The sequence below is a fragment of the Cololabis saira genome, chromosome 11, assembly GCF_033807715.1.
Source record: "Cololabis saira isolate AMF1-May2022 chromosome 11, fColSai1.1, whole genome shotgun sequence".
In the NCBI taxonomy this organism is placed as follows: Eukaryota; Metazoa; Chordata; class Actinopteri; order Beloniformes; family Belonidae; genus Cololabis; species Cololabis saira.
The window spans coordinates 16,761,287-17,028,703 of NC_084597.1; the positions used below are offsets into that span (position 1 = coordinate 16,761,287).

The 267,417-nt window shown below is 39.1% G+C and overlaps 5 protein-coding genes across 13 annotated transcripts in view; 2 read left to right on the top strand and 3 right to left on the bottom strand.

The window, feature by feature from the left end:
• Positions 1-1,676: 1,676 nt before the first annotated feature.
• foxd1 (forkhead box D1) lies at positions 1,677-3,447 on the top strand. The gene has a single exon (XM_061733313.1). It carries the CDS (start codon positions 1,894-1,896, stop codon positions 2,905-2,907), a length of 1,014 nt encoding a protein of 337 aa, XP_061589297.1. The 5' UTR covers positions 1,677-1,893; the 3' UTR covers positions 2,908-3,447.
• Positions 3,448-88,679: 85,232 nt separating this feature from the next.
• On the bottom strand, positions 88,680-107,795 carry tmem174 (transmembrane protein 174). The gene is made up of 2 exons (XM_061733162.1): positions 107,215-107,795; positions 88,680-88,878 (listed from the first exon to the last, which is right to left on the bottom strand). Exons 1-2 carry the CDS (start codon positions 107,793-107,795, stop codon positions 88,680-88,682), a joined length of 780 nt encoding a protein of 259 aa, XP_061589146.1.
• Positions 107,796-121,955: 14,160 nt separating this feature from the next.
• fcho2 (FCH and mu domain containing endocytic adaptor 2) lies at positions 121,956-200,921 on the bottom strand. Of its 6 annotated transcripts, XM_061733831.1 has the most exons (31): positions 200,773-200,921; positions 186,268-186,359; positions 180,352-180,426; positions 179,541-179,682; positions 167,820-167,972; positions 167,561-167,665; positions 165,088-165,186; positions 158,034-158,130; positions 154,992-155,036; positions 154,783-154,852; positions 154,667-154,691; positions 154,353-154,409; positions 153,461-153,520; positions 153,157-153,330; positions 150,896-150,920; positions 149,672-149,716; positions 145,624-145,663; positions 145,349-145,434; positions 143,227-143,316; positions 139,454-139,939; positions 138,907-139,022; positions 137,840-137,969; positions 137,620-137,703; positions 137,345-137,404; positions 136,712-136,823; positions 132,775-132,930; positions 131,893-132,025; positions 125,675-125,874; positions 124,842-124,906; positions 124,550-124,714; positions 121,956-124,461 (listed from the first exon to the last, which is right to left on the bottom strand). In XM_061733831.1, exons 1-31 carry the CDS (start codon positions 200,803-200,805, stop codon positions 124,439-124,441), a joined length of 3,243 nt encoding a protein of 1,080 aa, XP_061589815.1. In that variant the 5' UTR covers positions 200,806-200,921; the 3' UTR covers positions 121,956-124,438. The 6 variants fall into 6 exon arrangements, with proteins under 6 accessions (XP_061589815.1, XP_061589810.1, XP_061589812.1 ...); XM_061733826.1 differs by lacking the exons at positions 139,454-139,939; positions 149,672-149,716; XM_061733828.1 differs by lacking the exons at positions 139,454-139,939; positions 143,227-143,316; positions 149,672-149,716.
• Positions 200,922-206,103: 5,182 nt separating this feature from the next.
• tnpo1 (transportin 1) lies at positions 206,104-243,322 on the bottom strand. Of its 4 annotated transcripts, XM_061733833.1 has the most exons (25): positions 243,174-243,322; positions 242,958-243,066; positions 240,034-240,109; positions 238,756-238,905; positions 237,333-237,439; positions 224,774-224,907; positions 224,186-224,267; positions 223,611-223,733; positions 222,467-222,585; positions 222,088-222,148; positions 221,663-221,831; positions 221,311-221,463; positions 220,988-221,213; positions 220,689-220,860; positions 220,390-220,476; positions 220,143-220,250; positions 216,153-216,311; positions 215,978-216,065; positions 215,794-215,892; positions 215,592-215,687; positions 213,580-213,655; positions 212,541-212,640; positions 212,386-212,460; positions 212,064-212,184; positions 206,104-209,918 (listed from the first exon to the last, which is right to left on the bottom strand). In XM_061733833.1, the coding sequence occupies exons 2-24, from the start codon at positions 243,060-243,062 to the stop codon at positions 212,077-212,079; spliced, it is 2,673 nt and encodes an 890-aa protein (XP_061589817.1). In that variant the 5' UTR covers positions 243,063-243,066; positions 243,174-243,322; the 3' UTR covers positions 206,104-209,918; positions 212,064-212,076. The 4 variants fall into 4 exon arrangements, 3 of the variants coding, with proteins under 3 accessions (XP_061589817.1, XP_061589816.1, XP_061589818.1); XM_061733832.1 differs by having other exon boundaries at positions 242,958-243,322; XM_061733834.1 differs by lacking the exons at positions 242,958-243,066; positions 243,174-243,322 and having other exon boundaries at positions 237,338-237,439.
• An 8,887-nt stretch (positions 243,323-252,209) lies between these two features.
• LOC133455028 (MOB kinase activator 1B-like) overlaps positions 252,210-267,417 on the top strand; it is a 20,502-nt gene continuing 5,294 nt past the window's right edge. The window contains 4 exon segments of the mRNA XM_061733835.1: positions 252,210-252,484; positions 257,477-257,643; positions 263,162-263,255; positions 264,277-264,410. Of these exon segments, the coding sequence (XP_061589819.1) occupies positions 252,471-252,484; positions 257,477-257,643; positions 263,162-263,255; positions 264,277-264,410 (409 nt within the window). The 5' untranslated portion in view covers positions 252,210-252,470.

Sequence of the window (267,417 nt, forward strand, 5' to 3'; positions counted from 1 at the left end):
TGAGGCTCCGTCTTCGGGCAGCTGGTGTAGTTGTGAGTCAATTCCGCCAGTAGGTGGCGGTGTGGAAGGGCAAGTAAAAATAAGAACACAACCTATCAGAAGCCCATATTTGCACAAGACTCATAAGACTAAACTTTAGGACAACTTATATTCACTGAACCTGACGAGAAGAATAAATTGTATTTTTAAGTAACAAAAAATATCAACAAGATACACATTTCCTTTTTGTGCATCAATAACGTCGCCATATTGGCAGATGTGACTCTTTGCTTGTTGCTATTCTCACTCGATATATGTAATTCTTTTTGAATAAACAGAATATGTTGTCAAATCTCACAAAAAAGTAGAGGAGAAGTCTTTGATGCAGATAATCTGCAAAACGTCCTGGGCATTTGTCTTTTTGCTTTATCAAAGCTTAAATTACTATCCAAAATCAAAAGATCTTTCGGTCTCAGAAAATCAATTGAAAGTATTTAAGCAGTCAGTTAATCAATAGCAGAGTACTGGCCATAAAAAACAAACAACAAACAAACATATAAGTCGACTTCAAGATACTATGTCCATGAAATAACAATATTCATGAATACAAGGACTCCACAGGAAAATCTGCATTATGTGTGACTTTTCTCAGAACCAAGAACATCCATTTCCAAGAAGACTGTCTCGTGTAGATATTAGATTAACTGCAAAACAGTTCCTTTTTATGTCTGTAACTGACTGCAAAATAAATATGAATATCAAAATCTGGGTTTTGCAGAAAGTTCAATGGAACTCCTCCTCGAAAATACTGTGGAATTATTCATTCTCGATGTTTAAACAGATAATAAATGAAATGCCGCAATAGTTCACCCGATAGTGAAGATAGTTTTTTTTCCCGCAGTCTTGTGACTTTAAATACAGATCAACATTTCCCTAAACGGACGCGGAAACTTTAATACTTATTATCATAATTGGATTGTTTTCATTCTTCAATTTACAATGTGTCAATAACACCTTTTGTAATTCCATGAAAAAAATGTCCACACACTTGAGAAGCGCCCTGGCCGTGCATGGCGGAGGCCTTTGCGTGGAGCTTGCAGGCTCTGCGTGACCCGTGACTGATTCGACTTTACAGCTGACTCTTTTCCATCACAAATGGCTGCCGGATAATCTGGGGAACTACTAGATCACGCAAACTGGGCCGTCTGGATGTGGCGCACCACACCCCAGCAGCGGGCTGCTTCATGAGGCTTCAGGAAGAAAGCTGGCAGGCTTATTAGTATATTCTCTTAATATATCATCCAAATAGGTTGGGTATATCCATTAAATGTGCATGCGTAATAACTGTTTAGATCTTATAAATAAGTTACACTTTCTTGAAGCTCTTTTCTATCTTCTCCAAATCTATTTTCGCGTTAAGAATTGCTTGAAATTAAAGCTTCACATTAGTCATGCGGACCGTATTGCACTGAACGACCACTAGAAAGGATACAGGCCACACCAAACTTTTCCTTTTTTCTTTTCCTTTTTTTTACTCGTTTTAAAAAAACCACACACAGTTAATTTCCAAAAGCCTTTTTGTGTTATTTATTTTTTTCCTCTCTTTTCATTTGCCTCAGTGACGTTTCCCTCCACGTGACCGTGAGCTGGTTTAAATAACGAGAGAAGACCCGCCCCCTGCGTGATTCAAGGTTTGGCCGTTTTGCGGGTTTATACGCACACTTAAGTCTGTGGCTGCTTTTTCAGTTTGTGTTTTAGACCCAGAAAACATATGGACATAGCTACAAAAGAAGCGGACAGTTTTCCCCTGCTCGTCCTCCTATGAGTTTTTGAAGAGGGAGGTGCAGCAGCTCCATCCAGTCGTCCTCCTGCAGGCGCCGGAGCCGGAGCGCACGCACGGCCGCGGCTGCAGCAATGACTCTGAGCTCAGAGATGTCGGACGCCTCCGTCCTTTCCGAGGAGACCGACATAGACGTGGTCGGCGAGGGCGAGGACGGGGACGGCCAGACGCGCTCCTTCGTGGACGAGGTGGCGCAGATGCACGACGGCATCCTCCTGGCCGGCTCTCCTCCTCCGTGCCTGGACGGCTCCACCTCCTCCAGGGACGCCTACAAGCCGGCGGGCAAGAACACCCTGGTGAAGCCCCCTTACTCCTACATCGCCTTAATCACCATGGCCATTCTCCAGAGCCCCAAAAAGAGGCTCACCCTCAGCGAGATCTGCGACTTCATCAGCAACCGCTTCCCTTACTACAGGGAGAAGTTCCCGGCCTGGCAGAACTCCATCAGACACAACTTATCCCTCAATGACTGCTTCGTGAAAATACCACGGGAGCCCGGGAACCCCGGGAAGGGGAACTACTGGACCTTGGACCCGGAGTCGGCCGATATGTTTGACAACGGGAGCTTTCTGCGGCGGAGGAAGCGCTTTAAGAGGCAGCAGACGCAGGACTTGCTGCGGGAGCACGGCGGCTTCCTCCCCGCGGCCGCTGCGTACGGGTATGGGCCGTACGGCTGCGGCGCGTACGGCGTCCAGCTCCAGTCCTACCACACGCACTCTGCGCTTTTTGCGTTCCAGCAGCAGCAGCAACAGCAGCATCAACAGCAGCACTCCAGGCATTCACACACGGGGACCATTATCCCTTCACCTTCTTTGATGCCCACCAGCACGGACTTAAGCAGAACTCGGTTTTATCCTCCGCTCGGCTCCAGCTTGCACGGCTCAGCCGCCGCATCTTCCCCGGTGCGTAAATCCGGCTCTCCGGTGCAGCGCTCGCCCTTCTCCATAGAGAGCATCATCGGGGGGTCGGGGAGCCCCTCATGCAGGACTTCTCCGGTCGTGGTCCCAGTGTCTTCTTTGGGAGCTGTTTTACACCCGCCTGAAAACTTCCCGAATAACAGAGTTGTCGGCGGCACTAGCGCCTGTTAAATGTTACTAATCTTATCAAGAAACTTTAGAAAAAAAAGACACAAAAACGCCCCTCTTCGAAGGTAGGATTATTTTTGTATGTTTATTTGAGAGCACGCAGCTGAATGATGGACATACAAAACACTAACTGTGCCTATATTCATGCTGTTTCTGAACATCGCCTCTTTTATATTTAAATTTTCTCGGTGTGAATCAGATGTTGAACTTTTCTTGTATTTTCCATGAAGTGATTAATCCGTTTCAATCACTGTTCCTGGCGTCTCAGGTTATAAAGCTGATCACATGTTTGTTTTGTTTGTTTGTTTTAAGGCTGATAATGTTAGGCTATTTGTGTCAAACACATCCATGTTTTTTTTTATTAGCAGATCAAAACAAAGTTTTAAAAGTTTTGATTTGAACTTTGTACGTATTAAAAAAAGAAACAGAGATAAAAGTCATACATTTATAATTATATGCAGTGTGTGTTGATTTCAGTAATAAAACATTGTACATTTTTTGAGCAAGTAATGTGTAACTGAAGTGTGATATTTTTACAGTTTTTTTTCAACCGAAATAAATTTCATTTTACAAAATAAAAATAATTTGTTCGGAGATACTTTTATTAATTAATGCTGACACTGTTGGCGGTATATTATGTTATGTTTTTATGTTATTAATATTATATTTTTAAATTGCAGCTGTGTAACGCAGTGAGATTAAGAAGAATATATCTAGAGAGGGCTTTGTGTTGGGGTCTTTGCAGATACGTGTGTGTAAAAACCTCCAAACGTTACAAATGTACTCATCTAATATACGCGTTGGAACATGCGCACACGGAGTCTGTGTCCGTGACCTCTCTCGCACTCATCCACGTTAATTACAGTGAGCGTACATGAGCGTGTCAGCTGGGTGACACGGGGCTGCATGGGGGAGAAAAAAAGAAAAAAGAAGAAAAAAAGCACCCCTCATACAAAAATGATGCTATCTGCTCCTGTAGTGGACACGAAAATTTAAATTCTGTCCAAAATTATGCAAAATCAGATCAACCCTCTCACCATTTTTTTCTTTTTTCTCACCGTTATTTTGACTCTTTTAGCACCAAAAAGGCAGTAAGTTAACGCAAAAAAATCAAACATCTTGGCTATAGCGCTGCCTGATGTCTCCATGTGTCAGTGTTATTCTTAATTTTTCATCATCCCACATATGTTTTTTTTTTTCTTGCTTGTACAGCCTCAGAGCTTCCGTGACCGGACGTGTGTTCCCAGTCGCTTGCGTGTGTCTGGCTCCTCTGATCCAAAGTGTGTGGATTGTAGATGGCCAAATCGGTGCAGTGCTCAGAGCCAGTTCAGTAGGCCACGGCAGGACAGCTATGTGCGTGATGATGTAACACGCAATGAGAGAGACGGACATGCACTCGCAGAGTGAGGGGGGCAGCAGCAGGGAAGGAGGTCAGATGCGCCAAGTGGACTTGTTTAGAGGAGGTTAAACAACAATAAGAGCTAATGTGTCTAGTTTCGACGCGCAGGACTTTTACAATCACTGCAAGAGGCACGAGGGTTTCCTGTGTGAAGGATTTATGGTGAGCATCACGCATCTATCTAAGCCATGTGTTATTCGGTCAGTATAGTGAATATAATGCGTTTGGAGCTCGACGACCCTCTTAGGGGCCTCTGTCAAGCATTATCACGCCTGTCACATTTATTTTATGGTGTGTTTTTTCTACAGAACTTATTGTGTGTTCGTTAAACTTATTGGCAGTTTTGTTTAGTCTTCCCTCTGCTGTCTCAGCACAATTTTTGGTGAAGTTGTAAACTACAGACTTCAGTGCATGGAGGCAGTTAAAACTCGGATATAAAGGCCCACATACGCTTACCCCGATAGGCATCTGTGGTTTGGGAGAGTGCTCCATTCATACTAATCGTTTAAATCATGTAAATGGTACAAACGAAGCAATTTAACCGCGGGGTGTTTTAAGTTTGTTCTTACTTTTTCTGTCTGGATGTTATTGAGCTTTACGCGTCAAAGATATTCATTCATTCACGTGACCCGTCACTGACCACAGGCCTGCGTTGCAACATGCATGATTTTCCTCAAGAAAGACGGTTAAAAAAAGACCCTAGTAAAGGCATGGATAAAAAAGATACGCCATTACACGTGTGAGCGCAACAACGCCTCTATTACGTTTATTGTTATGCTACTTTTAAATCAGCCTAGTATATTTAAAAGGCTTCAACCTGGACGGTTATTGATTATAATATATTCAATGTTGTTCCTACCCCTTATAACCAGTTTAAACAATATAAACATCGAGGCAATATGGGTAAAATAATTTATTTACTACTTATATTGCTACTGGGTATTAGTATTGTTTATACAGAAGTTAGTTTTGCATATATAAAGCAGGAATAAATCAGCAGTGGTGAGAGATGTCAGGTCTCACGTTAAAGACAACAATTAAGAGAAAAACTTTTAGAAAAACTCAAGCAATTAATAAAGAAGACACGCTGCTGGAGATGGTAAAACGTTAATAAGTGTGTTTTCCTGTTGAAAATGCCACTGTGATTTTTTTTAATTAATTAAAAAAAAAAAAAAAAAATTCGAGAGGCAAAGGCTCTGCGCTCGTCACCATCTAGGGATACCAGAACATGTTTCCGGTCCGTCACTACACGTGTATAACCCTGATAACCCTGAAAGAAAAAAAAAAAGAACCTCAATGATGACTTATAAAAAAAAAAGAGGAAAAAAAATATTTTAGCAGATTATTCACTTCATCTGATCTCCGTAATTGTTTTGTTATGAGCAGCAGCAGTGAAGCCCGGTGGTTAAACAAGAGGCTGATGGCCACATGTCCGGATCATCAGCCTCCTTGAGTGCGAAGCCGCAGCACTTTATCATGCTGGGTCACGGGTCATCAGGAAAGGAGATCAAATATAAAACTCAGCTCATAATGCACCGCCATCCACGCCAACGTGGGATATTTATATTTGGAAGGAACTTTTTATTCTATTTTAAAATATTATTTTTAAGTAAATAAGTTATGATAATTGACCAGTCTTCAACCCTGCAGAGCAAAATGTATCCCTCTTTCTCTGTAAAGTATAATTATTAGAGGAAAAAAAATGTTGTTTTACAAAACACAAAACTACCAACACCGTCTTGATATAATGATGATTGTAAAATCAATATCCACGTAAATAAGGATTTACAACAGCTTGTGTGTGTGTACGTGTGTGGTTGTGTGTACATGTGTGTAGAGAGAGAGATACTGTGCAAAAGTCTTATGCATCTATAGTTTTGTTGTCTCATCAAAATTTTAATCCATATTATTTTTTCAGTCTCATTACTAAGAAAGAAAAAAACAGAAAACAGTTAAAATAGCTGAAATAGGCTATTATTAGCTGTTTAATACTAATTATCTCAGAAATCCTCTGAAGAATTCATGGACATAATATGAATTACAAAAAACAAAATAAAACCACATGTTGACCTCTCTGAATGAAGCACAGATTTAGTTTATTTTGGTGTATGAGAGGCTGGTATCTGTTGTGTGAGTGTATAATTTTAAAGAAAAATCAAGAGATAGTGACTTAAACTGAAAAAAATATTCAAATTTGTTATAATGTTACCTGATATAAGATAAAATTATTTTAAAGCAAATCAATGCGAAATAAGTTTGTATGTCATGTTGACACAATAAAACACACACACACACACACACACACACACACACACACACACACACACATATATATATATTTATATATATATAATATATATATAATATTATATATATAGATAGATAGATAGATAGATAGATAGATAGATAGATAGATAGATAGATAGATAGATAGATAGATAGATAGATAGATAGATAGATAGATAGATAGATAGATAGATACGTATACTTTGATTTAGACCTTTCAAGATCACTGAATGAAATTCTTGGAATTTCAGCTAGAGTTTGGAATACTAATAGACTTTTTTAGTTCTAAACTTTGACACTTCTTTTTGCCTTTTTGTAATCTTTTCTTCCTGAGTAGCTACTGAAGTTACCAAATACATTCATTTGTAAGGGCTAACAAACCGTGGTGCTTTTTAAGTTCTCCAGGACCCCAAAAGATAAAGTTTTAAATCTTTTTCCTGTGTGTTTTCCTTCCTTTGTGTGGAATAGTTACTATTGCAGATCATTTATTCTGTTTATTATTTAAGAATAGAAATGTCTATAGATCTTTTTTGAGCGTTGGTTCAAACTGTTAGCATTTCTTGATAACAAATCTATGAAAAGTGCGGCTGGAAAAGGGGGGTGAAGAAGAGATGAGAAAACCTAAAAGAATGAATACCTCCCAGGGAGGTGCAGAATCTCTCCATCTGCCATTCAGCGCATAGAGCTGTCGCTACACTTATCCTCTCGCTCTAAAAGGAGCTCCGCTTTCCACCCCATTAAAAAGTTTGGGAACTAATGCCTCCTCTGAATGCTACCCTAATTAGAGGCTGCTGAGGACTGCTAGGACCTGCTGCACAAGTGTGGCTTTGGGAAGGATTCTACTTTTCCCTTTTTGCAATGCCATCGCTTTGCTTAAACTTTATTTCTTTTTTTCTTTCTCTCTCTGATCCCACCATCCACACACACACACACACACACACACACACACACACACACACACACACACACACACACACACACACACACACACACACACAGTGTTCAGTGGTGATGATCCAGCCCATGATGAGACTTACAGTAACACCAACAGAGATCCATGAAGTGCTGTCTGACAGAGGAATTAAAGACTCTGGCTCCAGGCCACGTCGCTCCAGACGGGCCCGGGAGAAACTCTGAGCTTTCACCACTTCATGAAGTGGAAGCTTACGCGTTCTTGCACATAATTTATTTAGCTGAAGACTTTCAGGGGTGTTTTTATTTATCCTACATCTTGCCTGTCTCACCTCGTTGTGAACCCTCAGATCCGGGATCTGCTGCAGAATTATGTTGCTGCCTCTCACTGCATTTTTCACCTTTTTTTTTTTTTTGTCCTGCGTGTGTTTGCTTTGGCATACTACCGACTCATACAAACAACCAGGGCTCTTAGCTTATCCATCACGCTTGTGCAGAATGTGATGATAAAATAACAGGCGGCTTGAAACAAACCATTTGTTACGGTGAGATTTATTATTCTGTCCACTTGAAACGAAATACAGAGGTTACCTAGACAACGTCTACTCAGGTTACAACAATAAATAGACCAAAAATTGGCCCTTTCTGACAAGAAAGTCCCCAGTCGTGGTCACTGCAGAGACCCCTGAGTTAAGCAGCTGCGTGACATCACCGCAACATCCGCTGACTGTTTGCATCCTAAACATCATTAAGCATCATTGGGTTCCCATTCAGAAGGGTCTGCCAAAGAAGCCCTGCTTTGACTACCAGCTTTGGGCCTGATTACTTACATGCAACAACGCCTTTTGGCCATAAACACTTCATCGAGCGCCAGTGGCCCGTTCATCATCGTGACACCCACAGGTAACCCAAACCGAGCGTTGCAGCTTGACACAAGGCAGAGCCCAAACATTTCCTCCGAGAGGGACTTGCCTCTAAACACAGACCTCCAGAAATCCATACAGCAAATACAGAGCACCACACAGGGCAAAATATGTATTTAAAAGCAGTAAACCATGTAGATTACATACAAGTGTCTGTATTTCCATAATGTAGCTGCGTGTTTGTGTATGCGGGAGAGGGCGGAGGGACTTGGACACTTTCCGTCTCCGTCTCCTGCAATATGTCATAGATTTCTCAGTGTTGATGGCCTTGTCACTCAAAAGGCTAAAAAAGAAAAAAACATCACCACTGGAAGCCACCCATGTGGCCCATTCACTCCTTACTTTCCCTCCCTAAATATCCTCCCCCAAACATTCCCTTCTGTTTGTATATTTCCTTCTTTCCATCCTCCTCCTTCTCCAGCGCTCCGCCTCATTAAATCAACCACAAAGTGTCTACGGCAGATGACTCGGATCCCTAAAAGGAACGGGGAAACGCTGGCGCTGGGCCTTCAAGTGGTTGTTTGAGCCACCCATGCTCTCTCCCTGTGTCGCTACGTCCCTCCTAGACTTTTGGAGCTCTGCCCGAATCTGTCTTACCATTCGACAGACGTGATCCTCGACCCACAATTAGATCCAGAGATTTACACACACACACACACAAACCCGGCAACTCCTCTGCCAAAATGTGCACCACATAAAAGATAAAACCAAGGCTCGCTGTAACATATTAAGACTCTAAGCTTTGATTTCCTGTTAGCACAATGCATGGTTATGTATGACATTGTTGAGGTGAGGGAAATCCTGAAGAAAGGCACGTTTTTACACTGTTGCGATGAGCTAAACCTAAGAAAGAAAACGAGCTGATAAACGGGCAAAAGAGTGAGCAGGGATACGGTTGATGAGGGTAATTGAGGGGCTGTTTCCTAACATGTTTTGAATGTGCACATGAACAACTCACACTGGTCTGCAGCTAGTATCTTTCTGTAGTCAAGGGCTGGTTTTTACTAAACTGTTCCTACAGTTTTGATGAATGAAAACACACACTTATTGTAAAACATCAATGCAGACTTTTTCCAAAGCTGCAAAAACACCATATACCCTTCAAAAAGCCTCCTCTTGCAAGCAGAACCAGTGTTAAAACATCTGAGTTTCACCATGCTGCATTATTGGATACTTCCTCCCATGGTAGCCGGTACTTCCTGTGCCCCGTCACAACATGTTCAGGGGCCTCTGTCAAAGTATAAGTTCGCTTCAGGTGGCGTCCTGCCACCCCTGCGCTTCAGGGTGGCCAGGGCGCTGTTGGACTGGCGAAGTGACTCCAGGTAACCGGATACAAATCCAAAGTGCTGCAGGGTGCCGCATACGTGCTGAAATGAAGGCTCACTCTAGTGAACACTCACTGGATGAATTTCAATGCACTTCCACTGCTAACGTAAGCTAAATACACTTGATCAGCACCAGAAATGCGCTCTGCAACTCAACTCAAACCAATTGCAACAGTTCAGAGAGGCAAAGAGGTTCCATCTTGTATGTTTACTGAATTACCATAATCTCAACTTGCTTCATGTATCCGAGTCACTCTAGTTCGAAAAAAAAGGGGGGGGTGGGGGTGGGGGGCTATCACACATTTTATCTCCAATGCTTAGAGTGCCTCTCTTATGCTTCCATTTTGCCCTCTTGTACACAGCTAAGCATGAAAAGAGGCTTTTACTCCCCCACATCCCCTCAGTGCACACACACTCCTGAATGTGAAAACCAACACTAATTACCAGCATCCAATAATGGTTATTCACAGCGATCATTATGCAAGCGATGGTGTCCGAACAGCAAAAAATGAAACCCAATTTTAGCAGGAGGCAGTTGCTATGATGATGACGATGATGCTGTGACCGCTGGTCAAAGGGGCAACTGGCTACAACCACATAACCCTAATGATTTCAACAGTTACTGAGTGAAACAAAAAGCTACAAGTAAAAATGATAATAAAGGCATGTATTTAAAGGCAACATGTAAACCTGTGAACACACTGTTGCAGTGTCTTCATAGGTCTGCCTCAAAAGTCAATCAGCAGCTACAGCTGATCCAGAATGCTGTTTCCCGGGTTCTCACTAGAACTAAGAAAGTGGACTGATTCACTGCAGTTCTGAGATCCCTACACTGGTTCCCTTTACCTCAGAGAACAAACTTTAAAATACTTCTGTTAGTTTATAAATCACTGAATGGTTTAGGATCCAAATACATCTTGTTGTTGCCATATCAACCACCACTGGACTTAAAAGTGAGTTTCTAAAGCAGATTCTGGTCATTTTTACCAACTGTTGTTACACTGGGAATTTCTTAGTATAACGTATTGTGTGAAAGATGAGTTTTGCATTTTCACATGCAAAATGCCTTAAAACAACGTGTATGTTTTTTCACATCAAAAATCAAGTTCACAAAATATTCCCATATGTCTCTTTTTACATCAGTGGTTAAGCAAAGTCGTGATGTGTTCATCACCACTGGGATTCCCGTTTGATCTTCAAAGTGGAACATATAGATAAAACTGAACACATTTTGGAAACAGAAAAATTAAAATCTAACTAGTGAATTTGTCAGCTAAAACCTCTCTAGAGTCCAGGTTTAGTGTCCTGTAACCAAACTATTATATGGTTTTAAAAAAATGTCAAAATGACTTGGGGAAAAAAAGTGACCTAATGAGGTATGAATTACTCCAAGCGGTCATTTCTGGTGTTTCATGTGCTGTTTGCTCAGGTGCTGCCCATAGACCCGTGTGTATGCAGCTTTCTATTGTCTTATCTTCATCTTTTATTAAATAAAAACTTCCAAATACAAACTAAAATAGCCAAAAGAATTTCCACAAGTCTAAACGTAACAATCCACAGCATGTAAAACACGCGACATGCCCTCATCTCCCTCCAATAATATTTTGAGTAGATTATGCCGAACGTATGTACACATGCGTCGCTAATTATGGTCTGTTGTATATGAAGCCTAAGAAAACAGCATCTAAATTTGTTTAAAATCTCCATTTGTTTCTTCAGCCGCAACAGTTTCTCAAACGATGCCCTGGATGGCCTTCAGTCGTTGTTTGTTTTTGTCCTGATTCATGTACAGCACAGCTACCAGTGCAGCCAAGCCAAATAGGATGGAATAATAAGTTTGGAAGTTCTCAATAAAACTGCATCGCATTAGGAGTTTTTATTGCAAAAGTAAAGAAATAAGGCTTCGAATTTCAGCGACACAGAAAAAGTCGCCTAACAGTTTAATTTGCTGAAAGTCATCTGGGAACCAGCGAGTCACAATAAAACGCGCCGGCCTGCAGGCAGGATGCCGACGGTAGCAACACAGCTCTAAAACTGTCACTTCTCCGCCTGTATGTGCAGCTTAATTGATTGACTGGCTGCAGTGGTCTCCTCCTGATGTGTTCATCCTCTCCAGTCGCTCTGCACTCAGGTGGAACGAGGGGGGAGTGGGGTGAGGTGGGGTGGGAGGCCCACGACCTGGTATTGGTCCAGCGTGAGCACATGTGTTACACACATCAGCGTGTTTCCATTTCTCTGCCCGTCACCAGGGGGGATAGAGTTACTGTGTACTGATGAGGGAGGAGGGATGAAATGCAGCGATGGCTGGATGGTGCTGCATGTCGCAGAGTAACCACATAAATCTGAGTGTCTAAACGGTGGTCATTGTTTGTAGTGGAACTTTTCCTCCCACATATGTCCTCCCCATGTCTCTCTCTTTTTTCTTCTTTCTCCAGTCTTAAACTCACAACTTTTAAGACAGCTTTGATTGACTTATCGGATCTTGCAAATGTTTTAAAAGATGAATCAAAGTATAAAAAACTCAGCTATGGCAGTTCACCAAAAGAAAGAAAAAAAAAACCCTGAAACCTAATTCTTGAAAGAGATGTTTTAGGAAACAAATGTCTTTTGTATAGCAGCTGTCAGCTCTTACTTTGCAAAATGAACAATTGTATTGACTGAAAGTAAGATGATGAGACGAAATTCTAACTTTAAAGGTATTTCACAATTGGAATTTGTCATAAAATATATATCATATTGAGATTTACTTTTGAAGCCAACTGGTAAAAATGCAGTTTCTCAGAGGACCACTAGGAGCTGGCAGCAAAAGTGAGTTAACTTCCAACTTGTGTCACAGATACCTCCTCAGATGTGCTGAGATGCATCAGGGATGATCCTGCGGTTTTGGGTGTTTCGGGTGTTTGAACCTGACTCATGTGACGCAGCCAGGGTTAGTCTACTGCACCACACATTTATGACTAATGAGAGTACGTTTTGTTTATTTATTTTCCTTGAGTGACACATTGTAAAATCAAATAGCTATCATGGCTTATATAAATACGTTACCAGTACTAATATGTTCTATTTAATAGGTTTTATGAAGTAACATGCAATTGTATGGCAAGAAATTACATTTGACTTTTTAGTGTGTAGTTTACATGGACTAATTTACCATAAATAACTAATTTCATATTAAATGAACTTGGCACGGTTTAAGTCATTGTCACTACAGGGTTCAAGCTATTGTTACTTGCAAAGAGTAAAACCAATGAGATCTGCGCATGTGCACTAGAAGCCAGGACAGTTTTCGCGCTCACAGAGGTCGCTAACATATTTTCCTGGAGGTCTTGTTGTGTAAGAGCAGTGAGGTAAGTATCAAATATCAAATAACCAAAATTTGTGTGAGAATGTGATTGTTTTAGTTCCGTTATAGCCAGTACTCGAGTTGTAAAAAAAAATCAGGGGGGATGGTGGATTTTATCATATGGGGACAGATAATTTGTGCTGATTACAAATAATATAATATATTACAAATAATAGCACTGACCAAAACACCTGCAGAAATACTGCAGGAATGACATAGCAGCAGTTAAATGCAGCCTTCTGTAAGCTTTAAATATCCACTGGGCTTACATCAAATACATCAAAATACAACAATAAAAAACAGTTTTCTGAACTTATCAATATGACTCTGTCCTTCACAGGATAAGTAAAATGGATCACTGCAAAAACTCAAAATCTTAAGAATATTTGTCTTATTTCTAGTTAAAATGTCTCATTTTAGTAAAAGAATCTCATTACACTTAAAACAAGACTCATCACTGGAAAAAACAACAATTTTCACCTGTTTCAAGTAGATTTTCACTTGAAATAAGTAGAAAAATCTGCCAGTGGAACAAGATTTTTTTGCTTGTAATGAGAACATAAACTTGTCCCACTGCAAGATTTTCCTACTTATTTCAAGTGAAAATTTACTTGAAACAGGTGAAAATTGTCAAATAAGTTATTTTTCTGGTGTTATTTTTCTGGTGATGACTCTAAATGTTGAAATAGCAGTAAAACCACATCCATTGATGAAATGACATAAGGGATGGAAAGGGGGGATGGCAGTTTTACAGGGGGGATGATTTTGACTGTTTTTATTTCAGGGGGGATGCCATCCCCCCTCATCCCCCCTCAACTCGACTACTGGTTATAGCGCCAGCTATCATTGGTTACATACTAACTTAGCTGACAAACACTGCGCAAGTTAAGACATGTCTTCGTGGCTGTCCGGCAATATGGGAAAAAAGATCGCTCCAAAATGTATAAAACGGTCATAACAGAGTGTGGTCGAGGTTGAGTATGAGAGTGGACGATATGAACGCTGTCAGTGTATTGAGTAGTTGATCACTACACTGATTTTTGTTGAACGTCGCAGGGGAACAATATCCACTGACAGAACGTTGCTACTCGGTGGGCCTGGTGGTTCAGCAGTTGGCTTCGTCACGAGGCCGGTGTTTAAATCGAAGTAAGGTCATATGTGATGTCCAGTCCGGCTACCTAATGCAAGATCCTTAACGTTTTATGACTGTATCAGTTCTGTATTTATGTGTCTCGGCACTCTGTTATTTCATTTCTTTTCACGCATTACAAATAACAGCCATCTTTAAAAAGTAGCTATGGTAAAATGATATCATGTATAGTGCTACAATACTGATAGTATTATCTTATAATAATAATTTATGGTAATAGTAAAGTAAAAACTGCAGTGACATGCTAAAATAACATTGTGTGATCAGTGAATATGGATTTTATATGAATAAATATGGATTATTGCACATGTACAGTTTTCTGTGTGTGTAAAATTTTAAATGGAACTTTTTTTAATTAGAAATATCCTTAGCTTAAGGCAACTGTCTTGGAGGATCAAAGCAACTGCTTCTTCAGTGTGGCCAATCATTGCTCTGTGAAACTGAATGTAAGATACCAGTAGTCAACAGTTTGGAGGGTATATCTATCATATACCTACAACTTTATAAGATAAACTATTGCAGATTTAGTGGATCTGTAAGAATTGCACCAAAATACAAACGTAAATATTAGCCTAAATTGTTTTTATGTAAGCCTTTTATTCACAAATTTTGCTTCTTGAGTTTCAGCAGTTGTAATATATGCTTTTTCCTGTGTTTCATATTAGGAAATAAAACTGTCATGTTTTAAAACGTGGGATAAAAATGGATCAGACCTTCCCACTCCTGAGACGGGAGGTTGTAGAGGCCGGACCTCCAGTAAAAACCCTGAGGGAGCCATGGCCTGTCCTTTTTTAAGAGTAAGAACAGACACTGAGATGCCTTTTTTTTGTTTACATCCATGCTAAATGTCCATTTAGTCATATGCTTTTAATGTATTATTCCTGTGCATTGCAGGTATACACAGAGTTCAACAGGATCGCCACCACAAATCTAGAAAATTGCTTTTTTGACGCGTTAGACCGCTTCACACCATGCTTTATCAATATCTTCAAGTCCAAGAGAAGAAATGTTGGAGACATTTTGCAGCAGATTGATTCAGGGGCAAGTTTACTAAATGTTTTGTAATTTAATTTTTTGTTGGGTATAAATGAGCATAAATAAAGTATTTTAGAAACTGGCAATTAGCAGTACTGTTCAAACACTAGGTCCTTTGCTCATGATAAAACTGTACGAGATCTGAAGACAACTTCTCTGCACTGTCAAAAACATCTAGATATAACTATGTTCATGTACGCTTTTCTCAGAGAGAGAAACAGTTTATAATCCCAGCAGTCTGGTGACACTTCTGAGGGACGCTGCAGGTCAATACTGAGACATAAACAGGAACACATTTGTCAAACTAAAAGAAACAGGGAAATTAATGAAAACTTACTGAACAAGACTTGAAGGCTGTGTAGGCAGATCAAAAAAATAATATTTCACTGTTGTAATGGTGATTTTATGTCATACAGGATTGAAACTATAATGAGGCCTGGGCACATGTGACTGTTGGTTTGTTGACTATTATTGGATAAGATGCACCGGTGTCTCAGAGTCATCTCCACTTAAACCCATTATCAACTGCCGTCATCATGGAAGGAGGTACGGTGTTGGAACATCACACAAACCGACCACAAGCACTTTCCCTGTTGTCTGGCCTTGATGCTCTCAACCTTGAGTACCCAAAGGCCATAAAAAAACATGTGTAATTTAATCCAGAGCCATGCTCAGGCTGGGAGAGAGCAGACTCCCCACAAGACTAAGGACTCTCCTTTTGACTTAGTGCAATTATCGAGGAATAATAATATTCCTGGTTGGTATTGATAAGTCATTATGGCAGTTATTTGAAATATTTTACTATTGTTTTTGTTACAATTGTTATGTTTATGCGAAAACGCACATGCTACAGTCACATAGAGGTTTTTAAATGCATTGTGCTAAGACACAATGCACTATTTTATTTGTGTTATGTTTCCTGCTGAACATACGGCACTGCAAATCCGCTGGCAAAAGGTGACAAATGTTTAAGTTTTCAATCAATCAATCAATCAATCAATCAATCATTTATTTTAACTCACGACCATGATCACATGGTATGGAGCACAAGAACACAAACATTTGTACATTTGTAGAGAGTGGCAGGCTGTACATGTTCAACTAAAATACTCAATTTGGCAAAAAAATTAAAATCATTTAAACAGAGGAAGGACATTCTTCAAAAAGGCGCCTAATTTATAAATAACATTTAACTTATTAGAGTGAAGTAACAAAATCAATTTAAACATAGATGGTCGGTTTGTATAATGCTTTGGTAAGTATTTTTGTCTGAGATTCATTATATTTACATTTTTACATTCAAACTAAATATGAAACTCATCTCCAATACGGTTGACGTTACAGAAGTTACAGAATCTCTGACTTCTATCAGTTCATTCAGTATCACAACAAGTGCACTTGATTAAATGATTGTTTACATCAATGGAAGTTTGCTCATGTGTATGAAAGTGGCGTCAGTTGCTATAGAGTAATTATGACCATTCTTTAAGAAGAGTTTTTGCATTTGCATTTATTCACTACATTCCTGACAGTTGTAACATACAAATGTTTTAAAGTTGTTGAAATGTTGAAAATTGAAGGTTTAAGAAATAAACTTGTTTTAACTTTAATTTGATTCAGTGTTGCATATTTTTACATATACTTGTACTGCATTTATTTAACAATTATAGTGATTTGGCAGGCATTTTTTGTGGTTTAGATGTAGCTCTTACAAAGTAGACCTTCACTACATGATTAACAAATGTTTTACAGATTCATTATTATTACATATAATTACATCATTATTTGCAGCTTAAACCTAGCCTTTATTTACTGTTGCATTAAAATGGATTTTAGTACAGTTTGCATGCTTTTATGAATTAATCTGACTGCTCTTAAAGTAAATGAAAGTAAAACATCTCACTTACAAAACATTTTACTGTAGTCAGCCTAGCTTAAATAATTGTGTTATTTGGAATCCACACAACAGTAAAGTTTACATCATACAGGTTAGTATTCTCAACTTATACCTCTGAGTAGTACATACTTAAACAATAGTACTCATAAGGCAATTTTGCAAGTACCTTGTACTGGTTTGGCTTGGATATAAGTGTGTTTTACTTTTTAAGCATTAGTTGCCAAAACACACAATACCCTAGTCCAGTGTACTTATTATTTTAAGTGCAACCGGTTTGCATAATCTTTTTCAAGTTAGGTTAACTTATCAGATTTTACAGTGCAGTTCCATTGGAGTTTATAGTGTCAATTAGTCAGCTGTCATCACTTTATGTACCTTTAAAGAAATTAACATCTGAGGTGTGAATTAAAGCATAACAGACATTAATATTTCTTCAAGATAATGTGGCTTGTAGGTACTCTTAACAGACCACAAAGGTCCTCTCTGGGTTGGTTAATGGCTCAGGTGGATCTGAAATGAAAATAGATTGATGGATTTGATCAGAATAGATATCAGGTAATATCAGTTGGCATCCTCGGTTAGCATGAGGAAAACTACTTTAAAATATCTAGCTTGTGCTAACTGATGTAAGGTTGGCATGTTCCAACTAGGGTTTTTTTTCCTCATCCCTCGTTTTTCAACGTTTTTGGATCTAATCAAGAGCTGTACAGAGTTACGTACTCAAACCTGCACAACTGTACTTCAATTTGGTCCAGTTGTCTTCTTGCAGTGATGGCAGTCATGTCTGCATGTCAAACATGTCAGCCAGGCTATGATGAGATGGAGGTCGTGCAAAGCCTTCCTTTTTTTTGTTATATTACATCATGCAGGCTTGAATTGTGTGATACTCCACCATGACAAACCCTGCAGTGTCAAACTATCTTTACACGTGTACGGTAAATATTTCACTGTAGAATACAGGCAGATGAGACGTCAGTGTTGTGTCGCTATTTTACATTTGCTGTAACTCATTTAAGCATTATGTAACTGTGTATTGGATTACAGTATATGAATGTCATATATATGACATTCATATAAAGATATGACTGTAAATTGTATGTAATGTGATGGTAATTATGTATATGATTTAGATATGAACAAATCATTGACATTTGAATTCGATTTTTAAATATAATTCAAATCCCCACAAACAGGAATGTAGAAAAGTAATAACCGTTACAGGAGTGAAGGCGTAAAAAAGTAATACATTATTTTACTACCGGAGCATTCAGCTCAACGCAATCTATTTTGATGTTTAGTATTACCATTAAAATAATTGGTATAAAGCGGATGTGGAAGAAGCTGACAAGAGGTTTATATGCATCCCTAACCAACTTTAACAATAATGTAATCCATTGATAAATCTATCGATTGATGAAACACTCTTTATTCCTTTTGCACTTTTCACACAGAATGCTTCACTTTTTTCTAAGAGAGAGAACAAGAGAGACAGAGAGACAACTTTATTTAAAACGAAACTTTATTTAAAACGAAAAAAAAAAACAACCTTACTTCACGAGTGCATCGTTGGACATTGGTCTAATATTTGACATCATGAACTGGACAAACCTGTGATTTCCCTGTGATGTCACCCATAGGGTTTCTAACAAAACACTTTTTTGGACCCTGGATAGCGCCATGTTGTTCAACCATGCTGCAACCAAAAATGGATAAATGGGTGGAGCAGAGTTACCACACGGCCCTGTATTTAGCTTGGCGTAGCTCATGCTTAGCTATGATGCTAATTAGCATAGCCTGACATTCATTCTGATGAAATCTTTTTTATTATGGCGGGAAATGAAGACTGCCTCCTTCTTGGGAGCTGTCCCTTGTGATCAGTAACTTTCCGCAACTTCCCGGTTCATGTCAGACTAGTAAATTGGATGTAGCATCTTGGGATGAACTTGGAGTATATTAGAGCTGTGCTGCTCAGTGGCACTTAATAAGACGGTCAATTATTTTCCAAAATGTTACACTATTCTCTTCAATCACTCTCAGACTTCTTTTTCTGCTTAAAAAAAAGAGCAATAAACGTTGAGTGACAGTTCTATCCAAGCTGAACCAGGAATGTACACAGACAAAATAACCCTGAAATTCAAGTTGTCAAACACATTCATCTACCCCCACATTTTATCTGCATGTACAACTGACAAAAAAAGTCAAACTTGTGTTTGATCTTATACGTTTGACATTTAGAAGAAAGTATTTTATCAGGTTGTTATAGTTTGCTTTATGTAGCAGTGCCTATACCTGTGGAAGAACATTCCACTTTTGTTACCTGGTTTTCAGCTTGCAGAAGCTGGGGGTTAAACAGTCTGACAGATTAATCCTTAATGACTTCTCCAGCCAAAATAAATAATCAGTCTCTCAGTAACTGAGCGAGGGGATTCATGAGGCCATCAATTCAGTCTTCAGGGATGCAGAAGGGATGGATGGAGAGAGCGAGGCTCAATGGCAGGAAAGGGATGGAGAGGGGTTTACTGTCTTTGGCTTTCTGCGTGGCGCTACTATGAGGGCAGTCAGTGTGGTGACCTCTTACCAGTAGGAGGGGTCCACAGGTGACCCCTGTATCCCCTTCCACTGCCAGCTCAATGCAGGCTATTCATGAGTGTGTGTTTATGCAAGTGATGCTCCACAGGGACGGCCCGCTATCCACGGCCATTTAATGGAGCCTGAGGGGTGGAAGGAGGGGAGAAGAGAGAGCGATTGAAGCGTTTCATTCTCTTCCCGCTTAAAATCAGTAATATTCACTTCTTTACTCCCTAAAATGGTGTAAGAATACACCTGACCCCTGGTATTCTTTATTTCAACACGACACCTTTTGGCTGCATAAATATCGAAGGATTGATATGCTCCGAAGACTAACACAAACTTTCACTCTTTCACACCGCCTTACACAAACATACATCTGAGGCACACCCACCAAGAGTGAGAGGCAGAAAGTGAAGGAAGTGTTGAAGTATGTCTTACGGCGCTCAACCAAGTGAACCTTGAAGTTATTTAGCTCCCTTCGAACTAACCATCTGGATCCCTCTCAAAGTCCGCTCCAGCGTAGCCCCCCCGCCAACATTGGCCCCCGGGGACCTACCGTAAGACAGGGCGAGAAGGAGATGTGTACATGCTCTGTTTTTACAGCTGAGGTCAGTGAAGTTGTGCGTACAGGATTAGACAAACACCAAAGAAAGGCTGGTGATGTGTTCAGGCAGCTTCTTGTTTATAGCCAAAGAGTTTATAAAACTGAAGGCATTTTCAGGTGAACCGCTAATCCACAGTGTGTTGTGATTAATCGAAAAGCCCAAATCAATGGAGGAAAAAAAAGGAGAAACAATATGGAAATGAAAAAAACTGTAGATATGAGGCCAAGATATTGAAAGTCTTACTCTATTGATACCAATTAATTTGGTGGTAGATGTCAATTTTTGCATTTCAGGCCTCAATCCATCCATCCATCCATCCATCCATCCATCCATCCATCCATCCATCCATCCATCCATCCATCCATCCATCCATCCATCCATCCATCCATCCATCCATCCATATCCCTTTTATCGTATTCAGAGCTACAGGGACCCCAGCAGTCAGTTTCAATATGTGAAAGGCAGGGTAACCCCCGGACAGATCTCCAGTCCGTTGCAGGCCTGCAACACGCTTGCAACATAATGTTGGGATGTTAACTACTTTATAATGTTGTTATTTTTTCTCATAACACTTTAAAAAACTTTGTGACATCAGGGATGCCAAGCAATTAAGCATCTCAGGTGTTCCTTTGTCTCTTTCTTCCTGCAAACACATTTTTCAGTTCAGCATTCCAAAGTCAAAATTCCCAACACCTTCACCTTTAAGGACAGATCAATACCACAGGAAGAAATCACTCAAAAACGGTATAATTATCACACTTCCTTGGCTCCAAAATTCTTATATGGCAAGAGATTTCTTTTGTAATTTCAAGATTCATAGTTTTTTTAATTAAATGCAACTGTCACAAATGCCAAATCTTTCAAGTATTATTCAATAACTGCTGCTGTGTTGTAAGATGGTTACTGGGGGTGTGAAACTGTGGACGGCTATTACATAAAGCCAAGTTCAAGCCTCATCTGATCGAAAAAAATTTCAGATTTGCTTTCTGCTGCAGCTGTGTAGAGTCAAGTTTTTCAGACTTTTGGATGAATCTACCTTTTACATGCAGCTTCTTTTGCAGGGAGAAGCATGACATTGTCTTGTTGAAAAGTTCATGGATGTACATGGAAAAAAATTGTCATCCTCAATGTTGCTCTTAAATATATATACTTTCCTGCATAAATGTTGCCGTCACCAGAATGTGACTGATTTTTGCCAAAAGGCTCTGATGAAACCCCACACTGTCTTAAAGCTTAGCTTCTGGACTTGATAGAAGTATTTTAGTCCCTTTCATATTTGGCTTTCTGCTGTGTGATGGTCCATCACAGATGCAGCCAAGCCCAAAGAAGCTGCCTCTGGACAGACTTCTTCTTTTTGTAATATGTGAAGTGATTTTTATCTATTGTAACTCACAACCTGATGATGAATAGAAGTTCTTGATGCAGTGCTATATGAGGGATTGGAGATCATGTGTTTCCAGTAAAAATTGATATAAATGGAAGGAGTTCATAACAAACTACTGGAGTTTTTACCCCCTGAATACAGCCAGTAGTCTTGCCCAGCAAGTCTCTACATGGGAGCATGAACATCTTAGCCTTTCATTTCTTGATTAAAGAAAAAGAAAAAGCTAGGTCCAAATGCAAAGGTAGTTTTAAAAGTAGCTGTGTTGGTGAGCTCCGACCTTTTCCTTTCCTTTTGATTAATTTCTTGAATGCATCTCACTGCGCTGATCTGATTGGTTTAGGTTCAGCTCTAACACAACAACTCTGCACCAAACAATTCAAAATATCTACTCCCCAACAATAACAAAACGATTGTTGGATGCTTTACAAGCACAGTTTCCATTTTGAATCCAATTGGCACAGCTAGTAGAGCAGGTCGTCCAATAATCGAAGGATTGGTGGTTCGAATGCCCCTCCCCCAGTCATCTGTCGTTGTGTCCTTGGGCAAGACGCTTCACCCTCCTGGCTGCCGCGTTTCCGTCAGCCTGCCCCAGGGCAGCTGTGGCTACACATGTAGTTTACCATCACCAAGTATGAATGAGGAGTGAATGAATACTGGAACCATTGTGAGTGCTTTGAGTGTCCAGAAAAGCATGACATTTTGCATTATGTGAAACAGCCCCATGTTATCAATCCATTTTAAAATCAATGCCTTTTTAAATCAGAATAAAGGACTTCTATTCACAATAAAATATCAGTTTCAATTTCGTTTTAAGAAACAGTTAAGGACTTTGTGCAGCATCGTGTTATTGAAGTGATAGTAGGCTCCTGCAACTCGCAGAAACCAGACCAGAAAAAGCACAAATGATGTTCAAGAATTTAGTCAAGGAAGAGAAAAATTAGAGTGACTGAAGTAGAGACTAAACAAAACTGCTTATCAGACAACTTTGAGAAACTTAACTTCCACTGCCTATAGGGGGCCTAGAGCGCTAAAGAGTGCAACAATGTGCAAAAAATCCTCAGTGCTGCTTGTTCATGTACACGTCATGTTTACTTCTTCTGTTGCAACATTTGCAGAAGTCTCCTCCCTGATGTACAATTTAACTGGCAAGCACAAGCTGTGTAGATGCAAACTGATACTCACGGTGAAGCGTACAAAGTTGAAAACCCCTCACTTTAATGGGGGCTATGTTGGCTCCTCAACACGTGGAACCCAATGTTCAGTTCAGCAGTGCGTGACATCACCCCATGGAGAGTGACTGGAGAGCAGTGCTACATGTGAATGACAGGGTTGCGGGTGCTGATCATTTGGCCTTGATCAACGCTACTCAACGAAATCTGGAGAGTAGATTTTATTTTTTTCTGTCTCCCCAAATATCCATCCATCTTTTTTAGAGGTCACTAGATGAGAATCAAGGTACATCACCAGCAGGGGCGTCAATTGGGTATGGCAAGGTATGGCAGCCGCCCATGGGCGCAATTTCCACTGGGGACAGGGGGGACATGTCCCCCCCACTTTTCAAAATCACGTTTTTGTCCCCCCCACTTTTTATAGTTTAAAAACTAACGGTAGGCTCAGCCTGTAATTGCGAATCATCAAGACACCCTGTGCGAAGACGGCCCGGCAGCCCCGCTCCTCCTCCCTCCTCCCCTCAGTGCTGCTCAAGGCTGATTTATGGTTCCGCGTTAAATCGACGCAGAGCATACGACGTAGGGTACGCGGCGACGCGCACCCTACGCCAGGGATACGGCATAGGTTCTGCGTCGATTTAACGCAGGACCATAAATCAGCCTTCACAGACAGACAGCCAGGACGCGGCGCAGAAATAAAGAGGAGCCGGCAGCTCAGTTTAAAATCCAGTTTTGCAGCGGGACAAAAAAGCAGCAGCACTGCTGTGTTGCAGGTAGGCTGTGCAGAGATGAGTATTGTTACTTTAGAACAATAGTAAAAGTAAAAAGAACTTTGCATTAAAACTACTATTAAAAGCACAATTTATCCAAAACCTTACTCAAGCAAATGTAACTGAGTACTACCCACCTCTGGTTATGTGTGTTGGTATGGAAAGCACATTTTCCTCACTAACTGTAATGTTGGACTTACACCTCAGGCTCAAACTCAGAGAGAGACAGGGGAAAGCAGCAGCACTGTAGTGCAGGTAGGTTAATATGTTGTAAATGGTTAGGTGATTTTGGTTTGTTTATAAGGAAAGGAAGGAATGAACATGATCTATTTTCATATTTCATAGGAGAAATATATGGAGACAGGTCCAAGTGAAGAAGTGCAGGCAGGCAGGAACCCAAACATGTTAGCCCAAAAGTGATTGTAGAAGCATCTCAGCAACAAAACCTTAAGATTTCAAGAGAAGTGGTACTGAGAATTTCCTTGGCTCCATTATAAACAAGGAGTCAATGGAATCTGGCCAAGAATGCAGATCCAGCATTTTCCCAAAATGGGCAAAAAAAAAAGTTAAAAAGTGTCTAAAAAAGTAAATGCATACTAAAATTGTTTGATTGTTGGCATTCACACACACATAGTCTTACAAAGCCACACTGCACATCCACGCTTCAGCTACACGCACAAATTTACCGTTCCTACCTGTGTCCCCCCCACCTCTGAAACTAAAGTTTCGCCCTTGCAGCCGCCACACCTTTGCTTAAATGTAAATGTTTGTTTTTTTAAATACATTTATGGAATAACTACAAATGCAAATAAGAACAACATGATCGATTTCACTAGTTATTACACACTGCAAAAACTCAAAATCTTAACAAGAATATTTGTCTTATTTCTAGTTAAAATGTCTCATTTTTAAATTTTCTAATTTTTTTTTCAAATTTCATTACATTTAAGACAAGACTCAAAAACAAACATTTTCACCTGTTTCAAGTAGATTTTCACTTAAAATAAGTAGAAAAATCTGCCAATGGAACAAGATTGTTTTGCTTGTAATGAGAAGATAAATCTTGTCCCACTGGCAGATTTTTCTACTTATTTCAAGTGAAAATTTACTTGAAACAGGTGAAAATGGTCAAATAACAAGTTATTTTTCTGGTGATGACTCTTGTTTTAAGTGTAATGAGATTTTTTGACTAAAAATGAGACATTTTAACTAGAAATAAGACAAATATTCCTGGTAAGATTTTGAGTTTTTGCAGTGAGTGAGACTACATTTGAAAAAGTTCCAATTTTCTTGACCACACAGATAAGCTCCATAGACTTCTGTGATGAGTATTTGCTGGACGTGTTGATTGATACTCTAGTTAAGTTCTGTGACTCGTAACCTTGCCATACCTTAGCTTCGACTGAATTGACGCCACTGATCACCAGCACATCACAGGTGGTTTTTAACATATCTGATCAGAATAGAATCTTTCTGAATGATCATTTACATTATATATTGCAAGTGGTCATATCCCATCTTGTCTTTGTTGCCATGGTAGCCTGCACAGATAGATGTAACACAAACCAGAATGGAAGTTGGTGTACTCCCAATACTGTCTCAGTCATGATTAACCACAACAAACCAAGAAAGGACCAGTGGACATTCAAATTCATTTACGTTTTTGCAGAACATGCACGCGCCCACTACAGCCCCCAGCAAGACTCTGAACACAAATGCAGACTTACATCCTTCCTAAAGCTGAAGAAAAAAAATTTCTTAAAAAAAAAATGTGCAGAATGAGGTCTGATCAAACATATGTAATTTTGTGTTTCATGTGCAGGTGCTCTGGTGCCTGATGCCCCTGGAGGTTTATTTTAAAATCCCCATAAGTGAAAATGTTGGACAAAATTGAACCACAAGCAAAGCAAAGGAACCTTCAAGTCCAACGATGTTAAAAACCAGGCGCAGTGCAAAGAAAAAACATCAATGTGGGGGGAAAAAAAGGAATGGTTTTCCTCTCTTCCTAGCTGCTGTCCTGAGAACATACAGTTTAGGCAAAACCACAATCATTTCGCAAGATTATGTAATTAGAAGGCGAGAGGCTGTCATTGTAAAAACAATGACACACATCTGACGTTTCAGCCACCTATCGGATCTGACTTGCGAGGCGCTCTGTGTGCACACGGTTTTGTTGCACACAAGCATTTACTTTACAACCCTGCTAACTTTAGCTCCTTGGGAATATCACAAGAATCCTGAAACTGAACTTTCCATAAAACTCCTGCTGTATTCCTGCCACTTTGAGGTTTCTGGCTTGCTCTGGCGAACTTGAGTGAATATAATTTGCTTTATTTTTATATGATTATTTCTATATCCATGTATTCCTATAGCCATGCTCTTCAAAGGTTTTGAACCATCTTTTTTTTCTTCTGTTAACTAACCCCGTTGTTCTTAGTTGTTGAGCCCATGACAGGGAGCCGTGACCTCTTGCTGCAATTTCAGTCTAATTCCTTTTGGGAAGGGGCCTACTCAACTGAGCAGGCCCTCGATCCAAGACCTAAAAGGTTAAGAAACTACCGCTGGCTAATAGCAGAGGTAAGCATTCTTAAGAAAATAGAGATCACTTTTTGACCTTCTTTACATCCTTTTTCAATTTCGGCTCTCAATCATTTTCGCTTCTTAAGGGCCTGTTGCATGTGTTTTCATTTATGAGAGATTATTGAGATTTTGCTGCAGTTCTGATTTTTGCACCTTTTCCTTGGTCCAGTACCTCCAGAGCAAATGCAATACCTTTGGATTGCTCCGATTGTGTTTATTTGGGTTCTTGTTGAATGTTCTTTGAATAAGAAAACACACAATAACCAGCGACTGAAGTTCTCCATTTGACATTGTGCTTGCAAAATGTCATGTTTCATATGACTGTTTGAGTTCAGAACAACCAGCACAGACTCCAGGAAATTACTATTCCCACCCAGGATGTAGACTAATGCATAACTGATTGCATAAATGTTTGACTTGAAACCATTATTGAGTCTTTATTTAATGTGCTCCAAGAGTATCTTTAAATCAATGTTTACCCCTCCGTACATGAATGATTAATAACAATCCTCTGTACATGAATTATTAAAAACAAAACTCTAATAACATGCAAAAATATATTTCCTATTATTTTCTTTCATAGACGTATTTCAGACGTCCGTTTTGGACGTCCTGGATTTCTTATTAACATGCCTTACCTGAAGACTGCATGGATTTCAGTTTTTATCTCCAATAAATCCATTAAGTAGCAGTTTTGTTCAATAGTGCGTTGAATGGGTCCGATCGGACCCCCTGACGGCCGCTTACGTGGCCGATGTGTAACTTAACAAATCCAAACCCTTGCAGATACTGGCCCACTGCGATTAAAAGCATTGTACTGAATAATAAAACTATCACTTTCCAAGGGGAAATGATTGTTTCTTCACTTTTGTCTTTTGTTTATTTGTTTCATCTGAGGTCACATTCAGGACTGTAAACTGCTCGTTGCACAAACATCTATAGAGACGAGAGTGACAGTCACTTCCACTTCAAATGTCTGACTATTTGGTTAAAGTGCTTAGTTTAGTTTAGTTTATTTAGGATCCCCATTAGCTGTTACACTTGGCAACAGCTATTCTTCCTGGGGTCCTCAAAATATCATACAAAATACATACAAAAACATTGAATTAAAAATAAAAATACAAATATTGCAAGAGAGAACAATTCATTAGAGCATAAAAAAAGTTAAAAGTTAAATTACAATATTTTCATTGTGTATAAGAAAGTCCTTCAGTCGTTTCTTAAACTGCCTTTTATCGTTAATTTCTGTAATACATGCTGGCAAAGAGTTCCAGAAAGTCATTGCCCTGTACATGACTGTGTTCCTCATTGCCTCAGTTCTCGGCTTAGGCATTGTGAATCGACCCATTGCAACAAGTCTAGTGTTATGTCTGTGTCTATCACTAGTGTAATTAATATTTCTGTATAAGCATTCTGGCTTTTTATTTGAACAATAACTAACTAACTAGTTATTTGAACAATAACTAACTAACTAGCTGTGCTAATGAGCATGGAGCCAACAAAAAACACCCCGAATAACTAAACCTGTGGGTTTAAAAAAGAAAAAAAAAAAAGAAATCCTAGTTTTTTTCTTACCATTCACATCTTGTCTCTAGTAATCTTTGTTGATCTGTATTTCCGGACATCTTTTGTCTTCCCCTGAGCTTCGCCATGATGGGCGTCACATTACTTCAGGTTTGGATTTCGAACTGACACGAACAACCCCCCCCACCCCCCCCCCGTCTCCGCTTAAGACAGCCAGGTCCTCCAACCTTCCATTAGTGCAAAAACACATAATACCCATAACTTGTCTATTTTCATTTCAAACACTCACACTCCTCGCTCTGCTGGTCCTCCTCTACAAAATCCATTCATTTCAGTCTTTTGTCACTACTATTTCTCAAGCTGTCCAGGCCCTCAGCTAACACTTGAGATGATATTTCAAGGCTTTAATCATGACCTGAATAGAGCAAAGCACCTTCAAGCCTGTTAGGGGGATGAGCAAATGTATGTTTATTGAGCTTAAAAATTAAAAAGGCATGGTAGACTGAACGCACACGAGCGGTACAACTTAAGATGACGTTAATATGCGTGCTCGGTAAATGTTTATTTGTCCATGTGGCCTTGCGCTGAGTCCATTGTGAGCCATCTCGTGCAAAGAGCATCCGGGGACACTAAAGCCGCACGCAGCGTTTGTAGGAGATTATTAGAGCGAAAGATATCGAGTCTGACTCTCTGGGAGGAGGTTCCTCGAAAGACTGAACTGGAAGAGGAAGACGGAGCCAGGGTGTGCATGTGCACCATAGGGTTAAAATGTGTGTTTTTAAAGAGGAGGGGGGGGTGTTCTAGTGATGATATTACTGGCATTCAAAAATATAATATTAGCACACACCTTTCCATGGAGACCGTACGTGGCAGTGATGGATTGAGTGGCACGATGCTACGTAAACATACAGCCGATGCACTAATAAATCATTTAGGCGCAAAGTGGCGCCTGGTCTGCTTCATTTTGAGAATGGTCAGAGTGCAGAAGTACTCTGCTTTGCTCTGATTGCTTCAAAGCCTTTAGTATTATACTCAAAGCAAGCAAAGGTAACAGATTTTTAATTTTATTTTTAACTCTAAAGATGCAAATGTTTCGTACCCTACCCTTTAAAATCAAACTGAAATAGTTTGACAACCTCCTGAGCCGCTAAAGCCTCATTACAGGTGAACTGGTCCCCAGATGAGCCATGTTGCTATTGGTGATGTCTCTGAACTGGTTTACTTATTGTCACCTCCTGTGACGTGGAGGAGCTCAGCTTTGTCAGTTACACCCATTCACTTTGCTCCTCCCATTTACAGCCACCTCCACTGGTTCAAAATACACCAAACAAATCAGAGTGGGCCAGGGGCGGGCTTTACACGATGCCTCATACAGAATTGTCCTAGAGCTGGTATTCAAAACAACCAAAGGGGCTGCAGAATTGCTAAAAACACCCTGGATCAACACATTTTCACTGCAGAGCAGACAACGCTGGTTTTCCTGCTCCACTACGTTTGCTGAGAATAATCTGCTTGTCACTTTGCATACATCACATGCTTCATTTCTCTGATTGGTTTTATGCCTGTCCAATGGCATCCAGGGGCATTTTCTCCTGCATCCGTTACACCCCCCCCGCCGGAAATCAAAGTTGCATCCGGAGGAACCAGATTATTTCTTCTGGCCAGGCTTGGACATGCCCCCAACTCTCACATATGTCCACGTCTGTTTGGCTCCTCTTTTATCTACTGTTTACATGTGAGTCCAAAGGCAAATCAAATGAAACATTTTCATCACTATGCAGGCAATGAACAGTTACATGTCCTATTTTTCTTTCTTTTTCTTTTATTCTTTATTTTGGTCATCCAAAAAAACAATGTTACATCGGTGCAACCATCATCATTATACAGCACACATGGGGAAAACAGCTAAACCAGGGAGGAACTAAAGAGATGGCTCAAAAGATGTGACCAAAAAAGGTGTAGGCTGAAGCATGAGCTTGTGATGCCTACCCTATTATCATACAATCAATACACACACACACACGCACGCACGCACAACAATAATACATCTGTTACACTATCATATATTGGTGGATGCGAAGAAGCAAACAAAAGCCCAGTAATAATAATCACACTATGAAATTTGGTGTCAATGAATTAGAATATATCCGTACAGTTTGTTACAGTATTTTTTTATACCCGTTGATAGTCTTAATTTTAAACATTCTTTTGAAGGTATGGATTGAACTACACATTCTTAAGTCCTTTTTGCAACAATTCCATAGTTTTACACCATTTACTGACTATTTGAGCCTGTTACCACAGACTCATCCTCAATACCTCTTCTCCTGAAATAAAAGGGACCTCCTGCAGCTAAATGAGTCCAAATTAAAGTAATTATACCCACCTCCTGTGCTCAGAGGAAGGAAACTAAATAAGATATAAAAGGCTCATCAGTGCCCTTTTTATAACTCCAGATTTATCATTGGAAAGCACTTCATGATGGTGCAAGCAGGTGCAACGAAGACACTGCAGCCAGACTTGAAGATGGACCAAGAACAGGTTTTATTGACTTTGATGAATCTGATGAACTGATCTGAACACGTTGAATAAAAAGGAAATTCAGCAGCTGCTGAATCCGCTCCTGACAATATAGACCAGACAAGTCTATCTTTTCAGTTTCTCCTTCAACATCCCTTTAATCATAAGGCTTTACCCGTTGGTGTTTGCTGTCATTTAAAAAAAAAATATTTTAACTCATGTATTAAATTTAGATCCTTATGATATATTGTAGTTACATTTGCTACATCAGGCTTTGTAATATTGTATTCAGAATATGCTAGAAGAAGTTTGTTATTACTACTTTAAGAATTTGAAATGCAGATTTTTTCTCAAGAATGTAATTTATTCCGCTGCTGTAGCAAGACATATATACATATATATATATACTTTCACATAAAAGTATATAATGAAAATATAGACAAAATTTTACTGAATTTTGTTAAGCTCCAGTTCTGTTCCCGAAGGTTCATCTGAGACGCAGTTGGGAACTTTGAGAAGTTTCCTTAACGTCAGTGTCAGTGACTCATTGTTGTGAGACTGTTTTTTCTTTTTTTGGAAACAGATGTTCAAACATCACTCTTCCTGGTGATACAGATGATGTTATGTGGTGTTTTTTCCAGACATTTCCCAGGTGTCTCTCATATATTGAGCCAAAAGCTTCTCAGTTTTGTCTCAATTTCTCTGTTACGGGTTGATTTTTTATGGTGTTTCCACTGAAATTCAATAGAAAAGAAAAACCAAAGACGTAAGCTGTTGAGTTGAAAGAAGTTTTACTTCAGTCATTGAAACAAAAACACTTCTTCTTTTTTTAGTACAAAAAGTACAAAAATTGGCTTCACCTTTAAAGCACATCCATTTTTCCAGTTAGTCAGTACGTATGTGAAAAGCAACAGTTATTTGGAATTCAGTTAAAAACAATTTAGCAGAAAAATAAGTTAACGCATTACTTTTTTTTCTTTTTTTTGTTAGACTTGTTACAAAATGAAAACTATAAGAAACATAAATGCATGTTGGTCTGACAACACTGGTGCACTTCAAGGGGCCGGAGCAGACTCTACCTGCTGAGCAGACTGGGCCCTTCAGGTGCAGGAGACACTCCTGGTAGCATCGGCTGGAGCAGCAGCAGCAGCTCAGCTGGACATAAATGATAAAGATGGCCGGTTTGGTACTGGAGAGCACCGTTGAGTCAGTGCAGGTGGTGGAGGGGAGGAGGGTGTCAGCCGAGCGAGCGTCCATGTTGGACAAAGACTTCAGGTCTTTCTATGGGACGAAGCAGCTCCTCCAGTGACACACTTCTTCACCACAAGTGTGTGAAGGAGAGAAACCGCAGGTCTTACAGACTGATCAGTGCTGCTCACAGCAGGCCTCTCACACACACACACACACACACACACACACACACACACACACACACACACACACACACACACACACACACACACACACACACACACACACACACACACACACACACACACACACACACACACACTGTCATGTCATGAACGACTGAGCATGGGCAACAAAATGTATGACATTTACTTAATAAAATTCTGTAAAAGTTTTTATGTACAATTTTTATGTTTTTTTTTTCTAGTCCATAACCTTTGCAGTTACAAACTATCAATTTCCCTGGCGGTGGGACTAAAAAATTAGGTATTTTTCTCATATACAGTAAATGGAGGTCCCTAAAACTCCTCCTCATAAGGGTTTTAAATTATCCTTCTGACTTGAGATTGATACATACGTATACACACATAAAAATATGTATATATATACATATATATATATATATATATATATATATATACACACACACACATATATATATATATATATATATATATACACACACACACACACATATATATATATATATATATATATATATATATATATATATATATATATATATATGCAAACATGAGGAAATCACTAAAACATATGACAAAAAAGTCTGTTTGGACCCCAAAAAACAATGATAATAAACCACTCACATCAACAAAACCGACTTGAAACCCACAGACAGAGTTGCACAGGATACAATAAAGCCAACACATTTGAACATCAAAGGCCTGAGAGCATAAGAAAGTTTTACGTTTGGTTTTCAACGTAGACGCAGTTGCGACTGATTGCACGTCAGGCAGTTCGTCTCAGAGTGCAGAACCATGGTGACTGCAAACACTCTGATTCTGCTTTCAGCTGCTTGAGTCAATAAAGCGACTTCAGTCTTGTAGAAATAATGTCTTCACAACAGTTTCAAGAAGAATTTGTGTTAACTTTAACTACTATATGTATACTGTTTCCCAGCCGAAAGTTTAAGACTCCTAAATGGACCCCTAAAAACTTTAGAGTCTCTTTTTATTCATTTGGAAAAACCAAAGAAAGTTGCAAAAGAAGAAGCCATAATTCCTCAATTTTTGTTAGCATTTGGGCCTTTAAATGTCATTTAGGGTACACAAACTGACATTCAGATGCAACAACACAAAAATGTTAACCTGCAGCACTCATAATTACTTTTACATGTAAAATCTTAATCTACAAAGTTCACTGTAACTTTAACTGTCACATAAACCGACAAATGTACAGTTATTGGGTCTTGGTTGAAATGAAAAACAAGTGTGAATTTCATGTAACTTACCTGCAGTAAATATACTTACATCCAATCCCTTTTCACGTCTTTGTGACTTCTGGTTGACAAAAGTCTCAGTTAAACTTTACGCTATTGAAAAAAAAAAAAAGGGGTTTCCGCAGCGAGTTGTTTCTCCAGCTGAGAGACTGAAAAAGCAGCACCAGCAAGACTGAAGGAGAAGTACATCAATAACACAGCTAAACATACAAAAACAGCCCTGCTCTATTTCTCCTTCTCACACACACACACACACACACACACACACACACACACACAGACACACAAACACACACACACAGTTGTTCATGCAAACCTGATGAATATGTGACTTTTTCTTGGAAAAGAGCGGATCGAGGCTGGTGCGTGAAGAGAGGATAAAGAAGGTGAGTTATCTGGGAGGAAGGTGAATGACACTGGAAAACTCAGCCTGATTCCAAGTTGCCCCGCTTTGAAAGTTTGCGTGAGGCAGCTTAGCAGAACGTCGGCCTGTTTTCACGCTCCGCTGCTTCCTGGACTGAACCATAAACTTAAGACGACATACTCTCATTAGTCTGCCCTGTGTAGCCAAGCTGAGCCATTTAGTGTACCCAGAAATCCCATTGTTTAATTGCGCAGGTCAGGTCAAAGGTCGGACAAAATATTGATGAACTTTTCTTGAGGTGGGAGGGGAAGCGGAGAGCGGTGAGGCTTGAAGGCTGCAGGGAGGCAGGCGAGGGCAGAGGTGCGAGGGCCACAAACACAGCTGTACTGACGCAAAGCAGAGTGGAACCGGCCGGGCCAGGAGCCGGGAGCGTTTCAGGCACATTTGTACAGATGATCACGGGTGCATCGCTTGTCACACACACACACACACACACACGCACACACACACACACGCTTACTCTCTTTGGCTCTTGTCAACAAACGACTAGATCATCCACTCAAATCAACGCAGCTTTGACAGCTCCAAGACCCATAACCCGAATGAGATGGTGTGTAACGGCTGAGTGTTATGGATTACACTGTTTGTTTAAATCCTTGTTAGGTGGATTATGCTCTTTCACTAAAGAGGGTTGGCCTGGGTCAAAGGGCAGTGAAGCAAAGACCGCTAAGAAGGTCCTCAAAACACAGCTTTCTTTCTGACCTGAGGGAATTCCTGTAGACAGCACTCTTTGTGCTCGTGACCCGGGTTTGTTACAACCTAGCTTAGTGTAAATGACGGGTGTGGATATACCCAAGACACAAAAACTTGTCCGTAATGCGTAACAGTGAAAATAAGTCACGTTCACAATCTAAAAGCATGTCATGTTGAACACTGACTTGAAAGGAGATCTTTTCAATCCTGTAACTTTTGCACAGACTCATATCCGGCACTTTACAAACCTCATTGTACATTTCTATACTTTTTACCTATCCTAAGTTCCTAAGTCACTTTTGTACAGACTCACCCGGCACTTTAAAACCTCATTTTGTACATTTCCGGTCTACATTTTATGTTACTGTTTATACTTTTTATTGTTTATACATTTCATTTTATTTTATCTCTTCTATATTTGTTTTTATATTTGTATTGTGTTGCACCAATCCCCATAACAAATTCCTCATGTGAAAACTTGGCAATAAACCCTTTTCTGATTCTGATTCTGATTTTTTAAGGCAAGACTCTTTATATGATTAAGACCACTTATTTGGATGTTTGTAGTTGCAACCAATTCAAGATTTTTAATTTAACAGAACCCTATCCTTTGGTTTGGAGTGGACAAGTACTGAAAATGTCTCATATCTGTTGTGCAGGTCACATCTGGAGGGACCAGTGGCATGAAACAAACACACAGATGAGAGCAGAATTATCCAGTCTCCATCTTTTCGCCATCAAACTTCACAGTATGCTGTGTTTGGACCTCAGAAGTGGAAGCCCAAAGTTTTCATAAGAGGTATGAAGGGTGGGAGTGAAGCTGCGTCTGCTTTGTCCCCTTAAACCAGATGCGATAAACAGAGCAGTTTAAAAAAAATGATTTAAAAAAAGGCTGCTTTTAAACTGTATCTCTGTGTGTCACATGTTTCATAAAGACCTCAGAAAATTGATGCAAAAAGCTCAGACATGACAAGAAAATGGGACCGAAAAACTGGAAGAAATGGGACCACAACACGGTGTGTTGTTCTCATTATCAGGTATTTATAAAATTAACAAACAAATATAATTCTATTGGATTTTTTTAAATCAGTTAAAGTGACATCCATATTGATTTTCCAGTCTCTTTGAGATAAAAACAGAAAACACAAGATGACTCAATTTCCTGAGGTACTGTTAACATTTCTGTCGCATATTTCTGTCATAATACCACACATACACTGCAGTAAAACACAAGTTTAAAGACCTGCCTTTTCAATTCTATTTATAGCAGTTGGATAAAGGGGGTGGAGTTAAGTTCAGATCATAACTCTGCCCCTTCTGCTATATATGCATTTTTTACAATCTTTTCTACAGCTTCAAACTACCGACTTCAGAGATAAAGCGAATGTTATATGTAAAACTGAGTGGAGCTAAAGATTAGGAAATTAGATACTTCCATCCTGATCTGGGTCTGTGATGTCACAGAACCCTGATCCACACCGCAATATCTCCAGAGCTGTGGTCAGATGTTTATTGCAGATTATACCATTGAACATGATGACTTCATAGCAAAATCAGCGGATAACTGTCACGTTTAGTCAACGCTGGGTTAATATAAGCGATGGCGGCTGCTCTAATTGCGGTGGCATAACGATTACGGATGAGGAAGTGTTAACAGCTAGCCATTGGCTGAGCCCACTGTCAATCAATCATATTAGAAAACATTGAATAATTTATAGAAATTCGCCCCTCTCCTCTTTCGTCAGAGTTGTCATGGATGTGAAATCAAACATTTGAAACCAAAACGGTTTTCTGAACCCGGCTGTAAATATGTTTATTTATTCTCTAAAGTTGGACATTTGAACATGACAATCAATAGAGATTGATTCCATAAATACTCTACTGTATACACTGCAAAGTGTCATAAAATGTAAGCAGATGTTACAAGAGATGGTTGAGGTGCTGGTGGTAGGACCCCAGAGACGTTTTGTGTGGTTTTATCCAAACACCATCAACCCAACTTCTGTAACAGGCCAACCAAGAAGTAGGAGAAATCACATCCATGACCACTGTTAGGAGGGTGATTTTTTTGTTGCTATACCACATCAGGCGACTCTATAATATGGGCATTTCATTGGCAGTTGGCTCAGCCAATGGCTAGCTATCATCTCTTCATCATTAGTCATCTTCATGCTACGAAATTTAGCGTAGAAATTTATATTTTGTACTAACCCAATGTTGGCTAAACACAGTGATCATTTTTTGACTTAGCCACTGAAACTCCTCGGTGTGGATCAGCTGGAAGAGTTGGTAGCCACGGCAAACTTTTATGACCACAAGGTGCATAGTGGGGAAATATTTGTTTCACACTTCTCCAACATGGTGCTGTGCAGTAGAATGTAAATTCTGAAAATATTAAATTTTCCAATCAACAGATGGTTCCTACAAGTTGGTAAAACAACAAGGGTCCCTATTGATGAATAAATAAATTGATTAATAAAAATATTAATGTTGATTAATGAAAAGTTTCATGCCACAAACTAATCAGATGGGAAATAACAATATGAATAGTAATTAATAATAATTGCTCAAATGTTTCCTTTTGCTAATATTGGTTGATCAGGCAGACTTGGTGTGACCCATGTGCCTTCTGCATGCCTTCTGATAACGTTGTAACTGAGATGGATTTAAATGCAGAAAACAAAAACAAAGTGGTCACTTTGTGCCCGGGGTGCGCTTCTGGTGACATTTAACAGCATGCAAAGCTATTTCCTTTAACATTCAGAGCCAAACGCTCTTAATTGCTCAAGAAGTCTGCCGCACTTTGGGAAACACTTTGTGATATTCCTTGAGCTTGATCTCTGCGGTTCACTTGAGTCTGTGTTTATTCCTGTGCGGAGAAAATTGGTTTACTCGAGCTGCAATTGTGATATGACACAAAAATATTACCTCCAACTCGCACCATTTGCAAAGCTTTGTAGTTCTAATGACCATTCATTATGCTTTTCAAGATTAGTTTACGTTGTCATTAAATGTGACTAAACACAGAAACAAACATTTCCCAAACGCACCTTATCTATAGAGATGCCCGGCATCGTTGCTTCTCTGGCAGCACAAACGTATCAGATGGCCTGCGGTCATCTGTTAACAGGAACTTCGTCGACTGGATCGTTTCACTGATAAAAATCTTGGGAACTTTTTTTTTTTCGGCTGTGTGAGTGGCACCGCAGGCTCCCACAGGCGAAATGGAATTTCCCTGCTGCTTTGTCGCAGCCCTTAACTCAACATGCAAGCACCGAATAGCAGTAAAAAGGCAAAAACAATCATCTCCGAATTTCTTGGGAGCAAAAACGCTCACTTCGGTTAGTTTAACCTCTATACCTAAAGTTTTTTTTTGTGTGTTTTCTTTTGGCGCAATAGAAAATCCACCAGTGGCCAAAAGATCTCTTACATTTTCTGCTCAGAAGGAGAAAAAAAACAGTGATAAAGCACCCCAGAATACAAGTAAGTGGTTTTTGCTTTTGATTTTCTACATTTTAAACTAAACTAAACTTCGATCGTTATTCAATTTCTTATAGTCCTAATACACGTTTACATTATTATGAATAGCAGTTCATTAAAAGAGTTGACGCAAAGGCGTTTTTATCAAAACTCCAGCCATTGTAAGCCTCTGTTTTTACTAATACTGTCTTAAAGACCCCTCAGGTCTGCAGAGGTGGAGCGGTCGCGCCGCTGGACCCGCGGGCCTTTTTAGTTCAGATGAGGTAAACGCGCTGACTGGAGCCGTTCCAGTTCAAACTCTGCAAACTGGCCTGCAGGGACTCGAACGGGAGCACACCAAACCCACTCGTGACGCGTTTTGCGTCGTGTTAGTCCTGGGTTGAAGATTTTGCCTAACTTGTACTGGTTATGTCCCTTCAAAATCTGATTATAGTATTTTTGCAAAAGTCTAATTTCATTTTTAATTTTTAATTTTTACGGTGTAACCAACAGCCGTCTGACTATCATATCCTTCTAATTAATGCCTTTAAACTCGTACAGACATTATTCCAACTCACTCTAAATAAGATGATTTCAACTGTATAATTTAAAATAAATAAATCCCATTACTAACGAAAACATCAGGATCAGCATCAGGTTAAGGACTTTTAATTAATTTACCACATCTGCTGTTTTCATAATTGTTCTTGGTGAAAAGAAAGAATATTCACACCAATCCTACAATTTTGGGGACATTGCACTTTATTCGCTTTATATTCGAATTTTACTGAAATTAAATACCACTGGATTTAATTGTAGTTTAAGAGTTTTGGATGTATTTCATAACTCGATTTCTTGGATAAAATGCAACAGATTATAACAATATTGAAACTATAGGATTCTTTTCGGTTCATTTGATTATTTTAACTGGTCAAATTTTACTAGAATTAAAAAAAAAAGTTTGTAACTATTTAACTGAGCATGGATTTTCATTTGAAGGATGAGAGTTCCCACATCGATCATAATGCGTTTAGTCAAGAGGTTTTCCCGTGGAAGCGCAGCCATCCAGGAACTCCAGTCAGCACCGCCCATGCGCGACGGCTATTTATTAATTATTGATCGCTCACAGCTGCGTATGGTTTCTGGTTTGGCAAAGATAGAAACTGCTCAGCGCTCAGCTCTCCTGCTCTTTACTGCTGTCCCTTAATCGGGATCGTGCGTTTGGCCTCTAATTATCCATAATGCCTCGAGAAAAACAGAAACTTTCAGTCCAAAAGGGATTGACAAAAAAAAATGTTGCAGATTAACAAATGTGGCGAAATTAACCGCCTACAGTGTCTGAAGGGATTTATTCCTGTTGTTTATTTATTTATTTTTTCCTCCTTTCAGTCAGGCTCATTTGCTCAGAAGCAAACCAACTCGCAGGTCTAAACTGTGTTGTTTGGCTTCATCGTCGAGTGAAATATTAATGCCGAAGAGTCAAGTTGATGAAATATCTGTTTAAAAATGGATGCTTTGTTTTGCCACGCTCTGGACAGAAATGTGTTTTGGGGGAAGCTCATTGTTGGAGCTGAGTCGTGGTGGGAGGTTGGCGAACTGATGAAAGAGGAGAGTGTGTTTTCTGCCCGCAGCTGAGGAAGTTGTCCCTCTTTCCTCCACTGCCAAATACACACACACACACACACACACACACACACACACACACACACACACACACACACACACACTTTTTTCGTATCACATCAAAGGTTCACAAAAGGGTTGAAAATAAACACAATACAGAGCTGAAATGAGTCATTACAGCAGGAGTGGAGTTTTTTTTGTCTATGGTTTCTTAGTCTAGTTCTAGTGGGGTTTTTCTTTTTTACTGTTTAAACTGAATGTATTTTATTTCGTATTTTTTATGCTTTCATTCGCTTATTTGAATGTTTATGTTAATTTAATTTGAATCCCTTTCTTCATTTAATACATCGGTCTCTTGTAATTCTTATATGAAACCTTGTTATTTGTTTTTGGGACATATTTGAAACTAAGTAAACTTTATCTTCTTTTTCATCCTGAATAATTCTTCTTGCATGTATATATGCGTATATACATGCTTCTATTTTCTTTTATATATAGTTATTTACTAATTAATAACGTAATGAAATAAGTTATTATTTATTTCAGTCAGTTTTTCTATAATTTTCCCACATTTCATTCTGCTGTTTCATTTGGATGTTTTCCTTCACTCATGAGCTCGAATTGAGTTTTTTTCCCCCTTTTTTTTAAACACCAATCCCCGTCACTTTTGAAAGTTTAATAGTGTGGATGTGAGAATGTGTAACTTCCACTGCAGAGAGTGAACTTCTCATTGACTCAGTAAAAACTCTCCAGAAGAGACGGGTTGGAAAGTAATTGTGTGGTGGAGAAAGATAGGACATGGTACTATTTACTTCAAGTCAAAGTTGAAAACATTTTTATTTGCTGCATTTGAGTAATCCACCATAACACAACCATTATTTCTTGCATCGTATTTGTTTATTTATTTATAACTTATGTCAGTCTTTAATTTCTGCTTTTAAACTCTTTGACTTTTTACTGCATTTAAATATGTTTATTGTATGGTCTTTTATACAAATAAACGTACATTCCATTAGGCTAATTGTACTACTACTAATAAAAAACACACGTATCCATTTTTTCATTGAATTCTTTTTTTGTGAATTTCGAGAACCTTATGAGAGAAAAAAAAGACGCGAGAAAAGAGGGACTGGTCATTAAACGAAAACCCCGGGTTTCACGACGCAACTGTGATTGCGTGTTTGAGTCAACTCAACGTGATGTTTAGTTGTAGCGACTTTCTGTTTTCTCTCCTAAATTATTGGTCAGGTCGATGACGAGAGAAACGGTGCGTTAACGTGAAGTTGCAGGGAAGATGGAAACTAAGATGCGGGGCCGCCTCGTTTTCTGAGGGCCGCGGAGAAATGCGGAGAGGCCCAATAAAGACTTAAACTAAAAAAGTGACACTGAAAGCGTCTGGTAGATACTTGCCTACAAAGATAAAAGAAAAAAACAAAAAACAAAAGAAAAAAAAACCCGCAAAAAGTTAGCTATTGACAGGCAAGTTTTTGTTTTTATCTATGTAACTTTTTCTTTTATTGTTTTGAACCAAACCATGCAACCGATGACAGTAATATAATCACGTGACCACCCCTTCAAAGGGGGGGGGGCAAACAATGAAATAGATCAAATCTTAACTCAGGGGAAAAAAAGGTCTAACTGTTAAATGCACTTTGATTATTAGCTGAAATTGAAAGAACTCATTCATATTTATTTTGTATCTGGTTGAATTCCAAAATGACAGTTAAACTTCTTCACGCCTGCAAACACTTGTATCAAGACAATGGGTGGAAATCTGTGCATTTAAAGGATTTAATAACAGACTGGTGTTTGCAATAATCCACTCATATTTGTTTCCCTTACTAACTGAAGTCTGCCCTGCTTTGTCTTTACTGAAGAAAATAAACTGCAGTGTGGAGGATTTTCACACCTTCCCCTTTTTGGATTTGTATCACAGAGGAAAATCAAGTTTTCATGGGTGAATCGCTTCAGAGTTGGGTATGATTTATAATCAATCTTTTTGATTTAAGTCACATCAGTGTTTACAGACCAGCATGCAGAACCCAGATCAAATGGCTAAGAGTTCACCCCAGCCACCCACCCACCCAAAAAGAGTTAAATGGTGGTTTAACCTCCCGAAATGAGGTTGACCATGATGTCACACTTCTCCACATCCAAATTAACCTCCAGCCATGAGCATTGATTTGCAAATAGCTGCCATCTAAACCTCCAGTGACTCCTCCTGCTATTCACTGCATCCAAGTTCAACAAGCGCCGGCGCTCACCTGTTACTGCTTTGACTGCTGCCAGTTGCCAATTAACACCTATGGCATGTTAATTAGCCCGCAGAGTCTGCCACTTCAGGAGTCTTTTCAGACCCTTCACCACAAGTGCCTTTATTTTCACAAGGGCCCATGTGTGATCTGCATATGCATCTTGCGTGTGGAATCAGGAGGAAGCCAAAGTGGGGTTCGGAACTGCAACATGTGCGTGAATAGACTGAAGGTATGTGGAGATGGTGCACACTTTTGGTTCAGTTTAAACAATGTTGGATACCGTGTTTTGGTACAGTTCGAGGAGGAGGGTAATTTAGCTCAATAAGTCTGAAGGATGCTTTGAAAGTGTGTCAGAATCCCAAACTGATTCATCTCTAGCAGTTAGATCCCTCCTGGGAGCAAATTAATGCAAATTAATGTATAGGCTCTACACATCCAAAGAGCTACGTTTAGCATCTGCTATTAAACAGGAGATTTATACATTATACACATCCTGTTGGGATTCTGCTGTTCCCCTCATACGTAAGCACACATGGAAGAGTAAGACAAACAAAACCTCCAAGCAAATTAACAAAAGGCTGGCTCTTCTCACGCACGCACGACCCAGCGTGATTCATCTGCAGAAATCTGGAATCAGTCAGCTCGGAGTAACGTGAAAGAACCTGTCGGAGAAACCGGTGGAGTCCAGAGGGCAGAGGAATGTACAGACAAATGGACAACCTGGCATCGCCGTGGCTCAAAGGGATGCTGGAGGTGAAGTAGGGGAGGGTGGAGGAGGACAGGGACAAAGAAGAGGTGTGTGTGTGTGTGTGTCCATGTGCATTGATGGCAGAGGTGGGTGTTCGTGGAGCGTTTCTCGGAGAAGGAGAAAACCACCTAAAAGGCTTGGGAAACACAATGACACATCAAAAGGAAAAACCTGAAAACCTTGGCATAATAAGACTCATGAATAAGCTCAGATCCCAAAGGAACAAAGTGTGTTTGAGTGTGTGTGTGTGTGTGTGTGTGTGTGTGTGTGTGTGTGTGTGTGTGTGTGTGTGTGTGTGTGTGTGTGTGTGTGTGTGTGTGTGTGTGTGGAGAGAGAGAGAGAGAGAGAGAGAGAGAGAGAGTGTGTGTGTGTAATAGGGATGGGCGGACTAAAAAATGTATCACGATAATTTCTGGAATTTATCCCAATAACGATAAAAATTACGATAAAAAAAAATACTTTTTCTTTCTTTCTTTCTTTCTTTCTTTCTTTCTTTCTTTCTTTCTTTCTTTCTTTCTTTCTTTCTTTCTTTCTTTCTTTCTTTCTTTCTTTCTTTCTTTCTTTCTTTCTTTCTTTCTTTCAGGCTCATTTCCTTCCTTCCTTCCTTCCTTCAGGCTCATTTCTTTCTTTCTTTCTTTCTTTCTTTCTTTCTCTCTTTCTTTCTTTCTTTCTTTCTTTCTTTCAGGCTCATTTCTTTCTTTCTTTCTTTCAGGCTCATTTCTTTCTTTCCTTCCTTCCTTCAGGCTCATTTCTTTCCTTCCTTCCTTCCTTCCTTCCTTCCTTCCTTCCTTCCTTCCTTCCTTCCTTCCTTCCTTCCTTCCTTCCTTCCTTCCTTCCTTCCTTCCTTCTTTCAGGCTAATTTCTTTCTTCTTTCTTTCTTTCTTTCTTTCTTTCTTTCAGGCTCATTTCTTTCTTTCTTTCTTTCTTTCTTTCTTTCTTTCTTTCTTTCTTTCTTTCTTTCTCCTCAATTTATCATTTTTACCGTGAGATGACAAATTCTTACCGTGGGGAATATTTTTGACGGTTTATCGTGAACGGTAAAATATCACCCATTCCTAGTGTGTAAGCACAATCCCAGAAATACTCAGTAGTCATTGACAAAGCAGGGGGGCATCTATTAGTCAAATGAATGATTTCATTGCTTCCTATAATCATTTCAGCTCTCGTCTCTGGTCACAGTTTAAAGATGAGACTCGATTCACGTCTTTGATGCATTTAAAAAAAAAAAAAAAAACTCTGAAAAGACTAACACAGCGAGAAATAAAATAAAAGGAATATAAAGTGTTTTGCTCATTAAAGAGAACTTTGAAAGATTATTTTGAGTTAAAGACTCAATCAAAATTCTGTCTGCAGACTTTCTCGGTTTAAGCATCAAACATTTTAAAGTGTGGAGACAACAGATTAGATTTATAAAAAACAGTTTATGGCAGCGAGACTAATTTTAGCCCCAGAAGCCAAAAAACTCTGGTGACATTATCGAAATTTGGATTTTATGAAGAACTTGCTTTTGTCCTCTCGTACTGGGGTGGTAATTAATATTTAATACTTAAATGTTTCATATTACCCCTTGAAGAAAAGGGTCTAATGAGAAACATTATTCAATAAAATGTTGTACAAAACGAGTGATATAAGACTGTGAAGTGGCTCATTCCAGTATGAATTTCAACATTATTTATTGTGCGATTACAATCATAACTTATTAATCAGCAGCATACAAGGTTTTTGGGTCGCAGCAGATTCATGTTTTGGTTGTGTAAAACATTTCCCAGCGTATGACTTTCATACTCCAGATAAGATTCTGGCTCCGACATGTAGGACTGCATTTCTGGAGCCGTCACTGTTGTAAAAGTAAATCATCTCTTAAAGTTTTTGTTTATGGTAACTCTGTGTTCATGAGTTCACACTCACCCCTCATGGAGAGCTCCAGAAGTCTGACTCATCCAAATATTGCTAAAGATGCCGTCATCTCATTTCAAAGAAGCTGTGTTGTTATATTTTTATTTTTTGTTTTAAAGTCATTAAAAAGTATTTGGAGGGATGGTGAGAGAAAAGTTAATTTAAAGTATGTTTGCGCTATGAATGTGTACAGTCTGTTTACAATGTTAAAAAAATATAGAAATGTCTCAAAGGCTCAAGATTTTTAGCTTTCCTTTTTTGTGTAGGGAAGTAATCAAATGTTGGACCAGCCACTTGGGTTTAATATTTAAATATAACAGAAATATACAAGGCAAGTTTATTTATATAGCACAATTCAACAACAGTGATTCAAAATACTTTACAGAGACATTAAAACATCATCACATAGAAGAATAGCATCACGTTCTGAAACTGAAGCTTAAAAGTAAATCAAAGCAGATTAGGAACTTTATTCAAATGCAGCTGAGAACCTGGATTTAAAACTGGCTATATCCTGGATCCCCTGGTACAGGGGGCAAATACCATACAAGAACATAAGCCTGAGATCAGGCACGACGTAAAGCAGGGGGCACCAACCCTGGTCATCGAGAGCATGGATGTTTCCCTGCTTTCCCCCACCCTGATACAAACAACTATGTCATTAACAGAGTTGTCCAGACCTTGATGCCAAGCTGAAGACAACAATGAAAAATATTCAGGTGTGTTGAAACAGAGAAACATCTGAAACATGTTGGACATGTGCTCTCGAGGACCAGGGTGGGTGACCCCTGGCGTAAAGGGTTGGTATGAGGTTTTCTGGGAGTTTGTTCCAGACACGCGGAGCATAGAAGCTGAATGCAGCTTCTCCATGTCTGGTTCTGACTTGGAGAACTGATAAAATACCAGGGGCCTCATTTAAAATGGACTGCGTAGGAGTCATACTAAAATTGCACGTACACTCAAAAGCTGAAAATGCCGGGCGCAAAAAAAAATCCGGATCTATAAAACTGCGTGCACGCAGACTTGCACGTAATGTCCCCTTCATAAATCACAGTCCAGCTGGAAGGTTGTGCAGGTGAATCCGCCTCATATCCCGCCCTGTACACGCCCACATCATACCATAAATGGTATTTTTTTGCATATGAATGACCCTGCTGAGCATGCGCAGTGGCTTCCTGCAGCCTGTTTGGCGTCAGAATGAATGAACGTGTCGAGCCACCGTGACACTGAATTTCACTGAGATCTGAGATCTAGATGTTGTGGATGATGTGGAGAGAGGACAGTGAAACGAGATTATTTTGTGGTCACAGTAAAAGTAGAAAAAGTATATAAATAGTATAAAATAAAGCGAGTGAGTGGCAGCACGCCGTTAGTGCCACGACGCAATTTCCACTGGGGGCAGGGGGGACATGTCCCCCCCACTTTTCAAAATCATGTATTTGTCCCCCCCGCCCCACTTTTTACAGTTCAAAAACTAACGGTAGGCTCAGCCAATTATCAAGACACTCGGGACGGCGAGATGAGGCCCCTGATCCAGATGACCTGAGAGGTCTGGAAGGTTCATACTGGGTCAGGAGGTCACTGGTGTATTTTGGTCCTAGAGCATTCAGATCTGTATAGACCAGCATCAGAACTTTAAAGTCTTTCCTCTGATGGACAGGCAGTGTAAAGACCTCAGAGCTGGACTGATGTGGACCTCTTTTCTGGTCTTGGTGAGGACTTGAACAGGGGGCTTGGGTTGAATTCATGATGCGATGTGTTTTCTTGGGCAGCATTAGGAGGATGAAGGAGGAGCGAGCTCTCAGTGTAATTGTTGATTTTTTATCAAATATCAACAGATGTGACATTATTCAGAAAATCTGCTGTTGGACGTCAACTGTTGCCTATGAATTTTGAGACTGTTCAACACGATGTAAAACATTGACATGTGAGGATTTTGAAACCTTGAATTGTACCCAGTTTGCATTTTCTGTGTCTTTAGTGAGATTTTGTCCTGTGGACTAACCGGGTCACCCATCCCGTAAGAAAAACCCCAAACATTTAAAATATCATATCATATCATATCAACATCATATCATATTATATGTTATAATATTTTATACAAATTATGTTATATTAGGATATTACTATATTTATTATGCTATATTTATATGATATCATGCTACACCACTCTATATGATAATTATTTATTTGTTCACTCTCGAATCAATATTCTCAATTTATGTACCTATTTTCATCACCTTATTTACACTCAAACACGGCACGCACACACACACACACACATACACACACACACACACACACACACACACATACTGATGCTGTCTTTTGTCATCGTTTGCACTGTATGTTAATAAATAAAATAAAAAAATAAAAAATAAAATAAAATATCATATCAAAAATACTGAAATGAGTTTAAATGATACACTAGGCTCCTTTTTCTTTTCATAGTTGTATGGATATTGCAATACGAATATAAAAATATGACTTAAAATGGCATCGCTTTAACTTTTTAAACAAATATTATAGGGCCTTTATGAGTATCTCTCTGTTTAAGTGTCTCTAAATTATAACATAAAATCTTTTTATCCTTAATAAATTGACGTCATCAACTAGTAAAAGTAGAGCAAAAGAACACAGTTATGGAAAAGCAGTATTCATCTCTTCTCTGCAGTGCTGTGACAAATGAGCTGTGGGGGAGGTAAAACCAGTCTGCTTTCTCTCTTCTTTTTATGATTTGTCAACAGATTACACTTTCAGGACCCCCCTTGGTTTTGAGAAAGCACCCTCCCTCCATCATTTATGATATAATATTCTTGTTGTTGGTCAATTTCTGCTTTAAATCAAAACTAAATGACACATTTCCAAAAGTCAAAGGAGTCAACTCCCTTTTCTAAACAGCGTGAGGCCAGCTCACTCAAATGTAAGCAGAGTTTGTAGATATGTCAAGCAGGAAAAGGCTTTTTTTGTGTTTTTTTTACATTCCATGAATGGAAAGTCAAACAAGCCTTTGCAAGTGACAGACTGAGATGTATTGATCACATCTTAGCGGGGACGTTTTATGAAATGCTGGCAATCGCTGTGGCAGAGTTCACGAAGAGGCATTGATCATGTCTTTTTGTTGGTGACTCAAATGCAAAAGGCTTTCTTACTCAGACACGTCTTCTGCTTCAGCATTTCCAAAAGGCAGTGTAGACAAAACTCAGAAGATGTGTAATTCTCAAAATATGTTATTCTATGCTGTTAAAGTGAGAAGAAAGATCACCTTCAAAAGGAATTACTGTCTCATGTGGAAAGTGAAAGTTATGGCAATCAAACAAACACTGTCCTCCACAAAAAACTTCATCGGCAACTGGTGTATTTCTTTTGCTTGTAGTACATATAAATTTGGCGTTCCCTCCACGTCATAACCCCCACTCTCCTACAGCGGCTGCATGTTCAGTGTCAGGTCTTTAGGGATATATTACACGAATATTCCAGGAGTTGAAATCTACTGTAAAACTACGACGGAGTATTAGGGCCAAACAAAAAAACAAAAAAAGGAAATTACGAGAATAAAGTCATAATGTAATGAGAATAAAGTCGTAAAATTACGAGAATAAAGTCATAATATTACGAGAATAAAGTCGTAAAATTACGAGAATAAAGTCATAATATTACGAGAATAAAGTCGTAAAATTACGAGAATAAAGTCATAATATTACGAGAATAAAGTCGTAATATATTATAAATATATAAATATAACTTCACAAGATGCTCAATATTCCTCATTTTAACACAGGGAGAAGAAGCTATTCCTGTTAGAGTTCTCATAAATTATATTCTCATAATATTACGACTTTATTCTCGCAACATTACGACTTTATTCTCGTAATGTTACGACTTTATTCTCGTAATTTTACGACTTTATTCTCATAATATTACGACTTTATTCTATTACGACTTTATTCTCGCAACATTACGACTTTATATTACGACTTTATTCTCGTAATTTTACGACTTTATTCTCATTATATTATGACTTTATTCTCGTAATTTCTCGTAATTTCCAAAGAAAATTCGAAATTACGAGAATAAAGTCGTAAAATTACGAGAATAAAGTCATAATGGTGCGAGAATAAAGTCGTAATAGAATAAAGTTGTAATATTATGAGAATAAAGTCGTAATATTACGAGAAAAAAGTCGTAACATTACGAGAATAAAGTGTTAATTTATGAGAACTCTAACAGGAAGAGCATCTTCTCCCTGTGTTAAAATGAGGAATATTGAGCATCTTGTGAAGTTATATTTATAATATATTTAATATTACGACTTTATTTTCAAAATATTACGACTTTATTCTCGTAATATTACGATTTTATTCTCACAACATTATGACTTTATTCTGGTAATTTTACGACTTTATTCTCATATTATTATGACTTTATTTTCGTAATTTCCATTTTTTTTTTTGTCTTAGTTTGGCCCTAATACTCCGTCGTAAAAACAGTTCGAATACAGTTGTGAAAAAAAAGACCTTCGGTTTTATTAACAATCATTGTTTTGTCCTTACAAGGTTTTAAATTTAGGCAAAAACAAGCTCAGGTGAACAACAGCCCATGCCATATTACACTATGTATTTAACAAAAACCAAGTGTGGGCGATTGAAACACAGCCACGCTGCTGCCATTATGTGGGCAACCGCTGCCCCGCCCCCCAAAACCAACTCACTTGATAAAAGATCAACGGGTTCAAGCATCTCCATAAAAGCAGATATTTTGGCTGTTTTTGGCCTTGAGCGTTCAAATGTGGTTTAACACAATGCCAAGAAGGGAAGACATCAGCCATGACCTAAGAGAAGCAAGTGTTGATATCAGCTAATCTGGGCTTGATTGTAAAGCCATTTCCAAGAAATTTTGATGCGACCTCCACAGTAAAAAGGTTATTCACAAGTGGAGAACATTCGGGAATAGATTTCCTTGTCATAAACTCACTCTCTATGCCATTATTTTGGTTATTGTATAATATTGACTCATAAGAGGCATACCAGTTGGCAAGCACGCTGGTGTCCAGACCTCAGCTTTCTGGAAATTCTGTTGTGGGACCTTAAGATTGCAGGGTGCATTTAAAAAAAAAACAACAACCCACAAACCTTAATGAACTGAAGCAATGGTGTAAAGAAGACTTGGCCAAAGTTACTCCACAACTAAGTGAGACTGATAACAATTATATTAAATTATTGCTGCTGGTTGATGATTGTGGTCTTGATTAATGAGGCCGTGTTATATTTCATAAGTTGTTGCTCATCTAAGCTCATTTATGCAGATTTTGAAGATCTCATAAAAACCACATGACCTTTTTTTTGAGAGAGGGTATTTTTCTCGTGGTGATGAGATTTGATGCATTTTCTTTCTGCCCAGTTACTCACAGACAGGTCCCGTGAGTCGTGAGCATCCAAACTGTAAAAAGGTCAAATCACTTCCGGGCCGTCTATTTGTCTGGACACCAGGTCTGCACGTGTGGTAACTCTGGTCTTTCCCCGGTCAGAAAGTGTACGCCACGTGTTTGATTGATTGTTGATTCCAAATTGACTGTAGGTGTTTATCTCAGCGTGATAGTGGTGCACCATGCCTGCTGTTAAATGGAAAAAGGGAGGCACTCCAGCCCCATGGGATCCTTTAGGGCAGGGGTCGGCAACCCAAAATGTTGAAAGAGCCATATTGGACCAAAAACACAAAAAACGAATATGTCTGGAGCCGCAAAAAATGAAAAGTCTTGTATCAGCCTTATAATGAAGACAACACATGCTGCATGTATCTATATTAGTTATTACTGGGGGAAGATTTTTTTTTTCATCATGCACTTCGAGAAAAAAGTCGAAATGTCGAGAAAAAAGTCGAAATTTCGAGAAAAATGTCGAGATTAATGTTGAAGTACAATCTCGAGAAAAAAAGTGGAATGTTGAGAAAAAAGTCCAAATTTCGAGAAAAAAGTCGAAATGTCGAGGAAATAGTCAAAATTTCAAGAAAAAAGTCGAAATGTCGCAATTAGTGTTGAAGTACAATTTCGAGATAAAAAGTCGAAATATTGAGAAAAAAGTCGAAATGTCGTGAGAAAAGTCAAAATTTCGAGAAAAAAGTCGAAATGTCGAGAAAAAAGTCAAAATTTCGAGAAAAAAGTTGAAATGTCGAGATTAAAAAGGAAAGGAAAAAGGAAGGAAAAAAGAGAAAAAAAAGAAGAAAAAAGAAAGAAAAGAAAAAAAAGAAAAGAAAAAAGGAAGAAAAAAAAAGAAAAAAAGGAAAAAAAGGTCAAACATTTTTGAAAAAGCTCCAGGAGCCACTAGGGCGGCGCTAAAGAGCCGCATGCGGCTCTAGAGCCGCGGGTTGCTGACCCCTGCTTTAGGGGATAAAGCAGGTATAAAGAATGGATGGGGTGACAGTCTGCCCTGCCTTTCACCCATAACTTCTCCATACAGTATGTGCATCACTTAGCACAAATGGCATAAAAATTCCAAGCTATTTATATGAAATACCATGATATTCCATTAGCGGGGAGGTTTTTCTGCCTGAGTTTTCATCACTGCAGTGAAGGTTTGAACACAGCTGGAGACACAAGTTCTGACTGATATTTAGAAGCCATTACCTCAAAAATCCCTTTTACAACTACAGCCGTCAAGCACACTGGTGAGGATCCTTCTAAGTTATCTAAAATGTAGTGGTTAACAATTTTCATAAGCTTATTCCAATTTTTTTAAACCCATTTGCTTGAGAAGTTATTAATGCTTTTATTTCTCTGAAATTGTTGTTATTGTTACTTAACTTGATTAAAGGAGAAACACTTGGGAAAATTGGTTTATGTTACGCTCCAAGATCTGACAGCGTGCACGACGTGGAGTTTCCATGTCTAAACACACACATCTCAGAATCACAGGACGGGTGACTTAAGTGGCAAACACTCTGCAGGACTGCCCAATTTTCAAGGCGATTTCCCAGCTTGAGAAAGAACGGGCTGTGAATAATTGTGGCGCTGTTCATGCTTGTGATAATAATGTTATTCTAAAGGGGTGAAAGTGGTTCAGATGGTGGAAAAAGCACTTAAGAGGGAGAAAAAAGAGCAGGTAGGACATGTGAGAAACCACACATACCAACTTGCTGCCAAATTGCTCATTCATCTCAGGGGCTCATTTATTCTGACAATTACAGCAAAGAAACGCAACGAACAGTTCATCATTGGTCTAGAAGTCACATAGGTTAACTGTTGCTTAAATTTATCACCCAGTTAATTTCATTTTAATTCTTGACAGTGTGCTGTTTATTTGTGCACTTTGACTTGGAAGGTGCCACCGATTAAATAATCAACCTTTTGCTTAACCCTTCTATTGAACATGTATTCTGTCTTAGCTTTACAAGCACAACATTACAGGTTTGTGCAAGGGGCTGCACACACACACACACACACACACACACACACACACACACACACACACACACACACACACACACACAGATTTATTCACCTTTTGAAGCCTCCCCAAACCTTGCAATTTTTTAAGCCAATTTTGCACTCCACTGGTGTTTAACATCAAACGGATGATTTTGTGAGTGTAATCTTGTGACACTAAGCTGACTCTGCAGTGGAAAAATATTGCGTCTACAAGACTATTTCTTCAAGATTCAGAGCAATCACTGCAAAACCCTTAACACTAAATGTTTGCATTCTCAGGATGTGAACCAGCGCCACCGACAGTAATGTCATTGTAACCATTGTCAGATGTTTTTAGATGAGTTTTGGCCCCAGAGGTGTTTCTGGTACTTCGTGTTCACTTCTTTGTCTCAGAGTGTTTACCTGCATTTTTGTGTTCGTGGGTGACACTGCACATTGTGTTTATTAGACAGTTGTTAGTTTCGCATGGCATGGCGCCATAATTCTGCCGTAACTCCTGTTGCACATTCACTGTGTTCCCAGGAAGCATTTTCCCCTCCCCAATGTACTTTCACAAAGTATGCTGGTGTGGACTTAGCGGTCATCCAGGTCATGGTGACTCTCAGTGGCGCAACTGCTGAAATGTTCAGGACAGACGATGAAACATCTTCAACAAAAGAAAAAAGAAGCCCAGTTGCCTTGTTTCAAGCCTTAATGAGAGTTTTGATCCACAATCAGCTTCAAGTACCTAAATGGTTCTGGTAACTTGCTGCTTTATTAAGTTGGCGATGAATAAATCTATGAAGGAAATCCCATAAAAGTAGTTTCTACTCGGTTGTACCCAGTACTCGAGTTGTAAAAAAGAATCAGGGGGGATGGTGGATTTTATCATATGGGGACAGATAATTTGTGCTGATTACAAATAATATAATATATTACAAATAATAGCAGTGACCAAAACAGCTGCAGAAATACTGCAGGAATGACATAGCAGCAGTTAAATGCAGCCTTCTGTAAGCTTTAAATATCCACTGGGCTTACATCAAATACATCAAAACACAAAAATAAAAAACAGTTTTCTGAACTTATCAATATGACTCTGTCCTTCACAGGATAAGTAAATGGATCACTGCAAAAACTCAAAATCTTAACAAGAATATTTGTCTTATTTCTAGTTAAAATGTCTCATTTTAGTAAAAAAAAATCTCATTACTCATTACTTAAAACAAGACTCATCACTGGAAAAAACAACAATTTTCACCTGTTTCAAGTACATTTTCACTTGAAATAAGTAGAAGAATCTGCCAGTGGAACAAGATTTATTTGCTTGTAATAAGAAGATAAATCCCACTGGCAGATTTTCCTACTTATAGTGAAAGTTTACTTGAAACAGGTGAAAATTGTCAAATAAGTTATTTTTCTGGTCATGACTTTAAATGTTGAAATAGCAGTAAAACCACATTCATTGATGGAATGACATAAGGGATGGAAAGGGGGGATGACAGTTTTACAGGGGGGATGATTTTGACCGTTTTTATTTCAGGGGGGGATGCCATCCCCCCTCATCCCCCCTCAACTCGAGTACTGGTTGTACCTGTGTGAGACACACACGGCTGTGCTGGCCTCAGTTTTGCATTTGTAACGTTACAGCAGCTGGATGAGGGAACATCAGCTGGAGGAGGCTCCTTGGTATCTTCGTCTCTGACCACTGGTGGAAACTGGCTGAAAAAAGGCTGAACATGCCTCACCACCCCAGTGGATGAACTTACGTCATCTTCTGCAGCTATCATTGCACCTCCAAATATGTTGTTTCACAATGTCAATTCACACTCATTTAGCCCCAATGACACCTTCGTTCTTACCTCCTAACGCATTACAGCTTCAACCGCCTGAGCCCCATCCACACAGCACTGAGGAGCAGAATAAAGGTGCTACGGGGGTGGAACCAACTGCCCGGGCGAATGGAGCTCGTGCTTTGGTGAAATGTTCCTGAGTCCATCCAAAATTTTCCATTTGAAAATCATGCCTGTTTTTAATCCCTGTGCACAGACATTCTTCCAGATTCTCTAAATCTTCTAGTGACATTTTGTACTGTCGATGACGACATATTCAAGGTCTTTGCCATCTAGCCCAGGGGTCGGCAACCCAAAATGTTGAAAGAGCCATATTGGACCAAAAACACAAAAAACAAATATGTCTGGAGCCGCAAAAAATTAAAAGTCTTGTATAAGCCTTAGAATGAAGGCAACACATGCTGCATGTTTCTATATTAGTGGGGGAAGATTTTTTTTTTTATTATGCACTTCGAGAAAAAAGTCGAAAAGTCGAGAAAAAAGTACAAATGATGAGAAAAAAGTCAAAATTTCGAGAAAAAAGTCTAAATGTTGAGAAAAAAATCGAAATGTTGAGAAAAAAGTGGAAATTTCAAGATTAATGTTGAAGTACAATCTTGAGAAAAAAGTCAAAATGTCGAGAAAAAAGTCAAAAATTTCGAGAAAAAAGTCGAAATATTGAGAAAAAAGTCGAAATGTCAAGGAAATAGTCAAAATTTCATGAAAAATTCTAAATGTTGAGAAAAACATCGAAATGTTGAGGAAAAAAGTCGAAATGTCAAGATTAAAAAGGAAAGGAAAAAGGAAGAAAAAAAGAGGAAAAAAGGAAAAAAAGAAGAAAAAAAAGAAAAAGAAGAAAGGAAAAAAAAAATTTTTTTGAAAAAGCTCTAGGAGCCACTAGGGCGGCGCTAAAGAGCCGCATGCGGCTCTAGAGCCGCGGGTTGCCGACCCCTGATCTAGCCCTAATGAACATAAATCTGGAACAGAACTGATAGGAGGAGAAGATTAGCCGGAGTAGAGCCACTGCTCCTCCACATCAAGAGGAGCCATCTTCTTCATCACCCCCAGAATAACAGCACTACAAACACACACTCAGAGCAGGGGATTTTGTTGGAGGCAATGCAAAACCTCTATGGCAAACCATTACCATATTTTTTGGGCTTGTCCAAAGATACAGCCCTATTGGCAGGAGGTAGCAACTGTGATATCTGAAATGTTGGGAGTGGAGTTGCTCACTCATCACACTATATTTAGCAAAGATGCCAGAAATGGTCCTTTTTGAAGATAAGTATTTGTTGAAGGCACTTCTGGCAAGCAGCAGGAAAGCCATAACTCGTACTTGGTTGCAGGCTGCCCCTCCAACAAAAGAACAGTGGCGTAATATTGTGGATGGTATTTATTGTATGGAGAGACTCACTTTCGTACTGAGACTTGAACTGCAGAAATGTGACAAGTACTGGGAAAAATGGATTATGTATGCACACTAATGAAGATATGACACTGTGTAGTATGATGTATAGAATACATGGTATTGCCTTGACTTTGTAACACCCACGATGCCCTGATGTTTTTTTTGCCTGAACAAGTAGAAATAAAAGTTGAGTAAAAGTAAAAAAATAAATAAATAAATAAAAAGGAGCCATCTCAGCTGGTTGAAGCATTTAGTTACGATGCTTCTCAAACGAGAGAGAAGTCCAGGGTTAACCCGGGACACACTGGAGAGATTACATTTCTTAGCTGATTTAGGAATACCCTGGTGTCTCCCGGGGTCTGAGCCTGTCTGCTTAGGCTACTGCTCCCTTCACCTGAATCTAGATGAGAGGAAGTTGATGGATGAAAGGGACTGAATTGATATTTTATTATCCACCCTGGATTCTATTTGAAAATTGTCTCTGGTTCAGCAAAGACACTGCAATAAAACCAGAGATGCTGGTAAAAAAGATTATAATATACAGTACACATAATAAAATAAAACAAGGAGCGACTGTCTCTATCAGAGTTCAACGCTGATTGCACTTGGGATGAACGTCCTTTTATAAATGTTTCTGGTTGCCAGAGGAACGCCGCAGTACGACGGAGTATTAGGGGTTAGGGCCAAACAAAAAAACAAAAAAAGGAAATTACGAGAATAAAGTCATAATGTAATGAGAATAAAGTCGTAAAATGACGAGAATAAAGTCATAATATTACGAGAATAAAGTCGTAAAATTACGAGAATAAAGTCATAATATTACGAGAATAAAGTCGTAAAATTACGAGAATAAAGTCATAATATTACGAGAATAAAGTCGTAATATATTATAAATATATAAATATAACTTCACACGATGCTCAATATTCCTCATTTTAACAGGGAGAAGAAGCTCTTCCTGTTAAGAGTTCTCATAAATTATATTCTCATAATATTACGACTTTATTCTCGCAACATTACAACTTTATTCTCGTAATGTTACGACTTTATTCTCGTAATTTTACGACTTTATTCTCGTAATATTACGACTTTATTCTCATAATATTACGAGTTTATTCTATTACGACTTTATTCTCGCAACATTACGACTTTATTCTCGTAATTTTACGACTTTATTCTCGTAATATTACGACTTTATTCTCATAATATTACGAGTTTATTCTATTACGACTTTATTCTCGCAACATTACGACTTTATTCTCGTAATTTTACGACTTTATTCTCATTATATTATGACTTTATTCTCGTAATTTCCAATTTTTTTTGTCTTAGTTTGGCCCTAATACTCCGTCGTACCGCAGCGCCTCCCATCCACGGTGAAATTCACTTTCTTCTTTTCAGCAAAACATTGGTTTGAGAAAGTTTAGACTTACCAACCATCATAGTTTGTTTTTAGGTTTAAGGTGACTGTATCAAGCTGGCAGATTAAAGGTAAAAAAAAGTCCTTTAAAGTGCTCGTGTACTACATGTGATATTTTCTGTCTGGCATGAAGATAAAGATACATAAATATAAACTCTGTCATACAGAGAAGCTCATCTGGGAGTCCAGACCTGTATGGAGGTGTCTTGTCTGACAAACTGGCAGATTACTAAGCCTGCTTTGATCTCCCCGTCCTGTTTTAGAGAATTTAAAACTCTTTAGCTTTTTATTTCAGTTAAAAGCTGGCTGGTGAGACACCAAGGTTTCAAAGCTTTTATGTTGGTCAAGTATGCAGCTTCACCACAAGAGTTTCCACAATTGTACTTGCGGTTTTTCACAGATCGGTGAACCTCTGCGCCTCTTTACTCCTCTCTGTAATGCTCTTTTTATACCCAATCAGCCTAATTAGCTGCAAGATGTTGCCCCAGGTGTTTCTTTGCAGCATCAAATACCTCTCTAGCCCTCTATTGTAAATTCACTGAAACATATTTCTGCCTTTAAATTCAAAATGATCTCATGTTTTTCCTGAAATGGTAAAATGTCAAATTCTTAAATTTTTTTTTTTTTTTGTGTTTTTTTTGTGGATGTGGAATTTTGCAAAGATAATTAACAAATGAATAATAACTGTTTCTTTTGGCTTTTGTTCTAATTTTTTTTTTTTTTTTGTACTTTATTTTTCTATGTGCCACACCATAGTGACGTTCAGTATAACAACAAAAAAAACAACAACTAATATACATATATAGACATAAGACAGACACCAACCTCAACATATACACGAAGAAAAAAAAAAAAAAAAAATTCTTAACATTTGATATTGTTTCTATGCAGTGTTGCCAGATGTACACTAATTATCGTATTTGTACAATAATTCCAACCTCTGTATGATGGCTCTACGATCGAGTATCTTTACTCTTCTTTTTCTTTTTAGGACTATAATTCACAATTAGTCTGATTTGGAATCTATTTAGCAGCTGCAGTTGTCTGTAAACACTGTTTTATTTATTTGATCCTCACTTTCTCTCACGTACAAACACACCTCCTTAGCTGCACGCCATCAGCAAACTCATTTCTCATTGACCACTGTGGTAGCGTATGATGATTTTATGCAAAATACAATGGTTTTGGGCTCTAGTTCATTCCAAGTGACCCAACCTTTTTTATGTCAGAACTATGATTGTAAATTTCATGAGACCTCTTTATTATAAAATCCTGGATTTTTTGGAAATGAAGACACTCCAAAAACCATGTCTGTGTTTGAATCTATGCTTGTTTGAGCAGGTGAGTTTACCTTATACATGTGAAGCGTGTGGAGACTCAAGTGTTTTTCATGTGCTTTGATTGCTCACCGTTCTCCCATTCTGTCAAAGCATGTGCATGTTCCTGTGTCTGACAGAAAGCATGTAATACCTCAGAGACTGCTGCCCCAACTGTCTGTATGAACTGAATAATGCATCAGGAGTTCCCTCTCCTATCTCTCCCTCTCATATCTTATAATATCGCCGTCTCTTTCACTCATTCTAACCTCAAATCTCTCAATCATCTGGACATTTTACATCTATTCATCTACTTGCACAACCTTTGTTCTGCACCTCATCCTCTGCCATCAACCCACATCATAACCCCTTCACTCTCTTCGCTCTCCATCCCTCCAGTTATCACTCAGCCCCTCCCAGGTCTACTCATGCGTAAGCTAGTGGGGTGAAAATGCTGTGCTCTCAATGCAGCCTCTGCACGCAATAGTGCCGGCATCGTGTGAGAGGGCAGGCAGACGTGATGCAGAACCAACATGGCTGTTTGCATGGAGCCACGGAAAAAAAAAGAGAAACAGAGTCGAAGGGAGGGGTGTTAAAATCAACACAGTCCCCGCTACACGCAGCCAGGGGTCTTAGCTCGGTGGAAACCATGGCAACGTTTCACACTGATGAGATTTTTTTTTCCCTCGCCTGGGTCAGTCAGGCAGGTCAAGGTGAAACGGCTGACACTCACGCGATGCCACTCTAAGCAGGGGGGGGGTTAGGGGAGTGACAGAATGCAAACAAACAAAGCTCAGTGACTTACCATTCATTTAGGAGGGGTTCCAATCAAATCTGTTGCTCAGAAATCCCTGGGCATTTTTTTTTCCTTTTAAACCTGCCGATTTAAAGTGGTGATTACTGCAAACGCTGAGGGAGGAGGAGTGGGCTCAAATCACACCCATCACTCATTTAGCGTTTGATTTTTCAGGGCACGATCCTCAAAGGGCCATCCTGCCAGCTCCCTTTGACCCCCCTCCCCTCCATACTTTCCCCTCGGGTACCCTGCAGCCACTCTGCACACCTCTGCTGATCCATGGTCTCGTTTCTGGGGCGGGCTCTAATGAAGCCCTCACCCTGTGATGTATGTTCCTCCAGGGCAGCGGGCCGTGTGGGCCGAGCTCCTGAAACGAGCGAAGGCTTCTCCGCATGCAGACGGGTTAACGTCTCATGTCGAGCTTTTGGTCGGCGTGGCTGCAGTTGTGATAACAACATAATGACTTTCTGCCTCTGATTACCAAAGACTCTGAAACACACAGGATCAAAGTAAATAAAACAGACTAGCACCTTCGGCTACAAAAATAAACCTCCTTAGAAGTGGTGCATGATGGGAGGATTACTCATATTTTTTCATCTAATTGGGACAATACATCATTTACATTTCATGGTGGAATGGGGCCAAATGAGAGGCCCATGTTGCTAAAAATGATGTAAGTTATAGCACAAGAGGAGCCAAGGAAAATCAACTAAATGAATGAAATATAAAGACCATGCATACTTATTTTTAAAAAATGACTTTTTTCAGAAAACCTGTGTAATTGCAGCTTACATCTGACAGATAAAATAAAGAAAATCAGTCAAAAGTGTGTGTGTGTGTGTGTGTGTGTGTGTGTGTGTGTGTGTGTGTGTGTGTGTGTGTGTGTGTGTGTGTGTGTGTGTGTGTGTGTGTGTTTCAGACGGCGCAGGTGTTTGTGTGTGTGTGGTCCTATAGAGGACGTGCTGGGAGTATTGGGGGTCTCTGAGTGAGGAGGCCTCTTGGAGAACCATCACCAGCAGGGTTAATATCTGTTTCCCATCTTTTCCAAGTGGTCCTTGAGAAACTGCAGGTTTCCCCCACTTTATTTTCCAAAAGAGGAGAAGAGACACAGAGAGAGAGAGAGAGAGAGGGGAGGGTGGGGGGTGTTCTCTTATGAAATTACAAGTACTTGAAAAGATCTAATGTGGTCTTAATTGTCCTGCTGCATTTGACAATGGTTCTGGAGGGAAGCCGAGAGGTTTGGTGGGAGGGGTTGGGGGTTCTCAAGTATGTTTCAAATTATAAATGGGGACTTCTATAGAAAATGTGCGAGGCTTTGTTGTGTGGCTTTGTTTTCTTGAACAGGACAAGGAGTTGGCAGGGTTTGGATGGGGTGTTTTCTAAAAAAAAAAAAAAATACATATATATATACAATCAGAGCTTCACACAACAGCTTCAAAGCAGAGGTGGTCGGACACAGGAAGCTGCACTCTGAGTTTTAACAATCAGAGCTAATTTCTGTTGAAACTGAAAGTAATTAAAGGGTCATTGTGTTTCTAAGATGCAGTTAGAAGCCATACTCCTGATGAGAAAACAAGCAAACAGTCTCTTTTGCGAGGAAAAGTAAGTGCAAACTAAAAGGGTGGCACTGCATCCAAATAACAGTCTTCATTTCAAACGCTGAGGTATGTGGGTTTAGTTTTATCTGTTAATTATTGTGGCTTTTGAATTCATGTCCCAGAGTGAATTTCATTCCAGTATCCTTCAGACTGTTTTTGAAATCGTCAACACAAAACCACCCACAAAAGCTGCTTTCCATAGTTGTGGATTTCTGATAAGTACTACATAAGTTATGATTAACAGAAATACATCAGTTACACAGAAATAAATCAACAGGGTTTCATTGTATTATTTCATCTACTCTCTTGGTGGGTTGTTTTTTTTGGTTTGTGTTGTTTTTTTAATTTGACACAGCATTTCAATTGGGATGACGTCTAGACTTTGACTAGGCCACTCCAAAACTTTGTTTTTTTTTCATTTGTTTGTCTGTTTTCAACCATTTAAAAACAGACTGTAGATTTGCTGATGTTTGTCTTGTTGCATGAACCACTTTCGAGCTGTCATGGACTTTAACATTTGACGTGGTCGGTGGGGCCTGTAGCATCTGAAATGTACCTTCTGTACAATCAGACCTTGGGGGTACATTTTCTGGGATGTCATCTCCCGGGAACGTGCAACTGTCTTGAATGCTTCCCACTTGAAAATAATCTTTACTGTTATGGAAAGTTGAATTCAGCGTTCTCTATAAAGGGCTCTCAAATGTGGAACACACTGCCAACTGAGATAAAAACAACTCAAGATTTTAAGTTTTTACTAAAAATGTCAAAGACTGGTTGAAGCAAAATCAGAAATGTACGCATTTTTAATCACCTGTAACCGCTAATAGGGTGCTCTCTTGCAAACTGAGAATTGTAAATAGGATATAGCTTTGCATGTTGAAAATTGAATGTATTTTTGTATTCTTTTTTTCCTTTCTTTCGTTTTTTTTTTTACTAAAAGCCTAACTAGGGACAGGAGATGGAAACTAGCAATAGCTATAATCTCTGTATGCAGAACATCAGTCACATTGGCTTGTTTGTAATGAGTGAATGTGATCACATGTAAACCTGCATTGTCCCTATTAAATAAAATAAATAAAAAAAAAAAAAAAATTGCTTGCAGATTGCTTGGAAAATGGCTTTTTAACTATCTACAGATTGATGTTCAGCAGCAATCCCTTCTCCAAGACCTTGGTTTATGTCGTTCCCTCTTGACTTTGTGTTAATCCACACCTGAATGCTTCAGATCAGTAGACTGCCAAAATGCCTGCTTTTACCGAGCTCTGCACGCCAGCTGATGATAGTTTCACCCAGGCTAATGATTAGCAGCACTTGGCTTAAACTTACCCTTCTAATTCCTACTGAAGTCGTGAAGGTGTATTCATTATTGCCCACACAGTTTTTTTTTATTGGCTTCATTTTTATTTTATAATGGCACAAGTAAAAAAAGAACAATTCTTTTACTGATCTGAGGTTGTATTTTTATATTTATATTTTTATTCATAAAACATTTAATTAAAAGAGGGAGCTCTAATTTTTTAGATTTTTTGATTTTGAGAGTTTTGATACGATAAGGAGTAAAGTTATAGAGCCTGTACATCAGCAAGTGAAGAACAAACAAGTATTTTAGCATCCTCCCGCTCTGTTGAACCCACAGAAATTGAAACCAAAGCCATCAGTGGAAGTTACTACACAGCTCGACTATGTATGGCCACCCAACTTCCAGCTGCTGTTGCCTAATTAGCCATTTCAAGAATCACCCTGCCAGAAGAGATGTGTTTCCATGTATGTGAAGTTCCCTCCCCAGTCATTCACTTCAACATGTTTCCCACCCTCCAAGGCTACAAATCTGCACATGGTGCACATCTGGGCCTTCATTCATGAACACTCGGTGTACCGAGGTGGTTATCTGATGAGAGAAACACACGGGGAAATCTGGCAGGCCTTTTTTTTTTTTAGCTTACTGTGTCACAGACTCACTGTTGACAGAGATTTGAGAAATAAATGCTCTTAGATCCCACGGAGCTCGATCCAGTTAGTGTACACAAGTGCTTTTGTTATTTCCCTGTTTAACTGTGAAAACTGCCCTCGTTACATTTTGTGGCACGGGCTCAAACAATGAGAACCATCTACAGCAGGGATCGGCAACCTGCGGCTCTAGAGCCGCATGCGGCTCTTTAGCGCCGCCCTAGTGGCTCCTGGAGCTTTTTCAAAAATGTTTGACCTTTTTTTTTCCTTTTTTTCTTCTTCTTTTTCTTTTTTTTTTCTTCCTGTTTCCTTTCCTTTGTAATCTCAACATTTCAACTTTTTTCTCGAAATTTTGACTATTCTTCGAAATTTTGACTTTTTTCTCGAAATTTTGACTTTTCTTCGAAATTTTGACTTTTTTCTCGAAATTTTGACTTTTTCCTCAACATTTCGACTTTTTTCTCGAGATTGTACATTAATCTCGACATTTCAAATTTTTTCTCGACATTTCAACTTTTTTCTCGACATTTCGACTTTTTTCTCGAAGTGCATAATGAAAAAAAAAATCTTCCCCTAGTTATAACTAATATAGCTACATGCAGCATGTGTTGCCTTCATTCTAAGGCTTATAAAAGACTTTTCATTTTTTGCGGCTCCAGACATATTTGTTTTTTGCATTTTTGGTCCAATATGGCTCTTTCAACATTTTGGGTTGCCGACCCCTGATCTACAGCCTTTGATTATTTTTAAATGAAAATCAAAGAACAGCCCATGGTCAACGAGGGATTTATAGCTAACAAAAACAAAGAGACAAATGTACTCACGCACATGCGCACACGAGTCCAAACAAAATCATCTCTAATTGGATCAGTGCAAGTCCTGGGCCTGATTCACTGACCACGAAGCCCTTACTCTCTGACAAACAGAGATGCAGCCAACGTTGGCTGTCTGCGCATTGACCTCCAGAGTCACTGAGTGTCCACGGACACCTGATGCAGCCAGTTTATTCTTCCCAGTGGAGCCTGATGTCTGCTGATGACAGAGACCACCATCCCCTCTTTAGTTTGGGTGCACTGGGCCGCATACACATAGGCCATACAAGTCTGTCACCTCCACCCAACCACCTCTCATTAGGGCGAGACGACCTGTGTCTGTGCCAGTGACTCTCTCTATATACTATGCGGGTGGTGGCACAGGGGTCTCCCACTCGCTGAGTCTGCCTGGCTCATAGATAATAATTAGGCCCAAGGCGGTGCTAAAATCCCCACCAGAATCTGGTTCTACTTGGATTTAAACAAGTATGTAACATTATGTGGCTTTTTGAACAATTTAGAAAAATTATACCCCAGTGATAGTGGTCTTAAGTTGTGGTTTTTCCCATTACATGTGCAAGGCAAGGGTATGCAGCAACATAAAACCTGCACAATATTAACAGTGAGTACAGCAGCAGATTTGGTAGGGAGGAGGCCACTTCACAGATGCCACCAACAGCGATGCAGTTTTTTCCCTGGCCTCATATGTTACCAGCAGCCGCGCTGACTTATTCCCATTAGTGTTTCACCTATATTTGGAATAGCTCCCAAAAACTCGCCCTTTCTAATCAAAGTTGATGGTAGTTTTTCCTCTTTTCTATCATCTATAGGCACACGTGTATCAGAAATAGTTGCACACTGCTAAACTACTAAACTAAACGAAATAAAAACTTTAATTATTTTAAAGGGTAATGAAAGTAACTCATCATTAATCCGGTTCTTTGTGAGGAGGACATTGCAATGAATAAAACAAATGTAAATTGTTGTTCATATCTTAAAAAGTTTTGGGATTATTTGATTGTTGCACTGTAACCATGATTTATATTAAATGTATATTATGAATTGCATTGAATATTAAAAGTAGACAAGCTAAAATAAAAGCAAAAAATATCTAAATAATGGTGATGAGGTTTTATTAGCCACTATGAGTCATGTAAATAAAAATAATCTGCATATTTCTATTTATTTCTTCCAGTTTTAGCATCTTTGGCAACTGACTTACATGCCACGCTGTTTGGTCCACCTTTTTTGTATTCACTCATACATCTCAACCAGATCGTCATTAAACATGTTGTCCACAACAACTTCCAGCATTTCATTGTTACTGCCACAGGTAAGGGTTGGCCTTGTAGCCGAGTTGCACATTTGGCATCCTGAGCTGCCAGTTGAAGCCATTTCTGAATCCAGAGTTTGCTGTAGCCTTGTAATTATTCAGCTTTTCCCAGCTGTGTTTCTTAGTGTTGACATGTTTCAGTTTTCTGCAAATTCAAGCGATTGTTGACTCCACATCTTTTCATCATTTGTCATAAATTCTGATTGCTGATGTGGTTTAGATTATATTCCTATCCGGTGATCCAGTTTCATCCAATTTTACAGAAGGGTCATTCTTTGATTTAATGACTGTTAACTGATCAAGTCCTGCAGCTGCACAGCCCCTAGTCATCACCCCTCCACCATCCTGTTGATATGAGTTGTTTTTTCCTCATATACTGTGTTTTGTGCACAAAGATTTCCACTTTTTTTTCAGAGTTCTTGAGGTTTGCTAAGATGCAACTTTACAAACCTAAGCAATGCTGCCGTGTTCATTTTAGAAGGAAGACAATCACGCTAATTTAAAGGCTATAATCTTTAACGAGCTGACTGTGATCTACTGAATGGTTTTTTGGTGGTTTTTACATTTTCTTCAAACTCTTTTCTTTGTTAAGAAATGAACTTTCAACTCTTCCCAGATTGATGAGCACTAACAATTGCTCCTCTGAGATCATTGCTGATGTTGTTCCTCGTTAGCATTGTGTTAACACACATCTGAATGGTACAGAGCACCAAACTGCCAAAACAACTACTATAAAGATTTTCAGACAACATATCGCTGCTACTTACTTTTTAAATTCTTTTAAAATAAGTAATAATGTACATATCTTTTTTACTGCTTTTTCACTTGGTTGTAGTTTTCTTAAACTAATTTTTCGGGTTTATTTTCGGGTTTTTTCAGGTTTATTTTCGGGTGTGTTTCGGGGTTTTTTCGGGTTTATTTTCGGGTTTTTTCGGGTTTATTTTCGGGTGTGTTTCGGGTTTTTTCGGGTATATTTTCGGGTTTTTTCGGGTTTATTTTCGGGTTTTTTCGGGTTTATTTTCGGGTGTGTTTCGGGTTTTTTCGGGTTTATTTTCGGGTTTATTTTCGGGTTTTTTCGGGTACATTTTCGTTTTTTTCAGGTTTATTTTAGGGTTTATTTTCGGGTTTTTTCGGGTTTATTTTCGGGTTTGTTTACACAGTGTAATATCTCATTTATTGTTCATCTGAGGTTCTATTTAGCTAAGTTGAAGGCATCATGAATAATGATTTTTAGTGTTGATACAGTAGACTAGGGGTGTCCAAAGTCGGTCCTCGAGGGCCGGTGTCCTGCATGTTTTAGTTGTTTCCCTGCATCAACACACCTGATTCTAAATCGGGACATATAAAAAAGGGACACATGTAAAACATGCAGGACACCGGCCCTCGAGGACAGACTTTGCACACCCCTGCAGTAGACTGTATAAGAAGAACTGGACAAACCCTCTGTGATGTCACCCATAGGCTTTCTGAAGAGTCGTTTTGAAGGCCAGTGTTCGGGGCTCCGGACAACCCCATGCGGATTTGCTCAGCTATTACTCAGCCTTACCTCCATTCTGGTGAAGTGTGTCCATTCATACCAATTTACAATGTTGATACAGAAGCAGTATCTGCACTAAGTACTCCCGGAGCTCTGCTGGGACGCTGGGTCTCCTGATCTACAGCTAACTGCCTGTGGCTCAGGGGTCCCTAGAGCTCAGGTTAAGATCAGAACCTTTTTTGTTGTGTCCCTATCTGTAAATGTGTTTATTTCTGCTATAAACATGGACATTAACATGTGGGTCAATGACCACTAGTGGTCACTTGATGGAACTGCAACTTTCTCAATGTTCTTGTTCGAAAACCAGATGTTGCCCCTTTCTTGAGACATAAATCATTAGAAATTAAAGCGGGTTGATTTTCTTTTTTGACAATCAATGCACATTGTAGTATGTAGTTTAGCCGTTCAGTGTCATGACTACAAGTGAAAACAAAGTGGGAAGTGAATTTTGTAGAGCGGAAAGTTAACCAGCACTAATGTTTATCAGCTGCCTGCTATTTGCCACACAAGTTGGTATAAATAAAGCTTTGTCAACCATGACCTAGCGAAGCAAGTTGATAGTAAAAAAACATGATGGAAAGTAATCAATTGCAGCTTTGCATCAGTGTAAAGCTGCACAGAAAAACACAAAGCATTCAAAGACATGAACTTGATGCAGGCAATTGAATCTGTGGGGACAAACAGCCCATGAATCAAAACTCCAGAGTTGGGGCTCAGTCCTGCATGTACAGACACGATCCATCATCACATGCCGAGTGAATTTTGTTGTTAGAAGAGGAAATTAATCACTTTTTGCTTTTTCAGAGTGCACACTCGCAAGATGTGATCAATCTCTCGTCTGCACATGCTCATCTGACATGACTGCAGCCCCAACCAATTATGGTTAGAAGAAGTGCGGATGATGCTCATTATAGAGGGCGGAGAAGCTTTTTTATTCCAACTCTTCACTTTTTGACAGATGCTGTAACTCAGACTGCGAGAGAAACATTTAAGCGAGTAAAATATTGAGCAAAGCCCATGTTCTCATTCGACTTAGCTGGTGGTCCATCTGAATTATGGTTGAGGAAATGCTTTCTGTGTGTGTGTGTGTTTAACCTTTAAAAGGAAAGAGAGAACCACTCCAGACAAAAGCGTCCTAAAAGCATCTATTATGATTCGCCTCACGAGCCTTCTTTGAAGAACACATGTTGCCGATCAACAGCACAAAGGAAAACAAAAAACACTTCTTAAATCAGTTGTGGCAAGTTTACAGGACACTTCTTTTGCTGCTTGTCTATCCTGCTGTCTTTGTATCTGCTCTCGCAGAAACACGCATAAACACACATAAAACCGCACACATGATGTTTGAAGTGGCCAAACTAGACATCATCACTTAAATATTCAAGTAGACAAACCAATTTTAGTGGGTGCAGACAACAATGTCATCTAGGATAACACGCACAGCCAGTCTCACATCTTAAAACTACATTGTCATCATCTTTGTCCCTGAAAATGAGCAGCACATTTCCGTAGACCTTACATGGTTTCTCACGGGACGGAGACTACAAATTTTCCTCAGTGACAAATGAATAATCTATCCTTTACTTACAATACAGATTTGCAGATGTTCTCTGTATCCGTTACCATCCAAAAACGTCTGTACGAACGGTCGGAAACCACCAATAAAAATCGTCCCACGTACAAGTCTGGGCATCCAAAGCCTCATATGTTTTAAAGCTAAACACCGTGGAGCTCCGCTGTTGGACAGAGATGGTTGGTTGGAAACATCAGGTAGCCATGTAACTCTGCTACAGAGTTTCTTGTTGCATTTGGTCGCGTCATTGTTATGGATCAGTCTTACAGATTGTGTGCTGCTGCCAAGGATATTGAGCAAGTACATCAGGTGTTCCTCAGGTAGAAGGAGTGACATTTGTGATGAGCCGGTTGGACCAGCAAGACACAACAAATTATCAGACATTTCATGAAGACTGCACAAGCTCGTACATCTGTTGACAGGTCAAACTGCATACGTCAAATAATTTGACTAATTTGACACTTACTTACATGGCCACGCCCCCTCCGTCCACCTTTTGACATAAACACATCACATGACGGGGTGTCACAGGCTGGATTGTAGACCTGGGCATTTAAGGTCTACAAGATAAAGAGTTACCGATTGACATTGCTTTCAAAAAATCGAGGAAAGTCGGTGGATTTTGTCGTCATTTTTGCAGAGCGGAGGTAGAAAGACCTGGAAGATTGCACTGGAAACTAATATGACCACAAAAGGCCCAGCGTCCTGAGCAAAGTCAGCAGGAAGACGATAGATCTCCCTGAACTGGATGTTGGTTTCACAGAAAAATCTCGGTCAAATGCCAATGCAGTTACGTATTTGGCGACTATTTTCCAGAGGCTGGCTGACAAGCTCAAATCATTCAGGGACCAAGATGTTTGCCGCATGTATGTGGTCAGATTCAGGTATGAAGAGAGGAGACTCCTCTAAATCTCTCCCTGATTTTCTAAAAGCCATGTTGATTGGTAAACTCATCTTGAACTCTTCTTCTCCGCTTCAGATTATAAGATGGGACCGGATGTGTCGTTGTTCTGTTTACCCCCTGTGCAGGTTCTTGTATCACGCTGAACAAAAGTTGAGATCTGCATGGTGTTTAAGGCTACTTTGTACAATTTTTATTTCATTTATCCATCTCTTTTCATCCCTCTGTCAAGGTGCCAAAGTGGTGGTATGTTTTTGTTTTTAAATAAACTTTATTTCAGGATATGTACATAGTTCAACACAAATCAGGGTGCATACCATACACGGTGCCTGTAGATAGGTAGTCATTTGTCCATCGTCAGGAGGTTTCGACACATTGAAGCAGGACAAGTGTATATTTTTATGCCTTATCTTTTGTAACTCTTACAATTTGGACTTGAAGTAATTAGCATAATCGTTTATGAACCCAGGGAATTAAGGAGCACTAACTTTTTCACTTACATGAACGCATGCGATATTTACCCAGCAATAATGCGATTAACAGTGTAAGAGATCCGTGTGTCCAAGTTTTTCACGAAATAAATAATATTGTTGAATGTAAATACAGAAATGTTTATTTTCTGACAGATCCAGATGTGGATGTTTGACCAAATTAAACCTACAAAGGGGTTATTATAAAAAAAAAAGAGGATCCATGGTTTTAGTTTCAGAAAAACAAAGTAGTGCAAGGTTTCAGTATCTGTCAACAAAAGACATGCAAATGCTGGAACAGAGGACCAGCAAATGTTTCTTGTCTCATATGGTTTGGATTTAAATAGCCTTTCTACACCCCAGTTAACTACCTGGATACTCGGAAATGTAAAAGTATTGTTTCTTGATCCTTTCATGGGATTTGTTGGAGAATATTTCAAGTGTTGTCCTTCACATCCCAGAGTTACAATAAGAATGGATCATCTCCAAATTTAAAGTTCTTCTCGTTTAGCAGATACGTCACAATCACAATATAAAGATCCCTGGAGAAACCCTTCTGTGATGTCCTACATGGGTTTCTGAAAAATAGTTATTTAACCCAGTTCTGAGAGCTGAGGCTGGGGAGGTGGGAAAGTGGGTGCTCCTAAAGAAACTTTCAGACAAGATGCTTTAAGGCTCAGTTTACCTCTTGCAGAGCTTGCCATTGCATTGGTGGCAAACTGGTGACTGACAATTGAGAATGTATCATTGTGTGTGAACAACTCAAATACTCACCAAAGATGTTCACTGACGTGACATTGATATACTGCAGATGGGGGACAGATATTAAACAAACCAAATATCTGGAGGTGTTGGAGGAATCTCTGTCCGAGCTACAGCCAGTGAGCCAGGAGTCGGTTGAGGCCCTGTGAGAAAAAGAATCATCAACAGGAAAAATCAACGAATAAGCGGGAGAAGAATAAGGAATACCACAACACAGCAGGCAGCTGATTTGTTATTACAAAAGATGTTTTAGTCACCTTCAGCACAAGCACTCTCTACCACCCACATGTGCTAATCCATTCCTTTACACTTTTTCTTTTGTCTTTTTCTTCATTCATCTTAGCACCAACAGCTAAAGGGGGAATGTCATCTCTATTGGGCTTAACAGCCAATGTTTAGGAGTCTGGAGTAACTTCCAATTTAAGTTTAACTACAAATTGTAGATGTAGTTACAATTGTAACAAAAAAGGAAGCTCAGCACTGTAAGTCACGTTACAGAAGGGAGCCCACACCGCCACCTAAAGTTTGGTGGTGTAATTACAGACTGACAAAGGTCAGACAAGTATAACTACGAACAATGATGCAGGTCTTTTATATTTCTGTATAGCAGCTACGCACACAGGCATTGTAAATTATGTTTAAGGCTAAAACCAAAGAAACCTTAAAATCCAGCCCCTATGAAAAGAGCCGTAACGACATGTTTGAAAAGGGCACTTTGGCACCCGCTCTGATATTTCACAGAAACATGTCCAATAAATAAATATTGATCTTGGAAAACTGTGTCAATCAAACAAATTGAGGATAAAATGAAATAAATGCCCTTTAGTAAATGTACTGTTGCTTCAGTTTAAAAAAAAAAATATTTAATTACCTTTTAAGTGCTCAGTTTGGTTTGCAGGATCTACCAAAAGAGAAACTAACATCAAATTAGTTTTCTTTAAAAATAAAAAAATTAAAATAAAAAAAGATGAACTGAGCAATTTCATAGCTTATGCTTATGTTTCCTGCAGCTAAGAGTTTATACTGGTTTCTTTTGTTGCTCACTTTGAAATTTTCGCCGTGCTAACAGAATAGTTCAAATGTTTCATGGTAAGTGCGTGCAACCTCAAAATGAGAGCCACTTGCTCATTCAACCGAAAAACAAAAAATGTTCCAAAACACTGATCATTTCTTTGTTCAGTTCTGCAGCACAACAATGTTGTGAATCAGTCATATCAAACAGGAAATGGCTTCAAAAGTCCCACCGCTGCCACAGACTGATGTGGGTTTTAAATTTCTGTCGTCATGTGCTGAATCACCCTGTCAAGAGTGCTGATGCAGAAAAGCCAGATTCAGGACAACATCAAGATTTGTGCACTTTCGACCAGAGGCAGGTCTTTTTCTTTGTTTTTTGTTTGTTAGGTTTTTTTGTTTTTATATTGCTCAGGATGTGTTGTGCCAACACATTAAAGTTGGCACACAAAAAAAATAAAATACAGTCAAACTGAACCTTTTGCAAACTGAAAATTGATGTAAGGCTGTTTGATACTTAATTACAGATCTATTACATCAAGCTCAGGGTAAAGCTTGTGTGCAAAAAAGTTGAACTAAATGCTAAGATTTAGTTATGATTAGAATATGGATTTTCAGTGAATTGGAAAAAGTTAGCAGAAAATTGAAGCCTTTCCTATGTCACTTACGGTAATTTTAACTTCTTGAAAGCAACAAGCTGTAAATAAATAAACATAATCTCTGTAAAGTTTAGGTGTAATATTTGTGTAGTGTTAAATGTTGGGGCAGTGTTGATTCTCCAGTGTTAACTTTGATCTGCTCTCCACTAAACCTCAAGGGAATTATCTGAGCTGCACACAACTCTGATGGTGTGCAGGCAACATGCTGAGGTTTGTAGAGCTTTTCTAATGCAAACATCCAACTTGCTGCTGTTAGAAATCACATTCATAAGTGCAGCTTTCCCCCCAAAAAAGAAAAGGGCTCAGAGGAACTGCTTCATCACAACAAATAACCCCTTTCTTCTCTGATCAATAAAGGATTTGCTGCTCTTTCATTGCTGCCTTTCAAAGAAAACCTATTTGAAACTGAAAGAAAGCATTTGCACAAAAGTTTCGGTTTTCACTCAAAACAAGAGAAGAGGCGTTTGTAGAATTAACTGAGCATGGCCACAGTGCCCCCTGTGTTCACAAGTGGTAATTTGGCAAATTCTGCATTTGAAGGACACAACACTTCTGCTCATGCATAAAGACGAAAACATAATTTCAATATACAACGGGAAATCGGCAGCAAGAAACTCAGAGTTACGTGTGCCGTCGGTGAGTAAAAGTCATTACTTTACATAAGGCTTACTATTTTGTACAGTTCACCGCCTTAACATCAAGAGTTTTTCCATTTTGTACTATGATGCGTTAATGGATACCTTAATAGAAGTTTCACCCTCAAGCGGCGCCGCCTAAATATACCGTAAACAAGAAATTTCATTGGCCATCATAGTGGCGGTGCCTCATTGTGATGCACGATAAAGAGCAAAGGAGTCAAGCAAGGAATTCTGTGCTTGATTCATGATATTGGGATGTTTGGCACAGCGAGAAACCCTGTCTCTAACGACTGTGATAGAAAACGTGCTAGCAGACATCTCATTGGAAATATCTGCTGCTGGTAGTACACAACTTTTTGTTTCACTTTCATGTTTCACTTTCATTTCCTCAAGTGGGAAGGAGGGCACCACTACCAAACAGTCTTGATGCTGTGATGCACCACAAGGTTTATTTCCAGCTGCAGGCTGAGGTGATGGCTGTGAAATGAGTCCAAAACGTTTTCTTGTTGTTCATATTTGTCTGCATGTTACATTTTCTTTCCTAGTCTTTCCTAGTCTTACTGTCCTCTGAGAAAGCTTTTACGCTATGTCCCGTTCACCCATCCATCCATCCAGCCATCCATCCAATTTCTATACCTACTTAATCCAATGCAGGGTCACAGGGGTCTCCTGGAGCCTATCCCAGCTCTCTTTGGGCAAAAGGCAGGGTAATTGGCAGGTTGTCAGTCCATCTTAGGGGCACATATCGACAAACAACCCCACAACATCACACTCAACCCTATGAGAAATATAGAATCACCAGTTAACCTCACATATATGTTTTCAGACTAGGAGGAAGCTGGAGAAAAACCATGAAGCACAGGGAGAGAATCCTGGTGGAATCTGAGCCAAGAACCTTCTTGCTGTGAGACAACAGCGCTAACGCTGGGCCATAATATTTTAATCAGCACATTTTCATACATTTAAAAAACATTTTTACAAATTATATGTCAATTCTTTATGTCAATTCAGCATTTTACGACTGACATGTACCTATTTTAATCAACTCTCAGTATCTCCTGCAACCTTTAAAAGCTGTCCAAATCTGCAAGGGACTTTTTTTTAGCATCAACAGTTCAACGCAGGAGATGGGACCAATTTATAAGTTGCATACTGTGTGCTGCAATATCATTAGCAGGAAGTTGTCAGGGTTTTAAAGTAGCAGGCAGACACAAGCGGAGAGTAACTAAAGTAGGAGTTAATCCAGAAATCACAGCGTGGAAAGACACACACACAGAGACAAAGGTAAGTCAGTGCAGGTTGACGATCATAAGACATGTGGACAAAACGATACTGCACAACAAGCTGGGGAATGTGCAGGGTATAAGTAGGGATGAGACCAGGTGAGACGGACGAAGGTGATGAGGGCACAGGTGCAGTCCATGATGTGTGGAACTGAGGAATGCTGGGAGTTTTAGTGGTAGGACCAGTGATCAGAAGGCTGGTGACAGTGACCGTGGTAGCGTGGGAGGAGCGGCGATTACAGAAGTACAGCATGTTGCTTTTAAAGCAGTTATGCTATATGTTCATGATCAGCCTCATCATTCAGAAATCCAAGTCAGTCACATGGGAAGGGGTGGGTTGCAGGCCTTTGTCTCAGGTGAAGGTAAAGCTCTCAGGAAAAGATGCATACTCTGTTTAGAAGTACTGCTCAGTGGTGCTTCTTTATTTCACGTTTGTGCATATGTACAATCTGAGGTTAAAACTGCACCATCATCTCATTAAACATATGTGAGAAGTTGAACATTTTCCTTGATTTGGGTTACAGCTCGTCATTGAGGGGTGATGGCGGCTCACGAAGCCAGAACAGTTGAGAACCACTGCCCTGAAGTGTGCTAAATGTGTCACCCAAGCGGTCTAGTCTGTCAACACGCTCAGAGTTACAGGTCCACTTCAGCCTGGTTGAACCCCTGCCTGTTTGAAGTCAGCGCATGCTGATATTTGAGAACGCAAGTCTTATCTGTCTTCAACACGTTTGCTTACCCCCCCGCAGAGTTCTGATTTTCCTTTTTCAAGCAAAAATAAGTCCAATACAAAAGTCTCCCTCCCTGCAATAAAAGGGATTTTTGGAATTAGAAAACAGACTATTGAGTTGTCGCTGAGAAAGATGAATATATGCAAAAGAATAAATGAAAAAATACTTAAATAATACGATTCTGAAAGAAAATGAGTAGATTTCAGTACATTTTTAGGAGGGGACTAAAGATGAACTGGAAAATAAAACTGTGATGTAATTGAAGTGAGCAAACGGGGATCCATAAAAGAGACAAATGTATTGCAGCTCAGTAATGCAAGTGGCGGAAGAATTGAAAACAAATCCCCACCTACTCCGGCCTGCCAGATTCAGTCCCAGATTTCAGCTTTAACCTGTTGGAACCCCAGAGCTGTTTTGAAGGGGAGTGAGCAGGAAAGCAAACAGTATTAATCCTTAAAAAGTTCAAAATATCTCCCTGTCATAACAAAGGATTGAGCCCTTGTTCTGCGTAGAGTCTGCAAAATAATATTAAGTGCAGATGTGTAGGAAGATGGAGGCATAAACACTGGACCCTGTCTTTTCTAAATGTTTAAGAAATGAGCCCTAATGCAGAAAGGCTGTGGGTATTTGCCCAGCTGTTGAATAAATAAGCAGAGAGATTCAAAGGCTGCATAACCTCCTCCAGTGCCCATCAAACCAAACAGATGAGAGGCCATAATAATCTGCCCCCACTCTCAAATGGTAAGACGCTGACTCCAATTAGCCTGTAGTACCAAATTCTGGGTGGGGGGTGCATGGAAATGTAAAAAACGTTAACAAAAATGTAGGATTATGAAGTAGTGTTTGTCTTCTCATCCAGGACACTTACAGAGATTTGGAACCAGACGCGCTATTAAATCAGAACAATTCAAAGTAAATCTAATGTTTTGCTGACATCACTTCCTTGCCATCCATCTGGGAGAGCGCCCCTGCAAGGTGATGAAGTCCCCATCTTTGCTTTCCATCCGTACGTTTGCACCCTCGCTCACGTTCGGAGAGAAAAATCTTTGATGTGCGCCGGCAGCTGGACGACTCTAGAAATGTATGGGATATCTTTAAAGAAATGTTTTCACTGCTGTGGAGCAAACAGTCTCGGCGGTGCACCGGAGGGGACGAGGAGTGCACAGCACAGTAATTAAAGTGATGTGGAAGAAGTGAGCTGACATTCATCAGGACTGAAGGTGGGGGAGCCAAACCAACGCACTCATTCTTCATCTCCAGTTATTTCCTTGGCTCCTTCTCTCGCTGGAGTTTGTTTTATCATGGTGCGGCTAATTTTTTTTTTTTTTTTTTTTTTTTTTTTTTAGGCCAATACCCACGACTGATTGTACAAATACAATTTTCAAAGTTATTATGTTATTAAATCTGTTTAGCTGCTGGAAACTTCAAAGGGCCTGGCTATTTCTGAGGACATTGCTTGCTGATGATGTAATCATTTCCCTTGGATGTTTTAGATAAACACATTAGGCCTTAAGATTTAAAAACTTGTCTCGGACTATAAAGCCTGGATTTTTGATTGGCACGAAGCGCTGGAATGCCACTTTTCAGTGGAAGCCCCGTGGTCGCCTTCAGCGGCCCTACGTTTCCAAGCTCCCATGCAGTGTAAATTATAGGATAATAGGGTGCAGGCGATTGCAGACTTTGTTTATTCAATCCATTTCTTCACACAAGTTCCCATTGCCCTTTTCCTTCTCTCTGCTTTGTGTGTGGCGGTCCTCTGATCCTGCTGACCCTCCCCATGTGTTTTCACTTTCGGCTCTGATCTCAACTCTGCGACCAGTGGGGAACCAAATACAAATTGAACAGTAACCATTCACAGACCAGAGCACTCTGTCTCGTTTCACCTTTAAGCCCGTTTTGACTTCTCCAGGAGGCGCTCAGGTGATAGAAGTCCCTGGTTTGCTGATTTAATTTCCCTTTGGGGATTAATAAAGCATCAGCAAAGTAAATTAAATTTGGACAGTGGACTTCGAATTTGCCTCGCAGCCGCTGAGTTCCGTTGCCGACATCCCCAAACAATGTGCTTCATCACAGTTCAAGTGCACGTTTGACAACTTTCAATTCTCACACTTTAAAACACACTCCGTTAAAAGGGAAAAAAATAGGCTTAAAGGAAATCTTTTAAATGTGCATCAGCTTCGCAGACTTTCTGGAGTGACGAGCTGAGGCCCAGAGAAAACACTGCAGAGAAGAAGAGATCACCAGTGTTTGGCTGGTGTGCTTTATATTATTTCAGTTAAGGTGAAGTTTTCATGAGACCCATAAGCTCCCCACTCCCCCCTCTTCTGTGAAACTCACTGGACAGCAGCCGCTCGCAAGTGGCAGGGTATGTTTGTTCAGCTTTTATTGGGAGATGTGGCTCGAAGAAGTTAAAAAGAACCCTTTTGTTGTTCCTGGGGTTCATATTTTCTCTGGAGCTGCTCCACGTGCTGTGTTTATTCCCCCGACTGAAACTGAAAAGGGTAAAAATCTGAATGTAATAACTCACACAAAGTGAAGACAAATTCTGAGAACAGCCGACGGATAATACTCCACCTCGGATGAGAAATGAAGCAAGACAGTCAAGAGGCGCGGAAGCTGGGGGCTTTGATCGAAGAAGGCCGCAAGAGTTTGTGTCATGCTGGTAAATCTCCAGCTTCAATTTAACAAATAATTTATAGACCTAAAATACTCTAATCCTCAAAGCTGAGCTAAGATTTGCACCAAATCCCTAATTTTTCAATCAATCAATGGCTCTGACATCACACCTGGGCCGTTGTTGTAAAATTAGGACAGATTATGCTGCTAAATCTTTTAAAGCGAACTTCGGTCTCTTTCACCAGGATTCTCTGTTACGACCACTTCATTGGAGTAAAAACACATTCATCACCTGCTTCGCATTAAAGTTTCACGCACGCATCCCCCAACCCGTGTATCTTGTAAACTCTGCTTCGTTTACTTAGCCTGGCTTTCATTGCAGCCATTTTGCATGGTTTACCTTTGTTTAGTTTATTAACCCAGGGGGTTACTTAACCTAAACATCCCAGCTCCACGCTTCAGCTTTGGGTTTCAGCAGTTTTAACAAAAAGACGGATGGTGATTGGTCAATGATACGTTTTTCAAATGTTTATTTTGAACAAAATCCACTCAGAATCTTGCAATTTTTCTGATCCATCCATCTGTCCATCCATCCATGTTTATCCCTCTTCAGGATCACAGGGATCTGCTAGAACCCATCCCAGCTGTCGTCCAGTGAAGACAGACCATGGACAGCTCACGGGTCCGTCTCAGGGGCCCACACAGACAAATAACCACGCACACCCACAACCTCTGCAAAGTTTGCAGTCTGCTTTTAAATTGTCTCACATACAAAGCTTCGTACTCTTTCTTTTTACCCCAAATTTTGTATAAATACAATATAAACTAACAAAAAGTCAATAGATTGTAACCCCACCATTATTAATGAATATTCTTTAAAATGTAATAATAATAATCATCATAATCATGTTGGGAGCACTGAGGAACTGACTTCTTCCACAATTTAAGAGGGCAAGTTGCAGGCCAGTTTGCAGACCTCTATAAAAGTAGACGAAGCACATCAACTTGGAAAAGGTCATATTAATTATTTCCAAACAACTTGGAGTTCACCATCGTACAAAGAAAGATTATTCACAAATTAAGAAAAAAAATGCATGCGCGCTGTCACTCTTAAAACAAGTGGACATCTCTGCAAATTAATCAAAAGGTTATTGGCTCTCCAGAGAATTAAAAACCCAGAAACTACATTGCGGACCCTACAGGCCTCAATGAGCGTTTAAATATTAAAGTCGGGGGCGGCTTTATTTAGAGAAGACTGAATGAATGTGGTTTGTTGGCCAGAATGAACGTGGAAGTTCACAAAACTGCATCTGAACAAACCTCAACACCTCAGGAACAATGTCCTGTGAACAGATTCAACCAAAGTTGCGTAGTTTGGCCTGTACCACCTTCGGTGAAACATTAAAACCACCATTTCATCAGAAACACCTCATGCTTACTGTCAAGCACAGTGGTGGAGGGATTATGATTTGGGGTTGTTTTGGATGGCAGAACCAGGGCGCCTGGTAATCAGTGAGTGGACTGTGAACTCCTCTATACACCAGAGTATTCCAGAGGCAAATGCGAGATCATCTGTCGGACAGATAAAGATTAGGTCGTTGAGTTTCGACCAAAACACTTCACGAGCAATGTCCACCAGCAAATGCCCCAAATATTCCATAAACTGAAGCAATTTTGGAAAAGAAAAATGGGACAAATTTGCCCCAAAACAATGTAATAGACAAATAAATTCATAAAGGAATTAACCAGCTTCAACTTACTGTGACTGACGGTGGATCTACAGTACAAGCTATTGACTCATGGGGATATTTAGTATTGGAAGCATGTGTTTTTTCTTTCCCTTTTGGCTGATATTTGTTAAATAATGGGGCTGTTTTTTTGTTGTTTTGTGTTTTTACATACAAAAAACCCAACATGGGATAATACCAAACTTTTACACATGACTGCATCATAAGTACAATACAACCTGTTAAAACTCTAATCTCTCATTTAAAAGTTAAATGACATTTCTTGAAAATGATGCCTCGCATCCGACTTCCAGGCTTTATCAGTTCCAACAACACATGTCAGAAGCTCTCAGAGGACTTTGTTTAAACAAATAAAGGCTCAGAGTGGTATTAGAAACACAAGAAACTCTTAAGGAAACGAGAGGGAGTGCGCACGAGAGAGAGAAAAAGAGAGAGAGAGAGAAAACTTTGTGCACACTGGAAGTCAAGTGTCCTCATGTGCTAAACCAAAAATATCCTGACGGTTAAGGAGCAGCTCCACGGCTGATGGCTGGCGTTCAGTTCCCATGCTCCAGCACTGTCTCATCCAGCTGCAGCCGGGGAAAAGCGGGGGGGGGGGGTTCAGGCTCGTGGGTGGTCCGCCCCACATGGTCCCACACTCTGCGGTTTGTGCCCTACATCTGATAGCAGTGGCTCTCAGCCGGGGCGCGCACCCCTCACATTCTCCGTGCCATTTTACTGCAACAACCCTGAGCTGCAGGAGGAAACTGGATATGTTTACCATGCCAGCGTTCAGAGCTGCTCAGCTGGCTTCTCCTGCACAAAAACTTCCTCCATCAGTTTTTCTAAGGACTTTCTCCATTAATCTGATAGATGAAGGGTTCTCATCGATTAAAAGTTTTATCTTTTTATCCACTTACGCCTGCATGCCGCTTTCCCAATAATAATCAACACTTGTATCTACTTTATCACACTTGGGTAATTGAGCATTAACTACTTGTGCTGCACCATAACCATTACTCTGCACACATTTGGCTCAAAGAGACCCTCACACTCTCTTGCCATGGAGGTAAAATTGATCATTTCTCAGCAGAAGGCTTTGTTGCACTCACACAAATGTGTTAAACTTAAGTTGCCAACGTCACACAGTTAATAACTAAGGGAGGGGGGGCGTTAGATCGTTTATGTTGAAGTGGATTTTTCCTCGAGCCCACAAATACCACATTTTATTGACTTTCATATGCCGGAAACCTGATGTGAAGTACAGGAGGACAATTAGCTTCATAATAACGTTTTGTGGAAATAAAATCGATACGGGACAGAGAACAGACTTGGGCTTCGAGTGTGGTCCTGAAGTTCTCGACAAAAGTTCTCACGAGTGGAGAAGCCAAAGTGTTGCAATCATCTTTAAATCTAACCACATATACGATATAATATATTTATATTTATATTTCTTTCTTTGGTTATCACCTTTTTTTATTTTGCCTTCAAGAGACCTTAATTTGTGAATCATTTCCATTCAACCCATTTAATGCATAACGCATTTGCTACGCGTTATTCTGTTCTGATATCACGTAAATCTTATTTTTACCTGCTGACATGCTGCATCTCTCACACTTAGATGTGTTTGTGGCTTTGAATATAACTTTCATAAGCTCTAGTGTCTGTCCTATCGAAACGGCACTCCAAAAACTCCAGACTCACATTCTTTCAGGGGACAACATGATCCATAGTTATGGTTGAAGGCGAAGCAATTTGGAGAAAATTCAGATGCAATTATAGATGAACCGAGTGTTTTTGTGTGTACGTTTGCATGTATGATGGACGGTTATAAATTCCTCTACTTCAGAAGCAGTTTCTCAAGAGCCCGTGGTCAAAAATGAGCTCCAGAAGTTTATCCAGATGGAAAGCCGTATCGTTCATCCTGTTCTGAGACTGTGATGAATAGGAGGATGTCTCAGAGCCAAAAACTGGTCCTGGAAACAAAGTAAAGACATCAACAAGAATAGAGGAATCATACTTGTCATCATGCAATCTACAAACTAGAAACTGTAGATGAAAATGTAATAAAATGTGTCAGACACTGATGAATACTTTTAATTCCTGCCTGATTGGCTGCTAAAATGCAGAACAATCCAAGATGGACCATGCAGAATTCAGTCAAGCAGCAGAATCAAGAAACATGTGCTGTCAAGCAACACAGAAAGGTTATACGTGTCCATAGGAGGGCAGTGAAGGCATCATCCCGCTGAGAGTCAGGTCTCAAAACAATACCTGTCCAGTTTGTAGTGTCATGATCCATGAAAAGTTGTGCAGCAATACATCCCTGGGTGGTTTTTATTAGCAGGCAACTGTTACACCTTACAGGATGGGAACCTGGGAAGGTAAACGTGACTTCAGAGCCACAATTAGTGCAACTTATGTGACTATAATGATTCCATATCATTATATTGAGTAATATGTTTTTATTGGGTGTGGTTTAGAGGTCTCACAGATGCATATCAAATATGATACAGCAGGCATTAAGGGGTTATTTTATAGAAATTGATAAGACATGAAAAGGGATCCTAACAGCATCAATGTGATTAAAGTCTGTCGTGTGATATTGCAATTTAACAAAAAAGAGGCCAATAGTTATCAGCTGAAACACCAGAACATGTTATACTAAAACTGACATCACCACAGACTCAAAAGCTACACATGATGCCAAACTCACTCCCAGGAAATCAGACAACTAACCGACTTGTATAATTAAAGTCTGTTTTACTCACGCAGGCGGAGCATCTTACACACTGATGTGTGTAAGATGAGATTAAAAAGAGACTGACAATTGTTGCTGAAGATGGCTAAAGTCCCGCATTACAGCAATGCTCACAAGTTATTTTTGATTCAGTGCATCACTGAGGTCCTCCAGAGCATTAAGGCTATCCAAAAAAGACCCAGCACATGCTCAAGTGAAATGTTGTACAGTTTATTCTGACAAACAAGTTTAACAGCAGGTTAAATGACACCAGTTGAGGAGACTCAGAGCGGCGATCATCTTCCCCCAGAAGGATGAATACTATCCAGTATTATTATTATTATTATTATTATTATTATTATTATTATTATTATTATTATTATTATTATTATTTTCAAAGACAAAGATGAAGCAAACCCTCCGCTGTAGGTGACACCATGGTTACCGGCAGTGCTGTTAGATTTATGTACTAGTGGTGATCGAGGTGAAGAGGACACTAATGAAACCTCCTGGACATCCTTGTGGAGGAGACGGAAGAACTGCATGAAAGATGGTCTGAGAAGCTGGATGAGTACATTTTGAGTGACAGTTTGAGTTGACTTCAGCATCATCTGTTATCAATAATAATAATAATAATAATAATAATAATAATAATAATAATGATAATAATACTTCTACAACACTACACACACTACAACACTGCAATACTACCAACACAATTGGTATAAATTATGTCTATTAAAGTGTGAGTTAATAATCTTTCCATCTTTATGAAGTTTCTAATGTTTAAACACAAGAGGAGAGAATATTAGCACATATTTCATTTTATGAAATCAAAGTTCAACTCTTCCCCCTTGACTCCACTGCTAAAATGAAAATTAATTTACAACTTTTCTGACAGCATCAATAAAACTTGACATTTCAGTTTTCTGATATGTAAATATTAATTTAGAGCACTTTAGAGTGCATTACATGTGATGGCATTACTGAGAGCAGAACGTGATTCTTAGTCTGGGGTACAATTGTACAAAAGTGAAATTCACTTTATTTTTTAAAAACAGGGCCAAAAAGGCCAATAGTGATTTAATTAATGGAACAACTTCTTTCAGTGTCGGTTTGAAAAAAGAAATTGATACTTATTAGGTTGAACAGTTGTGTTTGTACACAATATTCACAACTGACATTGAAAAAAAACAAATACAAAATTAAAGCTGCAAGCAGCGATGAACGGGCCTTCGCGCGTGTAATTTGCATCAATTAAGGTCAAGGACCAAAAACTAAGTCCGATGACACCACCCACGACTCTTTATTCTAAACCATTCAAAAGTTATGGACGAAAATAGGAACTATGAAATATCGACCAATCAGAAGAAGGGGCGGGGTTAATTTGCACCAATGAAGGTCAAGTACTCAAAACCGAGTTTGATGACGCCACCCACAACTCTCTATGTCAAACCATTCAAAAGTTATAACAGAAAATAGGAACAACCAATCAGAAGAAGGGGCAGGGTTAATTTTCACCAATTATGGTCAAGGACTCAACACCGAGTCCGATGACACCACCCAGAACCTGTTCAAAGGTTATGGCAGAGAAACGTTTTCTAGGGGGCGCTGTGGAGCCATTAGGCCACGCCCATTAATGCAAACCATGAAATATCAAATTTATCGCCAGGCCTGGCTCGCGTGCAAAATTTAGTGACTTTGGGAACTATCAAATATGGACCAATCAGATGAAGGGGGGGCACGCTTTTTGGCGTCTAGCGTCGCCACGGTAACGCTTTTGACTGAGAAAAGTAATGCGCGTCGTCGCAGGATCGAAACGCACATTTTGATGTATAACACACCTGGGTGCACGTCACGGTTCGGACTCTGAAGCGGCTGAAGAAATGTCATAAATATCGCCAAAATTACACGATTAATTCAAAATGGCCTATTTCCTTTTTCGGTTTCGGCCATGGCGCCAACATACTTTTCTTTAAGTTGCGACAGGATACAGATGTGTACCTATTTTCGTGCATGTACCCAAAACCGTATTGTGGGGCTTGAGGCACAAAGTTTTCTAGGGGGCGTTGTTGAGCCATTTTGCCACGCCCATTAATGCAAACCGTTAAATATCAAATTTATCGCCAGGCCTGGTTTGCATGCAAAATTTGGTGACTTTTGGGGCACATTTAGGGGGGCAAATAGGCCCTCATTTCGTCGGAAGAAAAATAAAAATATGAGAACGAGTAAAATTCCTACAGATACAATAGGGCCTTTGCACTGTCAGTGCTCGGGCCCTAAAAAAGGGACATGATGAAATGTGCTGCTTGAATGATTCCTCAATAATGTGGCAGCGATAAAGATGACCTTAGGATCAATAACAGTCTAATAAGTATCTTCAGCTTTGTGCGCCGCAGAACTACAAACAAACATTGTTTAGATCAAGAATCTTGAACTGATGAGCACTAGGGTGATGCATTTCAACTCCAATGTTTTATTTCCTTTACAAAATGCTGGCTAACAGTAAAAAGAAAAGAAAAAAATGATCTTTGAATGTAAAGGTTTCAAAGCAAAGTGTAAAAACCACAATCTGTGAGTTAAAATGGGCTCTTTTACATCTGAAAATGATCAATATTATTGTTCAAATATTTGTATTTGCCATTTGGGAATATGACATTTCTTTTCTTCCTTTTTTTGGAACGTGGGCACAAGAGAACGTTGAGAGGTATCAGTTTCCTTTCTATTTTTCATGTGTTCTCATAAGGGAGCTTTCAGCGACCGCTCAACAGGCTGAAAGGTGAATTTTAAGATGTTGCAGCTGATACAGTTTGAGAGGGAAAGTGGAAATTTGCTTCTCTTTCATCCTCTTCTGGACTTCTGTTCATACCGCTGAAATAAAGGTCTTCACATGTGGATTAAAAGTCTGCGGGTTTATAATATGACCGCAATGTACAGTATATGCTACCCTGATGGACTCTTGAACTCAACCGATATCACATGTGCACCACATTCAGGCGTTTTGCTGCAACACTTTATTCAGTGTTCAAATGGTTTTTTGGGATTACAGAGTTGGTTATGACGACTTTAGCACAGAGATCATCACTCTTACAAACCTTTCAGTCACATGAGGTTACGTTTTCCTTGAAACTGACTGACTACGTTTACATGCAGTCAAAATTCGGGTTATTGCTAATATTCCAGTTACTGAAACATTCTGAATATTCCGTTTACATGCGTGAGCAAACAGGGTTATCCCTGTTTACATGGTAATTAATCATCCGGGATATCTCGATCAAACCAGCGACGCACGGAGAACATCATGACGCAATTCCCGTCATTTCCGCTTCTTCTTCCTGTATCCAAATTCAAAACAAATGCTGCTTCGCGCAACTTTCTGCTCACCTTCTTTTAAATCTCGCTACCCCGGTACTTTCTACCGTCTACAAATGCTAAAATGTTCATATCCTGAAGGGGTGGCGCGCTTTTTGTAGTCTAGCGTCGCCACCGTAACGCTTTTGAAAGAGAAAAGTAACGCGCGTCGTCGTAGGATGGAGACGCACATTTTGATGTATAACACACCTGGGTGCACGTTACGGTTCGGACTCAGCGGCTGAAGAAATTGCATAAATTGCGCCAAAATGACGACGATTAATTCAAAATGTTCAAAATGGCCGACTTCCTGTTCGGTTTCGGCCATGGCGCCAAGAGACTTTTCTTTAAGTTGCGACATGATACAGGTGTGTACTGGCAAAAAGGCCCTCCTTTCGTCAGAAGAAAGAAAGAAAGAAAGAAAGAAAGAAAGAAAGAAAGAAAGAAAGAAAGAAAGAAAGAAAGAAAGAAAGAAAGAAAGAAAGAAAGAAAGAAAGAAAGAAAGAAAGAAAGAAAGAAAGAAAGAAAGAAAGAAAGAAAGAAAGAAAGAAAGAAAGAATAAAAAATTCCTACAGATACAATGGGGCCTTCGCACTATGCTCGGGCCCTAATGAAAAAAAAAAAAAACGCTTTAGATGAGAGACATTGCAACAGGTGTTTTTCCTCTCATCCATTTCAGTCCCAAAACATTTTCAGTACTTTCTGAAACACAGTGCCATTTATTAATGCCTTATATTATTTTTAAGGTTTATTCTTTTTATGATTTTACGTTTTCTTTCGCACCTACATTTAGATTAATTTCAAATAATTATTTATTGTCTTTTTTTGTTACAAAGATGGGGTAAATTACATAACCTTTTGTAAATGAAGATCTACTTTGCTGATTAGTGAATAAAACCAGCTGAGACTGATGGAGAGGCCTTTGGTTTTTCAGGTATTTGGGCATTCAGCAGAGTTAAGCACATTGCCATCATTCATCCGTAGACATATCGTGTGCATTTTTTCACGCGTAAGTATCAGTGCTGAGTTGCCGCTGTGCATAAATGTTTATGTGTGTTTGTCAGACACAGCTTTGTTTCTAGGCGTGCGTGGGGTGGGCGTGTTTCATTTCAAAGCACAGCAAATGAAACCCAAAACTTGGGAAAAGCTGACAAAACATACCAATCCCAGGTGGTTAATGGGCTGGGAGAAATGACCAGTTGACCAGCATCATAGACAAGCCTCATTTTGATGTGCCCTCTTCACAGGCCGACCCCCATCTGCTAGATATTAAACCTAGAAAATATTCTGTTTGTCTAATATAATGTCTCAGATGGGTGGTCTTCACATGACACAAAGTCAGCATGTCATGTTGCTGAGTGATTCTTTGTACTCTTTTCCCATCAACTTTAAACATTTGAATTTAGCTTTAAAAATAGAAAATTACCCATGTGACGAATGTGATGTCACGCAAAACTTAATGATGCTTTGATGGAAATCAGTGGATGTCTGCGATTCCTTCAAGCTACCGCTGCAAATCTTTAATCAGTGTGTGTGTGTGTGTGTGTGTGTGTGTGTGTGTGTGTGTGTGTGTGTGTGTGTGTGTGTGTGTGGCTGTGTGTGTGTGTCCCAACCCCCACCCAGAGGCCTTGGGGACGCACAAAAAGAAGAGTTTGTCCAATTCAGAGACAAATCTACACTTTGGGGACAAACTTGTGAAAGTTTTAGGTGTCAGGGGTGAGAGGTTGAAGGTCCTGGTAGTGTGGGTGGTTCTGATGAAGCCCTGTTAGCAGTTAATGAGGGCTGAACAGACACACTGATCACCCCCTTGTAATTTGCAGGGGGCTAATCGCCGAATTTTCCCTTTTGACAAGCGAGATTACACACAGAATCCGAGGCAGGACAATGGAGATTTGCGATGTAATGTCTCCACTATAGAGACAGAACACAAAAAAAGAGTGGATCAGACCAGTAGGGGAGAGGAATTAGAAAAGGGGAGGATTTGGGGGGGTGGAATATGTGACACCAGCTAAGAGATGCCACCTTTGGAGCAAAAAAGTGAAGATGAAGCAGAGGTTAGGGGGTTGGAAGATGTAACAGTTAAAAAACTCCTGTGCATTAGTTATGAATGTTTGTGGTATGATGATTGATCATTGTGAGATAATTCATGTATGACTGTTTTATGCTTAAGAGCAACAATGATATACGATGAAACAACTGCAGTTTCATTTACATCTTCAGAATTATAAAACATCTTTAAAATGTTTTTTTTTATTCAGAAAAAAAAAAATCTCACCCAATGTGGACTAACTAACTCTCTGTTGGCACAAATGTTTTTGCTTTTGATGTGTAAAAAGGCTCAAAGGTTTTGCAAAGCAGTGTTGGAGCAGTGTGGAGAAGGGGGGTGTTTACAGTAGGTCTCAGTCCATCAAACAGGTGGAAAGCTTAAAGTCAAGAGGATGGTTTTCAGTAACACATCATTCCACAATAAAAGCAGATTTTAGTCCATTTCCATGTGTAAATATTTACTGTAAATGTACTTCTAGTTTCTCTTCCAGTTGTTTTATGTGAAATTAAAAAGTGTAATCTAGCTATTTTATTTCTAAAAAAATCATTTAAAAACAGTATTTTTATTTTTCCATTGTTGTTGTTGTTTTAAGAGTTTTTCCACTTAAGGTAACCAAACCCACTAAAACATTCAACACACTTTGTGACTGAGAAAACCCTCTTGTACTGTTAATAAGAGGTTTATCTTTATTTTATTCAAAGAAGAATGGTTTCAAAAGATTTCTTCTGTAATTTAAGGCTTAAATATTACCCTGGAAACATTTTCAAATAAGCTGCGGGGAATGTTCTACTGCTATGATGCATGTGGGAATGTTTCCTGCTACCTGGGTATATGATTTGGCACAAATATATACGGTAATACTGAAACAAACTTAACTTACAACAGGCAGACAGATCAGATCATGCTGTGATTGTAAATCAAGTTTCAGTAAAAGTTGTTTCCTACATTATTTTGAAGCCTGTGTGACAGAGAAACTCGTCGGGACAAAGCACTTCTGAACTGAACTAAGAAAAGTTGCAGTTCAATGACCAACCACTAGAGGCTGGCTCCAATAGCCAGTCAATTATAAAGCTCTTGTAAAGTTATAAAAATCAGTTTAGCAAAAGAATTGGCAGCTTGAGCTTATAAAGAGAAGGCTAAGTGCAGCGACCATTTCTGATTTCACCCCCAAACCCACTAGAAATGGTATCAAACATTCCCCAGGAACTAACCATGGCTAACCTCGACTGAGATAAGCTACGTCTGTTCACTGATTTGCTGTGCAGTTGCTACACACAGTATGAAGCAAAACAGGCCTTCCTGAGAAAACGTGTGGGTGACGTCACAGAGGGTTTGTCCAGTAATTTTTCAGTCTTGCATCAAGATTAGCCACAGTTGTGGCTGCTAAAACATAGCAGCTGGTAAGCTAACAATTAAGTAGCTTTGTTACAGTTTTTAATTAAAAATGATCTCCCACACCTTTTTTTGCTTTAAAAGATCGACTGCAACAAAAGTGGCTAAAACTTCAGTTCAGCTTTATTAACATAGCCCCAAATCACAACAAATGTCTTCTAAAGGCAATTCAAGAACACAGTTCACTCATTGCAGATACGTTTTATTAATACAAAGCCAGTAAAATAACAATATTAATAATAATTATTACTTTGCCACGGAGACCAATAGATTGAATCAAAACTTTTTGTTTGATGCGGTCTCCTGTCCTGACCAAGCACCAGGCGACCGTAGGAAGGAAAAAACGCTCCTTTAAGAGGAAGAGAATGCCCAGGATTGTCACTTAGGTAGGAGCACGGGGTGATTAAATGGGGGAAAAAATCGGGAAAATCGGGACAGAGAATCTCTGGCAGAACCAGACTCAGGAAAGGCCTGGGCCATCTGCTCCGACCGTTGTGGAGAGAAGTTTATATCAGTCTGAAAATGTGACGGTTGCAGCAAACAGCATTAATATGATGTTTAATTGATGTTTACCTACTATTGCCATAATAGGCAGCGCGATTTTAACCCCTGGTTTTATCAGGCCTTCGGGAAAAAACGGTCTGCAGGAAGCGTTATAAGAGAGGGAAATGTGATGGGCCGACTTAAACATTCTTCAAATGAAAACAGAGTTTCTTCTTTGTTGATTTGTTTTTTCCTCATGTTTGCTGTCTTCATTGGCTTGACTTCTCTCATGTCACTCATAGTCAAGACCTGTGGCCTTTTTTGGTTTTCCTAAAACCACAACCACAAATTAATTTTAATTTTAATTTTTGTACCATTCTTGTGGTAGCAACTGTATCCGCATTTCCTGTTTAACTGAGCATTTAACTTTCAAACTGCACACACATTCATACGCACTGAAAAAAAGAAAGAAAAAAAGAAACAACAGTCCCAAAGATTCTGTGATGCTCATGGAAATATGACGTTGAGAACTGAACGTAAACTTTCAGTGGCGGTTTGATGAGTTACTCGGTTGGTGGCTTTTAAAGTATCTTTGGCTGAAGTTGTGGGCCTTGCGCGGTGGAACTTCGGGGGAACTTCTGATGAACTGATGCTCTGTTTTATGCACAGTTTTATTGTCCAAAGCTTAAAAAACAAAAAAGAAAATAGGAGGTGCAAGGCAGAGCAAAGATGTTTAGCATGCTAAAGACGCAGAGGTGAGGATCCTGACTGCGGTGCCTTGATTTAACAGCTAAAGTTCTGAAAGCCCACTGCAAATAAAAGCCTGCCATCAACACATATAATCTCTTAGCTGAGCCCATTGAAAGCTGGGTCCCGGGGGTTAATTCTCCCATCACTACATGTTTGAATCAACTCCTGACTCACATTGAGATGAAAGCCACAGAGTCCCAGGACTGAGCCGGGACTCAGAAGGCCCGCTGATCCTGGACGACTGGAGCGGATTATTGCATGTTCGTCTCGTCGGACCTCCATCGGGACAGGGAAACTGAAAAGAAAAACAATAATTAGAGATAATTGCTTGTGTCCAAACACGAGCGTTAAAGCCCCCCCTCCCTCCCCTCTCTTTTCGTAGTATGTGAGGTGGAATGAAAGGGACACCCCCCTGTTTTGACAGCTGGGCAGGCGAACATAATTTGTGACAGCTGAACTGAAACGTCTTTAACTGCAGGGAGAGAGAGAGAGACAGAGAGAGCGAGTGAGAGACAGAGAGAGAGAGACAGAGAGTGAGAGAAGGACTTTGGTTGTGAGAGAAATGGCTGGCGAAGGGGGTTGATCAGACAGAAAGGACCTGCTCAAAGAAAGGAAGAAGATATCAGAGAAGAAATGGAGACAGAACAGAACCAAAGGAGGGAAAGCGATTGCTTTAAAAGCGGGATGGATTTCAGCACAAACAGATGAGGGAGGATGAAAGGAGGAAAATTAGTCACACGCCATAAACTTTGAAGAGAGGTAGAATTTAAAATAACCCACAAAAAAGGCAAGAACGTTGACAGCTCGACATCAAATGTGCGGAGGTGAAAAAGAAGAGAATATTTAAACTAGAGAACTCGGCTGAACATGGTGTCATGCCAGATTTGACACATTGGGTTAATTTGCTGCTCCCTGGAGGTGACCCTTGAACTTCAGGGACTCGGGGTCATCCAGGACTCAGAGTGAGACAGCCAAAATCATGTCAGTCTGAGAAGCTGGGTCATGGGTCACCTCTGAGAGTCTCAGAATATAGGCCAAAACAAGGACCATATGTGAAACAAAAATACATCACAATTCTCTGTCTTCACGCCAAACTGGACACTCTCTGTCTTTCTCTCTTTTTTCCTCTCCTCCTCTTCTTCTGCTCTGCTCCAACCCTGACCATCTCGACCCACCACAGACTTTCTGGCCTAATTCAATAAAGTCATAAAAAGAAAAAACAGCGTAACGGCAAATTGACATGTTGTCGGCTGCCTGCCCTTTAAATTCTCAGTGACAGAAGTTTTCCCCAAGGTGAAATATTAATGCAAACACAGGATTTCTTTTTCATAATACCAAGCTCCCAAATTCTCCCATGTTTTCTTTTCTCTTTGCTCCTAATTTCTGTTAGTGTGAAATGTTATACTTTCTGTTGTATTTACAGACAGAGGGGGAATGGAAACCTGGGAGCTGGAAGAGTAATCTCCACGAACCATCGCGCAAGTACATAAGCAACTCTCTGTCCTTGCATTAAGAGTTGATATGGCCAAGAATGCTCCTTTTAAACATGTGCAGAGTTTGAATAAATCCCTGATTGATCACCGTTCAAACAGTAAATAAACTAAGCATTAGTTAAAACTGCTTGCTATGTGTTGCAGTTTCTTTTTTTTTCTCAGCTGTATCAAATAGTAATGAAGCCCCTCCCCCCCAGAAAAAAATCCCCAGTCTATCACATTAAAAAAAGATTATGTGTGCAGTTTTCTCACAGTGGCAGGCAGTTGGAATTAGTGAGAAACGACCCAAAACATGAACCCAAAACCCAAACAAAAGCTTTCTGTCACGATTAGGTTATGAAGATCAATTCTGTTGTCTTTGCAAATTGTCAGCATTGTTAACGTTCATTCACTCTAGCTTTACTATTGTTTCACAGAAGAATGCGTGCATAGCATTTTCCCACATGGAATGCATTTTTACATTTGGTTAACATTAGGACAGATAATTAACTGAATTTTAACAATTTTTATCTGCAAATAATACTAATTCATCTATAATATTACATTACATAAGCTTTATAAAATAAAATACAACACCGAAGTCTCAAAAAGTTGGCTAAAATGTTGTAAAATACAAACTGGAACGATTTACAAATCTCCTAAATATATATTTAATTCCAAAAGAAAGAAAACATATTGAATATTTGAAGTGAAGAAATGTACCTTCTTAGAAAGAAAATATGGTAATATGATGGCAGCTTGGATTATTCCAATAAGATGTTATGCTGTAGGCAGTTTAGCATAATCTTAATGAGCAATGCAAGAGCTTCCCTGTAAAATATATCTGGATGACTTTCAGCAGCAATGCGGCCTTTCTAGATGTGCAAGCTGCCCATTCCAGAGCCACCACTGCACCCAACACCATCAGAGATGCAGCTGAGCACTTGTCCGTCAGGTTGGGATCCATCAAGCTTATGAGCAGTGTTTATGATTGTAGGTCAAGAATGAGAAGAAATAAGTGCAGTAACATCACAAAAATTATGACTCTGTATTTGGCTGCTAAGATATCTACTTAGTTAGCATGCTAAATTACTAGCTTTGGGCCGTCCAGTCTTGTAATAACAGTTTCTGCCATGTGTGGCAGTAGCGAGCAACATAGCGGCCTCATGATGAAATGAAACAGTCACATGGTTTTTAGCATAGCTAACCATCTTACTCCGTGCATCGAGTGTCATGGGGAACTAAGTTTCATTGCAGCTCCTTGATTGACCACCAGAAGCTGGCTTCAAAAGTGAGTAAATCTCCATTGACCTCCAGGTTAAAATGTCCAACTTTAGAGCAGTTCAGCCCGGTTCAAAAAACATTTTTGATCTCAATCATTTGATTTCACACCCATGACAACTCTGAAGGGGTTAATTTTTTCAAACAACACCAGAAAAGTTTATATAAAACATTATATTTATTGCTAAAATGCTTGATTGACATTCGTCTCAGCCGATGGCTAACCGTTATCACTTCCTCTTCTGTAAACAACATGCTATTGTAGTCAGTGGAGCAACCAGAAGCTTTTGCTGTCAAGTGAACATGTTAAATGATGTATCCCGCTATAAACATTTGACGGCAGCGCTGCAGATATTTCGGCGAGATTCGACTAAAGGACTTGGGAGCAAAGCTAACTTTGATGGACATGCAGTGAGCATGTAAAAGTTATTGTAGGGTTTTTAAAATGGTTGGGATGGGAAACAGCAAGAGATGGACAACACTTCCTAAACAATCAAATATTCCCTCAAATGAAATTAAAGCTAGAAATTAAATATCCATCCATCCATCCATCCATCCATCCATCCATCCATCCATCCATCGTCCGCCGCTTTATCCGTTCCCGGGTCGCGGGGGCAGAAGTCTCAGCAGAGATGCCCAGACTTCCTTCACCCCAGACTCTTCCTCCAGCTCCTCCGAGGGGAGTCCGAGGCGTTCCCAGGCCAGCCGAGAGACATAGTCTCTCCAGCGTGTCCTGGGTCTTCCCCGGGGTCTCCTCCCGGTGGGACATGCCTGGAACACCTCCCTAGGGAGGCGTCCAGGAGGCATCCGGTACAGATGCCCAAGCCACCTCAGCTGACCCCTCTCAATGTGAAGGAGCAGCGGCTCGACTCCGAGCTCCTCCCGGGTGACAGAACTCCTCACCCTATCTCTAAGGGAGCGTCCAGCCACTCTGCGGAGGAAACTCATTTCGGCCGCTGTATCCGCAATCTTATCCTTTCGGTCACTACCCAAAGTTCATGACCATAGGTGAGGGTAGGAGCGTAGATTGACCGGTAAATCGAGAGCTTCGCCTTTTGGCTCAGCTCTTTCTTAACTTAACTTTCTTTCTTAACTGCGGACGCTGCACCGATCCGTCTGTCAATCTCACGCTCCATCTTTCCCTCACTCGTGAACAAGACCCTGAGATACTTCAACTCCTCCACCTGAGGTAGGACTTCTCCACCCACCCGGAGAAGGCACGCCACTCTTTCCCGGTGGAGAACCATGGCCTCGGTTTTGGAGGTGCTGATTCTCATCCCCGCCGCGTTGCACTCGGCCTCAAACCGCCCCAGCACATGCTGAAGGTCCCGGTCTGATGAAGCCAACAGGACAACGCCATCTGCAAAAAGCAGAGATGAAATCCTGTGGTTCCCCAGCCTGATCCCCTCCGGCTCCTGGCTGCGCCTAGAAATCCCGTCCATAAAAATTATGAACAGGACCGGTGACAAAGGGAAGCCCTGCCAAAGTCCAACATGCACCGGGAACAAGTCCATCCATCCATTATCTATATTCGCTTACTCCAATTCAGGCCGGAGTCTATCCCAGGTACACCCTGGACGGGTCGTCACTCCATCACAGGACTGTAACGTTTCCTTGATGGTCCTTGTTGATCTTGCTGTGCATAAACCAACCGTGCAGTCCAAAGCAAATGAGCTTCCAGACTTTCGTGCAAAGTGCTTCTGTTGTAAAGCACAAAAAAAAAACAAGTTAAGGGAGAACCACATTCGACCACCAGGAAACGCTGCAACGAGCAAAACTATTATTGTTTCGTTTTTTTTCTTAAATATATTTTACTTCTTCCCAGGGGACTGTCACATATAATACATCAACTCAGGAGTTGAGTGTTGGCCTTGCTGCCGGTCTGTGCTTTTTTTGCTGGTTTTCATTATAACCCTTAAAAAGACTGTAAAAGGGAAATAGAGTACATACAGTAAAAATCTTTCTTTGTTTTTTTTTGTTAATGACTGAGCTTCAACAAATAGAATGAAAAATTCACACTGGTACTGATCTGATGCTGTTCTTGTCTTTATAACACAACTTCCTTCAAGCTCACGGTGAAATAGAAACACATTTGTCCACATTTGTTCTGTGAATATACCATATCCGACAGCATAACTGCTCTTGTCATAATTTCATTTTAAAGGCTCATACTTGTGGAAGTCATTTAAAACTTCTCATAAAGCCGACGAAAACCTAAAACTTATCATATATAAAACCGAATACTGTTATAACTGTAATCACAGACGTTTTTCCACAGGACACATAATCCTGCGGTGAAATAAAGCACCGACCCTTGCAGAAGACACATGTAATTGTACTCAGAATCTAGTCTCATGATCCGCTGTGGTTGCCCTCATGAACATATAAGGGAATTTCTAATATCGCAACTGATGAAGCTGAACACACTGTTCTGTCTGAATGAGCCGAGCACCTGCTCTCTGAGGTGAGCCAGAGAGAGAATTGTAAAAGCATTGAACATAAAAAAGAGGAAGACTTGATGGAAAGGTTATTAGGGAGAGAAAAAAGAGAAGGGGGTAGGAAAGGGTGGACGGCTAAAAAAAAAATTACATCAGTATGTTTGAAAATTGAGTTTTCACAGCTTTGGATATGAAGTGCAGTTATCTTTGAATGGATTTGAAGACATGCATGCATGTTGGGTGTCTAACAAAAATGTAAATATTTTTAAAAAGAAAGAAATCATGATGGCGATGCTGAGGTCTGGATGAGGTGAAGCCCAGTTGGTGATGTTAGTCATCAGCCCTTGATGAACTGATCGACAGCAGGCGTGTAAGTTAATTAAATGCAGAGTTTTTAACCTTTCAGGTGTTTGTTAACACAATGCCAAGAGGGAAAGACAAAAGCAGAGGTAACAGAGAATCTATAAATGTTTTACATCAATCTGGAAAAGCTTATGAAACCACTCAAAAATATTTAGGATTTCAGTGTGCTAAAGTTAGAGGAAATAAAATAACAATTAAAAAAAAAACATTATTAAAAGATGGTTAACGAAGTATGGACTGTTGGATTGCCAGGAGAAAGCCTTTTTCTGTCTGAGGAAAAATGAGGTTTGCAGAACGGCATCTGAACAAACCACACGACATCTGTAACTATGCCCAATGGACAGATGAGACCAAAATGGAGTTGTTTGGTCTTAGTTTGGAAAACGAAACACAGCATTTCAGCAGAAATATTTCTATTCCCACTGTCAAGCAAGGTGCTGGATGGGTGATAATTTGAGATTATTTTGCAGTTACTGAGTGGACCCTAGACCATTTAGAGGTCATGCAACAGGGCAATCGTCCAATGTACATGATCAAACATCACATTGGCCGAGCATTAAAAGAATTAAGGTTATAGAATGGTATAATCCACATCCAGACCTCAACCCAACTGAAATGATGTGGTGGGACCCAGGGCCGGTTCCTGGCATAAACGCCCAATGCCGAGGCAGTTATAAGCAGTCTGTGCTATTAGATGTTTGCGATTGGAGTATTTTTGAGTCCACAAACAAAATCTTGTTTACCGCCACCAAAATCCTAGTGTTGGTGGAACCTTAAGTAGGGGGGGGAATTGTTAAGAATTTACTAATTCCGGTTCCATTATCGATATCGCTTATCGGTTTGGTTCCTTATCGATTCTCTCATCGATTTTCATCCAGTTATATACGGTACGGTACAAATATAGTACAAATGACTTTGGTTACATTAACACTCTATTTTCAAGTATGCACCAAAATCAAAGCTGGCTTAAGCTGAAAAACAGCATCTTTTTAAATGAACATTGTGACATAAATACAATTGCAATGATCAACTTTCAAACTTTAATCATTTTTATGCAGAAAAGGTTTCAGAGTGTTGGAAGTATTTCCCCCCTCTGATGTGATCAAAGCTCTGAACCTGTTGCAACCAAGTCCCAACCATCTCACTACCACATTGATGCTCATGCAGGACTGCGTTTTGTTGCAGTTCCTCGACTGACCGATAGAGGGCGGCTGCAAAGGCGAGTCAATCTCCATTGACCCCCATGTTAAAATGTCCCACTTTAAAGCAGAAATAATCATATTTGCAGCCTGGTTCAAAAATAGCTGGGATTGGCTCGTACCATGCCAGGAGTTTATATCACGCATTAAATGTATTTCTTATATGATTGTTTGGCAGTCGGCTCAGCCAATCGCTGGCCATTATCACTTTCTTATCTGTAATTGTCAAGCTACCGCCCTTCGCAAAGCAACTATCCATTTGTATAAACCCAGCGTCAGGTAAACAGGACGGTTGTTTGTGATTTCACCATCAATATATCAAACGTGTATCCCGCTGTAAAGTGTAAAGTATGATTGATGTGCAGTAGGCGCGTTCTTTGCTGAGTGACATGGCTGCGCTCTGTGCAAAGGAAAACGGACTTCAAAACTGGTCTTTAGAACCCAAAGGATCACATGAACGAATGCTTCGTCCATTGTTATATACAGTCTATGGTTGCACCTGGCTCTAGTATTGTCCTTTTCCGTGAAATATAACCAAACTTTGGTGCGTTTCTGCCTCCACACCAACATTCTGAACCAAAATATAAAGCATGACGTCATCACGCAAATGCGTCAGACGTTGGCCGAACCTATAAACGGAATCGTTCCACAGAATTGAACTACTGGGAACCGACTCTCTTTGATTTCGTGAGCGAATAGCCAAAAGCTTCAATGAACTTATGCAATCTTGTAAAGATCAATGGGCCAAAATTCATCGACAACAATGTGAGACTGATAAAGCCATAAAAGAAACAACAGTTTAATTAAATTGTTGCTAAAAGTAGATCTGCTAGCTACTGTACCATCGACGTACTTATTTCCCACATAACGTTTTCTTTTTCAGTTTATATTTATTATTATTATTATTATTATTATTATTATTATTATTATTATTATTATTATTATTATTATTATTATTATTATTATTATTATTATTATTGTCATTATTATTATTGTCATTATTATTATTATTAGATAAATAATGGCAAAGCAAAAGTTATGTATGTTCCGGTTGTATTTGCCTAATACTAAGAACACACTAAATCGGATGATTTGTATTATTTTCTTTCCAAATGAAAAAAAAGGAGGCTTAAAAGAGGGGTTGTTAATCTGAGCACTTGACTAGTATATGTCAGTATACCTTTAATCACTATTATTCTGTGTACACATGATGTTAGTATATCAATGGAATATCATGATTATACTAAAGTGATCTCCGAATCATTTCCTGTGACCTAATCATTTAAAAGACTTGTTTGTGGCGTAGTGAGGTAAGGAAGCGGCTCATATACTGAGGCTACAGTCCTCCTGCAGTGGTCGTAGGTTCGAATCCCAGCCTGCACACCTTTGCTGCATGTCATCCCCATTCTCTCTCTCTACCCCCTTTGAACAAAGGGCCACTAGAGCCCAAAAAAATCATTAAAAAAAAGACCTGTTTGTGACTGAGATGAGACTATGATGATTATTGTGTTGGTGTTTGTCAGATAGGTGACATTTGTTTCGTTTGTATCCTAAGAAGTAAGCTAACTGTTAATGTATCAGGATGTGATGAAATGTGAGGACTTTTAATGTGAAAGAAGAAAGAAAAAAGTCCAAAATTCCCCTCCAGAGTGGCTGTGAAAACATTAAACGCACATGTGCAGTGTGAGCAACTCTGTCTCTGCGGGTGCATGTGAGTTCACGCCATGTGCGTCTGTAAACTCCCTACCTTTCATGCACAGACGCAGACTCGCTCGCTGGGTGGTGACACCGCTGGCGAGAGAACTAAAAACTGCAAATGACAAAAGCTGCAACAACAGGAAGATAATTCAGATTTGATTGGTTTCACGTGTTCTTCATAAACAACAAAAAGTCTTCCTGCACCTCCAGCGTGTTTTCCTGAAAACGTGGAATCCATTTGTTCCACATCTCCATAGAGCTCTGCAGTTGTGAAGCTTTTTACGCACCAACAACACAAACTCAAGACATTCAGAGAGTGAGCTGAGAGCAGGAGCAGAGGGAGCCCACTGTTGCTGCACCGGGATCTTATGCAGCAACTTATTTTGATAACAGCCACTTGAAGCTGCTTAAAATAATCTCAAGGGACTCCAAATGTGAGTGAGGTTCAGTAGATCCGAATGCTCTGTCAGAAGCATGTGTACTTAAATGCCATTTAAATTATACATTGACTCAAATCTAAAAAGGACACATTCCTTTTTTATAAACTTTGGTTTAAAGCAGAAATTGTTCAAATAGAACTGGACAACTCCTCGGTGAAGTCAGTGGTGTTGAAGCCCCTTTTATATGGGCTCTGGATGATGCCATATTGGCCGGAGTTGACTCTGCTCATTGTTGAACAATAAATGGAGGAATGGGTGGATCAAACCAACCTGGTGCCTGGTTAGTCTCGACCTTCCGTCAGTTGCCACAAGCTATATATTTTAGCATTGGTTAGCTCATGCCAACCTACTCTTAAAACCTGTTGATTACCGTAGCCCCCTGTACAGGCGGCACATGTGATTTGAGAGCAGCCGTCTGAGAACAGGCTGGTATGCAAAGGACTAAGCTACTCTATACCTAAGTGAACCTCTCCATCAATCTTGAAACACATACCAAAACTCACTCAAAGAAATGTTAAGACCTAATTTTTAACATTTCTGTATTTCAATCGCATTTAAATTTCCATCCATTTGGATTACATGGATTTTTCATAAACAGGCCAATAAACTTAATCTGGGTCAGATTTGTTAAGTCAAAAGTAATTTAATTAATTTAGAATTAGTTTTATGTAATAACAACAAACCCAGTGTGCGTAAATACAAAATGACAGATTTATGTATTAATCACTAATAAATCTAATTTGTTTAAAATACTTAAGAATGTATTCAACATGAATTACTTCAATATGTTAGAAATGCTTAAAAAACAGGTTTACATACTAAACCCAATTCAGATAAAATGCACAAAATGTTTATATTTTATATAATAAACCCAATGCAATTTTGAATTTTAAAATATTTCGATAAATTTGGATACATTTCGATTTTTATTGTTTCGTTTACATTTGACCGACAAATGTGCCCCACATTGAGTTTATTAGCCTATTTAATGATAAATCTATGTAATCCTAAATTGAACTTTATGCAATTGATACAGACATTTTAGGCCTAAATATTTCTGTGAGTGCTGAAACAAGGATTGTGGAAGCTCAGATGTAGCCCACCAGGACCCTTAGCTAACTAACTGCTAGCGGACCTCTCAGCTGACCCAAAAAGGTTTGGCCCAACATGGGGGTGGCTCTGGCTGTTACTAGAGTTAGCTGGTGGCTATCTGGCCGGCCTGTCCTGCTATCAACTACCTAGCAGCAAGTTGCTACCTGCTGGCTGCTTCACTAAGTTTCAGGCCAACCCAGACCCACTGACAATTTAGAGCACAACTAGTCAAGTATCTTTAAGATAAGCCTCATACGTTTTGCTTCTTTATTCTCTGCTTAGAAGTCAAGTTTATCAAAGGTGCTAAGCCAAGCTAAAACCACGGCAGCTAGCCATTTGCCACCACAGACTGAAATGAACCTGAAACCACAACACCACACCTCTAGTTGTGCATAAATGTATGTTTTAAACATGAAATCAACTGATGAGGTACATGACCCCCCCCCCCCCCCAAAAAAAAAGTTGCTGTGGATATACAATTGGCTAAGGGGACCAAAACTGTCTTTTGACAAAAGACGGATGTAACCCCTTGGTTTGAAGCTACATAGAGAAGTGGGTGGGGGTGTTTGTTTTTGTTATTTGTAATGCTGTTGGGTCTCTATGCAATTTAGATGATTTACTAAGTCATGAAAGGAATCAATGGTTTTGCAAAACTGTGCCAAAACCTAAATGGAAGAGTAGAGAGGTATAAAAGAAAGAAAAGGGTTAAAAAGAAAAAAAAATGTTTAATTGGATTTAATATCACTTTCAACTTTGTCACATAAAGAAAATCATTTTAATGTCAATAGCTGCTGGTACTATGGTGAATTACAGAAAGCATTATGTTAATTAGCAATGAAGACAATCAGCCGCATAATCATTAAATACTGGAGCTGAAAAACTTTTTCTGCAATAGCCTACATATAGAAAAATAAGGATGATATTGTCAAGATTTCTCTATTAAGAAAATAAGTCCCTGGAGGTTTTTTGTGTCCATCTGTAAATATTAACTGACAGGTGTTTGATGGATGTTTTAGGGAGAATTGTTGAACAAAAGTGACTCCAGACACATTTATGTCTGTTTTTCTGGAGCATCTGGAGTAAACGCCTACAGCTTTTTCTTAATCAAAACAAAGCTCCTCGTTGAGTTATGTGCAATAAGAGAATTTCCGCGCACAATGAGCTCATGTTACAGCCCAAACATCAACTTCAGCTGTTTGTGAGCTTCAGAGAGGCAAGCCAACCCCACTCGCAGCGTGCACCATATGGGAGCGTGGTGGTGTAACAATGCAAACACAACATCTCTGTCCACTTAAACAGGCAGCATGCAACGCAAGGTCAGCGCTAATTACTGCAGTCTATCAGTGATTTGCGGGGCTTATCGAGCCATTTTGGCAGGTTATTAAGTCAAAAAAGAAATGTGCCACCTCAGATGCCGTGTTGAAATCAGATGTAGATCTGCAAGTGAGCACATGTGGTTTGGATGGAGGTGATCATGAACAATCACGCTACTTCAGTGGGCGCGCACACGCTCACATGCGACGAGAAACTTTGTGCGTAAAACTTGGTCCAGTCCGGCAGAGGAAAAGAAAAACACCTGTTGCCTTCAGAAAGAAACCGAGATCCAAACTGGGATTATTTTCCATTTTTGGAGAGTAGCCTACGCCTTGTTGAAAGGAAAAAAATCCAAATTGCAAAATTAATTAATTTAATGTAAATACCTGAGTTTTATTTTCTTCTTTTAAATTCTTAGAATTACAAAATTACAGATAACTGTATCTTTAAAACTTAAAGCAGAACTTTTTTTCTCGAGGGGATATTGATGTTAAAAATGTGCCCATATTTTTTTGCGCAGTCATTATCGTTCAGCAGGTTCCGTCATACTTTCACAAATCGCCTCTAAATCTGCAAAATGTTGAAGTAATGGCCCGTCGGCCACCCGCGTTTTACAGTGTTGTAAAAATAATGGGAGTCATATTGAGCTGCGGCTTCAGAGCTGCAGGCGAAAGGCACAAGTCTGACGGAGGTCCTCATATGTTTCATATATATATATATATATATATATATATATATATATATATATATATATATATATATATATATATATATATATATATATATATATATATATATATAATTTACATGATGTGTGTGGAACCGAAAATGAACAAAATCGTTTGGAAGATATAGGAACTGTTAGTGAAAATGTAAATATCAATTTCTCAAGAAGTACATTGAGTGAAATCTACACATATACATACACATATATATATATATATATATATATATATATATATATATATATATATATATATATATATATATATATATATATACACATATATACATATATACATACATATATATATATATATATATATATATATATATATATATATATATATATATATATATATATATATATAAATAAATATATATATACATATAGTTTATGTATTAATAAAATATTTATCATAATAATGACTCTTCCACATGTCAAAGATTATTTGTTTTATATGTTCAACCACGATTTCATCTTTGTGCACAGCGACTACCCGCCAGGGAGGGGCCACGTGCCGAAGTACGTGATACATTAAGTTTTCAAAGCCCCCCCAAAAAACCCGACCAAATGTCTGCATATTCTGTACCATAACCAAATTCAGTTACCGTTTAATGAAGTCACATTACTGAAAAGTATTGATTTCAAGCTACTTTATAAGACTTTCTTATTGTCAATTCAACAATTAAAATTAAATAAGAAAAGATGATCAATACAAATAAAAACATAATCCGTAAAGCCCATAAGGGTGGAAAATTCATGTTGTATAAGTTATTTGAAAATGAATTGTGTGTGTGCGTGTCTCAGCAGTAGGAGTGTGAAGGTAGGATACTTTAGACCTCTCCTGTCCCAACTAAAGCCCCTAAATTGTCCCTGTGGGTGAGAATTGAGGGTGATTTCCTCAGTGTTTCTGCCCCCGTGTGGCGCAGCGACACTTGTCTTTGTCCTGCAGGCAGAACTCAGCCCTGCTCCAGAGCGTCCGGGGTCCGCAGGCCCGCAACACCAACTCAAAACAGAGGAACAATTACAAATCAAACACAGATCTATTAAACACAGATCGATCCCAATTAAAACTCGAGAAAATGAACACATAACAGTTTAAATTTATAAAAGCAAACAGACTGTAAGCAGGGTTATTACAAGCAGCATAAGTGGCAACATACGCGTATCTGACGCGCTTATTTCTCTAGGTTGCTGAAGAGGAGGTGCTTTTATTCAGCCAGTGGTTCTTAAACAAAGTGTTTGCGAGCCACACCTTTACGATTATAGCCATGTGAAAAAGACTTGTACACTTCTCAAACAATGTATTTTATAGTCTCAAACTGGATTAAATTTGGAAAATGAAAACAGCATTAAAGGAAAAACATCTTATCGAGACAATCAAGGGAATATGTTTGATGTTGTATTAAATAAATTTATTTTTGTATTTGACCTCATCATAAGACAAAAAATTAGAAGTTAATTAGATTTTATTTAATTGTAAACTTTTCAGGAAAAGTACGATAGATAGATAGATAGATAGATAGATAGATAGATAGATAGATAGATAGATAGATAGATAGATAGATAATATTTTTTGTGACTTCAATAATTCGTTTTTTTTCTTGCAGTAGTACAAAAGTTAGCACCTCTCTTTTAATCTTTTGTGTTTTTTTATGTGAATTTTTATTTTATAAAATATACAGTAATTTGATAATTATAAAGTGTCAGGCGAAATTAAGCCAAAAACAACTAAAGATCCCGTTTCAATACTAAAAAGGCCCATAATGATTTGAAAGGATTTATGACACTAAGGTACAGCAGGTGCTGCTAATAATCAGCCTTTGATGAACTGAACATTCGCAGGTGTGCAGGCCTGCATGAAGGTATGTTTTCGTGTTAGCACAATGCCAATAGGGAAAGACATCAACAATGATTTTACAAAAGTAACTCCTCCACAATAATCTGGATAGGGTAATAAAATATATTTCAGTTTGGATTTTAATGTTACAGTGGATGTCCCATCAAATGTTCCCTAAAGTTAGACCGTGCAGTGATCAGGGGAACAGAACAAAACAAAGAAGAAAAACAAAAGATTTCTGACATCTATAGGGTTTTAATAAAAAATACTTGAATATTAAAGTCAATGACAACACGAACAGGACTTGGGCACCTTGAAGTCAATGAGTCAACAATTAACTCATCTTTCTTCCTGGCTATCTGTTGGACTGCTAATGCCGGATCAAAACAGGTCAACATGCAACAGGTCTATGACCCACGCATATCAGTAAATCTACAGCACAAAAGGCTTAAAAAAGAATAAAGCTTTTAAAGTGGCGGAAGTTCTGCATGCCTTCAGGGTGTTGTTTTAAAAAAAGAATTGAAAGGATTGAAAGAAAAGGTTCTAACTTGAGTATGATTGCAAATAACTGTAAAATGTTGGAGAATGCAAAGATTTCTCATGTTTCTAGATCACAAAACATCCCTGATTGTAACCGCACTGTAAATGACCATCATGTCTTTTTTTTCTTTTGTCTTTCAGTTTCGGTGTTAATTTTCTCCAACATAAAGCATTCTTGTGTCAGGCAAAAACATCACTTTCCTCCGCCAGCATTTCTCTGGCCTGCGTGGTTTATGCAGCTATTGAAAGACAACAGACGCAGGATAAATGTGTGTTTTGCTGAACATAGATTTAATATTGCCAAAACCTTCAAGCCTTCACACAGACCTAGAGCTGAGGTTGTGCATAAATCTCACTTTCATGAGGTTTTGTTCCAGGGAGCCTAATCTTAGCGGATTTTATGACTTCATACATAATTATTATGGTAGCGCAACATGACAACAGTTGTGTGGGGGAAAATGAAACCTCGGCCACTTTTGTGTTGCTGTGGAGTTAAACACCACAACTGTTGCAAGTTTAATCCAAAAGACATGATTTAGTACTTGAATTCACTTTGACATTTATATCATTTTTTAAAAACTCATTAGCCGGAAAAAAGAACTTCTTAAAAGAAATTCCTGACAGAGTTTGTGACATATTTATGTCGGACTGTGTTTGTGAATGGAAGGGTAGATGTCTTCATATGCAGGTGGATTTAAACAGGTGGAGCCCCTCCCATCATGACATCCCCCTTCACCCTCCGTCTTCTGGGCGCTGCAGGGAAATCAAAGGCAAACGTCATGTCTCAGGCAGCTCTGGAAGCAGCAGAAGAACTGGCAGACATCCAAGTGTTTATGAGCCCAGTTGGTTATGCTTAAACCCTGCTGCCCTTTAAAAGAAAACACTGAGTTTGAGCTATTTCTCCCTTGATCATTCTTCTATTTGGCATTAACCCCTGGAAACACAGTAAAACAGGTCAAGAGTTGAGACAACACGAGTGCGAGCCGGAGTGCTTCGTATTGTCAGGGCGGCAGTTTATAGTCATCCCAGGTTAACGGTATTATTCCTGCTGTCTGTTTGTATTACAGCGAAATGCTTTCCTGGAAACCTGCTGGGAATAATTGTCTAAAAACAATGTATATTAAAAAAAAGGAAAAACTTGGAATGAAGTTTTATGTTTATAAAAAGATGTCTGTCTGAGGATATTTGATTAGATTTCAAATAAATGACATCCTGCAATTAGTGGAAAGAAACCTTTGCCTCGGCTCTTTTGTGGGAACAGGTGGGTAAATAAGACTTTAAAACGCTCGTTCAGAAAACTTGTTTCTTTAACGAAGCACATGTACTGAAAAAGGCTCGGTGATATGTTGTTAAGTCCAAGAGTCGTTAAACTGAAAAAAATATAACTATTTCATCCTCAACTGTCGCCACACTAATGCCACAAACTCTATTTTTAAACCCCTAATTCCAAATAAAGTTGAAATACTCTGTAAAAGGTGAATTAAAAACAAAATGCAATGAACTGCAAACCTCAAAAACCCATATTTTATAGATTCATAGATAGAACATAGAAACATTTTACTATTCAATGAACAATATTTGGTCATTTAAAATTTGATGGCAGGAACTCAAAAGACAGAAGTATTAAGTGGTAAGGGAGAAAGAAACACCCAGTAGAACGTCTAACTAATTAAGCTAATTGGCATGAGAAAGGTGTAGAAAGTTCATTGTCTAGAGCCACCGTCTCTCAGAAATAAAAATGGACAGACTTTCATCAATCTGGGAAAAAAATTACATAGTGTGAAACAATTTCAGAAAAATGTTCCTCAGAGTGAAATTGCTGAGACTGAATAATCTACAGAACGTAAAGAAAAAGCTGAAGATTCTGGAGAAATCTCTGTGCGCCCGGGGCACAGGGGCTGGGCATCAGTACTGAGTACAATGAGCATTAACTGCATTAACAACAGCCATGACGTTGTAAAATCTCTGATATCTGGCATGTTGCTAGAGGTCAGTCCGTAAGCCTTCATCTCTGATGAAAAGCGATGTGTTAGTGAAAGTTAAACAACTGGAAGGGAAATATGAAAGGTAAAAGTTATATAGAAGTTTTAGAACAAACTTATGCTCCCATATCGACAACACCTTCTTCAGGGGAAGAAGTTTAGCAAGGCAGTCTTTCATCAAGATGATTTTAAGCTGTATCCTGGATTTACTGCAAAAACAAGGCTTCATGGTTTGGTGCAGAACTGGTCTGCCTGCAGTTCAGACCTTTCACCATCATGACAGAAGAAATACAACAAAGAAGAAAGTTAATTCCTGTATTAGACAACAATAAGGTGACATTCTCCTCCTAAGATAAATAACTGGTGTCTTCACTTCCAAAAATGTATATGGACTGTTAATAAAAGAGGAGATGCTACACTGAGACATGTTACTGAAATCAAATTCAAATGTCTTTTTTTCGTGTGTTTTTTTTATGTTTTACTGTGAACAAAATATGGGTCCATGAGTTTTGGAAATTATTATATTTTACAACTTCCCAACTGTTTTGCAATAGTATTTTATTAAAAGAATATTCTGGAATCAGCCGTAGGTCTGATACTGAGGTCATCAGGGAGGAAAACGATGTGAATTGATTTTGACTGTAGATCCCCTATGTCTGTAGAGAACCTATCCATACCGGCTCTCAAAGTAATTACATTCTTCAGTTTTGTCAGAGGCTGAAAACAAATTCATTTTGTTGCAAATAGATGTTCAGTTGTAACTCAAAACTGCATCGATTCACACTTATGAACATCTCGTAAGAGACTTAGTGTTGTTAACTCTGGAATATTCTTGTAAGGATGAAGCGGCTAAAAGATATATTACTCTTTTGGACTTTTTACAAAAAAATCAATAAAAGAGGCTTTGTGGATTTGTGCTCGGAGTATGACTTTTAAAATGTATTGAAAAACAGAAAGACATCAATTGTACCACAATTGACTAATGGAACAAATTAAAACACACAGAAGAAAATGGGTAGTGATTTGTATAAGTCGACATACTAACCATTCAAAGATTAACTATTCCTGGCCAATGATCAATTTTGTACCCCATCAGGAGAATTTATAAAAAGCAAAACATGTATTTATTTTTTTGGCCGGAGGGGGCATGTATAGCCCAGGACTGCTGCAGGTTTTTGTGAGGGTAGCTCACATTAGCTACCCAAGGGAACATGGGGAGAACATGCAAACTCCACACAGAAAGGCCCTTTCGCCAACCCCACCCAGGGTGTGGTGCTGAAGTCATGGGGGAAGTTGACTGCACTACCTTCTGCACTACCAGCTGCGCCACCGTGCCCCAATACATTTATTTCTAATATGATTGACTGACAGTCGGCTCAGCCACTGGCTAGCCGTTATCACTTCCTCATGCGTGATCGTCGTGCTACCAGGCTTAGCAAAGCAATCAGCAGTTTGTACTAAACGTGACAGTAATTTATTATTTCATTATGTAAAAGGGGATATTCTGCTGTAAACATCTGCCGGCAGCTCTGCAGCTATTTCAGCAGGGATTAGCTGAAGCAGCTGGGGGCCACTGCTAACTTTGATTGGCATGGTGGGCGTGTCCTCATGTGTCCCGGGCAACATGGCAGCTCACAGTATGAAGAAAAAGAGGCTTACTCACTTACTCACTTTCTTACGAGTAAGTTCTTACGAGTATTAGGGCCAAACTAAGACAAAAAAAAATTGGAAATTACGAGAATAAAGTCATAATTTAATGAGAATAAAGTCGTAAAATTACGAGAATAAAGTCATAATGTTGCGAGAATAAAGTCGTAACATTACGAGAATAAAGTCGTAATATATGAGAATAAAGTCGTAATATTACAAGAATAAAGTGTTAATTTATGAGAACTCTAACAGGAAGAGTGTGTTAAAATGTTGAATATTGAGCATCTTGTGAAGTTATATTTATATATTTATAATATATTTAATATTACGACTTTATTCTCGTAATATTACGACTTTATTCTCAAAATATTACGACTTTATTCTCAAAATATTACGACTTTATTCTCATATTATTATGACTTTATTTTCGTAATTTCCTTTTTTGTTTTCTTAGTTTGACCCTAATACTCCGTCGTACTTTCTCAATACAATCCATGATGAGTAAAAAAAAAAATGAAAATCTCAGGAGGAATGAGGAATCTCATTCTTCTGCTTTACCAATTAGAGAATTGTTTGTCCTGAACGGACTGTTTCTTACCGACTTCCTGCAAGGTCCGTTCCTGCGCTGCCCCCTGCTGTAAAAGCTGTATCGTCCACACAGAACAGAGCATCATACGGATGAAGGGCTGCATGGACGCCACTCACAGAGGCGTCAAGCTGGAGCTCGTTTTCTTGGTTAACTTCCCGGGTTACAAAGTTGTAAGCAGGTGGAATGCATAACATTGTTGTGGTGCCCTGCAAAAAGACTGGCTGATTTATACCACGAACCACAACAGGACGTTGCCTTGAGGTTTGTTCCCTCACAGGGATCACAAAGACCTCCTCTTCCTGCCATCTGCACGGCCAACAAGAGATGATCTTAAACTTCCAGATGCTGGTAAGCATGAAGGTACCTCCGATGGAAAACAGGATGGGGCCCAGCAGATGAAGCCACTGAAAGTTGGAGCTGACTTGGTAGCGTTGCCAGCACATCGCTGTGATCGTAACACCCGTCAAAGCGAGGAACAGTCCAGAGAAAAACCACGCAGCTCCGGTCTTCTCACCGTCCAGCAGACTGTCAGACTGATGCAGGGAAAGAGTTGGATTGTTGGTCTCCATAGCAGGCCTTTGTTCCACCATGTCTCTGTAATCTTGGGATCCTCGTTTCTATACGGGTCTGCACAGTCTGACACGGATGGAGACACTCAAACTGGGCCACACTTCCTCCCTGAGTGAGCTGCAAGTTGATCTGAATAAACACTGAGTAACCTGAAGAAGATTGCAAACCACAAAGGCAAGTTATAAGTTAACCTGAGGAAAGCATGCATCTCATCAGATAAAGCCTTTATGTAAAATAGAGATTGGAGCTTACAAGTTAAACTGTATTTGCAGTTTTGCAAAAGTTATTACTCTCTCATTTGATGGTATGTTATTTGTCTTTGTTCAAAAATGTCATCTAATCTTAGTGGGTCTTTGAACAACAACATTCAACTTTTGTCACTGCCATCATTTATAATAAAATAGAAGCCAAAAACAAAAAGAAAAAAGATAAAAAAGGGCTCGTAGATCCACCTTCAGCAATGATGACCTGACGTGGGGACTTTCTGTGTGACTTTATTAGTCTTTCACATCATTGTGGAGGAATTTTGGCCTCTTAGAGAATCTTTAAGTTTTGAGGCTTTTTCTTACGCACAGCTCTCTAAAGGTCCAACTAACCTTTTAAATTGGGTTGAGGTCTGGATCTGGACTGTGCCTTTCCAAATCCATGGTTCTTTTATTTAAAGTTTGTTGGATCAGACTGTCAAGAGGATTGGTGAAGGACAAGTTTACCCTCACGCTCACATATGCACAAGAAAATGCTGCAAGAAATCTGCTGCAACATTGCGTTGCATATAAAAGAAAGAGTTCTTTTTGCCAATCTTTGCACTAACCTATAATTATTTACAGAGAAAGTTGTAAAAATACTTAAAAAAAATATGACTAGTAAATAATCTCACCCACTGTAGAATGGTGAACTGTTTGGACACTGTGTTTTGTATAACCCTTTCCATATTGATGTGTAGCGACAATTGTGTTGCTGAAATCCTATGGAAACCGAAACAGCTAACTTAGTATTGGTGTTATTTTTTTCTTTTAAAACACAACTGATTCGGTTATATGGTAGTCTTCTGAGACTATATTTGACCCACTGTAGTCAGATGATTTACTATGTTAAAAAAAAGACGAGCCTTAAAGGAAGGGGTATTAACTTTTGCATGTGACTGTATATGCATGCAGGCATGTGACCAGTATGAGGTTTTATGACCATGACAGAAGTTTTGTTGGGGATCTGGTCTGAAAAGCTGGAAAAACAAGAGCAGAGGAAAATTCCTGCATATGAAATTCACCCTGTCACATGCAATTTCACACAAACACGTCTCTGATCTGTGTTGTCATGCATAACTGATCAGCAACAGCTTACACTGGTGAGCTTGGACCACTCTAACATGTAAAGTGGAAGGATTCAAAAATAAATCGCAGTGTTCATGTTTAAGTTAGAGGGTAAATGAGCTTCACACTTGCAAAAAATCAACATTTAACGCCAAGCATCCCGCAAAAATATCTTCTTCATTTGGGGAATTTGCTAAACTTTCAGAAACCAAAGCTTTAACAAAGCAGTAAAACTGACTGAGACCCCTGTACTTAAAGTCATCCTTTATGCCTTTCCTTTTTTATGGCTTATTTGCAAAAAAAAAATCCTTAATCAAATGTTGCAGTATTGCTATGTGCAGATATTTTGTTTTCACGGTGCTGAGAATGCTTCCTTCTGCTGAGTTTTTTTCAAACATTGGCTTTCGATGATGTAATAGAGGGCAGAATTTATTTTAAGGCCACATTCTCCAGACAGCACAAGCCCACAGCAACAAGACCGTCACTATCTTTTTAATGGTGAAGTTAAGAACTTTGCAGTCTATACCAAGAATTTTGCTTTTGTTTTCATTACATGACATAAGTTACATAATCCATAAGGATTTATTGTGTTGAGTTCACTCAAAGGAAATGGTAAAAATGTAGCATCGATAGCATAATATATGGGGGAACAACTATCAAACAAACATAAATCCAATATTTCTACTCCAAAAAAAAGCAATCAGAATTGTCAACCATGCTAAATACTACGCACCAACAAATCCACTTTTCATCCAGTCAAACACCATAAAATTATACGATTTAATCAAATTCAAGACAGCAATAACAATGTACAAGGCACACAACCAGATGCTCCCACACTGTATCCTGGAGTTGTTCCTGGTGAGGGAAAGCAGGCACAACCTATGGGGCTATGGCATTTTCGAGCAGAAATGGCCAAGAACAAAAAAAATGTCAAGGTGTATCAGTGTCGAAGGGGTGAAACTGTGGAACCGCCTGGATGAGGAACTAAAAAAAAGTAGCTCAATTTATAAATTTAAAAAAAAATTATAAATCTAAAATAATGGATAAATATAGAACACAAATATAAATTATCTTCATATTAAACTGTCTAAATTATGCCACTTTCCTCCTGCAGCTATCCCCAAATCGTGAGTGACCACATTTATTTTCTTCTCTTCTTTGTTTATTTTCTTGTTTTGTTCGTTCGTTTCGTTTTCTTCTTATTAGTATCTTTTGTTTCTGAAGTCTGCCTTTGTTGAAAAGGATAGGCAAAATAAGCCATGAGGCTTCAGCCTATACCTTTTTGGTCAAAAAAAAAAAAAAAAAAAGGAAATGTGTACATATATATAATATATATATTTATACCTGTGTGTATACTGTACATATACAGTGTGTATTTGCAAACATCTTAAAATGTAAATGACCAAAACAAATAAACTAAACTAAACTAAATAATATGTGTATGAGCCATTAGCTCCGCCCATCACCATGCCTCCAGGATCCCCCACCATTAAAAAAACATTAAGGTCTAATCTCTTAATTTTCAGGAAGAAAAATCTCCTAATGATTTTCAGTGTTCATCGTTCTTACAGATTTTTGCACTTATGCTCAGATGTAAAGCTATTCGAAAAGGTACCAGATATTATAAATAAAAGGCCTAAAACAAGCATCCTAAGACCATTTAAAATATTATGAGTGACCTAACTTTACTTTATATGTGGAACTAAAGGTCATCTCAGAGGCTTTTATTCATATTTAACCATGGCAAGCTTTATTCCCCACTGATTCATCCACCTTTTATGGCCACCGACTTTGGTTTGTTAGAGTGAGAGGCCTCTGACTGGCTGCTGGAGAACAGTCTGCAAATGATCGACATGTGCATGTGCGCGACAGTGATACGTGCATGAAATTTTAATTCTGAATTCAAACAATGACATCCAAATGTTTTTTTCTTAATGCCTACATGAAAGCACTTCCTTATTATGCTGCATGTAACAAATCAGAGCAGGATGATGCACCACTTACAGCAAAGCAAAACAAAGGTTCTTCAGAGGGAGATGACTGACTCTACAACACGCAATGCCAGTGACTGATGAAATCTAGCATGTTTGTATCTGTGATTGTCTGTGTTTTTGTCTCTTTCATAGCCTCAGCTCATTTTACTTGCCACTAATTAACAGGGGGACAGATACAATGAATCCATCTGAGGGCAGTGTTTAAAAAAACCCTTTCCAGAATTGAAGCTGCACATATTCTTTCAATTAGCAAACTCCAAATATTTATGAAGAGAACATTTCCTCTCTGGAAGGAAGGAAGGTTTCTGTGTGTGATTGTCTCCTGTTGACTCATGCTGGGGTATATTGATCCCGTGGGCTCATGCTTCATTTCGCTTCTGCTCTGAAATCATCATTTAAGAATTGTCCAGCATCTCTGCAGTACGCTCTCGTTAGGCAGCATGATAATATACACAGAGACAGAGGTGGACAGAGTACTCGACCCCAGTACTTGAGTAAAAGTACAAATACTACTGGTCAAAATTTACTCCGTTACAAGTAAAAGTAGCTCAGTCAAAATATTACTCGAGTAAGAGTAGAAAAGTACTTGCTTTTAAAGGTACTTAAATATCCAAAAGTAAATGCTTTTAAATTTACTTTAAGTAAAGTAAAGTTAAGAGTAAGAGTAAATGTCTTATTTTCCACATCAGTAAATTACTATATTTTTTCTAAATTAATTTAAGGATCTTTTAACTCTTGCTTCTGAGAATTAACTCTTTGAAACCAGCTGCACTGATGTGCTGCTTTTAGAACCACAATGTTATATAAAACCTGCAGAAACACCAAAAACAAATCAAATGAATGGGATCATAAGAGGACAGCAGATGATGCAGAGTTTATTAACAATCATGAACTGAAACCAAATGAACCTGCACCATCCAACTAAGTCTGGATCCCCCTCAAAGACCACTGCTTTACAAAAAACTACATCTCTGCTTTCAATAACTCAATGTTGAAGTCACTTAACTTTAGAGAGGACATGTACCAGTACAATATAGCAATATAGAGCATAACAAACTGTCTCCCCATGTCTGTCTTGTCTGTCTCCCAATGTCAGTCTCTGTGCCTGTCTCCCAATATTCTTCTCCTGACGCAGGCGTAGCCATTGTTGCAGCTCTGTCTTGACTTGTTGCGGCTCTGTCTTGACAAACGCAGGCTACTTTGGCGGTATCGTTTTGAGGAGGCTTGACGTATTTCCGCTTTACGTACATCCCAGTGGAGAGCGTGCACTGTGATAGGTCTCCTCCTTTGACAAAAACAGCTTGTGTCCAATAGGATTTTAGGGAAGAAGAAAAAAGAGCAGACCTGAAAGTAACGAGTACTTTTCAGCCTTCCTAGAAATTTACTCGAGTAAAAGTAAAAATATTTGTCTTGGAAATGTATTCAAGTAAGAGTAATAAGTACCAAAGAAATCTAATACTCAAGTAAAGTACAAATCTTCTGGATATGTACTTAAGTACAGTACTCAAGTAAATTTACTCCGTTACTGTCCACCACTGCACAGAGACAATGGAAAATGATGCCGCTAACCAATATTGTTCACATTTAAAAGGATAACAGAACCAGTGCTTTTCACACACCTTCATTCCTTAATCCTCACCACCATGTCCTTTGTTCAACATCCACATTTGAATCTCTCTTCAGTCGGTGGACTCTCAAACTTCAGCCACGTTAGATCAGCTGCCTCTGCTGTCATGTGTGAAGTGCATCTTTGTTTCTTCGCTTTGTGTTGAGTTTTTCTTTTTGCGTGTTCTCCGTCGTGAAGATGCCATGAAATGAAGCTATGGTATCTGTTTGTGGATGCTTTGTTGTTGTTGTTTTTTAAACAGTTAAAGGTTTTTTTTTCTCAAACTAATTATCCAAAGACAGCTGAGATTTTTCATATTTTGTTCACTGATATAAAACAGATAAAAGTGGTCTGTTATATTTTATGACTAGAAACCCATCACCAGTCTCATCATCATTATCACACTGATACAGAGGAAAAGCAATTGCAGTGACAGATTCTGCTGCTCTGCTAAAGAAGCACCAAAGGTCCACTACAGGAGTTAAGATGTGACTATCCCATCACGCCCTCCCCCAAAACACACATCTTCACTATGACAAATAGCCTGTGACGCGTCTCTGTGAACATGACACGGAAGGGTCCAATCCTCTCTTCAGGGCAGAGATGGCAGCAAAGACTCCCACTGGTCAAATCTGATTATTATTATCATTATCATTATTATTATTATTATTATTATTATTATAATAAATATACCTTATCTGACAAAATTGTAAACAACATTTAAGTATAATTAAGCAGCATGGTCTGTTGACAGATGGCTGGGTGTCATTGCTTTACCTACTTAGCATTTAGCACCGTCTTGGCTTGACTTCTGAGGTTGTTGTTTTTTTTAAACCTTTATTCATCCCACAATTGTAAATTACTCTTCAGCTTTTGTCCCATCACTAATCAGGGTAGGGGCAGTGAGCTGCCATTTTTCTGGCAATCGGGGAGCAGTTAGGGTTAAGGGCCCTGTTCAGGGGCCCAAAGGGGCTCACCACCGTTGCAATCCAGGCACTTAAACCGAGAGGGACCTGGCTGCAGGCAAGATGGCCGACAAGGGCGCCGCCATACTTCCATCCATACCGGAAGTCCATAACCGAAGTTGGTCACTTCACTAATATATATTTATTTTTTTAATTTTTTTTTTATTAACATTTGTTAAAAGTTTGCAACAGTGTTATAATGTGTTGTGCTTTTTGTTTTGCTTTTTTATTTGAGTAATACTCTTTATATGTTATAATTCAACGTGAAATTGCATAATGTGAAATTTTGTTATCATTGTACTGTTTGCAAATGTTAATTTAAAAAAAAAAAAATCAATAAAAAAAATTATATATTAACAAAGTGACCAACTTCCGATATGGATGGAAGTATGGCGGCGCCCTTGTCGGCCATCTTGCCTGCAGCCAGGTACTCTTGCTTAAACCTGGGTCCTCCAGACCCAAGCCCACCCCTGTAAGAACTAGGTTAACCCCCCCCCCCCTTTTTTTATCTGATATAGTTGTATAAATATATAGTTGTGAATAAAGACACATAAGCATAATCATTCTGGTTTTAAACACGATGGGCCTTGTTACCTGTAGTAAGAGACTGCTGCATCTGGTTTTGGGTTTCCCTGTTAGCGTTCATGGTCAACGTTTAGCAAGGCTAGCAGCCTGAAACAGCTATCTTTGCCCCCTGTTGAAAGCTGCTAGCCAATCCGCTTACCAGAGGACATCAACTGCACTGTATCCAGCTTTTTGACCTCTACCTCTTGCAGTAGCTGGGTCTTCCGGTCTACCTTAGTCTCGAATCACTTCAGGACCCATCTGAGTTGACTAAGTGGATCACTAGCCAGCAAATGAGTGCTGCCAAAGATAACGTGAGGATAGTGATGGACCTACGCTATTTGTGATGACCAGCGGCTGAGCAACAGCCCCGCTATTCCTTGTTTCAGCTCTGGCAGCACTCATTTCAGATGCTTATTCAGTGGTGATATTTGAAAATGGGGATCGTCTGACAGATGTGATCAAATTAAATGTCAGGTAGGGTTGCCACCTTTCAGAAATAGAAATAAGGGACGCCCCGATTTCAGCAGCGCAGGAGCCAAAAAAAAGCCCCAAAACTTCTAAACTGAATAAAAATGTGTTTATTTTATATGAAAAAAACAAAATGCTTTGATTTAAAGTTTAAAGTGCTTTAATAGCATTGAACTTGTATGACTGTACAGACAGCCAACCCTACTAGCAACTGAAATATCCTCCTATGCTACGTATGTCCACCTCAGCCAGGATATATATAATATAGTTACAGGTGAAGAATATGGTGTAAAAGTTAATTTATTTCAATAATTCAACTAGAATATGGTTTAAAAGTTAATTTATTTCAATAATTCAACTAGAATATGGTGTAAAGGTTAATTTATTTCAATAATTCAACTAGAATATGGTTTAAAAGTTAATTTATTTCAACAATTCAACTAGAATATGGTTTAAAAGTTAATTTATTTCAATAATTCAACTATGGTGTAAAAGTTAATTTACACAAACAAAGATTTTGCTGGCCTTAATGTTTCCTGTGTTTTATTTTGTTCATTATTGTTAAATTTAGTGTTGATGTGTGTATGGGGCGTTAATGAAAATACAGGACGCAACATTTTTTTCTCAAATAAAGGACAATTCCGTATTTTACGGGACGGGTGGCAACCCTAATGTCAGGTTACATTAGTTAGCATCATAGGTGAGCATAAGTCTAGTGGTTGCATTGCATTGCACTACTTTTCTAGACTGGATCAACCAGGGTTGGGCAGCTTCGGTCCTCACCAACAAGGCGCCATGCAATAAAAACCTCAATTTTATTCATAAGGCACTAGAAAATATAGCACAGTTGGCCAAAATAAGAAAACATGTAAAAACAAATATAAAAAGAGCAAGAGCAAGAGGAAATAAAATATTAAACAATAAAAACCAAGATCTCAAACTGTTTTTTAAAAAGGGGAAGTGATTCTGGCTGGCTGATGTGCAAAGGCAAATTCTTCCATGATTCTGGGGCAGCGACTGAAAAAGCTCGTTCACCTCAAGGCTTTCTGGTTGTCATAGAGAGGACAGACAATAACTGAGCTGCCGAGGAATCATGAAGGAGCTGGCGCAGGTCAGACAGAAACTTTGGAGTGTGACCACAAAGACATTTAAAAACAAAAGAATTAAAAAAAATCAATGACAAAATGGACAGGGAGCCGGTGAAGTGATGCAAAATTTGGAGTAACTGCTCTCGTTTTCATTCATCAATTAAAAGCAGAGCAGCAACAATTTGAACCAACTGCTGGCGTGCAAGTGACTTCTGGCTAACCCGAACATAAAATGCATTCCAGTAGTCTCGGCATGTCGCGATAAAAGCATGGATAAAAGTCTCAAAGGGATGTTGAGAGACAAATGACTAAAACCTTGGCCGGTTGACTCAAGTAAAAAAGCTGAGTTTGACCATTGGGCTAATTAAATTTAAAACTGCTGGCCAGTTTTACACCAGGGCTTGGCGCTGTAGGTTTTTAATTTTTGCTTAAAAAGAACCCAAGCCAACATGGCTTACAGACATTATTAGGTCAAAATAAAATGAATTCAGTGTTTTCTTGATTAAAACAAAAAAAAAAAAGAAATTTCAAAATCCTGTTTGGGAAACCTCTGTGTCTACGGGTGCAAAACACAACGATATGACCAGGAAAAGTAGCTCCAGACTTCATGTCTCACATCTGTAGCCGGATCCAAATCCAGAACAAGTTAATCTCTTCTAAACTGGGCTTTCTTCCAGCTCTGGTCAAATTTTCATGCTGATTCTTCCGTTAAGTTTTGATGAATTCTAATGGGATGCAGAAATGCAAACAAAGAGGACTTACAAAAAATGTAACCTCCTTTGTGGAGATAATAAATAAGGAAGAAATACTTAATGTGTTTTCAGAGAATGTAATCAAAGCTTCAGATTAATTTATTACCTTGGGGAGCTTAAAAACCATAATTAATAGCGAAAAAAACATTGTATTTTGCTTCTTTAAGGTCCAAGTTTGTGTTGACCTGCAAGAATAGCATAGCTGACGCTTTTTCCTATTTCTATTCTACAATTAATGTCTCGTATCAGATGTTTTATTTCACTGTAAAACCTGCAACATGTCTCCAAAAACGGATTAGTTGTAGCTGATCATTTGCTGGTATCGGCCAGACAAAAGGAGTTTGTCTCAGTCTCAATGCTCAACCCTGCTTGCAGAGTGGAAAATGTGAATGGTTCGCTTGGACGTGACTCTGACATGTTCAGGGTTTGAGTTATTCTAAAGAGGTCTCCCGGGTTTTGGAGAGCACAGGAGAAAGGAGACGAGAGGAATCCATATTAATACAACAAACTTACACCATTGCTTGTTTGTTCAGATGGTTTTCCTCGTGGTGAAGGGGGAGATCAAATGGCCACATCACTTATAAATTGTCCATAAATGTTACTGATGTTGGTCTCGCTCGCTGGTTTGAAGAATAACTCAACTCTATGGCTCCAGCAGGCCTTTGAGCAAACATGAATGTGATGGTGTACAACAGAGGCTAAATGCTCCCTCTGCTCTGACCGTTTCACGGGACTGAAGCTAACATTAAGACTCTCTCAACTGATAGCAGGCACTGACAGGTCAACTAACCCAGAACCAGCAATTTCCCCCTTTCTAGAAGAAAGAAGACAACATTTTTAAAATGAGTCTTCCCAGCCCATAATTGCATGATTACACTTCATAGAATACTTAAACAACAGGGTGATTCTCAGAGCTCTACAAAGACATTAAAACATGCATAAAAAAGCATGATTTAAAGTTTAAACAAAAAGATAATAATAATAAGATAGAAATATGAATTACATGATTCAAACCTGAGGTCTCTAACCCAAACAGAATTTACAAAATGTTAAATATGATTAAGTTTTGAATCTCAAATTTAAAAGTACCAGTGTAGAAAACAGTTAAAAAGCAAAAATTAAAGACAGACAAACGTCAGTTAAAAATAATTAACAAATGAGATGCAAGAAACTAAACATTGCAGCACATTGAGGGATATTACACTTTACATTGACACTTTACACTGTATATTTACACTTTACACTGTCACTTTACACTGTATATTTTATTTAAACCACAGTCACTCTATTGTACATTTTTTCTGACATTCTTATATTTATATATTTTTTTGTACATTTTTTCATATGTATTTCTTGACCATATGAGACATGCCCCACTTATCTGTTTATTTTATTTTTATTTTATTTTTTATTATCCTATTTGATGCCTTCAACGTTTTGCTGCTCAGTTGCCTTGAAATGGCCCCTCAGGGATAAATAAAGTTTTTCTGAATCTGAATCTGAATTACTGAAATGCAGCAGTAAATAAAAGTTTTCAACCTTGAATTTAACCAGCTGAAAGTTTTAGCAGCCCTGATGTATTCTGGGGCTTTTTTCCACAGGTGAGGAGCACAAAAGCTGAACGCTGCCTCACCATGTTGGTTCTAACTCTGGGTACAGAAAGTAACAGCAGGATTTTAACATCTATTCTGTGACAGGAAGCCAATGTAAAGATATAAGAACTAGAGTTATATAGTCATCTCTCTTGGTCTTAGTGAGGACTCAGCAGCAGAGTTCTGGACTAACTGCAGCTGTTTGATGGTTTTTTTAGGGAGACCTGTGAGAACAGCGTTACAGTAGTCCAGTCTACTGAAGATAAGAGCATGGACAAGTTTTTCCAAGTCCTGATGAGACATCAGTCCTTTAATCCTCCAGATGTTCTTTTAGGCGATAACAGGCTGACTTCACCATTGTCTTAATGTGGCTGTTAAAGTTCAGGTCTGAGTCCAGAACACCTCCCAGGTCTCTGGCTTGGCTATTGTTTATTAATCTGTACTTGAAGTTGAGTGCTGACTTTTGATCTTTCTTCCTTGGCTCCAAATACTCTTATTTCTGTTTTGTCTTTATGAACTGAAGAAAATTCTGGCACAAAAATTCTGGGACATCCGTGTTTGATCAATGCATTTGATCAATGATTGAATTGAATGATTGTCTCCTGGTGAGATGTTTATATAGATTTGTGTCATCTGAGTAGTTATGGTAACACATTTTGTTCTTTTTCATAATTTGAGCAAGTGGGAACATATAGATGTTAAACAACAGAGGTCCTAGAACTGAACCTTGGGGAACTCCACATGTTATTTTGTTAGCTCTGATTTGTACAGACACAACATAGTCCCTGTCTTGTGGTCCAAATAACGAAGCACATCTTTGTTGACAAGAAGCAGTATGCCTTAAGAAAACTATTCATGTTACATGTTGTATCAGTTGAAACACTTGAAATGGTGATGATTGGACTCATTAAAGTAGTATTAATCATCATTAGAAGCTAAGTCAGTCAAGCTAAAATGGATAACTCTTATTCGGGCGTGTTTCAGCTGGCTTCATAATGCATGTTTGATCCTCCCATTTGCACATGGCACCAGGCAAAGGCTTCAAAGGAGAGCTTAAGAAAACTTACGGGTGACGTCACAGGTGGTTTGTCGGCCTCTGGTTCAAACACAGGGAATCCCAATGCTCCTCAATACCTGCTGATCGGTAACGTCACAGCTGCCTCCAGACCCTAACTCACAACTTAGATAAGTAGTTAGCGTTTGCCTTTATTATGACTCATAAATTACAGGTCTCTCAAGTTTCATGCATTGAGCGTGAGACTTAAGTTCAGATGCTCTTATGCCACATGTGGCAATTCTCACGCTGAGAAATTAACTTCACCGCATAGTAATTCCAACAGCACATTTTACAAACGAGTAAAACGTAGACTACACTACTGCCCACTGAGCTCTCAGCTCAGAGGAACTGTCTTGAACCTATCAGCCAATCAGAAAATTGAATTTTTTGTAACTGGGTAAGGTCCGAGTTTCAAGCTTCAAGCGTTCCATGAATGCGTAGCGGAGGTAACCTAAGTTACCGCACGCACACATACACGCACGCACGCACGCACGCACGCACGCACGCACGCACGCACGCACGCACGCACGCACGCACTTATTATTTTGTATTATAATTATACATAATTAGGACAAATTATTTAATGTAGCATGAATATTGTGAAGAGACAACGTCCACTACAGTGTTTTCCTTTGTTATAAAATAAATAAAACCGTGTACAGTATTTGATATAGTCAAATTTGATCATCAGAAGCTGGGTCCATGGGTCCATGGGTCCATGGGGACCCCCCCCCCCCAAAAAAAAAATCTGACTCCAAGTCAACTTCCAAACTTGAGAGCCCTGCTCATAAACTATAGCGTAAATACTAGCCAGCACACATAAAGTAGTTGTACTAGGTCGTTTTAGCGTATTATTTCGGCTGTTGAACTAAATTATTTCAGGTGTTGCGTTAGAATCAGGTCAACAGCGGAAACTGTTCTCTGTTAAGTGCGATGCCATGAAAAATATGTTTGCTTCACGTCATACTGTAGATGTGGTGAGCTTAAAAATAATAATATTTCTCACTTTGCTTCATGTGACAGTCAGACAGCGCTAGAGCTCACATTTTGGGATCCAGATACATCCTAGTTTTTATCCTATTTGGCTGGTTTTGGTTGTGTGAATCTGGGCTGGTTTCAACTCATAGTGGTACATTTAGCTGCTTTCAAACTATGGATCATGTTTGGGGACCACAAACCAGAACTAGGCCGGTGCTTGAACTATTTGACTGGTCTGCCGGATTAGTGCACGTGTGCACTAATATAGCAGGTATATAATGCAGTAAGTATGTAAGTATTTCTAAAAGCTGTTCGTTTTCATTAGCATTATTCTACCTTCCAAAGCCACACAGAAATTCAGTGATACTCTTAAATTATATTTAAAAAAAGGGTCTACATATAGACCTGCACACTTTTTGATACGATCTGAAGTCACACGTCTCACTTTGGCCTCTCAGACAATAACATCATATGCAGCAGGCCCTAAGATCTTTTCTGCTCCGTCTAAGTGAGAGGAACAGGGGAGAGCAGAGGCAACGCTGATGGCTCGCACATGTGGCTGTGCAAGCAATGGCTGTATTTCAAACAGCAAAGAGGAGGTCTTCAGCCGAGACACACAAGGGGGATGACTGAGTGTGTAAATATGTGCAAGGTGTTGATGTAGTGACGAGCGTGTACTCACAGTGGAGCGTACATCCTCCTGCATGGAGCTCTCACAGCGCACGCAGAGCATTAGCAACACATGTGCTGTCGTGTCTTTAAACGCAGTTTTCACACTTTATCCTTCTCAATTTTTAGTGTTAAAAAAGCATATTCACTATTTGACCTGCATTCTGCTCGAAATAGAAAGTTTTAGTTTTTATCTGGTTCAATCGGAGCGTTTGATTGATTTATTTATTTTTTGCAGGGTAAAAGATTAAATTGATAAACGCATTGAGGAGGTTTTAGAGACAAATTTCAAGATATACAAGTTCTGTTCAGGAGATGGAAAAAAAACATGACATTAATGGGGTTTCTGTATCTGCCACGATGACTTTTCACACCAGATGACGTGTAGACTGTTGAAAGATGCTGATTTAAAAACAAAAAATAAAAAACAACTCTGCTCCTATATGCTTAAGTCCAAGATGAAGTTCAGCTTAAAAAAAAAGCAAATGCAAATTTTTCATAAAGAAAGTATAACAGATTTCCACCATGATGGATCGAAAATAATCAAGGTGTTCAAAAGTCTAAACTTTCAACTTTAAATTAAGAGGTTTATCAAACATGTGGTCTTCACTATTTAGGAATTCCAGCCATTTTTAAGCAAAGCACCTTGATTTTTCATTTATTCTTATTAACCATTTGCAAATGATAAATGGCCTTATTTACCATATCTATGAGAAACCTCTTAAATTGGAGCTGAAATCCTAAACCTTGATGGCATTTTTTTTAATATCAAATCAATTGTTGTGATGTATAAAACCATAAATCACAAAAAAAATTGATGACCTATAGACACAGTGGCAGCTCTGTGACCCAAGCCTTCGTCGCAGAGATAAACCTTTAAACCTCAATGTGATGATGTTAACGTGATTTTTGGCCACAGCTGCGCTCGGCTGCTTGTGGTCGTAGCTTTTAGGTACCAGATAGAGATATTTTATCAGGTATGTAGTTTCATTGGTGGTGTTTACTGAATTCAATAATTTCAACCTCTGTTGGCATTCAGCATTGATACAAAATCAGACCAGAGAGAGAGAGAGAAAGAAAGAAAGAGAGAGAAAGTTTATGAATAAAATAAAAAAATCACACAGTTCACACTTAAAGTTGTAATTTCATATATTTGTATATATTCATATATTACACATTTAATACAGGCACGATGAGAAATCATAAAATAGACAAAAAGTGGCCGAAATCTTGGTAAAAATGTGAGAATCATTTACACATTGCTGCTTTAAAAAAAATGCTTAATATCACAAGAAAAGACTGAAAGAGGGGGAAGAAGACTTCAAAAGGAATATTATCCTAAAGTTTTGTAAGAAAAGCAAGAACCAGCTTGCTAATACTGAATACAGTTACAGAATCTGAGTGCTCAGTTTGGAAATACACTAACTTTGTTTGGTGGAACAACTTTATGGAAAACAAAAATCTACATGCTGAGATCTTGTGATTCAAATAGGAAACATTCAGAGTTGGGGCCAGAATTCATGTGCATTTTCAGGAATCTATTTAAAATTAGTGGCAAAGTGATATTAAAGGCTCGAGTCTTGAACCAGGCATCAAAGGTGTCATCTGAAATACGAAAAACTGTTCCGACACTCTGAAATCCAAGAAACCACCTCTTTCTTAAAGCTTTAAAGTAATCAAGCATGGACGTGAGTCTAAAACACTGTCAACAGTTAAACACAACATGCTTTAATGCTTTATGGCACAAAAAAAAAAAAACGCCTCCTAAAATCAGATCTGAGAGGTCAAATGGGCACGTGATGCACATTGTATGGACCTCGAGCCCTTAAATGATTCAGGGATTTAAAAAAGTAGCTTTCAAGCCATTTATCTCAGAATTTCAGGACCATCACAAGAACAAAATGTCCTACAAAAGACAGCTTTCCATTAAGAAAAGGCGAGAATGAAGCACCAAGAATTAAAAGTGGCCACTTTTTTTTTTCTTTGATAAATCCTGCTTGTATTGCTCATGATAGCAGGAGGTAAAATCACATCCCAGAATGCACTAGGTGAGTGGCAGTACAGGTGAATAAGCCATCAAAGGTTAAACGGCAGTACTGTATCTAACCAGGGTCAACAACACTTGATCATCCAGTGCCGAGCACTCGTAATAAGGCATTTTAATCATTAATTGGGTCTCCTGGTGAAGCTCTTCGCCCAATGTTGACATTATAAAAACGGAGGTTTAACCAAACAGAGAAGACAGGTGGAAAAAGTTATAAAAGTGTTAAAATCACAGAAGACTCATTCATTTCTTGAAGACAGATTAAGATTAAAAATACATTTTCCCTTCAATATCCAAATAAAGGTGTAAAAAAAAAAAAAAAAAAAAAAGACAACTGGCACAATGATGGTGCTGTTCTCATGAACGGTACTGTAGGATACAAAAAGAGTAGAAAAACCGCAATTCAGGCACGTTTATTCATTGACAACGCACAGTAATATCATTAAAGGCTGCGAGTTAAATTTGGTGTAATGTCCCTTGATTTTTTTTTGTATGTATCTAACTTTTGATGCAATATTTTATAGTCAAAGTTTAATAAACTGCTCAAGGAACAAGCCTCGGTCTATTATTAGATGGTCACGAGTGTAAACGTTCATTAAGGGCCAAAGCAACGCAACTTTGTGTCACTTTAGCTCATAAAGAAAATCTACTCTTTGTACTATCCAATAACAGGCTGAGGGTTGTTGTAACTCCATGTTCGTGTAAGGACTTAGACATTTCAGAAAGTACAAGTCGCCATCAAAGAGGGGAGATTTACAAAGACGCTTGTGAAAAGACCACCACTGATCACAGACCCCACTGAAGGTGATTGTTTAAAATACACCAGAGAAATGTAGCTTAAATCTGTATTAATCAAGCTTTTTTTTGCCTTTGTTCCACAGTATAAGAAGAGGCACTAAGGTCTTTTTTTTTTTGCATGTTTCCGAGAGCACTTAAATGTTATTTTAAAAGATGGAGCTTGTGCTACGAGTGTGTGAGTACTGTTAAAGACAGATTCCACCTTCATTGCTTCATTGCACGTGATTACAAAAGACAAATCATTAGAGAAGAAAAACAACATTTACAGAGAGGAAAGCCAATTTGAGAGCTGAGTCAGAGTTGGTCAAGTGAAAAAAGTCTGTTATTTACAGTTTGGAGAGAGAGTAATTCTTCTCATCCACCCAGAAATGGTTTTATGTTCCTTATAGGCTCTCACGGAAAGAATACAAGAGGGAAAAGAGCATCTTAAAGATTGTTAGTGCACTTTTTTTCTTTTCTTATGATTTCAAATACAATATAGATTTATACCTAATCCATAAATTGTTTCTAGCTGTACAAAAAAGAAATTGATCAGAAAGCATCATTAGACTTCATATCTACACGATTCCTGAAAGCTCATCTTAGTTTTATTTATTTTCTTTTTTAAAACAGTGTTCAATACTCAGTGCTGTTTTATCGTAGTGAGATTCCCGTTTCCTGTGTGAAACCATGATCAGAAGGATCCAGAGGGTCGGGGAGGCCTGGAGAATGTTGACACATTTGTGTCGAGCGAGATTTTCTTTTTCTTGGAAACCAGAGGGGTTGGGTCACCTCACCAATCCGCCATATAACGCCCTGAAGACACAAAGGATGCATTTTGAGCTCCGGGAGCCTTAAATCTATCAGTGACAGGTGCGTATGGATCGTTAAGTGGACTACATACCTGTGGCAAATCTTTTTTTGTTGAGAGAGAGTCTGTACCCAGTCCCCTGCAGCTCCATGTCAACTCCTGAAAGTGTGCTTCCCTCACTCATAAACTGCACAGCCAGAGTGGAGGGGTTTGAGGGGCCGTCTGATAGTTCAAACTTGGCCCTCAGAGAGCCAGAACCTGGGGGTCAAAGACAAACAGTTTCACTCCCTTGCCAAGGTGTAACGCAGTTCTTTGTCGCACCAGGAGTTTGAACCAACTTTCATGGCAAATATGTTTGAAAGAAAACAAGAGGGTGATTCCTCACCTTCGTTTTCAGATTTTTCAGAGACGTCACTCAGCTTCCAAAGACACTTACTCTGCTCTGAATTCCTAAAATAGGGGAATGAAATATCAGCTTATACTCTTGTATTTAATTAAGAGAGAATCCATGTGCTCCAGATAGGGCTGTTCAATTTTGCCCAAAAATAAAATCTCGATTTTTTTCTTTCAAAATCCGATTATAATATATGCTGTTTTTTAACATTTGCCCCATTGGGCTTTAAGTGCAAACTTTGCTCTTATTAAACCAAAAATGAATGAATAAAGTGCAAAACTCTGTAAAATAAGTTGAAAAAAGTTTTAAAAAATATAATAAAATATAAAGTTTTATCTCTGAAAAAAAAAAAATCAGCAAATCAGCACTTGCAAACATACAGTAAGTTATATTTCCAATTAAATAAAACAAGACATTTTCTAATTAAACTAAACTGGGTCTTTGCATGCTAAATAATAATGCAACCCATGAAGGAGGTAGAGGTGTGTAATGTCAGTCATTACATTTGCTGTTCACATTTGCAAGTTTTTTGCAAGGAACACGAGCCGGTCTACCGGTGGCATGTTACAACGCCCCCTCCTACACTAAAGAGCCTCTCTGGTGGGGCACTTGTCGCAGGTATTGAGAGGTATTTCCATCAATCATTAATATGGTATTAATCATTAATATGTGTGCAGACAAAGTAAAAAAAAAAAAAAGTGAAAAATCGATTTTACGATTTTCACGTTTTAACATCGTTCTAATTACATAATCGCGATTACGATTTAAAATCGATTAATCGAACAGCCCTAGCTCCAGCTGAAGCAATGTGCACCACGTCTCACCATACGGAGTCTGGCAAAGACTGCATGTTGGTGACCCCTCCGTCAACAGGAACCAAGATCTGCACGTTGCTGAGAGGACCGGGGCAGTCCATGGACTCCGGGTTGTAGCGGTAGTCTACCCGGAGGTCTGTCGTGGCTGCTGTGCACTTCCAGTATACAGCCAGGTTGAGAGGAGTGGAATGGATCCCATCAGACTGCACCTGAACACAGCCGTACAGTTCAACATTTCATTTCCTGTAAAACGAGACCCATTCTCTCAACACAAACAACTTTTTCGAGTTTTTTTTTTTTTTTCTTTTTTGGCCTCTAGTGGCATTTATTGACAGTGTAGGAGGAAGTAACGGATCAGACGGCAACAGGCCAGGACTTGAACCTGGGTCAGCCACACAAGGGCTGCCCCCATACAATGGGGCTTCTCAACTAAAGCCGGGCATACACTGTGCGATATTTTAAATCGTATGAGACTGCCTCATCTCACACTGCACGACTAGATCGCGGAGTTCAAAAGTTCACAGCCCACGATTTATGTTCTCACACTGTACGACCCGATGCTCGGATGCGACCCGTCTGCTCACACTATACGATCATAATCCTCCCGTCGGACCTCTGTGTACTGGAACTCGAGGCCGGTTTTGGGGCAGGGGTGAGCTGTGCCCACCCAAACGTGCATCCTGGCCACCCGATCAAAGGTTATAGGGATCCTTTATTTTTTTATGATTTTATTTTTTTATATATACATTAAAAAAATCCCAAAATATCTGTACCGTTTCTGTTGGGCGGGCACTGCGCATCATTTTTAGACACAACAAAGAACGCATACCGCAAAAGTTTCGGCGGAGGAACCGACGTCCCAGCAAAATGAGAAGAGAAAAAAAGAGTTGTTCCGAACAGCAGACAGCGCACTCACTAAAGGCCGATTTATGGTTCCGCGTTACACCAACGCAGAGCCTACGGCGTAGGGTACGCGGCGACCCGCACCGTACGTGGAAATGCAGTCTTTTTTTTGCTATTAAAACATGATTTGTAATGTGAATTTGCAACATTTAAACTAAAAATAATAGTTTTTTGACGTGACATCAGATATTGCGCATGCTCTCTGCGAAAGGATGAGTCCAATCGGGTCGTAGTTGCTTCAACTGTGCGATTCCTTCACGAGGAGCGACCAGGATTTCAAACTCGCTTGATTTTCTTTCGACCTCACGATTTGTGATCGGGAGCTCGTCGTGAGGTGTTAATCTCTCGTCGTTAACCCACGTACACTGCACGAGGCACGAGCAACGATTGGGTAAAAATCGGGCCCGATCAAAAAAAAGTCGCACGACTGGAAAATCGTCTCAAAACGAGCCGATAATCACACAGTGTATGCCCGGCTTAACACAACCCCCCAGACAGACATATTTGTGTGAATGCTGAGTCATCGTTAATATATGTTTTGTTTATTTCTTTCTACGAGTACGTCATATGCCAGGAAACACAGCTTGCACTGGCTTGCGTTAGTTGTGCAGACTAGATGATGTTTGGGTTGATGTGTGGAAAGCTGACATTTTCTCAATGCATCCACCATGATGCAACAGGCCTGCAGGACAGGCAACGTGCGCCGTCACCCCATTCACTATCCATTGAAGATGCTGCCAACTAGGAATGGGCGATATTTTACCGTTCACGATATACCGTCAAAAAAATTCCTCACGATAAGAATTTGTCATCTTGCAGTAAAAACGATAAATTCCTGTTGATGACGTTTTTGTGTAAAGCCTGAATTATGGTTCTGCGTTAAATCCACGCACAACGTATGTGAAGGAAGGAAGGAAGGAAGGAAGGAAGGAAGGAAGGAAGGAAGGAAGGAAGGAAGGAAGGAAGGAAGGAAGGAAGGAAGGAAGGAAGGAAGGAAGGAAGGAAGGAAGGAAGGGAGAAAAGAGGAAGGGAAGAAGGAAGGAGAGAGCAGGAGGAAAGAAGGAAGGAAGGAAGGAGGGAAGGAAAGGGGAGAAGGAAGGGAGAAAACAAGGAAAGGAGGAAGGAAGGGAGAAAAGAGGAAGGGAAAAAGGAAGGAGAGAGCAGGAGGAACGAAGGAAGAAAGGAAGGAGGGAAGGAAAGGGGAGAAGGAAGGGAGAAAACAAGGAAAGGAGGAAGGAAGGGAGAAAAGAGGAAGGGAAGAAGGAAGGAGAGAGCAGGAGGAAAGAAGGAAGGCAGGAAGGAAATGAGCCTGAAAGAAAGAAAGAAAGAAAGAAAGAAAGAAAGAAAGAAAGAAAGAAAGAAAGAAAGAAAGAAAGAAAGAAAGAAAGAAAGAAAGAAAGAAAGAAAGAAAGAAAGAAAGAAAGAAAGAATAAATTCCCGTTGATGATGTTTTTGTGTAACAAACATGGCGGATCTGAGAGCGAGATAGATTTATAGTTACAAATGTGGAGTTGAATTGGTATTTCTTTTATCGTCATTTTTATCGTTATCGGGATAAATGCCAGAAATTATCGTGATACATTTTTTAGTCCATACCGCCCATCCCTACTGCCAACGCAAATAATTATTTCAAACCATTTAAACAGAACAGCTTCCAGCTGTCCAACTACACTCACCGGCCACTTTATTAGGTACACCTGTCCAACTGCTCGTTAACGCAAATTTCTAATCAGCCAATCACATGGCAGCAACTCAATGCATTTAGGCATGTAGACGTGGTCAAGACGATCTGCTGCAGTTCAAACCAAGCATCAGAATGGGGAAAGAAGATGATTTAAGTGACTTTGAACGTGGCATGGTTGTTGGTGCCAGATGGGCTGGTCTGAATATTTCAGAAACTGCTGATCTACTGGGATTTTCATGCACAACCATCTCTAGAGTTTATAGAGAATGGTCTGAAAAAGAGAAAATAGCCAGTGAATATCCAGTTCTGTGGGCACAAATGCCTTGTTGATGCCAGAAGTCAGAGGAGAACGGCCAAACTAGTTTGAGCTGATAGAAAGGCAACAATAACTCCAATAACCACTCGTTACAACCGAGGTTTGCAGAACAGCATCTCTGAACGCACAACACGTGGAACCTTGAGGTGGACGGGCTACAGCAGCAGAAGACCACACCAGGTGCCACTCCTGTCAGCTAGGAACAGGAAACTGAGGCTACAATTCACAGTGTCACTAAAACTGGACAACATAAGATAGGAAAAACGTCGCCTGGTCAGATGAGTCTCCATTTCTGCTGTGACATTTGGATGGTCAGGTCAGAATTTGGTGTCAACAACATGAAAGCATGGATCCATCCTGCCTGGTACCAACGGTTCAGCCTGCTGGTGGTGTCATGGTGTGGGGGAGATTTTCCTGTCACACTTTGGGCCCATTAGTACCAATTGAGCATTGTGTCAACTAGGAATGGGTGATATTTTACCGTTCACGATAAACCGTCAAAAAAATTCCTCACAATAAGAATTTGTCATCTCGTGGTAAAAATGATAAATTCCTGTTGATGATGTTTTTGTGTAAAGCTGATTTATGGTTCTGCGTTAAATCCACGCACAACGTACGTGAAGGAAGGAAGGAAGGAAGGAAGGAAGGAAGGAAGGAAGGAAGGAAGGAAGGAAGGAAGGAAGGAAGGAAGGAAGGAAGGAAGAAAACAAGGAAAGAAGGAAGGAAGGGAAAAAGAAGGAAGGAAGGAAATGAGCCAGAAGAAGAAAGAAAGAAAAGAAAGAAAGAAAGAAAGAAAGAAAGAAAGAAAGAAAGAAAGAAAGAAAGAAAGAAAGAAAGAAAGAAAGAAAGAAAGAAAGAAAGAAAGAAAGAAAGAAAGAAAGAAAGAAAGAAAGAAATGAGCCAGAAAGAAAGGAGCCAGAAAGAAAGAAAGAAAAAAGGATACATTCCTGTTGATGACGTTTTTGTGTAACAAACATGGCAGATCTGAGAGTGAGATAGATTTATAGATAAAAAGGTGGAGTTGAATTGGTATTTTTTTTATCGTCATTTTTATCGTTATCGGGATAAATGCCAGAAATTATCGTGATACATTTTTTAGTCCATACCGCCCATCCCTAGTGTCAACGTCGCAGCCTACCTGAGTATTGTTGCCGACCACGTCCATCCCTTTAGGACCAGTGTACCATCTTCTGATTGCTACTTCCAGCAGGATAAAGCACCATATCATAAAGACCGAATCATCTCAGACTGGTTTCTTGACAATGAGTTCATTGTACTCAAATGGCCTCCACAGTCCCCAGATCTCAATCCAATAGAGCACCATTGGGATGTGGTGGAACGGAATATTCGCCTCATGGCTGTGCACTAGGGATGGGCGGTATGGACTAAAAAATGTATCACGATAATTTCTGGCATTTATCCTGATAACGATAAAAATGACGATTAAAAAAATACCAATTCAACTCCATCTTTTTAACTTCCTTCCTTCCTTCCTTCCTTCCTTCCTTCCTTCCTTCCTTCCTTCCTTCCTTCCTTCCTTCCTTCCTTCCTTCCTTCCTTCCTTCCTTCCTTCCTTCCTTCCTTCTTTCCTCCTGCTATCTCCTTCCTTCTTCCCTTCCTTTTTTCTCCCGTCCTTCTCCCTTTCCTTCCTTCCTTCTCCCCTTTCCTTCCTTCCTTCTTTTTTCCCTTCCTTCCGTCTTTCCTCCTGCTCTCTCCTTCCTTCTTCCCTTCCTTTTTTCTCCCTTCCTTCCTTCCTTCCTTCCTTCCTTCCTTCCTTCCTTCCTTCCTTCCTTCCTTCCTTCCTTCCTTCCTTCCTTCTTTCTCCCTTCCTTCCTTCTTTCTTCCCTCCTGCTCTCTCCTTCCTTCCTTCCTTCCTTCCTTCCTTCCTTCCTTCCTTCCTTCCTTCCTTCCTTCCTTCCTTCCTTCCTTCCTTCCTTCCTTCCTTCCTTCCTTCCTTCCTTCCTTCCTTCCTTCCTTCCTTCCTTCCTTCCTTCCTTCCTTCCTTCTGCTATCTCCTTCCTTCTTCCCTTCCTCTTTTCTCCCTTCCTTCTCCCCTTTCCTTCCTTCCTTCTTTTTTCCCTTCCTTCCGTCTTTCCTCCTGCTCTCTCCTTCCTTCTTCCCTTCCTTTTTTCTCCCTTCCTTCCTTCCTTCACGTACGTTGTGCATGGATTTAACGCAGAACCATAAATCAGCTTTACACAAAAACGTCATCAAGGGAAATGTATCATTTTTACCGCGAGATAAAAAATTCTTACCGTGAGGAATTTTTTTGACGGTATATCGTGAACGGTAAAATATCGCCCATTCCTACTGTGCAGCAGACAAATCTGCAGCAACTGCGTGATGCCATCATGTCAACATGGACCAAACTCTCTGAGGAATTTTTCCAGTACCTTGTTGAATCTCTGCCACGAACGGTTCTGAAGGCAAAAGGGAGTCCAACCCGGTACTAGCAAGGTGTACCTAATAAAGTGACCAGTGAGTGTATATCTGCATAGTTAGAGGAAACCATTCAGCTCTAAGCATTCACGCTTTTTTAATAGTTATATAATGTACAGTTTTGACTAAAGGTGAAAAGTGCTACAGCATATGTCAGAACAATAATGAAGTCTTGTTTCATGAATACAGTAAAACGTTTTGTGGGCAGATCCAGACTTTTTTACACCTCAGTGTAAAAATCTCATTAATCTGTAATAACATTTTGCCCCGTTACTCAAAAAAGCGGTGGCAGACCCGCCTTGAGCAGCTTGTGGAGAAGAGAACCAAGTGGAGGCCTTCTTCATGACACCGTGGAGAAAACCAGTTGAAAATCTCCAAACCAAGACATAAACACTGCAACACTTGCACGCAGATGAAACAAAACCTTTTTCATTTGGTAAAAATCCACTTTTTAAAAACATCTAAGAACAATTCACTTTAATCTCGAACGGTGCAGCTTGAAAAAGGACCTAACATTCGTTGGAAGTGAGTGATGAGGTCTACAAACCACCAGATTTGATGCAAGTAAACTTCTAAGTGTCACTATAATTGATGAAAGATTACACAAAGATTACAAAATTATACTATGTATGATCAATCAGATTTTAGTACAAACAACTCTGTTAAAATAGTATGACATGAGTATCAAAAGTACCATATTTCACTATAAACATGGACATCTCACGGCCGTGTTACCTCCCTTCCCCTCTAGCCTCCTGTTCATACCTTCTTTTGCTTTTTTTTTTTTTCTCAGCCTCAGACCTTAAGAAATATGTTTTCAAAAACCATTCTTTATACAGTTGTTTTATCTGGATTACGTTTGAAGCTCAACGCTGGCTGACTGACCTGATATTTTAGGATGTCCACATTATAGTAGGAAGCTGAAGGATTCTGATCTGAGGCTTTTCTGAGGTAGGATGTTAGTGCTTGCATGTTGAACCAGAAGTCCTTGGAATCTGAGTCACTTTGGGAAGGATCGCTAGATAAAAAGCCAAACAGAAAGATATACACACAGACACACACACACACACGCACACACACACACACACACACAGACATACACATACATAGAATAATCAGAGGCTCAATTATTCATTGCTCTTCTTGGCGAGGGGTGTAAAGCTCCAATAGCTTGGAAAAAATGACCCTGTTAAATCCGACCAGCTACTAAATCATGAATTCCAGACGATTCAATTAGCCTAGCCATGTGGTGTTGGGATAACTGAGAGGAACCAGAGCGAGAATTAGGAGGGAAAAAAAAAAAAGATTTCAAAGATGCCATTCTACATTACTTTTTTGGACAAAAACAGAACCAACAAATTTAGTGCCTTGTTGAAAGTTCCACAGCATGTGAGGTAAAATACACACTAAATACCTTTTGCCTGGAGCTAATGAGGTGAGAAATACAATCATATGCGAACAAAGTGTTGAATAAAGCAGCTGTTACATGAGGTGTTTTACTCCTTGCTGTTTCAGGGTCTCTTTTAGAAGAGACATGGGGCAGTTGAAAACCTGGCTGTCAAAGTCTGCTGGAAAATACTTCCCTGACAGCTTAATGATAGCTTTATGTCCGATTACTAATTGAATTTCCTCTCGCTGACGCAGACTAGAGTCCTTGACTCTCACTGGCATCATTAAGCCCAAATCCCTCTTCCACTAAGCTACGAGTCTCTCAACAATCTTGTTGTATTCTTGCTGTTCTGTGATAAAGCTCCCCTGACGCCTCACCTGAATAGTAGCTGCTGGTTGGGGAGGATCTGCTCCAGCCTGCTGGTGTTCTTCAGTTTGAAGGTGAGGATGGCTGGCGACGGGTTGTTGGTGAACACCTTGATGATTCCCATGGGGAACGACAACGTCATGTCTCCTGTGATCTTCACAATGCACCTGTACAGCCCCCAATAACCGATGGATTAGGCTGCTGCTCGGTAGGGGTGGGCAAAAATATCGATATGGCAATATATCGCAATACTTTTCCAGCCGATTCAATATCGATATTCAAAATTTGAATATCGATTTTTTTTTTTTTTAAATATTTTTTATCCCCGATTTTTTTTCCATTATATCACCCAGTGCTCCTACCTAAGTGACAGTTCTGGGCATTGCCACTCTCTACCAACCCTGGGAGGGCCCTGCACTGAGCTCAGGTTTTATTTCACGTTTTATTTCATTTTATAATTTATTTTTTATATAACACAATTGCCTGTCCTTAAAAAATGAAAAATAATGGACAGAGGTTTATTTATTTATGGATTTATATCTATACTGACTGATCACTGTGCCTGTCCTTGGTTTTAGTACCCATCTTTCTTGTGTTTATTATCATTTGCCACATAATTAAAGCAACCTCATACTAAATTTAATGTTAATTTCATATGATGTAAATAATATGAAAAACATATACAAATATGTTGTAACTTTAGCTTGTATAGTTATAATAAAACATTGTTTTGACACAGTTTGTCCCATGAATTGTCACTATAATCTGATGAACGTGCAACTCAGATTTTAAGATCCATCACTATCATCTGATGTACATATATACAACTTGGATTTTAAGATGTGTAATGCATTTTTTAATTTTTCGGTGAACTATGTAGAATATAATAATCGGGATATCGCATAATCGGGATATCGCAATCTGTATCGTATCGTGGCTCAAGTATCGTGATGCGTATCGTATCGTGAGGTCCTTCCCAATACCCACCCCTACTGCTCGGTTTAGGTTTATAGAGGGGACAATGCTGATTTATCAATATCTAACCATTGAGTGTTTAATCAGACACTTTAAACTCAATATTCAAAGTTGATGTTGAATAAAAGATTATTCTTTAGTAAAACTGAAGGCCTCAACGTCACTTCCGGGGATCAATGTCTGTTAATTACTGTAAAACACAGACTTATCCAGCACAAATGGGCTGGACTACTTCCAGATCTCGGGGTGTTATTTCAGAATTTCAGCAGGACCAGGGGTATTTTTAGCCCAGTTCAAACACAACATTAGTCTGCAAAGTGCCAGCAGACTGAAGACTGACCATCACAACTTTTGAGTGTCCATGCAGATATCCTCAAGACGAATATAAAATACATATACCGTATTTTCTGGACTATAAGCCGCTACTTTTTTCATAGGTTTTGAACCATGCGGCTTATACAAAGGTGCGGCTATTCTGTGGATTTTTCTTCCACCACTAAGGGGCGCTCTAACCGGAATTAGAATCAAAACTAAGACAAAATAAATGCAAATAAGAATACGCTACTTCTTCTTTAGCAGATAGAAGTAGGTAGAAGCAGATTTCAAACAGATAAATAGAAAAATAAATACCAGTTATTTTCTCTTGGTTCTGTCCCGTTTTAATCAGCAAAGTTGCTGCCGTGTTAAAAGGATCTATTTAGGTACAAACATGTACATCATTTACAGTTCAAAATCCTTCTGTACATGTAGTAAATATCTAATCTAACAACATAAATATCTGCGGCTTGTATATCTTTTTTTTTTTTAAATAGAGTGGAGACGGCTTGTATGCAGGTGCGGCTTGTATATCTTTTTTTAATTATTTTTTTAGAAATAGAGCGGGTGCGGCTTATAGTCCAGAAAATACGGTAATTGCTAAGATGCAGCAGATGATGTTGATTAATTACACAATTGGTCACCTAGCAACAAACAAAGCTACATTTGAGATTTTGGTTTTCATTAGTCTAATTTAGCGCACTGTCTTACTGATCTAATCAAGAGAAAAATACAGTATATTTTCTTGTTCAGTAATTCAGAGTAAATACGTCAGGGACCCAGTACAAAAGCACAGTTTCTTACAACCCTTGTGCTTGTAGCAGCTGATCAGTCGGATCCATTTGGAAATGGGTATCATGTTGTTGAACACTCGTGTGTGTTGGATATTGGATGCACTTCCGAGGTACAGCAAATGCAGCATAATGTGAAGCCGAGTGGTGATGAAGATGGGATGACTGAATTACACTTTGTGCTGGATATGTGACGTCAAAGGACCCTGCAAACCGGATCCATCTCCTTTAAGGCAGTGTTTCCCAACCCTGGTCCTCGAGGCCCACTGTCCTGCATGTTTTAGATCAGGGGTGTCAAACTCATTTTGCTTGGCGGGCCGGATTTGACCAATTTTTTTCTCGTGGGCCGCACGCTCAAAATAACAAAAACGGTGCGGAAATTTCTTTCTGTAATTCTTTTTTTTTTACTATTGTTATGTAATCCAATATCAGTTTAGTTAATTTTAAAGGAAATATGCACTTTGTTTACCCTCTAATTATGTAAAATATATTTCTTCAGGATCTTTTCTTGAAATTTCTTTTTCAAATTATATAAGATACTTTTAATATCATTTTACAAAGATAAACAGAAACATGTTTTTTTTTATATTTCGCTTTTTTATAGGAAATGTAATTAAAAGCATTACATCCGAGTGTTTCTTTGTGATTTAAAGATTTTTCCAGTACAATTAAGTGTATTTATTTTTTCAAATTGGCGCAGATATTTACGCCAGTGTGCCGAAAAAGTCAGCACTTCTTTTTTAACTGTTTTATTTTGTCACTATCCTCGTATTCAAAACTGAAATTCTCCGAATAAATATCTTCTATCATCTTTTTTAGCAGTGATATTTTTCCTGCGAAAATATATAATAGTAGTCATTTAATAAAAATAAACGACCGTCTACAAAGAAATAAAATCGGCAAATGCATTCTAGAAAACTAAAAAAATGTCGAAAACTGCTCTATTTGTGGAATAACGATAGATTTGTAGAAGAAATATATTATTGGATATGCTGCGATTCATGGCAATTATTTATGCCTTCCTTTTTAGTAAATTAACATTTTGTTTTTTTGCGTTGGAAACCTCTCTCGGGCCGCACATTTGACAGCCCTGTTTTAGATGTTTCCCTGCATCATCACCTCATCATCATCCCTGATTCTAATTAATGGTCCTAATTAGCTTGTCATCAAGATCTGCACAATTCCGTTGATGACACAGCCACTTGTATCACGGTGTGCTGAAGCAGGGTAACATCTAAAACCTGCAGGACAGTGTGCCTCGAGGAGCAGGGTTGGGAAACACTGCTTTAAGGTACCTCGCTCTTATCCTACTTTGACAGTATGGAACATTCTTTACAGCTGCACGCTTCCCTGGTGTAATGAAGATCCAGTTTCTGAGTAAGTCTGGAGATGAGAAGAGTCTCTGATCAGTAGGGGTGTAGGTTGTGGTGGTAGTGGCCCACAGCGGGTCTCGGCCGTGCGCTGTTTCTCTTCTGCATTGCTTATGAAATGTTCCATTTGCTAATCCCTGCAAAAATAATCCTTTTGCACAGCAGCAATTTAACAGCAGTTAACCAATAAAAGACTGTATGTTTTCTCTGCCCCAGACTATAATCTGCCTCATGTAGGTTATCCATCCTGAAAGAATGGTGTCAGGCTCATGCAAAACATTCCACACATGCAGAGCGAGTGGGCCACAACACTCTCCAAAAGGCACAACCGAGGGCCTACTTAGTGTAGTGCACCCTGGGCTCGGGAATGTGCAGTATAACTCTCCGAGCTGCATAACTCAAGTCATATGTAGAGCAGTTTCAGTATAGCGAATAAAGTGCATGCGTGTAGGTCCAGGTTGGGGCCCTTGAGCAGCAGGAAGTCATGTGATACTCACTTAGTGGGATCAGCTCCTTTGAAGTAAGCATTAACCGATTCTGTTAAGGCCACGGCAATGGGCAAAGCATCTTGGGATGCCAGGGTCACAGGGCTGGGACCGCGAGACGTCCCTTGGAAGGAGAAAGGAACCGAGTTAGAGGTTTGTTGACTCAGCTGCACATCAGACTTTCAAAAACAGTCCAAAGCAGAATTAGGAAAGTTTTAACCATGCAAAGACGCATTAAATAATTATTGCATTTCATCAGCTCAGCTCAAGTCAAATCTGCATTCAAACGCTGCAAATCAGCATAGTTATTTATTTTTTACAAACATCAGTTTTCTGGACATTTGTCAAGCAGCTGCATTATATCAACTAAAATATGTTTAGTCATTCTCAGAAACCTAAGACGGCATATTATTAACTACCAAAATTGAAGGAAAAAAAACAACCTGCCATCGCTTTATTATTTCAAAGAAATATTTGCGTGTTAGAAGTTGACGGTTGGAAACAGGCTGAAAATGTTCAAATCTAGAACACACAAGACTGAAGCCACTGCAAAGCATCATCCAGCTGCCCATCCATTCAACAGGTCAGTGTTAATTGTTTAGATAAATGCAGATGAGAGTCCCAAAATATGAACCATTACTATACCTGCTGGTGTTTCAGACCGCTTCTCAAAGGTAGGCAGCTTCGCTATAAACATATCATCCTCTTTACATCATATTTTAGGCATGAAGAGGTAAAGAGGAGATAAACAAACCCAGAAAACACAAACGTGAGGAGAGATGATGCCGAGCATGTTTGTAAGCCAGTTTTTAAATGAATGATGATGATGACGACAAGTGAGCCCTAATATAACAATCTTGAACACGATGACTGTAAGCACCACTGGGGACGGGAGAGTTTGTTTGGAAAGGCAGACTCACGTTGGCTTAGCAGAAAAAGAGGAGAAAGGGTGAACAGGTCTGGCTCTAGAAAGGAGAGGGGAGGGGCAAAGGTGTGTTCGGCTCCTGTAAGGAGAGGAGTGGAGGAGGGAAAGCGTGGAAGGACAGCACATTATGTTCCAGAGGAAAAAGGTGTGACAGGCTTTTCAGGGGCTGAGGAAGAGGAGGATAAAATAATAATAGGAGGGAGAAGTGTTCCTACCGACAGTGGGGGTGTTGCCTGCACTTAGTGATGCATTCGACGATAACGAGGAAGAACTCTCAGCTCGGGCGAGTGGTGCTGTCGGAGGAGGGCTGGTGTTAGACGGCTTGGGTGGGGGTAATGGCCGCACCTGAGTTCAGGAATTTAAAAAGGATACAATTAAAATATGAGAGTGGGTATTTAATCACAATTAATCCTGTGTTGCTCTGCAACTGTGAAGCATGGAGGTGGAGCTATTATGCTTCTTTCTTTGCAGCCTGTTATTACGTTTTAAGTTTTTAAAGGTGTATTATTGAGTAATAATGACCATGTGGGTGCCCAAACTTGAAAACGTGCCATATTTAAATACATAATGTTTTGGAAATCTGCTAGATTTCACTCACAAATAACATTACCGTATTTTCTGGACTATAAGCCGCTACTTTTTTCATATGTTTTGAACCATGCGGCTTATACAAAGGTGCGGCTATTCTGTGGATTTTTCTTCCACCGCTAGAGGGAGTGCTAACCGGAATTATAAAAAAAACTAAGACAAAATAAATGCAAAGAAGAATACGCTACTTCTTCTTTAGCAGATAGAAGTAGAAGCAGATTTCAAACAGATAAATAGATAAATAAATACCGGTTATTTTCTCTTGGTTCTGTCCAGTTTTAATCAGTTTTAATCAAGTTGCTGCCGCGTTAAAAGACACTGTTAGGAAAGATCTATTTAGGTACAAACATGTACATCATTTACAGTTCAAAATCCTTCTGTACATGTAAATATCTAATCTAACAACAGAAATATCTGCGGCTGAAATATCTTCCTTTTTTTTTTAAATAAAATGGATGCGGCTTATATACAGGTGCGGCTTGTATATCTTTTTTATTGTTTTTTTAAAAATACAGCAGATGCGGCTTATATACAGGTGCGGCTTGTATATCTTTTTTATTGTTTTTTTAAAAATACAGCAGGTGCGGCTTATATACAGGTGCGGCTTATAGTCCAGAAAATACGGTAAATGAGTCAGTGCTCAAACTTATACTTAATTAAATAGACTAGACAGTTCTATGTTTTAATTACATACAATTTCATTGATCCCAGTGAGTTTTCCTGTAGGGAGTTTGGGCCTAGAGGAAGGACGCGGTGGGGGAACGAGGGCTCCAACTGCCAGAGGGGTGGTGGGTCGGTGCGGGACTGGCACTAAATGGAGAGAAACACGAAGGTCATCCTGGTTAGTGATGTCTGAATAGCAGCAACGCTGAGCACGAGCACTGAGCATGAGCATGTGTTGTAACTAGCTCAGTTGGAAGCAGGACCCTCATGCGTTCTGAAATCTGGTTTCAACAGCACGAAAGCAAAACATAAAATGACGGGGGAAGAAAACGAAAACACATTCCAAAATAAGTTTCACGAAAAGAAACAGAGACAAACGTGTTATTAATCAGGCAACGGGCTTGGCAAGCATCGGCAAAACAAAACAATCAAATGCCAACAGAAAATATTCACAGATACGGATACATGAAAGCAAGTTAAATTAAATCCAAAAGTAAACAATAAAAAAAAAAAAAAAAAAAAGGAAATAAAATAACCTCAGCCATGAGACATGTCTCTTACATCAATGCTGATGTTACCATTGAATATTTTGCTTGATGGGGTTGCAGCCACAGCCCTGTCAGGGAAGACATCAGCGAAACACGTGGCGCTGACTTCTCTGTGACAAGCGTCTGCAGAGTCATCAGACGGGAAGCGGCTTGACCGGCCGGAGCTCGACTGCAGCCTCTGGAGCTCCTTTGCGGATGACCCGGTCCCCTGACCGCAAGGCGGAGTGAAGTCATCACTGAAGGCAATCCACTGGCTCTGGGACCACGACACAGACGAGAAGGTGTCTGCACTCTTAGGAGGTCTGGCGGTCGGAGGGCTTTTGACGGGGTCCAGCGGCTCAGTGGGCTGAGTGATGGGGGCGCTCCGGGCCCTCGTCGGTGCGGGCTTGAGGGCTTGAAAAAGGTTTTCGGGTGAATCCCAGGGAGAGGACGCAGATGAGGAGAAAGAGGAGACTTCTTTGGATTGCTGACGCTCTGCCAAAGGCGGCGAGCGTTCCTGCTGCGGCGCCGCGTCGGCTGAAGGAGGCAACGTGATTGACAAAAGGAGGTAAACATGACAAACGCAGAAGTGGAAATGACAGCTTTCTTCCGATAATTACCAATTAAATCGTAAAAATAACCCGTTCATATTTAAAAACCTCAGATTACATCTTAGATTTGAGAATGTCAAAACAAAAGTTCACAATTGAATTTTCTATTTTTAATGCGTTAAAAAGAATGAATTTATAAAATCATTATAAGAAAGTGTCTGGTTGTCCTGATAAATTAACTAATGTCTCTGATTAGAGCAGTGAGGCTGAAATAAATTGTTTATTTGCTATTTTCAATAAATGATAATTGAGCCAATTAAATAAAAAGGGGAAATTACTGTGTTTTAACAGTTGCCAGTTACTTTTCCAAACTAACTTACTCCTGTGGTACCAGGGCAACAATCAAGTAAGATGATGATTTACCTGCATTCGTCCACTCAGTGATACAGAATTAACTATCTCGTGGACCTTGGAGCCTGATGACTGATGAAGTTTTATGCTCTCCTTTTAATCATCTTTTTTTTGGTCCATTTTTGTTGAAAATGGACCATTCATAAATCTAAAATGTTTTGTAAATCTACTATATTTTACTCACGCATCACATTAACCCCGAAATCACTGCTGTGCTCATTGATTTATGTGAAATATAAAAACCCAAATAACCTGGACCTCCGGTCAATGATCATGTTGTTTGGCTTTTATTGCACAAATCTTTGTTTTTCTTTGGTTCTCTACTGGCTTTCATGGTCATGCTCCTGGTTTGCCGAAGTTATGGAAGTTAGTTTCTGCTCTTATATATTGATGCACCCAGGTCTGAATATATCTAGTGCAACAAATTTAAACAAAGACTATTAGCTGCAAGTTAACTCTTTAGCTGGTCACTGGCGTTTAACTGTCAGTCGCTTTCTTTTGCTTGTGATGTATAAAAGTGATGGATTTAATTACATAAAAAGCATACAATAAAAAGTATAATAAAAATAAAAGCATAAAATGCACACAAACTCTGTGAAAACATAAACTACCATGCATGTTTAAACTTAAAATGTAGCAAATATATACGTCCTGTATATATAAAGTCCTAAGAAAATGTTAGCCCCGCCTCTTTTTCAATCCTATGGGTCTTGTGTAAAAACATAAAAGTTATTAGATCATAGTGGCTCATGGTACAACAACCGCACACAAACAACAATATAATTAATTTCATGGTGCCATTACTTATTCACTGACTGATTCTTCTATCTTTCAGCCTGTCCGTTGTAGATTTGCTGTCGTACTTCAAATTATTTTCCTGCTGTGAGCTTTAGCTGTTGGACAGATGGCCTCACGTCAGCCTCTAGATTATTCTGGTATACCGAGGAGATCATGCTCAACTCCATGACTTCATGGTGCAAAACGACCCCAAAGTCCCTGCTGTGCTCGACGGCGGGTGTGATGTGTTTTTCTGCTGAAATGTTGCTTGGTTTCACTAAACATGGCATGACCACATGATCATTTTGGACGTATGTGTCCAAAAGTCTAATGGTTTCTCCAAGTGCCGTTTTGCTAACCTCAGTGACTGCCTTTACATGCAGTCAATAACCCTTTTAAAACCCGAATATTGGCAATAACCCGAATTTACACGGCCATGTAAACACCAATAACCCCTTTGAACAACCCGAATTTGCTCATATTCGGGTTTTTAAAAACCCGCATTTGACCCCTGGGTTACTCCTTTTAAAACCCGAATATTCAGTCATGTTAACGCCAAACGGAATATCCCCATCAAATGGAACATTAATTTGTTTTCTGCGCATGCTCTGTTCGCAAGGAATCCTGGTCTTTTGAGTCCAGGAAGTTCTTATAAACACGGAGAAACGCAAGACCACGCCACACTTAGGAGTGAGGAGGAGACTAATCACTTCATAAATGTAATGAACGATATGAACATTTGTATGCAGCATTTGTAGACGGTAGAAAGTACCGGGATAGCGAGATTTACAACAAGGTGAGCGAAAAGTTGCGCGAAGCAGCATTTGTTTTGAATTTGGTTACAGGAAGAAGAAGCGGAAATGACGGGAATTGCGTCATGATGTTCTCCGTGCGTCGCTGGTTTGATCGAGATATCCCGAATGATTAATTACCATGTAAACAGGGATAACCCTGTTTGCTCACGCATGTAAACGGAATATTCCGAATGTTTCAGTAACCGGAATATTAGCAATAACCCGAATTTTGACTGCATGTAAACGTAGTTAGTCATGGTTCCATGTTCCTCTTAGACAGGAGAAACTTTCTCCATGTCTTACCCTGGTGGCATTGTGTTAACACACACTTGAATGTTCCAGACCAGTAAACTGCCAACATGTCTAGTTTTTATTTAAGGTCTGCACACCTGTTGATGATCAACCCATCAGCAGCAGCACCTCGCGTGGACAGTCATGCCCATTCACTCACCAGTACTCTGGTGAACCCCTCCCATTCACGGCCATTTCCACCAGAACAGAACATACTGAGCCAAATGCAACACGGCATATGTCACAACTCATAATAACCAAAATGGCTGCAGAATTACTAAAAAGACCTTGGATCAACAAGTTTTTACTCCATTTACCTGGGTTCCTCCTCCTCTGCACACTATTTAGCACATCTTACGTTGACACTAGTTGTTCATCTAAAGGCAGTTTCTTCGATGTGTGTTGCTACTGCCACCAGCAATCCAAAGTTGAATCCAGAAAAACCAGACTTGTTTTTTGTTATCAAAGACGAAAATAATTCGGAGGGCTGGTAAGGATGCCCGGCTGCAGCGCACAAATTATTTTTATTATTTTGCGGCGCTTTAATTTTGTCAAATAGATAATTGTACAGCAGAATAAAAAAAATTATATTTCTTGCTTGGTTCAGGTTGTAATGACTTAATAATTTTTTTCTTTTTTTGCAGTGCTTTAATTTTGTCAAATAAATAATCGCACAGCGGAATAAAAAAATGTATATGTCTTTCTTGTTTCAGATTTTAATGACCTAATAATAAGACCCACATCAATCCGATGACTCTTATGTTTTGAAAAAAAAAAAGCAGGATTTCAAGAGGAGATACTAACATTTGCATAACTGTATATACAGATACAAATCCTGATAAGTAAGTCACATGCATTCAAAGTAAAGAAAATCTGAAAGTTAACAAAACACAAAACAATAATACATTAAAACAGTAAAAAAAACATGCAAATACATCTGATGAATGCCTTGTTTACATTTAAATTCTGCTTTCAGAAAAAAGGGGCACACGCATTTTACCTGATGCCTCTGGCAGAAAGACGTCAGAGTCAGAGTCATTCATCAGAATAGATGTAGATGGATGGATTGAAAAGAAGATAGACGCAAGGTCTGACAAGAACAGGTAGAAAAATAATAGATCAAGTCTATGAAACTCAAAAAGATAGCACAGTAATGGAAAGAACGTCAGTGAATTAGGGTTAAAAGAAAAAATAAATCTGGTGTAAATGAACAATAAAATCCATGAACACAAAATTAACAATAATAATGAAAAAAAAATCTCATCTTAATCTTTTAATACCTCTCAGAGTGCACTCAGTTACTGTGTCACATGTTCATTAGAAGCTGGCAGCACAGCTACACTGTACAGAGAGATTTAATGAGCTGAAATCAGGGACTTTATTCTACTCACTTTATCGTAATCAGGGCACTTTTTCTGATGCTCTTTTGACTTTTAAGCCGAGACCTTTGACAGTAATGAGACACTGTTTGACAACATACGTGCCAGTGGGCTTTATAGCTGACCCTCTGACCTCAACTAGGTGCCAATTAACGGTGGATTATGCTTAACCTGGGTAATGGGTCAGTGCTAATGTCACTCTGTTTAAACGCTGGTGTCGTCTACGCAAATCATGAGAAACACGGTCAATGTCAAATGTGTCAAAAAAACATAATTAGAGAAGTTCAAGTCAGCTGTTACGAGAGGATTTACATGCAAACAAAAAGGAAGGCATACATAGATATAGATATGTTTATGCAGCGTGTTTTAAAACACGATTTAAGCAAAGAAAAAATAATAGTGGACAGTGATTAAAATGATGAAAAGCAATTCATAGTATTATTAAATATAAAATACTAGAGGAAGGTAAAGCCAAATAAAGAATTGTGGCTGTAGGCGTCGTAGGCTTATGGGTTTATGGGTTTATCAAACCACATGAATAAGCTTGAATTATGTCAGACACTAGATAATTTTTTTTTTAAAGCGCTGACCTGTGAAATTTTGCAAACTTTAAACATACACTGTTCTGATTTAGTTTCCACTGCTGCTTTGCTCTGGACTCTTCATTGTAAATTGTAAATCCTGGTTGGCAGCAGGAACTCAGCAGGGCGCCTTTTGTTTTCACCGGTTCCTCGTGTCACTTGACCAAACTAAGGCCAGGCTGCACCAACAAAGCTCAGCAAAACTATGGTTAAAAATCATCAAAATCAAGATTTGAAATTGAACAGACCCATGTTGCTTGATTAAAAAGTTAGATTTTTTGTCTAAGTTTTAAAAATGCAGATTCAAATTAAAGACTTTAAAGGTAGCGTAAGCAATTTCTGAATCACATCACATCTGTTGGCGATTAAAATGAGTCCTCCCTCCAGTGCTTCGAAGAAAACATGTCCCATCGTGAACCCTCCCAAGCCGCCCCCCCCATACCAGTCCCCCACGCATAGAATTGCTTAACCTGCCTTTAATTTAGTTAAAGATGTTTATACAGATGAAAAAAATAAAATAAAAATGAGTAAACTTGTAGGATGTAAAGAAAAAGAAGAGGGGGTGGGGGTAACTTTTCATTTTCAGTTACCTAAAATTCGGCAGACTGTAAAATTATATAATTCAAAAAGCTCTCTATCTGACTAAAAACAACAACAGGTGGCTGAAAATCCCAACCGCATTTCTCTCCTCTTTCAACAGTTTGTCAATTCTTCCTGACCAGATCCTAAGACAATGCTTAACTTAACCTTTACCGTCTTTCAGGAATTATTTACCTTTAACGTTTGAAAAAAAAAAGATCCATTTTAGAAGTTTAGGCAGAAATAAATAAAACTGATATCATTATTAGAAAATAAACCAAAATTGGTTCACAGAAGGGTTTAAATTCTTCTTCTTTTTTTTTTTTTTTTTTTTTTTTTTAATTTGAACAAATTTTGCTAACCATTTACTAACCATGATTTAAGCTCATCAATAAAATATTTTGTTGCAAAAACAAAAAAACAAAAATAAACAAACAAAAACAAACTAGTACCTTAGTGTTAGTGTACATTTTTGGCGAAACTGTACAATAACATATATAAGCAAGAAAAGCACAATTTAAATTTGTATCAGAATGTATCTGCAATGATATAAAAGATGACAGAGTTTTAATTTGCAGGTTACCAGTTGCTGATGACACAGAGGAAGAAGATCCGACTGGCAGAGCCGGACTCAACGGATCCAGAGACAGGAGGTCATTATTACTCAGTCTGGAACATTTGTAAGAAAGAAAAAAGTAAAGCTTTGATTAATTTCAAGCATAAAACAGAAAAATTTTAATATGAATAAAATTTTGAATAATTAAGAATGTGGTGAAAGGATGAAAAACTCAAGCCTTTTGCCAATGACGAGACTTGAGTTAGAAATAAAGTCATCTTTGTTTAAGACATTTAACGCACTCGTATGATGTTGGTACTCTGGGCCTTCCAAGTTCATCACCTGCAGCGAGAGGAGCACAAAAAGAAAACCTTGACCTGCATTCATTTACAGAAATATGAAAGAAATATACATTCACACCCAGTGATTAAATCACATGAAAGGAGGGAGAAAAAAAAACCAACAAAAGAGTTCAAAAATATTTTTCAAAAGTCATGGTTGAAGCACATCAAACCTTAAACAAACTGAAATTTGGATTTAAATTATGACCTCTCTGAAGGTTGTCTCAGTCCAGTACCAGTCAGAGGTTTGGGCACATTTGACTGGTTCTGTGTGTTTGCAGTAAGTTACAGATTAGAAAGAAAGATTGTGTAATTTCCTCCTCATATGAGAAAACCTTAACAGACCAACATAGCGCAAAGGGGTTAAGACGTAGAGCTCTGCCATGTTTTCAATACGCTGGGCGAGCTTTAAACCAGGGGGCAAAGTCATTTTCTCCAAAATAAAATCAATTCAGAAATCAGTTTGTTATTTTGTACCCAAGTCTTAAGTGTTACCATGATTCAGATAAGCAACCAAAGCCCCAGGAGCAGGAAGACGCATCTCAGAGACCCCAAATTTAAAGTCCGAGTAAAGCAGGTTCAGGGGTGGATTTATGCTTCCTACCCTCACCTGTGGTTATGACTGCAGGTAATCACCAAAAGCGTGAGATTGTGGATGCAAGTGACCCAAATGAGTTTCCTCTGTAGGGCAGCTGGACTCTCCCAAAGAGTTTAGGAGAGTAGTTTCGCTATTCAGGAGGGATTCGTAGTAAAGCTGTTCCTCCACATCAAGAGGAGCCAGCTGAAGGGGTCTGACCACACAGTTAGGTTGCCTTCTGGACCCCTCGCTGGGGAGATGTTTCAGCCATGCTCAAGGTGGCGGAGACACCACTGCAGATCCAGGACACACTGGGGATATTGCATCTCTCAGCTGGCTTGGTAATGCTCCGGCATAAACCCAGAAGAGCTTGAGGATGTGACAGGGGGATGGAGGTCCAGGGCTCTTTGTGCAGGCTGCTGCCCCGCGACCCAAACTCAGATAAACGGAAGTTAATGGATGGAAGATGATGAAAACTACCTTATGTTGAGCTGAATTATGCCAGTTAAATAGTTTTCCACTGGTTCTATAGTTTGGGATTTTTAGTTAAACCAGTTCACAAAATTACAGCATCATCAAAAGCATCCATCGTCTCCGCCCAATCTAAAACATACTAAGCACTACAGATAAACTGACTAGTGTACCGGTAATTATAGTCCCTGATTTACATCAGAATATAAAGAATATATTTATAAAATAATGAACCCAGAATTACCAAAATAACCTTCTTAACCAAAATAAATCTCCTTTTACACTTATAAGGTGAGCATGAATCAATCTTTTTTATGATGTAAAATTGTATGTATTTATTTACTTTTATTTAATTTTAGTTGTTAAATTTCTGGAAAAGAAAAAAGTCAAATCATACATGAGAGAAACTATTCAGTTTGTGGCAAAATATTTTTACTTGTATGAAACTGAAGATGCATAATGCAAACCAGACATTTACTTTTAGTTCAGTTTGTGGAAAATGGTTGGCCTGGCTTTCTCTTTAAAACTTAAACAGTTATAAAGCATTACAAACTGTAACAATAGGGCAAATGCACAGCATTGTTTTGTATTTTGTGTCTTTCAAATAAAAGACAATTTTTTCCCGCTTTCTGTTTTGAAATTACACTTTTTATATCTGTGCCACTCCCTGCTTAGTAACTGTTTAATAAATACAGCTTTGGTAAATTTGACTTTGACTTAAATTTTGACTTATTCCCCCTTTTTGCATGAAAGTTAGAGAATATATTGTTTAAAGAATGTTTTAATGTAGACATATAGAATCATCATACTGGTGTGATTGTAGGCATCAAAGTGTTAATTCAAGGCTAAGGCAAAATATTGAGATATATATCGTGTATCGTGACATGGCCTAAAAATATCGAGATATTAATAAAAGGCCATATCGCCCAGCCCTACATCCATGATGCTTTTGATGATGCTGTAATTCATCGATGAAGTCAAAATGGTTTCAGTTCAGACACCTGAACCAGATCTAGCTTTGTGTCTGATCACCTGCTTGCACAAATTTGGGGGCATTGGTTAAATTATAGAGCAATAATGTGATGATGAAGAAGAACTGGATTCACTTTGGGAAGAGCAAAGTTGAAATGTGGCATCGTGGAGGTTGAAGGGACTACGAGACATCTCAGAGAATCTGATTTATGTTCGGTGGATTGAAGTGCCATCTCAAACCACAGTTGCTAAACAACCTGCCTGATGCCTGGTGGGTCCATCACCATCATCATTTGTCTCATTTTACCGCTGGTAGTTTTACAAATGTTTACCGGGGAAAGCTGGGATTAATGGGTATCCTGCCGCTGCAGTTTATCATAGTTGGACAGACTCCCCTGTTCACCCAAAAGCATGGTACTACAAGAGCATTGTGACCTCATCACGAAGGTGCACGTTTAACTTTGGTGTTAACTTAGTCCACAGCTGGAGGATGACCAAACATTTCATATCTGTGGTGAGCATTTATCATTTTTATGTCTAAGTTGTTTGTTTCAGTTAAAATGAACTCCAGTCTATTTAGCGTGCTAGTTTGGTTTATTTGAGCTAGTCTCTGATCGGTAAACGGGGACCTCAGCGGACCCTCCCACCCCCCAGTAGGGATGGGCGGTAGAGACTAAAAAATGTATCACGATAATTTCTGGCATTTATCCCGATAACAATAAAAATGACAATAAAAAAAATACCAATTCAACTCCATCTTTTTAACTATAAATCTATCTCGCTCTCAGATCCGCCATGTTTGTTACACAAAAACGTATCAACGGATATCCATCCTTCCTTCCTTCCTTCCTTCCTTCCTTCCTTCCTTCCTTCCTTCCTTCCTTCCTTCCTTCCTTCCTTCCTTCCTTCCTTCCTTCCTTCCTTCCTTCCTTCCTTCCTTCCTTCCTTCCTTCCTCCTTTCCTTGTTTTCTCCCTTCCTTCTCCCCTTTCCTTCCTTCTTTTTTCCCCTTCCTTCCTTCTTTCCTCCTGCTCTCTCCTTCCTTGTTCCCTTCCTCCTGTCACCTTTCCTTGTTTCTTTCCTTCCTTCCTTCCTTCCTTCCTTCCTTCCTTCCTTCCTTCCTTCCTTCCTTCCTTCCTTCCTTCCTTCCTTCCTTCCTTCCTTCCTTCCTTCCTTCCTTCCTTCCTTCCTTCCTTCCTTCCTTCCTTCCCTTCCTCTTTTCTCCCTTCCTTCCTCCTTTCCTTGTTTTCTCCCTTCCTTCTCCCCTTTCCTTCCTTCCTTTCTTCCTTCTTTTTCCCCTTCCTTTTCCCCTTCCTCCTGTCACCTTTCCTTGTTTCCTTCCTTCCTTCCTTCCTTCCTTCCTTCCTTCCTTCCTTCCTTCCTTCCTTCCTTCCTTCCTTCCTTCCTTCCTTCCTTCCTTCCTTCCTTCCTTCCTTCCTTCCTTCCTTCCTTCCTTCCTTCCTTCCTTCCTTCCTTCCTTCCTTCCTTCCTTCCTTCCAAAAATCAGCTTTACACAAAAAATTCATCAACGGGAATTTATCGTTTTTACCTCGAGATGACAAATTCTTATTGTGAGGAATTTTTTTGACGGTTTATCGTGAACGGTAAAATATCGCCCATTCCTACCCCCCAGCATCTCAGAGCATAGGACGCTGCTCATTTTCTCATGACTCTGACATCCAAGTTTAGAAACTTGGTGATTATTTTATTCATTCATGCTGGACTGAGTGGTTAATGACACACTTCCTGGACTGCCACACAGTTGCCATACTCGGACTTTAAAGCGATACGTGTAAGTAAACGTTTCAAAATGAGACACTAAATGTTGGCTGTGAGGGAACAACATGTCAGTGATGTTAGCTGGAGTGGGCTGGCTGCAGAAGCTGTGTGACAGGCTCCGGTGAGGGGACGGAGACCGGAGCTGTGGCAGAAATTTGGGGTGAGGGGGAGGCAGGGTCGTAGGCCAACTACTGAAGAGAAAACATACTCACCAGAACCCTGAGCCTTAGAGCTTAATGTAGATGTTCTCGTGATCCCTGAGCGCATGTAGAGTATACATCTATCAATGGCAATACCACGTACAATATGACCTAATCAGTCTTTGCAGAGAATAAATATACGATGCTAGTGTATGTGTTGGGCGGAGGGGGTAAAGAAAGGACTTATAATAACGGGGGGGGGCAGTAAATAAAGATTGTGTGCAACATTTGTTGCTTTACAAAGAGGAATTAAAGAAAAAGACAAGGATATTTGGAGATTTAGGCATCTGGGAATGCCATTGGTGACTTGGAGGGAGGATTTAGTTATACAGACAAAAGAAAAAAGAAAAAAAAATGCATTAAATACAAAACAAGTGAAGACTAACTGCTCTCCGGATTTTAGGCACTTTAGATTAACACAATGCCTGTATACCAACAAATTCACCACTTTGTGGGGGCAGTAAAAAAAACTAAAATCTACCTAATAATCAATTTTCCTTAGGATATAAAATAATGGCAAGGCTGTAGATGAATTACTTTTTATTTGATCACCTCTTTTGTAGCCAAAGTATTTCCATGCATCTGCTTTTTGGATTACTTTTTGTTTATTGTGTTCACAAAGAGCTTTCATAAAACTGTCGACAAAATCTTGGACACAGTGGTCCAAAAACAAAAAAATCCAGAAATCAGCAGGCGTCTCATGAATTGGTCATGGAAAATGAGAATTTTGCTTTATGCGAACGTTTTCCTTCCAAGTCAAGCTACAGAAAGCTGAACCATATCTTGTTTGCGTTTATTTGCACTACTTGACAGTCCGGTGCTACGTATACGATACGTTGTGCAACCCTATCTCATACTTCTTCAAAAAGGCATTAAGACTTCATGAAGCATGATACAAACACAACACGGCAGAATTCACCAAACTCCCGGTCTGTAAAACGGAAAAAGATCATCTCTGACAAGTCAAAACATAAACAGCTAATTAAGTAATCAATCTTATTTGTGCTGCTGCAGGGAAAGATCCCTCAAGCATTACTTTTATAGAAAAGAACAGCTATTTACTTTAACTTGGGACATGTTGGTTTTGGCTTGATTTCCAGTTTTTCCTTCTTAAAGACAACCTCTTTAAGAACATCCCGGGCCAACAAAAATGTGACCCAAGTAGTCCCCCCCTACCCACCCACTTCACCAAAACCAGCAAGACACAGATACAGCAAGGTTACAAGAAGTACTCACTGGACTGGTTCCTCCGCATCTGTCCCTGAAAAATAAAAAAAAAAAAAAAAAAAACAGACACTCATTAATCAACAGGACCCACCGTGAATTTTAAACTGCTACTTGCCAGAGCTGTGTTTACTTTGCTAACAAAAAACATTCAAGAAAGAGAGAAGAGTGACGAGAGAGAAGAGATCATTCTCCCCAGAGGACACTTTAAATGCTTTTTTTACAAAGTGGAATGCACTATTTAATGGGTCATTGATCCTCTCTAAGGAGTTGTACATTTTATATAAGTTCAAATATGCTTTTATACTTGATTTTTTTTTTCTTTTTACACATTGAAGACTTATTTCTTTAGTTCCTAATTTATATTTCAACTGAAGTTATAATAATTCAGTTAAATTAAATATAAGATACGTTCAGGTGCTTAAAACTGTTTTATTAACTACTCCCGGGGGAAGAGAGAAGTTTCTACTTCAGAGTTGAACACACTAAATCACAGGACTACTCTGACACTTGCGCATACCAGACTTTAAACCTAGGGTGAAAAATTCAGCAGCACAAAACAGTGTATGTAAGCCCATAAACGAGCAGTCAGGGGCAACAGAGAGCGTGCCCCCAACACTTCGCTGACTTCCTTCACAGAGCCTTTTTTCCGGACATAAATCTGCACGCGTCCTGCTGCGAAACACAAGATATGCAAGATATACTCTTGAGGACAACCGAACCAAGAGAAACTAAGAGCATCGGTTTCAATAAAAACCCATTTCGGACGGGAAAAAAAGAAAGAAAAAAAAAACCTTAGGGATGTTGTCAAGGGAGAAGGGCAGAAAAAGAAACAAAATGGGTTTAAGGAACATAGCAAAACATTTAACCACTGTGGAGCTGTGAGGCCGGGGTTTAGTCCCACAGGCGCTAAGCGGCAAATGGGTTCAATTACAGCTCCTTCTGGCCACACACACACACACACACACACACGACTTCTATTGCTATTTCAATAAAGGGAACACCATGGAGGGAGAACCAAACAGGAGGAGAAATGAAAAAGACAGAAAAATGAGCAGTGAGGGGAAAAAAAAAAGAACATCAGTCAATAATTCACTCCAGATGATTCAACAGTCGTTGCTACCTTGGATGCATGTTTTAACTTTAATTCAGAACTTCTCTGTGTATGTAAAATAGGCTAAAAGAAGTAAAAATGTAACGTGAGCAGACAGAGAGGAAGGCAAATATGGCCTAATAACTCTGCTGGCTTTTAATTGTAAATCAACAACAGTGGGTTTTGTAACGTCAGAATGAGGAAGAAACTGTGGTTTTGGACTCAAAAACAAGTCAAATTAAACTTAAAACAAGAAGAAAAAAAAAATCCTCTATGAACTTGTAACTTCATTAAAAGAAAACATTTGCAAAAAGCAGGCGACTAACCCCCACAATGTTTAATAGACGTTTCTACAACAAGTGGGCTCCAATGAAAACCTAAGAGTGAAAGCAAAGTGAAGAGTGAGGGGAGGATGAGCAGTGAAAGCAGAGGAAGAAAGAGGCTGAGGAGATGCCGTGACTTTTGTTTGGGGAGCAGCCGGCGAGCGCGGTGGGTGAAACCCACCAGGACTCCTTGGAGACGTCGCCCGTGCCTCCTCAGCTACTCTACAACAACATGAACAACAACAGCAGTTCAGCGCACACTGCTGTGTTTGCACACAAGAAGTAGTGGGTTTAAATTTTAATGTCCGTGGCTATTTTCATCGAGCAGCGGAGAGGGATTCAGGACTCGGAGACTGGGTGGTGGTGGAGGACAAGGTGCAAGAGTGATGATGTCACGGATCTGAAGTCCCCGGCCGGGAGTCCATCCAATGACACAGAATATTCCCTTCGTTGCATGTGAGAAGAGCGGACACAACTGCGTTTTTAACACTTAACTCTTAACTTTTGAGAAAAGAGTTGTGTGATACTACAATAAATTCCGAGTAAACACAAAACATAAAATGAGTGTGAAAAGGATCCTTAATTCATCTGAAACCAAGTTTGTTATAAATATTAAATTACCTATGAGATTTTTCTTCAAACACATGTACATCAAGCTTAACAGCAAATAAACAGGACACATGTAGTGCTCCAAGGCGCTCCCAGCCTGACTGACATTAGAGATATTAGATATTCTCCTGTTGCCCTCTAGTGTTGCAGAGGCAGAGCGGGCTGCTGCTGCTGCTGCACCAGAGCAGAAGATCATCTGGGGTTTCTGGAGTATATTAAGCATTTTTCAGAGTGTCATGAGGCCGTACCGAGGTCGAGGGCGACAGGATGATGTTCTCGATGGAGGCTTTGAGCTCGTCAATGTTCGCTCGGTTCTGATGCGTGCCATTATTCGGCTGAACAGGCTTGATCTGCACGTGGAACTTCTTGGGTTCCTCTTCATCCTCCGAGTCGCTGGACGAATAGAAGGAATTGTCTTTGGCATGTTGAGAAAATCGGTTAAGGAAAAGAAAGTACATCAAGAAGAGAGCAGAAAGAAATAACGGCCATCAAAGTGAGATGAACCGAGCACATGGGTGTGAACTGAACTCCAGTGAGGCGGCTGATAAGGATATCGTTTTCATTTACTTCAGGTCTGATACAGAAACCCTCGGCATCAACTTGAGGGACATTCTGCAAAAGAACAAGAGAGAAGATTGGTTTAAAAATCTTTCATAATATAAGCCTGATGTGTCTCTGTAGACTACATATCTGAAATGTGTTTTCACAAAAGCTTTTTTCAAATTACTTCAGTTTAAATAGCTTTATCATATACTTTAAAATAAAATAATGATTTGTTCAAATGATCTTTGATCTGGCCTTCCATCCTCATCCGTCCAACCATCCATCCATCCATCCATCCATCAATCCATCCATCCATCCATCCATCTTATTCTGTTCTTCATGCATTGGCATTATGTGAACGTTGAATTTTGGTCTCAAAAAGGAGTAACTGGATTACTGACTGTTGTAGATTTTGGAGTAAAAACTAAAAAACTCAAAATGTTATGAGCAATTCTGCAGACATGTTGGTTATTGTGAATACATGAGCCTGGTCCCTGGTCTGTTGTGATTGGTCTGGTATGTTATGTAGTGTTGGAAATGGCTGTGAATGGGTGGGATACCAGACCCACTTTGCAAGGACTGCTTCATAAAGTAAATGCATATGGCTGATGAGGCTCTTTATCGTCCCCCTCACACTTTAGTGGGCCAAGCTTCCGCTTATTTTGTGTCCCTTACGTGGGCCACAATTTGTTTCTGATCTAATCTTTGTGAAATAGTTAATAAAGTATATATCAAATGAACAGAATTGTATATGCTAGAAGAATTTGATACACTGAATATACATAAACATTTAAAAAATGTATTTTAAAACAAATGCAGTGTATTTCGTCATCTTCAAACAAACATTTCCTTCATGAGTGTGAGTGTGTGCTGGCAGATGTGGGGATATTAGCTCCCTTACAGCGTTCTGGATGTCTATGGACCCATAATATCCAGGGGGAGCACCGTTGGCAGCATTCTACATGAACAAAGAGAAATGAATGATGAATGAGCAACTCTACAAAAAGAGCAAGAATGAATAGGGACGATGAGTGAGAGTCACGTGTCCAGGCTGAAAAATGCATAGCTGAATGAAAGGAGCAAGGCTCCTGCAGCTTGCATAAAACAAACAAAAAAAAAACACAACACCAAAGTGGCGGCAAATGGATCCAGAGAGTTCGATTAAAAAAATAATGAAATACAGACCCTGTCTGTTCTAATGAAAAATATACTCACAGCAGGTTCAACCTCTGTGGACTCCCTGAAGAAGTAAAATAAAAAAAAAGTCTTGACATTTAGAAACAGCAAGGGTTAAAAAAATAATGAATTGAATAAGTGAAATCCTCACTCACGTGGAGTCCGTGTCCTTGTCTTTCCTGCGCCCTGGGATTGCAAATGTCTTTCTCTTTCTGGGTTTGGTACCTTCAAACAAACACGAAACAAATAAAAAAATATAATGACATTGAAAAAGATAAGACTGACTGCTTATATCTCATATTTATCAATCCATTGAACTGACAAATGAAATGCATCTGATAAAATATTCTAGTAATTGTCTTACCTTCTGTTGCAATAGCTGCATTGCACTCCTCAAACTCAATTGGTCCTAATGGGATGAACAAAAAGGGACAAAAACTCAGCTAATGCTTTGAAAGTGCATCATCCAATATCCACATAGACAGCGCAAGCACGTGGTCCGTATTCTGGTGCAGAATGTGGACATCGGCGGGGTTAGGCTGGTCCAGGGGGCAAACGGGGTCAGTACCAGTGTCAACTGTGCGTGTCTGGGTGCCTTCACAGAGATGCCACGCTGCCTTTTGGTGACACAAAGCAAAGGGATACACACAACCCCCCTCTAAGGGCATCGCTACGATTATAAACTAAGTCTAAATGTGAGCAGCTGCCTTGGCATGCACAGCAAGCAGCAGGTGGAACTAAAGCGGCCCACATGGCAAAGACAAGGCTAATACCTCAATTACAAAAAGACCAAAAAAAAAAAAAGCCCTAGATTACGTGCGATGAAGTGCTTAAAGCCACACCAAGAAGCATTTTTTTTCTTCTGTCTGGCATGTATAAAATACCCAGGAAAAATAATAATAAAAAATAAAGAAAAGCTTGAAGCCAAACAAACATAATTATGGACATGCTGACACAAAATCCAGATTATGATATTTATTTTAACTAATAGCCATTATATAATTGGGCGTGCAACCAACCATGATTGTTGTTCACATAAATTAATATTTCCTTTTGGATTAATCAATCAAGCGATGGAGAAAAAAAAGGCCAAAATTAACTAAGTTTACGCTTAATTTAATGTTCATTAATTATGCATGTTTACCCCGGAGGATCTGCACTTCCATTGAAAACACCTCACGGGTCACTTCGGAAGCATTTATTGAGGTACAAAACACAAACTCACACTCAAAGCTGTAATAATAAAGAAATCTGAGGTAAGAAGTGCAATGTGGATGCCTGTCAATCAGTTTAACAAAAGCTGTCATCTGTTTAACAAAAATAAAATAAATAGCCTCAAACAATATTAATTCATATCCAAATAAAAATTTGACACTGGGTCTTATTTTTTCCACTCCTCCACTGAGGAAGTTCAGTCTGTATTTACAATCGAACCAGACAGACACATAAACGCTGCATGATTTATTACTGGAAAGCTACAGCGCAAGATGAGCAGGAGAGTGACGGAGAGAAAGACAGGAAAACGGGGCAGGGCCCTCTGGCGATATTCCTGAGACATTAACATGCCTTGACCTAAAAACAACAAAGCCGATGATATTTCAACTAAAAATGCGTACAGTAGCAGTGGTCTGATGACGTCTCCCGAGAGGATGCCGGTCGCGAGCGGAATCGACGCATTGTTTGGCGTGTGCGGTGCTGAGTGAAGCGCAGGGAAGCGGCGAGTCACAAGAGGCACGCACCACGCCAAGCGAAGTGGATAAAGTAAGCCGATGACCTATCTACTCTACTGTGCAATATCAGGCCTTCTGAACACTGGCAGAGAGGCGACCGTCAAGAGAGTCTCATGCCAATCAGATCTAAATCAGCATGCCCACTCAAGAGGTCAGAACAGCAAGGAACAAACACAGACTCCATATGCTCATCATTCCTCCTGTGTGGACAGGGCTGGTAAAAAGATATAAAAAATTAAATTTTGGGTTTTTTTTTCCCCCATATCTCATGACATCATCTTTCATTATTGAATCGGTTGTTAGTATTGTCAAACAAAGCTATTAAAACAAAGATTTAGAAGCTGGAGAACAGCTAGGAAATGTAGGCGAGTTCCAGGCAGAGCTGTTACTCTTTGCTGCAAGCAACCTGCGATTGCATCTGACAACATTTACACACTGCAAGAAAAAAAAAGGAAAAAGTCCAAACAGCACACACATGAATATTACTGAAAGCTGGACAGACATTAGGAACTGTTTAAACATCTCCCAAACAGACAGACAACTGTGTTTATACAGAGGACGGTGTTTCTTTTCTTTCTACTTTCTGCGAGGGAAGCGGGCAGTCACGCATGAGCGGAAAATGTTTTTTTCAATCGCATATGCTTCACATGGCACTGGGAGTGGGAGAGGGGTGGCGGAGGGGGGTTTGCGTGTCTGGCCCACCGCCAGTTGACAGCTCAGCTGGATATCGTTGAACACTCTGACCCCCCCCGCCTCGCAGCGTGTCACTTTAGGATTGTTTCCGCAATAGAAAGTTTATTCAACCTCTCTCTCTCTCTCTCTTTCTCTCTAAAGGCCCCGGACCGGCATACTCGTTCAGAACATTTCATCAGGGGACAGACAGGTTATTTTTCTGACAGGGCCGGAGCTGCTGTGCAATCCCTAATGACCAGCTTGATACAAGAGGAATTTTTCGGACCGGTTTTTTCAACCTCAATTAATTCTGCTGTCCAAACAAATGAAGGCCACCAGTCGTTGGACACGGTGTTTGGACGCAGGGGAGGTGGCTTGTGTACACACAAACATAGCAGAGGTAAAGCCTTTGTGCCCATGACCTGACGTAATGTAGTAACGAGGACGAGGCAGTAGTGAAGTCATATTCATTACCGTGTAAACCTTTGACATGCGTGGGAGTGGGCGGTGAAATCAGCTGACGACATACAAGTAAAGAGTCAGAGCTACAAGCAAAGTGTAGTTAATAACTGGTTCATGTGTTATGTGTGCGTGTGCATGTGAAAAACGGGGACTCTGAAGGGAGGGGGAGGAGCCAGAGAAGCCTGAGGAGTATTCCCTTGATTATTGTGGCATGGCAAAGTTTACACAAGAGTTATTGTTGAGCTCTGACCTCCTCAAAAAAGTTGGTTATGCCTGCTTAGCCTGCAAACACTGCAAAGCCTCCTGTGTGTCACATGCTAACTGGAATGCCAAGCCGGCCTACCTTTACAGAAGATTACTATGATTGCCTCTGATGGCCCTCTCTAACTTCTAATTGCCCCTCTCTTTATACCGCACCACTCTTTAAAGGCTGGGCCAGGCAATAAGCTGGTACCCTCGGACATGATTAATTGACACTCCGCTCCGATCTTGGACAAATATTAATTATGGCCATAAAAACACACGAGACTCAGGTGGCTTACCTGGCCTTTCCTTGCCCGTTCCTTTGCTCTCAGACAGTTTCTGTATCAGGCTCTCTTCTGATGTGTTCTCAACATTCCTCACAAATTCATTGTGGACCTACAAGTTTTAAAGAGAGAGACAAAAAAAAAGGTCAAATCAAATTCCTCCAAAAGTGCACATCAGGAGCTGGATGATTATCGATTAATGCCTCACTTATATGTAATAAATCAGACATAATTCTCCAGCTTTAGGAAATGAAATAACTATAAACAGCACGCTTCTCTGCACAGCTGAAACACTTCTGAACCTGGAGGAACCCTGCACATCACAAAGATCATCAAAATCATGTATTTTCAATAAACTGTAAAAGCAGCTGCAGTGCCAACAACTGTTTAGTGTCTTTAATATTGTTTTTACCCATGAGTCACTCTGTTCGTTTAATTTCGTGACAATATGCAGCCTCTCTGTAGGATCTGCCAAAGTACCGGTGATAGTATCAGAACTACACAGGACACAGACAAAGAAATCTTTACAGATTTGCAGTTGGAATTAAGACGTAAGCTGAGTATAAAGACGAGGCTGGATTCCCTCAGTACCAACCAGTGAGAAACTTTAAATGTCACTTTTTCTTTCTTTTTTTTTTATTGTAGTGGCCTATTTTTATAAAGCGTGTTTGGCAACTGTGATGTCACCTGTTGGTACTGTTTTGAAGCTTATACCTTGACATTTAGCCTTTCCCATCACAACTGGTTTGGAGGCTGAAGTGACTGCCGTATTTGGACAACGTATCACATGACTAAGCTTTGCTTGAAAGAGAAAACTCATGCTTGTCTCGTATTTCCTTTGCTACTCTTACTGCTAGGTGTGATAGGACTGCTGCCAAGCTGGGTCACATTATGTCAAATTTTTTTTGGTTCAAGAATTTTAAATGTTTTCCCTGCCACATTACTGGTACATAGTTATGATCATAACTAGGGCTGTTCGATTAATCGATTTTAAATCGTAATCGCGATTATGTAATTAGAACGATGTTAAAACGTGAAAATCGTAAAATCGATTTTTCACTTTTTTTTTTTTTTTTCACCTTGTCTGCACACATATTAATGATTGATACCATATTAATGATTGATGGAAATACCTCTCAATACCTGCAACAAGTGCCCCATCGGAGAGGCTCTTTAGTGTAGGAGGGGGCGTTGTAACATGCCACCGGGCATCCCTCAAGCCAGATGCCGTAGACCGGCTCGTGTTCCTTGCAAAAAACTTGCAAATGTGAATAGCAAATGTAATGACTGACATTACACACCTCTACCTCCTTCATGGGTTGCATTATTATTTAGCATGCAAAGACCCAGTTTAGTTTAATTAGAAAATGTATTGTTTTATTTAATTGGAAATATAACTTACTGTATGTTTGCAAGTGCTGATTTTTTTTTTTTCAGAGATAAAACTTTATATTTTATTATATTTTTTTAAACTTTTTTTCAACTTATTTTACAGAGTTTTGCACTTTATTCATTCATTTTTGGTTTAATAAGAGCAAAGTTTGCACTTAAAGCCCAATGGGGCAAATGTTCAATAAAAAAACAGCATATTTGAAATAATTTCTTTGCCTTTTGTCAATTCACAAAATAATCGTAATCGAAAATCGGATTTTGAGAGAAAAAAATCGAGATTTTATTTTTGGGCAAAATCGAACAGCCCTAATCATAACTATGGTGCCATTTACACCAGTATTACGCTCCGGCCCTCTAACACCTTTAACACCTTTGATTCTGATTTAGGCTTCTCCATCGAATGGACGGCTTTGTATTGCAGAGTCTCACCGTCGCCTCGGCTGACGACCAGAGAGCAAAGAGACAATTCATCTCCTCTTCACTCCACTGCTGCTTCGACTTCGGTTCCATGGTTCTACTCTTTGCTGTTGTAACTAAACTAAACTATACTTAACTCACAGGTGTTGTTTAAAATAGAGGGTTGCATTGTATCGGTTGTTTAAAATAATCACGCCCGTAACGTGGCGGTTCTTGCATTTGGCCCAGCTGGGTTTTGGGGCCAGTGTAGGACCAGTTTTCTTGGCACAGAGTTGGTGTTTTCCTCACAGCCAGTGGTCAAAAAGAAAAAAAACTGGTGCCTAGTCTGGCACTAGCACTGGAACCACTTTGGTCAAAAACATAGGCCTCAATGCAGAACTTCAAAAGATAAATGATGGCGCTGAGGCAACAGCATTCCCTGTGCATCGAGTTGATGCAGACACGTAAACCATCCTCTAAATCTGCCCTGCTGTTCACGTGAGTGACACACAAAGCGGAGTGGAGTACAGCTGTGAAACAGAGGTGTAACAGCGATGAAATGAGTGCTGTGTGAACACAATGAAATCAGTCCAACGTAGGTATGATGGAAAACAACTAGGCCTGCCATCAAAACAGCTAACCAACTGACAAGCAAGCTAAAAATGTAGCATAAAAAAAAAGAAAAACGCTGGGTGTTGGACTATAGTGGACGTAAGGCTGGGCGATATATCGAGATTTTAATATATATCGATATATTTTCAAACACGATATGGTATGAGACAATATCGTTTATATCGATTTAAAAAAAAAAAAAAAAAATTTTTTTTTTTTTACATTTTTTTTTTAATGATTTTGATATAGCTTATTTTGTGACAAATTGACTTGAATGTTTTATTTGAGATTTGCACAAATGTTTTGTTATTTGCACAACTGTCAACCTCAGTGGAAAAGTCTGCCTGTTACTGTCTACATTGTATTAATTGCACAGTGTATTTTAATTTAATTGTTATGCAGGAAAGGGATATTTGTTTTATTTTATTCAAGAAGCATTTTTATTCTATATATGCAGGCAGTTTATTTTTATTTCATTTGTTTTATACATTTTGATATTGTGCAGATCTCTGTTAATAAAGGTACCTGTGTGACATTTGGCACGAGGCTTTGTATTAAAACTGACTGTTTTTTTAAGGGTTTGCCTCAGAAAAAAATGAAGCTAACAGAGATGCTATGCTATAATGCTTTGGGGGAAACCCCAATTAAGGCACAGAAAAAATATCGAGATATATATCGAGTATCGCCATTTAGCTAGAAAATATCGAGATATGACTTTTGGTCCATATCGCCCAGCCCTAAGTGGACGGAGAGGAAGAGACCATATTTCAACCTCTGTCCCTCAACTTTGGGTGCTAGACACCTGTCCAACTCTGTTGCTTAGCAACCTAGCGCAGCTCCAACCTGCTAAAGCCAAGCCATCATCTTCCTCCCGCTGAAGTATTCACATTGTCTCCCTCCGGCACCTGTGGTAGCATCCCAAACACCAGCATAGACAAGGAATCTGAGGCTGGCACTACCGTGGGTGTCCCTCCGGATCAGCCAGGTAGATACTTTGTTTTCATTGTCGTTTTTCAACACCCCGTGTTTTATTCAGCACTGACCGAATACAGCAGGATTTTGCCAGAGACATCTGGGGACTTGTTGCTGACTTTGGACTGTAAGGTAGAGGAAAGAGACTGCAGAGCTCTGAATAAGTTTTGTGTTTGCACACACAGGAGAAGGATCATTGCACCTTCATGGGATCAGACGAGGGGATCCCTCCCCACTACCTCTTGATGGAGCAACTGCTGTTTTATAGTAGATTAGTATATTCAACAAGACACTGGCTTCTCTGTGCACTAGAATGTAATCTTATTCATAGAAGTGATTGATGAAACTAAATTTGTTGAAAGTAAGGGAAAATATAGTTGAATAGGTTAGCTAATGTTCATTGATTGTTTTTAAGCTGTAATATAGGTACAACGCACCAACAGAGGGACTGTGAAATGTCAAATGAGGAACGTTTGCTATCATTATTCTTAGAGTAACCAGAGCTGCGACCATGCTGTTGGTATTTTTAACTTTCGCTTTGATTAATCTGCAGGTAGAGACCGACTGAAGTGTAGTGTTAGCACAATGTGTCGGGGTTCATCGCCGTCACTGGTCTCGATATCGTTTGGACAGTAGGAAGGACGGCTAGGAAGGATGGCGTTTGTTTGCCTGTTTGTTTTTGTGGTGCGTGGGTGTGTGCGATTGTCTGTTTAGTGTGTGTGTGTGTGTGCGTATGTGTGTGTGTGTGTGTGTATATGATATGATAAAGACAGTGGCTGATCGTGCCATCTCAACAAACCATTTAGATGTGGGTGATACTGTCTGTGCAGAGGGGCTCCACTATCAAACACACACATATGTGTCTGCCCCCACCTCACCCCCCCACCCCCTGGGCTGAGGTGGAGTGCATTTGTCTTGTATGCTCTGGCAGGAGAGGATGTTGGGGGCTGGTGTGGGTGAGGTGGGAGTGAGGTGCTGCGGTGAGGAAGTGTACTCAGTGCAGTACACGCAATCTGTCAGGTGCTGCTGCCACAAAGGAGGCTGCTAATGCCATCAACCTGCCTGCACTGTTCCTCGCACGCACGCACGCACGCACGCACGCACGCACGCACGCACGCACGCACGCACGCACACACCTCATCCAACTGAGACTTTCGCCCACATGCTTGAAAACATACATCTGTCTTGAAGGTATCCTCGCTCACACACAGACAAAAACACAGCACGCACACTGACAGACAAAGCTGCTTCTTTGTGAGTTTATTTCTCCCTAAAAGACTTTTCATTATGTTCTTATGCAAAAAAAAATTGACGACTACTGAAATTCTACTAGTGAAATTCCTGGAATCAAACCTTTTGTTTTGAGGATTTGAGAGGGTAACAAAACCTGCATGATAAAAAGGTTCAAACAAACTTAAAAAACATTCAAGCGTGACATAAAAATCATTGTCCCCCAGCACCAGCGTTTTCCAGACCTGCAGCCCACCTGAAGTATCCAAACCTACATTATGACCACCAGCAACCACAACTTTAACACCAAGGGTTGGTTTTCAATGAGCTAAAATATCATTTTCACTTCATATCCACCGAGGTCTAAGATTCAGGATAGATTAGTCAAACTAAGCCCACTGAAGTGTGTCGCTTCCCTGGCAGTGTTTTGGCACTGCTGCCCTGGTCTGTTATAAGAGGAAGTGTGCCTCAGTTGTATAAACTCAAAATCTGTGCTTGTTACACATTTATACAAGGTTTGGATGCGTCTGTTTCTCACAATCTAACAGAAATAACCGCTGGAGCAACTGTTTCTGTGGCACAACTAAAGTTGGCAGACTTAATGAGTTTTTGGGGGGATGAAACTTGAGAAGTCTGAGACGAAGCACGGCCTCCCTACTCGTGACATATTTGGGGTGTCCCCGATTCCTGTGGTTGAAATGGGGACCATAGCTCCTTAAAAAAAGTTTCTATAGACAAGAAAAAGATGGCTGACATACCACTGCTTGCCATTGAAAATTGGAAATAAAAAAATTTAAAAAATAATTGAATGGACAAATTGACAGAGAGAATGTGTCTGGCAGCAATCTGAATGAGGCCACGACAGAGTAGGGGACAGTCATCGTCATGGATTGGGGGGGGGGCTCTAATTCTGCTGCCAACTTCGGGAAATGGAAGAAGTTTGCAGCATTGAATAAGACCATGCAAGTTCTGCATGGCCATAATCCACCGCATGTATCCGAGTATCCAACTTCTTGATCGACAAGAAAAGGCCGGAAATATCGCAGCATTATGCCGTGGCTTCGTTCCACACCAGGATGAAGTAAGCAGGGACTCAAAGACCAAAGCTTTGACAGACTGAAGACTCTATAAATGAATAATTTGAATATATTGTTTTGTTTTAGTTATTTGTTAAACCTACTGTAAAACGTGAATATAAACAATTTAGAAAATGTTCTTCATGTAATTAGTTGGCCTATAATTCTGTAAACTGATAATTATCTAATAATTGTACATAATTATATATTCCACTGAGAAAGACAGAGCTCACTTTTGTCTTGTTAAACACTGATATACCGCATTAGTGCAATAATGAAATCAATCCTGAAAAAGATAATTATTTGCCAAATTATTTTTTGAAGCTCAACAAATGAATGTATTATTCATTGTGTGTTTTTGTAATCATCTAGTGCACATTGTGGCAACAAAACAAAGCAAAACCCAATAATAATAGCAATTTTTTAGAGGCAGATAACCAATTTGTTTCTGTCTCAAAGAAGAAGAAAGTTCAAATGAAAGGTAGCAGGATTTTAATGAATGGATTCATAGATATAAAATATGTACATCTATACTATTTCATCGTATGTATTTCATGTCTAGATAAATAAGTATTTGCAACAGTTTCCATTTTTAATGCAAGTGTAGACAACATGGTGATTTTTGTGTGTTCTTGAAGATCTGACAAGCCTGCAATACTTCAAGAAAGAAGACCTTCCAGGGCCTGATGTATCCCTAACTTCTGAGACTTGACTCAACACTTTCTGGTTTGGAAAGACGGATCTTCAGCCTGAGCTCCAACAGGCAGCATTTACTGAGGCGCTGGCTCATCTGCAGTCCCCGCTCCTTCTCACTTGTAGCAAGACACGGTGACCATAGCACCATCAAATGATTTAATGGAGCTGGGTCGCCATCTACAGGCGATATGAGAACTACACCAGCAGTATTGAAGCAGAGCAACAGATTAATGAACATGGAGCTGCAGGCTGATGTCAGCTTTCACTTATTCTGTGTGGCATTATTAAGCAGGACTGCTAAATAAATACATAAATGAAAAGACAGCCACGATTAGTATTAAATACTAATTTATGTAGCTCTAATGTTTGAAAAGTTACCCAACCGGACTTAATGGAATTTTCTCAAACCTAAACATATTTTTCAAAAAGACAATGAGGGCTGTACGGAATACTATTTGGCAACTTCTGCGGTGGCTGTGATAGAGTTTTGATCATTTTTTAACTACTTGGCATTAATGTATAAATAAACCTGTTTTCTGCTTCACAGTTTAATGATTAGTGTGATCAAAGATCGCGTTATCTGATGTGACACGTGCGAGCGAGCCCATGCTGACGTCAACAAAGACACCTGTTTCACCCACAGGAACGTCTGGGAGCTTGCTCATGTGCAGGTGACGCCATGTGGACACACTTACCTCTCCTATCTGAAGATGCGTTTCATCCACAGAAACACAGTACGCTCGAATAATTTCCTTTAAGTGGAGAAGGTTGTTTTCTTCAATGTCTTGGAATTTCTGTAAAACAGATTGATATTTTATGGTCATTCATTCATGCTGCAATGCAACAACTTAAGTCCCTTGACATTAAATTAATCGCATGCTTCATGGTGACAGTGTCAGTAAACGGTGTCAGTGTTTGGGTGATCTACTGGACTGTAGATCCAATTATAGCAGCAATAAGATTGCATTTTTACTGGGTTGAGGTGTGGAGCATGAATCAATTTCAACAACGCTTTGGTCATTGGTCACATGACCTCACATTTACCTCTAAAATACAGATAAGTTCATGGTTGATTCGATGATTGGGGGTAGCCAAGGTCCTGTGGCTTCCCCATACCACCACTCCTCCACCGCCATGCTTGACAGTGGGAATGGGGTGTTTCTTCTAAAAACGCTGTTTTGTTTTTGCCAAACATCGCACTGGACATTAAAACCAAATAATAATAAGCAATAATTAGGGCCCGCCGCCCGAGCACTGACAGTGCGAAGGCCCTATTGTCTCTGTAGGAATTTTTATCCTCATTATCCTCGTTCTTGTTTTTCTTCTGACGAAAGGAGGGCCTTTTTTGCCCCCCTAAACATGTCCCAAAAGTCACCAAATTTTGCACGCAAGCCAGGCCTGGCGAAAAATTTGATATTTAATGGTTTGCATTAATGGACGTGGCAAAATGGCTCAACAGCGCCCCCCGGAAAACTTTGTGCCTCAAGCCCCACAATACGGTTTGACGTACATGCACGAAAATCGGTACACACCTGTCTGGTCGGCCATTTTTAATTAATCCTGTAATTTTGGCGCAATTTATGCCATTTCTTCGGCAGTTAATGCAGCCCTAACCGTAACGTGCACCCAGGTGTGTTATACATCAAAACGTGAATCTCGATCCTGCGATGATGGGCATTACTTTTCTCAGTCAAAAGCGTTACCGTGGCGATGCTAGACGCCAAAAAGCGCGCCCCCCCTTCATCTGATTGGTCCATATTTGATAGATCCTACTTTCTGCCATAACTTTTGAATGGTTTGACATAAAGTAAAGACTCGTGGGTGGTGTCATCTGACTCGGTTTTGAGTCCTTGAACATAATTGGTGCAAATTAGCCCCGCCCCTTCTTCTGATTGGTCGATATTTGATAGTCCCTATTTTCTGCCGTAACTTTTGAATGGTTTGACATAGACACTGTCGGTGGTGTCATCGGACTCGGTTTTGAGTCCTTGACAATAATTGGTACCAATTGCACGCGCCGTTCATCGCTACTTGCAGCTTTAATTATCATTGTTATTTTACTGGCTTTGTGTTAATTAATTGGACTGATTTGGAACGAGTTGAACTGTATTGCTGAAGTGCCTTGAAATTACATTTGTCGTGATTTGGCGCTAAATAAATAAAGGTCAACTGATTTAATTTAATTTAATCTGATCATAACTTTTTCTTTTTCTTTTTCTAAATCAGTTTTGCTTCCAGTCATGCTTCTGTGTTATGTGAAGTAGCTTTTGGGTGTTTTTGTATTTCTATGAGCATTGCACAGTCTGATTAAGGTAAATGTGTTGCAACAGTTCCTGGGAATGAAAATGCTATCTTCCCCCTCGCTGTCAAATGTTCAATTGAATAACTGCTTATGTCTTTTCCTCTTGGCATTTTGTTAATGCTCCAAATCAACAAACTGCCAAAAAGTTCACTTTTATAGACACTGCTGATGATCAATTCATCATGTGTTGATAATTAGCAGCATGTCACTACAATGTATCCTTTTAAATCCTATGAAGCAGTAAATTAAAGGGGGTACCTAGTATTGATCACAATCTTTTCTTTGTGCGCTACAAAGATATGTACACAAAATTAAAATATATATCTGTCTTTTACCAGCTAGTGAACACACACATACACTGACTCTCAGACAAAGAACACACATGCAGCAGCCCCAGTGACGTGAGTGAGCGCACATCTTCAGTGTTTATAATATATGTCCACATATAGAGTGAAGGAGATGAGCGAGAGACTGCGATCCCGGGGAATCAGAGCTGCATCGCTGTTTTCTCTGGGGGAAAACTCAAACTCTGGGCTAACTGGAACCAGCTCTGGTGGCGTTGCTGCTGAGGTACGGGAGGATATGGAGGCCAAATTCCATTGATCTGATTTTAATTTGGAGTTTATCTAATCAGTCCTTCAGATGGATCCAATCATGACTTTCCACAGCGATTCCGTTAGAGAGGAAAAACGCAATCTGGAGATGATGCAGAGCACGAAACGTGGAACAGACGCACACCAAACTGACAGATTACACAATTAAGTGTTGCATACCACAAAGACAGACAATAAGCAGGGTTTGGGAGCACATATTTCATTAAAGCACACGCACACAGAAGACAGAAAGGCCGTTCACAGTGAGAGTACCTGTGCAGTTTCTGCCATCTTCTGTTCAAATTCAGACTTAGCTGTGGCATATTTTTCCACGTAGGATTTGTAGGTCTCTGTGGCTTTTTTGGCTTTTACACCAGCCTGTAAACACACAGATAAATGATCATCATATGGTCACGTAAAGCAGATGACAACTTTCCTTTTTTCTGGATCGACTGAAACTGAAGGTTCCTGTCTAAACTGGAGCGTTACGACTCCTCGTCATGTATGGGTGTTCGTCCGTGTGACCTCCCACCTTGTCCACATCTCTCTGGGTGGCCCCCTCTTTGCGGAGGCGTTCCTGCTCCACAGTTTTGGTATTATAGATTTCCTTGGACTTTTGAAGAGCCTGCGAGGTGGCCTGGATGTTCTGGACGGCTTCGAGGGTCGGCGCCACTTCTTCTTTTGTCTGGAAACACACGCATCTTGTTCATTAATTCATTTAACAATAATACGTACAAGTCTCCCATGGCTCTATTCTTGCACTGAGAATAATAAACAGACTACATTTGTCTTGGAACACCCTTGTTTATTATGTGACTGCAAAAAAAAAAAAGGATACAAGTTCAGCATAGTCACAGGCTCTGTATGGCTCTCATAAAACACCATTTCAACTCCTGGGTTTCATTCTCACACATCTGTCGCTGACTTTTGGCGTGGAACAGCAGGAAGCATTTAAACCTATAGAACAGCTATTGAAAAATGTATACAACTGTGTTTTTGATCTGAACTCACAGTCTGGGTTCTATTTTTACAACCTGGGATATCGACCTCAAGAGTTTAGAACATAAAAAGAGAGGTATAAACAACACTTAGTGACTTATAATTACAGTAAGCTCAGCTGATCTTTTGTTTCATGCATCAGCATCATCTCTGAACCTTTTGTTTAAGTTGGTCATCTCATAATGTAAACATCACCAGAATTAAGGCCAAAGAAAAATGCTCATCTTTAATTATCTTTTGATATTGAGGCACTTCAGCATGTCAAAGCCTGTGCTCACCACTGGCTGTTTTTTATACTGAACACTTTGTAAAACAGGGAGGGACGTGGAGAGTGGAAGATTGATGGAGAGATACCGTGACAGCCTTTTTGTCCCCCTGAAAGCACCAACAAAACGACTAATTCAATCCAACAATCTCGCTTTGACTTCTGCGGTTTCATGCATGAGATAAGAGGCGATACAGGGGCTTTAGTAGAGGGAAGAGCGGAGGCACGTGTGAATAAAACTGCACCGTCCTCTGCTTCCACCCTAAGAAAAATTATTTATAAAATGTATTTAAAGACGATAGCGAATAACTGGAGCATAAAAAAAAACAATTGTAATGATTGGGGAGGGGATCTGTTCAAGTTAAAGTACGACAGTGTGAGGGGTACATTTCTGGGTACAGTGCAACTACATTTTATGCCTGGTTTTATTTGCAGATATACCACGCCACATGAAACAGATGCAGTGAGAACTTGCAGTTTTGATGTTCAGTGGAAAAAAAGAACCAAAGTTAATAACCTTAACCTTTGGCCTGAAGGTTGATATACCATCTAGATCCATCTTGTATCTCAGTATTACAACTTAATATTATCATTCTTGTGTGACCCTTTAGTTGTCCAAACAACTCAGGAGTGACACTCAGCACAAACTCTGACAGAAGGGCAGGCCGTCTCCACTCTGTTTGTCTCCAGTTTACAGAACCAGAGTTGTGTATGAACAGAGCTGGTAGTAACGAGTTACATTTACTCCGTTACATTTACTTGAGTAAGTTTTGGGAAATGTTGTACTTTTAGGAGTAGTTTTGAATCACTATACTTTGTACTTTTACTTGAGTAGATTTGTGAAGAAGAAACTGTTACTCTTACTCCGCTACATTAGGCTACGTTGAGCTGTTACTTTTCTTTTATCCCTTTTATCCGCGTACGCGTCAATCTCATGATATCACTGGGTGATTCTTTGGGAAAAATATTTGTTTTTGCATGTTTTGTCACATTTACACAGACTCAAACACACACAGAGTTTCTATGAGTTCATGTTTGTTCTAGTTCTGCCTGGTTAAAAAAGAAAAGTACAAAGGCTTGAAATGTTGTGCTACTTGTGCTTAATTTATTTTTTTATGTTATTTTATTTATTTTATTATTTATTAAAGTACTTGAATTTACTTTAAGATTATTTTAATTTAAGCTATTTTGTATTAATTTTAATTTATTTTATTGATTTAATTTGCCTGAAGATGATTATTTTGTACTTTTGTCTGTTTGAATGGTTGTGTTAAAACGTTACTCAACAGTTACTCAGAACTTGAGTAGTTTTTTCACCAAGTACTTTTTTACTTTTACTCAAGTAATTATTTGGATGACTACTTTTTACTTCTACTTGAGTCATATTATTCTGAAGTAACAGTACTTTTACTTGAGTACAATTTTTGGCTCCTCTACCCAGCTCTGTGTATGAACACCCACTTTTGTTGTTGTTGTGTTTTTTTTTAAACAGAGATAGGTAGGTAGCGGGTTGTGAAGAGATATGAATCGTACATGACACCTTTAAGATTATAATAGTTTCATATTGAGCCAGATATATAACAGGGTTTTATTTGAACCCTTTGAATATGATGGGAAAAGTTAAGTTGTCCCAAATTCAGCATTGAGACTTTTAAACACTGAAATCATCCATAAGTGGTGGCGAAGTGTCAGTTAAAGTCAACTACTCTGAACACATATGCTATGCACAGCCCCTACGCCGCTGCTGGTGTTTTTACTACTCCGTTATGGGTTGGATCGCTCTGTAATTACACCACCAACCACAGGGTGGCAGTGCATGTTCTTTCTCTGCAGCACCATAGCTCATAGTGCACAGATTATGAAAAACAATGGACGAAGCATTAGGTCACGTGACCCGTTGGTTTGTGAGGAGCAGTTTTGAAGCCTTTTTATTGAAGGCCTGTTGCTTGTGAAGCCGACGGGGGATCACAAAATATCTCCAGAGCTGCCGGGAGATCGTTAACAGCAGAATATACCGTTTAATGTGTTCTCGGCAGTGAAATCAAAAATTACTGTTGTGTTTAACCATTACTGGGTTTGTACAAACGGCTGGTTCTTTCTCTATGGATAAGGAAATGATAGTGGCCAGTGATTGGCTCAATCAACTGTCAATCAATCATATTAGAAAGACATTTATTGCTTTATATAAATGCTCCTGGAGTGGTAAAGTGCTGGGTGTATAGTACAATACACCCCCCTGAGAGTTATGGGTATAAAATCAAATAATTTAGATGAAAGTGATTGTTTGAACCAAGCGGTAAATATGTTTATTAGGGCCCGAGCACTTACAGTGCGAAGGCCCTATTGTATCTGTAGGAATTTTCCTTGTTCTCGTTTTTTTCCTTCTTCCAACGAAATGAGGGCCTTTTTGCCCGCCTAAACTTGCCCTAAAAGTCACCAAATTTTGCACGCAAGCCAGGCGAAAAATTTGATATTTAATGGTTTGCATTAATGGGCGTGGCCTAATGGCTCAACAGCACCCCCTAGAAAACTTTGTGCCTCAAGCCCCACAATACGGTTTGACGTACATGCACGAAAATCGGTACCCACCTGTATGGTCGGCCATTTTGAATTAATCGCGTAATTTTGGCGCAATTTATGCCATTTCTTCGTTAATGCGGCCCGAACCGTAACGTGCACCCAGGTGTGTTATACATCAAAATGTGCATCTAGGGGCAATACTTTTCTCGTACAGAAGCGTTACCGCGGCGACGATAGACGAGGCACAAAGTTTTCTAGGGGGCGCTGTTGAACCATTTTGCCACACCCATTAATGCAAACCATTAAATATCAAATTTTTCGCCAGGCCTGGCTTGCATGCAAAATTTGGTGACTTTTGGGGCACGTTTAGAGGGGCAAAAAGGCCCTCCTTTCGTCAGAAGAAAGAATAACAACGACGAAGAATAAAAATTCCTACAGATACAATAGTAACTGTAAGTGCGAAGGCCCTAATAACAATAATGACGATGATGATAATAATAATAGCAATAATAATAATAATAATAATAATAATAATAATAGCTTAAATAACTGTAATAATAGTAATAGTAATAATAATGATAATAATAATGATAGCTCTGAAAACAGAAAGTGAAAAGATGCTAAGGAAACAAAACCAATTTAAGTTGTCATTTTATCTCATGCATGTGTGCATTCTTCTTTGTTTGCTTATTGTGCTCCTATATATGTGTCCATTACCTTTGCTTTGAATAAGATCTTGTATGCTTTTATTGAGTTTGCTAGTTTAAGGTCGTTGTATAATGAGTTCCACAGTTTTACTCCTAAAACGGATATACATCTGCCCTTTGTTTGTTCTTATTGCTGTTGTGTCAAACATTGCTGTTCCCCTGAGGTCATGTTTGCCCTCTCTCGGCTTGAACAGTTCCTGCATGCAGCCTGGAAGTAAATTGTTATAAGCCTTGTATATTATCACAGTGGTGTTCAGATTAACTATGTCTTGCAATTTAAGTGTATTGTTTTGAATGAAAAGTGGGTTTGTTGATGCAAGATAATCAGCCAAGTTTACAATTCTAATTGCTTTTTTTTGTAAAATATAAATGGGTTGAATTATTGATTTGTACGTATCCCCCCACACATTTCCCCCACACAATAAGTCAGGTATGGGAGAAGTAGGGATCTGTATAGTGTTTGTAATGATCTTTTATGTATAATACCTTTCACTTTATATAATATAGCTATTGTTTTAGATCATTTTCTTTTAAGGTATTAATATATGGCTTCCATGAGTTTTTCATCAATAGTTATTCCTAAAAATTTAGTAGTGTTTGTTTGTTCTAGTTTTATGTTATTAATGATTAGGTTTATTGGAGCATTTATCATTTTGTTGCCAAAAACAATTAATTTGGTTTTACTGATATTTAATGATAACTTATTTATTTTAAACCATTCATTCATTATGTTGAGGTCCTTCTGTACTACATGCAGGAGCTGCTCCAGATCTGTACCAGATGATTACAGACTTGTGTCGTCTGCAAATAAGACACACTGCATGTTTTGTAGGGCTTTACATATATCGTTTATATATATAGGATAAATAATTTTGGCCCTAGTACAGAGCCTTGAGGAACTCCAAAAGTTATTTCTAAGGGTTCGGACTTGACTCCGTTTAGGCTAACAAATTGCTGTTTGTCTAGATAGCTTTCCAGCCAAGAGAGGGCAATACCCCTGATTCTATATCGATATATATTTTTTTTAATAGTATTTTATGATCTGTTGTGTCAAATGCTTTTTTAAGGTCAATGAAGACCCCCACAGTGTATTTTTTATTGTCTATTGCTTTAGAGATGTTTTCTACCAGTTCTATAACTGCCATTGAGGTTGATCTGTTAGTTCTGAATCCATATTAGTTGTTACTTAGTAATTGTTGTTTTTCAATAAAGCTATCAAGTCTTGCTACAAAACGTTTTTCGAGAATTTTGGAGAATTGTGATAAGAGTGATATCGGTCTATAGTTTGTGAATAGTTAGTTGTTTGTCTCCACTTTTGTATATTGGTACTATTTTAGCTGTTTTCATTTTATTTGGAAAGATGCCTGTTAAAGGGAAAGTTCCGTTTTTTACAACCTGGACCTTATTTCTGGCATTTTTATGGTCGTATACTCACCAGGGCAAGTTTGCTGTCATTTGGAGTCCTTCGGAAGATATTAGGAGTTTTGTGCGAGCCGCTTCTCCATATAATGGTAGCGAATGGGGGCACAGCGGGACACAGACGATGCAGCGTCTAAATAACACATGATCTCTGTGCGCGCATCCCGGACAGGTACAGCTAGACTTTGCTAACGTATACTCTGGCTCAAAACGGTAAGGACGTCCATCATATTCAAAGTCGTCGTCCACAACCTCAGAATTTGACAAATATTCAGACATGTTTCAAATAACTAACAGTTAACTAACAGTAGCGAACTCCAGCTGTACACGGAGCTGTGTCTGCGATGCGCGCACAGAGATGACGTCATGAGTTCAGAGGTCTTGTTTACAAACTGATTTATTTGTTACACACACAGCCCCGGATGTAGACAACAGGTCCTGGAAGATGCCGAGAAGCAGATGTAGTGATTCATAAAAGAAATGAATGAGTTTCGCGGCAATCATGTGTTATTTAGACGCTGCATCGTCTGTGTCCCGCTGTGCCCCCATTCGCTACCATTATATGGAGAAGCGGCTCGCACAAAACTCCTAATATCTTCCGAAGGACTCCAAATGACACCAAACTTGCCTGGGTGAGTATACGACCATAAAAAATGCCAGAAATAAGGTCCAGGTTGTAAAAAACTGAACTTTCCCTTTAAGAATGATTGGTTGCAAATATGGGTAAAAGGTTTTACAATAGTATCAATTATATTTTTGACTCAAGTCATGTCTATATTTGTATAGTCAGTTGATTTTTTATTTTTCAGATTGTTAACAATTTTCGATATTTCTTGTTCATTAACACTAGCAATGAAGATGGAGTGTGGATTCTGATCAATGAGGCCTTCATCTAGGCCGTCCTTTTCTCTCAGGTCCTCAATCTCCTTTGCTAAATTTGGTCCTACATTCACAAAGAATTTATTGAAGTCATTTGCGATTTCTTTTGTGTTTTCCTTTATTGTATTATCCTTTTTAAAAAAACTTTGGGTATTGTGGTTTTCCTGTGCCTTTCTTAATTAGACTGTTCAGTAATTTCCAGGTTCCTTGAATGTTGTTTTTCTGTTGTTCCAATAGTTTATGATAATAATCCTTCTTACTTATTCTTAAAGGAGCTTGAGGCCGGATTGTAGCAGGATTTATGAAAAAAATTCGTATACATTTTAAGTTTTCTAGTAATAATGTCAGATGAAGCGTTCCAAACCCAAAAGAATGATTCCTCTAGTGTATCTCTCCGTTGCCTTGAACAGGCTGTGTGCTGCAAAATGTGCTGCAATTTGGTCCCGAATTTCCCGCGCTGGGCTGTGGATGTGACGTCACATGACGCTGCATGTGCGTTCTCCCCGTTCTCCCGTGCCGGCTGTTGGCTGCAGTACCCCCAACGGCCGTCGTGGTGAAGGGTGGCGCTAGAGAGTCTCATTTCTTAAAATGAGCCTCATGCTCCTTTAATATATTGGTTAGTTTGTTCTTATATTTCTTATATTATATATATATATTATGTGTTTCCGTTTCATTGGTTTTATGCTTTAAGAAGTTTTTGTATAGTAGATTTTTCTTTTTGCATGCATTATTTAAACCTTGAGTTATCCATGGCTTGTCCTGTTTTTGTTTGTTTGTATGTAGTGTCTTTTTTAATGGGCAGTGCTTATTATATGAATTCATTACTATAGACAAGAAGGCATTATAGGCTTCATTTGGGTCAGATGCGTTGTAGACTTCACTCCAAGTCTGTGTCTGGAGCTCAGCTTTAAGAGCTTTTATGGCCTCAGGTGTTTTTTGTCGTGTTATTTCATAGGAGTGATTTGTTTGTTTACTTTTATTTTTGAGGTAGTATGGCAATATAGCAAAGACAGGGAGATGATCAGTTATGTTGTTTATGAGTAATCCAGATGTTATTTGTTTCTCTATAGCATTTGTATATATGTTATCAATTAGTGTTGCTGTGTCTATGGTTATTCTGCTGGGTTCTGTAATAACAGGGAATAGATTATAAGTAAACATGGTGTCGATAAAGTGGTTGGTTTTATTATTCCCATGTGGGTTAAGGATGTCAATGTTAAAATCACCATTGATTAGGTAAGTTTTATTGTTTTTTGTGTTGCCAAACATGTTCTCCATATTGGAGTTAAAGGTGTCGAGACATGTTCCAGGCGTTCTGTATATACAGGTGATGATTATATTTTTTGCATTTCAACATGTATTTCGATTGTAATGGACTCAAGGATATTTTCAATATTTGTTTTTATTACTAAATTTGATTTGAGTGCTTTATCAGCATACATGGCAACTCCTCCCCCTATTTTATTTGTCCTGTGTGATGTATATAGTTCATATCCTTCCATTTCTACAGCACTGCTCTTTTCATCATCAAGCCACGTTTCTGACACGGTTACCACACTGATTTTTTTTCTGAAGCTTTTGAGATACTCGCTTATTTTTAGGACATTTTTTAGAGACTTCTGCTATTGAAATGTATTACTGTGAAACTATCATCTGTTTGTAATCCTTTGAACTGTTCATCAGTGTAGTACTGGCAGTTATTATTTAAGTTATTATAAAAATTATTTTCAGGATCTAAATCATTATCAATTTCATAGGTTTTGTGTTCATGTGGATCAAAGCATTTGTAATTTAGGTTTTCATACTTGCTGTATACATTTTCTAACTGTTCACCCCTAGCATTTTGGTTCGTCGTTCCCTCAATATTTTCCTCCTCAACTTCCCTGTGTGGGAACTTGATTTCTGTCATTCTGTTTAACAATCAAAACATGCATTTTTACTATATAAACAATATTACATTTCCCGAGCAGTAGTGTTGCGCAGTGTGCAGACAGGGGGACACATATCACATATAGAAGCGGGCGTACATAGCCGTTCACGCCAACGTGGACAGCTGAGCACACAAAGTACACACAGCCACATCCACACAACCACACGCCACTAACATATAGACAAGTTTACCGGCCGTTTCCGCTCTACTTCCTAAACTCCTCCCCAGTAAGCAGTTCACTTCCGTTTTGGCGTTTTTCCATTGAAAACAGTGGCAACATTGCTCTGACAAAGAGGGACAAAATGGATATTTCTAAGAAGAAAAGTGGTTCGGGAACGACATGTTCGGTAGTTGGATGTAGTAACAATAGGAAGAAGCTGAACGAGTGGTTGGATAGGCAGTGCTACATCCACAAACCAGCTACAAAGAGGGAGTGTACATGTGCTCCATTGTTTTCATTTTTTCGGAAGCCTGAATCCGACTTGGAATCAAGGACCTGGCTAAAGGCATTGAATCTGAAGAAACCACCCCGCAACATTTTTGTATGTTCGCATCACTTTGTGGAAAAAAAACCAACGAAGGATAATCCTTTCCCTGAGCTGTGGTTGGGTTATAACATAACACACCCGACTTTGTTGCTGTGCAGATATTGGTAAGCGTGAGAAGCTTTAAGATTGTCCATTGCTTTCCCATCGATTGCCAAGGAGTCCGTGAAGTAGGTGAGGATCTGGGCCAAGTTTATGCTGGGCCATGTTGTCATGTTATCTTCCCAGTTCTGCACTGAATCCGGGTGGGGGAGAGTAACGCCATCTCCAGTCAAAGTCGTAGAACAGTGTTCCCATGGCAAAGACATAGTTGTCGAGAGAAAAAACACACGAACAGCAAGTATTTCGTTTAAGTTTGTGTCCACGCCGTGTCCACGCCGCTGTATTTACACCGGTAAAAGGCTGCGGAAACCCCTTCCGCCGGAAATGACCCGCATCTATGCAGACGAATGGCAGCGCCCGTGTTTTGGCGCGTAAACTTGTCTATAGGCAGTCACGCACACAAACACACCCACATACACACAGGTGCCCATACACACGCGGGTGCGCGCACACAGCCACATGCACACAAGTTAACTGCATCAACAAAAACAAAAGCAGAAAAGCAGAAAAACAAATCAAACAAAGTCCAGCGAAGGAAAAAATAAATAAACAAAGGGTAGCCTACAAGGGAAAAGTAACAAAGAAAACTAATGGCCGTGCCGTTATCCCTCAGGGCATCCAAAGGATGAGTAGAAAAAACTAAACAAAAAGTCAGTGCAGTCCACGCAGTGGGGTTATGCTTCCATACAGCACATTTAGTCCACAACACAAAGACAGTACTCCATCCAAAGGCAGATAATTGTCTCATGCAGGAGGGAAAAATAGGATATGCGCATCTTAATGAAGAAAAAACATGCGTGCAGAATCCATGCATTTGGAAGCAAGTAATGGAGAAAGAGTCCATGCAAAAAAATAAAAAGCTCAGTTCTTGTCTCTGTCCTTGCTGGGGAGAGTGTGGCATGCCGAGATGTTTTTTGGGTCCAGGTGTATGTTCAGGCTCTCCAAAAAGTTGGTGACTTGCATCTCCACATTTTCCAGCTCCTCGACTGGAGCGTCTTCTTCATTGTTTGATTTGGGCGCGGCCGCTCTCGCACAGGTTCTCGGTTTGATTTTAATCCCCGACAGGATCACATCATCTCTTCTCGAGTATATCCAGTCTCTGTTCCAGGTAATTTATTATTGTATCTCTTTCTTTCACCTGGAGTTTGAGGGTTTTAACCTCATTCATGAGTGCAGCCAGCTCCGTTTGTTGCTTGACAACCTGGCTAATGTCACCACTCATGAAATTCAAGAACTTTCTGATGTGCTCAATATCCTCATCCAACTTGCTCGCCTGCTTTATTGTTGTCATTTTGAAGTTCTTTTCCTTTTTGTTCTCTTCTGTATTTCGTTAAATAAGTTTGTTACTGCATTTGTTTGAGCAGCGGCTCCTCACGGCTCCGCTCCTAGCCCCGCCCCTTCTTCTGATTGGTCGATATTTGATAGTTCCTATTTTCTACCATAACTTTTGAATAGTTTGACATAGAGAGTCGTGGCTGGTATCATCCGCTAAATGTCCAGGCCTGAAGAATCTCCATGCAAGTCATACAAGCGCTTCCACTGCAGCACGCCTGAACGTGCACAAGGGTGCGAGGTCCCGTTCATCGCTGCTTGCAGCTTTAATTTCTGCTTTAAAATTGGACATTTCAACATGGAAGTCAAAGGAGATTGACTCGCTTTTGCCGCCGCCCCCTAGCGGCCTTTGGATGAACTGCGACAAATCTTCATTCCACATCAGCCTCAACCCAGTAGTTAGATGGTCGGCGTTTGACAGTGCCAAGTTTCTTTTTATTTACTTCCTGTATGTGGTTCAGACATAGCAATGGAGCAAATAAACTATATTTTACGCAAGTCGGAGCCGGTCAGAGCTGATAAATGTTGAGCATCAGTCGTTTTTACAGACACTGCAGCAAGCTATCAGTAGGTTCCTGATTAATGAACCCTTTAGCTTTACGCTCTGCACTCATTCTCTTGTTGTAATAAACATCAATGACAAAGCCTCCACAGGATCCTCTTGATTAAATTTAAGTGTTTACTTCAAAAATAAACAACGGTACAAACATAGTCCAAGGTAAGAAAATAAAAAAGAGAGCTAGACAGAGTGAAAGTGAGAGGTCAAAAAACTACGTGGCTCCACTCCATGCTTGCCCCGACAGAATGTCTCCTCAGGTAGCCCCACCCACACAGATCCTTACATAACGTATCCTCACACATAATGCTATATCAAGTGCAGTGAATCAAACTATTATTTCCGGGCGGACGGGCGGACGGACGGACGGACGGACGGACGGACGGACGGACCTAATAAACCAGCAGGTGGAGCGCCACTCACGGGCAGAGCGAAAACATTCGCCCCCTTAAGGCACAAGCCAGTGTCTTCCTTGTGTCAGTCCCAAGCCCAGATAAATGGGATCACTATTTGGCAAGCAAAGGGCCACAACTGTTCTGTAACTAATCTTTTATAACTGTTTTCATAAAGATTTACACTCTAATTAACAACCCAAACATGGACAATAAGTGAATACAAAAACCCCCACAACTGCTAAGATTTAAAAATCTATTTTTCAAATGAGCTCTGGCCAAGACAGACAACAGTCCTGTAACTCCATAAAAACCATCAATATAGCCAGAAAAGACTGCAAACAATAAGATCCAAAATGATATGGAAAGCAAGAAACATTTAAAAAACGTTAAGGCCCCTACAGTACATTAGCACTTCCAGGGATAAAACCTTATTTGTACACACAGTTTGTATACACATGCAAATGAAAGATAATACAAATGAAATACTGTTCCCGTCTTTCTTCTTTCTTCTTTTAGTCTTTCTGTTAACATTACTACCCGTATATGTTTTACTGATTTAGAGTCTCAAACAGTTTGACATATCCTTCACACTGAACCTCCTCACCTTCTTGTGTGCTTTGGCCTGCTCCTCCACGTACTTCTGAGCTTCTTTTATAAGTTCTTGGAGTTTCCTCACCAGCTCCATGTGACATCCAGCCAGCTTCTCTGTTGAGCTCTTGAACACGTCCCACATTGGTGCAAATGTCCTGTGGCAGAGGACAGTAATGAAGAATTAATATTGACTTCAATAGAGATGGGAATTGATACAATTTTTACGATTCCAATTGCATTTTTGATTCTGCTTACCGATTCGGTTCTTTAACAATTCCCTTATCGCTTCCCATTTTGAAAAAAAGGACGACAATGAAGCAAATGGCGCTAATTGGCGCTAATATGATAGGGAGTGTTCACTAGTTAATTAGTTACTTGCAGTATTATTAGCCAAGGACATGCTAACGTTGCTGATGCTGCTGGAAAAAACGCAACATTCCTTGATCATTATTGCTGCTGTGTTCGCAAATATTTTTGCATGTTGGTAGCATTTCCTCCCTTTGACGAAATATTCACTTAGCAAGTATTGCAAGTTAGCCTGTTGTCATCTTTACTGAAATATAACCAGACTTTCGTACGTCTGTATCGTTTGGGCGCCATGTCTACTATCGACTGCTGGCTTACGCATGTTACGCAACATGCGTGATTACGTCATTCATGCTCACTGGAATCGAAAAGGGAATGATTTGAAAAATATGCAAATGATTCCAAGGAATTGAATCACTGGGAACCGGTTCTGAACAAGAACCGGTTCTCGTTTCCCATCCCTACACGTCAATGAATCTGGCATTTTCTTCTGAAATCTTGGGATAGTTTCAACTCACCCGAGCTGAGAAAAGTTGCCGGCTGACTTGGCAAGTTTGGTCATTGACCTGGCGTAAGCCTCTTCTATGGTACTCCTAAATGAAAGAAAAATCAATACAAAAGGCATCATTATTTCACTGGGTTTAACTGTTAATAACTAAGATTAATAAATAAATAAGTAAATAAACATTGGTACTCTTTATTAAGTTTTTCAAGTAATTGCAACTAAGTAGTGACTCAAACATCAAATGAAGACTCCAGTCAAAAACCCACAAGAACCTGCATTATAAATGCTTAACCACATGCACTGTGCATGAGCTTGTGATTTGTTCATGAACCTCATGTAGAAGAGGGCCGAGCACGAAGGCTGGTAGTTTAAATCTCCTGCCTTTACCCCACATTTACTTCATGCCTTTATTCAGCACCAGTGACAGGAGTTAAAACTGCAGCCTATCAGAGTGGAAGTCTGAATTATGCATGTCTCATTCAGCCAGCCTCTCCGTGCAGTCATATCACAGGAACGAGTTCAGCCAGGGGGAAACAGGACACACACACACACACACACACACACACACACACACACACACACACACACACACACACACACACACACACACACACACACACACACACACACACACACACACACACACACACACACACACACACACACACACACACACAGGTAGACACTAACACAAAAATATCAGCACTAGGGCACACAAAGGATGATACAGAACCAATGTGGGCTACATTTCCACTTCCTGTTCAGAATACATTTTATCATAGTCTTAATACAAAACATATTAAAATGGAAGTCAATTTGGTAGTTGACGCGACCATCTTCGCAATAACATATCTTTGGTGGACCCCAACATACCCAAATACGAGGTTGTTAAACAGTTTAACAACATCACACTTAGCTACTTAACGTTAAGTAAAAAATTATATTTCTAGAGGTTTATCTTAAAAAGTATTCTCACGTCCAGTGAAGTCTGGTTTGAGTAGCGTTCGGCAGTATGAAAAGGTGCCATCATTTCACCTTGGAATGAAAGACTCGTGTGGGTGTTGCGGTGGACCAAAGATGTGTTATTGCGAATATCCTCTGAATGACGTTTTAAATTCAAAACGGCAAACCTCGCCAAAAGCGACACGACTTTGAAAGCATGCTATGATGCATAAACGGGGGTTGTCTGTATTTAGTGTTTGCAAGTTGTGTTGAGAATGTAGTAAATAAATACAAGTTGTTTATTCAGTATGGCTTTACAGCAAACTATGGAAAATGCATTTTAAAGACCTGAAAAGAGCTAATTTTTGGTTTTTGTCAAACACATTGTGCGAAGAATGGTACCTCCTCCTCATCTGGAGAGTACATCCCCAGGAGCTCGTTAGCTCGTTAGCATGATAATCCCAAAACAATGGAAAATAAGTCTTTTCTTTTCTTTTTCCGACAATAAGTTAAACCTGAGAAAGAGGGGAAACTCAAGCCCATTTCAGAAATGGAGGTGACGTACACTCACCGGCCACTTTATTAGGTACACCTTGCTAGTACCGGGTTGGACCCCCTTTTGCCTTCAGAACTACCTTACACATCTGCAAATAAGGGCATGCCTTTTTATTAATGACGAAGCTGCACTGGTTAGAAAGGGGCTGGATTTGGATCAGGAAAGGAGGATAAAGCTCCAAACCTATTGTTTGGCACATCTCAATGAATTTATTTTTATCAATTTGTTGCAAAGTTACATACCATACATACTTGATCTTATCCATCAGTACATCATACATTTTACCCAATATCCTTACTTCAAACAATTTGTGTTGCTCTCCTCTTTTTTTTTTTGATAATGGAAGCTTTCTTTATAAGGTTTGGGATTCCAAGCAGATGAATGGTATGGAGAGGTGTGAGAAACGCGGTCCTGCTTCGGTTGGTTTATGAATTTTCTTGTAACCTAGTAGGATTCCCGAATCACAAGCCTGTGAGAGCCATAATACAAGAGCCATAGAAGTTCCATATCATTCATGATTTACAATAACATTTCTTTCGTAGCATCCTGCTCCCACTTCTGTGAGTAAATACATTTTCCATTCAGATTTCCCCAACATGACTGGATGTTTTGATGGCACGCATATTGTCGCTGAGGCTCCTTGAATGTTTTCATTCATTTGATATTAAAAAATGTAATTAAAGTGAGCGGCAACCATGAACCAGTTACGTTGTGTTTAGTTCTTATACAACATTTTATGCTGCTTTTATGTTCATTTTTTGCTGCCAGGATTGCACCTGCATGACAAGTGAATCTTAGGTACCATTCACCACTCATGCGGTATTATAACAGTCATTAAATATTTAAAATGAGTTTTCACTTGCAATGCAATTTTCTCAACCCTTTTTCCTTTGCAGGTGTATTACTTTTCCAGAAAAGATGTGCTCATATTCCCTTTATGATTGCAATAATAGGTCTGATTTTAATGAAGAAAAGTTGACTTTGCCAACTCAAAATCACTGTTTGACTTTGAGTTAGCATTTTAACACAGTTTCTTGAGCCACCTTTTTGAAACCACAGCTGTGACTGTAAAAGAGACACTGTATAGACATTTCTAATCTTTCTGTGTACTCATTAAATCAATAAGATACAGATATATGCAGCGCTCTTGGATATTATTAATATTTTCTCTTTAGATAAGAAAATCTTACAAAAGCACTGTGATGGAAAATTTGGACACTTGATTAAACAATAATATAATATAGCCTTGGCCCAACTAAGAGCACAGACTGCAGTTAGTCTGCCCCAAAAAGATTAACAGTGACCTTAAAGATGTGTTTGTCTACTTGTATCGTAAGAATTAATCATCCTCTATGCTTTAATATCATTATGCTTCCTTTGTTTCATTGTCATTCTGCATCGAGACACCTGATGTATATTCTGACCCTTTTGCATGCAATTGTTTAATTACATCCACTGAAATCTGAATCATCTCTCAAGTCTTTTTCTTGGTAACTTAGACACTCGGTTTCAGTCTACTTATTCACCTAGTTGGAAAGAACGTGTTAAAGAGCATCGACACGCTGAACTGAGCGGCAGTCACCACAAGAGGGCGATAAACAACAGATTTAAAGCGGAGAGCCGTGACTGGATGGCGAGGACGTCTTTAAGCACCATGACGGTGATCAGGGGAAAATAAAAACCACAACAAAAAAAAAAACCACACAGACACATCGAAAACTTGGACAACAAGTAAATCCCTAACTGATCTAAATTATGCATCTCACCTTGTCACTGTATAATATAACTAACTGCATTCCTGCAGACCGTGAGGCTTGTTAATATTTAAGCAAATCGTGAAGCTAAAACATCATGAGTTTGAAAACATTCAGGCTTTACACTTGAAGAATTTGTGTTTTTAAATAACTTTTTTAAAACTTATAAAGAGTGGCTCTAAATATCTACTTACATGAACAACTGACAAAAAAAAACTATAAAAAAGACTGCATAACCTCCCAGAGGATATGGACTGAGGTAATGAAAAGGACTACATTTTCTGTAGGATTATGGAATATTTTGCTATTCTTGTTCAATATTTACAGGTCAGTGAACACATCAAATTCCACACACAAGTGTCTGAGTGACTGAGCACATTCCTCAAAGACGGTAAACCGTTTCTCATGCGGCAGGTTATGAACGCACACCTTTCACACGACGAAGTTAATCTCTAGAAGGTGGGAAGGATTTTAGAAGAGGTCATCACGGTATTTTTAAGCCACACTCATGGTGTGCAACATAAAGCTAAATGGGCTTGTATTTAAGCCCATTAGTCTGAGATGTTAAGTTTGCAGTTGAGTTTAACTCACAATGCTGTACTTCATGGCTAAATCTACTGGTTCAGTCTTACAGTAGGTCCAAGACAACTTGCAAACTGAACTTGACTCCTCCGGATTCCTTTTCTCGTTTGAGCCGTACGTGAAACAATCAGTTGACTGATCAGAAATTTAAAGGCACCCTGTATAACTATGATCACTGCAGACCATATCACAAGAAAGTGCATGTTTACGTGCAACAAGCATCATGACTTCAGTGCAAATATAGCATATGTAAGAACAATAAAATTAGAATTAGAATTGTCTTTATTGTCATTGTACCAGTATAACGAAATTGGCAGCATAACCCCTTAAAGTGCAGAATAAAAAGACACATTTTAAAACGACAAGATTACACACACTCACACCCACCCACCCACACACACAAACACACACCGTAGCAGCTTAAGGAGACAAAACAAAAAACTGTAAATTGCAGAGACCCTGAGCAAAGATAGACACATACGCAGACATTGAAATTCAGCAGCACATTTGGTGATTATAAGAAAAAGATGGTGTTGAGTGCGTGAACCTTGCATGTCATTACAATAACACAGATGGATATTTATAGATAAAAGGTATTTTGGCCTATGTACCAATCGAAATAAAAAGCTGCCACTTTTGTTAGTATTCCATGTGTATATTCGACAAAAAAGTAGCTACCTGTTTAGATTATGAGGTGTGTGTTTCATTGTGATGTCAGCTCATTCCTTTTTTCTCTCACTGGCTATAATCATAAATTTTACATGCTAGATATCTGCTGGCAGCTGGGGAGCATCTTTGAGCTGTTCAAATATAAACGACTGGGTGTGAATGAGCGCCTGCTGACTGATATACCCAGGACCAGTCTTTGTGCAGCCACAGGCACATCTGTCTGTTTTTGTAGCAGTATATCGGTTTAAAAGGTCTGTCCAGGGTGGGACTCTTTATCCTGGCCAGCCACACTCAGTCACTTCTTGAATATGTTCTCTTGTGAAATGGGTCTGGCACCTTTTGTTTTTATGACTATTACCACGTGACAGAACGTACCGAACCAATCACAATGTGGTGATGGCAGGGTTCAATTGATTGATTAGCTTATCTCCAAGGCCTGCACAACTTGAGCCAGGTGTGTCGGAGAAGAAACATGCAAAAGGATTTTTAATCCCCTGTAGCAGGACAAAGTGCCATGACGAGGTTTGAACGGCCTTCCTCATTCAATGTTTGGTTAGAACGTGGGTGTTATGAATACAAGCACCAAGTGAGAAACTGAACCTACAGGTGTCGACTTCATTTTTTCATTCATTTCATATTTATTTATTTCGAGCAATAAACATAACATAAGTTATCTGCGTGCAACATAAAATTAAACAAATACCTTTTATCAGGTTTATCAGGTGCAGGTTCAAAATACAAATTAATTCATCAACACTCGAAAGGGAGTGGGAAGAAGAAAACTTATTTAATCCCACCCCTGTTTCTCATTAACAACTTGACAGATTTTTTTTTTAAGGCTTCCTCCTGTCTCAACATTTGAACCAAAAAAATGAAAAAAAGACCTATATCAAATTATAATAAAAATGTTTCTACAGTTCACCTCACCTAAATTCACACACATTGTGGCTACGAAATGCGGATGCATTTCATGGCCACAATGCCTGCAAATCCAGGAACAATGTATATAGTAATATTTATAGTTAACCGTTAACTTATATTTATAATAAACCGTTAACTTATATTTATAATAAATACCAGCAATGGTAAGAGTAACAATACCAGAAGGTAATGGACATAATGGACATGGACATATAGTACATACATACACGTCAGTGATGGTAAGAACAACAGTACCAGTAGGTAATGGACAATACAAACTTACTAAATGAGGAACAACAATTACACAAACATTTCAAGACCGAAGTTGATTAAACAAAGTGTTACCACCCGCTCTCTTTATAATTTGACCAGGACTTGGACATATTGCATGACATCTAAACACAAAGAAAACCACGGGGAAGGGAAAGATGCTGTAGACGCAGTGTAATCAGTTAATTAGACGTTTTTGGGTGTTGTTCTCTTCAGAAGACAACCGGAATCCTACCTTTCTCTGATAAAGTCAGTCAGCTCCTTGGTGGAAATTTGACCATGCTTCATGTTATGATACAGCACATCAAAGCCATTATTTTTTTCTCCCTGCATTTTAGAGAAAAAAGAAGACATAAAAATGTTAGTCCTGAAAAAAAACACACAAAACAAACCCTGAGTTTAACAAATAATTTACAGGTCATACATTACCAATGTCACTTTTTCTACCATCATCATTTTCATTACTTCCATCGCCTCTAGTTGCATTTGCAGCATCTTCTGGTCAATCATATTTATCTTGGACATGTTACACAGTAAAACCGGAACCCACGACGATAGTGTCTGCTTGCTGTAACCATGCCACCGACTAACGGTGTCCAGTTGCGCTAAAGTTTTAAAAATGCAAGTTCTTCTGAATTATTCATATGAAAAGCAACTGTAGGGGTTAGGTTTGAACAAATGTTTCCAAATCATAACCCTCATTTTTCTGCTAATAACATTTTATATAATCAATTTAAACATGGCTTTGGTTAAACTATTAACAGCATAAGCAGAAAACAAAATAAACTATATTAACCTTGTAAATCCTGACAAATATTTCAGAAAGACTAACACAATATGTCCTTGCTTTAAGCAGCACTCCTACTTGTTTTTATCTATATTAATACGAGGTTGATGCAATATAATATTACTAAACAAAAACGTAAAAATGCACACTTCTGGCAAGTGTAAAGTTTAAAAGTGTTTTTTTTTTTTCTAACTTGCATGGCCCGTGAGAAAATGCCAAGATAATTATGAACTTAAAAGAAAATTCTGCACTGTTTAAGAAGAATTCATGGACCATAATGACAATAATGACAATGACATGTTGTCACCCATCTCATGATGACATCTGCCCACTGGATGGAAGTGGTAAGCTATTTCTCACAATGGTAAAGTCGTGGTTTTAAAACTAAAATGTCCATGAAAAGCAAAAGTTGTAAAGAAGGAAGGAAATTTGAAGAAGGCAAATGTATCTGTAAACTCTCTGCTACACCTCTACAATAATAATTAACTTATTTATATTACTAATAGTTAAACAACTCAAACGTTGCTGAATTTGTACTTGAAGCTAGAACCCTCTTGATGTGCAAAAAAAAAATTCAGCCAAAAGCACTGACCCACGCTATGAAAAAAATAAAATCAGAGATGAATATTTTATTGCTCAGCTCTGTCCCTTTGTTCATGTCTTTCTAAGAATTCCTGACCCTGTTGTGAAACCTGTCCATTCACAGATAGTAGCCTACTTTTTTATTATTATTATTATTTAACCCAATATTCTTTGCAGAGCTTCAACTGAAGGCCTCCTTGTCATTTGTAAGAAGAAACACAGCCACTTTAGTTCCTCATTGCCCTCCATTAGGCTGTTTCTTCTATTTGAGACAACATACAAAATGTATGTGCTGTTATGTTAAACCTCCTAATTTCTAAGAACAAATAGACAATCAACATTTGCATGGCTGACATATTTTGATTGTGGTAGCTAGTTAGATCTTGTGTGAAACTTAATAAGAGGTTAATAATGTCATATTGTGATGAATCAGCAGTGAAAAGACAGAACTCTTGCTGCGCATTACATGGCATCCTCATTCCTCTAAAAATCTGCGAGCCGACTTAGTTTCACCTCGGCCCCAGATTATCGGAGGCATTTCTTATTTCCTGGAGTGATCTACTGTCAGCAGTTTTATACATAACACTAAAGCTACATTAACATATGACTTTCTCTTTGTCTTTCCACATTAACAAAGGTTAAAGTTCAGGGAGATTTTCATAAAAAACCTCAGTGGTGAACCAGAGTATATTTACTGAGAAGACATGAAAAAGAAAAGCATCATGTCTTGGCTGGAGCTCAGTGGTGAGTATTTTACCTCGGTTAGCAGACCACCAAAACTGGCTTCCTGTTGCAACAACATAACTATTAGAAAAGAGCAGTACAAGTCTAGCATGTATCCCAATGACAAACAGCATGATGTGTGAAGTGCTGCACGTATTAGATGGAAAAATGAGAGATAAACTTAAGAGACACTAACAACTGGCCAGTCCAGACTATAAAACAGGGAAGTGACGGCAGCAGATGAAAACACACGGCTCCACACCGAGCAGAACAGAAACAGGAAGCCAGCTGATTCTGTGTAAGTGTATGAACACAAAGAAAAATAAAAACAAACACGGGAAAAAGCTAAAGGCGTTTTTCACTTTCTGTACAATACTAGGATTGATTCAGGAAAATAAATAAAATCTAACAAAGCATAAATTAAGAGTGTTGCCCGATCACACTGAATAAATGTTTAATATATTGGGTTTTTCATTTAAACTATCTATGTGTATCATTAACTAAGTGTGAATGAGAGGGAAAGGTTCTCGATGTCCTCTCCAGGACACATTAATGAAAGCTTTCACACTGAGTGTTTAATATTCCAACCATGTTGCAAAATTCAAAAGTAGTCATGTGTGGACTTAGACGGTGCAGCTTTACACAACCAAGAAACAGGATAACATACTGAGAGGTTTGCACAAGTCAGTCACGGTTTGTTTGAGCAACAGCTTCAGACAAAAAGGAAGAAACGTTAAACAATGACAGCTGTCCAATATTCGGCCTGTAGTGTAGCGCCGCTGACGGGAAGAGAACCTCTGGCATTGGCGTCCAGTATTGTATTTGTGGTGCACAGACGCCATGTCTTTGTGTGCCTCCAGCCCTGTGACAAGAAAGCTGACGCCACTTTTGGAGGTGAACTGTTGCTTTTGCTGGGAAGCCTGGTCTCTCTCTTGAGCAAGGAAAAAAAGTCTTCATAAAAAAAAATCATTTTTAAATGAAAAACAGCAACAGATAACTCCAGAAGGCTCTCACATGAAGCTGAGCGTTGTTATGGAAACAAAAGATTACCGGTAACATCACTGGAACATGCGACTCCATACTCCGCTATAAGCCCTTTGATTTCCAACAATCAATTTTCACTTTGATCTATATCATGACAGCTCCACTTTAATTCATTCATTGCAAACATAATCAACAGACTAACTATAAATTAACATAATTTCCAATGGTAGTCTTTCCTAAATAGGTAATAGTCTTCCTCAAGCCGGAAATTAACCATTTAACATAATTAAAATAGTAAAAGGCATTTGCAAAATGTAAAAAGTCTTTATTTGCCTATGTGATCGTGAAGACCCTTCAGACTAGAGAGTTTTAAGCCAGAGCTCGACAACACATCGGTGGTCGGGAGGCAGAACTAGATTTTTATGCGGGAACTCGTCAAAGAACTCATCAAACAATTGCTGACGGCCAACTGAAATGAGTCCCTCAAATTATGGGGTGATAAGATTCGGCGTTCTTACGAGATACCCTATTCATCTTGACATCCTACCATGAACTAATGCTCCGGCGCTCAAGCTCATGTTCATGAAAAAGACGGGATTTTATGGAATTCCTTTAAAATTATCCAACAAAAGGTTAGAATATTTACACGCTGTAAGGTATCAATTGGCAACAAGTTACAAGTTACGAGTGATTTCCAACACGTCACACATCTGTAATATACAGTAAAACTTCTGCTTGGTGGGATGTGGCCAAGTTAGGATTTTTAATGATAAAATATTTCATCTCAACACCAAACTCAGGTTCTGGTGGGTTTCAAGTATCTGGAGCGTTTGGAGGAATCAATATTCAAGCTACGACCAAAAATAGAGCAAGCATCGTAAGAAAGGGAATCCCAAAGGGGAAATCAGCGAAGCAATAAGAGAAGGCAGCTACTTTTTCATTGCAAAAGATTTTTCACTCACATTCAACCCTCTCTGGAGCATAATCTCTGATACCCACTATCCATTCCTGTATATTCTTTTGCTTTCTTTGTTTTGTTTTTTTGTCCTCTCAACAAATCATAGCACGAATAGCTTGCAACATTTGTTTCCTCGTTCTGTTGATCAAGTTTTGCATTTCGTTTCGTCTAGTTTCCTGCCTGTCTTCTTGATAAAATGTGGTTTTAGAGATTGTAATGTGATACACTGAGCAAGTGATCAATCACTTGATGTAAACTGGGAAAAGACTTTAATTCTCCTAATAGCAAAAACCCTGAGTCATGTAATTTGAACAGACAAGTGATCATCTGAGAAAAAACTGTAGTTTGTAACTAGCCTAGCCGTTATATATTTACCGTTTCCCATCATTTGAAGACCCGTGTATTTAAATTACCCAAGAAAATGAGGAAGTAAAGAGTAATATATATACACACATACAAACTCTATCTACTGTAATCTCCTGGTGAGGAGTACATTACGTGGCATATATAGTCTTATCATGAACACAAAGTCTGCAAAGTCAAGAACTGCATGTTTTAGAGCCTTGTCTGCAAAACAAACTGCATAATGAGCCCTGCGTTGTATTTGCACACAACACTATTATCAAGGTAAATCTAGGGTGCAGTTCAACACAAAGAAACTGACATCCTCAATCTGAAATACCACCTTGAAGGAAAAACCACAGTGGTGCAGTTTATCATCGAACATCTGCTGGGCAGAGGAGGCCAGGAATTCACTCTCTTTCTGTTGGAGTACAATACAAGATGCAATATCCTGTATGGAGGGAGTCAAGCGTCGAGTGCCTGAAAGGCAGTAATGTAAGCAATGATATGGAAAGAAGACTAAAGTGAACTAGGTCTGAGTCAGTTAATGATTTCTATAATTTCAATATATTGCTTTCACTTAAGATTGACTGCAACTCTTCAATAATAGAGTTTTAGTACTTTTAGCACAGTTATGTCCAGAAGTACTTAGATGAAGAAAGAATTTTAAATGATATTGCCTTAATACACCACCAAAAAATGTATTTGAGGGGGGAAAACTATCAACATGATATCAAAAAGTTCAACTTAAGAGGCTTCTAAAAACATTATGCCATGAAACTATGCAAGAATTACAGCAGTTTTAAGCGACGCAACTCCATTTTCAGGGGTTCAAAAGTGTTTGGACATCTTTTGGGTTCTGGGTGGAAGCTGAAATGTCTTCAAGAGCAAAAGAAAAGGAATCCCACTTTCTTTGTTTCAAACCTTGAATCGTTGCCATGACCCAGATGACTAAGACACTGTTCCAGCGAACAATTGTAAATGTACCATAATCTAATTCGAAGTATATCACAAAATTTTGAGATTCCTCCCGGAAGATACTTTGCAAGACCTTCAAAGCAGCTGCTTCCAGGAGCTGTCCGAGGGTCTTTCTGCCTTCAACTTAGTCTTATGTAACTGAAAATATGCTTTACTGAACTGAGATCAAACAACTGACTTTCACCATGAAGAATATTCGTTCAACTTCTTTGCCTTCAAAAAAGTTTGTAGATGCTGTTACACTATATTAGGGCTGTTCGATTAATCGATTTTAAATCGTAATCGCGATTATGTAATTAGAACGATGTTAAAATGTGAAAATCGTAAAATCGATTTTTCAAAAAAAAAAAAAAATTAAATTTTTTTTTAACCTTGTCTGCACACATATTAATGATTGATACCATATTAATGATTGATGGAAATACCTCTCAATACCTGCGACAAGTGCCCCATTGGAGAGGCTCTTTAGTGTAGGAGGGGGCGTTGCAACATGCCACCGGGCATCCCTCAAGCCAGATGCGGTAGACCGGCTCGTGTTCCTTGCAAAAAACTTGCAAATGTGAATAGCAAATGTAATGACTGACATTACACACCTCTACCTCCTTCATGGGTTGCATTATTATTTAGCATGCAAAGACCCAGTTTAGTTTAATTAGAAAATGTCTTGTTTTATTTAATTGGAAATATAACTTACTGTATGTTTGCAAGTGCTGATTTGCTGATTTTTTTTTCCAGAGATAAAACTTTATATTTTATCATATTTTTTAAAACTTTTTTTCAACTTATTTTACAGAGTTTTGCACTTTATTCATTCATTTTTGGTTTAATAAGAGCAAAGTTTGCACTTAAAGCCCAATGAGGCAAATGTTCAATAAAAAAACAGCATATTTGAAATCATTTCTTTGCCTTTTGTCAATTCACAAAATAATCGTAATCGTAATCGAAAATCGGATTTTGAGAGAAAAAAAATCGAGATTTTATTTTTGGGCAAAATCGAACAGCCCTAACTATATTTAGGGTCATTATCCATCTGGCGCTCCATCCTATCAGTTCTCCAGCATTTAGCTGAACGTGAGCAGAGTCCAGACCTGTACGCCTCGGAATTCACCTGTCATCAGTCACATCATCAATAAACAGTGAGTCTATTTCATCAGCAGCCACTTTACACAGTTAAAGCCAAAAGTCTACACTTTGATCACATCTTGATCGTTTATTTCAAATTCACTGTGGTGGTATAATGAGGTAAAATCAGAAAAAACTAAATCTACAGTATTTTGACTGTTGTGATTGTACGGTACTAAAAAATGTATACATAGTAAGAGATAAAAAATGCAGGATGTAAAACTGCAATATTTTAAAAGCATACCCACTTTTCTTAAGCTTTAGGAAAGACTGGCCCTACACTGTTTTTCTGTAGTGGACACAGTTTATGTAATTGTCGTATAATTATATATTTTTCACTAGCAATTGAAAGGAAAAAGTAAACAAAAAAGGCAGGTTTAGGAATGTGTCCAAGCAGACATGCCTTCCTCTTCGTTCTGGGTGAATGTTCAGGTGAAAGCAGTGGAAAGAAGTATGTCTGCAAACCTCTGAGGAATTTAGACAAAGTTAAACATGACACAATCTCTCCACAAATTCTATGACCTCCAGAGTCCTGATCTGTTTTTTTTAATTATTATTCTCTATTTTAACTTGTTTTTATTTTATTCTGCTTTATATTTAATTATTAGTATGTGTTCTTCTGCTTTTATTTCTCACATATTGTCATTGTCCTGTCGGTTTATTGACAATAGAGATCACCTTTTGTAATTTATATAGTATTCTAACAAATGCAAAAGTATGCAAAGTTGCTAACTCCATACAACACAGTGTTAGGAAATTATTTTCTCTCACAGGGAACACCTTCTCTTTAGCTTCCTGAAATCCCCGGTGACTTCTGCTACCTGTTCAACCCTGACACAACGTTGGATAGAATCAGGAGCTGGCATTGTTTCCTCAGAGAGAAAGATTCTCAGCTATGAGCAAGGCATGCTAAATGGTTTGTTGTTGCTTGCAAAACAAAAGTCTCCAGAAAACCGAAAACTGAAAAATGAGAGTGAAAAACACTTCTGGTTTCACTGACAGCACTGCAACAACATATGCGGTTAACGTGCTGCAGATAATGTGGATGATATTATCATGACTGGTTTTCTCTTCCTGGTTGTCAGATGTGCTGCTTTTAAACAGAGCTGAATTACCAATTAAGCTGTTTCTGTTTCTTCTGTCTCTTATTTGATGAATATGATTTAGAATTATGATTAATATTATGCTTTAGTCAGTCATTTTTGTAACTGAAACAGAGCCCAATAATACAACACAGGCATTGGCATTATTGCTATTTGTAAATCATTAAACTCTGCTGAGATCCATGTGAATGAAAACTGAACAACCAGTAAGGACAAATGACAATGAAACCACTTGTTAATATTTATTTTATTGTATAACTAAAACTAAGAGTGACTAGATTTAGATAGCTTTGGGAGCTATTACTGACTGAAATAGTTATTTGGCGTTACCTCACAACTTTATCTCCTTTCAAGATAGTCTTAAAATGAAGAACAATATGTGCATTAAAGACAAAGTACATTCATATTAGGGGTGCTATATGACGATATTAGATCATGAACGATTTCAACTTGAAGACGATCTTTCAAACTGCAGAGATCGTGGGATCGTCCAGGGTATATTCTATAAATTGCAGTTCTATGCTGATGCACTGACTCACCAGAGTATTGATGTTGTGAACCGGACCGACCAATCATAGTGAATTACGGGCAGTGACGAACTTTCCTACCCACTTCCTTGTTTGTGTGTGTAGCAGTAGCACATGGAGAGTGAATGGAGTTGGACGCAAAACTAAAATTCTACCTCAATTATATGGAATTGGTTTGGATTTTCGTAAGTGATCGAAATCAAGCAAATGTAATTTGCTAGGTTTGCACAGAAACCGTTCACACTTCGGTTGGCAACACGACGAACCCGTTTAATCCCCTAAAGAGGAGGCACCCCAAGCAGTATGCTGAGAGCCAAACAGCGAGGGGCCCGGCGGCACCGCAGGCGGAGACAGTAGTTAGCGTGAGACCAAACAGACCACATAAACACAGGCATTTGACAAAGGCACTCCATATGACAAGTCAAGCAAGCAATGGAAAGAGGTATAAGAGGCTGTTAACTTTTGTCGCACAAAGAATATGGTACCGTTCAAGACGGTAAGAAATGAGGGGTTCAAACTACTGCTTAAAGTAGGTGACCCGCAATACGAGGTGCCCAGCCGTAAATACTTTTCCAATTGTCTGTTATTCCTTTTTCAATTTAAGATTATGATAAAATCGAAATTGTGATTTTATTTGAAAAAAAATTGGGATATGATATTTTTGCCATATCGCCCACCCCTAATTCATATTAGAGCTTTTAATTTCAAGACATCTCCATTCACAGCTGGTGTTCCCCAGAGCTCTGACCTGGGGTCCCTCCTGTTCATTACATATTTCCTTTTTGCCATATTTTCCATACATTTAACATTCAGGTCTGTTGCCATGTGGATGAAACCCCTATTTATCTTTTAGTCCGTACCACCCCAGTCTGCATCCTTCCACCAAGCTCCCTTCCTGTTGTCTTAAAGGAAATTAAGGCCTGGGTCTCCTGCAACTTTCTCAGACTTAACAATACCAAAGTTCTCCTTACTGGTGCTAAATATACCTTGACATAACTTGAAAATTTTTCCCATTATCACTAACAATGCTTCCGTTTTTCCTTCCCCTCAAATTAGGAATCTGGATGTCATTCTTGAAATCACCCTCTCATTTCACTCTTATCAATAATCTCACTTGGTCGGCATATTTCTATCTACCCAACATTAATCCCTTCTGACACTCCATTACTCCTAGGCCCCGTTTACACGGGGCAAAAACGGAGGCGTTTTCATGCGTTTTGGCCGTTTGTTTACACGAAAACGCAGCTCAAAGCCCCCAAAAACGATCATTTCTGAAAACTCCGGCCAAAGTGGAGATTTTCAAAAACTCTGTTTTCCGTTTGCGTCTAAACAGAGGAAACGGAGGAAAACGGAGATTTACGTCACATTATGCGACAGAAACGTCACCAGCAGCGTCATGAGTGCGACCTGTGTTTACAATTCGTTTGGCCACCGTCAATATTTTCTTTTATTTTACCTGTTTTAAATTCTCTCAGACTCTTGTTCCGTCACCATGTCCACACTGCATGCGACGCGAGCGTCAGCGTCAAAAACAGTTCCATTGCTTTATTTTTTATTTGCACTGTCTACACTGGTTGCGAGTGACGTGGCGCGCCGTTTTGAGCTGGACTTTTGTCGCACGCCCTGCTTCTATTTTCTTCCTGTCGCTCGCTTTGAAAGCCGGTTGAAAGTTGAAAAAAAAGTTGAAAGCGCTGTAGGAAACAGTCATTTAAATACAAGAACCTCAATAAAGTGGCAACTGGCTGTAAGGAGTTCGCCAAGGAGCTGGAAGGTTGTGATAAGATAATAAGATATAATAAGAATCTTATGTTAATCTTATTAGAATGTGGGGCCGATAACGCGTTCAGTGTGGACGGAGCGCGTCCAATGCCATAAATCAGCCTTAACTGGAAGTTACACGTGTCATTTGTTGATGTTTTTTCCAGGATTCTGATTGACTGGCATGACGTTACCAGCGTTTTATACCCGGCTACGTGTAAACGTGGCCCTAGAAGCACTACAATTATTGTTCATACTCTGGTCACCACTTCCACTGATTACTGCATTAGTCTTTTATTTGGTCCATCTCACTCATAAACCTCACCTGGGCCAAAACTTTGCTGCTTGCATTGACACCAACCACCCCTCAATAAATCACATCACCTTCCATCAATAAGCTGTTTCAACGGCTCCCAGGCAAACATATCGGCTTCAAGACTCAGCTCCTAAATTAAGCAATCCATAACCTCACTCCTCAATACTTCCCTAAACTCCTGCACATCTACACCCACTTATATAACCTCGGGTATTCTTCTTCCATCTACCTCACCATGAAGCTTGTTTGCTTGACCACCATGGGAGCTACAGTTTTCAGGCTCCCTGCCTCCCATCTATGAAACACCATCCTATTGGACATCCACCATATCAACTCCTGCTGACCTTTCAATCTCTATCATTTCATTTATTTACACAAAATGAACTTTTGCCATTTTTAGTTCTCACGCTCTCTTTATAAGCATGTAGGTTACAGCAAGTTGCTTTAACAACACTGTCTGAGATTTACTATCTAACTTTAGTATCTTGCTGGGTTGAGCTCTCATTTTCTCTTCCTTACGTATTATTTTCTGTGCTCTCTTAGTTTTTTCCCCAATAATGTCCTCTGACAGCTAGCAGGCTTTATAACTAAATATGTACTAATGGAATGGCTGGTGATATGTCTGATATGTATTGATGGGGTGGCAGTGAGGCAACATCAGTAGGTACACATGATGGCAAAGTCATTGGGAAGCATTTAACTGTGGTTTATACACAGCCTGTAAGGATTGAGCAATCAAAACATCTGACACAACAAACCTAATTTAACACTGTTAACCAGCTGCTGATTACAAGTCAGCAGCAACTTGCTGAACATTATGAAGCTAACAAAGGTTAAAAGGCTAAATAATAACGTATTTAGCCTCTACAGTCTTCTATTGTTGATTACATTAATGTATGCCTGCTAAACACAGTTAGAAGAAAACTGAGATAAGTTCAAATTGGCCTAGACAGGTAGATCTTTAGGAAAATTAGAATCAGTCATTAAAATTACAGTTGGAGGCTAATCCCCTAGAGCCATAAACTGACATGCAGGAGTCAGTAGAGAGGACCGGGATCAAAGTTCAAAATGACTTTGAGTGGTTTTTCTCGACTGCGAATATTTGAAACTGACAAAAGCAAAAATGGTACTTCTTAAAACGAATCAAATATTTTTTTCAAGTTGAAATTAGAACTAAGATTTTAACATGAAAAATCTATTTCATGCACTTTAAACTTACACATTCGCCCACTCTAGCGACTCTGTGTGTTTATATTTTTATCTTTTTTCTTTGCTGCATTGTTGTTTCTCATTTTGCCTAATAAGATGAATTCAAGTGTTTTGAAATGCATGTAAAGAAAATAGTTATATTATCACAGTTATTAATGGTGCTATCACTCTCCAACTTTTTTGGCTTCAGCCTTACTGTAATTTTTGTGCCGAGACAGAAACTTGCACAGTGAATTGTGTTTACTTATCAGACTACAAACAAAATTACAGATACCAGGGAAGAAAAGGCCATCCTGTTGACTGTATCAACATTGTTTGCTTATCACACAGACATCTTATTTTCCCATGACATGCTGCAGGCTTGCAGACTATACATTAAACGTAAGCTCATGCTTTAATGTGCTACAAAGTGCTTGCTACCACACCAGTCCACACCGAGGCCTCGAAGCAGACACACACACCCACACACACATGCACACACGCACACGACTAGTGTTACACACAGAAGAAAGGGGAAATGGGACTAGGCCGGTAAATGTGTCCAGCAAGCGGAAATGCTGCAGCCAGCAACTAGTCAAGTGCTGCAACTTTGACAGAGAAATAACATTGCTGCACAATGTCTGGCTGGTATTTTTTTTGAAGGACTTGTTTTGTCAGCTGAGGAAGATATTTTCTACATCCTAGACTCAAGCCAAGATAACAAACGAAGAAAAATAGCCAATAAAGATTGTGACATGAAAGACATGGTGACATTTGCATCTGTCTGTCTGCTTTACATAGCCAAAGATTTTTTTTTTTCATGCCCAAATCTCACACACCAATGTATGCAAGATTGCATCTGAATGTGGTGAAGATTTGTAGTCAGGTCAAAGGGGTGCATCCTCTAATGCAAAGTATGTGTGAGTGCCCTGCATGTTAAACACACAGCTGATCGCTGCCATCACTGGATTCTCTTGTGGCTCAGAGCAGGGCACAAAGAGCAGATTGAAGAATCAGGGGGGGTCTCAGCACTCAACTTTTCCATTCAGTTAATGATGGAGACTGCATTAAGACACCACATACCACTATATTTTCAATTAATAGCTTACAGTGAATTTCATGTAATTTTCAAAATACAATATATTCAGCAGGAAATATTCTCCAGCCATCAGTATGAGTAACAAAAGGTCAAGTGAGTATATATATATATATATATATATATATATATATATATATATATGGCGATATATCGAAATTTTAATATATATCGATATATTTTCAAACGCGATATGGTACGAGACAATATCGTTTATATCGATTTAAAAATATATCTTCATTCATTAAAAAAAAAAAAAAAAAATATGATTTTGATATAGCTTATTTTGTGACAAATTGACTTGAATGTTTTATTTGAGATTTGCACAAATGTTTTGTTATTTGCACAACTGTCAACCTCAGTGGAAAAGTCTGCCTGTTACTGTCTACATTGTATTAATTGCACAGTGTATTTTAATTTAATTGTTATGCAGGAAAGGGATATTTGTTTTATTTTATTCAAGAAACATTTTTATTCTATATATGCAGGCAGTTTATTTTTATTTCATTTGTTTTATACATTTTGATATTGTGCAGACCTCTGTTAATAAAGGAACCTGTGTGACATTTGGCACGAGGCTTTGTATTAAAACTGACTGTTTTTTTAAGGGTTTGCCTCAGAAAAAAATGAAGCTAACAGAGATGCTATGCTATAATGCTTTGGGGGAAACCCCAATTATGGCACAGAAAAAAATATCGATGTATATCGAGTATCGCCATTCAGCTAGAAAATATCGAGATATGACTTTTGGTCCATATCGCCCACCCCTAATATACATATATATTAGGGGTGTAACGATACACTAATCTCACGATACGGTACGATACACAATATTGAGGTCACGATAACGATACGATATTATAGCAGTATTTTTTAACAACCTTGAATGAGGAACATATAACTGGAAAAAATGGTCTTTTATTTGAAAGACACAAAATACAAAACAATGCTGTGTGTTTGCCCTATTGTTACAGTTTGTAATTCTTTATAACTGTTTAAGTTTTAAAGAGAAAGCCAGGCCAACCATTTTCCACAAACTGAACTAAAAGTAAATGTCAGGTTTGCATTATGCATCTTCAGTTTCATACAATAAAAATATTTTGCCACAAACTGAATAGTTTCTCTCATGTATGATTTTACTTTTTTCTTCTTTTTTCTAAAATTAAATAAATAAAAGTAAATAAATACATACAATTTTACATCATAAAAAAGATAGATTCATGCTCACCTTACGTGTAAGAGGAGATTTATTTTTGTTAAGGTTATTTTGGTAATTCAGTACTAGTCAACACAAGATTAATTTTAATAATCCAATATCGCGATACACTTTGTCACCTCCACCACACGTATTGTGACGTTTTTGTATCGCGAAATTTCGTGGCACGATATATTGTTACACCCCTAGTATTTTACACATACATACATACACACATACACACACTACACTACAAAGATAAATGACACAGCTGATCACTGAAACAGAATAAAAATAAATAAGGGAGTTATACAGTATCTCCCCTGTATGTAATCAGATTGTTTTCTATTAATTTTATGTTTTCATACCAAAACAACCAAAGTGTTCTTGGCATTTTTAACACATCAAATGTGGGTAAATCATTGGTAAATTGCGAAAATATCTCCTATACTTTTTAAATGTATATCTCCAGCTGTGTTTAAGCAAACATAAGTAGGTGCAGACAGGATCAGAAACGAAAACAGCCACGTCAAATTACCCCCAGCGCTGAGATGACCTTTAGCAGCACACACACGCTGTAAATGTGACCCACGTCTAAAAGGAGTAGGCGGTTTAAAACAATATCAATGACAACAAAAAAGCTGCTTTTAATGCTCTTATAACTCACTAAACATCTGGCCTCTCACTGAAACTTTGTTACGGAAGAAAATGACGCGTACGCCGAATGCCCGTGATTGACAGGCGGCTCGTCCAATAGCAATCGAGGAAGTGACCGTAAACATTCCAAGGAATCCACAGGCAGCCAATCAGCGCCAGAGGGGCGGGGACCGTGTCGGCTCTAAAGTTAGATGGGTTCACAGAGGCCCGAACTACTCCAATGATCACCAATGAAAATTATCGATCAGCCGCGAGGTCGGTGACCGGTCAGTCTGGCAGCACCGGCCGCTGTCACTGAAAGCGGACCGGGTGAAAAACCAGAGGACGTGAAGGCGCAACGAAAGCATTATGAGAAGTAGCACCGGTGTAAATAAACACATCGAAATGGAAAAGAAAAAAAAAAAAAAAAAAAACTCACACCTACCCAGAAATTCTCTAGGAAATAAGGCGTTATCATCTTGTTTCAATCTTCTTTGCCAAAAATCCAGAACTGGTTGTAGTGCACTTTTTTACAGCCTAAATCATCCACAGCTCTCCCCCCCTTTCTCTGTTGTGTGTGCCAGCCTTTCCCCGTTTTCCTCCTCTCCCCTTTCTTCTCCCTCCCCGCACCACAGACTCCTCCTCCGCCGGGCTGTGGTTTCTCCCCGTATCGACACCAGACTTTGGACGAAACAGCGCTACCGACGGCCGATCAACACGCCGGAGCAGCCGAGTGCTGGCCGCGGGGCGGCGTTCACGCGCTGCCCGGAAATTACAGCTCCCAGACGTTAAAGCGGCGCAGACTAGGGTGCGACTTTTGAAAATGTGACCAGGTGAGAAGTAGTGTTGTCATTACCCGATTATTGATTAAAATGAGCGACTTTAATGTTTTCCATCATCTCCATGCCCACATGGAATCCGGAAAGTTCCATCCCAGTTTGGGAAAAGCTGACAAATGAAATATGAGTAATTATATCTTGAAAGGTAATTTGGCTATCATGCTTAGCTATGCTTGCTAAAAATAATATAAATATTTTTTGCTAAAAATAATTTTAAAAATAAAAATAGACTCCAACAAAAATAATGATTTTTTGCATTAATACCCTTATATAGCATAACATTCCCTGTTGTTGGACGCGACTGCGCATGTGTGACTCAAATTGGGTAGCGACTCACATCAGGTAGTGACAGGGACTTCAATGACTGTCCAGGACCAGGAAATGGCCAGGTAACATCTTTGCAGACCCCTCACACACAGGACACAGTCTGTTTGAACTGCTCCCCTCCAAAACCTCCAGACTCAGAGACAGTTTCTTCCCCCAAGCTGTTGCTCTGATTAACTCTCATCAGTTATAGAGTCTCAGAGTAATCAATGACCGTGCAATAATAATAGTAATAATAATAATAATAACCACAATCATATGCTATAAACTCAAACTTTATTTATTTATATAGCACCAAATCATACAATATAAATGCAACACATGGTGCTTTACATGCAGGATAAAATAACAATCAAAAACACAATTTAAAACATCCCATACGACCCCACCCCCCACGCGTACACACACACTCACTCACACACATGTGCATACACATGTGTGCACACACACACACACACACACACACACACACACACACACACACACACACACAGTAAGTGGACTGGTGACATGGCTTAGCACTAACGATCCAGGTGAGGAAAAACACTATCTATGGCTGGCCGTCCACACCGAGAGGCATCACCGACCACGACCACTAGGAGCATCGCCACAGAGACCCCCCCAACCCGGACAGACCAGGGCAGACCCCACACAGAAGGTGGAGTCCCAACCCCAGCTACCCAGGCCTGAGGGACCCCCATGACGACACCCCCATGGGCGGAGCAGGCACACCTCCCAGTGTGGAGGACCCCCCTGAGGAAACACTATAACAATGCACCTTTCAATAACCATGTCTACCTCATACTGCTGCACCTTTCACTTTTTTAAAAATGGATATATGTTCATAAGAGTTGTCCTTTGTCTATTTACTGTGCAGTGAGCGAAAATAACCGGAGTCAAATTCCCTGTCTTGTTTGACCTGACTTGGCCAATAAACCTGATTCTGATTCAAGTGTTTTGAATTGACTTTGGCCGAAATGCGGCATTAACGTGCTCCCCGTAAATTCCATCTCCATACGTTAAAGCGGCTCAGAAGATGTTACTTTTGAAAATGTGCAAAGGTACACACAAATATAAGCCACGCAAAATACAACTATGTCCAAATCTAGGAAATAAATGTTAAGAAAAAAAGAAAATTCATTTAAAAATTAATATATCTTTATAATTGCCCAAAACTGCAGGTGTACTGGAAGGATATTAAAAGGGAAATCGAACATATTTTGATGTTAAAACTAAAACTGATTCAAAGTTATTTATTTTGTGCATCCCTACAGGATATCAAATGGGGCAAAATAAATCATCTTTATTGAGAACATTACTTTTGGTTGCTAAAGAAAACATTAACAATAATATGGTTACAGCTCCCCAAGATAGAACAGTGGCAGCAAAGGGTCAATGAGGTTTATGTCATGGAGAGGATTACAGCTAGATTGTAGCTGAAAATTGATTAATTTATTGATATATGGTCACCATGGATGTTGACGCATGGCTCGGAGCTGCCACTGGTTTGATGGCACCTGGACGTGTATCAGAAAGCAAAGCTGTGTATATGCTTTGTTATATTATTTATATTTGTGGGCATAAATAAAAAAGTAAAAAAAAATGTAATATACCTTTAGAGATGCCTTAATGGATTATGATTGATCTGTTTGTGAGACCCACCCCAAAACACAGATGAATCAATGACTGTTGAGTATCAGTTCCACAGGGATCTGAACTCGGACATCAGTAGGTTTCAGCTCCACAGAAAAACACTGAATATCCTGAACTCATCATCAAAGTAAAAAAGAAGCTGAAACTATGTTCAGGGGGTAGTTGCAATACCGATTCCACTTTGGGTTTTAGTTGTGTGGTAACTTTACCTTAGATTATAGAGCTACCCAGGAAGCCAAGGGAACACTCCCATCGTCAATCAACGTTAGCTGTGGCTACCAGCCGATACATTCCATGATAATGACAGTGATCATAGCTAGCCATTGGCAGAGCAGACTGTCAATCAAACGGCTGTGTCTAACTGTGAATGGCAGCCTTAAATATAGGGAAGTGAGGAGGCTGAGGCAGAAATCAAGTTAGCCCTTGTATGAGCATTTATTACAAACACAGTAATACAGAACACTGACAACAACCCTTCACCACCCCGGTTGAGCTCTTATACCCTCCCCACATTGATTGGACAAGACCACATACCAGCGTAGGGATCCAGTTTACACACACACACACACACAACGCCCATCACTTGGCCAAGAGTATTTACATAATATATCACATCCCCTTTAAAATAATTATACTATATATTGGCCCACATCCAATCTGTGTGGCTCCATCAACACAAATTGCAGACAATTATCCAGCCAAACACCCCTCTCTTGCTTCCCACACTTGGTACGATCCAGGAAGTATAAATAGTTCTCACCAGCCACAGAACAGTGTTTTGACACAGAACACAGGTAAGTGTTTTAATCCACTCACACCTTGCAAACATGTTAGCAGTGCTCAGAGTACCACCAAACAACTTACAGCCGGCTTGCCTGTTTGTGGTACTGTCCCCCCTGCTGATTTATGTACCATGCTTTGTGTAGGACTGACTTCCATAGCTGCCAAGAACTGCATGCCAAAGAATCCTCCTAAGTGACAAAATCACAAACATTAATACTTACTTCTGGTTTGGCTTCAATAGAGAATTTAAGAGGATTCTTGGTGACTACCAGTACCACATCTTCACAACTTCAGATTAACTGCTACTGTAGATAGCTAATAGATCTGAAGATATTTAGTAATATAATTTTAGATGTACTATTGTGAGTTATATGATGCTAAGTTACACCTTTCCAAATCAAACTAATAAGTAAATTAATTGAATCTTACTACTACTACTACTACTATTACTACTGTTTTTTAGCAGACGCTTTTATCCAAAGCAACTTACATCTGAGAGAACAAACACATCATTTCACCAGGGGCCTAAGGTGGTTCATATAGGTTGCCAAACCTGGGTCCTCCAGACCAGGGGTGTGCGAACCGTGCGACCGCGCTATGGGCCGTTTTTTTTTTTTTTTTTTTTTTTTCGTTTTTTCATAAATATCAACAGTCATGTTCCATTACAGACTTAAATGTGTACTAGTCTGTGCATATTAATAAATATATGTGCAATGATGTGCATGTCTGTTGTTCAATACAACTGCATCAGACCAAGCGCAGACACAAGGTGCTCTGATCCATACGGGTGGAGTGTGGAACAAACTGTCACACAATGTCGAGAGAACGAGACAGATTCAGGAAATTTCCATCAGGGGATGAAAAAAGAAAAAAAACTAAAGAAAATGGAAGAGTTTAATGCCTCTCTGAAAGGCTCGTTTGATAAATTTGTTACAAAAATCACCGATCCGACCGGGTCTCAAGCAGCCGTGGGGCCCCGGGTCCAGGCAAGAGATGATGATGATGAGGCAGGGGAAGGTATCCAGTATTTTGCTAATTGGAGAGTTAAAATTGCGCATATAGACACCCGATCCGACCCGAAAAACCCAAAAAGGGCCCCCCCCAGCCATTTCGCACAGGGCCTCGCAAATCTCCCAGACGGCTCTGCTCCAGACCCAAGCCCACCTCTGTAGCCACTAGACTACCACTCCCCAATCTTACAATGTGGTACATGAGCAGTGTTGATTCTGGATGTTCCCCTCTATTAACTTAATGGCAGTTAAGAGGCTGTTCCCATTTGAACTGTGACCTGTGTCTAATTTGTCCTCATTACCAACCATTTAATACATACCATCTCTCCTCGGCATACTTAAGTCCCATTTGAATGCTCCTTATCGTGGCCCTTTTGTGGGCAAATATTTTGCCAAAACATCTTGGGATAAGGTTTTTCACACAGGCAGTCATCTTTGTAAAACTGTAAACAATGTTGATAGATTGTCTGAGTTAGCAACAGTAACTGAGGCTTGGGATGGGTGGCCTTACTGAGAAGAACATCCTTGGATAATGGGAATATAATGTTTTTGGGGAAGTGTTTAAGCCAACAGGCCAGGCAACTGTGTCAAAGTACATGACATCATGACAAAAGACAAATATTGAGATTTTGGGAGAAACTACTCCCAGGCCTTGGATGATCAAAAACGGCAACAAAAAAACCCAAGACAGACAGACCACCCAGTGCGCCACACTAAGTTTTTTTTTCTTCCCCCACCATTGCCTGTTGTTTATTCCCAAAGTCTCAACATTTGGCCTGTTTCATGATGATGATATGTTCATTGTGTGTCATGCACTTTTCAGTCTTTTAAATGGCCTTGTGTGCCAAAATGTGCAAGACTAGGTGCTCGTTCTGCCAATTAATGAATGTAAGTGAAAGAGTGCCAGATAACAGTAGCTGTAGTGTGAATGCCTCCACAATGTCATTTTGATACAAGTGAGGTTGTGTCAAGGCCATCCTGGAATGATAGCATTGTCTCCACCTTAAACTTGAAGAAAAAAAAAAAAGAAGAAAAAAATCCAATCAGTTGCTTTAAGTCCATTTCAATGTTGAAAATTCAAACGTTACGCTACATGTTGACATAGCAGTGCTGTAGAAGGTAAAACATTTTTACAACATCTGAGGGTAAACAAGACAAAGGTCTGTATTACTGTAAACAATTTATTGGTACAATGTACAGATTCAAGCAATGATTACCAGCCACACTCACTATAGATCATCTTACAAACATTACAAAATTACTACAGTACAATATAGAGTCTTTGCATGATCCAAAATATTTGGTGGCCCCAAAAGTATTACTTTTTTTTAAAACTTTTTTAAATCAGCAGCTTATTAAAAAAAAAGTCTATCAAAATGATGTTTTCACTTTAATTAGCAAAAAAGATGAAGGCAGATAATCTAATCAAGTTTAAAGGCTAAATTGTATTAGAGAATACAGGAGCTCTTTAACAAGACATTCCTTACGATTGGTGGGTGTTTCATAAAATACAAAATTTCAGTAAAGCTTCATAGAAAGTCCAACTTGGGTTTATAATGTCATGTTATTAACTTGCCAACTTATTTCTTTGCCTTGAATTCAGTGTTTCTGGTTTGTTTCGATAGATAATACTGTGTATCTAGCATAAAACACCAAAAAAAAAAGAAATCCACCAAAAAAATAAAAAGTATTTGCTTTCATGGCTTTTTTTCAGATAACAGTATATGCTGCAGTCTGGTAACAACTTTGACAAAAAGCAGGTAACTATGTGCAAGTTGGGATTTCTGAATTGTTCTCACACCGATGCCTTGCAGCTGTATTGATAATTTAGTTCACAGTGCTACACACTAGCCTGGCCAACCGCCCTGGTTCTTTTACTCTTCAATACAAAGAATTAACGTGTTTACTTACCCATGACTTAAGCGCCCACACTCTGGGTGGGGTTGGCAAAAGAGCCTTTCTGTGTGGAGTTTGCATGTTCTCCCCGTGTTCCCCTGGGTAGCTAAAGTGAGCTACCCTCACAAAAACATGCAGCAGTCCTGGGCTATACATGCCCCCTCTGGCCAGCCGGGGAGGATCTGGCTGGAATAATGTGATACCTCCGGCCAGAGAAGCCCCACCCTGTCTGGTGAAAAGAAGCGGCCTGCTCACTCCTCAAGTAAGGAGGAGACTTTAGCTCAGACCTCCTGGGGTTGGTAGATGGAGCAATGCCCAGGACTGACTTGGGTAGGAAAACGGGGTGAAAAATGGGAAAAATCTGGGATATTTTTTTTATTAAAAAACAACAAAGAATTAACCTGGTAGGTCAACCTTTTCAGGGGGCGGTAACAACAGACGCAGAGGTAACTGCCTGTGCACACCCCTGGATAGGCATGCAACCAATCAGAGAACAGAAGAATATGGCGTGGACAGCGCAACAAGCAGACTAGTGTCAACAAAAGATGTCTAAAAGTCACAGTGAACGACTGGTGTTGGTTTTATAGTAAAAACTTTTGGATTTAGGCTGTTACCGTTTGGACACTCCTGTACGAGTCACTGCACAAACCCCGCCCCCACCCCGTTACAATTGGTTCGGTACGTTCTGTTCTGGTGGAGATGGCTGTGAATGGGAGGGGTACCAGAACCGGGAGCTGAACAGTTACGGTTGGCCAGGTTACTGCACACATAATCTCTATTTTAAAACACCCACGGCTGTCCGTTTCTAACATGAAGGGCAAGCTTTTCCCTAGTTTGTAAGTTGAGGAAATGCATAAAGGCGTACACATTGGGGAAATGGTGAAAACAAATAACACTGGAACAAAACAAAAAAAAAGAAACAACCTGAGGTTAACATTTAGAAAACACGTATTCAAGTGGTGAAACAACTATAATTTATAGCAGCGGTCAAGTCAAACAGACAGCCCAGTAATAATGGTGATTAATATCTGAGGCTTTCACTGACCTGCAATCTTTCAATGAGAGCACAGCAGGTCTCTGAAAACATCCCATCAAGACACAATATCTTTTTTTTTTTTGCAAGCCAAACAGCTGGAATGTGATAGACAAAAATCACTTTAAAACACAAAATGGTTGGTACACATACAAGTATTTGCCTTTGTATTCCATGATGCATCACATCCTGTATTTTAATCCAGCAAATTGACCAAAAGAAGAGACCAGTCATGCATTTGATGACACGTTGAACAACTTCTACTGTCCAATGACTCAAATGCATCAAGATGCATATTGCAGTAGTTAAATACAGTTTTAGCAGCAATAATTAATAAATCATGTATGAGAGGTTTGGCTGTCATTTATTCAAGCACTTTCCATGTACATTTTTAGGTGCATGTAAGGTGCATTTAAAGAAAAAAAAAATACTGCAGTTATTACTCTGGCCAGCAGAGGGGAAAGAAATGACTGGCTGGGCATAAAATAATATTAATCATAATATTAAAAATAATACAAACATAAATTACCACCTTTCCAACCCATCATGGAATACATTCAGGCTGTAACTTTAAACAGTTTGACACTTTTGGAAAAAAACATAAGACAAGCAGACACATAAACATTCTTGTAATTTCACAGTATTTAAAAATTACATCCAGCTATGGGGGGGGTTCAGGGAAAGCACTCCAGCAAGGTTCATGTGAAGTTATACAAGTCCTAGTGTTGCAATACACACGTTTTACTATGTACTTCTTAAAACTATGAATTGAAGCTTCCCTCCCTCCCTCCCTCAGTCCCCATCCCACTATATGTTGGGGTGTGAGGGGCCACCAACATGCAAGAGATGAAAGCATCCAAATACCCCACAGCGACAAGCACCCAGAACATTACACAGTCATCTTCAGAAATCATGCTTTTAGCACAGAAAGCCAAACAACCAGCAACAAAACTTCAATACATTGAGAAATAAACATATTTAACATTGATTTGATGGTTTGTGTGGTCCTGACAGCAAAGGTCAGGTTTCATTTTACGTCCATGATATAGCAACCGGCACACAGGATGCTCGCCTTCATATTTCCTTTCGTGAGGCTCAGAAAATGTAAAACAAAACAAAAAAAAAATAAAAAAAAAACTAAGCAGCTAAAGCTTTGATATGCTCATTGATGTTGTCAGTGTCACATTCACACCACAAAACCAAACAGACGGTCACTCCTAAGGTACGACTTTACACACGATTTAACTTCAGTGTGTAAACCCCGTCATGCTACGTTACAGCCGACTGCTGTTATTCTCTTGTAAAGGAAACAAAAACACTTAATACAAATTACAATTACAATTAAAGAACCTTTCTTCTATTTTGTTTTTTTAAATGGCAATGACAACTGTCGACACACATCACTAATGTTCGACAGCTTTCCACATAAATAGCATGCTACCTATTCCCAGAAAAGCTGTTCTTAAATTGTGCTTTCTGGTGACATAATTAACAGCCTCCGTCCTGTTGAAGCATAGTGCCGCTCAAGTAATTTGGTATCACAATGACAAAGTGATCATTTGTTTTGGTGATATGCAGCGTTTTATGACATATTTCCCAGAGCTCCCAATCAGCTACTGCTCTTCAGCTAAAGTATGTCTTAAAAAAGAAGAACTTTACCACTAGTGTTCTTGGAAATGCATATACAGTATGTCCCCCAAAACAATTGTCTGCATCATCCACTGTAGCTAACATTTCTTTCCAGAAATCTGTAATTTAAGATATCTGGGGAGCACAAATGTAAGAGGGGTGGAAAAAAACAAATTTCCGTTATTTGTGATGTGATTACATGAATGTTCCTCCCATGATAAGGATGCTCTGACAGTCTCTTTCCCCTTAAGTTTTGTGTATGAGGGCACTGAGAACTGCAGATGCCATCACTTCCCTCCCACCCCGTCCACCGAGTAGGAGAGGGGTCTAAACCCCCTTCCCTCGACAGGCAGACCCTTCCCCCCGGTAAAGGGTAACGTGTTCCCTGGGATGGTTCCCTATATCGTCTCCCGTAGTGAATGACCTATGGAAAGAAAGTTGCCTCATTAGAACACAGATCAATTTAAATATCTTCCTAACTCGCTTTTTGAGTGAGATTCCTGCTTGAAGAATAATCTAAAAATCTAAAATGAGTATATCCAAGCAACTACAAGGAGTATTTGAATGAGTGAATCTCTTTGGATTTGTGTAGTGACAACCTAAACACCCAATAACTCAGCTGAGTAATATCTCACCATTTAATGTATCGAGATTTTTATTTTTGTGAGTTTCTAAGATGTTTTGAGGTGGAACGCTTATGGCGCTTTTGCATTAGTACCGCCTTAGCCCCGCGCGGCTCGTCGCGGCTCGTCGCGGCTCTACCCGTTTGTCCCTGTTTGTTTTTCCACAGCCAGGTGAGAAGTGGGGGGGTTGGGGTGAAGCTGCTGTGACGTACTCGATTGCGCAACCGCTTTGTTTGTGTCGGCGCGGATGAGAAATCAGCTGGAGCCGCGAGCGGCTGAGAAAAAAACAGCCCATCTACATCCCTTTTTTAATTCTCTCGTCAGCCCCCAGGTTTATGAACATCTGCACCTCAGAGTTGGATCACCAAACAGACGTTTGCGCTGTATAATAAAATCGCTGCGAGCCGCGGGTCGCTCTCGCGCTGACTCCCGCTTCCTGATTCAAATCCTGATCCTGTTTGACGGCCCCGCCCCGCGACCAATCAGTGGCGCGGAGGGTGGTGACGTCAGAAATAGTCCCTGCTCAGCCCTGATTAGAACCTCACCAGAATGGTTACAGAAAGAGTATCGGCTTGGAGCGGCTCTACCCGCCTCAGCCCCTAGTGCAAAAGCGCAAAACGGGGCCGTGGCGGGTAGAACCGAGTTAAGGCGGTACTAATGCAAAAGCGCCAAAAGACATACAAATGTAGGTACAATGATGCCACAGAGGTTTCTCCAGATACCAAACTATAAAGAATATTTTACTCAACGGTGTTTAGATCAGTTGACCTCTTCAGTGAGATATGCACCCTTGTGTGGTACAGTTGCCAAGCTGTGAATATTTGTGTGAAGTCATATCTCATGGATCTGGGTAATCAACACCTCTGGAAACTTCACAGCCAACAGAATCCTTGTGCAGTTCACAAATCTACATCACTTCAGGGATCCTCCAATCAGAGCAAAGGAAAAATGTTTCCTGAATATGATTGCCTGTAGTCTAGCTTTTGTCTGCTACAACCAGACCAGACTTGAGAAATCAAAATGATTCAAGTTGGCCACAGACTTGGGATTACATTACCAGAGTGGAGTTAACTGGAATGATGATGGTGAAACACCAAGGAAAACACTGGATTCTGAGTTACACTTTCTCAGTTGCTAGCCCAGTGAATCCAGTGTTCACTAAGCTACTTGGTGTTGGAGATTTTTTTTTGCTTAAGTGGAATTGATATTTATAGGCCTAAAGCTGAGCTTTTTCCCCCGATTCTGAAACGTGAGTTTACTGTATTGTGTTTTGTATGATTAAAAATGGCTTGAATGATATCTGACATCTGCCTCCACAACCAGAGGGGCTCATTAGGAGGAGGTTAAGGCAAGGTTTCTCTTTAGGGCTGGGCGATATGGACCAAAAGTCATATCTCAAACCCTTCGTCAGTTTTAATACAAAGCCTTGTGCCAAATGTCACACAGGTACCGTTATTAACAGAGGTCTGCACAATATCAAAATGTATAAAACAAATGAAATAAAAATAAACTGCCTGCATATAGAGAATAAAAATGCTTCTTGAATAAAATAAAACAAATATCCCTTTCCTGCATAACAATTAAATTAAAATACACTGTACAATTAATACAATGTAGACAGTAACAGGCAGACTTTTCCACTGAGGTTGACAGTTGTGCAAATAACAAAACATTTGTGCAAATCTCAAATAAAACATTCAAGTCAATTTGTCACCAAATAAGCTATATCAAAAAAAAAAAAAAAAAAATTCAATTTATTTTTTTTTTTTTTTCAAATCGATATAAACGATATTGTCTCGTACCATATCGTGTTTGAAAATATATCGATATATATTAAAATCTCGATATATCGCCCAGCCCTATTTCTCTTACAGTGAAAACTGAATTAAGTGTGTTTTGTGTCTCATTTTCCACAAGAGAAAATGGTAAAGAGAGAGCAAACTGACCCCAGCGAAACAGTTACACCCCATAAAAGGTTGCCAGCCGCTCCTTCAGTGGCATTGGGAACTGATCTGAGAAGCGCCTCCAGTTCTCTTCTCCCACCTGGTTCTTAAACCCATGAAGGATCTGAAATCAAACACCAGGAAATGTTCATGTCAAGCTGTAAGAGCACTGCCTTCAAAATAGATCTTGTGCATGAAGATATTATTATCAGAACATGGTGTGCAGAAGCTGCTATTCCTGCCTTTGGCCACTGGAGGGCAGGAACGATAAATAGGGAGAGATATTCTTTTTTCACCATTTGTGTCAAACATTTTTAACCTTTACCTTGTAGAACATGTCTCTGAGCTCATCGTTTGGATCTACCCAGGAGGCCACTGCATCACAGAAGAATATAAAATCCTGTTCCAGAGAAGAGAGGTGAGGCGATGTTTGAACTTTTGAGAGCTACCAACAACATAAGGAGCACCACTGGAGCTCACCTGCACTACGCCTCCTGGATTTACACTGATCATGGTGCAAATTCCTCTGAATGCAGAGTCCTTCTCCTCATTGTCTCTTATATTTCGCAGGGAGGTGCACCTGACAACGGGGACGGCCAAATTCAAGATCAAACTTATCGAACATAATCCTCGAGCAACAATATAAGGAACCAGTTGAATTCTACCAACACTATGGATGTTAAACGAAAAATAAAAACACTAATATATAGGTATATTTATATTTAAAAACATTTAAGAAAAACTAAGACAGTCTATTCTCTCCCTTGATAAAAATGTCCTTAATCATTTTCTTTTGTAGCTGTAAAAACATGTATACAGTACATCCATGTGAGTAGCAACTTGTGTCAGGACCTGAATTACTAACTCATCAAGCATGCACACAAAACAGAATAAAATAAAACAAAAATCTAACATTTTTACATTTAACACATTTACTCTGATTTCTAATGACTTCACTTTGTCTATGAGCAGTCAGTTCAGAAAAACCTCACACATAGCACCTTGAATAAAACTCTTTTCTTTCTCTCTAAGAGACTGACTAGAGAAGGTTGGGGTCATTTTTTGGGACAGGCACATGCAGCTGGGTGACTACGAAATGAGAAAGGGATTTAGGAATGCTCTTCGGCATTAAAGACTTGTCTCCTTTCTCTGTTGTGGAACCAGCAGGCATGTGACAAATCTGATCCCATGCATCTTAAAGGTTGTTAGCGACAGTTAACAAATGACAAAAAACTAGAAAGTAAAGAAATTAATGTATAATACATGAAGGTGCTACTGAGGCAAAAGAAAAAAGAAAAAGAAAACACAAGTAGGACCTAAAAGAGGACAGGGTTAGTCACATGGTTGGCAATGATTACAAACTAATAAGAAAAAACTGAAAAAAAGACTTCTTTTGAGAGGGAAAGCGAGGAGGAGGAGAAGAGGAGAGCGACAGAGGAGAAGAGGGAGGGACAAGTGACAGACAGGAAGAAGGGAGCAGAGATAAGATGAATTAAATAAAAGATTGAATAATACACACCAGGGTCTTATAAACTGCTGTAGCATGGGTGCCACCTCTTGAGGACAAACGTAACCAAGACGACCAATTGTTATTGCTAAGGTAACGCAATCACGGTTACACACCACCAAACGCCAACCAAGACATGAGCAATGAGGAGGGGAGGAGAAAAATAAAGAAAAAACAAACAACTCAGAGACATAAATCAACAGAATCTGTGTATGATAATAAACAGAAGATTTCACTAGCGTTGATTATTACTGCTCCTTCAGTCGTGGGGAGGAATGTAAAATATGACACTCTAAAACAAGACATACATAACGTTTAAGGGAGAACACATTGACAAGACATTCATAGAAAAAAGCAAACAATGGCTTCTTCTTTCAGAAATCTTATGGATCGAACATTAAATCTGTTGTAAAAGTTGATTAAAAATTATTAGCTCGATTTAAAATTTACAACTCCAGACACAGGCTATCGGGTGTAGCGTGTGCACATGACAGGCCTAAACAAGAGCAGCGATTTTTCAGAGATTTCTCCCTTAAACTCACAAATGTTAATTTTCATAAAAAACAAATGTCTGTTGTTTTCTTTTTTGAAAAGAAATGACAGATTACTCCAAGCCAACTACATGGAGGGAGACTAGTATCCAGCACAGCAGGTTCTTATGAGGCAGAGAGGAGGGAGGACCTAAGTTTAAGAGACACAAAACTATGCAACATTCTCATTAAACAAACAGGCATTTATGAACAGTCCAATGACACATGCAGAAAGCAGATGGTATGCTCATTAGAGTAAGGTTCAGTGCAGGATCAGCTGATTGGAGACAAACTAAGGAGTGGCGCCATGAGCTCTGAGAATTTGCAGCCACGCCCACTTTTGACTGTGGTATTATGTGACGTCCCTGCTTTAAATTTAGACGCAGTCGTAGGCTGCCTCCATTCAAACATACATAATTATTAGGTTTACATATGGCTGAAAACAGTGACTTTTTTTTGCACTGATGTCTTGTGTCTCAAGGATGTTTTCAAATGAATCACTGAAAACATACAAAAGACATTTTAAAAGAATAATTTCATTCTTATGAGATTCATCTGGAACATCAGTTATAATTGTTGTGTATCCTGCATCAAACATTGGCCATTCTTAACAACATTTAACATCTATTGGCAGATATGCATTCACATTTAAAGAACAGTAAATTAAAGCAACACATAAACTGACAGCAAACAAACAGGAACACATCTACAGAGTCCCTAACTTGTCTTTTATTTTGGCAGGTCACACTTTACCCTTGTAAGAATAATTTTCATAAGATGGCAATTTTGATTCAAATTATAGTTTTCAATCCAAATCGTGAACAATGAGCAGAGTGTAACCTCTTACTGCAATTGAAACAATTTTCTAACATACCTAATCTATGTTTGCCAGTTTAGGGGTTTTATCAATTCTGGATTAAACATTGCACTTATAATCATGTGACGCTATAAAGTCATGTATGAGTCTTAAACGCAACCTAGGTTTTTGTATTTTGTGTCATTTCAATATCACCTGTCAGTCAATTCAAATTAGTGTCCAAGATTGGGCGCTTACATGGTTTAATTTATTTCAAGAGTGTCAAAAAAAAAATGTTGCACTTGTGCTGTCACAGGCTTTTTTCTTTTCAGCTCATAGAGGTCTATGCCAAGTTGCATATGAATATTTGACATATTTGGACACATTTTAGCAAAACCAGTAAGGCTCATTCTTTGGGAAGGGCTGGACAGAGATTAAAAGGTCAGGACAGGCATCTTAACGAGTGTTGTCAGTGCTGGCTGTATGAGACGAGTGGGTGAGTCAGCATCTCCCTGTGTGTGTGTGTGTGTGTGTGTGTGTGTGTGTGTGTGTGTGTGTGTGTGTGTGTGTGTGTGTGTGTGTGTGTGTGTGTGTGTGTGTGTGTGTGTGTGTGTGTGTGTGTGTGTGTGTGTGTGTGTGTGTGTGTGTGTGTGTGTGGCAACCTGGCTGGCTGGCTCAGCACTACCACCGTGTGGTACCTGTGTTTTCCAGGAGAGTCTTTGGAGTGTTGGGCCTGTTAATGATCTCCACCAGCTGGTGCAGTACCATGGCAACGTATGGCTGCATTTCAGGCCCTGAGTGCACACGAGAATAATAAATTACACTCAGCTCTTGAGTCATTACTTATTGTGTAAATGAAGACGATGCATTATGAAAATTTGTTGAGAAACAGGCACTGACCCATTTGTATAGATATCTCTCCAATTGCCCAAGTTGCATTGTTGCACACTGATATCAACTCTGGGTTTAAATTAGTACCCAGTATGGGCATAAAATCAGCTGAAAGAACAACATTTTACTATTAGGCCACTGATCAACAACTTACTGCCAAACAGTGTTTCAGAGACAACTGCTCAACACATACCAATGCATGGTTTGACATGTTGGAAACAAGCCTTGGTCAAATCCCCGAGAAGAGCAAAAGAGCTCTGACACACTTCTGGCATTTTGTCCTAAACAGTTGGAAGGAAAAGCAGACTGTGAGAAATTCATGCCACTTCACCACTTTATACTGCAGCACGCTTTTTACAGCTCCTCACCTGCATGCACTGGTACATGAGAGTCAGGATGTTGCTACGGGCAACCAGCTGCTCAATCGTGCCTCCCAATCCTTCAGCCAGTCCACTGAGAAGATCCAAAGCCACGATCATGAAGTCTTTGTCAGGGGCTTCGTACTGGTCTGGCTGTGACTGGTGAAGCTAAAGAGGAAACAACAGTAGGAATGAGAGTTGATAACAGATGAATTGATAAGATCAGAGACTTTGTTGAAGGGTGTGAACTCAGTCACAATCACATTAGCACCTCCAAAGCAAAGGAGATGATGACTGACGTCTGAATGAATACCATAGAGATGGCACTAATGGAGGTAAGAAGGGAGCGCAGATGTATACAAGCAGGTGGGTGTCCAGACTGACAATAAATGGTACTGGTGAGACAACACCAATGTACTTTACAAGAAGGATCAAAATCTCCGTCTGCTGAGGACACAGGTAGTTTTAGGTGTGCATGAGGCCACGTTTACACGTAGCCGGGTATTTACAAAAACGGATATTTTCCGTTCTCCGTTTTCAAAAATATCCTTGTTTACACGGACTCGCATGAAAACGCTGTTAACGTCATGCCAGCCAATCAGAATCCTGGAAAAAACATCAACAAATGACACGTGTAACTTCCAGTTAAGGCTGATTTATGGTTCTGCGTTACACCAACGAAGAGCCTACGGCGTAGGGTACGCGGCGACGCACACCGTACGGCGCGCATCGCCGCGTACCTTACGCCGTAGGCTCTGCGTCGATTTAACGCGGGACCATAATTCAGGCTTTATTTCCAAGACGGAACGATAGTCTGAGAGAATTTAAAACAGGTAAAATAAAAGAAAATATTGACGGTGGCCAAACAAATTGTAAACACAGGTCGCACTCATGACGCTGCTGGTGACGTTTCTGTGACGTAAATCTCCGTTTTCCTCCGTTTTCCTCTGTTTAGACGCAAACGTGAAAACGGAGTTTTTGAAAATCTCCACTTTGGCCGGAGTTTTCAGAAATGATCGTTTTTGGGGGCTTTGACCTCCGTTTTCGTGTAAACGAACTGCCAAAACGCATGAAAACGCCTCTGTTTTTGCCCCGTGTAAACGGGGCCTCAGAGACTTCTGAGCAATTGTTTATAACACTGTAGCTGCATCAGAAGCTTTGTACACTGTGGTCTGTTGGAATGGTGGCATCAGTGAATTAACATAAAATAAGCTAGATAAATTAATAAAAGAGGGGCATTTCTGTCCTGGGATGTCCTCTGGACTGTGTGGAGCAAGCGGGCGACAGAACATCGTTGGTTGGTCAGGCTGTCAAACACCATGACCAACCTCTCCCTTAAACACATTGAGGGCATAAAATTGCTACTTCGGCCACAACCTGTTGCACCCACTGTGCAAGGAGGTCATTTGTCAGAGTCTCCAATATCAGATCATGAAACCCATACACAGGTATAATGCAATTTGTGCAATTTACTTTGTCACCGCTTGAGGGCACTAAAGCATGCTGTAAACAATGCAATGGCCGTAAACAACCCTGAAAGTGCTACCAGTGCAAAGTTGACAGTTGTGTGGGTCATAGGAACCCTCTCTGTGACTATACACACTTCTTACAAATGCTGCATGATCATTCAATCTCATGTAGAAATTCCTTTAAATATTTTTTTGCACTATTTTAACATCCAATCTCACATCACTACAAATAACCCCCACAGCAGTTGACCCGTGTCCAGATGGAGATGAGTTTTCATTAGTAGTAAGTTACTGTTTAAGGTAATATAAAGTCAAAGTAGAAGTGAAGTACTATGCAGATGCTGAGAGCAAATTTAAAAAAAGTATCAGACAAGAGGTCTTGGAATGTGTCCGTGACAACTATTATAAGCTGGAGGGTGCAGTGGTGCTCTTGGTACAGAGGGAGCGCGTGCAGCAAGATTTCCTCCTGGTGAAATGAGCGCTTGTAGAATCAGGAAATAATAATCACACATTCAGAGTCTTGCCAACTCCTGATCTTTTCCCTGGGAATGTTTGCCGAATTCAAAACATTGGCTTATGTGCCGCTGGTAATTCCCATCTCCAGTGTGGCAGCAGTAATTAAAAAAAACATAAGAAGTCATCTGTCTGAGGCAAAGACACACGTTTTAATCACAGTCACCACTCTGCCTTGATGTGTTTGATTGCACAAAAGCCAAAAGCCACTTTAAATCCATGCGGGACAGGAGAAAGTTTCAAATTGGAGGCAATGCCACAGCAGGTGAGCTGAGTAATTTCAGTTATTTCCTGTGGATGGTCTCTGCATGTCCCAGCTGTAAAACTTTAGTGTTCATAATTGCCTGTTTAGTCATAATGATCAGTTTTGGAAAACTCTGATGTCAATGCAAAGGCAAAACCCACAAAAAAACATTGCGCAACCTGTGGTATAAAGTAGGGATGTCCCGATACCATTTTTTTCACACCGAGTACGAGTATTTAATTTGTGTACTTGCCGATACCGAGTACCGATCCGATACTTCTACCACAAAAATAACTAGGCTAAAAATGCAATGAATTGGAAGACTTTCCTCCGCACTTTAGTCTCATCGCAGGAACATCAACTGCGCATGTGCGGTGATTCACCTGAAGCCGTCCGTGTGAAACAACATAAACAATCAAATAGAATTTAAAAAACAGGCTAAATGAAATGATGTTACACACTCTTGTACAGTATGTGGGGGTATGCACCTTAAAGTTGGTTGCGATCCGCCAATAAAACAGAGAAGAAGAACATAAATAATCCCATTGTTACAGTCCGGTTATATAGAGTGGTGCCCGTGGGTGAGACTAGCAGTGCCGTTTCAGGCAAGATAGTAGGGCTGGGCGATGTATCGAGATTTTAATATATATCGATATATTTTCAAATGCGATATGGTACGAGAAAATATCGTTTATATCCATTAAATTTTATTTTTATTTTTTTTTTATGATTTTGATATAGCTTATTTGGGGACAAATTGACTTGAATGTTTTATTTGAGATTTGCACAAATGTTTTGTTATTTGCACAACTATCGACCTCAGTTGAAAAGTCTGCCTGTTATTGTACAGTGTATTTTAATTTAATTGTTGTGCAGGAAAGGGATATTTGTTTTATTTTATTCAAGAAGCATTTTTATTCTATATATGCAGGCAGTTTATTTTTATTTCATTTGTTTTATACATTTTGATATTGTGCAGACCTCTGTTAATAAATGTATCTGTGTGACATTTGGCACGAGGCTTTGTATTAAAACTGACTGTTTTTTTAAGGGTTTGCCTCAGAAAAAAATGAAGCTAACAGAAATGCTATGCTATAATGCTTTGGGGGAAACCCCAATTAAGGCACAGAAAAAATATCGAGATATACATCGAGTATCACCATTCAGCTAGAAAATATCGAGATATGACTTTTGGTCCATATCGCCCAGCCCTACAAGATAGTGACAATTAATGCAAGCGGGATATCAACAGTGTGGACATATTTCAAAATAAGGGACGGCGACAGAAGCAAGACAGACTGCGGGCTGTCGGCGCGGCTAACGCGGATAACGCGGCTAACACGGCTAACCAGAATGGATTGTTTATGTTGTACTGTGAGTTACGTGGAGTGTTTAATAAAGTTCCCTGTGAGTAAGGGTAATACTCAACCGTCCAGTTTGTATAATTAAGGAAGATAGAATTTACTGAAACATGGAACAGCCACAGAGCTGCTGCTCAGCCAGGCTGCAGACTGACCCGGGGAGCCGCGGGGCGGCTCAACATCTCCCCCTAGCGGCGCTAACCAGTAACTACAACAACAATGAAGTATCGGTGCATGGTATCGGACAACTTTTGCGAGTACGAGTATATGAGAGCAGTATCGGCCCCGATACCGATACCAGTATCGGTATCGAGGCATCCCTAGTATAAAGTAAGTAGTGTGTGTGTCTGTGTGTCTGTGTGTGTGTGTGTGTGTGTGTGTGTGTGCACAGAGTTGGGTCGTACACACTCACCATGGCCTGAGCGAGAGTCTTCTGGACCAGGTTGACACAGCGTTGGTACACGGGCTCACAGTAGGGCAGGAAGCCACTCTGCAGGGCTGTGGCTACAGACGACAGACACTGAAGGAGACAGACGGAGGAAAGCGAGACAATCAGAGGCCTGTCCAAACTTACTGTGAATAAACTTGAAGTGATACCACTGATGTGATGCATAGAGGGTTTTTTTCCAGCAGTCTGTGCCTATGCTCAGGAAACTCACCTCTAATAAGGGGAAGAGATCTTTATCTTCATCTTTTAGTTGGTTCCACTTCTGGATCAATGGTGGCATCAACATCTGGATGTACTCCTAGTAAATACACCATTCAATACACAAGTATTGAGTAACATTTTCATGTACAATCAAAAATAAACAGTCAAGAAATATTGTTGGAATTTTTTTTTTCTGCATTTGAAAGTGTCCTTACCACTACGAGAATAAAAGTAAAATGAACACATCAAAGAAAATGTCTAATCCTTAAAACTCTTAAGTGAGACTTCACATATTGCTGCGGAGCGTACCGGTTGATTGAGATGGTGGCCAACCGAATCTGCAAGGGTTCCTATTGCATCATAGAGGATGAGGAGATTTTTGTGTTGATACTTGCTGAAAGCAAAAACCAGTGTGTCTAGGATGAACGCCAGGTAGGGCACCAGCTCTGTGCAAGCCTCCTCCTCCAAAGTGGCAAAGGCACTAGTGGGCATTAAAACAAGACATTAAAACCCAGGAAAGATACAAATGTGGGCTACACCTTCTCAAATAAGAGCTAGATTCAAGATGCATGTGTACAGTTATGGCTTTGCCATGATTTCCTCCTAACCTGCATGCAGCCTCCTGCACACGCTTGTTACTATCCAGAATACGTTTGAGCAGCTCCGTCATTAAAGGTTTCAGGTAAATATCTGGAGGCTGGGTGACGGCCCAGTGCGCATAGCGGCTCAGCGTCCAGCAGGTGATGGATCTCACCAGCGCCTTTTTGTCAGACAAACACTGGATGAGATGTGGGATGAGCTCAGGGAGATATGGGATCATGCCTTGCATACAGCCTGGAAACAGAGAGGGGTAAAAAAAAAAAAGAAAAGGTCATTTTAAGCAGGGTTTCTCATAATTCATCCTTCTGTTCACCTTTCTTCCTCCTCTTACCTTCAGCTATAGCTCCCAGCACTAATATTCCAGATTCTTTGACTACCCACTCTGGATGGAAAAGCAGCTCTTTGAGCAAAGGCAGAATGTGCAGTAAGAGATCATCTGTGAACACGTTGGCCAACACATCTAGTGCTGCAGCAGAACACTTGCCTAACGTTTGGAGAAACAAACAGAAGCAAAAGGGTGCAGACAAACATGACACAGACACAACATGCACAATACAAAGAGGAAAAATGATCAAAACATAGTTTCCCATTTCTCTGCAAAGTTAAAACACAATTGATGCAAAAAAAAAAAAGAATAAATGGAGACACCCAGACGGCTCAATTTTCGCTGGCACCGCACTCACGCAGATTCCAGTCAGAAATAGTATCATCATCATCCAGTTCATCATCCTCATCTTCCTCTTCCTCAATCCCTTCACCCTCATGTTGCTGGGCAACTGTGCGAGAGCGGTGAAAGCGTGGTCGGATGTCTTGCTCATTATCTGGAATGGCCTCATCCTCCTCAATGTCCCCCTGAAAGCACATGTATGGAATCATCTTTTTATAACTCTGTTAAATGGCTGGACTTTGTGCTACATGTAATGTCATCGAAAATTATCTTTGTCCAATAAAAATGTTTTGATTTTATTAATAAATCAAAATTAGTCAAAAATATTTGTGCTGTCCAGAACTGCACAAAACTTTAATCAGCTGCTTGTCATCCTGGCTCACTGAGCGATTCATATCTGTCTGTATCTCCAGGTACACATATTACAGAACACCAACTGACCTTGAGCAGGATAATGTCAATTTCAGAGTACTTCATCCCGTTGACGAGTACCGGAATGAGCCTGGAACACGAGCCAGAGGAAGAATTATTTGAAGAAAAAAAAAAAAGGCAAGGATATGTCAGAGCTCAGGAAATCACTCACATCTGAATCCTACTTTGAAAACAGTTAAATGTGCCAGTTTGGTGACAAATGCTACAACTGAGGTCAACAGCCAGTGGGGTTCTTAATCAGCTTCCCATGTGGCAATAAGAAAGAATATCACTCTGTTACTTCCTCGCTGCCAAGGACGCTATGAATCAGCGGATCTTAACACTGCCGTAGCAGCAGGGTATCAGTTTGTGTATTACTGTATATGAACGTGTGTGGTTGCATTCTTACTGGGCGAGGTGACCACTCAGCAGTTCCTTACACACTGGCTGCTCCGCCAGCGTAAGCCAGAACTCGCATGCCTCCAAGGCAACGTTCTCATCGTGATCCTGAGTCCTCTGAAGCATGTACTGCGAGGGGTATTCAATTTGGCACACTTAATGCTTTTTGTTTATAACACCACAAATCTCATTCATCAGCTCTGGTAGAAACATCAGCAGCCAACTTTTTGTCAGCTCAAAAGGCATTGAACTTTAAATATCTGCAAACATATCAGAGGCTATATTCTATTTATGTTACTTAAAACATCTTAGATCAACCATTTGGTTCTTATAAAATAACCGTTCAGCAGGGTGTTTTGTGTGGGAATGACTGCAGCTAGGGCTGTTCGATTAATCGATTTTAAATCGTAATCGCGATTATGTAATTAGAACGATGTTAAAACATGAAAATCGTAAAATCGATTTTTCCCTTTTTTTTTTTATTATTATTTTTTTTTTACCTTGTCTGCACACATATTAATGATTGATGGAAATACCTCTCAATAGCTGCGACAAGTGCCCCATTACACACCTCTACCTCCTTCATGGGTTGCATTATTATTTAGCATGCAAAGACCCAGTTTAGTTTAATTAGAAAATGTCTTGTTTTATTTCATTGGAAATATAACTTACTGTATGTTTGCAAGTGCTGATTTTCTGATTTTTTTTTTTCAGAGATAAAACTTTATATTTTATTATATTTTTTAAAACTTTTTTTCAACTTATTTTACAGAGTTTTGCACTTTATTCATTCATTTTTGGTTTAATAAGAGCAAAGTTTGCACTTAAAGCCCAATGGGGCAAATGTTCAATAAAAAAACAGCATATTTGAAATAATTTCTTTGCCTTTTGTCAATTCACAAAATAATCGTAATCGTAATCGAAAATCGGATTTTGAGAGAAAAAAAATCGAGATTTTATTTTTGGGCAAAATCGAACAGCCCTAACTGCAGCTGTTCACAGCAAAGAAAAAACCACCAGTTCAATTATGTGACTTATGGTCATTAAGTGAAGACTTCTTGGAATAAATAATTTAGGATTAATTTTGCTATTTCGTGTTGAATATACATATTGATGCATCATTTATCAGTTTTTGTGTCAGCCTGGACGCTCACCTCTATGATGTTGTGCATGTGCGGCAGGAGACGATCCAGGCGAACCTCCAGCAGCATGACGAGAGCTCTGCAAACGTTCTTCCTCACTTCTGGCTCTTCGTCTGTTGCCAGTGCAAATAGGTTCTGTAGAGGTTGTAAATCAGAGAAATTAAAAAATATATTTATTACAGACGACAAAAAAAAGACACTGTAATCATGTTACATCAAATGTACGTGAGTTCTTAGCCTAATCTGTGTTAAATATTTTGAGAATTCAAATATTAAAGTATTTTGATATGTCTTATGGCCATTTGCACGATTTCTATTGAGTGGAAATCTAAGCTCTTAGGTAGCATTTATTTTGATATCTTAATTCAGACTTACTGTTTTGCATTTTAGCCTCCTGACGCTTTGCAATTGACATTTTAAAAGATGCTGTATGTTTAAATGTTACTGATGACAAGATCAATAACATCTAACATTAGCTTCTATTCTTTTATCTGCATGAATACTTTCAGACTAACAGCCACTTCCTCAGTGACATCATTTTCTTTCTATAAAGTGTATCCCTTAAGATACATCTCCCTCTGACTTGCCTCAATGAAAGGGTCGATGTGAAGCATAAGAGCCTGAGTCCTGTTGATGATGAACTGATTGACGCAGGCGATGGCATGAGACCTGCAACACAACGACCACCACTTAAGAGTCACGGCAACAAGTTTTCCTCACATGTTGCACGCTATGAATGCAGCGTCTGTGTTACGTTTGCCCTGTTTGAGTTCATTTAACCTCTGAATATAAAGAACCCTTTTCTTCCGTCTAACAGCATGCTGAGGTATAATTCAAACGTTTGATTACAATCCGTCTTGTCTTTACAGGAAGGTTGAGCACACACTAAAGGCATAAATGACAGCCTTGTTTTCAACTTAAAGCTGGATATATTATTGACATTTAACAAATACAGGAGCTTTCATGTTGTACATCTTCAGTAAGAATTATTTAGGACATTTAAATTTGATACCATAAATTGATAAAAAAATAAATAAAAATGTTAAAAAGAAGCATTAATGCTCAGGCAAAAAGTGAGTGGATAGCCAGATTTACTATCTGAAAATGATAAAACATTAGCTAACTTTACATAAAAATAATAAATTTATGGAAAAACACAAGACAAATTGTCATACCTAATTTTAGGACTGCTGTGCTTAAAAAACTGCAGAAATTTGGGGATCATGATGTTGAGTGGACGGTCCAGCATGTCGCTGTCCAGGATCTCTGCAGAGTCCTCACAGATCTTCTGCAGGGCTCCAAATGCTCCCTGACAACAAAGAAGAGTCCACAAATTAATTCAAATATGTAGCTATAGCACAAGATGTAATAACTATGTAGTTACATTAAGCTAACAAGACTGTTATATCAAACACTGAGGTGGAGCAGAAAATGCTTGATAAGATGCTTCAGACTGCATGCTGAACTTATTTGTCTTGACGTCCTCCCATACTTGGAAACAAATATCCATCATATTTCAAAAATTGTTAACATCTAGGGGCCCTGAATAGTTCAGTGGGATGAGCGGGCGTCATTTGTAGAGGCTATAGTCCTCATGCAGGCAGCGCAGGTTTGAGTCCCGGCTAGGAATGGGCGATATTTTACCGTTCACGATAAACCGTCAAAAAAATTCCTCACGATAAGAATTTGTCATCTCGCGATAAAAACGATAAATTTCCCTTGATGATGTTTTTGTGTAAAGCTGATTTTTGGAAGGAAGGAAGGAAGGAAGGAAGGAAGGAAGGAAGGAAGGAAGGAAGGAAGGAAGGAAGGAAGGAAGGAAGGAAGGAAGGAAGGAAGGAAGGAAGGAAGGAAAGATGACGGGAAGAAGGAAGGAGAGAGCAGGAGGAAGGAAGGAAGGAAGGAAGGAAGGAAGGAAGGAAGGAAGGAAGGAAGGAAGGAAGGAAGGAAGGAAGGAAGGAAGGAAGGAAGGAAGGAGAGAGAGAGAGAAAGGATAAATTCCCGTTGATGACGTTTTTGTGCAACAAACATGGCGGATCTGAGAGTGAGATAGATTTATAGTTGAAAAGGTGGAGTTGAATTGGTATTTTTTTTAAATCGTCATTTTTATCGTTATCGGGATAAATGCCAGAAATTATCGTGATACATTTTTTAGTCTATACCGCCCATCCCTAGTCCCGGCCTGCCACTCTATACTGCAATGCCCCCCCCTCCTCTCTCTACCTACTTTCTCAATAAAGGCCACTAGTGCCACAAAAACCTTTAAAAGGAAGAAAAAAAAATGGTTAAAATGGTTAACGTCATTTGCCTTGTGGTGAAAATGTTACATATAAATATTGTGAAATATTGAGCTTCTACAACCCCATCTGCTCTTCTGTCAGCCAGAGCCTGCTTCATTAACTACCATGCAGTAGCACTCACACCCATCATCATGAAGTGCTTTAAAACTGCTAGTCATGAAACCCATCAAGACAGTTCTCCCTCACTCCCTGGACCCGTTCCAGCTTGCATATTAGCCCAACCGGTCAACTGATGATGCAGTTTCCACAGAACTCCACGCAGCTCTCATCCATATAGAAAATAAGGACTCATGCTGAATGCTGTTCACAGACTTCAGCTCAACATTCAACACAATCATTCCACAGCAGATCAACAAACTGGACCGGCTGTGGCTGAAAACCCTGCTGCACAACTAGCTGCTGAACTTCCTCATTGGGAGACGTCAGACAGTGCAGGTTGGCAGAGACACATCCATAAGGAACACCAGAGCTCCCCAAGGATATGTGCTGAGCCATCTCCTCTTCATTTTGCTGACCCATGTATGTACACCAACACACAACACAAACATCTGCAGATGACAAAACTGTGCTAGGTCTCATCTCCAGGGCAGGCTTACTCTGAATATGAAAAAGACAGTTTCTATGTGTTTTTCTATTAAAAAAACATCACAATCAGAAAATCTCAGAGTGACAATGCAGGGAGAAGAAATTGAGAAGGTAAATGAATTTAAATTCTTGGGTGTGGTACTGGATTCAAAACTTACATTTAGTAAACATGTAAAAAAATATCAAAAACAATAAAAAGTAATCTAAACTGTTTTAAATTGATCAGACCTCATATAAAGCAGCACAGCTTTATATGCATGGAATGATTTTCTCCCATATGTCATATTGTGTTACAGTGTGGAGCCAAACTTGTGTAACTGTGATTAAGCCTATCTCATCTCTATATAATCAAGCCTTAAAAATAATGGATAAAAAACCGATGAGATGGCATCCCTGTCACATATTGAAACAGTACAACATGCTTAGTTTTGATAATTTCTTAAAGTTTTCTACACTCAAACTGGTTTTTAAGTGTCTACAGAACCTAGCACCAGATGTTTTATGTAAGTTAGTTAGCAGGCAGAATAGTGGTAGGATCACCAGGGGAACAACAAGTGGTAACTGTAAGGTTGAACGCCGTAAGACCTCCTTTGGGCAGTCAGCGTTCTCTATAAAAGGGCTCTCAAATGTGGAACACACTGCCAACTGAGATAAAAACAACTCAAGATTTTAAGGTTTTTACTAAAAATGTCAAAGACTGGTTGAAGCAAAATCAGAAATGTACGCATTTTTAATCACCTGTAACCGCTAGTAGGGTGCTCTCTTGCAAGCTGAGAATTGTAAATAGGATATAGCTTTGCATGTTGAAAATTGAATGTATTTTTGTTTCTTTTTCTCCTTTCTTTCATTTTCTTTTACTAAAAGCCTAACTAGGGACAGGAGATGGAAACTAGCAATAGCTATACTCTCTGTATGCAGAACATCAGTCGTTGGCTTGTTTGTAATGAGTGAATGTGATCACATGTAAACCTGCATTGTCCCTATTAAATAAAATAAATTAAATTAAACAGAGAACAGGAACGAGGTGCAACTTGTGGCCTTGGGGTGCAGAGACCACAACCTCTCCCTGAATGTGGAGAAGACAAAGGGAATTGTCATGGACTTCAGGAGAGCACAGTGACCACAGTTGACAATGGTGCAGGTGAACAGTACCAAATTCCTGAGTGTGTACATCACTGTGAACCTCTCCTGGAGCAACAACCCCGAATCTCTGACCAAGAATGGACAGCAGCGCCTCTACTTTCTCTGCAAGTTCAGAAGAGCGAGAGCCTTTCCCTCCGTCATGTGGACCTTCTATAGAGACGCTGGTGAGAGCATCCTGTCTGTCTGCAGGTGTGTTTCCACTAGCACCTGCAAGACAGCTTCATTCATCAGGCTGAACCCTCCCTGCTCTGCCCCCGTTCTCCCTTCTGTCCCCTACACAAGAACTCCGACCCCACCCACCCACTGAACTGTGGACACTTCAGCACCCACTCACCCCATCTATTTCTCTCCCACAAACTCCAGCAACTTTATTCCCTTGCATCCTCTCCGCACCTCAGTCATAAATGTCATAATAAGTTTAATCAACCATAGCACTAATAACATTGGACTGTTTACACCTGTACCATAACTTCACTATTTTGAACCATTAACATCTTTTTTTGTCTCAATGTGCCTTATATTTTGTGCCTGTATTTTGAATTTTATGTTATAGATTTGAGTGTAAACGCACATTTTATTCTCTATATGTTTAGTACATATGGCAGTATTGACAATAAGGGTGACTTTGACAGTAACCTTGAAAGATTTGGAAAACAGAAAAACACAAACCAATTTATATTAGCCGAGTGATAAATGTTTAGTATGCATCCTCACGAAATGCTGCAGACTTCAGTGTCTTGCACAAAAAAATTAAAATAAATAAATAAATAAATCCAGCCTGGAAAGCAGACACAAGAAACCGACACCAACGCTGTTTGAAATGTGTTTCCATGGAAACGGCTCCCATATCGACATTACTTTTAGATGACAGATACAGAGCCGTCTCGAACAAATGTGGAGCAAGAATTAAATGAAGGTTTCAAGGTCACATTTGATGTAAATTTTCTTTTTAAAATGCAAAGTACTTTCCCAGTGTCTTGCAATAAAATTGGTTAAAAGCATCAGACTCAGGAAATGTCATATAAAGGAATATTATTTGAAAAAGACACAAAAAAAAAAAACCTTGGAAGTTGCACAATATGAATTGAGATACTGGTGCTGAATCTTAAAAAAGGTTTGATAACGTATGCTGATACACTGCTCGACTCCAATTTGACCTCTGTGAAAACGTGAGGAGCAAGACAAGCCTGCTCCCAGTGACGTCAAAACATCATACATTAATTTCAGTGCCAGCGTGACAGCAGAGAAGGGCAGAATAATCTGCTTCCTTGGTAAAATCCCACTTCCAGTTACTGCTCCTGAAGGTCGTTCAACATGGGATTGCGAGACATGCACACGATGGCAATTCAGAGCAAAGATAAATATGCATTTAGTCAACTCAACAGCTCATGGAAATTTTAAGAATTTTAATAACATACATAAGCATGAAGGCAACAAAGACTAACATACATGCTTATTTCCCCTCTGGGGGAGGAATCAACGTGACCCTAACGACACCACTGCGACCACTTGCCAGCTGCCATTAATCAAAACAGTAAAACTGCTCTGGCAAATCCTATATAAAGCCATCCACCACCATTACACTTGGCAGCCAATGCACCTGCTTGTTTCTTTTTATAGATGCAAGGCAGGGTAAAGGGTTGAGACGTTTGGGAGGTTGAGGGGTCTTCTGCCAAAGAGACACACAATAAAAAATTATAGTCTGACAACATAAAAGATCTTAAAACACATGTAGATACGTTAGTCTGAATTACTCGTGCGTATACAGTTTCAATTAGACCCAAATTGATCTATATGCTCTCCTCACGCTCTACGGTTCTGGACCAAGAAAAAGAAGCCAGTAACAACACAATTAAGTACAAGGAATGACACATATCATGCTATTCATTGAATCGCATTATAGCAAGTATTTATAGGAAGTAGGGCTGGGCGATATATCGAGATTTTAATATATATCGATATATTTTCAAACGCGATATGGTACGAGACAATATCGTATATCGATTTGAAAAAAAAATAAATAAATAAATTTTGATATACGGTAGCTTATTTTGTGACAAATTGACTTGAATGTTTTATTTGAGATTTGCACAAATGTTTTGTTATTTGCACAACTGTCAACCTCAGTGGAAAAGTCTGCCTGTTACTGTCTACATTGTATTAATTGTACAGTGTATTTTAATTTAATTGTTATGCAGGAAAGGGATATTTGTTTTATTTTATTCAAGAAGCATTTTTATTCTATATATGCAGGCAGTTTATTTTTATTTCATTTGTTTTATACATTTTGATATTGTGCAGATCTCTGTTAATAAAGGAACCTGTGTGACATTTGGCACGAGGCTTTGTATTAAAACTGATTGTTTTTTAAGGGTTTGTCTCAGAAAAAAATAAAGCTAACAGAGATGCTATGCTATAATGCTTTGGGGGAAACCCCAATTATGGCACAGAAAAAATATCGAGATATATATCGAGTATCGCCATTCAGCTAGAAAATATCGAGATATGACTTTTGGTCCATATCGCCCAGCCCTAATAGGAAGTATAGCAAACATTTAATAAAAGATCAACGACATATACAAAATTTATAGCGCTCAAAAGTTGTACCAATTCACAGAGTTCTTTTCCTGCGTGACATAACAGGTCAATGGGAAAACAGTCAATACTACTATATAAATTTCCATAATAATTTCCAGCTATCATAATTTGACATACTTCAGTAGAAGACAAGTACTGAAGCCCAACTAAATGACCCACCAGTAGCTCCACTTGATTGATACCTAAACCATAAACATTAAGATTTTGTTGAGCTGAAAAGCCTGACATTACCGAGGTGATACAAATATTTTGTTACTCTATATTCAAGCAGTTAAAAAGACAATTATATCACATGAAAATGCATTGTTCTAAGCCATCATTTTACCACATACCCACACCACCCATGACAACCAGGAACTACACTTTTTTTTACTCTGTGTGGGGCTTTTTACTATAAACAGCAAACATGGTGCAAGCACACTGCACATCACCAACAGTACAGATTCACACTGACTAAGGACCGCTGTCACCAAATATATCTTCAAAATAGACATCAAAGCTATATAAGCAGTGACAGAGTGAATTATTTAGGGGATCTGGTGACAGTCAGCAAAATTAACCAGGTATTTGCTCTCTAGTAGAGTTACAAGGTTTGCTGCAGATTTATAAGCAGCCACCGCAGTTCCTGAACACACCGAGATGATAACACTGATTACTAGGGGTGGGCAAAAATATCGATATGGCAATATATCGCGATACTTTTCCAGCCGATTCAATATCGATATTAAAAATTTGAATATCGATTTTTTTTTATTTTTTTATCCCCGATTATTGCCACTCTCTACCAACCCTGGGAGGGCCCTGCACTGAGCTCAGGTTTTATTTCACGTTTTCTTTCATTTTATAATTTAATTTTTATATAACACAATTGCCTGTCCTTAAAAAATGAAAAATAATGGACAGAGGTTTATTTATTTATGGATTTATATCTATACTGACTGATCACTGTGCCTGTCCTTGGTTTTAGTACCCATCTTTCTTGTGTTTATTATCATTTGCCACATAATTAAAGCAACCTCATACTAAATTTAATGTTGATTTCATATGATGTAAATAATATGAAAAACATATACAAATATGTTGTAACTTTAGCTTGTATAGTTATAATAAAACATTGTTTTGACTCAGTTTGTCCCATGAATTGTCACTATAATCTGATGAACGTGCAACTCGGATTTTAAGATCCATCACTATCATCTGATGTACATATATACAACTTGGATTTTAAGATGTGTAATGCATTTTTTAATTTTTCGGTGAACTATGTAGAATATAATAATCGGGATATTGCATAATCAGGATATCGCAATGTGTATCGTATCGTGGTTCAAGTATCGTGATGCGTATCGTATCGTGAGGTCCTTCCCAATACCCACCCCTACTGATTACAATCTTAATAAAAAAAGAAGAGTGGTGAGAATACATTCTTTGCAAAAAACTAATATACCAGACAATTTTACAAACAAAAACTATGATCAAATGTCCAAACCTTGATGGTTTTTGTTCCAAGTTGAAGTATGAAGCAAGTTTACCAGTTAATAAACTGCATTATTGAATTTGAAATACTGGCGTGAGAAGGGAATCTAGTCATTATGGACACACGTTACATTTCCATGGAACCATGACTAATTTTTATTGCACAGCAGTTCAACAGCTCACAGAAATATGCCAATTCTGAGAGTTTAGAGTGAAATTGTCCACTTTGTAAACATTAAACACCTTTTTTCAAAAAAAGTTTATAGTTGTGAATAGGGCTGTTCGATTAATCGATTTTAAATCGTAATCGCGATTATGTAATTAGAACGATGTTAAAACGTGAAACTCGTAAAATCGATTTTTCACTTCTTTTTTTTTTTTTTTTACCTTGTCTGCACACATATTAATGATTGATACCATATTAATGATTGATGGAAATACCTCTCAATACCTGCGACAAGTGCCCCATCGGAGAGGCTCTTTAGTGTAGGAGGGGGCGTTGGAACATCCCTCAAGCCAGATGCGGTAGACCGGCTCGTGTTCCTTGCAAAAAACTTGCAAATGTGAACAGCAAATGTAATGACTGACATTACACACCTCTACCTCCTTCATGGGTTGCATTATTATTTAGCATGCAAAGACCCAGTTTAGTTTAATTAGAAAATTTTGTTTTATTTAATTGGAAATATAACTTACTGTATGTTTGCAAGTGCTGATTTGCTGATTTTTTTTTCCAGAGATAAAACTTTACATTTTATTATATTTTTTAAAACTTTTTTTCAACTTATTTTACAGAGTTTTGCACTTTATTCATTCATTTTTGGTTTAATAAGAGCAAAGTTTGCACTTAAAGCCCAATGGGGCAAATGTTCAATAAAAAAACAGCATATTTGAAATCATTTCTTTGCCTTTTGTCAATTCACAAAATAATCGTAAATCGGATTTTGAGAGAAAAAAAAAAAAAAAAATCGAGATTTTATTTTTGGGCAAAATCGAACAGCCCTAGTTGTGAACATCTCAGCAGCAGAACGATGATATTTTAAATACGTGACCAAATTAGGGGGCATAGTCTGGTTAGTTTGGGGCAAAAATGGGGTCAAGGCTGCAAATTATGATTAACATTTGAGCCAATGTTTTTCTGTTTATTTAGGGTCCAATAAAGAAATGCAAGAAAATGCAAGGAGCCCAAAAATTTAGGTAGGCGAAGGGTCCAAAACGACCACACCCACTTTTTGCACGCAACATTCTGTATCTCAGCTCCTGAAGGTCGTACAGAGTTGACTTTGGGCTCAAAAGATGCGGGAATGACACATTTATATTAGTGTTATGAAGAAACATATGGCCTAAAACCTTTACTTTTTGGGATATTCAAGAAAAACCCTTTTTTATCACTGAATTGATCAATACCCAAGCCACTTCAGCCTAATCTGCTCATGAAGGCCATGCAGTTTGTTTAGGCAAAAGTTCTAGATCTACTCATGGGGCATAGGCCCCTACTAGTGTTTAAGTTGAGTCATTGTTAGAAGATGAGGACCCCAACAACCACCTAAGAAACAGAGCAAACCATGTGAAGCCTCAAAAAACTTTATTTAAACATATCACACATCCCATCACACAGGATTCAAACACTTGCTTAGGCACTTGCAATATATGAGACATTTCATCCCCCTGCCAGCACAAGAACATGAGGTGCATTTATTAGTTCTGCAGCTACACACCCCTGTTACCGGAGACAATGTGTCTCCTGTGGAAATTGTGCTCCTCCTGACGAAGAGTTCCTCCCCATCGGTAATCCATCCCCATTCAACAACCGGGGGACAAGGGAGTTGTAGAAGGCTGTTCCCCCACAGCCATCCTGCCTGGAATGCAGCTCTCAACAGATGCTGTAGAAGTGCATCCTTACTTGGGGGCAGGTCTCGCAGCTCATCTTTAACAGAGTGCTTGAACAGCTGGAATCTGAGTCCATCTATACTCACACAGTCGTACAGTCCAGCCTTGTTGTACCAGCTCATTACCCAGGGTTCAATAACTTCCATGCTGTTCTTAACTGTCTCGATATCAGGGCAGCAACTTAGTCCTCTCAATGCAGCAGTGAGTACTGTCAACTTACTGTGGTTCATCCAGGCTTTGAATTGAGCATTCTTTGAGTGGCCAAAGAAGGCACTCACAGAATCACAGCCACTGAAAGAATGGAACACAGGCATGGCATCAGCCACATCTCCACCAAGCTTCTTGTGTGCTTCTGTGATTGAGTAGAACTTGCGTTTGTCCAGAACGGCAAAGTCAACGATAAGTTGCAAGTCACAACATACTGACAGGAACTTTGTAGTGAACCCTAGCAGGATGACAACTACATCAGAGTCGACTGTTCGAACTGTAACTGACCTGATCCCCTTGTTTAGCATGTCCATCACATGGACAACGATGCGGTTGTCAGCCTCCTCAAGCATTTCTATGCGGTCATAAAGCTGGATCTCAAAATCTTCGCCAAAGTTTGCAAGGATCTTCCTGCCGTAGTTCAGGGCTACCTTGTTGTCTTGATTAGACAGAAAAGCTTCAAAGAATTGCTTAGATTCGGGCACGGTGTCATTCTCGCTGAAGGCCATCTGTGAACTACCTGCTGACCCCCGATTCTTCCTAGTCGCAGTCTTAATGCTCATAGTCTGGTAGAGGTCAGCCACAATGTCAATACGATTGGCTCCCTTCTCATGACCAATCTTGGAAATGCTGTTCAACACCTTGATGACAAAGTCCCGAAATGTCATGCCTTTGGTGAGAGACTTTGCCAGGATTCGTACTTGCACAGATAGATCTATCACAAGTCCCTCTGAGGGTGTAGATTGAACTTGTACTCCGATGTCCTTCAGGATTTGAGACTTTTGGCTGTGATAAATGTCTCCATCCTTTGTTGACAGGGCTTCTGGTAAACCTGTAATTGAAATGAATAGTTTAACCAAAATTAAATTAGTACTGTTAAATCAATTCACCTATAAAATGAATATTGAATAACTTTGAAATTATATCAACTAGATTTACCCGTGAATTCACCACCAAAGAGCCCCCTTGTCTCTTCTTCTCTCGATATGCAGCAGGGTGCTTGCGCAAGTCTTGAAAGTCTTAATAAGTATGGAATTTTGAAACACTGTTTTCCAGACCTTGAAAAGTCTTGAATTTTGTGTGAAAGTCTTAATAAAGTATGGGGAAAAATGTACGGTAGAATTTTACAGTATATATGCTCAAAGGCAGTGTGAAAATGTAAAATTCATGTTTTGAAACGTTTTCATCAGTAAAAACATAATTTACTGTGAATAATGCAGTCGTTGATTGAATACTAGCCTATAGAAAATTCTAACAAACATTTCTAATAAACACAATTGGTACAATCTCAACCAATGACGTAGGCAGTGGGCACACAAGTATACAAGTACGTAAAGTTAAGGTCTTGGGAAAAAAAATATCAGTTTTAAAAAAGTCTGGGAAAAGTCTGGGATTTCAATTTGGAAAAAGAGCAAGCACCATGTGCAGGCCTCCTTCAGCTTTGCAAAGGTTCCTTTAGGTGGCTTGATTGCAGGGCTAGCAAGCTGGACTTTTGCACCTGAACTTGGAAGTTTCAGGGCATTTCGTGAGATGTTCGCATTGACATCCTTCTGAGCATATACAAATCGCTCCTGCACAAACTGGGCATGCTGTGTTTTTCCGACTGTAAAAACAAGGCTGGCATCTTTAGTTATGACATCTGGAAAGGGAATGGATGAGTTCAACCTCATGAACTGAGCTTGGTTGAATGGGTTGGTAAGGATCCCCTGGTACACTTTGAGTATGTGGCTTGAAAATGTTTCCTTGAACGAGTCCAGCATTTCTTTGTGCCCGTGTGCTAGATCTTGACCTTCGATCTCGGCGAGGTAGCACTGGATTTCGGGTAGGGCAAGTTCGAGTTTCCTGAAGAATACCTGATCTTCCCGATTGATAATATCGACGTATCCAGTGCCAGACTTGATGACCTTTATATTATGCTCCTGCCCAATTTGCCATTGTGGTCAGAGGCAGAATTACATTTCTAGTGATAATACCACCATGCATCATCTGAAAACGAGTTTTTCACAAATAACTGAAAAAATAATGGTTTTAGAGTATATGTTTGTTAATAACACTAATATAAATGTGGTGTTTCCGCATCTTTTGAGCCAAAGATCAGCTCTCTGCGACTTTCACGAGCCGAGATAAAAAATTCCAGGTCTAAAAACTGGGCGTGGCCGTTTCAGGGACTTCGCCTAGCTAATTTTTTGGGCTCCTTGCATTTTTTTCTTTATTAGGCCCTAAATGAACAGAAAAACATTGGCTCAAATGTTAATCATTTTTTGCAGCCATTTTGCCTAAACTGACCAGACTAGCAGGCTTTTCCTCTGCACCAGCCTCCCATCATCTTCAACATCAGTCATTAAGAAAGCTTTCAAGCATCCAAGCTGCTTTTCAAAAACCCAGTAACTGCACTAAGATTTTACATTCGGTTGCTGCTCAGTGTTAAGGCCCCCTCCCCTTCCCCCCACACACACACATACTGAGATGCTCATGCTCTGCAGTAAATAGCTGACCTAAATCTCAGCTTCTGAATGAGCTTTATGAGAGAAGCTGGTAGCAGGGCCACAAGGGGATACATAGTTAGTTGTGGGGGTTTTTTGGGTCATACCTCTTCTTTAAAATGTCAGATAATGCTGCTCTCTGGAAGTCATATGGACATTCCTGCTGTAAGCAGTCTGATTTCAAGCCTTGACTTGCCAAATTTAGCATGACAGTTCAATGTGCTATGAATTTTGAGTGTTCTCTCACACATGCAAATTAAACTAATGGCGCATTAATGAGCAAAGTGTCTGTGTCAGCTAAGTGTGAGTGTAACATTATTACACAAATCAGGTATCAAAGAGTCAAAATACATTTCTTTTCTTTTTTAATATAAAATCATCCACTGCAAAAGAGAATTCAGTTGCTATTTCATAGTAGTAAAAGGAAAAGTACGAACTTAAATCAAGAATTGATATTTGTCTTTGATTTAAATCAGGAGAAATCAAGAAATCAGGATAGGTATCATACTGTGGAGGTAAAGAAGCTCTACAAAACACAAGGTGCATAGCAAGACATTATAGATAAAAAATATGCAGAATATGACAAATTAGCAGCATGTGCACATCATAACAGCCATTCTATGCAGCATGCCAAAAAATGGGGTCATATGATTTCCAGCAAATGAAAGAAAGTGAAAATGATTCTACACCAAGTAATCTGTAGTGGCTGCTGCAGCAGCTGTGAGGGTGCCTTTGGCTCAGCTGGCCAGCAGGATGCCATCCAGATGTAGCTTTATAGAGGATCCAGCACGCCCTTTACCTCAGCAAATTAATAAATAAACAAAGAGACACGTAGCGTCTGCACCGAGCACAAACATGTCTGCTTATGATTTACATTCATACACGTGTATTCATGTTCTGTTTTTCCTTTATCCAGCACTCTGAAACAACAAAAAGCTCAAGCAGGAACCAACTTAGGTTAACGCAAAGCTGAATTCATATATGAACTCATTCATACACCATGCATTCTGAGTCATGTAAAAGCTCCAAAATGTAAATTTTTCTATCCTGACCTCACATGTGTTGTAGTCCTCAGAATCCAGCAGCAGGCAGAGGTTAGGCAGGAGCTCAGGCCAGTTTTGCAGCTCTCCCTTGGAAGCGATTGTGGTGATAAGGATCCCTGTTATGGGAGGAATTGATTATTAGTTACCTTGAAGTGACAAAAAAAAATAAGAAATGCAGGTTAGTGGCTGATCAATGCAGATGTAGTCTTATCTGGAAAAGAAACCGGCTTCAGCAGCAATAACCTGAAGCTGCTTTCTCCTGTATCTTTGCCAGGCTATCCCATCATTTTGGAAGAGTTGTGGACCCTTTTTGGCTTTTTTGGTTTAGTTTTGCAGAAAACTGCAGAGAGCCGGGTCTGTCTTGTTTTCAGAACAAATCTACCATCACCACATTATGAAATCAACTATGAGGACTTTTTTATCGTTAATTAAATTAAGTTTTTCCATTTAGCTTTTAAAGAGATGGAAAGCAAACTAAGATCACAGTAGACACTGGACAGATTGAGTAACTATTAGGATGTCTTAACGATTTATGTCACATTCTGGACAGTGTTAAACAACCCAGATGAACTCATACATGTCATATAGCTTTGTTTTTTTACTCCATGATACAAACTTAAAATCAAAGTTCTCATTTTCCACAACTATTCTGTTAGAAGAGTTTGTCTGGTAAAATCTAATTTCAACTAATTTCAAATAGTATCACTGGTATCAAATGGTAGAAAATAAATAGTTTTAATTGCCAAATAATTTCACAATACAATATAATATCATCCAAAAACTGGAATACTCTGCACACATACTATTAAAAGAAAACTTAATACTCCAGTCGATGAATCAAAAGTTTAAGCTAAAATTTTGCTCTAATGAGAATAACTAGATATGATGCAAATAGTCTTATTCCCTATCTAAAAAAAAAACAAAACTCCATCCTCATATGTAAATATTAAACTCCATCCAATATTAAAAATATCATCCAATACCTATTTTATATGTTTTTTGTTGCAAGTAAAGTTATAGCACTTTGCCAAAGTCATCTGTATTTATTAGCAAATTTCCCAAATAACTTAAATGAAACTCTCATGTTTAACTTAAGATTGAGTGGGACAGTCAACAAATGACCAGATACACAAAACCACTGGAGTGGTAGACAGCAAACACAAACACAAATATACATTAAATAAAACTTAAGAGATGGTTTTAGGGAGAGAGGGACTTCGCTGCAGGCCGTGTAGAGAGAGGAACCATGTGACTTCCAGCCAATGGAGCACCTTCCAGGACACCTAAACCCTAACCATTCAGGAGGTCACACGACTCATCTAGACTGGGGGTCAGTGGAAATCTGTGGAGATCCACTCCCTACACATTCTGAAGCCAGATGCTCTTATTGTTTCCTTTAGCAAATGAGAGGTCACATATGGATCCAACTTACCCACAGTGGCCCGAATGAGGGGAGAAGCGTCTCCGATGTTTTGGAGGCACTCACTCTTGATGAAATCAGACACGCCATTTGGGAAGTTCTGATAGTGAGCTTTCACATTGTTCTTCAGTATCAGTCCACTCAGTGAACGAGTTGGTTCATCTTGGGAGAGATGAGTAAAAATCAAGACAATTGTCACCATATTTTGAAGACTAGTTACTGTCTCATTCATTTTAAATGGGATGTTACTGTCACTTAGGACTGGGCGATATATCGAGATTTTAATATATATCGATATATTTTTAAACACGATATGGTACGAGAAAATATCGTTTATATCGATTTAAAAAAAAAAAAAAAAAAAAAAAAAAATTTTTAATGATTTTGATAAAGCTTATTTTGTGACAAATTGACTTGAATGTTTTATTTGAGATTTGCCCAAATGTTTTGTTATTTGCACAACTGTCAACCTCAGTGGAAAAGTCTGCCTGTTACTGTCTACATTGTATTAATTGCACAGTGTATTTTAATTTAATTGTTATGCAGGAAAGGGATATTTGTTTTATTTTATTCAAGAAGCATTTTTATTCTATATATGCAGGCAGTTTATTTTTATTTCATTTGTTTTATACATTTTGATATTGTGCAGACCTCTGTTAATAAAGGAACCTGTGTGACATTTGGCACGAGGCTTTGTATTAAAACTGACTGTTTTTTTAAGGGTTTGCCTCAGAAAAGCTAACAGAGATGCTATGCTATAATGCTTTGGGGGAAACCCCAATTAAGGCACAGAAAAAATATCGAGATATATATCGAGTATCGCCATTTAGCTAGAAAATATCGAGATATGACTTTTGGTCCATATCGCCCAGCCCTACTGTCACTGCATTTTTTTTTTAAAACACAATCCTGAAGTTAGAAAATGCAGAATGCCATAATGAATACTAAAATGACAAACTACTTTTTCCACTCTCCGCATCTCACTTGTAATTGGCTAAAGACTGTCTGGACTTATTATACTAATTATTTGTGACTTGCAACATCTCAATAGTAGAGCAGCAGCATCCTAAAATGTCTTAACACCATTTAACATTTGGGTCATGGCACAAGCCAAAAGTCACGTCTATGCCAGGAATTAGGTTTAAAATTAGAGCGACCTATATTCTGAGTGCCACATCATCTACAGCAAAGATGCCTTTGGGTCACCAAGTCACGGCCGCAGAGGCAGGTCACTTAGCAGTTACATAAAGATGACATCAAAATACGGCACAAGACAAGTGGACGGCTTACCTTCTGATTTTAATTTTGTCAAGACAAATATCAAATAGTTGTTAAAGTCTGGATACTGGTTCAGCTGTTCAAGTCTCTGGGAAAAAAGAGGTTGAGGATGACAACGGTGCACAAAAGGATATTAAAAATCAATAACAGTGTAAAGAACGGCACTGGTTTTCATCCGCATAGAGCAGAGCAGGATGAGCAGCGTCAATGTGGCCATCAAACGCAGCATCATGGCAAGAGTATATCTGTGTTTGTAAACTGTCATGAATAAATACTCTAAGTACCACGCCAGATGGCGTCTTTAGGGATGTAAGAGCAGTTCGTCTAAGAGCTAATGATGCGGCACATATGAAGGGTTATGCAAGAGAGTCATTTAGGACTCCAAAACAGTCTGAACGAAACATTCAGGTGATACGCTGTTGATGAATGATCACATATGTAATCAGGAGCTTAAAGCATCAGATACATTTATGATTCACTTATCTTTGATGTAGCGCCTATGATAATGTTTATGCCCAGCTTTCTGTACTTTTCTTTATTTACAGCACTAATACCGGCCCTTTAATCTGATGTGGAGGAGTTGGTATTAGATCAGAATCTCCCACCTTTGACCTTTATGATGTGGATTTTGAAACTTTGTGGCACCCCTTTCAAAAGTGAGATGAAAGCTTGAATGACGGAAGCAACATTCACGATCAGTTTAACCTAACTAGGTTTGGAGCAGCACAAAAGACTGTCTTTCATGTTAAAAATATCAGTTTCTATTTCATTTGAAGGATTATTTGCCTACTTTCGGGCAGCGTGCTGGCTGTGCCGACTATAATTTTCTTTGCTGATTCCAATTCAGATTTTTCTTAAAAAGGTCTGACCTGCCAACACTGATCTCGGTTGATTTTCTTTCTAACTTTTATCAAGAGCATACATTAACTTAAATCAGCACTAAAAGACAGCAAAGCCTAGTGCAGACTGTGTGCTCAACTGGCTTGGTTTTTTGCATCTTAACCCTAGCTAGTTTCATACCATTCAGAATACTCAGTAGAGGGATGGTGTTTTTAAATTGTGGATTTGATTTGTTTGCCTCAAATGTTTCAGTTATTTTAATCAGTTTTTTGTTTGTCTTAGAGTGTATGAAAAACCTCAACAACATGCTTCCACAGGACAGTTTCATTGTAGTGACAAGCACGTAAAGAAAGACAGTGCATGTGATGCATGAACTGAACACCAAGAAAAGGAAATAAAAATAATAATAAAAAAACAAGTTAATTGTTTAGTTTTATTTTGGATGGATATAATCCTGAAGTTGAATCAGGTTTTTTATCAGATAACAGTTATTGAATGAAAAAATAAAATAAAGGGGGGGGGGGGTGGGGGGGGGGGGTGCATCAACATGCGTGTTATCAACATGCTGCCAACATGCTGTTGCCAAAATATCAGCAATGCGGTACAAAAGTTCCCTTTTCAACCATGTTGGCACTGTTCTGTTCACAGCAACTGGTTTTTCAGGGGCAGTGTCAGCAACTGGACTCCATTCCAGCCTCCTCCTTTACTGGCTGTGTCCAAATCTCAACAGTTGAACTTCTAGACTAATAGGTATAAAGAAATATGAAATATTGCAGTTCATCAACTGACCACCTCTATTGACCTCCATGTTAAATTGTAGGATTTTGCAGCAGAAATCAACGTATTTACAACCCGACTCAAAATCTATTTTTGGCTATTTGCCAAAAAAAGGAAAAAGGCTTCAAACCCAACTGTTCAGAAACCCTATGAGTGACATCACAAGAGGTTTGTCCATTTCTTTTGAACACAGGCTATGGTCTCGCTTCTTTTGAGACCAATAAAACAGTTTAATATATACTACCGTCTTCAGAGGTACAATAAATGTGAAGTTAGGTGACTATAAAGATGAGGAGGCGGGTTATTTTTTATCTCATCTGGGTCTGTGGCCCCACAGAACCCTGTAAATCTGATTGGTACACTGAACTGCATGTGTTAGGACCTAGACAACCTAAACAACATGTTAGGAATGTATTATCTCAAGGTTTTTCTCTTGGTAATGACACCCAAATAAGATTTGTCAAATACAGAAAACATGTTTTTTTCATATGTCTCCCTCAGTAAAGAGACTTGAAAATAAATATGGGTGATCATTATTAATATAATTGTTAGTATTGTCTATGTCCAAAGCACAAAGCAGACTGAAGGACCCGTTTTCACATGTTGCTGATATCCAGGTGCACTGAATAAATATGCATATTCTTTATCTAAGCTGAAACTCAGTGGAAGATTTACGTGGAGGCTAATAGTGAATTACATACACCATTATGTTAATGAACCTTTATACATATATTTGATGTATAATGTTGAGATTACTGATGAAAAAAAGCACTTGGAAAAATAGTGTAAGAATATACAAATATTTCACTTTATTAAAGAGATTGAACGTTTTTTTTTTTTTTGCTTCAAGTAGCCTGCTGTGTTGCAGAGACTGTAAAAATTGTATTTTCCATAATTTCACCTAATAACGCACATACATCTCTTCAGGACTACAATCACTACAAGCATACACAATTTCAAACACTTTTACAGAATAACAATAAAAATATCAAGATTTGAACTTCAGAAATATTACTTAATTACAAAGGTCAATCTCCTTTTTCTGCTTCAGGTACTGTGTTGCAGAGGCTGCAAAAATGCATGATTCTATTATAATGAATTGAGCATGCTTTTAGTGGCTGTAGTCCCGAAGAGAGGTGTGTGTGTTATTATGGGACATTATGGAAAAATACATTTCTACACCTTAGTGTTAGTAATGGTAACCTCCCTCGCTAGTATTAGCTCCTGCTACCCTGTTGAGTATGTAGTCTCATTTTTAATCACTTATAAAAAACACAGTATGGTTTATAGTCACCTATGACTGGCTTATGAAAGGATACTTGCTGGACAGACCTCTGCGTGGACGTGTCCGGCGACTGAGACTCTTTCAGCAGCTGTAATATCTGTTGAAGTCCTTGCTCGTCTGGTTTCCACTCACACTCCATCTTGCTGCCGCGGATAAAGACGTACCACAAGCTCGAGAGGAGGTCTCGTCATCCGACGGTTCGTGAATGCGTCCTTCAAAAATGCGTTGACAGACTGAGGAAGGATCTTACCTGGTCTTCCTTAGCCGACGTAATCTGGTGCGGTAGCCTTTCCTTTCCTTTTGCAATGCGAGTGTCTGTGTGGGTTTTCAGACATGGGCACGGAGAGACGCGCGTCCTCGCTGCCAGACGACAAACCTCCAGGTCATGCAGCGTCCCGTTGATTATCGCAGGCTGCCCGCCCCGTCAGCTGATGCACAGCTGAGCGGGGTCCTAGTGCCCGTAGCTCAGACCAGCGTTTTGACAGTTCAATTATTTCCCCCTCGTAATTCAATTCAATTTTCTATTCAATTTATTTGTACAGCGTCAAATCATAACAAAGGTCAAATCATAACAAAGGTCATCTCATAACGCTTCACAACACAAAAACAGAGATAAAGGGATTAGATCATAATCATAATCAGGTTTATTTGGCCAAGTCAGGTCAAACAAGACGGGGAATTTGACTCCGGTTGTTTCGCTCACTGTACAGTAAGTAGACAAATGGCAGCTCTTCTTAACGTGTATACAATTTAAAAAAGTGAATTTGATTTGATTTGATTTGATCTTTATTCATCTTGAACAAAACAATAAAAAAAAACACACCATACATCAACAACAATAATAAAGCACAACCAGTTTTGTTCAAGAAGGGACAGGAAGAAGCAAATGCTTATCTAGTCCGGCCCCTTCTTGCAATATAAGAATATCCGATATATAAAAGAATAATAATAGCAATAACAATAATAATAATAATAACAACAATAATACATATATACAGTGTATACCTTTCTTCTTGACATATAAAAGTATGTCAATATAAAAGTAATTAAAAGACAAGTGAGTCAATAATAAAAGTAGCTAAAACGAAAGGCATCAAGCACAGTAGAGAAGAAAAAAAAGTCAATGAAAAAAAACAAAAACAATCACCATAATAAAAGTAGCTAAAAAAGAAAGAAAAGCATCATGCACAGAAGAAAAAAAGAATAAAAAATCATGGTCATTATAACATCAAATGTTGGTAGTTCAGTATGAGAATCTGCTCTGATGTTCTTGCAGACCTTCACACTTTCATCAAGATTGTTCCAGAGTGTTATACCATACACTGAAATGCACATCTTTTTCAATGTAGTATGAAAGGTGCAGCAGTATGAGGTAGACATGGTTATTGAAAGGTGCATTGTTACAGCATATCCTTGTGATTATTATTATTATTATTATTATTATTATTATTATTATTATTATTATTATTATTATTATTATTATTATTATTATTATTATTATTATTATTATTATTATTATATTATTGAAGTCACCACTATTGCACTTTATTCGCTAACAGTTTGCACTCTCATTTTTAATGTTTATTACGTGATTGCTGTTATTTGTGTGTGGACGTGTGCTGCTGCCTTCCTTGGCCAGGTCACCCTTGGAAAAGAGGTCTTGACCTCAATGGGTTTTTATCTGGTTAAATAAAGGTGAAATAAAAAAAAAAAAAATATTATTATTATTATTAATGCACAGTTGTTTATATAATACATATGTATAATACATCATAAAATAATGTATAAAAACATAAGCATCAGAAAAAGATCAGCATCAAAGATAAAAGTGATCAGATATCACACATCATAAAATAAAACACAAGCATCAGAAAACATCAGCATCGGAGAAACAGAAGAACAGCAAAACTGTCAGGGTTTGACATTTCCCAGTTCTTTTTTTTTTTTTTTTTTTGTCTGCACACATATTAATGATTAATACCATGCAGGTAAAAACCAAAGGCGTATATATGTGCATTATTGCTATATTTAATATATATACATATTTATACGCATACATATGCATACACATACATAAATATACACACACAAACCCAGTGATTTTTTTTTTCCCCCATTTCCTAGTTCTTGTTAGCACACGGCATTCTGAACCAGCTGGAGAGACTTTAACATCTTGCTGGTTCAGCCTGATAACAAGGAGTTACAATAATCCAACCTGGAGGTGACAAATGCATGTACTATTTTTTCAGCATCTTTCTGTGACAGGATGTGTCTGATTTTGGCAATATTACGTAGATGAAAATAGGCAGTTCTTGAAATTTGCTTGATGTGGGATTTAAAGGACATATCCTGATCGAATATGACCCCCAGATTCTTTACAGTGGTGCTAGAGGCAAGAGTAAAGCCGTCCACAGTAGGTGTATTACCCCAAAATTCCTTTCTATGGTGTTCTGGGCCGCCCACAATGATTTCAGTCTTGTCTAATTCAACGGTTGTTTGGAGTCCTTATGTATGTATACATGGATAAATGTGTTAGTGTTCTTTCAAAGAGAAATATTCACGAAAAATAATGGTAAAGTGAAATAATTTCAAGGTCTCTAAGAGAAACATACATTCGCAATATTTCAGACGGCTCCTAAAGGCAGCACGGCTCGCCCATGGCTTTCAAAATAAAGTCTCGAGAGCGCCCTCTTGGGGTATTAGATCGATACTTTATTGATCCCCAGAGGGAAATTCAAATATATGGGTACAACCCACTCCAACGCATAATTTATTTATTATTTCCTGAATACCGTAAGATAGAAACCTAATTTCAAAGTCCAGCAAAAACGTTGAATACATTATACATACAGTATGCGTAAAAAACTATATTTCATCCATAAAAGTGTTTAGAAACGCAATACAAAGACATTACTACAACATTTTGGTACACTACATAAACATATTTCATATATGCCTGTTATAGAGTATTCTTTTTTAGTGAATTTATTTAGTATATGAATAACTGGCAACTGAAAATTTTAAGACAAAAATATTTTTTTAAATATTATTTTGCAGATAGTTGTAGCAGTAGTACGATTATTTGAAATCTGTGAAATAAGTATGGGAAAAGAAAAAAAAAAGCAAGCATGACAGAGATGAGTATTGAACCTGTGACCTTCAGACTAAAAGGCAATCAAATGAATATTTTGTCAACCAGGGAAAAGAGAAAGTAACTTTTAAAAACCAGATCTTAAAGGCTTGAAAGTAAAGTAGTTTATTGTCCAGTTTGTTGTGGTTTCTGTAGACAAAACCACTAAGAAAGGGTACAAATTAACCAAGAGTCAAACAGTTACAACTAAAAAACAAACCAAGTGGCTGCAAACCAGTACCACTAAGAAACAAAAGACCACAATAAAAGAAACATCCTAAACACAGGTGTAGTGTTTTAGGAATCACACACGAGAGAGTTGTTGGTTTTTAATGAACACATTCAACTCGGCACATACATGTCCGTCAGGGTTACCTCTCTATTATTCTAGTCTGTTTTAATCTCGCAATAGGCTATTTTTTATTATGAGAACACTACATCTTCCCTCTTTTTAATAATGAAATTCCTGGAGGTAAACTTAAAGAAAATAAATCATATCTATATGTCACCAGCTGGCCTCTGAGCAGCTGGAGTGCAGAACATAATGACTTGAACAGAGGAGGAATCAACTACATTTTTATTTTTATTGCACATGCCCCACATTCAGATCACAGGTGGTTTTATACCTGCCATTTAACGATCCACCAGAACCAACAGCAACACTTTCTGGACTGGGTCAAGAACTCTGTCTCTGGCTTTCTGGTCATACACGGTCTTTTGACACACCTGAGTCGTCTTCATGTGATCCTTCACAAATGATGCCATCTCCTCCAGCCGTTCTCTCATCTTATTCAGGTATGCCACCACATTCCTTCGGTTCCTCCCAATAGTCCTTTAGTAGATCCAGCGGCCCCCTCACTTGATGTCAATACAGTAGTTCAAATGGTGAAAATCCTTTAGACTCTTGTGGCACCGATAAGCAAATAAAAGGTATGGCAGCCTTTGGTCCCAGTCAGCCCCTGTAGTGGAGACAAACTTGCGCAGCATGTTTTTAAGAGTCTGGTCGTATCTTTCCACCAGCCCAACCATTTGGGGATGATAAGGGATGGTCCTAAGTCATTTTATCCCCAACAACTTATACACCTGCTGCAATAGTTTGGACAAAAGATTTGTCCCACTGTCAGTAACAATCTTTCTAGCTAACCCAACCCCTTGAAAAAAGCTGCCAAATACCGTTAGCTACATATATGGCCTTAATTGATCGAAAGGCAAATACTTCCGGATAATGGGTGGCATAATCATAAATAACCTTGGTCAAACTTGTTTGACCTGTCTTGGCCAATAAACCAGTGATTGATCACTCTGAGACTCTATGGGGGTTGACAGTTCATCAGAGCAACAGCTTGGAGCTTGGAGAGATGAGCAACTCTCATCATTAATAGAGTCTCAGAGTAATCAATCACTGTGCAATAATAATAATAATAATAATAATAATGATAATAATAATAATGATAACCTCAATGTTGTAACAATGCACCTTTCAATAACCATGTCTACCTCATACTGCTGCACCTTTCACTTTTTTTAATTGTATATATGTTAATAAGAGCTGTCATTTGTCTATTTACTGTACAGTGAGCGAAACAACCAGAGTCAAATTCCCCATCTGGCATGTTCAAACTTGGCCAATAAACCTGATCAGGATGTGCAGAGGCCTTTGGAGGGGCAGGTGCTGAAATTTAAAAAGGGACACATGGAACACAACTTTAACACTTTCTGACAATAACTTTGTTACATTTGTTACATTTTGTTACATTACAATACAAAACACTGTTGTGTGTTCTATTGTAATACTTGCTCTGAACTTCTTAAACCTTACCCACAAACCACGCGTATTATAATAACAAACTAAAATTAATACTGAAACTAATGGAAACTAATGGAAAAATACAAAACTATAATAACTCTGGATACCCAATAATCAAAACTAAAGTAATGACAGAAAAACATTACAGATCTGAATCAACATAAATAACTGGTACATGTGCTGCCTGCTGTGCTCTTTGCTAGTGCCCAGCTGGTGATGGATCCACTGTTTTTTAGCACCTCACTCCACTCCTCTCCCCTCTCTCTCAACCTCCTCTCCTTCAAATCAAATCAAATCAAACTTTATTTATAAAGCACCTTTCATACAAAAAATGCAACACAAAGTGCTTTACATAAAACAAATAAACAATAATATGTATTAATGCCCTGCCCCCCTCCCCCCTCCCTGCACACACACAGACAGACACAAGCACACCACAATTCACCCAAGTTACACACAGACACGCACGCAGACACACGGTGTAGACATGGCTGAGCACAGAGGATCCAGGTGAGGAAACGGTAACAGGGAGCCGTCCACGCCAGGAGGTCTCATAGCCTGCAGCTACAAGGCTTTTCCTCCACAGAGACCATCCCGGCCCGGACGGATAGAGGAGTCCACACCACAGCGGTGAAGCCGTGGTGCAGAACTCCACCACCATCCAGGCCAGAACCACCCCCAGGACGACACCCTGCAGGCCAGAGTCACTCCCAGCAAGGAGGCTCCCCATGAGGAAACACTGGAGATAAAAGCTACAAGAAAGCAGGATAAAATACACTAAAGGAGTTAAAAAAGTATAACATAACATAAAATCCTAAAAGTATGTCTAGAAAGCAAGACATTAAAAACTAAAAGAATAAGACAGTGGAATGTATAAAATAGACCATAAATAACGACTAAAACATTTAGATAAAACATTGAGATAAGACAATGAAAATAAAATATGATAAAACAGGATAAACTAAAGATTAATATAAAACAGAGCAGTAAGATCCAATAAAAATAAGGGTGAGCATAAAAAATTTAAAAGAGTTAAATGAGTTAAATGAGTCTTTACGAGGCATGTCTGCACAATTAAATATCCTGATAAATAAAATAAAAATCTGATGGATCTGATTAGATTAGAAGATATTGGTGAATGAATGGCACGATGGGTCCACACCTGAAAATGGAAATCTTTTTTTTTTTAAAGGCCATCGGGGGAAGGACCGAGATTACTGTGACACACACTAATCCAGCAGCACCCCAGCAGCCTCACTTCCCACCAATTTAACATCCCCTGAAGAAAACCACCCAGGTACCACAGCGCCATCTCGGTCCTTTCTCCGCTCTCCGAAGCGTCAAACTGCTTCATACGTCACTCAAGTTCAAAAGTCAGTTGTCACGTGACCGATTCACTGACAGTCAGTGAATACCAGCGAGCCACATGAGTGAAAATGACAAAAAATGAGAAAATGTTTCTCTATTTTTCTTATTTTTGCGAGGGGGGGTATTTATTGTTTTTCGGCACTACCTTGTTCTCTATAGCTGATATAACATGAATTACTCCTATGTGGGATAAATAAAGTTTTTGCCATCTGAGAAAATTAAATGCCGTATATATATTTGGTGCCTAACTGTTTCCCAAATATATTAGTGCGTGTGTGAATGAATAAATGAAACGTAAAACGTAAATTTCTTTGTAGAAAGGCGCTTTATGAAAATAAGTCAATTTACTTGTATTAGTTTACAGCGCAGTCTTGCCACATCCAATATGGCGGCGACGTTGACGCCATATTGGATGTGGCAGTTACCTGCATGTGACGTCACTTCAACAGTTTTTCGACTCGTACCCATAAACTTGAATAGTGTTCACAGTGAAGACTCGTAGTCGTAGAAATTAGAGTTGTATTCACAAGACTTTGCACTCACAGCTTTTAGATTCATACTCACATAAAAACAATCCTAACCCTAATAATTTATCAGACTCATGTGTGTGACAGCAGAATTTTGGGTACAACTTTTTTATTAGATACAAATGTTTATCATTACAAATACAAATAGTTATAACTTGGACACATCTTTTTGGAAGTTATCTTACTCCCAGTGGCGTCAATTCAGTCGAAGCTATAAGGTATGGCAAGGTTTTGAGTCACAGAACTTCACTATAATATCAATCAACACGTCCAGCGAATACTCATCACAGAGTCTGCTATGGAGCTTATCTGTGTGGTCAAGAAAATTGGAACTTTTTCAAATGCAGAGCCGCTCACTGCAAAAACTCAAAATCTTACCAGGAATATTTGTCTTATTTCTAGTTAAAATGTCTCATTTTTAGCCAAAAAATCTTTTTACACTTAAAACAAGAGTCATTACCAGAAAAATAACTTATTTGACATTTTTCACCTGTTTCAAGTAAATTTTCACTAAAATAAGTAGAAAAATCTGCCAGTGGGACAAGATTTATCTTCTCATTACAAGCAAAAAAATCTTGTTCCACTGGCAGATTTTTCCACTTATTTTAAGTGAAAATCTACTTGAAACAGGTGAAAATGTTTGTTTTTGAGTCTTGTCTTAAATGTAATGAGATTTTTTTTTACTAAAAATTAGACATTTTAACTAGAAATAAGACAAATATTCTTAAGATTTTGAGTTTTTACAGTGTAAAATAACTAGTGAAATCGATCATGTTGTTCTGATTTGCATTTGTAGTTATTCTATATGTATTGAGTAATAGAATAATCAATACAAATAGACAGAGTAATTCCATAAATGTATTTAAAAAACAAATATTTACATTTTCCCTTGAAGCCAAGGTGTGGCGGCTGCCGTACCTTGCCATACCCAATTGACGCCCCTGCTTACTCCATACTTGAGCACCCTCCGCACACCCCTCTGCACCAGGGGCGCTTCCAAAACTGTTTCCTAGGGGGGGGCAGATGGGGCCACATAAATTCTTGGGGTGGACACCAAAACTAAAATACACCATTACAGGATTTTATTTTATTATACTGTTGTAGTATACAGGCTCAGAAAGAATACTTTTTTTCTTTTTTTTTTTTTACTTTCTAACTTGTCTGCATATATATTAAAGGTTAATACCATGTTGGTAAAAACCTAAGGCATATATATATATGCATTTTTAATATATAATATATATCATATATATCATATATTTATTATTTTTATTTATTATTAATATATCATTTATTTTAGTAATACATATATATACATATATTATTATTATTATTATTATTATTATTATTATTATTATTATTATTATTATTATTATTATTATTATTATTATTATTATTATTATTAGGCTCAGAAATAGTTAAAGAAAGGCCTACTGATATGCATTTTGCCCAAATGATTTGGGATGAAATGCATAACTGACGATAGAATCTATGTGACCGGCAAGTGTTGTTTTTTTTAAATTTTTATTGAGGCCAGTGGCAGGGGCGTCAATTGGATATGGCAAGGTACGGCAGCCGCCACACCTTGGCTTCAAGGGAAAATGTAAATGTTTGTTTTTTAAATACATTTATGGAATTACTCTGTCTATTTGTATTGATTATTCTATTATTTAATACATATAAAATAACTACAAATGCAAATCAGAACAACATGATCGATTTCACAAGCTATTACACTGCAAAAACTCAAAATCTTAACAAGAATATTTGTCTTATTTCTAGTTAAAATGTCTAATTTTTAATCAAAAAAATCTCATTACATTTAAGACAAGACTCAAAAAACTCAAAAAACAACAATGTTCACCTGTTTCAAGTAGATTTTCACTTAAAATAATTTTTTTTTGCTTGTAATGAGAAGATAAATATTGTCCCACTGGCAGATTTTTCTACTTATTTCAATTGAAAATTGACTTGAAACCGGTGAAAATGGTCAAATAAGTTATTTTTCTGGCGATGACTCTTGTTTTAAGTGTAATGAGACCAAAAATGACTAAAAATGAGACATTTTAACTACAAATAAGACAAATATTCCTGGTAAGATTTTGAGTTTTTGCAGTGTGAGCAAGACTGCATTTGAAAAAGTTCCAGTTTTCTTGACCACACAGATAAGCTACATAGCAGACTTCTGTGATGAGTATTTGCTGGACGTGTTTATTGATACTCTACTTAAGTTCTGTGACTCGTAACCTTGCTATACCTTAGCTTTACCTTAGCTGAATTGACGCCACTGGCCAGTGGGGTGGCCAGCACATTTGTCGGGGGGGCCATGGCCACCCCTGCCCCCCCCCCTGGTGGCGCCACAGCTCTGCACATGCATGAAGCTGATTCTGATTCATCAACCCTGCGTTGAGCGCTTTCAGCCACTAGGTGGCGGTAAAACCCAGGAATGCTGCGTCTGTAAATACCGGGTGAAGCAGTGGGACATGCTCAGTACGCTGCTGCCTCTCAGCGTACACAGCAGCACTATTAAATCATCGGATTTGGCACATAAACCCCTCTTTCCTTTAAACACAATCGACGTTATTTTCAGCAACAACAGTATTAGTTTGGGATATTTCATCCCGGTCGTCTGTTACAGCCCCAAAGCTCGGAGCTGTCTCATCTCCGCCGGATCACCTTTACAAAGAGGACGATTTCGTCCCCCAGCGAGGAAACATGAGCTTTCTCTTGTGAGTTATAACTGTGTGGTGAATCCTTGTTTGTCTGTTTCTTCCTTCCTAATGTAGCTTTGCATTTCTAATGACAGTTTCACACAGCCAGGGAGCTAAGTAGCGATAGCCCACTCCGGGCTGGGACTAGTTCCCGGACCTGCTCATGAATCCCATATTAGGCTCAGGCTGCTGTTATATTTTTGTATTGAAGATCACAACAACACAAAAAACACTGATGATGATGAGTGAGTTAAAATATCAAAGTCTCATCTACTAAAAATCCAACTCTTAGCAATCACATAGATAGCAGCGCATCCTGAGCGAATCTGCAGAGCTCATTGTCTGGTGTATTTCCTGGTGGTACCAATCTGAACCAGAGGAGACAAACATGCACATCACTGGTGGAATTGGTTTGATATTGGATATTCGACATTCAAAGACATCCATTTGACTTGTGATACATACCACTGATTTTGGTCATATTGCTTGTGATGTGTTCATGGTCATCTAGACTATATATCACAAGAGAGTAATTATTATAAAATCATATTATGGGCTGATTTAATGAGGTTTAATGATTATTTAATGAGGTTTAATGAATTCAACACCCATAAAACTTGTGATACATAACACCGATTGTTTTCAAACCACTTGTGATGTGTTCATGGTCATCTAGACTATATATCACAAAACAGTAATTAATTAAAAAATCACATATATGGGCTGATTTAATGTGGTTTAATGAATTCAACACCCATAGAACTTGTGATACATAACACCGATTGTAGTTTTATGGATGTTGAATTCATTAAACCATGTTGAATTCATTTTTTTTTTAATAATTACTCTCTTGTGATATATAGTCTGGATGACCATGAACACATCACAAGTGGTTTGACCAAAATCAGTGGTATGTATCACACGTTTTATGGGTGTTGAATTAATTAAACCTCATTAAATCAGCCCATAATATGATTTTATAATAATTATTCTCTTGTGATATATGGTCTAGATGACCATGGACACATCACAAGCAATATGATCAAAATCAGTGATATGTATCACAAGTTTTATGGGTGTTGAATTCATTAAACCACATTAAATCAGCCCATATATATGATTTTTAAATCAGCCCATATATATGATTTTATAATAATTACAGTCTTGTGATATATAGTCTAGATGACCATGAACACATCACAAGTGGTTTGAAAACAATCGGTGTTATGTATCACAAGTTTTATGGGTGTTGAATTCATTAAACCTCATTAAATCATCATTAAACCTCATTAAATCAGCCCATAATATGATTTTTTTTAATAATTACTGTTTTGTGATATATAGTCTAGATGACCATGAACACATCACAAGTGGTTTGACCAAAATCAGTGGTATGTATCACAAGTTAAATGGATGTCTTTGAATGTCGAATATCCAATATCAAACCAATTCAACCGCGGTCCAATCTGAACCAGAGGAGACAAACATGCACATCAGTGGTTTTGGTCCATATGTGTTGTAGAATAGATGGCTTTAGGGGGGCACTTAAAAAACGACGCGTGATTAAAATGTTGTTTTGTTTATATACTTTGGTCTAATGCAATATTAGCATTAACTTCATGTTTTCTTTCATTTCTTTTGTATGTGAAATCTTATTTTGGAAATGACCGAAATAAAAAAAACAAACCAAATGACATTTTCTACGTGAAAGGAGGATAACAACTTCATTCATGTGAAACTAGAATCCCTTTTCTCTGTTATGAGAGGAGGCCCCCATTTTTTCATGTATACAGGACTGTGTCAGAAAATTAGAATATTGTGATAAAGTTCTTTATTTTCTGTTATGCAATTTAAAAAAAAAAAAAAAAAAAAAATGTCATACATTCTGGATTCATTAAAAATCAACTGAAATATTGCAAGCCTTTTATTATTTTAACATTGCTGATTATGGCTCACAGTTTAAGATTAAGATTCCCAGAATATTCAAATTTTTTGAGATAGGATATTTGAGTTTTCTTAAGCTGTAAGCCATGATCAGCAATATTAAAATAATAAAAGGCTTGCAATATTTCAGTGGATTTGTAATGAATCCAGAATGTATGATATTTTTGCATTACAGACAATAAAGAACTTTATCACAATATTCAAATTTTCTGAGACAGTCCTGTAGGGGAGAGTGGGGTAAGTAGGTTTTTTTTCTTTTTTTTTTTTTACTTTAAGTGCCTTTTAAAGCAAGGGGGATTACAGCAAAGCTTCCAACTAAAATTGGTACATATAGTTTAGGATGTTGTGCATCTCTGGGAACAATCACTTTGAATCTAAAGTAAACTGTATGAGAAATATAGCTTTTGAAAAATAAGTGGTTTTGTGGCATAAATTGCCCCCAGCGCAGTGTAAATTGTGCCATTGGCAAAACATAATTTTAATCTCACAAACAATGATGCTAATGATGATAAAAGCAAAACAAATTCAATACAAAATTGCTTATTTATGGTTTATTTAACATGTTCACAACATCAAATGCCAGTTTGCAAGGCCTGTTAACATATGAACACATAGCCTACTCCTACTCCTCAGAGATTTGGCCTACTGAACATCCCACTTGGTGATACTGCAGGGGAATATGAACATCACCTCTAGGGAAAGCTCCCTCATCATCCTCTCTAAATGTGAAGACGGGGTTTCCATCAACAGAACTCTTAAGACTTCAGAAACTTCAGAAACGTTGCACTGATGTCATCACCTTCAAATGTCTCCACCAATCCAATGTAGTTATAGGATTTGGATTTTTTTAACGGAAAACTTCACAATGACTGAGTCACCAGCAGACAGATCTTGTCATCATCAACATCATCATCATCATCATCATTACTCTGGACATCTGAGCATGATGGATTTTGGTCTAAAATTGTCAATGTCACAATGTGTGAGTGATAAAATGTAAGAATACAATATACAATAAAGTAATAGCTAGTAAATTATTATAAGTCAGACCCCCGTGACCCTGTACAGGATGGATGGATGGATGGATGGATGGATGGATGGATGGATGGATGGATGGATAATGTGCTTCATTATGTTCATATATTAGTCAGAGGACATGAACTTAACCTATTTTGACTCAAATTTCCATTTGCTGACTTAAATGACTATAACTTAAAGTTAAGGATTGTTTGAAAACAGCCTCATCAAATCTACAAATTTTGTTCCCATAATCTTAATAAAATTGTTTCAGTGTCTACTCAAATATTCTTTTTTTTTTTAAGGAAGTAGATCTATATCTGAGAGAATCATGAGTCTTTGTTGTAAATCCTTGACACTGACTTTATTATTATTCATCAATTAAAAAAAAAAAAAAGAAAGTATATAAATGATTTGCTCATGAAAATGATGGTACAAACATTTCAATCAGGTTTGGAAGGTAAATCAAACATGGCCACAGATCTGAAAGTTAGATGCATACTCCATAGTGGAACCCTAGGGTGCAGAAGTGTCTGTCGATAACTGTTGACACAACACCATCGTACCACATGTACAACCGTTATCGTGACCTTTCTTGCCTTTGACGGTGATCCCACCAGAAGCAACCGTCCATTCTGCTTCGCCCAAGGTTATTTTGACACTCATCAGTGTGGCTGATTGAGCTGGCAGGAAATCAGGAGCAAGACTTGGAGGAAAATCCAGTCAGTTTTCAAATGAAAAACCCCACTATTGGGCATAACTCATAGTCTTATGTATAATGGCAGGAAAGGGCAGGGCATGTTGAGATATGTGTCTTAAAGATTGCTGTGAGAAGCCTTCAGGTAAACTTGTAACCTGACAATGAAACAAACAAAACCTGTGCTAAGCTGGACCGAAGCACTATTGGTCAAATCCAAACTTGAACCAGTACAGTACATCATATTTGGTCTGAATTCTTTTGACTTAATCTTCCACCACTTTCGCTTGGTTTAAATTCAATTACCATGTTGCAACAGTAACATACATTGAAAAAAGTGTGATTCAAGTTAAATGGCCTTTATTGGTTTTAATTAGGGCTGGGCGATATGGACCAAAAGTCATATCTCGATATTTTCTAGCTAAATGGCGATACTCGATATATATCTCAATATTTTTTCTGTGCCTTAATTGGGGTTTCCCCCAAAGCATTGTAGCATAGCATCTCTGTTAGCTTCATTTTTTTCTGAGGCAAACCCTTAAAAAAACAGTCAGTTTTAATACAAAGCCTCGTGCCAAATGTCACACAGGTACCTTTGTTAACAGAGGTCTGCACAATATCAAAATGTATAAAACAAATGAAATAAAAATAAACTGTCTGCATATATAGAATAAAAATGCTTCTTGAATAAAATAAAACAAATATCCCTTTCCTGCATAACAATTAAATTAAAATACACTGTGCAATTAATACAATGTAGACAGTAACAGGCAGACTTTTCCACTGAGGTTGACAGTTATGCAAATAACAAAACATTTGTGCAAATCTCAAATAAAACATTCAAGTCAATTTGTCACAAAATAAGCTATATCAAAATCATTAAAAAAAAAAATTTTAAATTTTTTTTTTTTATTTATTTATTTTTTTTAAATCGATATAAACGATATTGTCTCGTACCATATCGTGTTTGAAAATATATCGATATATATTAAAATCTCGATATATCGCCCAGCCCTAGTTTTAATATTAGTATATGTTCTGTTTAAATGACAAACTGTTTTTTGTGTCTAACTCATGCGGTCACAACACAAAAATTCTTGTTTAATGGAGCAGGGAGAGGCACTGTGCCTCTTAAAATGGCCTCATTATGCACAAAAACACCCACTGTTCTGGTCTTCCACTATTATTTTGCTAACTACAAGCCAACTACAGCTTTTTTAGTCAGCTTTTTCTGAAAACATCTTGACTTCACGTTACAAGAAGTGGATCAGCATACTCATGATTTCTCATCATTCCCGTCTCCTCATGTATCACACGATTTGTCTTCTTCCTCTTTGAAATGTGACTCACAGTGGAAACCGTTCATCCAAAACATTCAAGCCCAAGAAGAACATCCCAGAGGGTTCGCATCAGTACGAGCTGTTGAAACATGCAGAGGCAACGCTGGGGAGTGGAAACCTGCGCATGGCAGTCATGTTACCTGAGGGTGAAGATTTAAACGAGTGGGTCGCTGTCAACAGTAAGCAGGATCTTTTACTCCTCCCCACTTGACTACGCCCTTCTCTGATACTTGAACCCTCTGTAATTGCATATGCATCTTCCTTGACTTTAAATTTGCATTTTTCTTTTTAGGCTGTTTCCAGAAATGCCAGTTACTCCCCATCATGAATCTGCTGAATCTGATAGTGAGAGTTTCAGGGTTTAAGATCTTGGCAGTTCCTCTAATGACCATGCGCATTCATGCTGGACAAACTGCTCTGAATGTTAAATAGACTTTATTGTCTGCGGGTTGAGAGCCTTGTTTACTTTCCTCCAAATTGCCACAAATGTCTCACTTTTAGAGAAGCTTTAATTCATCTCGCGTCAGTTCATGACAGATTTAAAACATTCAGTACCCCAGCCTGTTGACAAGTGATTATTTAGTCACTTTAAACATGGAGCATGCATTTTTTTTAAAGCCCTAATTGTGCCGCTTTTGCACTATAGTGACCGTTGCAAACTTCTTAGCTCTTCATGAAGCTGTGTGTATTTGTGTCAGTGTTACACAGGCTGCTGGGACTTTCACAATAGAGGGAAGTCAGAATAAAAGTGCTGTGATCAGTAACTTCTTCAACTATGGTGTTTAAATTACTTTTCACTAGGGATGGGCGGTATGGACTAAAAAATGTATCACGATAATTTCTGGCATTTATCCCGATAACGATAAAAATGACGATAAAAAAAAATACCAATTCAACTCCACTTTTTTAACTATAATCTATATGTTACACAAAAAACTCATCAACCGGAATCTTTCTTTCTTTCTTTCTTTCTTTCTGGCTCCTTTCTTTCTTTCTTTCTTTCTTTCTTTCTTTCTTTCTTTCTTTCTTTCTGGCTCCTTTCTTTCTTTCTTTCTTTCTTTCTTTCTTTCTTTCTTTCTGGCTCATTTCTTTCTTTCTTTCTTTCTTTCTTTCTTTCTTTCTTTCTTTCTTTCTTTCTTTCTTTCTTTCTGGCTCATTTCTTTCTTTCTTTCTTTCTTTCTTTCTTTCTTTCTTTCTTTCTGGCTCCTTTCTTTCTTTCTTTCTTTCTTTCTTTCTTTCTGGCTCATTTCTTTCTTTCTTTCTTTCTTTCTTTCTGGCTCATTTCTTTCTTTCTTTCTTTCTGGCTCATTTCTTTCTTTCTTTCTTTCTTTCTGGCTCATTTCTTTCTTTCTTTCTTTCTTTCTGGCTCATTTCTTTCTTTCTTTCTTTCTTTCTGGCTCATTTCTTTCTTTCTTTCTGGCTCATTTCTTTCTTTCTTTCTGGCTCATTTCTTTCTTTCTCTCTGGCTCATTTCTTTCTTTCTTTCTTTCTTTCTTTCTTTCTTTCTGGCTCATTTCTTTCTTTCTTTCTGGCTCATTTCTTTCTTTCTTTCTTTCTTTCTTTCTTTCTGGCTCATTTCTTTCTTTCTTTCTTTCTTTCTTTCTTTCAGGCTTCTTTCTTTCTTTCCTTCCTTCCTTCCTTCCTTCCTTCCTTCCTTCCTTCCTTCCTTCCTTCCTTCCTTAAATCAGCTTTACACAAAAACGTCATCAACGGGAATTTATCATTTTTACCGCAAGATGACAAATTCTTATCGTGGGGGATTTTTTTGACGGTATATCGTGAACGGTAAAATATCGCCCATTCCTACTTTTCACATGATTTCTGTTCATGAGAAGTAGCTCAGTTTTATTTTTGTGTGCGCCTATAACAGGTATTGATATGAGGACTTTAAAGACAGGCCTTCATGCTAGAAACTGGAGGAGTATATTTGGTTTATCTTGGGGTAGTCTTGAGTACACAATTTGCCCATTAAAGAGCTTTTTGACGGGTCAGTGACAAATCGGCAGGCGGTGGGGTGTCTCCATTTGATCGTCAAATGTAAACAAGGCAAAATATCCAGCAGAGATGATACCTGCTACGCACATCAGTTAATACATTCATTAACACACATTCTTGCTGTCCCTTTTTATTTTTATTTTTATTTTTTTGCCTGTGATCTTATGAAATCAGCACAGCTAATGGCCCTTTGATCATTTTCAATGACTCAACTCCTCTTTGAGGTTGGTTTCACCTCATTTGCCATGAATTCTTTGACTACGTTCACACTGCAGTTCCCAAGTGACCCAAATCCGATTTTTTGCTCATATGTGACTCAGATCTGATTTGTTTATGATATTGTGAACAGCACAAGTCACATGGAATCTGATCTTTTCAAATAAGATTCAGGTCGCTTCCATATGTGGTTCTAAATCGGATACAGGTCTGATGTTTTGCAATGCGACCTCAGTGTGAACAGCCAGGTCGGAATTAATGCGACTTTGACGTCACATGAGAGCGACCGTTGTCATAATACTGCGCTGGCGGGGGCGGGTGTCACTCGGAAGCGATCGGAAAATTAAAAATGCAGCTTTTTTTCTCCTCCTTCTCCTCTTCATTAACACTTGCTCACAGTTTCGTCGGCTTCCACCACACAACAACTTCAAAATATACCCATGTACGCTCACTTCTGTTGCCTCCATGTTTACTGCCGTATGACGCCGTGCTGCGTGTGACGTCTTTGTTATTGTTCCTCTGCGCATGCGGGTCAGTTCAGGGCCGCAATGCATTCACACTCGAGTCTGATATAGGACACATTTTAAAAAATAATGTGAACTAGGGCTGGGCGATATATCGAGATTTTAATATATATCGATATATTTTCAAACACGATATGGTACGAGACAATATCGTTTATATCGATTTAAAAAAAAAAATATCTTTTTTTTTTTTTTTTTTTACATTTTTTTTTTTTAAATGATTTTGATATAGCTTATTTTGTGACAAATTGACTTGAATGTTTTATTTGAGATTTGCACAAATGTTTTGTTATTTGCACAACTGTCAACCTCAGTGGAAAAGTCTGCCTGTTACTGTCTACATTGTAGTAATTGCACAGTGTATTTTAATTTAATTGTTATGCAGGAAAGGGTATTTCCTGCATAACTATAGAAATATTTCAAACAAATATAGAAATATTTCCTATATTTGTTTTATTTTATTCAAGAAGCATTTTTATTCTATATATGCAGGCAGTTTATTTTTATTTCATTTGTTTTATACATTTTGATATTGTGCAAATCTCTGTTAATAAAGGAACCTGTGTGACATTTGGCACGAGGCTTTGTATTAAAACTGACAGTTTTTTTTAAGGGTTTGCTTCAGAAAAAAATGAAGCTAACAGAGATTCTATGCTATAATGCTTTGGGGGAAACCCCAATTAAGGCACAGAAAAAATATCGAGATATATATCGAGTATCGCCATTTAGCTAGAAAATATCGAGATATGACTTTTGGTCCATATCGCCCAGCCCTAATGTGAACAGCCACACAAAAAAATCGGATATGGGAAAAAATCGGAATTGAGCATTAAGGCCTGCAGTGTGAACGTAGTCTTTGACAATTCCCTGTTTGAAGACTCGTTGGATGACCAAATTTCAGATCTGTCAGATTAAGTGCGAGATCCTCTGTCGCCAAATGTTCAATATAAACGTGATAAACATGACTCCTGATTACAAAACAGGGAGTCATGTAGTGTGAACAGCGCGGCGATCTGCTCACTCTGAAGTTTTGTGCCTCAAGGGAGGATGGTTCAATTTAGTATTGTGTTGACACTGCAGCTCTGACTTTTTCTAGATATTTACTGAGGAGGATAGACAAGTGTCTGCAGCTTTGACTTCAGACTTCTTTGAGAGTTGAAATTGCTGAGGACCTTTTTAATATCTCAGTAAAATGACAGTGAGCAAGTCTTCTTTGTCGCTATCTCATGTTCTTCCGCACCAACATGAATTTTGCTTTCATTTCACTCAACAGCATTGCATATGGTAATCTCAAAAGGAAAAAATGCAGGCACTCTGGTGGCTTGAAAAAATTAAAAAACCTTTATTTGACTTGGGTTACATACTAAAAAGACACCAACGCGTGTCGGCTTGCGCCTTCCTCAGGGTGTATGAGGCGCAAGCCGACACGCGTTGGTGTCTTTTTAGTATGTAACCCAAGTCAAATAAAGGTTTTTTAATTTTTTCAAGCCACCAGAGTGCCTGCATTTTTTCCTTTTGAGATTACTGTTGCACCCATTGCAAGAGCACCGGTGGTTGTGGGGACACCAGCAGCGCTCCTGTTATTCTGTTTTTTAAGCATTGCATATGGCTCCAAATCTTTTGGTGTGGACTCCAGTCCATCATGACAGATGGGAAGGGAGACCTATCCATTTGATAGCCACAGCTCAGTTTTTGCATTGTATCCTGCCTCTTTTAAGGCAGAAGTGTTATAGTTTTCTGTTTCCGTTTATGAATGACTGTAATATTGTCTGGTCTGCAATTTATCCATCCTTCCTTAACAAACTACTGATAATCCAGAAGAGATTCCTGAGATCAATCTCTATGTCCAATAGACATAATCCATCCGCACCTCTGTTCAATGTTTTTCACTCATGTTTATTTGTGCACAAGTTTATCAACAATAAGCAAGATCTTCCGGACACCTTTCATAATTTCTTTAGTTTTTCATCTGACTTGCATTCATACTCAACTAGACACAGTGTCAATCTACATTTACCCTTCTGTCGAACATCTTCTCATCAGTTTAATATTTCATTTAGAGGTCCTAAACTCTGGAACAATTTAGATATGTCTCTGAGGTCCACATTGTCATTTATATCCTTCAAAAAATTGCTGAAAAAACATCTCATGTCCTAATTTTTCAATGTATTCTCTATTATGTATCCTTGTTTTCTTTTCATGTTTATAATTAGAGTTTTCCTATGTTTGTACATTTAATTTTCTGTTTACAGTAGATGACGGGGGTGGAACTCTGTACAAGCCCTCTGGGCTTCGTTCCCTCCTTGCACTATTTTTTTTAAAATTGTGCTAAATAAATAAATACAAATACAAATACAAAAAGTGCCAGTTCCTAGGAGGAAGCCCAGACTCACTCTTCACAAATTCTTTAAATATTTCCTGCTGCTTTGTTTGTTAGGGTTTTTTTTTTATCTTGTAAGAAAGATTATTCATCTGATATCACTCGAGAATCTCTGATGTCGTCTAGATCTGTTGCTCTTTGCATACCACACCATCCTTACCTTATTTCCTAGGAAGATATTTCAAGGTGTCTAAAACCTGTGAGCTGCTGTAATAAACATCAAACCAGTCTATAAAAACATAATTTATCATATAAAAGTCCTTGACAGATTAAAAAAAACAAAAAAAAAACTTGATGTGGTATTTTCTTGAATTAGAACCTAACACAGATGTTTTACAGCAGTTGTTCACCGTATCTCAAATTCTTTGCGATTAACAAATGGAGCTCTAATGTTGCCAGTTCTTAAATAGATCTCTACAGTTGAAGGAATCTGAAGTGGTCATGAAATGTGTGCCAGACAGCTGGAGTGTGTGGTTGTCAACTGTTAGGACTGGGCAGTAGAAATAGAGTGGACTGTGAGGAACTACAGCATATCTGGGTATTTGAATGTCTTTTTTCTTCTTCTTTTTTTTCCCCCCTCAGCTGTGGATTTCTTTAACCAGATTAATATGCTGTATGGCACCATCACAGACTTTTGTACAGAGGAAAGCTGTCCTGTCATGTCTGCTGGTCCTAAGTAAGTGCAATATTGCAGGATTCTTCCAAAACCCCAGTCTGTTCTTCATTCTCATGGAGTCTGATGAGGCTGGCGAAGGTTCCCGTTAGGGCTGTTCGATTTTGCCCAAAAATAAAATCTCGATTTTTTTTTCTCTCAAAATCCGATTTTCGATTACGATTATTTTGTGAATTGACAAAAGGCAAAGAAATGATTTCAAATATGCTGTTTTTTTATTGAACATTTGCCCCATTGGGCTTTAAGTGCAAACTTTGCTCTTATTAAACCAAAAATGAATGAATAAAGTGCAAAACTCTGTAAAATAAGTTGAAAAAAAGTTTTAAAAAATATAATAAAATATAAAGTTTTATCTCTGGAAAAAAAAATCAGCACTTGCAAACATACAGTAAGTTAGTTAGTAGTTAGTAACTAAACTAACTAACTAAAGTAAGTTATATTTCCAATTAAATAAAACAAGACATTTTCTAATTAAACTAAACTGTTGCTAACTGCACTAACTAACTGCATGCTAAATAATAATGCAACCCATGAAGGAGGTAGAGGTGTGTAATGTCAGTCATTACATTTGCTATTCACATTTGCAAGTCTTTTGCAAGGAACACGAGCCGGTCTACCCGGTGGCATGTTACAACGCCCACTCCTACACTAAAGAGCCTCTCCCATGGGGCACTTGTCGCAGGTATTGAGAGGTATTTCCATCAATCATTAATATGTGTGCAGAAAAGGTTAAAAAAAAATAAAAAAAGTGAAAAATCGATTTTACGATTTTCACGTTTTAACATCGTTCTAATTAATTACATAATCGCGATTACGATTTAAAATCCATTAATCGAACAGCCCTAGTTCCCGTTAGTATTGCCAAACGCCACCACATTTACACCTCATGAAAGATCTTGACGTGCGGACTGAAGGTTTTACATACTGAGGAAAATGTTGATCAGATGTTGCATTGTGTTTTTGCATATGACATCAGATGTGGAAGAGTATGAGCCCAAATATAACGTGTCATATATTTCTACAGGTACGAGTACCATTGGGCCGATGGAACCAACATCAAGAAACCCATTAAATGCTCTGCCCCCAAGTACATTGATTACCTCATGACCTGGGTGCAAGACCAGCTCGATGACGAAACACTTTTCCCTTCAAAGATTGGTATGATTTTCTGTCTGATTTCTACTCATTTATGGAGAAAAGTTGTTTTCTTTCACCTGCTGCACATACTAATAGGTGTGAGCCTTTTCTGATATCAGAAAAAAATAAAGGGCAATTTGGGTTGCAGATTTATGATTATTGAAAAGTGGGCTCAAATTTACCCAAGGGTACAATAAATACATAATCTAATCTAATCATGTAATATGACATGTGCAGTACTCGAGTTGTAAAAAAAAAATCAGGGGGGGTGGTGGATTTTATCATATGGGGACAGATAATTTGTGCTGATTACAAATAATAAAATATATTACAAATAATAGCACTGACCAAAACACCAGCAGAAATACTGCAGGAATGACATAGCAGCAGTTAAATGCAGCCTTCTGTAAGCTTTAAATATCCACTGGGCTTACATCAAATACATCAAAACACAACAATAAAAAACTGTTTCTGAACTTATCAATATGACTCTGTCCTTCACAGGATAAGTAAAATGGATCACTGCAAAAACTCAAAATCTTAACAAGAATATTTGTCTTATTTCTAGTTAAAATGTCTAATTTTAGTAAAAAAAATCTCATTACACTTAAAACAAGACTCATCACTGGAAAAAACAACAATTTTCACCTGTTTCAAGTAGATTTTAACTTGAAATAAGTAGAAAAATCTGCCAGTGGAACAAGATTTTTTTGCTCGTAATGAGAAGATAAATCTTGTCCCATTGGCAGATTTTTCTACTTATTTCAAGTGAAAATGTACTTGAAACAGGTGAAAATTGTCAAATAAGTTATTTTTCTGGTGTTATTTTTCTGATGATGACTCTAAATGTTGAAATAGCAGTAAAACCACATTCATTGATGAAATGACATAAGGGATGGAAAGGGGGGATGGCAGTTTTACTGGGGGGATGATTTGGACCGTTTTTATTTCAGGGGGGGATGCCATCCCCCCTCATCCCCCCTCAACTCGAGTACTGGACATGTGTCATAAATTTGCATCTGATGTGTTTGTATTCCCACCATGAGCTGCTGCTTTGTCGGGTTTGGGTTGTGGAAGCAGCAACCTCAGCAGAGAGGACTAGACCTCTCTCTCTCTCTCAAGCTGTGATGTTTTCAGACCTGACAGCTGTATAATCCCTCCAGTGTGTCCTGGGTGTGCCCCAGAGTTTCCTCCTGATTGGACATGCCTGGAACGCGCCACACAGGTGTTGCCCAGGGGGCATCTTAAGCAGATACCCAACCACCTCAGCTAGCGCCTCTTGATGTGGAAGTGCAGTGTGTCTGCTCTAATCCCTAAAGGGAGAGCAGTTACCCTGTGTGAGGAGACTGATTTTAAACCTCCTTTATCCCAGTTCTTGTTCTTTCATCACCATAGGTCATTCCTACTACTACTACTACTACTACTACTACTACTACTACTACTACTGTCATTTGCCAGACGCTTTTATCCAAAGCGACTTACATCTGAGAGAACAACACAAGCAGGAAATCACATATGAGGGTCCAGCTGGATCAGTGCTGTCAGACCACTGAGAGTCCAGTTGGACAAAGGTCACGCCAGAGCTAGAATATCTACCGTATTTTCTGGACTATAAGCCGCACCTGTATATAAGCCGCATCCGCTCTATTTAAAAAATAAAGATATCCAAGCTGCAGATATTTATGTTGTTAGATTAGATATTTACTACATGTACAGAAGGATTTTGAACTGTAAATGATGTACATGTTTGTATCTAAATAGATCCTTTCCTAACAGTGTCTTTTAACACGGCAGCAACTTTGCTGATTAAAACTGGACAGAACCAAGTGAAAATAACGGTATTTATTTATCTAAATTTATCTAAATTTATCTATTTATCTGTGTGAAATCTGCTTCTACCTACTTCTATCTGCTAAAGAAGAAGTAGCGTATTCTTCTTTGCATTTATTTTGTCTTAGTTTTGATTCTAATTCCGGTTAGAGCGCCCCAAGTGGTGGAAGAAAAATCCACAGAATAGCCGCACCTTTGTATAAGCTGCATGGTTGAAAACCTATGAAAAAAGTAGCGGCTTATAGTCCAGAAAATACGGTATATCTATATCTTTTTTTTTTTTTTTCTTTCTTTCCCAAGATTAAGAGGGGAACGTGGATCAGTCGATAAACAGACGGCCTTTGCCTTTTGGCTCAGCTCTGTTCTCACAACTCCAGAGCAGTACATCCTGTTGATCCAATGCTCCAGTCTTCCAACACTTATAAACAAGAACCCTTGATGCTTAAACTCCTCCACTTAAAGGGAAAGTTCAGTTTTTTACAACCTGGACCTTATTTCTGGCATTTCTTATGGTTGTATACTCACCCAGAGGTGTTTGGTGTCATTTGGAGTCCTTCGGAAGATATTAGGGGTTTTTTGCGAGCCGCTTCTCCATATAACGGTAGCGCATGAGGGCACAGAGGGACACAGACGATGCAGCGTCTAAATAACACATGATTGCCGCGAAACTCTTCATTTATTTTATGAATCACTAGATCTGCTTCCAGGACCTGTTGTAACATTGCGGGGCTTTCTGTGTAATAAATAAAATAAATAAATCCGTTTGTAAACAAGACCTCTGAACTGCATGACGTCATCTCTGTGCGCGCACTCTGTCCTCCGTTCAGTGAGCTCTTCAGCCGTATATACTCTGGCTCAAAACGGTAAAGGACGTCCATCATATTCAAAGTCGTCGTCCACAACCTCAGAATTTGACAAATATTCAGACATGTTTCAAATAACTATCAGTAAACTAACAGTAGCGAACTCCAGCTGTACACGGAGCTGTGTCTGGGACGCGCGCACAGAGATGACGTCATGAGTTCAGAGGTCTTGTTTACAAACGGATTTATTTATTTTATTTATTACACAGACAGCGCCACAATGTTACAACAGGTCCTGGAAGCAGATCTAGTGATTCATAAAAGAAATGAAGAGTTTCGCGGCAATCATGTGTTATTTAGACGCTGCATCGTCTGTGTCCCGCGGGTGCCCCAGG

Coding starts and splice junctions, on each gene's coding strand:
- foxd1 (XM_061733313.1), top strand. CDS start 1,894: ATGACTCTGAGCTCAGAGATGTCGGACGCCTCCGTCCTTTCCGAGGAG.
- tmem174 (XM_061733162.1), bottom strand. CDS start 107,795: ATGGTGGAACAAAGGCCTGCTATGGAGACCAACAATCCAACTCTTTCC. Junction 88,879..107,214: donor ACGGACCTTGCAGGAAGTCG/GTAAGAAACAGT, acceptor TTTTCTTTTCAG/TTTCCCTGTCCCGATGGAGG.
- fcho2 (XM_061733831.1), bottom strand. CDS start 200,805: ATGATAACGCCTTATTTCCTAGAGAATTTCTGG. Junction 167,973..179,540: donor AGGCCAAAGCACACAAGAAG/GTGAGGAGGTTC, acceptor GTGTGTTTCCAG/ACAAAAGAAGAAGTGGCGCC. Junction 137,970..138,906: donor TCACTGGGATCAATGAAATT/GTATGTAATTAA, acceptor TCCTGAACTCAG/GTGCGGCCATTACCCCCACC.
- tnpo1 (XM_061733833.1), bottom strand. CDS start 243,062: ATGGAGTGTGAGTGGAAACCAGACGAGCAAGGACTTCAACAGATATTA. Junction 216,312..220,142: donor AGACTCTCGCTCAGGCCATG/GTGAGTGTGTAC, acceptor TTTCCTCTTTAG/CTTCACCAGTCACAGCCAGA. Junction 215,893..215,977: donor ACATGTCAAACCATGCATTG/GTATGTGTTGAG, acceptor TTGTTCTTTCAG/CTGATTTTATGCCCATACTG.